Below are 264,434 nucleotides of genomic sequence, written 5' to 3' on the forward strand. Positions count from 1 at the left end.
CTGCAGAATGGAGACCCAGTTGTTGATCTTCTAATTTTTCAAACAAGGTCATAAATCTGGATATTTATCTGGGCAGCTCCAGAGCTTTACATATAGGAAACAAATTTTTTAAAAAAGTGTTTTATGGGCCAAATAAATCCAAACAAACGATAAAAGTCATGTCCCCAGGCTGCGTTGTGGCTCCCAGGCCACAAGTTTGTCCTTCTAGAATACACCGATTCCTCCCCTGCGTCAGCAGATGGCACGGGCCTCACTTCAATCAGTAGTCTGGTTGTGTTGTCTATGCTGTGTTTCATCATCATGTGTTTTGGGACATTATTAACCTGACACGGCCAATAAGTGCAAAAGCTATGACACTGTTGAGAACACTGGCAAGGAAGGGCCACAGTTATGATGGGAGGGTGTTAGAGAAAACACAACACAGGAAAATGTGACAAAACACAACTTCTGTCAGAAAAGGACAGAAGTTAGACACACATCATGGATGAATTCTTTGGGGGTAGGTATGATTCTGAAAGAGAAGGAAAATCTTATAATATGTGAAAAGTCCATGCCCATGTAATCTTCAAAAGTAGCAAGAAAAGAAGGAAAGTTGTGCTAAACTTTTTTTTAAAGTATTTAAAAATTTTTTTTTAATGTTTATTTATTTTTGAGAGACTGAGAGAGACAGAGGGTGAGCATTGGAGGGGCAGAGAGAGAAGGAGACACAGAATCCAAAGCAGGCTCCAGGCTCTGAGCTGTCAGCACAGAGCCCGACGTGGGGCTCGAACTCACAAACCGCGAGATCGTGACCTGAGCCGAAGTCGACACTTAACCGACTGAGCCATCCAGGCACCCCAGTTGTGCTAAACTTTGATTGACAAAATGGAAAGCATGATGGGGTGCCTGGGTGGCTTAGTCAGTTGAGGGACCAACTCTTGATTTTGGCTCAGGGCGTGATCCCAGGGTTGAGGGATCGAACCCAACACTGAGCGTGGAGCCTGCTTAAGATTCTCTCCCCCACCCTCCTCTCTCTCCCCCCACTCCCTACCCCTCTCCCCTGCTCACACTCACTCTCAAATAAATAAAGAAAGAAAGAAATTCATTTAAAAAAAGGAAAACATGGCAAGTGCTGGCTATAGGACTCAGCAGTAAAATAGATGGTTATTAACCTAACATTTCCTAAGAGAAGGCTGACAGTGTGTTGAACTTAAAGATTATACATGGTGGAAATCCTGCAGAAAGTTTTGGGACAAGCCATGGGTATGTCCATGGATCAAGTCATGTTTGGGTAAGTAGGTGGCCAAAAGTATGAGCATTTTAGGCATTAAGGAGTTTTCCTGTGACATTTGTGGATGTCCTCAGTGAAGAGATTTATTTCCCTTGGCTGATTTTCAGTATTGATGGAGCTGTTTCTTTTTGTTTATTGAGATATGATCTGTGTAACATATTACTTACCATTTTAACCATTTGTAAGTGTTCAGTTCAGTGCATTCACATTGTTGGGCAACAATTACAACCATTCACCTCCAGAAAATTTTCATATCCAACTGAAACTCTGCACCCATTAAACACTAACTCCCCATTTCCCCAACCCATACAGCCCCTGGCCACCACTATTCTACTTTGTGTCTGTATGAATTTGACTATTCTAGATACCTCATGTAAGTGGAATAATATTTGTACTTTTGAAGGTACTCTTTTTTTTCTCAAAAAGATTTTTTCATTCAGTTAAATATTTGTTGAACCCTTAGCATGTGCTAAACTTTGATCTATGTGTGGGGATATGGGAGTGGAAACAATAGACCTGGTCCTTGCTATTTAAGTGGGTGGCAGGAGACAGACAAAAAGGAATAAACATAAAACAAACGAGGTAATTTCATAGTAGACTTTGAATATATTAAATTTGAGATTCCCATTAGATGTCCAAGCAGACAAGTTGAATAGGAGTTGGATGGTGGGTGAGCCTGGATGGCATACCTGAGGCTAAAGCCACGGTGTCCTTTTCATAGAGATGGCATCTAAATCCATGGACTGTCGGAGGTCATCTAGAGAGGGTGTAAGTATATCCAAATGGAGCGCTACAAAACTCCAAGATTTAGAAGTTGAGCGATGGGGGCGCCTGGGTGGCGCAGTCGGTTAAAGCGTCCGACTTCAGCCAGGTCACGATCTCGGGTCCGTGAGTTCGAGCCCCGCGTCAGGCTCTGGGCTGATGGCTCGGAGCCTGGAGCCTGTTTCCGATTCTGTGTCTCCCTCTCTCTCTGCCCCTCCCCCGTTCATGCTCTGTCTCTCTCTGTCCCAAAAATAAAAAAAAAAAAAAAAAAAAAAAAAAAAAAAAAAAAGAAGTTGAGCGATGAATGGAGAAGGACAAATGACTTGGAGAAACTCAAAAAAGACAAAGGAGGAGTGGTCAGTGAGAAGGGAGATAGGTGTGTGCAGTGATTCAAAATCCAGGAGAAGAGACTGGTTGCAAAATGGCGGGTTGGTCAGCTGAGCACAAATGGCTGAGAACTAGAGATGAACAGGGCACAACCTTTGGCTTTGGCCTCACAGAGAGCGCCTGGGACCAGGTGATCCTAGGGGCAGGGGAGAGATGAAGAGGTCAGCCTGCACTGACCTTTCTCTGAGAGAAATGCTCTGAAGGAAAGTCATGGAATGCGAGATTCTTCCTGAGAGAGAATTTCTCAGTAAGTGGGAGAAGTTGATGCCCCTCTTTCAAGACTCCTAGATCCACTCTCTGCTTTGGAGGAGACACCTCAGGAATTGCCACCTTTGAACTTATTAACAAATCCACTTGAGAACCATCTCTTGAAACCTAAAGTATTTGTAGATAAAAGAGTGTTTCTAAGCATGTGTCTCCATTAAATCTGAAGGAGGTTAGAATATTTTGGCAAACTTTTTCCCCTAAGGAAATTGGGCCAGCAGTTTGCATAGTAGGTCATGTGTTAGCGTAGATAAAACATTGTTTTATGCTCAGGTGGAAACTTTTCCATTTCATAGCGATTTTATGTGGCCGAATTACTCTTGATCATTAATCAAACAGTGCAGGTAGACAGATAAGAGAGGAAGAGAAGGGACGATAGGTTCTCAGGTGATTCCAACAAAGGCCAGGATATTTGAGGAACACCACTGCAAACAACCCTCAAGGCCACTGGTCGCCATCCCTCCATGCCTGGCTTGAATTATCAGGCTGCTTAGTGCTGAAGTAAGTAAAGCAAGAGCAGTACAAGCATCAAAGAGGGACCAAAAAAAAGACGTTATGTTTTTGAACATTTAAAAAAGGCACTCCACAAAATCTTGTCAAAAGCTCTAATCGTGCCCAAGAATTAACAGTTGTGAGAGATTTAGAGTTTCCTCAAGACCTCCCAATTTTTGTTAACAGTGTCTTCCTGGTCAATAAATTTAGGGCAAAAAGTGGTTGAAGAACATGAATAAACTGTTAAATTTCCTCTCTGAAGGCACACTCTATTCCTTCTTTCCAAATAAAACCCATACCACTCAACAACCCACGCATTTTCAAGCTAAAGCATCATGGCTGCGGGAGGAAGCTGCCACATTACATCGTCCCAGCTGTTCTTCCAGCCACAGAACTTAACTGTCTCCAGATGTAACCCTTCACTCCTTCTCCCTCCTCATAATTTTTGTCTTGAGCAAAACACAACTCAGTGAGTTTTTTTTTTTTTTCTTGGCTCATGTGAACTCAAAAGCAGGAGACGCGAAATTGCAACTTCAGTGATGAATACTTGGTGGAGTGTGTTTTTTCTCCTGTCCCTTGGATATACATATAAGGGTGATGGTATCATGAGGGAAAAAGGAAAAAGGATACTTAGAGTGGGGTCGAAAGGACTAGATTAAAAAAATATGGTAGCTTATATCAAAGGAAAATCTTGGTTCTAGATTGAAAGGGACAATTTACCAGTAATGACTCTTTCACAGACAATAGTATTAAGGATGAAGAGGTGTGTGTGTGTGTGTGTGTGTGTGTGTGTGTGTGTGTGCGTGTGTGTGTTGAAGAGAGAGAAAGAGAGACCTTGGTTAAGCAGCTAGAGCAATACTCTATATAATGGCTTATTCTGGTGGTATTAATAGTCTTCAGGTTGTTTTCAGAGTTAGTTATATGAATATAGTTGTTATCTTGTGTCCGTGGGATGAGGTGAGCTCAAGATCTTTCTACTCTGCCATCTTCTCTGACTGTGAAGGTGGTGATAGCAGGATGACTTCAAGACACAGAAGTCTTGGGGTTCCTGGTTGGCTCAGTCAGTTAAGCATCCGACTTCAGCTCAGGTCATGATCTCACAGTTCCTGAGTTAGAGCCCTGCGTCGGGCTGTGTGCTGACAGCTCAGAGCCTAGAGTCTGCTTCGGGTTCTGTGTTTCCCTCTCTCTCTCTGCCCTTCCCCCACTCACATTCTGTCTCTGTGTCTCTCAAAAATAAACATTAAGAAAAAAAAGGAAAGAAGCCTTAGTGGGACATGACTCATTGGGTATGAGGAAGGAGAGGGAGCCACGATGGCACAAAAGACTCAGGGTCTGGTTAAATACAGAATAAGGGAGGACACGAAGAGTTCCTTTCTCTGGTACTCAATGCCTTGCTGAGTGTCGGGGCTTGGAGTATGGTAAGGGAACAAGACTGTGACGGGCAGTGTCCAGAGCATGACTCCAGACAGGTACGGCGGCCACCACTGATGAAGATGTTGAATTAGACTTTTGTTCTTAGAACTTAGGGCTTACAAATTACCAAGCACAAAACGGACCTAATTTTATATGGAAAGCTATTTGTTCACACCATCCAAAAAGCTGGATGCCCATATTCTAAGCTTACAGTGAGGCATCTAATAGCGTATCTGTGTGTGATCAAGAGAATATTATTTTAATCACTTGACATGTTCTTAGCTTGTACAGGTAAAAATAACATGCAGAATGCAATATGTCTGCTTGTGCTATGTAACTTACAGGTATATGTGTTTACTTGACTGGAGGAAGGTCTGAAGTTCAAAGCAGGAATTTTTAATAGTTCATGAGAAGTTTCAGCTTTATAGTAATACTATCATTGTAAAAGCAGACTATAATGAAGTCTGAAGATGACAGCACTTCAGAGAATTGAAGAGTTGCTAACATACTGTTTACCCTGTTACAGTTCCATCCATATATACCTGTTACACTTGCCCATACACATTTTCAAAATGTTCCATGCACATATATATACATTTACACACACATATAATATGAATATATTTTCACATGTGTAATACATCATTATACTTAAATCATGACATGTAGCCCAAGAGTGATTTCTCCCTTTTCGGCATGGGAACCCTCCTCTAGTTGGGGAGAATTATCCTGTCTCAAGATCTGTCGTGTGACCGGGCAGGGGACAGGGTGGTGGAACGGAGGTTGAAGAGGAAGACCCTCTCCGCTCCCAGGCCACCATGGGCCCTGCTTACTGCTGGGAACTCCTGGACATGGGCGCCTCAATGGGACGCCCTCGCCTCACACAAGCTAGAGTGGAGGAAGATTCCAGGGCGTGTCATACCTCCCTTTATTTGCCTAGCACCTTTATCCTTCACAGGAACCGCGCAGCGTGGTGGTGAAGACTGGCCTCTGCATGAAGGCTTCTGCAAGCTTGTCTTTCTCTCAGACAAACCGCTTATATTATTATGTATGTTATTTCTCTGGTTGGCAGGGGTCAGGTGATCTACACTGGGCTTGGGTGGGGGTGGTTCTGTTCCACGTGTCTCTCACCTTCCTCCTGGTGCAAAGAGCTTGCCCCTGGCATGTCCTTCTGGTGATGGCAGAATTAATGGACAGCAAGCTTTATTATGCATGCATCTTTTCATGCCTCTGCAAGCTTCCCATCGGCTAACATCCCACTGGCCAAAGTGTGTCATGTGGCCGAACTCAGACTCATGGTAGAGAAGGATGGGGGGCCTTTTGATGGGGGAATAACAAAGCCAACATGGCAGAGGGCATAGACACGGGGAAGAGTGAAGAATCCAGGCCATTCCTGCAGTCTGCTGTTGAACCGCGGATCGAATTCCACTGAAATGAAATCCCTGAAAGGCACTGTTGTGTAAGCGGGGAAGACTTTCCCATTATCCTCGGGAAGAGTACCCACGGAGTGTTTGCTTCCTTACTCCTGTCCTCAGTTTGCTCATTCAACCAAGCTTCCCTTTTCTAATCTCCATGCTGCAGATCTCAGTCTGCCCTGAAGGAAAGGCCGCTTCTCACTCACCAGACCGCCACATGGTGCCCATCCCTGTCCGCAGCATGGCGCTTCTGCATGTCTGAGCATTGAGGCTAGTGGAATGTTCCTTAGGAGGCTTTATTTTTATTTTTTTCTTTCTGAAATTTCTTTTTTTAAACATGAAATTTATTGTCAAATTGGTTTCCACACAACACCCAGTGCTCATCCCAACAGATGCCCTCCTCAATGCCCATCACCCACTTTCCCCTCCCTCCCACCCCCCATCAACCCTCAGTTTATTCTCAGTTTAAGAGTCTCTTATGGTTTGCCTCCCTCCCTCTCTAACTTTTTATCCCCTTCGCCTCCCCCACGGTCTTCTGTTAAGTTTCTCAGGATCCACGTAAGAGTGAAAACATATGGTATCTGTCTTTCTCTGTATGACTTATTTCACTTAGCATCACACTCTCCAGTTCCATCCACGTTGCTACAAAAGGCCATATTTCATTCTTTCTCATTGCCGAGTAGTATTCCATTGTATATATAAACCACAACTTCTTTATCCATTCATCAGTTGATGGACATTTAGGCTCTTTCCATAATTTGGCTATTGTTGAAAGTGCTGCTATCAACATTGGGGTACAAGTGCCCCTATGCATCAGTACTCCTGTATCCCTTGGGTAAATTCCTAGCAGTGCTATTCCTGGGTCATAAGGTAGATCTATTTTTAATTTTTTGAGGAACCTCCACACTGTTTTCCAGAGCGGCTGCACCAGTTTGCATTCCCACCAACAGTGCAAGAGGATTCCTGTTTCTCCACATCCTCGCCAGCATCTATAGTCTCCTGATTTGTTCATTTTAGCCACGCTGACTGGCGTGAGGTGGTATCTGAGTGTGGTTTTGATTTGTATTTCCCTGATAAGGAGCGACGTTGAGCATCTTTTCATGTGCCTGTTGGCCATCTGGATGTCTTCTTTAGAGAAGTGTCTATTCATGTTTTCTGCCCATTTCTTCACTGGATTATTTGTTTTTCGGGTGTGGCGTTTGGTGAGTTCTTTATAGATTTTGAATACTATAGCCCTTTGTCTGATATGTCATTTGCAAATATCTTTTCCCATTCTGTTGGTTGCCTTTTAGTTTTGTTGTTTCCTTTGCAGTGCAGAAGCTTTTTATCTTCATGAGGTCCCAATAGTTCATTTTTGCTTTTAATTCCCTTGCCTTTGGAGATGTGTCAAGTAAGAAATTGCTGCGGCTGAGGTCAGAGAGGTTTTCTCCTGCTTTTTCCTCTAGGATTTTGATGGTTTCCTGTCTCACATTCAGGTCCTTTATCCATTTTGAGTTTATTTTTGTGAATGGTGTAGGAAAGTGGTCTAGTTTCCTTCTTCTGCATGTGGCTGTCCAGTTCTCCCAGCACCATTTGTTAAAGAGACTGTCTTTTTTTCCATTGGCTATTCTTTCCTGCTTTGTCAAAGATTAGTTGGCCATACTTTTGTGGGTCCAATTCTGGAGTTTCTATTCTATTTCATTGGTCTATGTGTCTATTTTTGTGCCAATGCCATGCTGTCTTGATGATTACAGCTTTGTAGTAGAAGCTAAAGTCTGGGATTGTGATGCCTCCCGCTCTGGTCATCTTCTTCAATTTTACTTTGGCTATTCGGGGTCTTTTGTGTTTCCATACAGATTTTAGGATTGCTTGTTCTAGCTTCGAGAAAAATGCTGGTGCAATTTTGATTGGGATTGCATTGAGTGTGTAGATTGCTTTGGGCAGTATTGACATTTTAACAATATTTATTCTTCCAGTCTATGAGCATGGAATGTTTTTCTATTTCTTTGTATCGTCTTCAATTTTCTTCATAAGCTTTCTATAGTTTTCAGCATACAGATCTTTTATATCTTTGGTTAGGTTTATTTGTAGGTATTTTGTGATTCTTGGTGCCATTGTGAATGGGATCAGTTTCTTTATTTGTCTTTATGTTGCTTCATTATTAGTCTATAAGAATGCAACTGATTTCTGTACATTAATTTTGTATCCTGCAACTTTGCTGAATTCATGTATCAGTTCTAGCAGACTTTTGGTGCAGTCTTTCAGGTTTTCCATGTATAATATCATATCATCTGCAAAAAGTGAAAGCTTGACTTCATCTTTGCCAATTTGGATGTCTTTGATTTCCTTTTGTTGCCTGATTGCTGATGCTAGAACTCCCAACACTATGTTAACGGTGGTGAGAAAGGACATCCCTGTCGTGTTCCTGATCTCAGGGGGAAAGCTCTCAGTTTTTCCCCATTGAGGGTGATATTAGCTGTGGGCTTTTCATAAATGGCTTTTATGATGTTTAAGCATGTTCCTTCTATCCCAACTTTCTCGAGGGTTTTTATTATGAAAGAATGCTGAATTTTGTCAAATGCTTTTTCTGCATCAATTGACAGGATCATATGGTTCCTATCTTTTCTTTTATTAATGTGATGTATCACATTGATTGATTTGCGAATATTGAACCAGCCCTGCAGCCCAGGAATGAATCCCACTTGAGCATGGTGAATAATTCCTTTAAATGCTGTTGAATTCAATTTGCTCACATCTTGTTGAGAATCTTTGCATCCGTATTCATCAGGGATATTGGTCTGTAGTTCTCTTTTTTTGCTGGGTCTCTGTCTGGTTTGGGAATCAAAGTAATGCTGGCTTCATAGAACGAGTTTGGAGGTGTTCCTTCCCTTTCTATTTTTTGGAACAGCTTGAGAAGGATAGGTATTATATCTGCTTTAAACCTCTGGTAGAATTCCCCAGGGAAGCCATCTGGTCCTGCACTCTTATTTCTTGGGAGATTTTTGATAACTGATTCAATTTCTTCGCTGGTTATGGGTCTGTTCAAATTTTCTATTTCTTCCTGTTTGAGTTTTGGAAGTGTGTGGGTGCTTAGTAATTTGTCCATTTCTTCCAGGTTATCCAGTTTGTTGGCATATAATTTTTCATAGTATTCCCTTGTAATTGCTTGTGTTTCTGAGGGATTGGTTATAATAAGTCCATTTTCATTCATGATTTTATCTATTTGGGTCCTCTCTCTTTTCTTTTTGAGAAACTTGGCCAGAGGTTTCTCGATTTTGTTTATTTTTTCAAAAAAGCAACTCTTTGTTTCATTGATCTGTTCTGTTTTTTTGGGGGGGACTCTATATTGTTTATTTCTGCTCTGATCTTTATTTTTTCTCTTCTTCTGCTGGGTGTTGGGTGTCTTTGCTGTTCTGATTCTATTTCCTTTAGGTGTGCTGTTAGATTTTGTATTTGGGATGTTTCTTGTTTCTTGAGATAGGCCTGGATTGCAATGTATTTTCATCTCAGGACTGCCTTCGCTGCATCCCAAAACATTTGGATTGTTGTATTTTCATTTGTTTCCATATATTTCTTAATCTCTTCCCTAATTGCCTGGTTGACCCATTCATTCTTTGGTAGGGTGTTCTTTAACCTCCATGCTTTTGGAGGTTTTCCAGGCTTTTTCCTGTGGTTCATTTCAAGTGTCATAGCATTGTGGTCTGAAAGTGTGCATGGTATGATCTCAATTCTTTTATACTTATGAAGGGCTGTTGTGTGACCTAGTATGTGATCTGTCTTGGAGAATGTTCCATGTGCACTCGAGAAGAAAGTACATTCTGTTGCTTTGGGATGCAGAGTTCTAAATATTATCTGTTAAGTCCATCTGATCCAATGTATCATTCAGGGCCCTTGTTTCTTTATTGATCCTGTGTCTACATGATCTATCCATTGTTGTAAGTGGGATATTAAAGTCCCCTGCAATTACCACATTCTTATCAATAAGGTTGCTTATGTTTGTGATTGTTTATATATTTGGGGGCTCCTGTATTCGGTGCATAGACATTTATAATTGTTAGCTCTTCCTTATGGATAGACCCTTTAATTATTATATGATGCCCTTCTTCATCTCTTGTTACAGCCTTTAATTTAAAGTCTAGTTTGTCTGATATAAGTATGGCTACTCCAGCTTTCTTTTGACTTCCAGTAGCATGATAGATAGTTCTCCATCCCCTCACTTTCAATCTGAAGGTGTCCTCAGGTCTAAAATGCATCTCTTGTAGACACCAAATAGATGGGTCTTGTTTTTTTATCCATTCTGATACCGTATGTCTTTTAATTGGAGCATTTAGTCCATTTACATTCAGTGTTATTATTGAAAGATATGGGTTTAGAGTCATTGTGATGTCTGTAGGTTTCATGCTTGTAGTGATGTCTCTGGTACTTTGTGGTCCTTGCAACATTTCACTCACATAGTCCCCCTTAGGATCTCTTGTAGGGCTGGTTTAGTGGTGATGAATTCCTTCAGTTTTTGTTTGTTTGGGAAGACCTTTATCTCTCCTTCTATTCTGAATGACAGGCTTGCTGGATAAAGGATTCTCGGCTGCATATTTTTTCTGTTGATCACATTGAAGATTTTCTGCCATTCCTTTCTGGTCTGTCAAGTTTCAGTAGATAGGTCTGCTACTACCCTGATGTGTCTACCTTTGGAAGTTAGGGCCTGTTTATCCCTAGCTGCTTTCAGAATTCTCTCTTTATCCTTATATTTTGCCAGTTTCACTATGATATGTCATGCAGAAGATTGATTCAAGTTATGTCTGAAGGGAGTTCTCTGTGCCTCTTGGATTTCAATCCCTGTTTCCTTCACCAGATCAGGGAAGGTCTCAGCTATGATTTGTTCAAGTACATCTTCAGCCCCTTTCTCTCTCTTCTTCTTCTTTTGAAATTCCTGTGATATGGATATTGTTCTGTTTGATTGAGTCACTTAGTTCTCTAATTATCCCCCTCGTGATCCTGGATTTTTTTATCTTCCTTTTTCTCAGCTTCCTCTTTTTCCATAATTTTATCTTCTAATTCACCTATTCTCCCCTCTGCCCCTTCAGTCTGTGAGAGGCTGAAGCAGCCTCCATTTTATTTTGCACCTCATTTATAGCATTTTTTAGTTCCTCATGACTATTTTTTAGTCCCTTGATCTCTGTAGCAGTAGATTTTCTGCTGTCCTCTATGCTTTTTTCAAGCCCAGCGAGTAATTTTATGACTATTATTCTAAATTCTTGTTCCATTATTTTGCTTAAATCGGTTTTGATCAGTTCGTTAGCTGTTGCTACTTCCTGGAGTTTCTTTTGAGGAGAATTCTGTTTCGTCATTTTGGGTAGTCCCTGTGGTAGCTGGGTGGGCCGCAGTCAGACCCAATGTCTGCTCTCAGCCCACCACTGAGGCCACAGTCAGACTAGTGTGTACCTTATCTTCCCCTCTCCTAGGGGCAGGACTCACTGTGGAGTGGTGTGGCCCCTGTCTGGGCTGTTTGCACACTGCCAGGCTTGTGGAGCTGCTTTGATGGGATCTGGCCAAGGGCGTATCAGATGGGGTGGATCCACAAGGTGCAAAGGGGCGGGAGGGGCAAGCTTAGCCAGCTTTGCTGTCGGTGGTCCCCTGTGGGAGAGGCCCTGCAGCACCAGGAGGGAGGCAGGCCCATTGGAAGGATGGATCCACAGAAGTACAACGTTGGGCGTTTGCGCAGTGCAAGCAAGTTTGGTGCCGTGAACTGGTTCCCTTTGGAATTTTGGCTGGGGGGGGTGGGAGAGGGCAATGGTGCTGGCCAACGCATTTGTTCCCCGCCGAGCTGAGCTCTGTCTTCCAGGGCTCAACACCTCTCCCTCCCAGTGTCCTCTCGCCCTCCCGCTTTCCGGGCAGAGCTGTTGACTTATAACATTCTGGATGTGAAGTCCGGCTGGCTGTCAGAACACACTCCGTCTGGCCCCTCCGCTTTTGCAAGCCAGACTTGTGGGCTCTGCCTTGCCGGGCGTGCTGCCCCTCCACCGCCCCAGCTCCCTCCCACCAGTCCGTGTAGCGTGCACTGCCTCTCTGCCCTTCCTACCCTCTTCCATGGGCCTCTTGTCTACGCTTGGCTCCGGAGAGTCTATTCAGCTAGTCTTCCAGTGGTTTTCTGGGTTATTTAGGCAGATGTGGGTGGAATCTAAGCGATCAGCAGGATGAGGTAAGCCCAGTGTCCTCCTAAGCCACCAGCTTCCTTTCTTTCCTCGGAGGCTTTACAGTACAGTCTGCTTTTCCAGTGAAGCTCCCTTCAAGTTTTCCCCACCAGTGTGCATTGCACATTCTCTTTACACACATATTCTCCCTCTCTCTCCCTCCCCCCCGCCAACACACACATCTCATTTACATCCTTTCCACACCTATGGATAAAAACTAGTTCTTGAACACAGTGTGGTCCAAACCCCTGAAGAGAAAGTACAATGTCTTCTGTATTTCCCTGTCTTCCTACCCAGCCCAAATGAAATGCCTGCCCCATGAGGCATCAGGCAAAGCCACACATCATTACTTTTCCTTGACCCATGGTCTTCCTCACTGTCTGTCCAACAGGAGAGCGAGTTAGGAGAGATTCATTCTTCTAAGTGTACACATAGCATCTTGATTTAAAAATAAAGTTTAATATTTCAGCATCACAGATCCTGAATTACATATGAACGGACATCGATGCTGATGCAGTTAGCAGACCTCCTAGGTGTAGGATTAAACTGGAATTCTATTTGTCAGGGGTTAATCCTTTATTACCTCTGGTTTCCAAAAGATAGGAACAAAACATCAGATTAGTCCTCTGAATAACTAGGTCACTAGACAGCAATTGTTTTAGGCCTTGGCAGGACATTATATGAGATCACGGTTTGCTAAAATGAAACTGGAAAAGTCTAGATATTTTGATCTGACACACTAAGTTTATTCCAGCTTGAGGGCTTCTAACCAGTAGCTTTTTAGTATGAGGAAAACTATTTAAAGTACACCAGTTCCCAACTCTGATATCCCTGTGGCTTTGGGAGTCAGTGTCAATCTTCATGAATGACCTAAAGAATGAGTTTCTCAATCCATATATTCTTCAAATAAAGTAATGTATACCTAACTTGTAAGGTGTTCACAGGTATTGAGAATATTTCACCATATGCATGAATCTAAAGAGAGTTTGGAAAGTAAGAGAGGACAGGAATTCTCTTGTTCTAATCCAGACTCTGTAACTTGAAGGACCCAGCTCTGTGCTTTCATACTGAGAAGCTGTTATTATTTTTAGTAAAATACATTGAGGGAGAATTTAAAATTAAACTAAAATTTAGAATTTAAAATAAGTTCTGGGAGAATTTAAAAGAGATCATCGAGGTCATGAAAAACCATTTAACTCCATTTTCTTAAGTGATTCTGTCTCTTTTGTTTATTTACTTAGAGATTGGGAGGGACAGAGAGAGAGAGAGAGAGAGAGAGAGAGAGAGAGAATACCAAGCAGGCTCCACACTTCAGCATGGAGCCCAATGTGGGGCCCAAACTCATGAACCTTGAGATTGTGACCTGAGCCAAAACCTAGAGTTGGGCACTTAACCACCTGAGCCACCCAGGCGCCCCTTAAATGGTTCCTTCTCTAGTCTCCACATAGAATATAGTAGGTGCTCTTTTTTTTTTTGGTCTTGGCCTCTGGAGGTAGGCAGACCCAGATTTGAATCTCAGTTCTTCCACCAGCTATGTTGTAGACCATCAAGCTATTTACTCTTTCTAGACCTCAGTCTTCTGGAAAACAGGGATAATCCTAGTATCTGCCTCCTATGGTGGCTGAGATGAAAAATACACAGAAGGCACTTAGCAGAGGGCTTGACCCAGAGTGCAAGCTTAATGAATTTCCATTTTGTTGCTGTTATTACCTTTACTATTCCATCCCAACTCCTTCCTACTTCTGCCTCCTACTCCTCCTATAGTCCTTCAGGGATTTCCTGTCAGATAATAGCCCTTAGATGTTCTTTTCTCTATATTAGCCATCCTCTTCACATTGTGTGCTTGAGGTTTGTCCTATCTTTGCAGCTTTTCTCAGCAATGATATCCCACCAGGGCAGCTGATGCCTGGAGCTTGCCGGCTTGCACAGAAGCCTGAGGCTGAGTGTGGGGTAAGAGGCCAGTGGCCAAAGGGAAGTGTGCAGGGCTCTCCCCCCGGAGCGGGAGCCACCCCGCCCACCCCACGTGTACACTGATGGAGACTTCTGTTGATGATCTGGAAGAAAGTGGTGGGAAGAGCAGACAGGTGCAGCAGAAGCCAGAGACAGGGCCCGCTCAGTGGGCTCTGACTCTGACCTGTTGGCCAAACGCTGAGACCAGACTTATGTCTGTTGTTAGGCACCAAGGGTCTCATCTTCTTTCTTTCTCTTTTTCTTTTTGGGTAAACTCCCCTGCCACACACAACACGTGCCCAGTGAATGCTGGTTATCTTTGCTTTGTTTTCTTGTCTCTTGTCTGTTTTCAGCCGTCCATCACGGTAGCTGTTTCTCTCAGCTCTGGTTATTGCACGTTTAAGAACTGTGTTGACCAGTGGGGCTAGGGTTCAAGCCCTACGTCCCCAAATAGAAGCTTTTCTTGGGATTCCCTTACACAGTACCAGCACCGTTGATTCTAACCAGGAGGGAATCTAGTCCCTCGTATCACAAAGCTCACATCTATCCATTGAGTCTTGAGAATAAGATGGTTTTTTCTAAAGAGAAGGAAAGTGGGGAATGAGAAAGTCGGGGGTGGCAGCAGAAAACTGCTGAGCAGAAGAGTCAATCATATGACAAATGCAACTATCTTAATCTTCTAATATGTGTGTGAAGCAGTAGGTGGCAGGGGGGAGGGGCAACGAATATTTATGCATCTATTAGGTACTTGGCAATACTAGTATATTACCTGTGTGAGTAGAAATCAAAAGACAGATACAAAGATACCCTCTTTAAACTCGTCAGCCTATCATTAATTCATATGTGCTTTATCACCTTGTCATCTATCTGTCTTGATATTTTTGCAAGAGGGTATTATGACTTGAATTGTGTTTTGCCAAAACATCGTATTGAAGCCCCCCCCCCCCCCCCCCCCCCGCCTTATCTCAGAATGTGCCTGGATTTGGAGATAGGGTCTCTAAAATGAGATCATTGGGATGGACCCTAAACACCTTCATTTCAGATTTCTGGCTTCAAAAAATATGTGACAATAACTTCCTGCTGTTTTAAGCCACCCAGTTTGTGGTATTTGTTATGGCAGCCCTTTCAGGAAGCTAACACAGAAAAGAAATGGGGAGTTTTTAAAAAATTAAACATTCTCAGAAAAATAAAAATGCTTGCATATGCTCTGACCCTACAATCAATTAAGTGAATGAAAGTTAAATCTGAAATTTTTAATCCAGGGGGGCCCCCTGTTACTGCTTAAAAGATCATCCAAAGACAGGTTGGATAGCAGGGCAATTTGCTGATAACTCGGTTCTTTCTACAACACAGTGCCCAATCAAGATATGCAACAGCAGACAGATACTAAGAACATTCACGCTGCGTCCTATCATGGTGCTGAAAGAAGTTAAATTCAAGACTTTTTATTGTCAAGAGGCGCTCGTATCAAGCTACATTTCCATATGGGTTTTGGCTAACAATCATAAATAACAGAGAACTTGCTCATGAACAATCCCAAAAGGCAGTGTGTCAGGCAGATGGCATTTTGGGGGTGGGGTCGGGGAGAGTTTAACATGGCAAGCAGAGTTGTGCTTTATGTGTGTGCTGGCCATTCTGAACGTGCCATTGACTTCAGCACCACTGGGGGGTTATGGTTTTGCTCAGCTCCCAACTGAGTCTAAAGTTGCAGTGCTTTAAACTTTTCATGCTAAAGAAATCAGCCTTTTAATGTCATCAGAGTTCTGAAGGAGAAAATCTGCTACATTTGGGGAGAAGAACATCACACCCTAGGGAGGTAGTATCTTAGCATTCATGGATATCAAGCAAAGGTTTTCACGTTTTTAAAAATTTTTTTTAATGTTTATTAATTTTTGAGAGACAGAGACAGAGCATGAATGGGGGAGGGACCGAGAGAGAGAGAGAGAGAGAGAGAGAGAGAGGGAGGAAGACACAGTCTGAAGCAGGCTCTGGGCTTTGAGCTATCAGCACAGAGCCTGATGTGGGGCTCAAACTCAGAACAGCGAGATCATGACCTAGGCTGAAGTCGGATGCTTAACCCACTGAGCCACCCACACGCCCCTAGGTTTTCACATTTTTGATCTCCTTGGGGGTGCCAGGGTGCTGTGTTCTATAGACAACCTGTAAGGATCTGTGCAAACTTCACAGAGCAAGTGTGCAACTTGGAAGGGAATTTCACTTTGTCACAGAACCTTACATTCTGATTAGAAAATACTGATGCAGGGGTTCCTGGTGGCTCAATTGGGTAAGCATCTGACTCTTGATTTCCGCTCAGGTCATGATCTCCTGGTTTGTGAATTCGAGCCCCACCTTGGTGCAGAGCCTACTTAGGATTCTCTTTCTCTCTCTCTCTGCCTCTCCCCTGTTCACTCTCTCTTTCTCTCTCAAAATAAATGAATAAACTTAAGAAAAGAGAAGGTATTGATGCATTTAAGTGTCTACATATAAAATGGCTGGAAGTGACAAAGATATCAGCAGAATTTGTTGAGAAGAGCGAGTTCTCACTGCGTGCATCCAACTACAAAGCCTTTTACTTCTGTAAAAGACATGGTAAGATGGTTTTTTCCCTCACTATGAACATGTTTAGGCTTTAACCAGTGCGGTTGGCCTAGAATAGACCCTTGTGTGTGTTACGGGAAGTCTTGCCCCACTCAGGCAAGTTGGTACTGGGATGGTGCTTTGATGGTCAGCTCCAATATTACCAAATCTCAGATTTGGTTTTGCATTTTTTTTTCATCTGGGATACACAGGCATCCTTGAAAACCACCATAAGCCTTTAGATATATATATGTAGGCTTTGAAGTGTGAGTGATATATAATATGAAGTGAGAGATTCATCTGATAGCTTGCTTTAGGCTATAAGGAAGGCATGGGAATGCAGGGTTCTTCTTGTTGGGACTCATGGATACTGGCCAGACAAATGGCAGGTCTTTAAATGTCTTACAGGGTATGGCCAGCACATTGGTCTATATTGAATGGTTGATAAATATTGGAACTCAAAATTAAATGTCTATATCAAATAACTGAATTCTAGTGAAATACAATTAAAGTATTTCTTGGAAACAGTTACCAAAATATTTTAGAATACTGACAGAATTATGAAGGAAACAGTATATTTAGGTTAATGCAAATTGATCTAGTGCTCTTAAGAAGCAATCTTTTCAAGAACCACAAAATCTTCTATACTTTGACCAAGTAAAGACATGTGAAGTTCATTCATTGAAGTAACCAAGAGAAGCCTCATGGATGAAAGTTATTCTTAAAATTATTCTTATTATTCTTAAAATTATTAAAGTTAATTATTAAAATTATTCTTAATGGTATTCTTAAAATTTTTTAATGTTTATTTATTTATTATTTATTTTTTAAACTTTTTTTATGTTTATTTATTTTTGAGAGAGAGGGAGAGACAGAGCATGAGCAGGGGAGGGGCAGGGAGAGGGAGACACAGAATCCAAAATAGGCTCCAGGCTCCGAGCTGTCAGTACAGAGCCCGACGTGGGGCTTGAATCCACAAACCGCAAGATCATGACCTGAGCCAAAGTTGGACTCTCAACCAACTGAACCACCCAGGCGCCCTTATGTTTATTTATTTTTCAGAGAGACAGAGACAGATCATGAGTGGGGGAGGGATGGAGGGAGGGAGACCAAGAATCCAAAGCAGGCTGAGCTGTCAGCACAGAGCCGGATGTGGGGTTCGAACCCACAAACGATGAGATCATGACCTGATCTGAAGTTGGACGCTTAACCGACTGAGCCACCCAGGTGCCCCTCAGTTTAATGTTATTCTTAATAAATGAATCTGTGAAGAACTATTTCTGATGAGAGGGGGGATGTTTAAACAAAAGATGGCCTACTAATTGAAAAGAACTTGGGGTAACTATTAAAATAACATTGTATGAACACTATGAATAATGTGTGCACCCTGGGGCTTTGTAATAGAAGTAGATTACAAAAGTACATGTTCCCTGTGATTATTATTATATGCGTAGGTATATTTATTTATTTATTCTAGAAATGTTTGTGAGCACTGACTATATAGCAGAGGTTGGTCCTAGGTCCTGGAGACACAAAGGTGAAAAGATTATGTTTCCTGCTCTCATTAAGGGTCAATGCAGTTGGAAGATAGTCATGCAAACGAAAGGAAAAGGCTAGTGATTCATAAAATGCCATTAGGCAGCTGGAGACACAGCTTGGCTGAAGACACAGAGCTTCATAAAGGAGCTAAGATTTTGGGGAGCCTGTGTGGCTCAGTCGGTTAAGTGTCTGCCTCGCGATTTTGGTTCAGGTCATGATCTCACGGTTCATGAGTTCAAGCCCCACACTGGGCTCCATGCTGATAGTCTGGAGCCTGCTCGGGATTCTCCTTCTCCATCTCTCTCTGCCCCTCCCCAGCTTGTGTGCACTTTCTCTCCCTCTCAAAAATAAATAAATAAACTTAAAAAAGGTGCTAAGATTTTTATATGGTCAAAATTTGAAAGGCAATGTAGAGAAAAGTAATCAGTTGTATAAGGGTAGAGTTATTAGAAGTAACTTAAAAATGTTTTTTAAATACCTTTATTGGGATTTAATTCACATATTATAAAACTTACCCATTTAAAGTGTACAATTCAGTATTTTTTGGTGTATTCATGGAGTTATGCAAACATCACCACAATCTAAGTTTAGAACATTCTCATCATCCCAAAGAAATGTTGTATTCTCACTCTTCCAGATTTCTTCCAACATTAAATGTCTTTATAATAATGAAAAATCAAAGCATAAAGATAGAAACGTTTGATCTCTGCTATTGTGGGAAAGCTGTACGCTGTGTGCAAAACAGACCACAAGTACGTCATCGTGTCTTTAATTTTTCATTTTATTAGTGGCAAGGTTAATAGGCATGTGAAAATCTTCACAGATATCTACATATGTATTTAAATAAAAGAAGAAAAAAAAGGAGTTGAAAAAGTGGGGGTTTCAGTGGTGACTAGTCCATGTTTATTTACTGTATAAAAATCTCCAAGTGTATAAAACTTGATTTGCCCCTTTTTTCCACGTCTTCTAAGCCAGCTGTAAGAATTTCAAAAGGGATATCTAAGATATACATAGACTCTAACAGAAGCATGGTACAACATGAATTATGAAAGTGATCGGCAGTGTTATGGCGAGAAGCAGATACTCTCAGTGCATCGACAGAGTGTTCCTTAAGCGGCGGTGCTGCTCGGGAACTGATGACTGGTAGGTTCACCTGACCTCAGGTGCCCCCTTTCCTCCATTTGCTTCCACATCTAAAGTGGCAGAGGGTCCACTGTGTGTGTGATGGTCCTCTGTCAAATGTCCGTCTCTGCAGAGAGGACCACTCTTGGCTGAGACTGTGAGGAAACCTCAGATCTCGCTCCGTTCCGGGTCCTAGTCTTGTTCCTGGCATCTGTCCTTTCCTCCGGGTGTCTGTGTGACCCAGCTCATGGGGTCCTACATTTATGTAGCCCTAGGGGTTCTGAGTTTCTTCACGAATGTTAACTTTTAAAAGGCAATGGGTGGGTTTTCTCAGGGTCCTTCTAGAACCCCAAATCCTTAGGAGCTAATCTCTATTGGCCCAAAGTCAGGCATGATGACAAGAGTTAGGGTGTTATGTGGGGGCGGAGAAACCTGTTTGGCACTCCTCCAATCACATATAGACAGCCACCTCCTTGCCAAACCAATTCTACCTGGAGGACTAACACAGAAGACCTGCAGAGGCTGGTGTGGGACCCTCAAACTCTCTGAGGCACCTGCGGTTCTCACCCACAGTCGGCCATATGCCCTGGGAGCCAGACTTCTGTCCTTACAACTTGAAACTGCTACCGTGACAGGATTTAATTCACAACTGGGAAAAATATGAACTGCGTCAGAGTATCCTTCCATGAGCCTTGCATTTGGTTTCCAAGGAAGATCTGCAACTATAGCCAAATGGCTGGCCTCCAGGCTAAGGCACAACAGAAAACTTAATGTCTGTGAGTTTGGCTCATCTTTCAAATAAAGTGTGATTGCTGACGCTGGGAATACAACTTTTCCAACTGCTTTGTAAACCTAAGGATTTTGGTCCACTTGCTCTATTATATGTAATAGGATATTAATTAAAAAAATAACTAATGCCAGTGTAAACATACATGCTTTAGATACGTAGGTCTATAAAATATTGCACATAAATATAAAATTTGTTCAGCATTTCTTCATGGTAATTTTTCATGATCATAAAAAGGCTACAAAACTGTGCAGATTATATAACTTTGGCTGGTCAAGTTTACTTCAGAAACGATGACATTACACACGACTATGGATTATTTACAAGAGTTTTAAACATCAACTTTCTGTGGTGGTTAAATTTTAGGTGATGGGAGAATAGCTTAAATAAAGGTTATTTTCTGAAGTTGTGTATTATAAAGATTAGCGGTAAAAATGAGTAGTAAGGTTAGAATAGGAAATTCTAAATAAAATTCTTAGGAATCCCTTTTCTGGGTTCATCTCACATCTGCATAACTTTGTATTTCTTTCCCATGTATGCTTGATGTGTCTTCTCTGTGTATATAGATTTGAGGAATAGTAGAGAAATAGGTGATTTAATCCCAAGCTAAGTATTGCTGTTGTTCCTTATAGACATTAAAAATAATGTTTACCCATATTGTAAAACTGTTTTTGTATCAATGGACTCAGAAATTTTACCCTTACTTTTAAACACCACACAGGTGTGAGAGGACCTTGAAATCTGTGTATTGCTAATTAAGTCAATAGAAAGCATTTTTTTTTTTTTTTGTATGAAAGGAAATATAAATACAACTTTTTGCCAAGCTAAATCAAGCAGATGTGAGTCCTCGGAAAGTGTGAATCCAAGTGATTTCAGGTAGCAGGCAGCTAAGTATTAAGTGAAACTGTCTGCTTTTTCTTAGCGCTGTCTAAAGATGTTCTGTGAATTTATCTGCACCAGATGGTTACCTTAGAAGGAAATTTAGTGAGTGATTTCGAGAACCAGCTAACCAAATCTTAATGTCCAAATCTTCTAGATGACCAGGATATCTGCCCAGAGACATGGAAAATAAATAAATAAATTGTTATCCTCAGTTACAAGATTATCTTTGTCGTTTCAAAAGTACTTTCACAGTACCAACAACATATGCTTGTCTCCCTGAGCCATAACTTCATTAGAAATGCTTCTTTTCCATAGGGAGGTGTCAAATATTCCGCTGGATACAGTAGTGTTGGAAGGTTTGGTCCTAGTTCACCTTCTGAAGTTGACCGTAATTCCAATAGTTCATCTCTGCGACTTGAGTTGGATTTACCTGGAAAGCAACTTGAGTTCCCATGCCCATTTCAGAGTGTCTGCCAAAGGCAGAATGACTAAAGCAAAAGATGTCTTCCGTGATGGCTAATGGTTTCCACAGTGTTGAGGACGTTACCTCTCCCAGAAGGGTCTCTGGGCTCCGTGGCATCTTCTCCAAAGTGCAGCACAGATGAGGTGATATTTCTGGGGCCCTTCCATTTCCTAGGTCGCTGGCGGGTACAGGGAAACCTTTGTTTAACCTTTATGTTCCTTCTTTGCTTTGAACAGGACCAGTGTTCGAGTGTCTTGAACTTTGCTTTTGCTTTTCATGTCTCAATGGTTTTCTCATCTGTGAGTTGTTCCCTGTCATTCATGTCATCCTGGGGTGGTCTTGCTCTGTCAAAGAATCCGCACTGTGAAAAAGAGAAACGGTGTTCTGGGAATGGGTGAAACTCCTCGTTCTAAGAATTTTCACTTTATTGTATTTTCTATAAGAAACTGAAGCTCTGTGGATATTATCTGACCAATTCTCTGAATTAGGAGGGGAAAGCTGAGGATCCTTTACCTGCGGTGACGAATTTATTGCATAAGGCAGAGTGTTCGTGCTAGTGGGAGAATTTCCCTGTGTTATATAATCCACTTAGGGACCTCGTATATTTTTCCTGAGATTATAGCAACAAGGCCCAAAGATTTCCTCTCTGCTTTTCTGCATGTTTTTTGGAGCCAGCAGAAGTGCTAACTGCTGCTGGCCAGGGAAGGGGGACTCTCTCCTGAAGTGTGTCATAGGCTATCTCAGTGTGGAATTTAGGAAAAAGAGAGGAGAAACTTGCATATCCCTCTGTACTTGTGGAACACAGAGCATATACAGGAAAAGTAGATTGTCATTCTTTGTCTAGAAAGGTCATTCCTTTAAATCCCAGAACATCTAAGCAACTTTCTAAAGATCAACCAACAACTTGGGGAAGAAGTGATTCTAGAATCTTAATCCTCCTGAATTTCAAATTAGTATTTGGTCTAGGAGAATCTAACTTTCCCTAGAAATCTTGACCTCAATTCTTATTTATTGCTTCTTACACCAGAAGCCAAATGCATTGGGTTTTGTTGATAACTATTGAGTTGTCTTTTTTTTTTTTTTTTTCTGCAAGACTAGGACCATATTCTGTCAATTGCCACACTATCATTTATGGAAACAAAGATGGTATAAATAACAGAATAACACAAAGGTCTATTTCAAAAGGTAAAAAATTCAGTAGACCGTGTAGGCTCAGGATGGCACAAAACAATTGATAATGATCAGGAAAGCCATTATTTAGCTCACATGGCAAGGTTTTCTCCATTTTTTAAGCATGCCACAAATTGTTTTAAGATAAAAATACACTATGATTTTGGGGAACCCCAACAATAGTGGTTAACTAAGATGTGACTAGATTAATTACTCTTACAGTCATGTAATTGTGCCATTGTTTCTTTTTTGGAATGGAAAGGTCTGTGAAACTTGGCAGTCGTGTTGGTTTTCAGGCCAGAAACACATGAAAGAATTCATTAAGCCTTCCTAATGGAGATGGACTTATTGGCAAGATCAAAAAAAAAAAAAAAAAAAAATTCCAAGCATATAACATGCATGATCTATTTGGCCCAAGAGTCCAAGTATCAGTTAACTACTATATTAATTGCATTTGTGGTGCTTAAAAAGAAACATCTCAAACAATTGCTGATGGGACCATGTCAGCAAAAAGCTTGAGATCTTGATTAATTAAACAAGAAAAAGAAGGCTTCACAGTAACATTTCCACCACAAGTATATTGGAAAGAAGATCACAGGTCTTAGCTAAGAAAGTCTAACTTTCTCCGTATTTATTTACAAGAAATCTCCAGATAAAAGCAGCATTAAACACTCTTGGTCTTCTTAAATGTCAGCTACACAGGCATAGTAAGTTTGCCAAGACAAACAAGACACAATTTTCCCTTTATGTCTGTTAAAAATCCCCAAATCGTGCCTCTGGCATTGTCTTTTCAAATCACTAGGTGGATCCTTGTAAATCCCCTCAGTGGCCTCTCTACTCAAAAAGAAAAACAAAATAAATAAACTTACCTTCCATAAAGCTAAGGTTAAGATGGCCAGAACCAATAATCCGAGAAGTATTGCTAGTATTATTACCCATAATGGGATTGAGAAGGAAACATTTGGGGTTGCCCAGATAACTGATGTCTTAATCTGAAATGGAAAATAAAGCAAATGACCTCAAATTTGAAAACTGTTGGGTGAAATAAAGTAGTAATTACCATACAATACTGGGAGTAGTTCTGAAAAGATCCATATAATAGTTGAAATCATCCTAGGGGAGATCTGAATGTCTACAGAACTCAAACATAAACTTAAAAAACAGCACATTCTGAGGTCTCCTAGGTTGAATGGAAGATCTAATTACAGACACTTGGTGGGTGTTTGGCTTAGAACAGCCCAGAAACCCTGGAATGGAATTGAAGTGGATCAAGACTGAGAACCAACAAGGTGAAAAGAAATGACCTTAAATTGGGCTGGACCTTTTGTGGCAGTAATGACTGCCATTGACCCTATGAAAGGCCAAGTCTGTCCACACACATTTCTCTACAGAACTGGGCTAACCTCACTGAGAAGTGAGTTGAATTGGATCCACTGGACTGTTGAATGTGCAAAAAGATTAGAAATCACCTAGTATAACCACCACTACCCCCCCATTTTATTGATGAGAAGATTGAGTCCCAGAGGAGCTAAGTGAGTCACACCACTAATTAATGCCACCACCTCTTTATCTCTAGCTTCTGTGTTTATGATGGCCCACAGCCTCACTAGCCATCTTGGAGTTTATGGGAGTAAGCAAAGTGAATGCTAATTGTCTGGATGCATTGGGGTTGCCTTCAATCCTAGATCCAGTTTTCGGTTGCTGTTAGAACTCATTTCATTCCCCACTGTTGCAAGGGAATTTGGAGGAAAAGAAGACCTTCCCAGCAGGACTGCATGCTCAGTGTCCATGAACCACCCCTCCCCTCCCCCATGAGCAGAAGCAGCTCCCCTATTGCCCATGTGCTGGGGAAATGTGTCTCTGGAGACCCCGACGGCAAAGAAGCTGTAGACCCCCAGACAAAACCAAGAGACCCAGTCACGCTGCTGACACCTCTGCCAAAGAAAATAGAAATGAAAATATTCTTGGATCTGAAATGTTATTCATCCAGGCAGGTCTATCTGGTTTTAGAGAGAAGTAAGCACTGCCTCCGTTAAACCAGGCAGAGTGCTCCTCGTTTTAACTGTGTTGGTTGGAAGGATCATAGGTCCAGTTCTGATACATGTTTGGGACCTCTAGGTCACAATTCTCTAACCCACTAGTCAAGAGATGATGGACTCATAGCAGAGGTTGGTGGCTCTGGAATGTGTCTTGGCTGGAAATGTATGGGTGTTTTCATAGCCTGTACCCAAGTATTGGGCCCTGACCATGATCACCTCTTTCCTCTGCCTTCTTAACTAGATTGGAGCATCCTGCCCCTGGTTTTCTCAGCTTATTAGGCTTTTCACTGCTCCTTCATCTTGGTCCATTTTCCCTATGCAGCGGACATACTGATGACTTAATTCTCTCAATTCTCCGGTCCCAAGCATCATTGATATTCAGACCAAACAAAGGCATCAACAGTAGTGAGACTGCTAGTCATTCCACATGCACACTAGTGCCAGGGACTTGCTCCCTGCTCTCAGTGAGGAAAAGGCTGGCCATAACCTCCTTACCATTTATACCTTCCTCCTTCGCCCGTTAATGCCCATTGCCAGCACAGTCCCTATTTCATCCAACGCATCAGCAGGAAGTACAACAATTCCATGACCATGATGGGATTACTCTTGCCCTGCTTGTTGCAGTCTAAGGACAGGACACACGGCATGTGAAGAAATGATGCACTGAAGGACTGAAAGCAGTCACAATGCCACCTGGATTCTGCAGCCTAAGTGACTTACTCTAAAACAATCCTTTGCATGTATATGGCTACATGAGCAAGATAGGGACTGATGACTTCTGAATCACTTCCCTTTATATTCTTTTCCCTTAGTGAATTACATCTAATACCTATGAAATCAGTGCTCAATCCTCCTCTTAAAGTGTTTGGAGGAAGGACATGAGGTGATCTTTCAGAATGAAATAACATTACTGGAAGCAGACTCAAACAATTTTGGTAATGAGAATTTCAGACTTTGAAACTACCAGGGATGGTATTGATCATGTATGTATTCACTGGCCAGTAAGGGTGGCCCAGGAAAGAGAAAATCTGGAGCCACGGCCAATTCTGGGGTTTCTTATAAATGTTTCTTCCCCCCGAACTCTAATTTCACTGAGGAAACAACATAGTTTCAGGCTATACTGGGTGCATGTGTTAGAGATTGCCAAAATTTACTAGTAGGTACTTTACAGTAATACAGCTAAAAGGGTTGAAAGAAAGTCCATAGACTATTCTGTTCACATTGTTAGTTTAATAAAAAGCAATGGATTGGGAGAAGAGCTACTAACAACTTTGCTGGGTTTCTTGGCTACTGTAGGCTTTGATGTTGTTATTTAAAAAACTTCTCATTCTTGGGGCACCTGGATGGCTCAGTCAGTTGAGCTTCTGACTTCAGCTCAGGTCATGATCTCGTGGTCTGTGAGTTCAAGCCCCGAATCGGGCTCTGTGCTGACAGCTCAGAGCCTGGAGCCTGCTTTGGATTCTGTGTTTCCCTCTCTCTCTCTGCCGCTCCCTGCTCATGCTCTGTGTCTCTCTCTCTGCCAAAAATAAATAAACATTTAAAAAAATTAAAAAAAAAATAAACTTCTCATTCTGTAGAAACAGGTAGGGAGGTCACTTACAAAGAATGATGCTACATATGTGGACTTTTTTTTGCAGCAATGATGGAAAAATATGAATAAAATATTAAATTGAACAGGATATGCTTATTAGAGTCTCTTGAAGCAGAGAACAGCATATAGGTACAATTACAAAATCTATTGGCTTTTTGTTTGCATTCACTTCCAAAGGTGCTGACAGTAGTGTCTTAAAAATGTCTGAGACCAGATGATTGCTACTGTCCTATTCAGTTCCAAAATTCTGAAATTCTCATCACCCAAACTGTCATCAGTCTGCTCCCAGTAACATTATGCTCACTTAAAAAATACCACTCCATGGGGCACCTGGGTGGCCCAGTTGGTTAAGCGTCTGACTTCGGCTCAGGTCATGATCTCACGGTCCGTGAGTTTGAGCCCCGCGTCGGGCTCTGTGCTGACAGCTCAGAGCCTGGAGCCTGTTTCAGATTCTGTGTCTCCCTGTCTCTCTGACCCTCCCCTGTTCATGCTCTGTCTCTCTCTGTCTCAAAAATAAATAAACGTTAAAAAAAAATTAAAAAAATAATACCACTCCATTCCCCTTCTCTGGGTATTTTAAACGTTAAGATTACACATGTCATGTACATTTCCTGTAAATCATCATATGTAATTAACCAGGAGGAAAGGACAAAGAGTTCTAAAAGAACACAAACTCAAAACTTTCCTCCTGTGCCTGCATTCTGCTTTGCTTGCCAGCTGCTTTTAGGACATCCATGTGGCACTGAGGCTGCCCAATCTTCTCAATCTAAAATGGGAGCAGCTGCAAAGACCTTCCTTGGCCCCTGGTGTTTTCCTAAACTTATCTAGGCTTTTCGCTGCCTAGTCAAGAAGTCACTACACCAAGGCCAGTGGAAATATGGAAAATCAACAACACTGCCCCAGAGCATTTCTCCAGATATCCAGGGCAGGAGAGCTCATCGGTTGTTGATGGAAAGAGGTGGATGAAGAGTCAAGTGTAACACGTCATTGGAAGAGTCACACATGTCTTGGAAAGAGAAGTCTTTCTGAAAACACATTGATCAGGGAGTCATGTGACATATTCATGTCTATAAATGGCAATGGGGGCATTTCATCCGTGGGTGGAAATAGGTAAAGCCCAGCCTTTCCTGAAACTCAATGCTTTGTATGAATTAGAAACTTGAACTGCACAGGCAAACTTACTAGGGAAAGACTTAATTGACTACTTTTATATGACCAAAGCTTATTTAAATCTGTATCAGTGCTATGGAAATTTCAGAATGGTTTGGGAAAGCTTGGCACGAAATAAAATGTTGGAAAATACTGAAGCTTTGTTACTCATTGTTTATGTTCATCTTGCAGCTCATTTTGTTTTTTTGTTTTTGTTTTTAAATTTTTTAACGTTTATTTTTGAGACAGAGAGAGACAGAGCATGAACGGGGGAGTGTCAGAGAGAGGGAGACACAGAATCCGAAACAGGCTCCAGGCTCCGAGCTGTCAGCACAGAGCCTGACGTGGGGCTCAAACTCACGGACCGCGAGATCATGACCCGAGCCGAAGTCGGCCGCTCAACCGACTGAGCCACCCAGGCGCCCCATTGCAGCTCATTTTGATAAGCCCACAAGAAGCTTACATTATCCATTGGAAAGTAAATAGTAAGAAAAACAGGTCTTAATTGTCAGAGTTTGTCATGACTAAACACTAATTTACTGTAATAACTTTTCACTCATTTCAAATAAGACTGATTTAACACTCCGATGTTCTCTGGAGCTCTGTAGCTATTATCACCAGCTCCAAACTGGAACCTTGTATAACCCTGCAATAGATGAGTGCTGTCCAACAGAAATATAATGCAAGCCACGTGTGTGACTTAGGAATTTTTTGAAAAAGGAAAAAGAAAGATGAGACATTAATTTTAATAATTTATTTAACCCTAAATATCCAAACTATTATCATGTCAACATGTAGTTGATAATAAAAATATCCACAAGACATTTTATTTATTTTTGTTCTTTATTTTTTTTAAACATTATTCATTTTTGAGAGACTGAGCCCAAGCAGGGGAGGGGAAAAGAGAGAGGGAGACACAGAATGTGAAGCAGGCTCCTGGCTCTGAGCTGTCAGCACAGAGCTTGACGTGGGGCTCAAACCCACAAACCGTGAGATCATGACCTGAGCTCAAGTCAGATGCTTAACCGACTGAGCCACCCAGGCGCCCCTCCACAAGACGTTTTAAATTCTTTTTTTTTTTTAACGAAGTCTCCAAAATCCAGTGTGTATTTGATATTTACAGCATATAACAACAAACCAGATTTTCAGTGGTAAAAGCAAAATGTAGTCTCACCAAAAAAATATAGCTGCATTTAATGGACAAAAAATCTTAGACTGCTACAGTTTTTAGGTTTACATTTAAATGAGTTAAAATGAAGTCAAACTTCTAGTTTACTTCTTCAGTCACAGTGGCTACATCTCAGGTACTCACTATCCACCTGTGGCTGATGGCTACCATACTGGACTACATAGCTCTAGAACATTCTGTATAGTCTCACACAAAGGTGTGATTTGCCCAATTACCTAAGCCCCTCCTTGTAAGAATCATTCATCTAGAAGGTGGTCCGATGGCAGAAAGGGTGTATTGAGGACTAAAGGTTTCCTTTAAAAATACGAGCAAGTGATTATATATTTCAACTGCTTTCAGAAAGAAGGGTAGGGGCACCTGGGTGGCTCAGTCGGTTAAGCGGTTAAGTGTCTGACTTTGGCTCAGGTCATGATCTCACTGCTCGTGACTTTGAGCCCTGTGTCGGGATCTGTGCTGACAGCTCGTAGCCTGGAGCCTGGAGCCCATTTCAGATTCTCCATCTCTCTGCCCCTCCCCCACTCATGCTCTGTCTCTCTCTCTCTCTCTCTCTCTCTCTCTCTCTCTCAAATATCAATTAAGAAAAACATTAAAAAAAATAAAGAAGGGTAATGTTGACTAACTGAAGTACTTAAAATTTAGGGTGAAAAACTTAAGTGTGTGCCAACCAATCAACAAACTGTTTCAATTCATCTTTATGTATCAAGAACCTGTAGCTATTTAAAGAAATAGTATAGGGCCGCCTGGGTGGCGCAGTCGGTTAAGCGTCTGACTTCAGCCAGGTCACGATCTCGCGGTCCGTGAGTTCGGGCCCCGCGTCGGGCTCTGGGCTGATGGCTCGGAGCCTGGAGCCTGTTTCCGATTCTGTGTCTCCCTCTCTCTCTGCCCCTCCCCCGTTCATGCTCTGTCTCTCTCTGTCCCAAAAAACGTTGAAAAAAAAATTAAAAAAAAAATAAAGAAATAGTATAAAATTTTAACAATTCACTTATTATAATTATCTGCAATCTTAGGAAGTGAGATCCATAAATTATAAATGGAATTTAAACTTTCTTAAAGTGATGCTAAGTAGGGAACATTTAATCTTACCTTCATCATGTCATAAATCTCGTTGTTCTTTATTACGGTTGAAGGACCATACATAACTTTTTAATATGCCTACATTTTATCATTGACGTTTATGATATGTTTTTGTATATTTGACAAAATACCAAGGTAGAAGGAAAAAGCTCCCTTGTATTTGCAACTGTAATTAATGTTGACATCTGTATTTATGTCTCACAAAATCTTGTGTAAACATACTTCATAGGGGTCGCAAGAATGGTTTAAATGTACCAAGATGCCCTACCTACAGTGCCATTTAGAATAAAATAATAACATAAAGTGGACCAGCTGAACACACATTTTAACATTTCAATAGCCCCTATGAGATAAGCAGTTTGAACTCCACAAATAATTGTTGAATATAATAACTCTATTTTAAGGTTCTAAAGCTGTGCTAGCAATGAAATGGATTTACAGTTTCTGTATGAGGTTTTTGCTTTAAAAATATTTTTTAATGTTTATTTTTTAGAGAGAGAGAGAGACAGAGCATGAACGGGGGAGAGAGAGAGAGGGAGACACAGAATCCAAAGCAAGCTCCAGGCTCTGAGCTGTCAGTACAGAGGCCGACGCGGGGCTTGAACTCAAACCGCAAGATAGTGACCTGAGCCACCCAGGCACCCGTGTAGGAGGTTTAAGGAAAGATTTTCGCTAACTAGTTTATAACAACTACAATTGCAGTTACTAGACAATAATATTCCTTTTCTGGATGTAAATTATAGAATTTGGCTTCGGTGGCACCACATACAAATGCCAAAGATGATTATTAAGCAAAGTGTTCAAATGACTGAATCCTGTTTTTTTCTCTGCTGCGCTTTAATGACTCTGTGTTCAGTTTATTCCTTGCCTCATGCAACCTTTCCCTCACCTCTGAACACGGCCAGAGTCATGCTTCATGAGTTCATTTGTCACAAACAGACATGCTGCAGGTAGCAAATGGGGATTGCTCTCTTCTTCAAAGAAGCTCACACCGGGCTCAAAAAAATGGCTGAATCATGACCTTGTTGCCAAGGAAGTACAAACAAACTAATCAACCCGCACAAGGGCCTAGGAAAACAAGCCACCAGTCTCTAGGCTCATCACAAAAAAAGTATCCGAGAAGGTTTACCCAATGGCAGAGTAGGGATTGGGGTTCATAATTATGATTCCCAACTACCCATTCCAACTGATTTAGCGCCTTAAAGCAATTCTCTTCTGCTGCTTTCTTTTCCATATAAGAAAGACCTTTGAGAAGAACTTGCTAGAAGAAAACATCAGCCAGCCCAAAGCCCAGTCCTCTCAAAGCAAGCCACAGGAAAATCATTTCCCTTGAGCGTGGGGTGGGGCAGATCTGCGAGACCTCAGAGAACCTTCATTCCGAAATGTTTTCCCAATAACCTTCATATTCATGATGTGGTAAATCATTCACCCCAGATAACAAGGCTTTTGAAAAATGCAATGACAGGAGTGGTGGGGATGGGGGAAGCACATGTATCTGATGATTTTGTGGATCTTTTGAGATGGGTTGAGAACAGCAGGCTGTCACCTGTGGCCAGTGCAGAAAGACACAATACTGTTGATGGGACTGACTGTAACATATGTTTCTTTTATGAAACACATGCTCGGAGAAAACAAAGGGACCCAGATTTATCTCCCTTAGAGCAACAAGCCTTTGAACCTCTTCGGAAGAACATCCTATATTAAAAACCCAAAGCCTCTGTCTTCTAGGTTGAACATAAATCCAAACTGTGGTAGACATCTTGCTAAGGAAAGAGAAATGAGCCACATAAAGAAAGATGTGGCAGTGCTTACTTTCAAATGCCACCAATGTTTACTCAAATACTTTGACATTTCCAGTTTGGGCTTCCTCAACCTAGAGGGAGAGGGTAAGGCATTTTGGGAGGGTTGCTATTACTGACTTGAATACCTTGTTCTAGGTATTTTATTAACCTTCTTGACAATGCTTCATTTTATTAACCTTCTTGACAATGCTTTCAGGTGAATATGGCTAATAGCCCCAGCGAAGCAGAGTGATTTCCTGAAAGTTTCTTAATTAGAGTGGGCGGAGCCAGGATGAAGCCCGGAGAATGTGTTTTTTTTTTTTTTAAACTGTATTTCAATTTTTTTTAAATGTTTTATTTATTTTTGAGACAGGGAGAGACAGCATGAACAGGGGAGGGTCAGAGAGAGAGGGAGACACAGAATTGGAAACAGGCTCCAGGCTCTGAGCTGTCAGCACAGAGCCCAACACGGGGCTCGAACTCACGGACCGCGAGATCATGACCTGAGCGGAAGCCGGCCGCTCAACCGACTGAGCCACCCAGGCACCCCCCGGAGAATGTGTTTTGAAACACATTGGAAATGTGGGTCTTGCTCCGTGCTGCCAGACTAGGTGCTAGAGATTCTCAGTGCTTTCAATGTTTTGGGGTTTTTTTGTTTTGTTTTGTTTTGTTTTTGAGAGAAAGAGTGAGCACAGGGCAGGGGCAGAGAGAGAATCCCAGCAGGCTCTACACCATCAACACAGAGCCCACCGTGGGGCTCAGTCTTACCAACTGCGAGATTACGACCTGAGCCGAAATTACAAGTTGGATGCTTAACTGTCTGAGCCACCCAGGCGCTTTTAAAGCACAGTGCCAGACCTACTGAATCCTGATGTTTGGGGTGAGGTCTTAGCATGTTTTTATCTTTAAAGTCACATGAGTGATGCTTCTTTGCATACTCAAGAGTTGCAAATCACTAATCAATGGATTCATCTAATTTAAATGGCTAAAAGTAGATCAGGCTATAGAAAGATTAAATTTTATAATTACATTTAAGACCTAGGCTGATAAGACACATTATGATAGTATCAACTTATATACCATCCACAGCAGTGCTTCTCAAATTGTTCTGGGTACACGATGCCCTGATGATTTTGAGAAAATGAAGATTCTAACTCAGCAGGTCTGAGTTGGGTGTCAGTAATGTTTGATAGCCTCAATTTGAAAATAACATTTCATTCAAATGAAGCTCATAGTGTCCTTTTCTTTTCAGGCAAAAATTATAGTTCTTTGCCTAGAAAGGAAAGATGACTGTCTAAGGTCATCCAGCTGTCCCTAAGGAAGAGACTCCTTCCTCCCCACCTCACTCACCATGCTGTCCTTAAAGTTAAACAATCAGAAAAGAAGTAAATAAATAAACAATTAAACAATCGGGGCAATTTCAATATAATGATCATTGCTATCTGGGCTCCTTTCAAACAAAATGGCTTGATTAAAAAGTGATATTAGTCTGGGGCACCTGGGTGGCTTAGGTGATAAAGGATCCAACTCTTGATCTCGGCTCAGGTCATGATCTCATGGTTTGTGAAGTTCAAGCCCCGCCTCAGGCTCTTCCCTGACAGCGTTGAGCATGCTTGAGATTCTGTCTCCCTCTCTCTCTGCCCCTCCCCTGCTTTCTCTCTCTCTCTCTCTCTCAAAATAAATAAATAAACTTAAAGAAAAGTGGTATTAGTCCTGCACTCTCAAGTTTCTCAAGTTAATGTAATAAGCACTTAAATGTAGCACAAGTTGAATAGTGATTTAAAAAATGATTAGTTCAGTGAAATTATTGTGCGTCTATATTTTTCAGATACTTACTCCTATGCTCCCCTCTGGGAGTTTTGCTGGCTGATCTTGATAAGGCATCTTCTTAACTTTGAAGGACACCAGGGATGCAAGAGAATAGGGATCATTTTTTCTCTGAAATTAAAAATATATATTTAAATATATTCCAAGTAAATCTTTTAGAAGTTACAATGGCAGCCAACTGTTTTCAGTGTCTCCCATTTCCAAAGCAAAATTCCACCTTCTTTCTTTCTTTCTTCTTTTTCTCTCTTGAAATAAATTTTTTCCCCATCCTATGATCCATCCATCCATCCATCCATCCATCCATCCATCCATCCAGACATCTTTGTAGATATCCATGCAACTGTCCATCCAACCGTCCCCCCAACAATCCATCCTCTTCTTAGTTCTGAAAAGAATTTGTCTTATTAACAAAAGACTTGGTTCAATGATGTTAGAATAAAAGCAGAACATCAGAGTCCCTGAAAGGAGTCAGCACAAGGATTACTACAGTTGCTGCTAGTGAAGAACAAAAGGGAGGTATAATGAGTTACAAAACTCTTATTATATGATAGAGGGAACCGTTTTAGGAGAGAGACTGGTACTAAATTATAAAGGAATTTATCACATTTCATCTTATCAGAAGACCCGGGAAGGCTCTCTCAGTCTCAGTACTGTTAGGATTTGGGTTGAATGCGGGACTGTCCTGAACACTGCAGGACGTATAGCAGCAGCTGTGGTCTTTACCCACTAGATGCCAGTAGCACCTCAACCCCAGGTGTGATAACCAAAAATATCTGTAATTATTGCCAATGTCCCCTGGGAAGCAAAATCCCTTTGGTTAAGAACCACAGACTTAGAGCCATGGCGTTTTTGAGAGAACTTTTCAGCATAAGTTTTTGTCTGTTTGTTTAATTGGTTCTCACATTAACTGTTGATTAAAGCCAAAGGAAAATATTTAAGAGCAAGTCAAGGAGAGCCGTTTTGAGAATGTAAGCCTCTGTGGTTCTCCTCCATTTAACTTGAGACAGTGATTACAGCTATCCAGTCTTGGGCTGTAATTGGCTCACAAGGCTCTTGAAAGCAGAGTGTTAAAATTTCAGCAGTTTTGAGTATCAGTAGTTAAACAGAACCAGTATTAAAGTTTAAATATACATAACCTTCAGAAAATTATATTTTTAAAAAGGTAATACACACTCAAAGCTCACTATTTCTTAATTATTTTATTATATTTTACTGGTATCTGTGCTCTGGATATTATTTAGGTCTATTGGACCTGGGAGTGGAAATACTACATGATGGTGTAGAGGAGCCTCACCTCCCAATTCCGTATTTGGTGACATTGTGTTGGCAGCTTGAAATCGGCCATGGTGGGGATATTTACACCACGGGAATCAGCAAATGCTACATATTGGAGCTTTTCTCCCGCTCCCCCAGAACAGTTTATTAAACATCGATGAGCACTTCCCCACCTATAATCCAATGTTGGGTTGCTTGCGGCCAGTCCATCAGGTTGTATTGTAATAATTTTGTTTACATTTTTTTTTTACAAAGTTCTTTTTTTTTTTCCCCTGTGGCTGAATTTTTCCCTCCCTTCAATAAACCCCATTTCCTCTAGATGATAAGCATAGGCTAGACCATGCAAAACTTTTAAATGCTTGAAGTCACTCTATCTTCAACTTTTTCTTTCTTTCTACCCTAACATTCCAGGATAAGTAACTTTATTCATTTGGAAAAAATTCTTTTTTTGGTGGCTCCTGTCTCCTGGCTTTTCCATTTTACCCGAAAGCTGGATTTTTTGTTTGTTTATGTGAGAAGTGTTTTTTAGAACGTGGAAAACCTTGGGGCACCTGGGTGGCTCAGTTGGTTGAGTGTCTGACTTCGGCTCAGGTCATGATTTCACAGCCTGTGAGTTTGAACCCTGCTTCCTGCTCTGTGCTGACAGTTCAGAGCCTGGAGGCTTCTTCAGATTCTGTGACTCCCTCTCTCTCTCTGTCCCTCCCCTGCTTGTGCTCTGTCTTAAAAATAAATAAAAGTTAAAAAAAATTTTTTTAATGTGGAAAACCCGGCTAATAAAATTTTGTGTGCACTTGGTGATTGTTTAATTTTTTATCTTTCTTTTTGTGAGAGAGACTGTGAGCAGGGAAGAGGGGCACAGGGAGAGACAGAGAGAGAACCTTAAGCAGGCTCCACACTCAGCGTGGAGCCCAGTGTGGGGCTGGATTCCACAACTCTGGGATCATGACCTGAGCTGAAATCAAGAGTTGGGATGCTCAACTGACTGAGCCACCCAGGCGCCCCTGATCTACTCTTTATTCTCCAAAACAATGTTTCTGCCACTCTTTTCAGTAGGAAAATGTATTTTTGCCCATTTTTCTAAGATGCTCTAGAGCACTAAGGAATGAGAAACGTCAGCTATTAGGCTTCGGTCAGCTAGGCACACCAAAGATTCGCTCCTCTTGTGGATGCAGGTCAAAGGCATGGTGCAGATAAGTATTTAATTCGTGAACAATAGTTGGGAGCAGATTCATTCCATGTTTAAAGGTGAATGCTTTCCGCCATGGTCTTTACATAACTACATTATTCTTGTTATTAAACATTTTTTTAATGTTTATTTATTTCTGAGACAGAGAGCACGAGTGGGGGAGGGGCAGCGAGAGAGGGAGACACAGAATCAGAAGCAGGCTCCAGGCTCTGAGCTGTCAGCACAGAGCCCGACACGGGGCTTGAGCTTCCAAACGGTGAGATCATGACCTGAGCCGAAGTCGGTGGCTCAACCAACTGAGCCACCCAGGCACCCCCATTATTCTTATTATTAAAATAAATCATGGGGCGTCTGGGTGGCTATTGCTTAAGCGTCTGACTCTTGATTTTGGCTCAGGTCACTATCTCACAGTCATGGGATGGAGCCCCACATCGGGCTCTGCACAATCTCTCTCTCTCTCTCTCTCGCTCTCGCTCTCGCTCTCTCTCTCTCTCCTGTCCCCCGCCTCTCCTTCCCCCTCTCCCCTGCTATCACTCTCAAAAAACAAAACAAAACAAAAAATCTCTTCTTCCATATAGCAATCTATTCATGTAGCTGCAATAGGATTGAAAAAGCAGCTGGAGTTAATATCCCTCGACAATATCTCAGACCTTCAACCTGCCCCAGCTAGCAGTCAATCCTCAGAAAATGCCCAATTCCTGTTATGGCTGCATCATTTATACCCTGGTTTTCAGCTCACTAGCTGCCTCTGTTATTCACTTGTGCACAATGATTTGCTTATGGTCTTGGTACTAATAAAAGTCCTCTAGTTGGTAACAAACGGAGAGTGAGGCTTTTGAACTGGTTAAATACAGAGTGTGGATAGTAACATCATGAGTTCTTTCCTTCCCACCTTCCCACTGCTTAATTCCTTCTCAAGAATTGTTTTTTTTTTTTTTTTTTTTTTTTTTTTTTAATTTTTTTTTTCAACGTTTTTTATTTATTTTTGGGACAGAGAGAGACAGAGCATGAACGGGGGAGGGGCAGAGAGAGAGGGAGACACAGAATCGGAAACAGGCTCCAGGCTCCGAGCCATCAGCCCAGAGCCCGACGCGGGGCTCGAACTCACAGACCGCGAGATCGTGACCTGGCTGAAGTCGGACGCTTAACCGACTGCGCCACCCAGGCGCCCCTCAAGAATTGTTTTTGACCACACAGCCCATGTGTAAGTTCTCAACATTTACCAGAAACAAAGCCTTGTGAGACGACAAAGATTTTACTGGTAAAATCTTACACTGTGAAGGATTGTCTTAAGCAACAGTCACAGGACAGGGTGTCATTTAGGATTAACCTAAATAAAATCTTTTTCTGACCAGTTTGCACGTTCACCAAGTGGACAGAAACAAACACAATGCAGCAAATCATGTCATGCAAGAATTGTAAACTTTCTAGTTTGGATTAGGAAGGCAGAAAATGTTTACCTTCTTCTGGATTGCATGACCTCCAGTATATAGTATATTCTTTGGGAGGGTGGGGAGGGAGGGAGGGAAGGAGGGAGAGAGAGATTGCAATAAAACACCCCTCTTTGGCAGTCACATTCCAAGACAGGAATAAGCAGAAACTGGGGGTGGGGGGTACCGAAATTTGGGCTATGGCTGAGGGTAAATGCTGGTGACTTGGGCCACTCTCTCTGGTATCTGGTATCAAAGTGGTACTTTGTTCCGATAGGACTTAAGAACGTCCCTGCAGATTGTTCTGGTTTGACTCTGCTTGTGCTAAATATTTATAGTTTGCAAACTTCCTCAATTGGTATTGACTTCTTCCAGACTTACTGGGTCATCCTTAACAGGAAAATGAAGATGGAATTTTCTTTTTTTTTTTTTAATGTTTATTTTTGAAAGAGAGAGAGAGAGTGTTTGTGTGTGTGAGCAGGGGAGGGTCAGAGAGAGAGAGAGGGAGGCACAGAATCCTAAGCAGGTTCCAGGTTCTGAGCTGTCAGCACAGAGCCTGATGTGGGGCTCAAACCCATGAACTGTGCGATTGTGACCTGAGCCGAAGTTGGACACTTAACCTACTGACCTACCTGGGAGCCCAGCCCCAAGATGCAACCTTCCCTCTGAAGTCCTCCTGCCGGAATAGATTAACATCACAGAACTGACACATGACATCTAAAACAATCATGTTTCCCTTGACTGTGGTGTTGTAATGATTTTAGTCCTGCTCCACCGAAGTTATTCTCCCTTATTTCAGTACGATGTGATGATACCCAAAGTAATAGAAGGGATGGATGGTCATCATTGAGAGCGCATGGGCTTGGGAATTCAGCAAGACTCCTCCTCTCAACTCCTCAATGCTGAGATCAGAAGTAACAGCCCCAAAGTACAGGGACCATGAGCAAATTGATGGAAAGTACATGGTACTAGAAAGCAGTGCCTGGTGCATAGTTGTTGATATTTGTTGAGTGATATTTGTCCATGATATTTGTTGAGTGAATGGATAAATAATGGTTTAGCTTAAAAAAAATCAAATAAATTGGGTACTGCACTTCTCCTTGGTTTAGGCATTAAAAACTGGGGTGATTTTGCCCCCAGAGGCTATTGGCAATGTCTGGAGACATTGTTGGTGGTCACAACTGGGGTGTGAGTTGCTATTGGCATCTGGTGGGCAGGGGCCAGGGATGCTTCTAAGCATCCTATAATGCACAGGCCAGGGCCCCCCACAACAATGAATTATCCAAGATATTAATGCTGAGATTAAGAAATCCTGCCTTAGGGGGGCGCCTGGGTGGCTCAGTCGGTTGAGTGTCCGACTTTGGCTCAGGTCATGATCTTGTGGTTCATGGGTTCGAGCACCATATCAGATTCTATGCTGACAGTTCAGAGCCTGGAGCCTGCTTCGGATTCTGTCTCCCTCTCTCTCTATCCCTCCCCAACCAGTGTTCTGTCTCTCTGTCTCCCTCTCTCTCAAAAATAAACATTTAAAAAAGAAAAGAAATCCTGCCTTAAGTTAAAAAACAAAAACTTCACGACCTTTTAAAAAATACCTTTAACTTTCTTTCTATCTTCTTTTTATTTAAATTAAATAAGATTTGTGAGACTATGGAGGTATTTTCAATCACAGAAAACGTGAAAATCCCGAGGTATGAAATTCTGTATTTAATAGCTACACTTAACAGGATTCTACCATTTGATTTTCTATGCACAATGAACCAAATGAATTTTTTAGTAGTTAAAATATGAGCAAGAACGTATAGACTTGGTGAGGTTTTTATTTTAGCTCATTTCCCCCTTTCTAAATCCTTTCCAAACAACAAGGTCACAAACAAAGTAGTCTCATTTAAATAAACAGCTCTTTCCCAATGGAGAAATTAATCTGCTTAGTATAAAAGAGATTTAAAACCTTGACAATGCACACAACCAGCAGAATTATCTGCAGGAGTGTGGGATGTCACAGTACAGAGAGGCCAAAGCGGCGAAGAAGAATCTATGAATCACACGTATGTGTCTCTTCACCGAGATGCATCCTGGCTGGAACCCAGGCTGTAGGAACACTAAACTACTGCAACTTTCTAGGGCAATCTCCCTTCTCCCTTCTTAATCGGGTTCTATTTTGACCCTCCTGGGCCTGTGGCTTGCACTGTGCTCTTACACTCACCGTCATCCCACTGGCTAATATTTACTGAAGAACTACTCTGTGCTGGGCACTGGGTATAAAGAGGTGAGCTAAAGAGATTTATTTGAATCTAAGTTACTGTCTAAAGGTCTTAGGGACGCAGGGTATTTAAATGGTCTTCACCTCAAAGCTGGTGAAGGAATATCACTGAGCCATAAAAAGGAAGTCCTGTCTTTTGTGACAACGTGGCTGGACTTGGAGGACATTATGCTAAGTGAAATAAGGTAGACAAAGAAAGGCAAATACTGTGTGAAATCACTTCCATGTGAAACCTAAAAAAGCAGAACTCATAAATAGAGTAGATCAGATTGGTGGTCGCCAGGGGCTGGGTGGGGTAATTGGGGACAAGTTGGTCAAACGGTACAAACTACCAGCTATAAGATGAATAAGTTCTGAGGATCTGATGTATAATTAACAATACGGTCTTGTGTTCTTGAGAGCTGTTAAGAGAGTAGATCTTAAAAGTTAACCACCTGCCCTCCACAAACATGCCAAGGTAATTACGTGAGGGGTTGGAGGTATTAACTAACTTCAGTGTCGTAGTCATTCCAAAACGTATACGTGTATCAAATCATCACCTTGTACACCTGAAATTTACATACACTGTATGTCAACAATATCTCAATAAAGCTGGAAAAAAATAATGTCTTCACCTGATGGGAAAGACGACCGGCTGATACCGGCTCAACTCCTTCATAGACACTTCTCTTAAAAATGTTTTAAAATTGAAACACTTAAAAGTATTCATAAAAATTTTAAGTTAAAAATTAAACAAATCAAAATTTTCAAATGAAAAAAATTCCATTTGTTTTAAATTTTAAAATGACAACATTTAAAAATCCCTTCTAGAAGAGCTTCCTGCTGAGCTTTTGAGAAGAGGTTCCCTGCAGACTGTGTGCATATGAGTCAGTGTTGTTACCTGGAGGAAGGTCTTGGCCCATAACCGTGATCTGACTTTTAGGACGGCGCTTTCTCCTCCTTCTAGTCGCCCCACCACGCAGGAGATTTGTAAGCACTCGATATTTGTACAATTCTGCAAAAAACACAACAGCGATGTCTTTAAACCGTGGTAGAAAATCAGCACTGAAGTCAGTTTATCTACATTGCATTTTCCCAGAAGTCACCACCTAATCCATAAATTATTCATTTAAATAACAAACAGCTACAGTGAAACAGCTTGGTAGTAATGATGCATCAATTTTACTGGTAATCAAATTTAAGCTTTTTTTTTTGCCCCTAAGAACTTAAAACAATCTTCCTGCGGCAGTGATTGGACTGTTTTGTTTCATTTTCTCAGAACTTGGGAAGACATTTCTTATAGACATTTACAACACCTGACCCTAAACTAAGCAAGCCCTGACATGGCTTCAGACAAAGCTCCCTGTGTCTAGATTATCTCAAAGACCCAGTGTTAGCAACCCATGGACAAGCATATCTCTATAACATTCTTCTCCCTAAATTACTTCCTGCTTATAAAGCAGCATCTTGCAGGTTCCATCCATTAAGCTATTTTTAAACTAGTTTCTAGGTTTGCCAATTTATAATGGGTAACTTTTTCTATATGAGATGCATCTTTCTGGGAAGTATTCATTAAACTGATGACATTCTCCCTGTCAAATCATATTTTCTGATTGGATCCGGTATGGAAATAAATGGACAACTCACCTCCATTTTCTGTGTACCCATGTGTAGGATGATACTTCTTGAATTGTACTCCCTCGCTGATTTTAATTTAATGCATAGGCTATACTCTATTTATTTCTCATGTCTCAGGCACTGGGCACTGGCCTATAGATGCTCAATAAACATCAGTTTATTGGACATTATGCGCGGGATTTAACGGAGGCATTTCACTTTAAGTAATGGATAAGCCACAGAGGTACATGTTGCCATGAAAATCTTTTTCAAGAATCTCAGAATTCTCTAAAAGCAAAGCAGTCAGTAATGTGTATCTGGTAAATTCTGGGAAGGCCACATTTCTACATGCTATTTCCAAATTGAGGTGGCTGGGATTTTTGTTCTACTTGGGCTGGGTGCTGAGGTGTTTGGGGTTTTGTGCCTCCAGGAGGAGCAGGAGTCCTGCAGTCCCTGCAGTCCCTGTCACATGTGAGGACCTGCATGTTTACCTGCGCTCCATTACTGACAAGCTGTGTATCTCCAATCCCACCCTCTGGAGGCAAAGGAGGGGAGTGGGAAGGAGGTGATTCTTATAACTCCCTGGAGCTGTTGATCCTGGTGAGCTAGCTCTGTTGGAGGATTCTGGAGACGGTGGTGCTCAGAATGAACCTTGAAGGGTGAGAAAGAGTGAGCTAGGCAGATGAGGACAAGACCAGTGTGCGTTCAGAAGAGAGGAGAGAAGGGTGTTTGGGGCAGGGTGGACAGGTGGAAATGAGATAGGAATGAGAGAAAGTCTAGGTGGTAAAGAATTTTCCTATTTGAGCCAAGGGATTGTATTCAGAAGATCCCATTTAAGCAAGAGTTATGATTGGGCGTGTGTTTTAGGGGCAGGTGGTACGTGAGGCAAGAATGGTGGGAGGAGAGCAGGAAGCAAGGAGGGTGATAAGGGCTTGTTGCAAGGGTCCAAGTGGGAGGCAAGGAGGCTCTGAACCAACGCTATGGGGATGGAGAGAGGAAGACAAAGTTAAGGGCAGCTCAGGAAGCAGAACGGGATAGTTGGTGACAAATTGGAAATCTTGATGAAGAAGAGGGAGGATGGGCGGGGGAACTGAGTGGATGGGCACCGGCATTACTGAGATTGGGAATTCTAGAGAAGCACATTCTGGGGATCACGGAGACAGGGTTTTGGACATGTTGGGACCGGCGTGGCTATTAGACATCCAGATGAACGTATACGCTGCACCCCTCGGGTCCAGAGTGCAGCAGGGATGGCTAAGATAGCAGGAGGCACGTGGGTATGGCTGGAGTTATGATCTTGCAAAACATTTCTCTTAAGGCGTGAAGTTGGTGGGGGAGGGGTGGGGCCCAAGGATGGAATGCAGAGGTACAGGGGCGGATAAGAAGCCCAAGAACAATTCTAAGAAGACGCAGGCCAACAGGCTAGAAGAGAACCAGGGGAGAAGGTTTTTGGGGGAGGCCAAGGGATGCAACTGTTGCAGGAAGCGGTTAATAGTATCCTATGCAGAAGAAGGTTTGAAAGATAAGGTTTCTGTAAGCTGAGTAGGGAAAGGACAAGAAGAAAGCCCGGAGATGAGGAGACGGGGTGGTCCCTACAAGAGCAGCAGGGGCCCAGGATGAGACAGGCAAGGACATTCTTAGGCGGAGGAGAAATTATATTTCAGTGCTAACGGATACAGATTTTTCCTATGCAAAGTGGAAATTATGATCCCGACACAGGATGTTGGCATTTTGCACTTTCAAATTCCTAATCAGAAATGGGATTCAGTAAGTTGTTTTTAACTAAACAAAAACCATAGGAGGTCTTATTTAACTTTTGATTTTAGAATAAACTTTGTATAATCACTTTCTATCCAGGACTGTTTTGACTTGAGGACATGGGGAGGCAGAGGATTTGCAATTTTCAAACCAATAAGAGAGAAAGAGAATAAAGCATGAGTTCATAAGGTCAGACATGGAAATCAAAAGCTGCCTTGCTGTCATCTGCAAGTAATAAGTTTCTATGATATTCAGAAATTAAAAATCATCTTGCCTTAAAAATCCTTAATGAGAAAGAACAGGAGCCGGGGGAGAAAACCTAACCCTACAACAGAAGTGCAGATAATTTTCAAGAGAATTTTAGTTACTGATCCCTACTGCCTCTGTGAACTCATGAGACATACACTATAATGGAAGTTGATTTTTCTAAATTGTTGGTTCCCATATAGGTCTGGGCACTGGTTCTCCAGAAGGCGTTCGCATTGGTACTGCAAATTAGAACTCTATAGATGCCAATCATTGTTTTTCTTTTTTAAAAATTAAATTATAAATTTTTTTATTGAGGTATAATTGATTAATTTTATTGAGGTATAATACACATAACGTATTAGTTTCAGGCGTACAACAAAATGATTTGGTATTTGTATATGTTGTGAAATGATTGCCACAATAAGTCTAGTTAATATCCATCCTCACAGATAGTTACAGTTTTTTTAAGGATAACTTGTAAGATCTCCTCTCTTAGCAAGTGTCCAGTATGTAATGCAATATTATTAGCTGTAGCCACCATTCTGTATGTCACATCCCCAGGACTTAAATCATTGTTTTCTGTTCTTTTGTCCCTCCTGGAAGCTTCCCTAAAATAATAATATGCAAAATTGTATTATTTTATCCTAAGCTGAAGAGCATATCAATTTCCCTACTCTCGGGTTTGGAAAAACATGACCATGCCATAAAAATTTATAGGGACTCGGGGGCACCTGGGTGGCTCAGTCGGTTGAGCATCTGACCTCAGCTCAGGTCATGACCTCGTGGTTCCTGAGTTTGAGCCCCACGTCGGGTTCTCTGCTGTCAGTGCAGAGCCCGCTTCGGATCCTCTGTCCCCCTCTCTCCCTGCACCTCCCCCACTTGTGTTTTCTCTCTCTGTTGCTCAAAAATAAATGAATATATGTATACATATACTGTATATATATGTGTGTGTGTGTGTGTGTGTGTGTGTATACATATATGTATATATGACTTAAAAATTTTAAAGACTTGAAAAAAAATCTGCCAATGACTTTTGGCCAGGTTACTTCAGGTACTTCTATTATAATAAACATTCTTCCCTTGATTTCAGTTAAACTGAATAAGTCAGACTTGCTTGTTGTATTTTTCTGTCCATCTCTGCATTTGAAACTTTTTATGAATGTTAGAACGTGTTCAAGACAAACATTAAAATTTTTTTTAGCCTTTTTAAAAAATGTTTTTACTTATTTTGAGAGAGAAAGAGAGTGAGAGAGAGAGAGAGAGAGCACAAGGGCAGGGGAGGGGCAAAGAGAGAGGGGAGAGAGAGAACCCCAAGTAGGCTCTGTGCTGTCAGTACAGAGTCTGACACAGGGCTCAAACTTAAAACTGCGAGATCATGACCTGAGCCAAAATCAAGAGTCAGACGCTGAACTGACTGAGCCACCCAGGTGTCCCACATTTTAGCCTCTTTTAAGTGTAGAGTTTGGTGGTATTAACATTGACCTTGGAAGGAGTGAGAGAACTGAACAGAAACTACTGACTCTTGAGCACTCTTTCAGTTTTGCAAAGGACTGACTAAGCTCAGGACGGATCTGTGACATCCCCCAGTGCTAAGACTCTGTAGGATTTTGGCCCAGGAAATCAGAAGGCCCCCTTCTCATCTCTTCTGGACGAGCAGAGGAGTGTGAGATGTAGGGGCACGTCTGACCTCCCAGGACCCCGCTGCCCACAGCTTCTTTCACACTCTTGTGCTCAGTGTCTGGGGACAGGCTCACAGAGAGAGCTTTGTGTTCTGCAAATGCATTCCCCGCCATGGTTTACGTTCTCATCATTATTTCTCTAACATGGTCTGCATGGCAGGTTGAGAAGAGTGAAAACACTATAATGCAAATACTCCTTTGTCCCCATGGAAACGTCGCTTTCATGGCTCACTTCGTGTAGGGCCAAGACATGGTGGGCCTATCTGAGCACTGACTGACAAGGAGAAACTATAGTTGAAGTTAAAACCATCTGTGTTTGGGAGTTCTGTCCTATCCACCCTTTCCTCTCCCATGTGCGTGCACTGAGACAACTCACGAGGATTTTTGCGGGGCTCTGTCTATGGGGCTCTGGCACACGCACGTCTCTCTTCCTGACAAGATGAGGGATGGTCGAGTTCTGTAGAAAGGCGCTCAGCTCGGGGGTGTCCTCTGGGGGGGTGGCGGGCTGCAAAGAGAAAGCAAGAGATGGCATGTCAGTCTCATAAGTGCTTGCCTCCTTTCCATCAGCCTTGAACTTGAGGCATTTTTCCCCCTCAACTGGCCATGAGTCACATGAGAAGTCAGACCTGTCCTGATTTACCAGCAGCGTGTTCAACAGCAAAATGAACTGTGCTGACAAGGACCAAGGCTTCCCATTCTCCAACGATAGGAACTCCTGAAGGATGGGGAATGCATTCCTGGAAAATTTATCTCGTAAGGGTCCGATTTTAGCAGAAGTGATTTCCCCATAAGGGAGTGACTTTTCAAGCAGGAGTCATTTACTTGTTACTTTACTCTCGTTGTATATTGGGGCTGGTGAAACTCAGGAACCTTCTGTGTGGTGAGACGGATCCTGAGGTGGCAGGAAAGTGAGGCGATGGCCATAGGGAAACAGTGTGATGCGGTCAGGGACCCAACTTTGGCATGTCTGAGCCCCACACTCCTACAGTTGTAAAACATTCTCCCTCAGGAGTGAATCGTGTTCTAATAAAAACGACTTTTCCAAAGCATGCCACATGAACATTGTGCTGTGAGGGAGCTTGTTTTCAGCCCTGAGTTTGTTTTGTGAGTGTTCTGGAACTTATGATTTTTATCTGAGGCTCCATGCTGGGTACATCTGATAGCTGAATAAATATTTTTAAAGTTCCAATAAATGTCACACAATATCCTATTAAAACTCTTCATTTTAAACCAAATGAATATAGAACCTTAATTTTCTGTCTTCCCAGGTTCCCCAAACACATGTTTTCCTTTCTAGTCCCAGGAAAAATAATAGTATGCTTATTTCTATGGGATGAAAAAAGATATTCTTATATTGCAGATGTAGGGTGGACCACAAAAGATGAAATGAGAGTGCTCAGTGTGTTGTAACAACCTAGAAAAACCTAGTGGATAAACAGGTAGAGTCCAGACTCCTTAGTATGCCATGCATAGCCTACTTCTCCAGCCTTATTTCTTAGTCAAGAGCCCTTCACGTCCTGCTTTGCACAGGATGCACAGAACCTCCGTCCACTCCTGATGTGCACCAGGCTGATTCCCGAGCCCCTGTTTGATATCCCACATGATGGCTCCACTCCCCCATCAGTACCCATCAAGCTGTATAGTAACTGCCGACCAGTTGCCCAATGAGAAGATGTAAAATAATAAGGATAGGGTTACATATAACATCGAAGGAAATATCAGGAAACAGGGAGAGGAAGAAGATCCAAGGAGGAAAAGTAAGATGGGGGAAATTGGATGTAAGAGACAATCCAAGAAAGTATGGATCTAGGGAAGCCCAAGGAAAAGGAAGCTGCAAAAATAAAGAGTGACTGAGGATGTCAAATCCTGCAGCCAGGTAAAGAATTAGGACTAAAAGGAGTCATTAAGTTTGTCACATAAGAAATTATGGACACATCATCTAGCAGTTGCCCTCTGGGTATTCATCCGAAGAAAGGGAAAACATGAGCTTGAAAAGATCTATGCACCTCCGTGGTCACTGAAGCACTACTTACAGTAGCCAAGATATGGAAGCAACCTAAGTGCCCATTGGCAGATGAATGAATAAAGATGTGGGGTACACACACACACACACACACACAAATATTATCCAAACATAAAAAAAAGAAAATCCTGCCATTTGCGAAAACATGGATGACCTCATGAGCATTATGTTAAGTGAACTAAGACAAAGAAAGATAAATACCATGTGGAATCTAAAAAAAAAAAAAGACCACCCCAAATCCCCCAAAACCCAAACTAAACCTCTAACTCATAGATATAGAGAACAGGTTGGTGATTGCACAGTTGGGGGACTGGGGAGGGGGGTGAAATGGGTGAAAGTGGTCAAAAAGTACAAACTCACAGTTATAAAATAAACAAGTCCTAGGGGTGGAATGTAGAGCATAGTGACTACAATTAACAGCATTGCGCTGTGTATTATTCCTGTAGCGGTCGCAGTAGCAGTAAAATAATAGCCCATAGAGAAGAAACCTCTTCAGCTTCCTGTGGGGTTGCATCAGATGCAGCTTGTGCACAGATAAAGAACACGTTTGTGGTGGCCCCTGGTGCGTCATCACTTACAAATACTTAGGAGTGGTCTCTCAGCAAAACACAGGACTTACTCTGAGCCAGAGAATGAACGAGACCCACAGCAGGGGCTGGTAAAACATGCTTCTTTCTTTTAGCGATACTGTTTTACAGATAGAGGAATGTCCCTCCTAAACACCACACTGAGAAAGTCTTCCAGTGGCTTCCAAACCAGTGTTCTGAAGTGGCATTCCAGAAATTGTTTCAAGATACAAAACAAAAACCCAAAACACAAAACGAACCAAAAACAAAACAAAACAAACAAAACAAAAAACAAGGGAGAAGTTATCCAAGAAATGTAAACAACAGGTACAGCCTATTTTCTAGATGAACTTTTGGAGCCTGTTTCACAATCGATTGTGAAGCCACAGGTCATGTGTTTCCTTAATCTGAAATCCTTAGCGGTGAGGGCCTCTTAGCACCCCTGTTAGGCAGACGTTCGGTGCAGAATACAATTTGCTAAGTGCTCCGAGCAGCTGGTGGCAAACACTCAAGTATCTTCTTCAGAACAAATGTGAAAATTGCTCCTTTCTGTAATAAGGAAACGACTGTTAGTAAATATGGTTCTTTTCCCCCAGCTGCTACTCAGATTTTGACTCCAACAGGAGTTTTCTATTTTCATGACTCTTCACCAAGCTCTTCACTCTGGGCTACGTTTAAATTTATGAATTAAAGGGATACTGGATAGCTGGATTGAGCAAGACAGCTGGAAATGCAGCTTTTGAAGAACACGGTTGGGCGAGATAAGATTAAGGGCTCTTTGAACCCAAACAAACACAACGCATGCTCTCGTCTTCTTGTTTGTGATTTGTCTTTGCATCTCAGGTAGTCCTAGTTCACAAAAGATGGTGGGCTTTCTTTCATATAACTCTTCGTCTACAATTAAATCGAAGTAGGGACAGACCATGGAGGTCCGTCTACCATGTAATTTTCCTTAAGACATAAATGTTAAGGATTTGTCAGGAGAGGAAAAAAAATCCACTTTTTTTTTTTTAAACATTCTGAAAAGTTCATGCGAAGAATGACTAAAAGAATCAATTCACTCCATTGGCGATTTTGAAGCTTTTCTTTTTTTTTTTTTTTTTAACGTTTATTTATTTTTGAGACAGAGAGAGACACAGCATAAACAGGGGAGGGGCAGAGAGAGGGAGACACAGAATCGGAAGCAAGCTCCAGGCTCTGAGCCATCAGCCCAGAGCCCGACGCGGGGCTCGAACTCGCGGACCGCAAGATCGTGACCTGAGCTGAAGTCGGATGCTTAACCGACTGAGCCACCCAGGCGCCCCTTGAAGCTTTTCTTAGTTGTGGGACATGTTTTTACATTTTAAAATTTACAGGAGGACCTGAAGACCATCTTAAAGAGAAGATAAGGCAGGGGCACCTGGGTGGCTTGGTCGCTTGAGCATCTGACCTCGGCTCACGTCTTGATCTTGCAGTTCCTGAGTTCCAGCCCAGCGTCAGGCTCACTGCTGTCAGCCTGTTAGTGCAGAGCCCATTTTGGATTCTCTGTCCCCCTCTCTCTGTCCCTCCCCCACTTGTGCTCTCTCAAAAGTAAGTAAGCATTTGAAAAAGAGAGAGAGAAGATAAGGCAAAGAGAAATTGATCCTGGAGAGTGTATTCCCTTTGGTGGCTGAAAATCGGGCCTATAGGCACTGTTAAAAATAAAAGGTGGGGCACCTGGGTGGCTCAGTTGGTTAAGTGTCCGACTTTGGCTCAGGTCATGATCTCATATTTGTGAGTTTGAACCTCACATCAGGCTCTGTGCTGACAGCTCAGAGCCCACTTCTGATCCTCTGTCTCCCTTTCTCCTCTGCCCCTGCCCTGCTCAATCTCTCTCTCTCAAAAAAAATAAACATTAAAAAAATTTTTTAAAGTGAATGAAATAATTCTATCAAGGGGAGCATGAGAGAGAGAGGAGAGAACACAAGTGGGTTGGGAGCTGTAACCAGTGTTCCTGCATTCTGAATTAATAAGAAGTAGTAAGTAAATGGAGGCAGTAATGAAGGAAAAAATTCTCTTAAGTGTAAGACACAACTGCAAATTTGCCAAGCCAAGCCACAGTCTGTGTGCTCACCGATTAAAAAAAAAAAAAGAAATAGAAAAACCAACAACTAGTTGTAGAGCTGTAATCCTTGGCAAACGGCCTCTGTGTTTCTGTGTCCACGTTTGTACTATCTGGTTGTAATTCGGGCTTCCTGTGAGAATGATCTGGTTCCAGACAGTTGTAACCTTCTGCCTTCCAGGCTCCAAGGTCTGTTCTTTGGGCAACAGTGGCTTTCTCTCTTGTTGCCGTCACCCTAGCCCAGCCTCTGTCCGATCGTTTGTGCCTCCGGCTTCTTTCTTGAGCTGGGGCCCAGAACGTGGTGCCCTGATCTCCGTGCAGGTTGAATTCCGGCACCTTGCTTGTCCCCCGCCTCCCTGGGGTACAGTCTGACATTGCGCAGCCCTTTTGTCCGGTTCTCATATTTGGCTGTTGGTGACGAAATCTTGCCAACATCAAAAAACATCCTTTACTCTTTATGCAACTTGGGTTCCTAAATAACGTTTGCTTTTTCAGCTACATCTTATTGAGAGATCATAGCTTGTCTGGAGGACTCCCCAAACCCCAGGATAAAGTTCACCAAAATAAGATAACGGATAGTTTGAAGTCATTCTTTGACTGCCTTTAGAATGGTTGAGAAATGCTGTATCCAACTGTAAAAATTTATTTCAAGAAGGATCTGGAATGAATTAGATGTAATGGATTGGTTGGGAATGCTGCAGACAGTTGAATGTTTCACAATGTTTTAGATGGTACAATGTGAAGAGATTACCGCGTTAAAATCCTGTCTCTGGGGGCGCCTGGGTGGCTCAGTCGGTTAAGCATCCGACTTCAGCTCGGGTCACGATCTCACGGTCCATGAGCTCGAGCCCCGCATCGGGCTCTGTGCTGACTGCTCGGAGCCTGGAGCCTGTTTCGGATTCTGTCTCCCTCTGTCTCTGCTCCTCCCCTGCTTGTGCTCTCTCTCTCAAAAATAAATAAATAAACATTAAAACAAAATTAAAAAAAAATCCTATCTCTGAAGCCTGGAGGCAGAACCTTCATGGCCATCTTCTTACGCCCCTAAGCTCTTAGAAGACAGAGAGATGAACTTGATGAAGTGAAACCATCATGGGAAGAACAGAAAACAAAACACAGCAACCATTTCACTGGGTGGCAGAAGTGAAAGCAGGAGTGAATGTCCAGGTGCTGCCCCACCCTCTGGTCCCCCTGTGCTGGGTTGTGTGGCTCACTCACTTTTCCTGAACCCCATCACCTGCACACGGTCCCATTTACCTTCACACTTGGGTGTTTGAACAGCATCAACAAAGCAGGCTAAGCGAATCCCCACAAAGCCTGATATGAGGCAAGTATTTAAAAAACAACTCACAAACTTCTAGAGGCATTTGAGTGTGTCCTTGCCTGCACCCCAGACCCCCCAAATTTAGTCACTGATGCTCTGTATTTGGGCAATGAGTGCGGGTGAGAACTTCTGCCCCTTGTCTCCCATGATCATGGTGGTGACTTTCAAAGGCAGACTGCTCTTCAAACTTTGGGGACATTTGGGCCACTTGGTGGGATAATTAAACTGTACCGGTCACTGTTTTGAAGACTGAATTCTGTTCAGACCTTATCAGACTTTGAGGTTTATGTGAGGAGACTCACATTTGGAATGCATGTTCAATTTACAGATGGGTTATATTTCAGACGATTTTAGACTAGGTGTTTGGCACTCAGAATGCATTTCTCTTTAGAAGCAATCTTTTAAATGGTGGTTCAGTTTTCAGGCCAGCCCACAAAAAAAAAACCCTTACTTTATCTACAATATGGCTTTGATGAGTAAAACTATGTATTTTCAATAAAAAACAAAGCCAGGAGGTTGCTATAGGAGTAAGTTTTTTTAAAAAGCAGAAAGAAGCCATATTGTGTTAAATACATTAGTTTTATTAAATGCTATTAGATTTAATTAGGCAGAAAGGAGAAATTATTTTGAAATGTTGTAGAGCGTCTGCAGGGGATATCTGGGGAATTGCAAAGGTTTTAGAGTTGGTGCCGGTAGGTACTTGGAGCGGATGGCCTAGAAAATGCTTCTAAGGAAATCTGGACAGTTTCTTTATCATCAGCACATTTCCTGAGACATTTGTGGGAGCTGCAAAGAGGCGATGAAGAAGGGAGCTACTTTCAGTAGTGAAGTTGGAAAAAAGAGAATATATACAGAAGGGGAAAGTGGACAAAAAGGCGTTTGTGACCCCGAGAGAAAGGGATTTTGCTGCGGGGAAATCAGTTGAATGGCTGGAGAGGCAAACATGGTGGGGAACTTGAAAATCGTCCAGAGGACACTTGAGACTGTGGCTGGCCTGGGATATTGTGGTGGCTTATCCAGTGGGGACTACAGTATCCTCAGGAAAAACTTAGAGAAAATAAACTGCTCGTAGATGCAGATGTTTTAGGAGGCACTCACTAATTATTGCTGTATTTATAAAGAAATTGTAGGAGCACCTGGGTGGCTCAGTCAGTTAAGCATCCTAGTCTTTTTTTTTTTTTTTAATGTCTGTTTATTTTTGAGAGATAGAGACAGAACACGAGTGGGGGAGGGGCAGAGAGGGAGGGAGACACAGAATCCGAAGCAGGCTCCAGGCTCTGAGCTGTCAGCCCAGAGCCCCATGCGGGGCTCGAACTCTCGAGCTGTGAGATCATGATCTCAGCCAAAGTCGGATGCTCAACCGACTGAGCTACCCAGGTGCCCCAAGCATCCTATTCTTGATTTTAGCTCAGGCCATGATCTCACGGTTCCTGAGATTGAGCCCCAAGTTGGGCACAGCACTGAGCATGGAGCCTGCCTGGCATTCTCTCTCTCCCTCTGTCTTTGCCCTTCCCCTGCTCAAGCTCTCTCTCTCTCTCTCTCTCTCTCTCTCTCTCTCTCTCTCTGTCTCTCTCAAAATAAATAAATAAACTTTAAAAAAAAGAAATTATAGAACCGAATCATAAGGAATTTTACCTTGGTGGGCAAATGAGATTGATTATTGATTACTAGGATTTAATTTTTGCCTAGATGAATGTATTTTGACTGCCTGTTCCTTTTGCTACACCCACTCTTTCTCTGCTTCCTAAAGAACTAAGTTAAAAAAAGTATATTTATTTTTAAATATCTATATTAAAAATATAGCAATTAACTTTGATGTAAGGATCTGAAATTGATACCTAAGTTAAAAAAATTTCCCACACCTATTCTAGATCTAATAAATAATTTGTTCTTTACTAATTTCAATTCATATTTAAGACAGAGAAAAGAATGTTTAGCTCTGTATTATCTAGGAAGAAATAAATTGCCAAGTAAGTTTATAGCAACTTCACCAAGAAACTATTTAATATCTTAAGCAGAAAATAACTTTCAGGTACTCTCAGTTTTTGATAGCTGCTGATATAAAATTTACTGATAATTAATTTTTAAAATCTATTCACTGATAAAATCCCTTTTAGACTGTCCGGGTTATACATGCTACATATAAGTAAAGGTACTTGGAGTACCTGAAATTAAAAACACTTCAAGTTTTTCACTATTCTGAATTTCAAGAATTCATGAATTGTTATCATTTGTTATTTTGGGGAGCTATTCCTTCACCCTGTATTCAAATCTTCTTATATTCAATTTCCACAAATTGAGAGTTTTATAAAAGCATAATTAAGTTGCATTTAAAAAATTACTAGCCTTAGGTTTTTAAAAGATGTTTATTTATTTATTTTGAGAGAGAGAGAGAGCATGCTTGAGTGGGCAAGGAGCAGAGAGAGAGACAGAGGGAGAGAGAGAGAGAGAATCCCAAGATCCCGAGCCCCAATCGGGGCTCGATCTCACGAAGCGTGACATCATGACCTGTACCAACATCAAGAGTCAGACGCTTAACTGACTGAGCCACCCAGGCACCCCCTAGCCTTAAAGTTTTAATCAAAGTCTATACTTTAAAGAAAATCTGTGTGGCAGGGGATGCAGGTGCACGAATCTGTCAACACTGAAGGCAAACTATCTATTGGTATTGTTCCAGTCACTGCAAATAATTGTTAAATCGCAAGAAAAAAGAATTCATAACCAACATGGGTCATATCACACAGGTTACATAAAATATACAAACATATATAAATAGTGTCATATATAAACCAAACATTACACTCGGGAGTTTAGAAACCTTCCCCATGATCATGTGCTCCAGGAATCCACGACTGAAGTAGAGAACCCAGTAACTACAGCACATGAAATGTGAAAGCTTTAATTGCTTAGATGTTACACATTATTAACATTTGAAGACGTTACTTTATAGTAAGCCACTGTCCTTGAAGACATTAAAATCATCTCAATGAAGAGCCAAGAGAGAGGAAATGGAAAAAAAAATTCAGGGAGGCAGTATTTTAAATAATTTTGTGGAATACAAGTGGCCTTATTTATTATTTCCCCTTGAAGAAGGAGACTTGTTGCCCTATAAATCCTTTAATACTGAACCCCTTTTACTCTTCCTCTCTTGGAATAGAAGGCACGTTGGGTTGAAGAAGAAAGCCTTTCATAACTGGCCACGTCTCAGCGCCACCTGTTCGAGGAGAGGCAGACCCGCATTCCAAATGGTTGAGTTAGTATTTCATGAAGCGCCATTTCTAACAGACACACTGTCCCCCTGAGCTACTAGACAACGTTCATTCTTAACACGAAGTTCTCTTTTGAGGATAACATCGGGTTACAAACGTTTTTTTCCCCCTCCATTCAAATGTGATATTCTCCAGCGTTGATGCTAATTATGTTCTTTTCTTCCCAGAAGAAACCTAAAGCCAGATTTGGATCTTAATCTGAATGAGATGAGCTCCTTGGACATTTGAGCTCCCAGCATGGATGTCAGGTGGGGGTTGCAGAGGGGCAGAGTTTCAGGCCCCCCTCAGGCCCTGCCTCTAAACAGACCTCCAGGTGATTGGCTATGCTTAAGAATTGGAAAAACACTGCTCTAGGCTTCTCTATAAGCTGCACTGAAGAACGGGGTCCAGAAATTTCCAGTCTGGGGGTTCTCAGGGCACTGAGATGGCCTTTGGCAAATTATCGCATTTTGCTACTTGCTATTGACAACATCTGGAGAAGCCCATTTTGGCAAAGATCCTTATATCTTTTGGCAATGTACCAAAAGGACTCCAAAAATAGCATTTAGTACGAATTCTCCAAAACATGACATGTCTACTTATGATTTTGGTTTGGTTGTGCTGCAAGTCAAACCATATGCAAAAGGTACACATTCAAATAGACTAAATAAATGACAGGTCGCCATGAACAACAGAACCAAGAGACATGTAAGTTTTCTAGGAGTGACAGTTGAAGTTAGGTCTGGCATTTTAGCCATAAAACGAAAAGAAAAGGCTGGACAGATGATCACTGAAAGACCTTACTCTTGTAATTATTTTGCCTTAAAAAATAAAAGCTACAGTTTTAATTTTTTTTTTTCCTTACCCTAATAAACAAGCAGAACAGCTTAGTTGGACCAGGCTCCTACCTTTATATCTAGTGGGTTGATGTCAGGATTTGTTTGACACTGCAGAGGTCCGAGAGTTTGAATATGAAAAATGTAGAGGAGAAATTCATCCCGGGCAGAGAATGGCCAGCCCACCTCCAGGAGAGTGTCACTGATGGTACTCGGTCCAATATTGTGCAGCTACAAACAAGGAACACATCAAATGATGGTACAGCACAAAACAGAAAGATGAAACCAAACTCCACATACTTCATGCCCAGTCTAAAGAAGCACATATTTTCGGCTTTAATGCATCTGGGCGATGATAGTGGCTATACGAAAACAGAATCTTTATCAGCCAGAGATGCTCCGAAAACAGGTGCTGGTGCTCAGACAAGAATCTTCCATTTTATGAAGCTCTAAGGGCAGATTTCCTTAGCAAAGACCATGCAAAGACCAGGTCTGATGATGACGTTTACCTTAAATTTACATTAATTTAATCACAGTGCTAGAAATGCAATTTTAATTATGCGCTTTCAAAACCTAGTTACTCTTTCTTTACATTGAAATCTGCCGTTTTCCTGACTGCCGACTTGTCAGTTGTAACCATCTGTGGTGCACTGTCTTTCACCGTCTGGAAAAATGGTTACCATCAAATGCTGAAGACCGTCCAGCCTCACCCCAGTTCACTGCAAGTGTGCATTTCAAAGCTGGGCTTCTTTTGTTTTAATCAGTGAATCTCAAAGAAAGGCCACATCTCATAAAGAGATGAGCATTTTAAACACATGAATCCTATACTCACAGGACACAAAAAACAGCTTGAGAAGTTCACTAAATGTACTTAAATTTCTTGTGGTTTTGAAAATTCACTTCAAAGTTAGCAGGAAACTTTTGCCCCCTTTTTTTTCCCACAGTTCTGATCATTATACTGATCAATGAAACAATTTATAATTGGTTTTGCTTATTAGGCGGCTCACTCAGTTCACATTATCAGAGCAACATGACATCCACTGATAACAGTATATTTTGAGAATGAGAATAGCATGGAGGAAACATGTGACGATTGCTTTGTCACCATGGATTATTACCCTAAAATCTTATGATCTGTTTCTTCTAAGATTAGAAGCAGGGCTTCCCTGAGAATCACTGAGCTTGAATATGGTGGCAGACTTTAAAGTTTCACCCTTCTTAAGCAGAAACTGGTGCACACAAGTTTAATCAATTATTTGACAGCATTTTTTTTTTTTTTTTTTCTTTTCCAGCGAGGTTCTTAATCCGAGTGGCCTTGGGGACTATGTTATCCTTTTGCTAGCAAGAGAGTTTAGGGCAAAGCTTTGATCCAGCTTTGGACAGGGCTGATTCTGAACCTCAGGTTGGGCAGATGACAGAGGTTTTCGTGTTGACGCTGTGCAGGAGTTGATGCTTCTTTCCCACATATGTAAACAGCTCATCAGTTTTGAAATGGCTTCATTGTTAACCTTAGAGAATGCTATTCATGTCCCTTGTAGCTTGAGATGAAAGTCACAGTCAGGATTATTAGGTCAGTGGAATGAGTTATACAGGAAACAGACAGCATTAAATAAAAAGGGACCTCAAACAGAAGACGGCTTGGAGCATCATTTTTACCAAAATTCTATCCCTGATCCTTTGACAATGAACAGGAATAACTACTCTCCACTAATGGTATTTATTTTATTAAAAAAAAAAAAAAAGAACAACTACTGAACTAGCCCTTTACTACATATTAGTTTCTAACTCTAAGAAATTTAAATGTTTCAGTAATTTTTGTGATGTTTATTTATTTTTGAGAGACAGAGACAGATCGTGAACAGGCAAGGGGCAGAGAGAGAGGGAGACACAGAATCTGAAGCAGGCTCCAGGCTCTGAGGTGTCAGCACAGAGCCCGACGCGGGGCTCGAACTCACAGACTGAAAGATCATGACCTGAGCTGAAGTCAGGTTGCTTAACTGACTGAGCCACCCAGACTCCCCTAAGAAATTTATATGTTTCAGATGATGTGTCAACAAAGTTACTCCTTATTCACAATTTAACACTTGAAGTAGAAAAAGATCATCAGGGCTTTTTCATGAGCTGCTGGTTTCCTTCTGGAAAATATTTTTCTAATTGACGACTATTTCAAATCTCAGAATAAGTTATATATATATATGCTACTTGCATATATATATATATATATATATATATATATCTGTTATAAGTTATATATATGGGTTTTAATATATATATACATGTATGTATATATGTGTATATATATGTGTGTATATATACATATATATATATATATATATATATTTTTTTTTTTTTTTTTTTTTTTTTGTAGAATAGTGAATAATCCATAAAATTTTCTCTGTCTGGTACCTTCTGGTTGGTGACTTTCAGTTTAAGAGGTGGGTAGGTTTTAAATGTTTCTACATTTGAAAATGTAGGAAGAGGCAAATACAGTTTAGGAAGCTAATCATTTTGATGCTTAGGCTGTCCAAACGTTAAAAGAAGAGGAATTAAGGAACATTTAAAAGAGAACAATAGGGGTGCCTGGGTGGCCCTGTCGGTTAAGCATCTGGCTTTGGCTCAGGTCATGATCTGGTGGTGCTTGGGTTCAAGCCCCACATCAGGCTCAGCGCCTGGAGTCTACCTCAGATTGTGTCTCCCTTTCTCTCTGCCCTCCCCTGCTCATTCTCTCTCTCTCTCTCTCTCTCTCTCTCTCTCTCAAAAATAAAAACATTAAAAAAAATCTATAATAAAAAGAGAACAGTAACAAGATAAAATAGTCTTACTACATAACGCTCTTACCACTAAAAAGCAAGCGACTCATACAGTCCCCTGCTCCAATATGATAGCAGCATATAAAGCTCAGATCTTGGATCGGTGTCTTTCAAAATGTTACTAAGAGTTTATTGGTAAAGAGTGTAAGAGAACACTCCCAACATAGCTTTAAGATAGACGAAAGCTACCTCATAAATATGTTCCACCACTGGTCCAACTCCCTCCTCTTTGTGGAGCTCCTCTTCTGGTTCCCAGTTAGGAACGGGCAGAACGATCTGCGGAGGGTGCGACACTCTGAAACATGGAGCGTTTTGTTAATTGCTGCTGATGACACAGGTGAAGAAGGCTTCACTAGTGGACGGTATACGAACAGCAACTGGACAAAGTGGCCCTCAATTTATTTGAACTATTGAACTATAGACTTATAGTCTATATAGACTTATAGACTGTTTGAACTATAGACTTAATTGTCTATAAGGAAAAAAAGTATGGAAAGTGATGTCTAGCAAAACAGCTAAAGGAACCGTAAAGGATCTAAAACATCTTCCGAAGGCTCTTAATTCCTAGTCTCTAGCTCACAGGTGGACTATTTTATAGTATCTCATCTCTTGGGCACTAGGGGGCAGAGTGGAGAGCATTCCTGAGTTGAGATGGATAATTAAACATACACACATATAAATGTATAAAGCTACCTATAGGTCCTGTGCAAGTGTATGAGAGTGTGTGTGTGTGTGTGTGTGTGTGTGTGTGTGTGTGTGTGTATACAGGATATAAATCCCTGCTTCAAGCCATACCAAGAACTGGGACTTTTTTTTTGTGGATAAAAATCTAGAATACCGTGTGGTATGTTAAATAATGAGTTGTGAAGAAATGTAGTTTTTAATTAAATACTTCAGAGGAGAAAAGCAGCCACTTGTATAATCCTCCTTCTGAGATTTCTTGGGCTTTCCCCAAGGCTAGGCCCAGAGCCAAAATAAAGCCTGATGGAGTTCTAGAGTTGTCTTCTAGATAAGTTAAGGGTAAGAGACAGAGAATCACATGATTTAATCATGTAAGTAGGATATTAACTTGATACATGGATATTTCTTGCCTGCCATTTACACTTAGAAAGAGAGCACCGGGTGAATACAGTACAGTACCTGGGCATTATTCTACAGTAAAAGCTGGTTACAAACCAAATTGTTATTTTTATATAAGCTTAAAAAGGTGAATTCCCAAAAGAACAATTTTTTTTTTTTTTTAGCAATTTTTAGGTAAAGTATGTTTAAAAGAATTCCTAGACCTTTAGTTAAAAGCAACTCGAACAGAAAATCCCTCTTTTGGCAATCAGATGTCTTAAATGCCCTTTCAAAGGCATTAGTACTTAACACAGCCTCTAGCAACTTCAAACAGCTATCTTTATTTTCCCCTCTGAGTAATCTCTTTCTAAAGCAGAAAGCAAAATTTACTGGGCTAAATACTGACCCAAGGGCAAGTAACTTAATTTCTGTGTGTCCCTATTTCCTCATCTGGAAAATTATGATAAACTCTTCGGGTTGTATACCACAAATGATTGGAAAACAACTCAAATGCTCTTGGTCAAAGTTAATTTGGCTGCATTGTCTTCTGGGGGTGAGTGGAAGAAGTAAGTATATTGTTTCAACTGACAACCCACAGAAATTCTACTAAATTATACAACGCTTTGCTTTCATCCTTAATGGGCAACTATTTAACAAAAAGTGCAGGGCACAGCCTTGAGGGGCTGGTACCTCAATGTTGCCTACCCTTGTATTGCTTTGTTGATATGTGATACTCCCCCTTCTGACTTGATTTGATTAATTCATGTTCAGACCAAACTCTGGGAACTTGGCGACGAGAAGAGTACAGAACACAGAAGGTTACTTTCACTTGAGTGAAGCCCAGAGAGTTTGGGCTTGCCTTCCCATGGAGTTTTCACAACCTAACCATCCAAAACTTTTCTTTGCTCTTAGCAAAGGCCACAGAGAGCTGACTCCATGCTCCACATCCATTGTGAGGCTCTAGGGAAAACTTTTTTTGGTTTTGTTTTGTTTTTGTTTTTGGCATAGAGAGCAAGTATAGGACACGTATAGAACAAGTATGAAAATTTTTTTCTGAAAGATTGTGTTCTTATGGTCATCAATCCTGTAAGACTGGTCATAAATGCTCCAGTATCACAGAATCATAAATACTTAGAACTTGACAGGTGCTATGGAGGCGATGTGTTCAAAACCCCTCATTTTATACATGAAAGGAAAACGTGTTCAGAAAAGTAGAGGTTAGTGGCAGGTGAAGACTAGAGCTCAGGTTTACTCAGAACCATCCGTTTTACTTCCAATATATGGTTGACCCTTGAAAAACACAGATTTGGACCGTGAGGGTCCATTTATATGCAGATTTTTTCCATATATAAGATACAGTACTGTAAATGTTTTTTTTTTTTTCTCTTCCTTATGATTTTCTTGGTGACTTTTTTCCCCTCTAGTCTACTTTATTATTAACATACAGTATATAACGCATATACAAAATATGTGTTAATCAACTGCTTAAGTTATCAGTAAGGCTTACTGTCAACAGTAGTTCAGTTTTGGAGGAGTCAAAAGTTACATGTGCAGGGGGTTGGTGCTTCTAACTCTTGTGTTGTTAAGGGGTCAACTGTGTTAATGCACCAACAGGGGCCACTAAAGCAGCAGTGATTTTAGCAAGGACAACTTAAACTTCCTGCCCCATTTCTGTAACAAAATCAAATAGAAATCTGTAAGGAAACAAATAATCTATTATAGGGCATGGCAAAATCATTCAAAAGGTATGGCTCACAAAATTCAGTTATCTACCCTCTAAGACTTTTTCTTTTCTTTAAAAAAAAATTTTTTTAGTGTTTATTTATTTTTGAGAGACAGAGAGAGACAAAGACAGAGCATGAGCAGGGAAGGGGCAGAGACAGACAGAGACATGGAATCCAAAGCAGGCTCCACGCTCTGAGCAGTCAGCACAGAGCCCGATGTGGGGCTTGAACCTACGAGCCATTATATCATGAGCTGAGCTGAAGTCAGACACTTAACTGACTAAGCCACCCAGGTGCCCCTGAGACTTTTTCAAATCTGGGGAAGCCATGGCAAAAACAGTGACTCTCTAAAGATTCCAAATAAATAAGTGAAAGGTTATTCCTGGTTTCCAAAATTATTATTTTTTTTTAAGAAGGAAGAAAGAGTGTAATCAACTATTAGCCTAGGAAAAACAGCCCAAACAGCCCTTACTGAATAGTGCTCACATTCTAAGATGGAGGACAGACCACTGTTCCATGGAGATGCACCAGTAATATGAAGAGTGGGGCACCAATGGTAATACTAGACATTAGGAAGGGATTAGGGAAGCAAGGAATTAGGTTTTTGATAAGTTAAAGTCTATATGCTATTGGATGTTCAAATCTGATGCTGCGGTAGTATGGTAGGGACCCTATTTTCGTAATCCTATTTTCAAACACTATTAGTCCTAAATAGCAGACTACTATTTATTGTGTGGAACAACAGTGGCTCTCACCGTGATGGCCAGTGTCCATACAGACCATGGTTGTTCATGATGGCAGTGTCCCTTAATCAAACCCACTCAATCCTGATTATATTACAAAGGACATGATTTTATTACTCATTGTGAGCTCAGTACATGTGGTGCTGCCTCTTGTGGCCAGATTTACTTCTTACAGACTTCAATGCTAAATTAATCCTTTGTCCCAACAAATGACATGTAAATCTGCTGAAAGACAGTGTTGACACCATCTGGCTTTAAAATCAGTAGAACATGGGGCGCCTGGGTGGCTCAGTTGGTTGAGCGTCCGGCTTCGGCTCAGGTCATGATCTCACGGTTTGTGGGTTCAAGCCCTGTGTCAGGTTCTGTGCTGACAGCTCAGAGACTGGAGCCTGTTTGGGATTCTGTGTCTCCCTCTCTCTCTGCTCCTCCCCTGCTCATGCTCTGTCTCTCTCTCTCTCTCAAAAATAAATAAACATTAAAACAAATTATAAAAAAATAAAAATCACTAGAACAATTCTCAGTATTTTTCCCCATTAAAAGAAATCAATCCATTTGAGTTTATTTTTAAAATTATAAAAATGAAATAAGAACTGCTAGAGATAGTGGATGATAAAATATATTGGAATAAACCAACTGGCAAAAAAAAAAAAAAAGATTTTTCTGGAGACTGAGTGTGGAAGATTTTCAACACAGCAGCTGTCTGTTCCTTGAAGAATTAAACATTGGAGCTAATATTTTTGCTGAGTATTTGGAATAAAGAGTTTTATTTTGCAAAATGGTTAAAAAGAACTTTAACACTATGTTAGAGAATAAACTGTGGTCAAATGCTGGACATTTATCTAGCGATTAAAAAACCTGCACCCAGATGAGAAATCCAATTCTAATGACCTGCTTTGAACATTGGTAAAATGAATAGAAAATGTCCTTCTTTTTAAACTTAGAAACATTGGTGTCATCATAAATGATGGCAGAAATGCACTTGTAAATATTTGTCTTACAAATTGGATATATAAGAATAAATACAGTTATTTTACACACTGTGCCGCCTTGGACTGAGTTATGTCTTATGGAATAAAAATAGATCCCAATTTAAAATTTGTTTTGGAATTTAAAAAGTTTCAATTTATTTTTGGTTAGCAAAACAAAGAAAAACTAAGCTTAATGAAGTAGACAACATTTCATGTATTCTAAGGTATAAATGTTAAAAATATGTCAAAATAAGATAGTACAAAAATGCTTATTTCTTCTCTGATTTTCTTTAGTGTTTTTCTCAGACAGGGGAGTTAAATAAGAAATGCACAAAAATGAAACATCTGGATTAGCTCCAATTATCTATAAATCAAACTCATTTCCTGTGAGTCAACTCATGAATTGAGGAAGAAATCACAAAGGAAATTACAAACGCTGTGACTGAAAACCCAACATATTCACATTTTGGTATGTGCTCCAGCAATTCTTAGAGGAAAATTTACAGCACTAAATGCTTATGTAAGAAGAGAAGAGAGGTCTCCAGTCAATGATTTAATTTCTACATAGAGGAACCAGAAAAAAAGAGAAAATCGAACCCAAAGTGAGCAGAAGGAAGGAAATAATAATAACAAAAGCAAGGGCCAATGGAATAGAAAACAAACAAACAAACAAACAAATTAAAAGAGAGGGTAAAAAAAAAGAAAGAAAAAATATGAAACCAAAATGAAACCAAAAATCTGGCTCTTTGGAAAGGTCTTTAAACTCTCGTTAGAGTGACTGGTGGCGGGGGGGGGGGGGGGGGGAAGTGGGGGAGTAAAAGATACAAATTGCCAATATGGGGAATGATGAGGTCCTACATACATTAAAGGGCAAATAAGAGATTATCATGAGCCATGCATGTAACAACTTAGCTGAAACAGACAACTTCCTTGAAAGACAAACCGAATGTTTCCCCTTAAGATCAAGGTAGGATCTAAAAACAAGGCAGAGATGCCTTCTTGCACCATGTCTATTTGATCCTGCCTTGATACTCCTAGACTGTGCAGTATGAGAAGAAAAAGAAATAAAAGGCATAACTACGTAGTAAACAACTTAACCTTTCCCCCAAACTGGTGTGGCCTTTGGCCTCAGCTTCTGAGAGGTAAAATCTAAGCTCTAGAAATTTTATGCCTGAGAGGAAGAATTATCTTTGTTTTCTTGGGGGTCTTGGGTCCCACTGGATATTCTAACTATGATTTAGAGTGAGAGTTGCCCACATCAGAAAGACCAACAGTGTGATTCAGGGTGGGAGCTTGATCACATCATATCAGACAACCTGGAGACTGAGATCAATTAAGTGGTCAATGAATCGGTCATGCCTACGTAGGCAATAAAAACTGTGATTGGGGATCACAGTTGGATCCTGGGTTGGGGATACTCCATATATACTGTTATATACCCATACAAGGAAAGTAACATGTCCTGACTCCATGGAGGATAACAACAGAAGCCTTGTGTCTGGTGGTACTGTCCCCAGGCTCCAACTTATACACGTCTTCCCTTGGCTAATTTTAATTTTTATCTTTTCCCTGTAATGAACTGAGCCCATGAGTATAATACCTTTCAGTGAGTTCTGTGAGTTCTTCTATGTGGATTATCAAATCTGAGGGGGGTTTGGGGAACCACTCAAATCTGCAATTGGTGTCAGACATAAGGGTAATCTCTTGGGGCACCTGTGTGGCTCAGTCGGTTGAGCGCCGACTTCGGCTCAGGTCGTGATCTCACAGTGCGTGGGTTCGAGCCCCGCGTCGGGCTCTGTGCTGACAGCTCAGAGCCTAGAGCCTGCTTCAGATTCTGTGTCTCCCTCTCTGCCCCTCCCCCACTTGCGGTTAGTCTCTCTCTCTCTCTCTCTTTCTCTCTCTCTCAAAAATAAACATTAAAAAAAATTTTTTTTAAAGAAGTAAGGGTAATCTCTTGTGGGTACTATTGCCTTGAACTTTGGAGTTGGCTAAACTTTTGCACATACAGATGAGATTAGTCAGGATAAAAAATAAAACTTTGTATTCACAGATGACATAGGAATGTTATAGAAAATTCTAGGAAATCAACAAACAATAAAGCTACTAGAATTTGTAAGTGACTTTACGAGATCTCAGGATACATTGCTTGCATTTCAAGACTTATTATACATGTAGATCAATGGAACAGAATGGGAGGTCTGGAAACAGCTTCACAGATAGACAAAGGTATCAAGCAATTCAATGGGGGAAGGATGGTCTGACAACCAATAGCATAGCAACAATTGGATATTCTTATACCAAAGTGAGCCTTGGACCTTACCTCAGATCAGATTAAAAAATAATTTAATCATAGACCAAAATGCAAAATTGTAAAACTTGTAGAAGAAAACAATAGAAAATCCTGCGACTCTGCAGAAAGCAAAGATTTTTTTTTTTTTTTTTACAAAGGACAAAAAGAGGGCAAACTATAAAATATTTAAAGTCGAATTTCATACAAACTAAAAATGTTTGCTTTTTGAACATCACTGTTAAGAAAATAACAAGCCAAACCATAAACTGAAAGAAATATTTCAGTAAGAAAATATTTGCAGGACACATATCCGATAGATGATTTTGCATGCAGAATATATAAGGAACTTTTACAGCTTGATAATGATAGACAATAATAAATGGGCAAAATTTTATTTATTTTTAAAAATTATTATTTTTTAAATTATAAGGTTGGTATTCTTAATGTTTATTTATAAATTTATATTTATTTTGAGAGAGACAGAACGTGACTGGGGGAAGGGACAGAGAGCGGGGGAGAGAGAGAGAGAATCCCAAGCAGGCTCTGTGTTGCCAGAGAGCCTGTGAGATCATGACCTGAGCCAAAATCAAGAGCCAGATGCTCAACTGACTGAATCACCCAGGCACCCCGGGCAGAATTGTAAAAGGCACTTCAAAGAGAACCCTAATGGCAAATGAGTTGTGAACAGATGCTCAATATCACCAGTCATTAGAAAATGCTAATTAAAACTCCATGAGATTCTTCTCACATACTTATTACAATGGATAAAAACGAACGAAAAAAAACCAAACCTCAAGCACATTGCCTACAAGCCCACGGCACAGCTGGAACTCCCATCTGCCGGGGGGGGGGGGGGGGGGGGTGTGGAACGTCAAATGAAAATGGCACAGCCACTTTGAAACACAGGTTGGCAGTTTCTTGTAAAGTTAACCATACCTTTGCCATACAACTCCACTCCATTTGTGAAAACAAATACCCCAACAAAGACCTGTATGTGAATGCCTCTAGCAGGCTTATTATTTATAGCCCCAAACTTGGAAACAACCCAAATGTTCACCAACCTGTGGACGGATGAACATTTCACGGGACTTCTGTATAGTGGAATACTTCTCAGCAATAAAAAGAAACAGACCACTGATACATGTAGGAACATGGGTGTTTTTTTCAAATGCATTATGCTAAGTGAAAGAAGCCAGATTCAAAAGGCTACATTCTGTAGGAGTAGATTTATATTATTTTTCTGGAAAGACAGTGACAGAAGATAGATCAAGGTTTCCAGAGCCTGGGAGTGAGGGCTGGGTCAACTACAAAGGTGCATGAGAAGCTATGTGGGGTGACAGAACTGTTTTACATTGAACGTCCTTGTGGTGTCTTAATGCTTCAAACTGAACATCTAAAAAAAAAAAAAGGGTGACTTTTACTTTATATAATTTATACCTCAATAAACCTGACTTAAAAAAAGATAAACCCCATAAACTGAAAAGATATTTGCAACCTCCGTAGCTGATAAAGGATTAGTGTTTCAACTCTAGAATAGGAAAGAGGGCTGCCTCGTGGCTCAGTTGGTTAAGCATCTGATTTCAGGTCAGGTCGTAATATCACAGCTTGTGAGTCTGAGCCCTGCATCAGCTCAGAGCCTGCTTCGGGCTCAGAGCCTGTCAGCACAGAGCCCGCTTCGGATCTTCTGTCCGCTTCTCGCTCTCTGCAACTCCACCACTCACGTTCTCTGTCTCTCAAAAATAAATGAATATTAAAAATAAAAATTAAAAAAATAGAAAAGAGTTCCTATGAATATGAAAAAAAGTCTCTTAGTAGAAATGTGTCTTTAAAAATGAACAGAAATTACCCAATTTGGGAAGAATGGAGTCACAAATGCATGAAAATGCTACTTGGTCTCATTTAGGAATCGGGGAACAGCAAATTGAACCTTCAGTTAGATAGTATTTCTTATCCATCAAAATGAAAAACTCCACCATTCTGTGAGTTTAGTTAACAAAGTGGAGAGTTCTTTGAATGATAACTTGGTATAATTATTTTGAAAAAGTTTGGTACTATTTAAAAAAATTTTTTTTAATGTTTATTTATTTTTGACAGAGAGAGAGAGACAGAGCATGGGGGGGGAGGGGCAGAGAGAGAGGGAGACACAGAATCCGAAGCAGGCTCCAGGCTCTGAGCTGTCAGCGCAGAGCCCAATGCGGGGCTCGAACTCACAGACCGCGAGATCATGACCTGAGCCGAAGTTGGACGCTCGACCGACTGAGCCACCCAGGCGCCCCAAGTTTGGTACTATTTAGTAAAGTTAGTGTACATTGTCTGATCCTGAAATTCTACCTCTAAGCAGGTACCCTTCCCACCTCCTTCTACATGTGTACCATGAGGTATGCACAAGAAAGTCTGTAACCAAGGAAAAAGAAAAGCCCCAGTGTTCATCAAGAGGGGAATGGATGAGCAAGTATCATGTTGCTTTACAATGTTAAACCCTACTATAGGCACCTTCCCTAGAGTGGGTGAATGTCAAAAACACTCATTTGAATGAAAAAAAATCACAGAAGCATAAACAAACAAGATTTTGCATAGCTAAGGTTCAAAGAACTCTCTCATAGGCTGCACGGCATGATCATTTATAAATATGCACCTGGAGGCAGGCTGCCTGTACTTCCATGGTACCTCCCCACTTCCTAGCTGGGTAGCCTTCAACCCCAAAATTCCCTCACCTGTACAGCAAGGATACTGGTCCACATTAAGAGGTGCCAATGGGTTGGGGTAGCACATGGAAGGATCAATCCATGTTAGGTATTATTCTGTTCTAATCCACTAAGTGGCACCTCACTGGTCCCAGGAGGACAGGCAGGGCTCCACCTTCCCACCTCCCTCACCCTCACAGAGGGCAGCCAGAGGCTGCAGTATCCTGGAGACAAGGGCTCTGAATGCAGTGGCCCTAGCTGCCAACATGGAGACGTGGGAACCACTCAGGACTATGAAAAGGATAAGGGAACTGGGATTGCTGGAGCCCCAAAGACAGTTCGGCCCAGAATACCAAGTCCTAGATTGTCCTGAAGGAATAAGAATTACAATGAAATCAATGAGGTCCACATTTGTGTAAGATAAGAACTCTATGCCCTCCATTTCTAATGTCTTTTCATCCCCCAGGCATGGATTCCCAAGATGGTAGTTCTTCTAAGCCTTTTACTTGACCACTTTCCTCTCATCTCTCAACTGATTGCTTATTGGTACCTTTTTCAAGGAATAGGACAAAAGGAAAAAGATATAAGACGGAGATCCCATCAACCCTCACATCTACGAGCTGGCCATTTGTTAAACTCAAGATGTGGTATGGTGAGGCTAGGTTTTCATTATATTTCCAAAATAATTTTTGGAGAAGTGAGACTGTCTGTCTATTTTATCTGGCGTCACTAGTTTTTATAGTCTGATTACTGAACTGTCAGTTTGGGGAGTAAAGTGATCTCTTGTGTTGATATCCTTCAAGTCAATTACCATACAGGGTTTACTCTAGTTTTTAATGGAAGGCTAATGAAGGGTAGAAAAGCATGAAATTTATAACCAGAGTGAATTGTGATTGCTAATGCATTAGGAAAATTCCATATAGTTTTTCCTAGTGTTTTTCATAACGCTCACATACAGGAAGCCATTATTATAGTATAACTACTACAATATCTTGATTATTACTTACCCTCTTATTTCTACTTGAGCTACAGCAGTGATGTTGATTTGCAGGCTCACAAAATTGCTGTCTGGGTTGTCCTTGTTGGAACTAAAACACAGCGACAATATGATTTCAATATATTTTCTCAGCCATGTTACAACATATGATCATAAAAAACATTCCATATATAAAAAGAATAACAAACATTACTACTACAGTCATTCAGAAAACAATGGCGTATCCATTCTACGAAATCACAACCATCTGAAAGTGGAAATGCTAAGATTTTCTATGGGTAAAAATAATGTAACTTTCCATGAGGCAGCATCTTATCTGAAAACACAACAGACATCTAGGAAAGCTAATGCTTTTTTGTTTCAATGGCTAAACCAAAAAGGCAGTGAGCTGAATTCATTTTCCACCTTCTACCTTGGACACATTCCTTAACTTCTCTGTGCATCATGTTTATTGCCCATCAAATGGGAAAGGACGGCACAGTGAACTCCTGATTCTCCATGCTAATAAAGAAGAGAACTGGCAAGAATAATCCAAGAGCAGCACATAATGGAAAAAGCGTTTGCATTTGGCTCTGGAATGCATCATACCATACATTGTTTTGGCAGCAAATTTATCTTCCTTATGGTTTATTTCTGAAGTAATATTAAAATAAGTGCACATTCACTGCATGCTCACTGGCTGACTAGGGTGGGGGGCAGGGACTGAATTAGAAGCATAGCCAATGACGATGGCAGGAAGAAGCAAGACCCCAGGAAGTCTGGCAGCTCAGACTGACGCAATTAGGAGAGGCCATCGATGCTGTCCAGGGCATCAAGAATCTCAAGATAGAAGGTGAATGTTTAATGATGTTTCTTAGAACAGTGGCAAAATTATTTTTAAGTCTGATTTTTTTTTTTCTCTCAAGCAAATATAATCACGTATGAAATTTAGCTTTTGAAAAATACATGTGTTGGGGCACCTGGGTGGCTCAGTTGGTTACGCCCCCAGCTCAGGTCATGATCTCTCAGTTCTCAAGTTCGAGCCCTGTGTCAGGCCCTGTGCTGACAGCTCAGAGCCTGGAGCCTGCTTCAGATTCTGTGTCTCCTTCTGTCTCTGCTCCTTCCCCATTCGCACTCTGTCTCTCTCTCTCTCCAAAATAAACAATAAAAATATTTTAAAAATTAAAAAAAAAATGCACGTGTTAAGCGGGCAGTAAAGAAAATGAAACATGGTCTCATGAGAGGCTTGACCAGTAGCTGAGCTTTGAATGCAGATGTCATTTGCCTTTATTACCCTCTTGTGCTTTCACTGAAGTCACCCTCATATCCCCAAGATTATGCAGCTTTCAGCAAACAGATGTGGCCACACCACCACTGACAGGTCATGTTTATATCCAGGTCTCATTAAGAAGAGAAAGCGTCCGCTTTTCATCATCGACTTTCACACAGATTCAATGGATAATGCTTTAACACTGCAGGAGTGGTAATGGGGTATGTTCTGACTAGCTTTTGAAGCTTCCCAAATGTGGGAGCTGGAAAGGAGATGTAAAAGTCAGCTTTCAAAGGAGGAGGAGGAGACAGAATCATCCCCACAATGCTTTTGAAAAGTCTTGTCTGATTGTATATACTGATAAGGCCACTTAAACCACAAACACACATAAAAGATATAAACAGGCCAATGTCAGGCTCATTTCCTGCAATAGGGCATCACTACTAAGCTAGTGATGAGCCTAGGGGGACTTGTTCACCAAAGTTTGAACCCCAGTTTCCAGGCCACTTTATTATTATCACATCTGGGGAAAATCAGTTAACTAAAAAGGTTTTTGGGGTTTTTTTTTTTTTAAGGCAGAATTCTTAATTACCAGCAAGAAGTCATTAAGTCTACCTTGTTGTACATTGCATGGCTCTGAATGCATTATGGGAAACTCTTCAGTTTGGAAATTTAGGTCTCATTGTTGCACACGTTACCCAGACTTGGTTCTATTTTCTAGTTCACACTGCTTTGCAGCAGTGAATGTAAAAATGATGAAAAAAAAGTCGTTTCATTGAAGCGATCCTGTAACTTCATTGTGTTTTGTTTCCATGTGGTTTAAATAACACAATTGTCTTTACCCACAAAAAAAGCCAGCAGATGTCAAGCCCTGAAATCATCTTTGGACAGGAGTCTAACATGAAGCTTACGGAGGCTATTTTACCATGTAATGAAAGCAGTGGCAGAGGTGGAGACGAAACCTGTTGGCTAATCAAAATCATCTGTCACACAGCCTTGTCATGACACTAGGTACTGCCATCAGCCAGTGGTGTCAACAAAATCTCCCAGTAAGAAAGGCACCAGGCTTGATATACAACTTAGATGCTTCCTTGACCTCTTTTCCTGGAAGGAAACCTCCTTCACTAACACCACTGCTACATTCAAACAAGCAATCCATCACCGTCCGGGATGCTGAGCTATTTATACTGTCGGTGCTAATTCTGCATGGGAATGATGGATTTCCTCTCCACAACTACGCCCCATGTCATGCACCAAGGATAAACACGTTTTTCATTTATTACTCTGATGCTATTTTCCTTTTCTTTACTGTTCCCTCTTTTCTAACATTCCCTCTGTACTTTCTGTGGTCTTTGGAATGTTAGCAAATACAATACGATGTTCATTTCACCGCTGTTGAGGAAGCAGTTTCACTGATCTCACAAAAGACCTGTTTGTATGTGGGAACTGCTATCTGAGACCCGCTCTACACAGGGAGGAGAATGTTTACATGTCACACAGAGCTGCGGCATGAAGAGACCATTTAATGAAAACATTTGGTAACATGAAATATTTTAAGTTGATTAATACATAAAGCCCGTTTCTCTTTGGGTTCTGTTTGTGGAAAGGGGCATTAAAAGTGGGTAATGGCGATCAATATGGTCAAAAGCTTAAGAACTTAGACTTCAGAATATTTGGTTTAATTTACTTTTGGTTTTAACACATTTAAATTGAACGCACACCATCCATAAATATTGATTTATGCCTTTGGAGTCTGCCAACGAGGCATGTAGATAAATGGTCACTCGTGAATACTTCACTATTTGAGTGTTAAGTATTCTCAAACGTTTTTATCTTGGAAGTGTCTGTTTTTGGAATTTGATGCTTTGTGTATGTTCCTGTAGCCTCTCTGGTTCTTCCTTCATTTCCACATTTTTATGTTTTTTTCAGAATAATGTTAAAATAGTCATGAGTTTCTATAGCACATAAGGATGGAATATCATCATGGTCCACTCTTTTAGATGAAGCGAGATGTTAGAAGTGTGACCGTTTCTATCTTCCATCAAATTTAGCACTTTGTTGCTAAATTCACTGGTTGGAGGATGATCTCCAGGATGGGTCTGGGGAAGGCATTTGGAATATTAGTTGTTGTCCTTTGTCCCCAGAGTGAACTACTCGTTTCATTTATTCTGTTATCTGTAGCTGCAATCAAAAGTAAGAAGGATGTGTCAGGGAATTTGCTTTGCATCTTTGTAACAGATTTTATTTCTAAATAAATGATTTCTATTTTGTGAGGATGTATCTTCATACCGTTTGTGGGACTGACATCACAGACAGTGATGGTAAGAAATAGAAACTTTAGGCTGCTGTCTGGAGTGATGGTTCTCAGTATAGGGTGCCTTTACTTTTTTTTTCTGAAAAAGTTAAAAATATAAGCAAAAGATTCCCCAAATAAAAATATTTAGGACTACCTAAACCTTTTGGAAAATATACATTTATGTAGACATAAAGAAGTGATTTAATATGCTTTTGGTAAAATGGTATTACAGAAATCATTGTGTCAGCGTCTCATCACTAATATGGGTAAAATTTTTTTAAAATCTCTTAAGAATCAGCAGAAAATATTAAGTTAAATCTTTAAAAAGACTTAACTAAGGTCAGAAAAGGACGTAAGGTAGGTGATAAAAACCTTCCTTCTTAGAAATCTATCACAAGATTTAGGGGATGTGGTTTGTGATACAGGTTGCAGATTTTTTTTTTTTTAATGTTTATTTATTTTTGAGAGACAGAGACAGACAGATCGTGAGCAGGCAAGGGGCAGAGAGAGAGGGAGACACAGAATCTGAAGCAGGCTCCAGGCTCTATGCTGTTAGTACAGAGCCCGACACGGGGCTCCAACTCACAAACCATGAGATCATGACCTGAGCCGAAGTTGGACACTTAACCGACTGAGCCACCCAGGTGTCCCGCAGGTTGCAGATTTTAAAAATCTGCTATGTTCTTATACAGTTTATATATTTTATTTTATTACTATTTTTAATTTTTTTTAACGTTTTATTTATTCTTGAGAGACAAAGCATGAGCAGGGATGGGGCAGAGAGAGAGAGGGGGACACAGAATCCAAAACAGGCTCCAGGCTCTAAGCCCAACATGGGGTTGGAACCCACAAACGATGAGACCATGACCTAAGCCAAAGTCGGACGCTTAACCGACTGAGCCACCCAGGTGCCCCAAGTTTATATATTAAAAAAAAAAAAAAAAAAAAATAGAAACCTTTAATCCAAGTAGCTATTAAAAAGTAATGCATTGCACAAAATCATCGCTCTCTAATCACTTCTTACAGGATAGAAGATAAGTGTAGAGATTTATCCATATTGCACACTAGTATTTGAGGACCAAATTGTAGATACTGACTTCAGAGTTGTGTTATAGAACAAGGGTTCACCCAGCTGAGTATGTGCTGTCGACATCAATGCTGTTTAAACTTTTTTTTTTTTAAATGTTGTTCAAACTTTTAAAATCGCAAACCACAGAAAATTATTGTATTTCACAGGGTGTCTTACTATGCACATTTACATTTCTCTAATTGGATCATTTCATGAAGAAGACTGTGATATATTGTATTCCATTCACTTTCCTTTTCTTTTAATAGTGGCCTGGAGTCATTACATTTATCCCATCACTGGCTAATGGGTTTAAGTCCACACTTGGGCTTTAATGCACACTGCTACCTCCAAGTCTTTCCACTCATTAAATACTGTTTTTGGCCATGAAGGAACAAACAGAATAGACAGTGAAAAGATAAGTCACACTTGAGTCTCTGAAAAGTGTCAGTCTTAGAAAAAAGGGGCAGCTACCTATATGCTTTGTCTTACAGTTACCAGAAAAGGCTCTGTCCTCTGAATCTCACCTGCTTCCTGCCATGGGGCTCACAGTGAAACCGTCAGAGACCCATTCATTCCTGACAAGTTAGATTTCAAGTTTGCAAACGCATAATCTATGCTTTCTTGCAGAGATTTTATTCTCAGGGATTTAATGACCCCCAGCTCAGAGCATGGCAGAGATATTGTTGGGGTGTTGGTGAGGGCGGCAGAAAGGATGTAAATCAGAATCAGGAAAAATGGAGGTAAACCAGGGTGCGAGGGTACCCAGGACAAAATTTTACTAACGTAACTTGGCTTACAGAATGGATTTCTTTTCAAAAGCAAACAAACAAAAACCAAAAACAAACAAAAACTTACAAAACTGAAAAAAACAGACACAAAAAATGATCTGTGAAAAGTCTGGGTTCTAAGTTCAGGTTAAGGAGTTTGATTCGTGGCCATTCATCTCACTATGGATCTCTCTAATAGTGGATGCTGACCATGATTTTAGGCATTTAAAGATCTAACCTTCTGATTTGGAGATCGAAGTTAATGCTCATGTTTGTTTTCTCAAGTCGTGGAACTGCAAATCGGAGGCCCAGAGAGTACTAAAAGAAAAAAATCACAAGACACTAAGGTTATTACAGGGAGGGACCATATACACAGCCTAAAAATCTTTTTAAATCATCCCTGCACTTCTCTCTCTCTCTGCCCCTGGTGGGATTCTTTCTCTGCCCCTCGCTCACTTGTGCCCTCTCTCTCTCAAAAAAATAAAAAAATAAAAATCATCCCTGCAAATCCCTATCTCATATTGCTGCCCTTTTCCCTGCTTCCACCCCGGGGGTTGCCTAGAGGAAGCCACGGAACTAAGACTGCAGAGGCCAGACATTCAAGTCCCTCTACATTGTGGTTCATTCTCTTCATTTAGTCCTGTACGAATTCTCCTGCCACCTTCCTATGTGCTAAATTAAAAACAACCTAAATATACAAGAGGCAATTGATTTGGAAAACTGTAATGCTTGTATTTGATGCACATTTACGGCGTCATTGAAACTGACTGCGAATTGGGTCATTGGGTGGGACGCCTACGCAAATACGTGGAAAATGCTTCTAATGGAACGATGACCGATAAAGAAAAAGGTTACAAAGTTGTACATGCAGTGTGTTTCAGGTATTGTTTTAAAAGTTTGTCGGTGGAAAAATGTACAGGAGTGAGGGTGTATTGTAAAAAAATATATACCAGAATACTATGCTATGGTAATAATATTAAGGTTATGAGCGTAGGGATTGTTTTTGTACCTTTCTTGATTTCCCAAAGTTTTAAACCTCTTATTTTTTTAAGCTGAGGACAGGTTTTTAAAACTTTGGGGAAAATTAGTCCAATGATAATATCAATAAGGAAGTAAAAATAAGAGCCAATAATTCTATCACTTACTCTCCTATGTACTGTGCTAAAGCCTTACATGCCTTGTCTCACGTAATCATGACAACCACCCCATGAGGTGGGTACTCTGATTGTTGACATTTTACACTCTGAGCAGTCATCTGAGGATCAGGGAGATCAAGTGCCTTCCTCCAGGTGCACAGCAAAGGACCTGTAGAGTTGGAATTGAAATTCTTGCAAGCTGACTCTGGAAGCTGCACTCAAGGCCACTACGCCCCGAGAATCAGATCATTGATTAAAAACTCGTGTTAATATGAACCAGTAGTAATATGAACTAATAATAAATCATCATTCTAATCATAAATCGTCATCATTTCCCTAGCCCTTACTGAATGCGTTACAAGCAGGCACTGTCCCAGTGGCTTTATATATATCATGTCAGTGCACTGCTCCAAACTTTCCTGAATGTGGTGATTCTCCCATTTCAATGTGACTCGTCCAAGGTATCACAACTGATGAGCAGCAAAGCTGGGATTTAAACCCATGTGTATCTATCAAGCCTATGCATCCTTATGCCCCAGCCATGATGAATTCTTTTATGATATCAAATGTGCAATTTTTGGTCAGACCCCTGGGACTTTGCACATACACTTCCCCCTTCTTTGAAAACCTTAAAACTTTTCTGCTTTCTTCTACTTGAAGACGTTCTACTCATGCTTCAAAGCTCAGGACGAGAGATCCTCCTGCAACATACTATCCGATCCCACAGGCCCGGTCAGGCAGAAATTTTCTCTTTATTCCCCCATCTCCTTCTTTGCAACCTCCGATAGTGTTAATGTTGAGTTTCTTATTGAATGGGCGTTGTATATTTTCATCTTGATATTGTCAGACTCTAGCTTGGTACCAGGTATACAGAAGGGATGCACTAAAACAGTTCCAGTGGTGGGGATCTTACTCTATTGGGATGAAGCCTGGCTAATGTCGGTTCCTACAGAACAATTCAGCCTGGTACAAAGATACAATAAAGATGTGACAATTTCATATTGTAAGAGACACATGTGTTCTCAGCTAGAACCAAACACCAAATATCTGGGCGCTGATTCTAAAGGACTTTTGCTGAACCGCCATTTACTCGTCTTCCTGCTTGAGAGATTTTCCAAGTTTTTATAAATCCTATTTGGCACCTGTTTTATATGACTATAGCTATTATATGAAAATGACATTACTACTTACAAATCAGGAGTAATACTTCTGAATACTACCTTGAATGTTTTGTTAAATTAAAATAAAATCACTCGAAAACTGTTTTTTTTTTTTAAATATTGAGTGGGACTTAACTAAATGTTTCTGGTGATTTATGATGCTTTTTAATATTTAGGGCTGCTTTTATATTTGGAATTTTACTACGATCCACTGAGAGTATTTTTTTTAGTACAAAATGAAGAAGTAAATAAATCAAAGTGTTTTAAAAGAAAACAGAATGCAATAAAATTTGATGTGTTTAAGGGCATTAAAGGGTGAGATAAGAAAGCTATTAGGTTTCTTCCACTAGAGACCTCACAGATAAATGAATACAAACAATTTACCTCCTTGACTTCCAAAAATTATTTGCTGGTAAAACGGGCAGACATCATTTCACATAAATACATCCATGGTTAAGACCACACTGCATTTTTACCCTCTTTGAATGACACCAGTGGCCAGTTTTGCTCCAAGATTATTATTTGTTATTAATGATCTTGGATGATCTCTGGTTTAGACTGAACACTTGTAATACTGAAAAAGGAATGAGTGCCTGGTCATTTTTATAAAATTTTATGCAAATGCCACGGTTACCATGTCAATCTGTTCCTCTTTAGTGTTAGGTAGACCTCTTCTTCATGCCAAATTAGGTGATTGGATTTTTCTTGATAACCAGCAAAAGGATTTATTAGTTTCTGGACAAAAGGATTCTAATGGAAAATGTCCCAATTTCTCAGCTGAGAAATCCCATTCTGTCTTTCATGGCTTCGTTTAAAAATCTCATCTTGTCTGTTATTCATTAGTTTTTATCCAAATACTTTTCCCAATTTTGCAGACCAGACACAACATGGACTTTGTGTGAGGTCCTGGTTCGAATCTTGGTTTCGTCGTTCATTATCTGTGTGATTTGGGGAAATTTATTTGATATCTCTCAGTCTCAATCTCGTCATCTATAACACAGGAGAAATACTCAACTAATGGGATTGTTGGTTGTGAAAATTTAACGAGATAACATAAAAAAAGTACTTAGTGATGCATTTATAACACAGAGCAATCAGTACATGTTAGCTAATAAAAAACTGTTATAAAATTTTATCTTTCATTTAAATAGTTACTTCTTTTGGCCTAACAAGTGAATTTACCCGACTATAGCTTGGCACACTTTATAAATAACTGGGAGTTTAAATAAAGAGCGTAAAAAGTGTGTAAAAAAGCAAAAATATTATTTACTTTTAGAGCGTAAGAAAGCAAAAATATTGTAGCAGAATACCCTAAAGTAAAAATTGGGAATAGGAATTACTTGATACTTTCAAATGCTCAAATAAATGTGAGAGACCTTGGGCTAAAAGGTTTATTTACTGCAGGACTTCTCATCACCTTTAAAATGCGAATGTGCACCTAAATGTTCCAGAGGAGAATATGATACCCAGCAGTGACCACAGAACTCCCTTTTAAAGCCTTATCTCAAGGGATCAACACTCTTTGGAATATACTTTGGGAAGCTATTCTAATACAAACCTATGCAATTATGAATTTTTATGAAATTTTTTTCAAATAGGCCACTTCATTGATAATCATAAATATCTAATTTAAAACAGAGGAATACATATGTTTAGTTTATGAAACATTTAAATATGCAGTATTTGCAGATTTCAGAATTTTTTTCTGATTTATGACTTCATAATAAGTATGTCCACTGGGATATTTATTACAACAAGTTACTACGTGTACTTAAATGGCAGTTGCAATAAAATAAACTTATTGTCCACAAGAAAACCCGAATGAGAAGTTCCTAAATCTGGAAACAAGGAAAGAAGAAGAAAAACATGTCTTTATTCTTCCAAATTCACATTACAGATCATTATTAACTCTCTCTTTTTCTTGCTACAAACACATTTCAGTATTATTCTCAAGTTCAAATGCATGGAAAATATAGACCTGGCAGAGCTGACTCAAAACCTAGATCATGGTAACATTTTTAATATGAAAATACTGTGAATGATACCCATACGGGACGGGACGTATGTCAAAAATCCAAGTTTAATCACCTTTGCTAAAGTCTTTACTTATGTTATTTCTTAAGTCATTTACGGAATACCGAGAAACAATTGAACTGACGTGAGATTCAAAGGAACAAATATCCCAAGAAAAGATCTGTAGTAAAAAAGAAAAAAAAAAAAAAAAAAAAGTCTTCATAGATGTGTACCATCTAAAAGACATGTTAAGAGTAAAATGAAAAGAGAAAGCATATGAAAGTATCCATCTTTTCATGTGTTTAACCTCAGGGTTCCCACTCTGTATAGGATGTAATGCGCCGCCCCCCCCCCCCGGTCGTTTCCTGCCTAATTTGTTTTTGTTACCAGGTGCTAAACAGCTGAGTGCCAGTGGGGGCGCGCTTTCCACGAGCTGTCTTTAAAATGCAATTAGAACCTAGGAAGGGCTTCTGGGTTTCTCTTACATTTGTTCCAGCCACCATAGGGTTGCCAAGGTCACACACCACCATCCGGCTTGTATTTTCCATCTTGTACTCACAGCTCAGTGGACGTAGCCCCTGCAGTGGGAAAGAACACCAGCATGGAGTTCGGGGGGGTGGCGGGGGGGGGGGGGCGGGGGGCGGCAAATAAGTTACATCCTGTCACAAAGGCAACGCGGTGTGGGCGGCAAGCTTCCCTTGATTTCAAACACCTGTGTGGGCCACCGGGCCCAGGAGTTCACGGGTGACCATTAACAAGGAAGAGACGCTTGGGAGACAGAAAGATCAGAGTTTAATTTGAGAAGGAGGTTGGAGCGGTAAGCGCGATGTGTTTCACGGAGGAGCAAAATGCTTACCACGTGCAACAAGGAACGTTTTAGAAATTATTGGCACTATTGCTCATGTTAAATTTGGGCCAGGAGGATCACAGATGAGTAACCACCACGGAACAAATTTATTCTTGCCAAGATGAAATGGCGGCTATTAGCAGAGGGTATCGTATGCCTCGGTGACCATGTGCAAGAGAACTGCTCTGAACACAGAGTCCTACACACCATGGTCCTAATTTTGAGGCGACACAACGATCTCTGTTCGTTCCTCTAAATACTCAAGACGGGAAGAGAACGCTTTCGTGTTTCCCCAGTGCTTCCCGTCTCCCTTCTTCCCCTTATAGCCTGTTCTCATCAGAAAGTATAAAAACTCAAGTTTGAAGAGGCGTTTAGAGCTAGGTGCGGGACAAGTTCTCAAGGTTACAGCAAACGAAAGGGAGAAGTGAGGGAGCTTTATCTTTGAACTTCTTCCCTCTGCGTCAGGTCTCTCTCGTGTCTTGATGCTACTCCCAGCTGCCTCGAAATCCGCACCTTGCTGTCCACCCTTAGTCCCTTCCCATTTTTCAAAACCTGATGTCCCTGTGGCCCTGCTCCACCTCCAGTGATAGCTACAAACGTTCACCCCTTATTTCCCTCTAACTTACGAAGTGCCACTAACATGACCCGTCATCCTCATACCCAGAGATAAGCTGACAACAGGGGGACCCTCACAAGGAGCAACCTTTTGGGAATTTCCGCCCCAGGAGAGGTCCGTGGAAGGAAGAGCATTCTGAGTATGAGGACCATCTGTCCATCTGTCAGCTCTACTGAAATTTCATTTAAGGAAGTAATGTGAATTCTCATGTAAAAGTTTCAGAAATCACCCTCTATCCCATTCTTCCCACTTCATTGAGGAAAAACCAAGATCCAACACCAAAACAATGAGAAGCTAGACAAACAACCAGACATCAAGGTGAAAAATTTTGTTAATTTTGCTTCAAGAAAATTAACCTCAGGGGGACAGGGGTTTTTGTATCTCTTTTATTCCCAGTGCCTGGAACCGTGTTGGGCACAGAGCAGTAAATGGTGTCAGGAGACAGCAGGAGCGGATCACATGCTTTGCTAAGATGGGGCTGAAATGAATGGAAACACAACTAATTATAAAATCCTCCCTCCTGGGGGCGCCTGGGGGGCTCAGTCAGTTAAGCGTCTGACTTCAAGCTCAGGTCATGATCTTGCAGTCTATGAGTTGGAGCCCCACGTCTCGCTCTGTGCTGACAGCTCAGAGCCTGGAGCCTGCTACGGATTCTGTGTCTCCCTCTCCTTCTGTCCCCTGCTCACACTCTCTCTCAGAAATAAATTAAAAATCACACACACACACACACACACACACACACACACACACACACAAATCCTCCCTCCTGCAGTCAACCAGGTAGGAACACCCACTGAAAAGTCTGTTCAGAATGATCAGAAAGGAGCAACTGACCGATATCTGGAGGCACCTTAATATATGCTCTCTCTAAATAACTTGCATGACACATTAGTATCTAGGCAGCTAAGAAACATATTTTCAAAAAGCTGGTAATGCTCTCTCCTCTGAAAGATAGCATTAGCATGTATTTAAATTCTTTTTTTTTAACTTTTTTTTTTTTTAACGTTTATTTATTTTTGAGACAGAGAGAGACAGAGCATGAACAAGGGAGGAGCAGAGAGAGAGGGAGACACAGAATCTGAAACAGGCTCCAGTCTCTGAGCTGTCAGCACAGAGCCCGACGCGGGGCTTGAACTCACGGACCGTGAGATCATGACCCGAGCCGAAGTCGGACGCTTAACTGACCAAGCCACCCAGACACCCCTTTAAATTCTTAAGGATCTGTAACTAACCCTAATTGTACAGAGATGTTTGTGTTCAAATTATTAAGTCAATCCTGAAAACAGAAAAAAAGAACCCAGCTAAAACGTTTTTTAAAATGTCCACGAGACCTTTGAATATATAATTCAAAGTTAGTTTCTATAGTAAATATTTTTATCTTATCTAAAGGTTAAAAGTTATATGTACATTTTTCCCAGCTTTCTAGAAATAGCTTTTTCACATCAATCAAAGATCTTTTCTTTCCCCAGTCCCTCCCACCCTTTTTCTTTTTTTAACCTTTACTTCCTTTCTCTGAGAGGAACAATGATTGTTTTTCTAGATATTTCTAGATTATTTTCCTTAGCTGTTCCAGGGACACTCTTGCTGTAATCCATTTATAGCTCTTAACATATTATTCATTCACTAAAAATATGTACTGTGTACCTGCTATTTACCAGGAACTGATAAAAACTCCTCGTCCTCACCGAATTTCCAATTACTGTAACAACCATAATAAGTAATCACAAGCATTGTAAAAAGCAATGGAAACATAATCAGTGCAGTTTCAGTTTTACGATAGGAGAGATTCATAGTGATAGAGGAGGTTATGCACTTAGATGTAAGTAGCAGATTGAAGGAGGTCACATCAGGCTGCTGGGGGGCAGTGCGGACCGGTGGTTAAGAGCACGGGATTGGACCCACCAGTGAAGTGTATGCTAGGCAACAGCTGTGTTAGGCATGTTAGTAAATCTCTCCTCCTCTGTAAGTGGGGGATACCGATAGCCTTGCTGTTTTGCTTCAAGTCCGCTACGAAGATTAAGTAAATTAAACCCATATAAGATCTCAGAGCAGTGCCCAGCCCATCTCGATTCTTCAATACACGTTTGCAGCCTCAATCATGACCGAGCTGAGACTTGAAGGATAAAGAGAAAGAAGTGAGCTGGATAAAGGGGAGGAGGGAGTGGAGTTGGTGCGTCCGAGAGAATGAGCAGCAGCCACAAACTCTTGTGGCAACAGAGCACACGTGCACTCCAGGAACTGGAAAGAAATTCAGTCCTGCTGGCATGTAGGGTGCGGGGGAAGGGAAAGGATCCAAGCCCAGGGACGAGAGGCTAAAGAGGTGAACAGGGGTGACAGAAGTAAGGGCCTCGGTAGTTACTGAGGGGCTTTGGGCTTTATCCTCAAAGCAATGGGGACTTAATGAGGGGTTGCAGCAAGAGGGTGCTGTGGTCAGATTTACATTTTAGGGAGAGGACGACCCCTTGCAGAGAGGGGAGGGGAGGCAGGGAGATGGGGAGATTAGTTAGGAGACATTTGTGATCTCGGCAGAAGATCAGGCCAGCTCTGATGAAGGCAGGTGTCAGGGGCGGTGTCAGGGGCAGCAGGTGGAGAGAAGAGATGAACTGGGGACAGAGGTGGGCTGGAGAAACGAGGTGGCTCCTGGTGCCTTTCTCTGACACAGGCCATGGAGGCGGGAGAAGGGTGAGTCTGGGAGGTTGACAAATCTAGTTCTGGACACGCTGGATGTGAGGTGGCCAGGAGGCAGGGGAGGTGGTCCATGAGGTCCCCCGGATACCAAATGCATAGAGACAGAAAGCTGACCTGTGGTTACCAGGGGCTGGGGGAACAGGTGTTAGTGTTGAGTGAGTACAGGGTTTCCATCTGGGAAGATGAAAAAGTTCTTTGCTGGATGGTTTTAGGTAAAGGTTGTGCAATCATGTGAATGCACTTAATCCCATTGAATGACACACTTAGAAATGGTTAAAATGCTAAAATATATTACATATATTTTTGCCATAATAATAATGCTAATCATAATCATCACATAAAGCACATAAGCCCTTATTCCTAGAACATTTTAGAAAAAGTCAGCAAAGGGAAGTATGAAGTCTGGCTCGGTGAAGGTTTCCAGAGAAGGAGATGGTCAGCATTTATATTTTTGAAATGATGAATGTGTTCAACAAAAGAATAACAAAACTTACAATCAGATAATCCTAATACGTTTTCCCCTCAGAGAAGATTGTCTAAAAAAAAAACCCTTGAGCTGAGTTCAAAAAAAAAGGTACGCAAACCTCAAACTGCTTAGAGAGAAAGAACAAATTAGAATGTGGCTTCAGTCATGCGAGATTCAAAGACTGAGCTAAGTCTCTGCCCAAGGGAAGCTGATGGAAGAAAAAAAGTTAAGGGGCTTATTTGAGACTGTGGACGATGTCCGTTGTAATGTTTACAGCCAGAGATGGAAACGATAAGCGTTCTCCCATATTTTCCATGCAACCAAGTCCACGGTAAACTGGATGTTTTGCTAAAAGAACATTTTAGAAAAGACGCTTTGTTTAACGAAGTCGGGGGTGGAATGACATGAAGGAACTGAAATGAAAACATGAGTGAAGCCACGGAACATTTTTAAAAATAACATACTCGAGCCTCATTTCTTTGTTTGTTTACATAGTATTTGCATGTAAGTGTGTACAGGTGATATTTTTCCATAAATTTCTCCAACAGAAACTCGTAATGATTCTATGACTGTCAAAGATATGTGATGATCACTCACCTGGATTTCTTTATTTATTTTTCACTAAGAAGATAATTTAACCAACACATGAACCGCAAGCCTAGAGGGGTGAGTAGAGATTTTAATAATCTCTACATCTATAAATGCCTATGAAGTATCAACATCGCAACAGTTTGCTGACATTAATTTTTTTTAAGTTATCGTCTACCTTTTTTTTTTTTAATAATTTCTAGGGGTGCCTGGGTGGCTCAGTTGGTTGGCGTCCGACTCCGGCTCAGGTCATGATCTCAATAGCTTGTGGGTTTGAGCCCCTCGTGGGGCTCTGTGCTGACAGCTCAGAGCCTGGAGCCTGCTTCCGATTCTGTGTCCCTCTCTTGCTCTGCCCCTCATCCGCTCATGCTCTGTCTCTCTCTCTCTTAAGAATAAATAAAAAACATTAAAAAAATTTTTTTAAAGTAATCTCTACACCCAACGTGGGGCTCGAACTCATGACCCTGAGATCAAGAGTCACATGCTGTTCTGACTGAGCTAGCCAGGTACCCCTGCTAACATCTCTTGAGAGAAATCGTTTTTCATTAAATTATTTAGTCTTTATGGGGCACCTGGGCGGCTTAGTTGGGTATGCAACTGACTTTTGATTTCAGGTCAGGTCATGATCTTGTGGTTCATGAGTCTGAGCCCCATGTTGGGCTCTATGCTGACCGCGCTGAGCCTGTTTGGGATTCTCTCTGTCTTGCTCTCTGCCCCTCCCCCGTTTGCTGTCTCTCCCTCACACCCTCAAAATAAACAAAATTAAAAAAATTATTTAGTCATTAGAATGTTCATACGCCTCAAAGTATGTGGTATTTGGAAATTAACAGACATTTAACAAATAGTAGTTCAATGAACAAATCCATCGGCATGTCTTAAAGGAGTTCCCTTCGTGCCTCGTTCTATGTGAAGCACAGAGGTGGCCATGAGGAAATGTTAAAGTGGGTCTCTGTCCTTGATTGTGAGTCTGTACATTTCTGAAAATGAGGGACTTTCCCCACTGTCCTGCAATATATTTTTGATGTGTTTTTAGACCAAGTGATTAAAAACATAGCAGAACCTGAGGATACCCTGAGTGGGAAGATTCATGTTCTGATAAAGGAGAGGAAAGATCATAAAAAGCATTGTCAGTTTAATAAATGGTGGCATTGCCCGACCAGCAAATAATGACAAAGACCTGACTTTTCTCGGTCCTGGTCCCAAAAAGGTGGGCCACGAAGAAAGAAAAATGAACGTGTTTCCTTTCCAGTGCCTGTCTCTGCTGTTATCAGTGCTCTGCTGGGATTGGTCAGACCTTCCTCTATAAGCAATAATGAAAACCAGAGCTCCGGGGACCTGCTTGAAACGAAGGGAACTAAAAACAAAGGCCTGAAAACAGCCAGCGAGGGTGGGAGTTAACAGGGGAGTCTAGCTGATAGATCGCATTAGTGAGATTCTTCTCTCAGCCAGCTGTATTCTCTTCCTTGCTTCAGCTCTCCATCTTTGCCCAACTGATCTTTGCACTATGGCCAAGAAAGATATTAATATTGCTTAAGACCACCTCCCCTTCCTGGCTCACTGCTATTATGATTAGCAAAGCCGGGTGCCATTTTGTTCTCCTTCATTTGGGAAGAAAGTCTCAGCTAAGATGGCTCTACTTAATGTCGCTTTGACTTCAAATATATACCGGAGTTCTTTCCGACTTCAAATACTGGGCAAGGCATTACCTTGTTGCTGCGTTCAATCCCAACATAATCTGCCTCTTCTGGTATCATCACGAAGAGTTCAGCTTCATAGGCACCTTCTCCTTCATTTCTTGCATTGATTACGAGCATAAGATGATTTTCATCTCCAATGATGACCTGATACTTATCTCTAAAAACGTAGTTTAAAAGGAATATTAGTTACCATACTTCTCTGGATTCGCAGATATTTTATCTAAGGACTTGGAAGGAAAGAAGGACGATAGGGAAATATGAGACTTGGACAAGAAGATGGTTGGATCATCATGAGGGGGTGGTGAGAAGAAGTAAGAGAACCGCATCTGTATGGGCAGAGCAGGAGGACATCCAGTGGTGTGCTGGTAACGCCGAACAACATTACCAAAAAAAAAACAAAAAAAAGAGTACCAATGTGTAGCATTTGCTCATTCCAGCGGCCTAATCCTCCCACTGTGGTCAATTTCAGGCTACTGACATACTTAATCTGCCAGAAAGAAATCCAGGAAATCGGATGATTGGTTCCCAAGCCAGAATAAGGCAGCCCTGGCGTATCACTCAACACACCCGACAGGAAGACGATGAGCAGTGGGTGAAAAGGCAGAGACGTTTTAGAAACGGACAGGGGGAGGTGTGGATGCCAAGAGAACCGTAAGAGGGAAGGAAAGAGGCAGATACAATAAAATCTCAGCCGGTGGAGGATTCTGAGGTATTTTGAGGAATTTTCCTTCTCTCCAAACCTCAAACTGAGCCGATTTTGCCACTTTTAACCCTTAATCAATCACAGCTGTTGTTTCGGACACTGGCTCAATCGTGAAGTTTGGGAAGAACATCCCCTAAAAAGACTGCCAAGCAGGTTCCAAACACTGGCGGCGAGATGGGCCTTGGGTGGGTGTGTGTTGGGGATGAGAAGCCTGAATCTGCTTTTCCCGACATAGGATGTTGTACATCTGACTCTTGTTTCTTGCCCTAACAAGATGCAGTGTAGTTACCAGTGCCAGACTGGTGACTCTCCATTACAGGCAACCGGAAAGACTTTTGATTCTTAATTTGACTTGGGGACACCTTCTGCCTGACTCCACAGAGTGCCATTAAAATAGTTGTTTCAGCAAAGTAAAAGCGATTACGGTTTGACAACTTTAAGGATGCTTTTGAGCCACGGCCCCCGCACAAGCTGGTTCGGGCTAAGGCGGAAACAGAACCAGCCCGAGTCTCTTGCACGCACGACTCAGGCAAGTACGTACAACTTGAATCACCCCCCAGATGAGTTTACTTTGAACAAAAACATTTTTTTTCCCGCTTTTGCTGAAAGATGAAAAGAGCCCAAGCGAAATCTTAGGGTGTGTTCATTTCACACCGGTGACAAAGGACTGACCCAAACCACAGGCTGACCCGAAGTGTTGCCAAGCTCAAGAATTTCACACAGGGTATTTTTTTTTTTTTTTTTGTAGTCGTTGGAAGTGTATACTTTCTCCAGAGAAGCTTTAAATAAACACCTGTATTCCATTAGATAAAACACACAAGTTTATTTATTTAAACTTACGGTCTAGCTGACAGCTTCAGGTCAGGAATGCACATGTTGTCTTCTCCACAGTCCACCAGGATGTGAGCCTGTGTTGTGCAAACAGGCATCAGGAATAATCTCGGAAAACCTGAATCACATCCTTTTTTCTTGACAACTATGAACGATTCCACAAATTAAACCAAGGCTTTCGTTTCTCTCTGCGTGAATTCTGCCCAGCTAAAAACCCGAAGCAAGGCAGTGATCTTCCGGTATAACTTCGTTTACATAATAGCCTGATCCCCATTCATTCGGAAATGTCCATAAAGAAGGTACTCGGGCAGCACTTTGAGGATCAGAGGCTGTATTGATTCCATTACAGCCACATTTTGAACAAATTAAGTCTTGGTTGCACAAGGGGAAGGGCTTCCGAAAACACAGTGATGCAGCGTTTCAGGAAACACGTTAGGAAAATCTCCCAAACGTTACAAGTTTGTGTGCAGGAACGAAAACAAAAGAGGCTGGATTTGGTGTTAAGGTCACAGGAGCGCTGCCCAGGGCCTGACCGAGAATCAACCATCAAAGACCATCGGGGACCTACCTGCTCGGTGACAGTGTTTTCCTTGTAGTAATTCAATATTGGTTTCACGTCCAGGCCTTCTTTAAAGGTGGATTCATCCAAACTGTAATTCAAACTAATGTTGATTGGAGATAATTTATCTCGGAATTCAGTTTCATCCTAGGGAAAATAATCACAAACGCAAGGAAGGCTCTGTGAAATAGCTACATGATGTTAGTCTGCGAGAGGCAGGCAACAGGTGACCTCAGTCAGTGGACGTGAACGAGGAGGTAATTATCACGGCAGCGGGCTTAGGTACACGCTGACTGAGGTGGAATATAGGATTAATTAACACACGCTCGGGAACGAAACCGTTTAGACTTGTGGCTTCGTTGAAATAGATGCTTCTGGAGGCAGTTTTCAGGTTCTGCAGATCTCAGTGACTCACACAAATTGGTTAAATTGCAAAGGAAAAAAACATACTCATATACGCAATAAATGTCATGGAAAGTTTCGTGACTTTTTATTTTCATGAGGTTGGCTGCATTTAGGAGTCCTCTTGGGCTCAGGAGAAGGAAACATCTTGATTCTTTTCCTCTCTTATTATCTCTTTCAGCTTGCATGAACTGCAAAACACCTTCACCACCCTCGGAAAAAACAAACAGAAGCCCTCCAGGGGAAGAGGGTCGTACCCCCAAAGGCCTGAAGGGCGGAGACAAAATAAGAAAGAGGATAACCCCACGACTGGTAAAAAAGCTGGGATAATAGTGTTATATATATTTCGGCTCTTTTATTCCACGGTAGGTCTTGGAGTTACTGTAAATATACATTTCTTTAAAAACAGAATTGTAAATTACTTTCAATAAAGGCATTGAATGCCTGAACGTTTTCCCAACTTGGCTCTGAAATGCACATCGATAACATCTGGCCAAGCATCCTCACGCGGGAGAAAAATTCAAATAAATTGCGTTTCATGTTTATGGTTTTTTGGGAGGGAGGCAGTGAGAAATAAAAACCACCTGAGTGAGTACTATTATCAGGCTAGTGTGCAAGACAGAAAGAAGCTTTGGGAATTAATAGCCACATGCTGTTCGGTCAGCTGAAGAAAAGCTCAAAAACGGAGCGTGTGGCCCTTAGAAGAAAATTTCCTCCTATAAAATGAAAATAGATGTGGATCTCTGTGGACCCGAAGGATGGTCCAGTAGAGAAGAAAGGTTGGAATTGGAGTCTGAACGTTAGGAGGCCAGAAGGGTGATTCTGGAACACTCACTCGGAGGTAAACGACAAAGTCCTGGCATTGGAGGGATTTCTGCCGCTTGATGGTGAGAGGGAAAATGAAATGTGACTGATTGTTGTCAAGGAAAAGTGTGCGTTTGACGGCTCCTTTTTGTTTCAGAGTATCCAAGTATACCTCGGCGGTCAGGCCTAAGGGACAGAAATAGAGCAAATATAATCAGGAAAGGCAAAGTATTCAGTGAATGCAGTGCTCGAATGAATTTCTATTTCCACTTGCTTATTCAGAAAACATTGTTTTCATAGTTGGGATCAAAAACAAATACACGAGCTGCAAAAGTTTTATAAAATACTCCCCAAGCTATGAAACTTGTTTTGTAATGGTTTGACACAGTCACTTCCCCCTCCCCCATGATGGTATCTGTTTTTATAGATAATATTAACACCAATTATTCAAGGAATATTTACAGAGAGGTTTCCATATATACAGTAGAAATCTTAATATTAGAAACGGGCTCATTGAAAGTTTTATAGGGTCTGCAGAGGAACGTTTATTGTTAACTTTTCTCAGTGTAGCATAGGAGTGTAAAAATGAAAACATGCTTACCTATTGTATTTGAAATGCTCTGGCCCGCTACTGAAGCACATACTTTTAAAGAAAAGCTATGGAAAATAATAGTCAATAATGTATTGGTTAATAACATTTTGAATCTGAAATAGAAATCTTACTTCACCTCACCCCAGGTCAAATGAATACATCATTTTTCCTTTATACTTCTCAGTATACACACACACAACTAACTGAATATACATGTATTTGTAAAAAAATACATACATACATATACATACATACATATACATATATACATACATACATATATACATATATATATATATATATATATATATATATATATATCTCACCAGTTGACCATAATACAATTAAGACAACTAACATGAATACATAGGAAGGTAATACTTTAAAGCATTACTAGCAGCTAACTGATTTAATCATTGGATTAGTTAATTACTGGCTGCTTTGATTCAACAAATACAAATGAATATCATCCATGTGCCAGGGAGGGAAGAATTAGTCAATGCAGCTGGGGAACAGCCAGTCATAGAGCCTGGAGATAAGCAAGAACATGACTCCATTTGAGGAACCTGAGGAAATTCAGTATGGTTGGTGCATTCGAGCAAGGCCAGAAGCTAGAGGAGGGGAGGCTGGTTGGGTTGATCTGTGGGGAACAGGACTTTGAAAGTCATGTTAATCCTAAGAGGCACGGAGCCCTATGGGATGATTAACCCGCATCCCTACCCAGCTTAGGAGGAGATGGGGACCTGGTGGTAACTTGCTGGGTGTGGGTATAATTTGAGGCAGAGACATTCCAAGAGGGCAGGGAGAGAGAAGGAACATAAGGAGCTGAGTGTGGCTGTCTCAAGCTGGGTAGGCACAATGATATGGTGTAGAGAGACTATAAAAAGAGGGTTGATGTGCGTAAGAAACACCTTATAGTTTTGCTGGGAAATTGACCTAAACTCCAAAGAGATGTCTGCCATGGTTTGTAGGATGACCGGCACTCGGACCTGTTCGGTGGCCAAAGAGGGAATGAGAAATGGCCAGTTGTCTCTGCCTGGCTTTGCACAATGTGCTCACGTCCCTCCTGAACAATGGTAAGCCCTAACAGCCAGCATTCGGAATGGGGCTTTTTCACATTTCTAAGAAAGTAAAAATAGAAGAGACTACTTAACAATGATTTAAGGACACTCTTGATGTTTTCATTAATAAAATACTATAGTATAATTTGAATATTTCTACAGCATCCAAAAGCTGTAAATAATCCCCAATCATACTTTAATTATGTGTCAGCTTCCTGTGTCAAATATAATGAAAATGTGTCACATCTGGGACTCATCTATCTACCGTGACCTCAGTCAATGTCTCCCTTCAGGGTAAATAATTTGCCACATGCCATTAAGCCAATAGTTTCCTGAGATGTCTCTGCTATTACAAGTGTTTGTACCCCTTCCCCAGAGAAATCACAAATTCCAGCCCACTTCGACTTTAATTAGAATTATTTAAGAAAGATGAGGGGTTAACCATATCTTTAAATTCTGCAGCAGGTATGGCTTTCAAAACTGAAATATTTTCTGTGTCCAACTTTTTTTGGGAAGTACTTGGCTGTGTGTTAAAATCATAGACAAAGTTCATTAACTTTTACAAGATAAATTCCTATTTATAATCAGATTGTCAACTTAGCTACATTAAAATAATTTTATAGATAGGATTTTGTTTGACATGAAGATTTCAAAAGCACTGGAGTTTTTGAAAAAGTAATAAACGAAACTATGAATGTGAACATGATTGTCTCTTTGCGAGGAGGTATTTGATCGACAAATGATGTTAGCAGCTGAGTTATGAATTATATCAGTTACCGGTCAGTGTTATTCTTAACTCCCCCTTTCTGTTACCTTCAAATCATTAACTGGATGACTGTAACTTTCTTTTTTTTTAATTTTTTTTTAACGTTTTATTCATTTTTGAGAGAGAGAGAGCATGAACAGGGGAGGGTCAGAGAGAGAGGGAGACACAGAATCGGAAGCAGGCTCCAGGCTCTGAGCCAACAGCCCAGAGCCCAACGCCGGGCTCGAACTCACCGACTGTGAGATCATGACCTGAGCCGAAGTCGGACGCTCAACCGACTGAGCCACCCAGGCGCCCCTGTAACTATCTTTATACAGGTTTAAAATAACTGCTACAACTGATCGAGTTATTGTTAGTAGCACCTCAACCTAAATGTGCTAGTTTGTAGACGTCTTTCACAGAAAAGAGTTACCAAATCAAAACGTTCCAAGCCCCCTGGTTCTGATCTAAAAGGAAAACCTCAAAATTTTATAGTAGTGGACAAAAATATTCATTCTTTTAAAGAAAATTTTTATTATCGGGCACCCGGCTGGCTTGGTCCCTAGAGCATGAGACGCTTGATCTCAGGTCCTGAGTTCAAGCCCCACACTGGGTGTGGAGTTTACTTAAAAAATTTTAAAAAGACCTAGTTTTATCAGGTGTCAGAAAATGTCATCCAGTTATAATAAATAAAACATTTAGAAAATTTTTATTACTGAAATATGGTAATATTTCAGTAATACAGTAATATGGTAATATCACATACAGTGTTCTATTTGTTTCAGGTGAACGACCCAGTGATTCAACAGCTCTATACATTACTCAGTGGTCACTGTGATGAGTGTAGTTACCATCTGCCACCAAACTTACAACAAAATGATGGACTCTGTTCCCTCTGCTGTCCTTTTCATCGTTGTGACTTACTTATTTTGTTAACTAGAAGTCTGTACCTCTTATTCTTCCTCTTCATCTATTTTGCCTATCTCTCCATCCCTCCCTCCTCTCTGCCGACCACTTGTTTGTCCTCTGTATGAATCTGTTTCTGGGTTTTTTTGTTTGTTTGTGCATTTGCTTTGTTTTTTAGGTTCCCCGTATGACTGAAATCATATGTTATTTGTGTTTCTCTGACTTATTTCACTCTAGGTCCATCCATGTTGTTGCAAATGGCAGAATCTCATTCTTTTATGGCTGAGTAATTTTCACCGTGTATTTATACCCCATCTTCCTTATCCATTCATCTATGGACACTTGGGTAGCTTGGCTATTGTAAATAATGCTGCAATAAACATAGAAATCCATATATCATTTCGAATTAGTGTTTTTGTTGAAGCATTCACTCTGAATTTAGCAAACTATATATTGTACGTAAACATACACATATATTCGCTATGTGTTTTATCTGCCAAAACATTTGGTCCACTCACGGTCTACACCTAATTATAAAGTACTCTTGCATTTTCAGGGAAAGCTGTGACCTATACTTAATTAGAGTTAAAACTGCAAACTTGAATTTATGGTCACATCCAATATGGTACATTAGTCTGAATAGGTCTGATTGGAGCAAAGACAACAAATCAACCCAGATCCCTCATCACATAAGTTCTAAAGGAAACTGACGTCTGTAGTGCTTCTAATATATCAGAAAGCAGGACAATACGTTATAAATCCTCTGACACCAGCCCCAACCCGATGTACAGTTGGAATAATGATGCTGTGGTATAACGGTGAGCGTAGCCATGCTTGATGGAAAAAGAATGAGGCGGATGTGAAACAGGATTTAAAAGTACAAAGCAGTTCAGTTTTCAGCCTACGCAATTTAATTCGATTTCAGTGACAGCAAATATCAGATTTTGCATAAAGGTAGGCATACTGGAAAAGGTTTCCTCAGATTTGAAAAGTGGATAGGGATGATCTTTTACATTTATCAAATGAAATATCTTACTAAATGCTTTTTATTTTTCTAATTGATTAGTAACACTATTAATATTTGTTGTGCCATTTTTTTTTTTTCTAATTTAGAAATACCAGTAGCGGATCGTTTATAAAAGGACACAGCTGTTTGAAAGACAGAGAAATTTACATTGGCAGACATGAAGAACTATTTCCCAGTCCGGGTTCACTCAAATAGTTTTCAGATGTAGAATACAAAGTTCGATCACATACAGACAAAACTACAAGAAAGCACATCAACAAATGCCTGTCAATTATTTTGGAAATACTGACCTAAATTCCTAAAATAAACTTACAAAGTGTCAGAGAAACACATTCTAGACTGAGCCAGCTGTTTCTAGTACTCTGAGGCACCATTAATTCCAAATTTTTGCATGTGAAAATGAAATGTTTTGCAGAGAATGCATGCAATAGGATGAAATAAATAATTATAAAGACATATCCTATGCATTTTCCCACATAACAAATTGCATTTTACCTTAATATGAGGTAATAAGGAAAATGGCTCATGAAAAGAAATATGTTCTTTTACATAATAAATAAATATATATAAGCATATACGTATAATAAATATATAATAAATATAATAAAGTAATACTCTTTCCATAAAACCAAACAGACCCCATCTCTGTTAAAAATACTTATATTTTATTTATTTATTTATTTATTTATTTATTTTTAAGTTTATTTCTTGATTTTGAGAGAGAGAGAGAGAGAGAGGGCACACGCCAGCATGAACAGGGTAAAGGAAGAGGGGAAAAGAAAGAATGCCAAGCAGGCACCACGTGGAACCTGATGCAGGGGCTCGAACCTACGAACGCTGAGATCATGACCTGAGCCAGGAAACCAAGAGTTGGACTGACTGAGCCACCCACACGTCTCTTATTTAAAAACAAAAAACAAAACAAAACAAAACACCTAAAAATCCTTTAAAAAAATGATGTAGTTCAAAACAACACTTTATATCAAAGTGTGCCACACACAGATACTTCAAAGAATCCAGCCTAGGGTCCATTCAGCCATGAACCGGGGAACACCAGACTCTTTGGGGAACTGAAGACTTAACACTCTTGCCCAAGTAGCTCCCACAGAACATTTCAGTTAATCACGCCAGGGTAAGGATAGATGCTGACTCTTTCACATATTTTCTCAGATCAGGTTTTCATTATAATATTTTATGGTTTTAAACCCTTTGAAAATGTGCTCAGGGCACTTCCCCGCTCTGTCCAAAAACTGGCAACGGAGAGGGCATGCCTCGCAGAGTCCTTTGCCCAGCAAAGGACATTCTTCAAAGACTTGTTCAGGGTCCCCCTCACTCCCCACCCTCCACCCACGATGGCTTTGACTCTGGTATGAGCTCCTGTCAAAAGGCCATCAACAACATGCTGAGACTGGCTGGAAAGAAGTTCTCTGCGTCAACACTGGTTTGTTGTGCCTCTAACAATTCTCAGGAACTGAACATACTGTCTGAGTTCGACCACACCTTCTGGAAAATGAGGGCAAATCTCAAACACTCCCAAGTATTTGTTGATTTTTCAGAGGCTATGCCCTGTTGGCATTACCCAATTAAGACAGACCTCTGACCCTTGAGGACCTACATACTGAGAAACAAAGTGACATGTTCCCAAGCCGTGTTACAACTGAATTCCATTTGTACTTCCTTCAGATGCCTGGCAAGATTGAGAAGGAACACTTCCAGAAGCCATGTAAGTTGTGTTCTCCTATGGCCCACCAAAGGAACCGTAATTTTACTACTATTCCTGATAATGTGATCACAGCCACAACCACAGAGTTTAGAGCAGGAAAATCACTATTTTTATAATGTTTACCTCCTGTCAAATTGTGCGTGCTAAATCATGAAACTGACGTGTGTTTTCAGCACAGGAAACTGAGTAGTTTCACTAAAGCCTGACTAAAAGAGAGAGACATATATGTCTGGAAAGGGGTCTCCATAAGCATACACAAATATGAGAGTCAAGGTATTTTCTCCTATTTGCAGTGCGGTTAATATTTATTTCAGCATGCAAAGAATCCAAAAGAGATCACCAAGATTTGTTACACTGGGAATTTTCCCAAATGTTTTTATGTTTCTCCTTTCACCTGGAGCCTGCAGACTGGGGAAGTAGCCTTCAGGTGACAGGTTAACAACAAAAGATCAGCATTATGTCCTAGATCCTTCTCTTTTTTTCTCTATCTGTATTTATTTCTATCCCTATATGTTGAAAAACATGAGTTCGCATTCAGGCCTCCCATTCCAGCTTCGCACCACAAGAAATATTCTAAATTCCCTCCTTTCTGTGTTTGTACCTTTCTTCTCCCATGCTGAGAAATATTGCCACCATTGTCCTCATCATACTTACTTACATCGCCAATCTCTCTGAATATCGTTATCTTAAAAAAACATTTCTTGAGCATCACTGCCACACACTGTTACATTAGTTTCAGGTACAGGATTCCACGATTTGACAAGTTGATACGTTACGCTCACCTTGTGTCCCATTACACGGCTCTCACGGTCAATATTGTTGACTGTGTTCCTTATGCTATGCTTGCACTCCTGTGACTCACTCGTTCCGTAACTGGGGGCTTGTGTTGCCATCTCCCTTTCACCCCTTTTGTCCAACACCCCCACCCCCTTCCCCTCTGGCGACCATCGGGTCGTTCTCTGGATTTATAGTTCTGATTCTGCTTTTTGTTTCTTTGTTCATTTCTTGTAACGATTCCATTTACGAGTGGAATCATGTGCTATTTGTCTTTCTCAGCCTGACTTAATTACCCTCTAGGCCCATTCATATCGTCTCCAATGGCAAGATCTCATCCTTTTTTACAGTTGTGTAATATTCTATTGTATATATATATATATATATATATATATATGCGTATATTGTAATATATTGTAATTTTGTACATGTAGCAATATATCACATATGTGTATACAGCAGGAATGTGTATGTATGTATACACATCACATTTTCTTCGTCCATTCAGAAAGACTAACTCTTTGCCACTCAGATTGGGTGCGCAGACCCACGGCATCAACATCTGACTGGAGCTTTTCAGAAATGCAAAGTCTCAGGCCGCACCCCAGGCGTTGCATTTCCCGAGATGCCTGGGTGATTTGAATCCACAGCGGAGTTTGAGAAGCGGCGGACTAACTCACCAGGCCACAGGTGACACAGACTCCGGAATCTGGCATGTTTTATTTTCCAGATTGATAATCATCGGGTGCAGCAAAAGCTGGGCATCCACAGTCACGACCGGCCTTGCTCTGCAGGGAGGAAACAAGAGGTTTCGATGAGCCACATGAGCAACACTGCACTTCTAGGGACCACTGCCAACGTTCCCAGCCTTCAGGCCAAGAATTTGCCTCACTGCATCAACAGGTGGGCTCCAGACTTAACTAATTACCTTAAAACACATGTCGTCGCTCATGACTCCAAATGAAGGATGCTATGGGCCCCATCAGGCAAAACTGTGTTCCCAGACTCGCTTTGTTTATGGAGGGGGCTCAGGGTATTTGGTGCTATTGCCATGCACTGCCTCTCTGGAATCTGCTCTATTCCTATCGGAGCAAATGCGTCATTCTGCCTTCACTCGTGCCTGTAAGTACTTGAGTTTTGCAAATTCTCTCATCTTACGGGCTGATGGTGTTTTATTTTGATTGATAATGTTCTATGCAAGCTTTGCAGATTTAGCTAAACTCATAAGGGTGGGTTGACAAGATCATTCTGGACTTCACGCAGAGCAGTGGCTGTCGATCCTGACTGCACAATGTAAGCATTCCAGGAGTTTCCAAACAGGTAATATGTCCAGGCCCCACCACAGATGAAGTGCATCAACTCCTCAGGGGGTCAGGGCCAGTCACGGGAATGTTAAACAAACTCTCCAGGTGGTTCTAATGCTCGGCCAAATTTGAGGAGAGGGAGGAATGTAGAGCAAATGGAGTTCCGCCCACCCAGGTGAGGCTAACCAGAGACGCAAGTAACTCATTAGGGGAGGGGACAGGGCAAGTTTTGAACCTGGGCTCCGAGATACGAGAGCTAAGAGCCAAGTCCCCAGATGACAACAAGAAATGATGTCGCGTTGGGTAAGTTTTCCTTTGACAGGAGGGAGGGCCGTGCCTTGGGACAGTGTGTGTTCATGATTATCACAATGGGCCCCACCAGGAGTTTACCCTACACTCCTTACCTCTACTTTGTTACATAATTTTGTTTTTAATATTGTGTTAGCTCCAGGCCTTGAGAAAGCAAGATAGTAAGACCGAGTAAGACATGCCCGGAGTTAGACAACCACTGGGGCAAATACCTATGAGGAAAGACAGGGAGGGAGGGAGAAGCCTGGCGGCCAGGCGTCAGTCTGCGAGGCAGGTAAATAGTAATCTTTCCCCACGGGTAGCCCTCCTCTATAAGCACCTTTCAATGCGTTTTCAAAGCAAAGAGAAAAATTCAAACATAGCATATCGTTTTAGAAGTTCTCCTAAGATTCATATCTTAATTTAACATTATGTGAGTAGGGGCTGGAAGTCTGGTCATAAGGTATGAGAATAAAAAGACAGAGAGATGAGGGGCGCCCGGTGGCTCAGTCAGTTGAGCGTCCGACTTGGGCTCAGGTCATGATTTCAGGGTTCCTGAGTTCGAGCCCCGCGTCGGGCTCTGTGCTGACAGTTCAGAGCCTGGAACCTGCTTTAGATTCTGTGTCTCCTTCTCTCTGCTCCTCCCACGCTCTATCTCTCTCTCTTTCTCTCAAAAATAAACAAAAAAATACAGATGAAGGAAAGCAATTGAGAGCAAAAATTCCTCCAAACTTTAAAAAGAGCATCTACATGTTCTCCAAAATAAATAGTTGGGACGTACTCTGTAAGGCAAAAAGAAACAATGAAAAGAACACTTGCATACTGCAAAGCACGTACCTGTAAACAGCTACTTTTCCTGTTCCGAAGGCACCTACAATCAAATCTAAAAAAAAGACAAAAACTCAAAACACATGCACACACTTTACAGAAACAATCTTAGCTCATAATCATAAATAGCATATTTAGCACCCCAAAATGCTGATGGTAGGAGAGTGAAGCTCATCAAATGAGAGCGGCAAACTGCACCGTCCTGAAGACATTCTGGAAAGGATGCTGGAACATCACTGTAACCCAGGAGGACACAGAGACCAGTACCCTTCTGGATTTAGGAAGGCCAACTTTCTCAATGTGCTTTAGAAATCCATCATAACACCCTTTCTCCCATCCTCTGGACTTAAGGCCTACGTGTGAAGGAAAGCAAAAGGGGAAAAAACTGGTGCTTAGTGCCTGTATGTACCAGGCTTGTGACACACATTGTTTTCCCATTCCTTCCCAGCACGTGTGAGGCAGGTACTATAACCCATGAAGCGATACATGTTGACTGTCAGGTTGACACAACCATTCGCTCTTTAGGAATAGAGTGGATGGTGAGTATCCTCTTGGCAAAGCGATTAGTAGTTTATGAAGTAACCAATGTGTCATTATCACGATCTTAAATGACAATAACATTGGTAGTAATAAATAGCACGTGCTGAACACGTCCTCTAGGCCAGGAATTCTTCTGAAGGGTTGACCTTAATGATTCCTTGCCACAAGTTAGGAAGTCTCTATAATTATTAGCACAGTTTTGCAGGTGAGTAAATTGAGGCTTAAGAAGGCGAAACTATGGGGGCGCATGGGTGGCTTGGTTGGTTAAGCGTCCGACTTCGGCTCAGGTCATGATCTCGCGGTTCGGGAGTTCGAGCCCCATGTCGGGCTCTGGGCTGATGGCTCAGAGCCTGGAGCCTGCTTCCAGTTCTGTGTCTCCCTCTCTCTCTGCCCCTCCCCCGTTCATGCTCTGTCTCTCTCTGTCTCAAAAATAAATAAACGTTAAAAAAAAAATTTAAAAAAAAAAAGGCGAAACTATGAATTCACTGGGGCTGGTCTACGGCCGTGCTGAGTAATAGAACAAGCTTAGGTGGTCTGAGGGGTAATGTTCACACTGATCCCAGTGATCGGCTAATACACAGGTAAAGCAGTCTGTGCTTCTAAGTCTAATGTATCATGATTATCCTTGGTAGAGGGCAACCAAACAAAAATAAAAATGACAGTGGCTGAATCTGCGGAGCAAAATTTAGATGCAGATGTGAGCAAACGGGACCTGGTAGAAATAATGGCCACAGAAGGAAACTTGCAATAGTTCAGACCATAAGTGGTTAATCCTAGCAGAACAGAAATGAAAACACACACACACACACACACACACACACACACACACACACACACACACAAAAGGAGGGGAACGTATCTGGCCGATCCATATGGAAAACCGATCATGGAATTAAATGGGTTTAACGGACTTTGCAGGAAAATGATTTGTAGACACTCACCTTTCCTGGATGTAGGATCAACATGGGGCTGTGAACAGGGATGATTCCCCTTGGAGGACGGAAGTGCCCTGGCCTGAGCCCTCAGCTAATGATGGATGGATGCTGATGATAATTGGGGACGCCCACTTCCTCACCCCTCCAGTGGGATAACTCTGAGGCATCTTCTGCCCCGTCTCCCACATGTCCCCAGCTCCCGCTGTCCACCGAATCAACCTGCTTCATAAGCATCTTCATGGTGTTCTCCCTTCCCACGGCCCTCTTCCCTCCTGCCTTAGCAACGTTTCTTGGAACCACTTTTCACATAAACTGCTTGCTTTCCAATCCTTGTCTTAAGGTCAGTGCTGGAAGAACCCAACCTAAGACAACAATAATTCTTGTGAAAAATGTTGGTTTAAAAAAAAAAAAAGAAAGAAAAGAAATGGACTCCGACATCTTCAAGGTTAAAACCACAGTCAAAATGCCTCGTGTTTTATAGCCACAGAATCCGATTCAGATAATAGGCTCAAGACTCCAAAAGCTCCGCATCTAAAAAAGTGTGCATGCTAATGTTCAGAAAGGTGAAATGAAGGTCGTCTTAAAGGATTCTGTTATTTGTGAGATTAAAAGACACAAATTAAAAGAAAAAAGACAATTTGGAGGCGCCTGGGTGGCTCAGTCGGGTAGGTGTCCGACTTCGGCTCAGGTCATGATCTTTCAGTTTGTGAGTTCGAGTCCCGCGTCGGGCTCTGTGCTGACAGCTCAGAGCCTGGAGCCTGCTTCAGATTCGGTGTCCCCCTCTCTCTGCTCCTCCCTTGCTCTCTCAAAAATAAATAGACATTAGAAAAAAAAATTTTAAAGGAAAAAAGACCATTTGACAACTGTGGCTCATGGAATAAAATAGCCTTTTCCAAGGATCCAAGTCTTTGAAAGCCAGAAACCAAAGTTTCTGAGTCTACCACTTTTAAAAATTTTATCAGAATTTCAACTTTTTCAAGTATTTTCACATATATTTTTTCTGTTCCCTTCTTCTTTTCTAGCATATCCGTGCATTTCTGCTATGTCAGAGGAAAAAAGAGTTACTGATTTGAAAATACAGACTCCAGTATTCAGACAAGTGTGGGCCACACGGTCCTCAGGGTGATCCCTATTTGTTGAAATGACACCAGATGAGAGTTCTACTATGAAAAATGACTCAAGAGGAATTGTGTGCTTTGTTTTTGGCTCCAAATAAGGTTAAATATTAATATGCCAAGATTAGACATTTTATAAAAGATGGGTTTTAAGAACGGACTGTCCAGAAATGGCAAAGAAAAAAAGACTAGAAGCTCTTCCAAGGCAAGAATCTTTCTTCAGGCTTGCACATGACAAGTACTTCATGGGATGGTACAGGTTGAAATAAATGAAGACAGAAATAATTTTGGGCTGCACAGCACCAGGTACAGGGCCAGATTTGGAACAGGGGCTTTATAAATGCTTGAACTAGGAGAATAAGTAATAATGAGATAATACACTAAAGATAAGAGAGATGAAGAAGTGCAACAGACTAGCTAATGGAAAACAACGGTTAAGTTCTGCTAGAGTTTTGTGTAGGTGCGCATGCACATGCACGCACACACACACAGAAGCCCCAGCCAGATTCTAGAAAATTCCAGAAAGCGGTACAGAAGCTGCATCATGACTAGATCATCGTTGTAGACAAGAAGGTGAGAAACACCGTCCTGACAGTAATGAACAAGAGGCCTTTTCCTTTAGGAACTTTGATTCATTCCTGTGCCTCAGGGTGGGAATTTTACTACTCTGGAAAAATAAATTAACTGGCAAAATAGGCCACAATTTTCTTCAGGAGAATGTGGCCACAGTTATTCAGAGACCAAGAAAGCAGTTATCTACCAGGAAAGTATGTTTGCCTTTGGAGACACCATCTTGGTATTGTGCCTGCTGGAAAAGGCTGGAAACATTTAGGCTCCGGACCTTAAAATTCTGGGATCTCTGTAGGGGGAAGAACTGATCTTCCAATTTTTTTCCTAACCGATTTGTCCTTTCAAAATATGGGATTTGTTTTAAAAAGTACTATGCAGTTTCCACATATGTGTGTATGTATATATATACACACACACTCACACATGCACATATTATCCTTATATATACATGCATATATTGATGTTTGTGTATATATGTACACACATATGTATGTATATACATACATATATGTCCACACAGATATACATGTGGGTGTATATTATATATATATATGCATATATATGTGAACACATAATTTTTTTTAACCTTGTGTAATCTCATCATGCTTAGGAATTTAAAGGACAATTGGAAGAAAAAGTAATTTGAGTACTGACACTTGCATTCATAACTTCCTCCCTTTGAGATAACAGGTCTTATACTATTATGTGATGGATATTCTCCTTTCTTCTAGAAACTTCTTAGAGGCAGATTCTGAAAACAAATTAAAAATTTTGCCTTTCTTTATATAGAGACACAGCCATTTTTTTTTTCTTGAAGAAACAGCTGGCAACTAAAATAGGTTCTTTCCCCTTAATCCAAAACTGTTCCCAAAATGCTGGAGTCCTTTGTTATCACCTCACATTGCCTGAGAAACTTAGTTTATTTTCCTTTTGGCTTTTGATGAAACAGCTGAGTACTTTTAAGGATACAAGAAGGGGGACATTAGCATGAATGCAGGATCAGTTGGCAAGAAAAAATAACCCTAAAAATGTGAGGTCGTAGGAGATGTATTACACCTCCGGTTTGCATTTTATTTCTCCGCAATTATGATTATTAAATGAGGAAGAAGAAAAGAGCCAAACTTCTAAAGTGGTACTTGGAAGGAAATTTTAGAGGCGGAAGACGTTCTACGTGAAAACATCAGCTTGGTTTTGAGTATGGGTGTAGGTGGGCAGGAGGGAGTGGAAACTTCCTAGGGGGGACAGAGGGGAGTCGGTGGGAGGGCAGACAGCAGGAAGAGGAGTGACCCTGCTGTGTTAAAGGATCACCCAGAATCCTTTAGTAGAAGTCCTCTTGGCCGTCCAAGTGCCACCATTTCACAAGACGTGAGCCTCTTACCAGCCACCTTCTCACTTTTCCTTCCCACACTCATCTTGTTGAAGAATGTACCAATGCTTACGAAAATGCCATCAGACCACTCTTTTTATGGTTTGGAATTAAGAAGCATTTACTATTTTAGAATAATTCTGCACAATGAGAATTGCCATAAAGAGCTTCCAGGCACACTTTCTCTCCATCTGTCTCAAAATAAATAAATAAACTTAAAAAAAATGAAAAAAAAAAGGAGGGGGGGAGCCTGGGTGGCTCAGTCAGTTAAGTGTCGGACTCTTGGTATCAGCTCAGGTCATGATCTCACACTTTGTGGGTTCAAGCCCCGCGTCCAGCTCTGTGCCCACAGTGCAGAGCCTGCTTGGGATTCTCTCTCTCCCTCTCTCTGCCCCTCCCCTACTCTTTCTCTCTCGTCCCTGCCCCCCAAAATAAATAAACTTAAAAAATGATAACTTCCAGACAATTGAGAAATATGGGAACATACAACCAATAGTTGTATAAAAAGATTACAATTACTCAAGAGAGAAGGCTTCCTCAAACGTGACCAAAACAATGTGGGAATCACAAAGGAATTTGAAAGTGTAAATTCTTTTGCAAAAAAAATCGAAGCAGGGTCAAAAGAAACAGGAGAAGATGTTTACAATGTATATGCTTGATCAAATGTGAGTATTTTTCAATGCTTACAAGAATGTCTGGCATGGAGTGAAAAATACATAGTAGTTATTATTAACCCCAATTCATACTACACCCATAGAAATTAATAATAAAGCTATAAATATTCTAGTAAAAAGACCGTAAAGAGGCAATGTACATAAAGATAAATAGCTATAACCAACAAATCTATAAAAAGATGTTCAGCCTCATTCGTCAGCAAAGGCATCCAAAGGAAAGGGACAATGAGGTATCACTCTGACCTTTTGATTGGAAGATATGAAAGGTTAGTAGCAGCAGTGATGGGTGGAGAGCAAAGGACTGAAGTCATGCTGTCTGTGGGAGGGAGGGTAAACGGGCGCGATTTTCTTGGGAGGTAGTTTGCAGAGGGCTGTGACAATGCAAACTTTTGACCCAGCATTTGCACTTCCAGGAATATATATATATATATATATCCTGAGGATATATTGGACAATTGTGCAGAGATGTGTCAGACATAAGCTAACTTTATAAACTATTTATTATTTAAAAAAATTTTTTTAATGTTCATTTCTGAGAGAGAGAGAGACAGACTGTGAGCAGGGGAGGGGCAGAGAGAGAGAGGGAGACACAGAATCCGAAGCAGGCTTCAGGCTCCGAGCTGTCAGCACACAGCCCCATGTGGGGCTTGAACACATGAACCGCGAAATCATGACCTGAGCCGAGGTCGGGTGCTTAACTGACTGAGCATCCAGGCGTCCCTATAAACACTTTAAAGATACAAATTCCTTTGCTGCAATAACTCCAAGAGATGCATCCTTTAATTATTGCCATTTCAAAATGAGGAAAATGAGATACAGAGAAGCTGAATACAGTACGTGACAAGGTCAAGTTTTAAACGCAGGCAGTCTGGCTGCAGAGCTGATCCATTTCCTGTTCTACCATATTGCGTCCCAGCAGCACATCTACAGGCCATTTTTTCTCTCTTTAATTTTTCTTCAAATTAAGGTATATTTTTCCTAGGGTAATTGCCTCCTTTCTAAGCAATCGTGTTCCAAGAGCTTTGATAAATGCATCCAGCCATATAACCACCACCATAATCAAGGCATAGAACCGTTCCATTACAATGTCGCCCATGCTGCCTGTCATCAAACCCACCCCACCCGCAGCCCCAGCATCCACTAATCTGTTTTCCAGAATGTCAGAGAAATGGAAACGTACAGTGTGTAGCCTTCGGGGTGTGGCTTCTTTCACTAAGCTTGGTGCCTACGAGAGTCACCCACCATGCTGTGTCATGAGTCCATTCCTTTTTATTGCCGAGCAGTATTCCACTGTGTGGGTGGCCCGGAGTTTGGCCATCCCCGTCTAGGGGACACTTGAGTTGTTTCCCGTGTGGGGAAGATCACTCTAAACTTGCGTATACAGGATTTTGGTTTTGATTTGTAAATTGTCTTGTTGAATCTCTCTCACATCCTTGAATCTCTCTTATAAAGCAGTGTTTTAATTCAAGTGGAAAATCACTGAGCGGAAGGTAAAAAATTGGGAATTCTAGACTCCAGTTCATCTTGCCACTGGTTTCCTAATGGCTCTGGGCACGTCACTGTTCTCTGATGGGTGTCTGGCAAAATCTTCAACGTTCTCATGGTTCGAGAAAGCCACGAGCTCCGTAGAGTTGGTGGGGGTCCCATGACTGTGCCTCCCGTGCTCTGTTTTACTGTCCAGGCCTCTCCCTTGCCTGTCATTCAGCCTTGCTCCTACAGAGTTTCTATCTCCCCTTGCCCTCACTCTGGGACGGCCAGTTTCTGCCTTTCTTCCTGACTTACCCAGGCTCAGGCCTGCGACTTGCTTACCTCTGTCACTCAGCTGCCTGAGCTCTTCGTTCAAAGACTTCTGGCTGCTGTCGTAGCATTAAGTGATGCTCACAGCTCCCGACATCCCCTCCAGGCCCTTCTCCTCACTGTCCTCACTGTCCAGGCTCCATCTCTGCTAAGCCCTCCCCACAGCATGCAAGTGTCCCCAAGACGAATGGAGGTTGTCCAATAGAGTTGTATACCCGGCCCCGCCCAGGCTCTCCTCATTTTCCTACAAGGACGCCATTCAGAGAAACGGTGGGATTACAGATGATGTATAAAATGACGGGGTCAAAGGTGGCGAGTAAATATGGCAATGTTGACTTGTAAATAGGTTATGAAATTGGCTTCAGCGTTTAGCACTAGAGAAACAGCTCATGTCTGCGGGAAGCAGGCATTAAGATAAGTCTCCTCGAGTTTGGCAAACGTGTTAATCTAAAAATAGACAGAGGCTGCCTTTCTTCCTTGCTTTTTTATTGCAATATGCAAAATATTACTGAGAGGGGAGGTTATGAGTTGAGGAAGAAATGCCTGAAAAAAAAATTGCTTGGTTTTATCCCAGAAAGTAATAATCCTAACAATCTGTCTGAAATGCTTCCAAATGAACTCTGGACAAAAACATTTATGAGCTGGAATGCAGTATTAGGTTGCAACATTCTAATTTACAGAGAGTTTATTTTCCTTTTTTCAAAAAAGAGTCCCACAAAAAAATAAGAGTGAAATATCAAATGATGAGTCTGTCTTATGAAAACAGTTTTCCAAACATTACTGGCTTCTTGGGGCGGCAAGGATCACCTTTTTCCCTCCGCTGTTGCTTGATGTTTTACTTGTTGCGTTCTGTCACCGAATCAAAGGCGTTTCACTTTATCCCTGGTGTGGCCACGTTAACAATATGTGTGCCGTCCAGTCAGTTGCTAAAAGTCTTGGAGAAAAGTCTGTTTCTTTAGGACCAGTCCCATTTATAAGTGGCTGCCTATTGGGAGTGATTTCACAGTCTTCAGAAGAGCATGGTATCTCACAAGGCACTGGCCCCACATGCAGCCTGATAGATAAAAGTCTAGGATCCAAACCTTGTGAGGCTTTATAAGTTTGCTAATTGTTAGAGTTTACATGTTGTAGTCCTAACCCCCAGTACCTCAGAGTGTGAATTTTTTTGGGTCTTTAAAGAAGTAATTAAATTGATATGAGGTCACGAGGGTGGGCCCTATTCTAATCTGTCTGGTGTCCTATAAGAAAATTTGGGCACAGGCACAGTGAAAGGGCAGACCATGTGAGGACACAGAGAGAAGACGGCCATCTATAAGCCAAGGAGAGAGGCCTCAGAAGAAATGAACCCTACCTACACCTTGATCTCGGACTTGTAGTCTCCAGAACCATGAGGAAATAAATTGCTATAGTTTGAGTCCCCTAGCACGTAGTACATTGTAATGGCCGCCATAGCAAACTGATACACTAAGATACACATTTATAGAGTTGCAAGGGAAGTAGGAGGGGAAGAAGAGAACATTTATGCAGTGGTTCCCTCATTCAGACTTGCTATTGAACACCTGCCATGAGCCCAGTCCTGTCCTCGCTACCAAAGATTCAGCAGAGGGCAAGAAGACACATTCCTTGCCCGTGAGGCACCTGTAGTCTGTCAGCCATCTCTCTGAGGGGACTTGTTAAAAAGGCAGGCTAGTGCCCTCTAAGTCAGAGTTCCTGGGTGTGACCCACTTCCCCAGGTCACTTATATCCTGATAAGAACGAGAGTGTTAGCTCCTTCCCCACCACACATTTGAGGAAAGGAAAGAGTGTATGTTTCTGTAGCTGGTGTGGAGGAGTGATTGGGGGCAGAAAGAAAAGGAAGAGGGGGATGAGAAGGGCTGAACATCCCCCCAGTGAGCTTCACCTACTTCACCATTTAGCTTGAGGGCTGGCCAGACCCTGAGCTTTCTGTTGTACCTTCATGCTCTCGTGAATTTCCGTCAGGGTTGATAGTTTTTAGGAAACCAGCTATTAGAAAATGTCACCATGGGAAAATGTCAGTAAGGAAATATGAAATGATGGCCACATAGAAAGAGGAGCATCACATGAGCAATGTTGGCAAAGAGAAGGTACTGAGAAGGATTTTGCTCGTGTTAGTTATTTTGAAAATTTCTCATCCCTTTCTTGTTAGGAGGCTTTAGGCATAAGTTACCTAAGTCATCACCTTAAGGCAAAGGCGTAGGTCTGGCTCAAAAAGCCTGGGTCTCTGCCTTAGAGCTAGATCCCCATCCCTCCCACCTCTGTTTGGTGAGTGTGTTAAGAAATAACAACAATCAACTACGTAGAGGCCTTCACAGTTTGCAAACTGTCTTCATGACAGTCTTGAGGGGTGGAGAAGCCATGGTTAGGAGACGTGTAAGTGGTATGTCCCAGGCTACAGAGGTGATAATGACCCTGACTCCGGTTTGCTGAGGTTTCTATCATGCTGGCTACTGGTTCTCCTGGCTTAGCAGTTTGAACAGCAAGTGGTAGTCAAATGTCCAGCAAATACAGAACTAGGGTCAAGGGTTCTGCTTGTCAAGAATGAGGGCACCACTTGAATCAGGCTTGCCGTGATCCCAGGAGAGGATGTCAAGGTTTATTTTAAAGGGGCTCATCATCTCTGTGTACATTTCCATTCTCCTTCCGCACAGGAATAAAATCGTTTACTGGATCTAAGTGGAGCTGGAAGGTAATGGTCAGGGCAATAGTGTGTGTGCCAAGGTGTGTGGCTATGAGAAAACTGATTGATTGAGTGAGTGATTCACTCATTCATTCATTGAACACATATTTACTAGGTGCCTTTTCGTGTCAGCCACTGCCTTGGGCACAAGAGACTCCACAGTGAGCAAATCCAAACCAGTGCTCACCCTCACCTAATACAGGGTCCAGTGTAGTGGGTGAAATAGATATTTATCAAATAATCGCACACATGTGTACTTCCAATCGGAGATAAGTGTTCTTAGAGAAAGTCAACAGTCAGGGAAGACTTCTTAAGGAAGTGACTTTTGAACCGAGTTCGTAAGTGGGAAGTGAACTCCCGGGAAAATGTCCAGGGTGCATAAAGACAGAAGGGATGCTTCAAGTGAATGACTCTGAAATATGGCTTTTAAATCACATACTAATAAATCAAAAATGACTTGCAGAAAGAACATGCAGTGGGAGGTCAGAAATAATGCAGAGGTTCTAAGTCTGGGAGAACTTCCTCCTGCTCCTCCACATCCTGCCCCCCCTTCCACCCGCCCATAACGGGAACCGTGGTAAGGCATCAAGTTTTTATTAGCTATATCTCTACAAATAAGATCGAATATAAATGATATCCTGTCATATTTACTGTTGCCCTGGGTTTCATAAAGAAGCCAGCTTCTCCCCTTTCTGGTCTGGCACAGACGAAGCTTGGAAGTCACTACTCCATCCCAACAACAAGTCAAAAGCTGAATAAACTGGGGGCGCCTGGGTGGCTCGGTCGGTTAGGCGTCGGACTTCGGCCCAGGTCATGATTTCATGGTTCGGAAGTTCGAGCCCCGCGTCAGGCTCTGTGCTGACAGCTCGGAGCCTGGAGCCTGTTTCGGATTCTGTGTCTCCCCCTCTCTCTGCCCCTCCCTGGCTCATGCTCTGTCTGTCTCTCAAAAATAAATACACATTTAAAAAAATTTAAAAAAAAGCTGAACAAATTGGAAAACCCAACCGCTCTTCTGATATCCACAAGAGAAGTGACGTCACAGGGCAAAGAGCTGTGCAGAAGTGGAGAAACTGACAGGCGGATACAGCGAACCGCCTACTGGAACAGCAGCTGCCTTGGGAGCCAGGGCCGGGATGCAGAAAGAAACCTGACCAGCAGCTGATGAATTGCTGGAGGCCCAGTGTGGAGGACTCCGCAGACTAAAAACTCTGGGGGTGGGGGGACCCAGTCACTGGGGGGTGGGGGGAGGTACACCTTAGTGAGTTTTATCTCCTGTGTCTCTACCAGGTTCTCACAATAAATATTAGAGGAAAAATCCCTTTACGCTTCTGGCAGGGGGAGGGGAGACACATGCTCCATTCTTTAAAAAAATTTTTTTAATGTTTATTTGTTTTTGAGAGAGAGAGAGAGAGACCATGAGCAGGGAGGGGCAGAGAGAGAGGGAGACACAGAATCCAAAGCAGGCTCCAGGCTCTGAGCTGTCAGGACAGCTCAGCTCAGAGCCTGATGTAGGGCTTGAACTCATGAACCAGGAGATCATGACCAGCGCCTAAGTTGGATCACGAATGAGCCACCCAAGCACCCGGATATATGCTTCATTCTTAGCAAGGTCTGCCCTCAGGAAAAACTAAACCAGAGCCGAACCTGCTGGGATATTATCAGAGCCTAACTGAGCTGGGGGAAGAGAAATACTAACTCCAACCCACTCTTGACATTCTGCTCAACGTAAAAGGAGGGGGGCGGCTAAGAAGCATGTATAAATTTCACAGTCCAGAGGCTCACTAAAAGACTGAAACCTAATCACGAGATTATAAAACACTTCCCCTCCCCCAACACCTACCATCCCGTCGCTAAGGCCTGTTTATAGCAGTTCCTTTTATTCAGCATATCATGCCCAGTAATCAAAATGTTACAAGACACAGCTAAAAGGCAAAAAATACAGTGAGGAGACAGAAAGAGCAAGCCTTAGAACCAGGTTCAGATATGGCAGGGATGTTGGAATGATTAGACTTGGAATTTAAAATAACTAGGTTTAATATGCTAAGGGCTCTGATGGATGAAACAGATAGCATACAGAACAGCTGCTCAAGGTAAGCTGAAGGATGGAAACTCTAAGAACCAAAACGAAATGACAGATCAGTAACACTGTAACAGAAATGAAGAATATCTCTGATGGACTTATTAGTAACCTCTACACAGCAGGGGAGATATCTGAGCTGGACGGTTCTCAGACTGAAAAGCAAAGAGAAAAAAGAGTGGAAAAGAACAGAACAGAATATCCAAGGACTGTGAGACAACTATAAAAGGTGTAACATATGCATAATGGAAATCCCAGAAAGAGAAGAAAGAAAGGAATAGAAGAAATGTTCAAATGATAATGAATGGAAATCCCAGAAAGAGAAGAAAGAAAGGAACAGAAGAAATGTTCAAATTATAATGAATGGAAATCCCAGAAAGAGAAGAAAGAAAGGAATAGAAGAAATGTTCAAATTATAATGAATGGAAATCCCAGAAAGAGAAGAAAGAAAGGAATAGAAGAAATGTTCAAATTATAATGAATGGAAATCCCAGAAAGGGAAGAAAGAAAGGAATAAAAGAAATGTTCAAATGATAATGATGAAAATTTTCTTGAAATCAAAGTTCCAGGAAGCTCAGAGAACACGGAGAAGGATAAACGGCAAAATAGGTCACCTGTGCATATTAGTTTCAAACTACAGAAAATAACAACAACAACAAAAATAAATGAAAATAAGAAAATAAAGAAAAAAATTCTGAAAGAAGCCAGAGGGGGAAATACCTTACTTATAGAGGAGCAAAGATAGCATTGCATCCAACTTTTCTCCAGAAACCATGCAAACCAGAAGAGAATGAAGTGAAATACTTGACATCTTAAGAGAAACCCCCCCCGCCCCCCACCAACCTAGAATTCTTTACCCTGCAAAATTATCCCTCAAAATTCAGTTCAAAAGTGAAGGAGAAAAAAAGTCCTTCTCAGGGAAACAGGAGGGAATTTATTGATAATAATCCTGTCTTCAATAAATACTAAAAAGAAGTTCTTTAGAAAGAAGGAAATGATATAAGTCAGAAACTTGGATCCACATAAAGAAATGAAGAGCTGGAGAAGGAATAAGTGAAAGTAAAATAAAAACTCTTACTTTCATTATCCTAAATGGATCTAACATGTAATAGCAAAATGATAATAGCAACACTGCATTTGACTGTGTGTGTGTGTGTGTGTGTGTGTGTGCATATATATAACTTAGCATGTATATACATTTTATTTACATGTTATGCATGTATGTCATATAAATATATGGCAGCCATGATATAAGGAATGGGAAGGAAGAATTAGGATTATTTTGTTACTATAAAGTACCCATACTACCTGTAAAGTGCTACAGTGTTATCTGAAAGTGCATTTGGATTAGTTGTAAAAGTATACTGCAAACTCTGGGGCAACCACTTAAAAGTCAAAAGGAAGTATATATCCTTAGTAAGAAGAAAAAAAAATGGAATCATAAAATGCTCAATTAAAATCACAAAAGGCATAAAAAGAGTGAAAGACAAAAATAAGAATAAAGAATAAGGGCAACGATGGAAAGTAGGAACGAATACAGTAGAACTTAATATAATTATATTAATAATCACTTCAAACTTCAATGGTCTAATATACCAATTGAAATATAGAGACTGTCATAGTGGATTTAAAAATAAGACCCAAACGGGGCCCCTGGGTGGCTCAGTCGGTTGAATGTCCGACTTCAGCTCAGGTCACGATCTCGCGGTCCATCGGTTCGGGCCCGCGTCGGGCTCTGGGCTGATGGCTCGGAGCCTGGAGCCTGCTTCCGATTCTGTGTCTCCCTCTCTCTCTGCCCCTCCCCCGTTCATGCTCTGTCTCTCTCTGTCTCAAAAATAAATAAACGTAAAAAAATTTTTTTTTTAAATAAAATAAAATAAAATAAAAATAAGACCCAACTATATGTTGTCTATAAGACACACATTTTAAATATAAAGATGCATATAGAATAAAAGTAAATGGATGGAGAAATATATCCATGGTAACATTAATCAAAGGAAAGCAGGGGTAGCTATATTAATTTCAGACAGAGCAAGCTGCAGAGTAAGGAAAGTTATCAGAAATAGAGAGGCATTACATAATGATAAGGGAGTCAATTCTCCAAGAAGATATAATGATCTTTAACATGCATGTGCCTAACAACACAGTGTCAAAATACATGAGGCAAAAACTAATAGAAATTAAAGGAGAAATAGATTAATCCACTATTATAGTTAAAGTATTCAACACCTATTTGATAATGTAGGTGAAGTGGAACAATTTCTTGAAAGAAACAATATGCCAAAACTAACACAAGAAGAAAGAGAGCATTGGAATAGGCCTGTATCAATTTAATAAACTGAACTAACAATATGAGTTCATCTGTGAATTCTACCAAAGATTTAAGGAAGAAATTATAAAATTATCTACATTCTTTTCCAGAAGATGCACGTGGAGGGAATATGTCCTAACTCATTCTACTAGGCCAGCATTACCCTAATATCAAAACCAGACAAAGGCGGGGCACCTGGGTGGCTCAGTCGGTTGGGCGGCCGACTTCGGCTCAGGTCATGATCTCACAGTCCATGAGTTCGAGCCCCGTGTCGGGCTCTGTGCTGACAGCTCAGATACTGGAGCCTGCTTTGGATTCTGTGTCTCCCTCTCTCTCTGACCCTCCCTCGTTCATGCTCTGTCTCTCTCTGTCTCAAAAATAAATAAACATTAAAAAAAATTAAAAAAAAAACAGACAAAGGCAATACAAAGAAAGAAAACTACAGGCCAGTACCTCTCATAAGCATAGATACTAAAGTCTTCTAAATATTTACAAATTGAATCCAAGAATGTATACAAAGAATTATACATCACAACCAAAGGTGATTTAGGTAAGCAAGGTTAGTTCAACATCTGAAAATCAATTAATGTAATCCATCACATCTAAAAGCTAAAGAAGAAAAAATCACATGGTCATACCAGTAGATGCAGAAAAATAATTTGACAATATCCTACAGTTATTCAAGACCCGAACTCTCACTAAACTAGGAATACAGAACTTCCTCAACTTTATGAAGAATGTCTACAAAAACCGAACAACTAACATTATACTTTGTGGTAAGAAACGTGAAGTTTTCCCATTAAGATTAGAAATAAGACAAGATATCCCCTCTCACCACTGCTTTTCAAGATCACAACAGAAGGCCTAGCTAATGCGATGAGACAGGACAAGGAAATAAAAGGTATATAGATTGGGAAAAGAAGAATAACACTATCTTTGTTCACAGATGGCATGATCATCTAAGTACAAAATCCAGAAGAATCAGCAAATAAACTCCTGAAACTAATAAGTGATTATAGCAAGGTTGCAGGATATAAGGCAAATATACAGAAATCATTTTCCTATATACCAGTTAGATACAAATAAATAAAATTTGAAATTAAAAACACAATACCATTTACATTACCACCACCCCCCCCGCCCCCCAGTGAAATACTTAGGAACAAATCTAACAAAATATGTACAGATCTGTATGAGGAGAACTAAATAACTCTGATTAAAGACATCAAAGAACTAAATAAATGGAGCAATATCCCATGCTCATGGATAGGAAAACTCAATACGGTAAAACCTTGCTTTGTGAGCATAATTTGCTCTGGAAACATGCTCATAATCCAAAGCACTCAAATATCAAAGCAAATTTCAAGGACTATTGGCTCAGTTATGATCATGTGACATTCAGTGTCATGTACTACTCGTATTACAAGACATCGCTCGTTTATCAATTAAAATTTATTAGGAATGTTTGCTCATCTTGCAGAACACATGCACAACAAATCACTCACAATCTAAGGTTTTACGGTATTGTTAAGATGTTATTGCTGTATAGATTCAGTGCGATCCCAATCCAGATCTTAGCAAGTTATTTTGTGGTTCCCAACAAACCAAGGTGCGTACAGGGAGGCAAAAGATGCAAAATAGCCAATATAATATGGAAGGAGAGCAAAGTTGGAGAACTGACACTACCTTACTTGAAGACTTACTATAAAGCTAGTGTAATCAAGACAGTATGGTATTGGTGAAAGAATAAACAAATCAATGGAACAGAACTGAGAACCCAGAAATACATCCACATAAATGTGGTCAACGGATCTTTGACCTAGGTGCAAAGAAAATACAATGGAGCAAAGATAGTCTCTTCAACAGATGGTGCTGGAAAAACTAAACATCCACATGCAAAAACAAAACAAAACAAAACAAAAAACAAAACTAGATACAGACCTGATACTCTGAACAAAAATGAACTCAGAACAGAAAACTGACATACATGTAAAACACAGAACTGTAAAACTTGTATAAGATAACATAGAAGAAACCCTATGGATGGCCTCGGGTATGGTGATGACTTTTTAGATACGATACCAAAGACACGATCCATGAAAGGAAGAATTGATAAGATACAATTCATTAAAATTAAAAACTTCTGCTCTGTGAAAAACAACGTCAAGACAATGAGAAGATAAGCCGCCAACTGGAGAAAATATTTGTAAAAGATACATCTGATAAAGGATGCTATCCAAAATACACAAAGAACTCTTAAGACTTAAGAGTAAGACAATGACCCCAATAAAAATGAGCCGAAGTCCTTCACAGACACCTCAGGTAACAGTGAGCCTATGAAAACATGCTCCACCTTATAAGTTACCAGGGAAATGCAAATTAAAGCAACAAGTTATCATTACACAGCTATTAGGAAGACCCAAATCCAGATCACTGGTGAGGGTGTGAAAATGGAGGAGTTCTCACTCACTGCTTGTGAGAATGCAAAAGGTTGACGGTGACCCTGAGCCTGTTGACCCCAACACACCTCCAGGCTGCAGTGGTATTACTGCTGGACTCTCCTGGTTCAGTGCACGGCTTTACCTGAGATATTTTCATGGCTTTTGCCCTCAAGTTTCTTTTGCATTACTGCTCGTTCCGATCATTGCTGAAGACTGAAGTATTTGAAGTGTCATTTTGAAATATACAATCTCTTTTCCCCATTATTTTCCTAATAAAGTACCAATTATTTATGCTATTCAAGGCCCTTCATTACCTGCCCCAAATCTACCTTTCCTCTCTCCATTTATGCTCCCATGAGTTTGAACCAAATCACTTCTAAAATCACCTTTTCTTACCTCTGAGCCTTGCTCGTGCCGTGTTCCTGTTTTGGAAAGCTGTCTCCTTATAACCACTTAAAATCATACCTATATCTTAAGACCTTGCTTAACCATTACTTCCCCCAGGAAGCTTACTTTGAACACTTTACTTAGCTACAAGAAGCTTCTATTTTTAACTCATTCAATATTAATTTTTTTTTTACCTCTTAAAACTCTTCTTATATGCTGTTTGTACTATAGTTAATTGTTGGATGCTTTATCTCCAAGATTGGATTGTTTCTTAAAGGCTTGGATTAAGTCAAAATAGTATCAATAGGTCACTTATAACTAATATTTAGCAATTCCTACTAGGTTTTGTTCACAGTGTCAACCACTTTATACATATTATACATACGTATCTAGCTTAACTTTCACAACATCCCTTTAAAGTAACTTGTCATGCTTACACAGTCAGCCATGGTAACAGCTAGAATTTGAACTCTGGCCCGTGAGGACAGGGTCATTGTTTAATTCAGTGCTATATCCTCAAAAACCTAGAAGAGTGCCAGGCACACGAATGGCACTTAATAAGTATTTGTTGAATAAATTAATGAATTGTATTTCAAAAGTACAATTTCTTGAATATCATATAATTAGTAAATATTATAATACCTTTATCCTTAAAAATGAAGAAAAATGGGGGCTGTTCTCAACATTAGCCGAATAATATTAATGTTGCCCAAATACCTGTTGTTGGCAATTAAAATGAAAAATGTTGACTTACAAAGCATAGGTTGAATCATGAAAACATGATTTGTTGATTTCAAGCAATATTGATGGTTTGCAATGGAGCTATAATGTATGACAACATGGCAATCTACAGAATTCCATGCATTACAAGTCTTGACATGCTCGTTACCATGATAAAACCTAGTGTCCAGATCTTGATTTCTAAATATTGTTCTTCAATAAAGAAACTGTAGGTTTTTGAAGAAAGGTTGATTCCAGGGCTGAAGCACCGAAAATACAAGATGAGCTCGGAGCATACTGTGATGTTATACAGTGAGGAAATGTTCGTAAGAGGATGGGAAATATTAAAAGAACACATGCTAGTCAGTTAAGTGCTGCACTTCGGTTCAGGTCATGATCTCACCGTTCGTGGGTTCAAGCCCCATGTCAGGCTCTGTGCTGACAGCTCAGAGCCTGGAGCCTGCTTCAGTTTCTGTGTCTCCCTCTCTCTGTGCCCCTCCCCCGCTTGCCCTCTGTCTCTGTCTCTCTCAAAAATAAATGAAAATTAAAAAAATAAAAGAATACAGGAATGAACTGGAAAGCATTCCCAATGGCCAAATATCGAACACAATAGGCAACAAATATAAACAAATGTAGTAATAGTTTATAGCCCCAAAATAAACATCCATGAAATCACACAGATTTAAAAAAATTAAATGGGTAGATGAAACATCGTTTTTCTTAAAAAAACTTTTTTATTTTAATTCCAGTATATTTAACACACAATGTTAACATTAGTTTCAGGTGTACAATATATGTTATCTATACATTACTCAGTGCTCATCATGGATGAGTGTACCCTTAAGCCTCTTCACATATTTCAATCACCCCCCTGCCCACTTCTTGTCTGGTAACCATCAGTTTGTTCTCTATAGTTAAGACTTTTTTTTTTTTTTTGGTCCGTCTCTTTTTCTTTTTGCTTGGTTGTTTTGTTTCTTAAATTCCACGTATGAGTGAAATCATACAGTATTTGTCTTTCTCTGACTTATTTCACTTAGCATTATACTCGCTAGATCCAACCATGTTGTTGCAAATGACAAGATTTCATTCTTTTTTATGGCTGAGTAACATTCTTTATCCACTTCTTTATCCATTCATCTATCAATGGACACTGGGCTGCTTCTACAATTTAGCTATTAATGCTGCAGAAATATAAGGGTGCATTTATCTTTTTTGAATTAGTGTTTTTATATTATCTGGGTAACAGCAGTGAAATTACGGGATCATATAGTAATTCCATTTTTAATCTATAGAGGAAGCCTCCACAGTGGCTGTACCAGTTTGCATTTCCACTAATAATGCATGAGGATTCCTCTTTCTCCACATCCCCACCAACACTTGTTGTTTCTTGTGTTTTGATTTTAGCCATTCTGACGGGTGTGAGGTAATATCTTAATATGGTTTTGATTTGCATTTCCCTGATGATCAGTGATGCTGAGCATATTGTCATGTGTCTGTTGCCCATATCTATGTCTTCTTTGGAGAGATCTTTGTTCATGTCTTCTGCCCATTTTTCATTGGATTATTTGTGTTTTTTGGATGTTGAGTTATGTAAGTTCTTTATATATATTTAGACACTAACCCTTTATTGGATATATCATTTGCAAATGTCTTCTCCCATTCAGTATGTTGTCTCTTAGTTCTGTTGATTGTTTCCTTTGCTGTGCAGAAAACTTTTCTTTTGATGGAGTCCCAATAGTTTACTTTTGCTTTTGTTTCCCTTGCCTTGAGAGACATATCTAGAAAAATGTTGCTATGACCAATGTCAGAGAAATGACTGCCTGTGCTCTCCTAGGATTTTTGTGGCTTGAGTTCTCACATTTAGGTCCTTAATCCCTTTTTTGAAGTTGTTTTTAAGTTTATTTATTCATTTGAGGGGGTCCGAGAGAGGGAGAGACAGAATACCAAGCAGGCTCTGCACTGCCAGCGTAAAGCCTGACTCAGGGCTCGAATTCACAAACCATGAGATCATGACCTGAGCCAAGATCGAGTCAGACGCTTCACTGACTGAGCCACCCACGCACCCCTGGTCCTTAAATCTTTTTCAAGTTTATTTTTGTGTATGGTGTTAAGAAAGTGATCCAATTTCATTCTTTTGCATGTAGCTGTCCAGTTTTCTCAACACCATTTGTTGAAGAAACTGTCTTTTCCCCTTTGGATATTCTTGCCTCCTTTGTCGAAGATTAACTGACCATATAAATAACAGGTTTATTTCTGGGCTCTCTACTCTGTTCCATTGATCTTTGTGTCTATGTTTGTGCCAGTCCCATACTGTTTTGATTGCTACAGCTTTGTATAACTTGATATCTGGGATTGTGACACTTCCTGTCTTGCTCTTCTTTTCCAAGATTGTTTTCACTATTTGGGGTCTTTTGTGGTTCCACACAAATTTTAAGATTATTTGTTTTAGTTCTGTGAAAAATGCTGTTGGTACTTTGATAGGGATTGCATCAAATCTGCAGATTGCTTTGGGTAGTATGGACATTTTAACAATATTTGTTTTCCCAAACCATGAGCATGGAATATCTTTCCATTTATTTGTGTTGTCTTCAATTTCTTTTTCTTTTTTTAAACAATTATTATTATTATTTCTTAATTTAAATTTAAGTTAGTTAACATATGCAGTATTGGTTTCAGGAGTAGAATTTAGTGGTTCATCACTTACATGTAACACCAGTGCTCACCAAAACAAGTGACCTCCTTAATGCCCATCACCCATTTAGCCCATCCCCCCACTCAACACCCCTCCAGCAACCTTCAGTTTGTTAAAAGTCTCTTATGTTTTGTCTTCCTCTCTGTTTTTATCTTATTTTATTTTTCCTTCCCTTCCCCTATGTCCATCTGTTTTATTTCTTAAATTCCACATATGCATGAAATCATATATTTGTCTTTCTCTAATATAATGCACTTAGCATAATACATTCTAGTTCCATCCGTGTTGTTGCAAATGTCAAGAATTCATTCTTTTTGATCACTGAGTAATATTCCATTGTATATATACACCATATCTTCTTTATCCATTCATCAGTTGATGGACGTTTGGGCTCTTTCCATCTTTTGGGTGTTGTTGATAGTGCTGCTATAAACATTGGGGTGCATGTGCCCCTTTGAATCAGCCTTTTTGTATCCTTTGGATAAATACCTAGTAGTACAATTGCTGGGTGATAGAGTAGTTCCATTTTTAATTTTTTGAGGAACCTCCATACTGTTTTCCAGAGTGGCTACACCAGTTTGCATTCCCACCAACAGTGCAAAAGTGTTTCCCTTTCTCCACATTCTTGCCAACGTATTTTGTTTCCTCAATTGTTAATTATAGCCATTCTGACAGGTGTGAGGTGGTATCTCAGTGTGGTTTTGATTTGTATTTCCCTGGTAATGAGTGATGATTGGATGTCTTTTTTGGAAAAGTGCCTATTCATGTCTTCTGCCCATTTCTTTACTGGATTGTTTTTTGGGTGTTGAGTTTGGTAAGTTCTTTATAGATTTTGGACACTAACCCTTTATCTGATACGTCATTTGCAAATATCTTCTCCCATTCCGTCAGTTGACTTTTAGTTTTGTTGATTGTTTCCTTTGCTGTGCAGAAACTTTTTATCTCGATGAAGTCCCAATAGTTCATTTTTGCTTTTGTTTCCCTTGCTTCCAGACACATGTCTAGTACAAAGTTGCTGCAACCAAGGTCAAAGAGGTTGCTGCCTATTTTCTCCTCTAGGATTTTGATGGTTTCCTGTCTTACATTTAGGTCTTTCATCCATTTTGAATTTATTCTTGTGTATGGTGTAAGAAAGTAGTCCAGTCTCATCTTGATGCATGTTGTTTTCCAGTTTTCCCAGCACCATTTGCTGAAGAGATTGTTTTTTTCCATTGGATATTCTTTTCTGCTTTGTTGAATATTAGTTGGCCATACATTTGTGGTCCATTTCTGGGTTCTCTATTCTGTTCCATTGATTTATGTGTCTGTTTTTGTGCTAGTACCATGCTGTCTTGATGATTACACCTTTGGTTCTATCCATCAAGGATATCTAACAAGTGTAAATATTTATGCCCCCAACCTGAAACACCCAAATATATAAATCAATTAATCACAAATATGAAGACACTCATTGGTAATAATGTAATAATAGTAGGGGACTTTAATACCCTACTGACAGCAATGGACAGATTGTCTAAGCAGAGAATCAATATGGAAACAATGCCTTTGAATGACACATTGGACTGGATGGACTTAACAGATATATTCAGAACCTTCACCCTAAAACAGCAGAATACATATTCTTCTCTAGTGCACATGGAACATTCTCCAGTATAGATCACATACTGTGTCACAAATCAGCCCTCAACCGGTACAGAAAGATCAAGATCATACTATGCATATTTTCAGATCACAACTCTATGAAACTCAAAATCAGCCACAAGAAAAAATTTGGAAAGCCCTCAAATTCATGGAGGTTAAAGAGCATCCTATAAAAGAATGAATGGGTTAAACAGGAAATTAATGAAGAAATAAAAAAAAAAATACATGGAAGCCAATGAAAATGAAAACATGACAGTCCAAACCCTTTGGGATGCAACAAAGGCAGTCCTAAGAGGAGAGTATATTGCAATTCAGGCCTATCTCAAGAAGCAAGAAAGGTACCAAATACACAATCTAACCTTACGCCTATAGGAACTATAAAAGGAACAGCAAATAAAGCTTAAGGCCAACAGAATAAGGGAAATAGTAAAGATAAGAGCAGAAATAAACAATATAGAAAAAACAGACAAAACACAGTAGAACAGATTAATGAAACTAAGAGCTTATTCTTTGAAAAAAAATAACAAAATTGATAAACCCTTAACCAGACTTATCAAAAAGAATGGGAAAGGACCCAAATAGATAAAATCATGAATGGAAGAGGAGAGATCACAACCAACACCACAGAAATACAAACAATTATAAGAGAATACTATGAAAAAATTATATTCCAACAAATTGGGCAACCTGGAAGAAATGGACAAATTCCTAGAAATATACAAACTACCAAAACTGAAATAGGAAGAAATAGAAAATTTGAATAGACCCATAACCAGCAAAGAAACTGAATCAGTAATGAAAAATCTCCCAACAAACAAGAGTTCTGGGCCAGATGGCTTCCCAGGGCAATTCTACCAGACATTTAAAGGAGAGTTAATACCTATTCTCAAACTGTTCCAAAAAACAGAAACAGAAGGCAAGCTTCAAAACTGATTCTATGAAGTCAGCATTACCTTGATTCCAAAACCAAAGACCTCACTGAAAAGAATTACAGGCCGATATCCCTGATGAAACTAGATGAAAAAATACTCAACAAGACACTAACAAATTGAATTCAACAGTACATTGGAAGAATTATTCACCATGATCAAGTGGGGTTTATACCCGGGCTGTGGGACTGGTTTAATATTTGCAGATCAGTCAATGTGATGTGCCATATTAATAAAAGAAAGGCTAAAAACCATATGATTCTCTCAATAGATGCAGAAAAAGCATTTGTTTGTGTTGTCTTCAATTTCTTTCATCAATGTTTTAGTTTTCAGAGTACAGGCCTTTCACCTCCTTGGTCAACTTTATTCCTAGATATTTTATTATTTGTGCAATTGTAAAAATAATTTTTCTTAATTTCTCCTTCTGCTGCCTCATTATTAGCATTTAGAAATGCAACATATTTCTGCACATTGATTTTGTATCCTGAGACACTACTGAATTCATTCATCAGTTCTAATAGTTTTTTGGTGGAGTCTAAATTTAGGGTTTTCTATATAGAATTTCATGTCATCTGCAAATAGTAACAGTTTCACTTCTCTCTTACCAATTTGGATGCCTTTTATTTCTTTTTCTTGTCTGGTTTCTGTGGCTAGGATTTCCAGTACTATGTTGAATAAAAGGGCTGAGATTGGCCGTCCTTGTCTTATTCCTGAGCTTAGGGGGAAAGCTGTGTTTTTCACCATTGAGTATGATGTTAGCTGTAGGTTTTCCACATACGGTCTTTATTATATTGAGGTATGTTCTGTCTAAAATTACTTGGTTTGGGGTTTTCTTCATGAATTGATGTTGTACTTCGTCAAATGTACCTTTTCTGCATTTATTGGAATGATCATGTGGTTTTTATCCCTTTTCTTATTGATGTGATGTATCGCTTTGATTGATTTGGGATTACTGAACCACCCTTGCATAAATAAACCCCACTTGATTTTGGTGTATGATTTTTTAAATGTATTGTTGGGTTCAGTTGTTGAGGAGTTTTGCATCTATGTTCATCAGAGATATTGGCCTACAGTTCTCGCTTTCTCTCCCTCTTTTTTGTAGTGTCTGTATCTGGAAGGCAGTAAGTCTAGATCTTGGATTATAAAATCTGATTATAGAATCAGAAAGCTTGGAGAAGTTTTCTATTCATCCATATCACGTTCAGGGGAGGAAAGTCAGGCCCAGAGAAGCTGAGTTACTAAAATAACATTATCTTGGGAGAACTGGTTCTGGAACTCACATGTTTATCTCTCCATTCACTTTTACTTCCACTTTACTGAATTCAAGTCCAGGAACTCTGTCAGTTGACTTATTTAATCTAATTCATAAGATTTTTTTTACAAGAAATGTTAATATTCTAATTTACAATGTATTTATAATGAAATTATGAAAATCTTGTTCAGTAAGGAACATAATGTTTTGCTTTTCAGGAAAACCTGAGTAGTGGGGTTTGAGAAGTAGAAATAAACTTTGACTATAGATTTGAACTTACTTCAACTAAACTTCAAATCAATTCCAAGGAGTTCAAGGTATGACTATGCATTATTCCCTTTGGTTAAAACCCTTTTATTTCTTATGTGTAGGTTCTCTCTTGCTTGGTTGTTTGCTTGCACACACACACACACACACACACACTCATGCACACAGCACTCATTAAAACAAATAATGGGTCATTTTTTTTTCCCATTTGGTATAATTGTCTGAGATGGCTTCATGGTATAATCATCATGCATTATGGGCTTCAACAAGACAATGATAGTCTTGGCATTCAGCCCACATTTTCCCCTAGTTTTCATTGCCTGTAAGATTTCTGCACCTCAACAGAATCTGTACTTCCCCTCCTCCGCTCTCCAAAGTCTGGGCTATGCATTTAGCAGATGGTCTTGTTATACAATCATGTTTAACAGGATTAGGCTAGATCATTGAATTTTAGGGATTTCTGACTATCACAGCTGTTTCTTCTCTGAAATGTTTTCACTCAATTAATGTATACAAGATACTCCTCTGCCCAACCCTCATTTTCTAATCAGCACCAGAACAGAAACCTGAATACATCCATATTTGGAATAGGAAAAAGAATTTTGGTGCCAGGAATCAATATACTAATGACTCCTATTTATATATGTGTACTGATGATAGTATTTACTGTAAGAAACCTAAAAAAGTACTGAATGGTTAATCTAGATATTAGGAAAATTATTCCAAATACTATTTCTATAGTAGAATCTCTTTATTTCTGTAACTAAATCTCCCCATGCCTGTCCATTATGCCATTCTTTTCTTGGGTACACTGGATAAAAATTCCAGAGTCATCTTTAACATCTCTTCCTTACTAACCCCACATCCTCTACCTTCTATCACGGCCAGTCATTATCAAGCTTTGACTATTTTTCATTTACATGATTTCTTTAATTCCTTCCTTTCAGTTTCCATTGTCGTCACCTAGTTCAGGCCCAATTTATATGAAATTAAATGCCTTTAACTGGTTAAGAGGTTAAGAAGGAAGAACATTTTCCATTCTTGGCATCCAGTAAATGACAGTAGTGAGAAATGGGAGAAGTCCCTTGTGCACCATCTTCCATGTACGGGTGGGAGGTAGGATGGGGTGAGTGGTGGGGCTACATCATAGCAGGGCAGTAACCGCATGACATTAGCAGAAGATTCTAGTGAGGGCCTAGCAACAGGACTTTTACAAGAGATTGCCAACCCAACAGAGTCTCAATGTCAGTGTTCCTCCTTTCATATTCCTATTTGTCTGGGTGGGGGAAGAAAATATATGGGGACTATGGGAATTAAATAAGCAAAAGAAAATAATAGCAATAGTGTGTATAAGAAAATAATGCCTCCAAAATATAGTCTTGTTTCAAAACTTAATTGGGGGGCAATCAGTCAGTTAAGTGTCTAACCCCTGGTTTCAGCTCAGGTCATGATCTCATGGTGTGTGGGATAGAGCCCAGGGGTGGGCTCTGTGCTGACCCTAAGGAGCCTGCTTGGGATTCTCTCTCTCTCTCTCTCTCTCTCTCCTCTCTCTCTCTCTGCCCCTCCTCTACTCTCTCTCACAATCTCTCTCTCTCTCAAAATAAATAAACATTAAAAAAAAAAAAGAGTGGAGGACATCAGTGAGACCCTGAACAAAGAGAGAAAAAAAGAACAAAGCAGAGATTAAGAACACAATAAATGAAGTTAAAAATACACTCGATGGAGGGGTACCTGGGTGGCTCTGGTTAAGCGACCGACTCTTGATTTTGGCTCAGGTCATGATCCCAGGATTGTGAGATCAACTCCACATTAGGCTCCACACTGGGCATGGAACCTAAGATTCTCTCTCTCTCTCTCTCTCTCTCTGCCCCCTCTGCTCATTCTCTCTCTCTCTCTCTCAAAAAAAAAAAAAAAAAAAAAAGAAAACTTGATTGGAGAGCTGCCATTTATTAAACTATGTTCTATTTAATCTCATTTTAACTTAAACACATCATCTCATTTCACAGTATATAAATAATGCCATTTTATCTTTAAACCAACTTATTATATCCAATTTCACAGATAAGAAAATCGAAGTTCAGAGAGGTTAGGAAATTGTCCAATGCTTTTATACAGCTAGGAAACAGTGGGGTCAAGTTTGAAACCCATTTCGCCCATCTCCAAAATCCTAGAATGCGGCTTTTCAGCTTTTTATGTGGCCCAATATGTCTGTGAAGTAAATTAGCTTTGTTTGTATTCGTGTCAATCAGATGGATTTCCTTTTTTGTTCTAAGCCATTTCATAACATTTTGTAAACACCTTTTCCAGACTTAGAAAGTGCAAACACACACAACCAAGTGAAGGAAATATTATTAGCCTTATAATTTCAGGTAAGGAAATAGAAACTCAGAGAACTCAAGTAATTTGTTCATTGCCACACAGGCCATCAATGATGGATGGGAATCTTAACCTGGCCAGTCTGATTTCCCTTCTCCTGTTCCCAGACATGTTGCTAACTTTAATAGGTTATTTTTATACGGGTTTGATGTTTCCCAAAAAGAAAAATATGGAGTATCATCTAACCTTACCCTATAAACTCTCTTGGGGTACACATACACACACACACAAAATACGCATGCATATATACACATATGCACATATAAGTGTGAGTGTATGTACATGTGTGCATAAGAAATATTCAAAAATAATATTCCAGAGGATATGAACTGTATTTCTCTGCTATGCAGTGGATGGCACAGTAGTAAATCAAGCCACCTTTTGCACGTCTGTGCTTTTGATTATTTCGGGTACTATGTGACCTGATTTTTCGTCAGTCCGGAAGGTGAAACAGCTGTAATTCGCAAAGAAAAGCACATCAAACATCACCATCAACCACTCTTTCTTCCTGCAAAAGGCAGCTGGCTCGTATCACAAACATGTAAAGCATATCTATCTTTAGAGAGAGAGAGCACGCTATCTAAGGAACGGGCAACATGTGTGCCTGCCATTATCACAGGTAGGTTTCATAGCAGTGTGCCTGGAAGTGGGTAGATGGCAGGCAGTGAAGACGAGGGGAAGCCAACACGGCTCTGCTCGCAGACACGGCTGCTAACACTTGGTGCCTAAAATGAGGTAAAAAGCGTTCACCTCAGGAATAGGATAAATTACCCCTTCAGAAGCCATCAGTTTGGGTAAGCCCAGGTTTTCAAGTGTGTTCCATTTAACAGCAACTCCAAGGGGTTTGGCTGATTTCAATGCAGAATGTCAAATCTACCGTTTGCTTGGACACTTGTGTTTACCTGAACTCTGCAGGTGACCAAGTAGACAGAGGGAAGAGTTTTGGGATTTTTGTTTCTGATCTATTTAGAATGGAGGGCCACTGAGATCCCACCATGCCTGTGTGTGCATTTAAAAAGGTGGCCCTGCCCCATCCTGCAGGGAGGGAACTCCCTGGTATATGAATCTGCCCTCACCTGCCCCTTGGCTGGACACAACCTGGACATAATTTGTAGCCCTGATCATGGAGTTAGCCTGGCTCCTGGAAGTTTGTCAGCGGGAGTGGAGGTGCCCATCTGAGGAACCGCAGAGCTCATAGTTCTTCCTCAGCTGATTCATTTAATGAAGACCAAATCATTACAGAAGTTCCAAAGGCCAACAATACTTCTATCATAATAGACTTAAAATTCATAAGCATAATGTTCAGCAGCCATGCTTGCATTTTTTCAGATGTTATTATGTTCCAAAACCGGTTTAGCGTTTAAAGCCTTCAGTGTTTCGATGCTCACACTTTATTGTAATTATTTAACTGTCTTTCTCACCTAGAATGTCAGCTCTGGGAAGGTAGTGACAGTGGACACCTTGCCACTGTCCCCCCAGCACGATGTCTAATACATAGCAACCACTAATACATATGTTTTGACTGAATGAAGGAATTTCTTTACGTATTTTTCTTTTGGACCTTGAAACAAAAGGAACAAACATACAAAGAGCGATGAGCAATTAATAACCACTTTTATTACTTAATTTTTATAACAAAAGATTTTTGTTTTCAATTATCTTCTTCCCTTCGTATTTTCTAGGGCCATTTTGTTTTGTTTTGTTTCACAGGAGCATCAAGGTGTGTATTCCCTGGCATACTTGCCCAGTCCCCAAGTCAACGCCTACTTTCTTTGGAAGATGTCACCCTTTGCCTTAGAGTCTATAAGATTCCCTTCCCTACAATGTGGGACTGAGATGAATTGTAGACAGTCTCTTTGAGTGAGTAAAATTGCAACATGCAAAGCCTGGAGCTGACACTTCACTATGTGCTCAGAGAACTGTGGTCCAGACAGGGAGAGGGAGAGAAGGGGAGTGAGAGAGAGAGGGGAAGAGAGAGAAGCAGATGTGCAAAGAAAAGCAGAGGCAAGAGTAAGAGAGAGGCATAAAGGAAGTCTTGGCCATCCAGGATCTCAGTCAGTCCCATCCAGAGGCCAAGGAGAGTTGCTGTCTTTAGGTTTCCTTGAGATATTCCTATAGCCTTAATATAAATGGCTCCCTCTACGGCTTAAGCCAGGTTAAGGTGGGCCAATCCCTAACAAATGGATACTATATTTTAAATGGAAGCCAATGAGGCATCATTTTAAATGCACAGATAACTCCCAGGAGATGCAGAGCAGTGCATACAAAAAAACCCAAAAAACCAAAAAAACAAAAACTGAGTATTTTCAATGGACCTTCCTTAATTTTTCCAGATGAGGCCAGAGCATGTATCAGGGTCATGCATCCCAGTGGCCGTAACCACACAGAGGCGACCTGGAGAAAAGACCCTTGGGTTAGTTTGACAACTTGAAAAGAATAAATGGACTGGCAGAGTTTAGTGAATGGGTCCTTGCCAAAAGAGAACACTGCATATCCAACTACCGTAGGCATGGGAACTGAGCACAAAGCCTTGAGAGCGTTGTTTCTCACAGTAAGGTCCTGGGTAAGAACCTCATCTCAGACTCCATAGGTCAAAATAGCTTGCTACTCAGGATGTAGTATGAAGCCGTGAGGCAGTGATATAACTTGGGAAGCCAGTAGAAAGGAGGAGTCTTTCCTACTCCTTTGACCTGAATCAGAATCTGTATTCTAACAAGATGCCCCATTGATTCGATACTCATTAAAGGGGGAACTTTGTTCTACGTCATTAGTTCTCAGGTGGGTTGAACATGGGAATCACCCAAGTGACTTACCCATGTTATTCTGGTCTGACCTCTACCCCCCTCCCAGAGGTTCTGACTTTGGAGAGTTTGACTCTAGGCTTGGAGAGTGACCTGAGCAGACAGAGTTTTTAAAGTTCCCCCAAGTGATGGGGCGCCTGGGTGGCTCAGTCGGTTAAGCGTCCAACTTCGGCTCAGGTCATGATCTCACGCTCCGTGAGTTCAAGCCCCACGTCAGGCTCTGTGCTGATAGCTCAGAGTCTGGAGCCTGCTTCGGATTCTGTGTCTCCCTCTCTCTCTGCCGCTCCCCTGCTCATGTTCTGTCTCTCTGTGTCTCAAAAATAAATAAAAACATTAAAAAAAAAAATAAAAGTTCCCCCAAGTGATTCTGATGTGCGGCTAAGATTAAGAATCACTGCTTATTGAAGACCACCAGATATATCTTAGAAGAAAGTCAACTTGTTAAATGGATTTTGAGACTCCTGGAAGGCACCATAATCTGAAAGAAGATTAATTTTGATTTGAGAGAGCAGGACCCCAAAGAGAAAGAAAACTATACTTCTTTGTAAGTTCCAGATAGAACTGGTTTAGAAAAAAATCACAAGATAGACCATGGGGGACCAGGACATACAGTTTATAAAATGAGCTATAGGATTTGGAACGCATGCCACCCAATAGCCTCAGGGTGGGGGAACACTGCTATTTCCCAGGCAAAACCTAAGAAGACTGAAACTCCATTAGGCTGGAGTAATAAGGTGTCTTGGTGATAACTTAGCAATGGCTAAAGGAATAATCCAGGGGGATAAACAATCTCAGAAACCTGAAAACCTAACCTGTAAATGTCTGGGTCCTAACCATAGCATGGAAGCACGTACTAAGAACGGACCAGAAGAGGCCAGAATAGAATAAGGATTCATGACCCATGGAACTTTTGAGCAGTGGCCACTACAGAGGCCATGGTATTAACCACAGAAACTTGAGCACTGCGTGAAAGGCCAGGAGAGACTGAATTATCCTTCAGGCAGAAGCTAGTAAAAACAGATGATGCATTTGGGCCGGATGTCCCTTTCCTAGTCCCTGGACAACAGGCACGCCCTTTGCCACTCCCTTCCTTGAAAGAGTGGCCTCAGAGACAGGAAAGGAGAAAGTCTTGAATCTAAGTGAACATCTGCTCAACTGATTCCTGAATTATGCCTGTGGATTTCAAATCCATCGTAGTGGTGAAGAGAATGTAGTTATTACCCCCCCTTAGGGTTTTGCCTCTGCACAGGTCTCTGGGGACTTGGCGTCACTCTAAGGATTCTTTGAATGTCATTCTTTTGTAAAGAGATGGGGGTCAAGGAAAATGTTCTAGGATCATGAATCACAAGACATCCACATTTCCATTCGAGAGGCAGAACCGGGACCAGAACCCAAGTCTACTAAGAAGATGTACAGTCGCACACCGAATGCCTCGAGATCATCTCAAGGGATAAGAATCCAATTAGTGGCATGAATGGTCCTGCCTTAGTGAAGGACATTTACTTTACAGATAGATACACAGACTACATTAACCTCATTAATTAGTATTAATTGAATCAGCCTCAGTAGGTACGGTTAACAAATGGCTTCAAATGACCTTTTTCCGATTGTTAAGAAGGGATAAAAGAAGACATAATTAAGAGGTGACTAGTTGCCAACATCTGCCTACTTTAGCTTCTCTCTTCCCTGTCTGCCTCCTCTTTCCCCGCTCCCTCAACCCTCCACCCACCCCCAGAAGAAATATTCCTTGAGATAAAAATTGTCTTATGATCCTCTCCTTCCTGGCTTTTATTTAGGAGACTTGAAAGAAAGTTGATGAACTTCCTAGGCGCTCAATACATCCCTTATTTCCTTTACCTGGCGGAAGGTACAGCCACCTGTCTGTCAAGTTCCCTGGTACTAAGGTAAGAATATGACAAGCATAATGAATAGCAATAGCTTTCCAAAAATAACTCTTCATCTAAGATTACAGCCTATGAGTTGAATTTCATGAACCATCCTGACATATTTTGGGAAGAAATCACATAAGGGACTAATTTTTGGATTATTTAAAATAGAATAGATTATGAATGACACCCTCCTCCCCCCAAAAAACCCCACTAACCTCATTGATTAGACTAGTATAGTATAACCTAAGAAAATAAACTTAACTAGATGCTCTTGAAATTGCTGAGGTAGGATGTATTCGTATACGGTATAAAACTAAATCTGCTTTGAGCCCATTAGAACGTCTTTGGTGGTGCCAGGAAAGATTTCTGGCAAATTTATGAGAAGATGATACAGTATCCTTTTTGCCTGATGCCAGAGGGGAAGAGAAAACGGAAGGATGGAATTAGTTATGTATGTTTAGGCAGTCAGTGTATTGGAATGTTGCCCCAAACCAGAAAAAAAAAAAACCCTCGACATATGGAAAGCACCCAATTAGCGTGAACGTGGTGGAATGAGACAGGTTTTAATAAATAGTTGAAGCTGTTGGTTAACTAGTAGTAATTTCTAAGTATTTGTTGAAACCGTTTTAAAATAACTAACATAAAAATGAAAATTGCATCATAAAACCAAGAAGTCTAATGCTCTCTGCTAAAAACCCTGGGATTCCCAAAACAATCCTTTAAGACAAACTGTGCCTTCCTCCGGCACGCACAAACTGTGAATTATCTCGCTGGGCAGTATAATTTCCACAAGCCCTCAGTCGGAGTGAAGTCACCAAGAACAGTTTACCATCTTTCTTATCAACCAGTTCCTTTTGCTTCACTTTGAAATACGCAATCTATTTTGAAAAACCCCAAAGGACGGCTAGAAAATACTTATGCTCCAAAAGCATGAGCTTGATGACAGAAATGTTGAGGCTCATGAGTTAATTAACAGGAGCTATGAGCTCGAAAGGGAATTACAGGGTTAAAATAAATTGCTCTAGCTGGCCCTGAGGCAAGTCTTCATCAATGGACAACAGCTTACTGAGGGGTTTCAAACAAAGACTTTTGTCGCAAAGTTGACAAAGTTTTACGTCCAGTGCGGGTTTTCAAAAGCCACCTTGCCTTTCTCACATTGTTTCTTGGCGGGAAGGGGAGTGTTTGTTTTGTCCGCCTTCCCTGTTTTGTCACTTGGGAATCATGGACAAAAGCCCGGGGCCATCTGTGGGTAAGCTTGGCCTTCCCCTTCAGGAGAGGGACCACTTTCACACGATGCACTGTCCCGAGAACGGGCTTCCTTCTGGGAAGTGGGCTCTCATGGGAAAAGAAAGAAACCCTTACCTGGGTAATCATTTTTGTCTATGTCTGAATCTCCTCTGAGAGTAAAGCCGAATCCAGAAGGGATGGTCTGGGAGGCCCACAATCCTTGCAGAATCTGGGACGCCTTGGTGTGTAAGCCATCCTTGTTCCCATTGTAAATGAGCACTTTGCCTCTTTGATCCTTGCCTGCAAAGGGTGCCCCGATGGCAATGTCTACAAACGGACACACATAAACATATTTTTTAAGTCAGGAAGAATGTTTGAGACATGGAATGAAGTGCAGTCGAAGAGCCGTAACGTAAAATCCAAAGGGCTTATTAAGCTTTCCATGAAAATTTCATAATACTGCAGCAACCATAAGTTATTCGTTTGCCTTTCATCCATCCTGCAAATATTTATCGAGCGACTGCTATGTGTTGGACGCAGCAGTTGTGACAGCAAATCAGATGCTGCTTTTCGAACATTCATATTCTAGCACAGGTAGTAGACAATTTGAATAAAGAAGCAATCAAGGAAATATGGAAAGTGACAAACTCTATGCAGAAGAACCAAAAATATTAATGTGATGGAGAACGGTTGTTATTTTTACGTATCTTTTTAAAAATATTTATTTTGAGAGAGAGAGAGCATGAGGGAGCGTGAGAGGGGGAGAGAAAGAGGGAGAGAGAGAATCCCAAGCAGACTCCATGCTGTGAGCTCAGAGCCCAACGCAGGGCTTGATCTCACGAACTGTGAGATCATGGCCTGAGCTGAAATCAAGAGTAGGTTGCTTAACCAACTGAGCCACCCAGGCGCTCTGTCAGGTTATTATTTTTAGATTAGGGGATCAGGCAAGGTGTCATTAAGGCTCACATTGAAATGGAAATCTAAGGACAAGATGAAACCAACCATGTGAAATCGGAGGGGAGAGCGCTCCAGGCAGAAAGAACTGGTGTGCAAAGGTCCAAGGTTGGAAAGCCCTTGGCCCATTGGAGGATCAAGGCAGAGGATGGTCTACAAGGGAACTTAGCAACAAGCCACAGGGAGGGCTGGGTCCCATCACTAGGCTGAGTAGAACAGGAGAGACACCTTTGCAGGGTACTTACGAGTTTCTTGTTAAAAGGAAAAAAAACCAATCTCTTTCACAGAGATTATCTAATGTAATGATTACATCGCCCCATGAGGTAGGCAGGACCCATTTTACAGTAGAGGATACAGAGAAACCTGGAAAGGACCCTACCACTCGACTCCCACTTAAATATGGCACTGAACGAAAGTTAACTTCCACACATTGTGTCCATCAGAATTGTTCTAAACAATACACACAAGGGGCGCCTGGGTGGCTCAGTCGGTTAAGCGTCCAACTCTTGATTTCTGCTCAGGTCATGATCTCATGGTTCATGGGATCGAGCCCCGCCTCAGGCTTTGTGCTGACAGCGGGAGCCTGCTTGGGATTCTCTCTCTCTTTCTCACAAAATAAATACATGAATTTAAAAAACATAAAACACTCGAATATTTAGTTTTACATAAAAAAAGAGCACCAATAACACAATAACATAATAGCTCGCCACAGCGGGTGACAATTATGTATCCCCATTTTGTCATTTATTTCTCTTTGCTCCTAAGTTTGACAAGACTAAGTAAATCGTGAGTGGATTTTGACTACATAACAAGGATTATCATTCCAGCTTCACTTAACAGGTAAGGATAAACTATCCCAAATCTCAGATTGTTGTGGAAAATGAAGATCGCATCATGTGGCAGGTGCAAAGGGACCCTTCTTTCACTTCCTCTAGGTCCATCCACATCGGCCCTGTGTTTCATCCCAGTCTGGCATTATTTTGCCCACTTAAAAAAAGTTTATTTTATTTATTTTGAGACACACACACACACACACACACACACACACACACACAGCATGAGCAGGGAAGGAGCAGAGAGAGGGAGAGAGAGAATTCCAAGTCTCGCTGTTGCCACAGAGCCCAAGATGGGGCTCGAACTCATGAACCGTGAGATCATGACCTGTGCAGAGTCAGTCACTTAACCGACCAAGCCACCCAGGTGCCCCTATTTTACCCAGTTTATACATCAGTGACATCAGAGGCAGAACACGCTTTCTGCCATTAAAAATGCTTCTCTTACCTTTTAAAAATATCATGAAGGGTTTGAGAAAAAAAAAAAGATACATAGAGGAAAATATGGTGATAAGGATGACTCAACAGATAATGTAGCAAAATAAATATATTTTGCGTGGTGCCCAGGGATAGGGCAGGTTTTGAAAGCAGCTCATCAGTTAAAGATAAACTTGTCTCTCTTTTTATTATTTTCCTGGAAACATGAACTTGTAATATGCATTTTTGTTTTATGGCACTTTAAAAATTAGTAACCATACAGTTCTGGGATGTCTTTTTTCTCAAAGAAAACTTAACCTTACAATACCCCTTGGCAAAGGTACTAATGAATACTGATCTGATGCAAACACTCCCTAGGCTATTTTGTTCGAGCAAATTCGAGCAAGCTTTGTGTGAGCTTGCATGTTTTTCTGAGGAAAGGGTACTTGCAAGGGATTCATAAATTCCTACTTTAAAGAATCATAATCCTAAACCAAGAATTTAACACTACTGCAAACACTGAAGTTGCTTTAAGCTGAAATTTACCGACCAATTAAAATTCAGCAAAGCCTATATGTAACTCAAATGGGTTAATCACAAGGCATCATTCTTCTTCATATATCAGCATGCATTTCTTTGTCTTGACTGTACATATGGAAGATTCTTTGGTTTTCTTTGAGTCATTAACTCCAAATATTAATTTAAAATATAATAGCTGCCTTTATTTAGAGCTGATATATGACAACTTAACTTTAAATTGTCTTGAGATTTCTTTAATAGTTCATAAAAAATCAATAATAGGCGCACTGAGTGGCTCAGTCTGTTAAGCGGCTGACTTTGGCTCACGTCATGATCTCACGGTTTACGGGCTCGAGACCCGCGTCAGGCTCTGTGCTGATAGCTCGGAGCCTGGAGCCTGCTTCAGATTCTGTGTCTCCCCCCTCTCTCTCCCCCTTGCCCGCTCATGCTCTGTCTCTCTCTCAAAAATAAACAAACATTTAAAAATTTAAAAAATCAATAATAAGAACTTTACCCTGTATTTACACTGCTGTAAATACTTTTAAGACGTCATTGTTTCCTTCATGTAACAGTAACATGAATTACAACACATAAACAATTCCACGTATTGGTATAAATTACCATTGTATCCATCTTGGTTCAGGTCTCCTAAGTGTGCCACAGCACTACCGAATCTCCCGAAAACCTCGGTGCCCGCGAGGATCTGTGGGTCTCTGAAGACAAGAGCACTCACTTGCAAATACAGATAAACTTGCCCTACTTCCCTAGGGCTGGTCTCAAATTCACGTTCCATGAAGAGAGGGGCCCCAATCAATACATCATCCATTCTGCAGGGAACAAAGAGAGAGGTCAGAGCACCGACAGACGTGAGATTCCAGGGGGACATATTTTTTTAATGTTTATTTTTGATAGAACATGGGGTGAAGTGGGGGGAGGAAAAGACAGGGAGACACAGAATCCAAAGCGGGCTCCAGGCTCTGAGCTGTCAGCACAGAGCCCGATGCAGGGCTTGAACCCGCAGTCCATGAGATCATGACCTGAGCTGAAGTCGGGAGGTCTCCCAACCGACTGAGCCACCCAGGTGCCGCCCCCCCCCACCCCCCACCCGGCCAGTGGATACATTTTTAACCAACTAGCTTAGTACATTTCCATTGGTATTTTTCCCTTCCCCAGGTACATTTTACAATCACCGTGTTTCTTTCATTGCTTTGTTATGTCTATGGGATAGAACGTTATAGGAAAAGAAGACTTGTTATACTGAGCTTTTAGACTGTGTTACAAATGACCACTTTAAGAAAACCAGATACTTCACCCTTTTCAAAAGATTTTTAGTGCATTTCCAGAAAATGTAGCTAGACAAGCAAAACATATCAAAAGGACCTAAAAAGGGTTTCTCTCAAAGTGGATTAGTGTTTGTCTACAACAACAGAATGATTCACATAAATTATGAAGTTTTCTTGCAGTAATAAGGTTTAACATAAATGTTGCCTTCTTCTTTCCTCTTGTTACTTCCATTTAAATAAAGCAGAGGGGCGCCTGGGTGGCTCAGTCAGTTAAGCATCCGACTTTGGCTCGGGTCATGATCTCGCGGTCCATGAGTTTGAGCCCCGTGTCAGGCTCTGTGCTGACAGCTGAGACTGGAGCCTGCTTTGGATTTTGTGTTTCCCTCATTCTGTGCCCCTCTTCCACTCATGCTCTGTCTTTATCTGTATCTCAAAAATAAATAAACATTAAAAAAAAATTTTTAAAAAGGCGGGGGGACGCCTGGGTGGCTTGGTTAAGCGTCCGACTTCAGCTCAGGTCATGATCTCACGGTTCATGAGTTCAAGCCCCATGTAGGACTCTGTGCTGACAGCTCAGAGCCTGGAGCCTGTTTCAGAGTCTGTGTCTCCCTCTCTCTGACCCTCCCCCGTTCATGCTCTGTCTCTCTCTGTCTCAAAAATAAAAAAATAAAATGTTAAAAAAAAAAATTAAAAAAAAAACCAAAAAAAAACAATTCCCATTGCTTGCCATCCTGCTGTGCTCCAAGACCAGAGGAGAGCAGGGATTGGGGGTATTGCCTTGATCTTCCCCCGCAGGTCTGTGGTTGCTTCTCTTTCTGTTATCATTATTGGCAGTAGGCAGGGCCATTCGCTAAACACCTAATTGTGTTGCTGCCTTGTGGTTCAAAAATGTCTGAAGTCACTGGTCTCTACTGCAGAGATGGAGTGGGGGACATTTTCTCATTCTGTAAAGAAGGGACAAGCCATAAAATTGGCCCCCAAGGGTGCCAACATGATGCAGGACTGGCACGGTTGGTGCAGTGCCTTTCTCCCTGCCGACACAAGTTCTAGAAATGGGAAATTATTCACCGCATCATTGCGACAGACTAGCACACCCATGGAACCTTTGGATTCTTGGAAGTATTACGACAACCTTGATTTATTTTGTTAGAAATATATTCCCTAGATAGTTAAGTGTGAGTCTTCTAAAATGTTCAAATTGCCATAAAAACAGAGGAAGACATTTGTTTTTCATTTATAATTGTGTTTCTCATAAGGTTGAAAGACAATAACTGTGTTGGATTTAATTGGTACAATGTGCTTTATAGAATACTTTGCACTTAGTGTCAGTATTATTTTATTACAGCAATACTGCTTAAGAGCCACAATTTATATTACCATTTAGGCTGGCGTTTTTAAAGCTTGGTTGGCAACACATTAGTGGATTGCAAAATCAATTTTTAAAAACAAAACAGAAAACAACAGCAAACAGAGTGAACACATTACACACGAGACTAAATATTGTTCCATGTCATTTTTGTTTCAGTTGTGTAGTGTGCTGGGCTGCAATGTCAAATACATTTCTTATTATGGATTGTAAGGCAAAAAAACCCTGAAAACAACCATCGCAGTAAGCTATGTGTGCTATTAGACTATTTCACAATTGGTTTTTGTCAAATCCTGGTTTTGAAAATGCCCCCCAATTCAAGTGTAAAGTTTTAAAATATCTATTAGTAAAGATATTTTTCAGTGACCTTCTAATACCTAGTTATGTAATAGGCTGGGTGCCATTCTAAGATATATATATTCTCTTAGAGATCTATATACGTATATATACATGTACACATATATATACATATACACGTATATATACACGTATATATATCTAAGCTATAGAGATAGAGATATATATCATATATATATGATATGTATATATCACCCAGCCTGTATTTTTTTATCTTAAAACAATTAATGATGAGGAAATAATATCAATGATGAAGTTTTCACTAAAATCCACTCTTTCTGTTTGGGTCATGTTGGTGGTTCGTATGAGACCTAAATTATTATGTAAAGGCACTTTATAGAAGGATATATACACTAAATTTCACTTTATCCGAAATGTCTAATGTTTAAGCACAATTTTCTTTCAAATCTCTGGGTAGCATACACAGGTTTTATTTGTGTCTCTTTATGTTTAAATCCGCTCTGATAATATAACACAATGCAAGGCTCAATTTCTCATCCTTCACATGTTGTTTGGGACAGAGACACTATAACTATTTTCCTGAAAAGCAAAGCAAAAATACATTGAGAGAGAGAGAGAGAGAGAGAACCCACGAATGAGAATATTCAATACGAAGAGTCTATCTAGATTCAAGTTTTCAGAGTCAGATGGTGTTGTGTTGATTTAATATATGAACTTTTTATGTTTCTTTTTTCCCAATAGTAGATATTGCACATTAATTACCAGGATTAATGTTTTGAATGTGGTCATTTAGCAGAATGCAGATTAGCAGGCACTATTCTAGAGCTGATATCAACTGAATTGTTTTATGGTGGGCAAAAACTAACATTGCTTATCATTTACATTACAGAAATCAATTTCAATTTTCTTCTTTCTGCTTTAGTTTTCCAGATTTTCTACTTATGTCAATCATAATGATAAAACCCATGTGACAGAACATACTTGGACTAAATCTACGGCAAAAACATAGTTACCCAAAGCTGATTCCTTTCAAATACATCTTCTCTAAAATGTTCTCAAGTTAACGAACTGCTAAAACCTCTTTAAATTGAACTCCTTTAGGCCCCACAGAGATGAAAACACAACCCAATTGATTAAATTGTAATTCTGTAAGTTTCTGAAATAGTTTAAATATTGTAAGTTTCAAAAGCCGTAAGAAAAAAACTAATTTGCTTGCTTAGGCTCAAGATGAAATATTCTGTCTCCCTTTGTTAAGTTTGTCCAGAAATTCCTAACAGTTTACATTGGCAGAGTTTATAGCTCTGGCTATCTTAAGATAACTAAACTAAAGTTAATTTCACCAGCTTGTTTATATTTTCAAAACAGTCACAGGCTTGATAATATCAACTACCAACCAGCATGCACACCACTGTTTGGTCTAAACTTTTGGAGTGCCCTCACAATACCTGGAGATTTTTTTTTAATTAAAAAAAAAAACAATGGGGAAGATTTCCACCAAATTACTAATTTGGTCATCATTACTTAATGACACTGTCTTTTTTTTACCCCTGCTATCGAGTGTTGGAGGGACCTTGCATTTGTTGCATGGTGGGTACAGAAGATGATATATCCTGTCAGAGAATGTTCACGAGGGAGTCTGATACACAATAGTACTTAATTATCTCTTGGCTGGAGAAGGGAAAGTCTGGTTTAATATCACAGAACATGGGGAAGTCCTAACTTCTGAACCATGAACACTCAACTAGACAAGTGTTCTTCTTAATATCCTATTCTGAGTCACTGCATAACATCTACTCAGATCCAAGGTTTAAAAGAGGCAGGCCTTAAAAAAAAAAAGTCTTCTGGGAAACTAGAAATTTGGGTAAAAAATGGGAATTGCATCTCAGTTTTAGTATTGAACTTTGATGGGTGATTGATGCTCACTGATAATTCCTTGATCACTGACTGATAAATGCTGGGTAAGCTAGAAAGGGTTTTGTGAATTTCAAAAAAAAAAATATATATATATATATACTTATAGACTGTAAAATTATTTATGAATCATTACTAATGACTCAGTAAAATGCAACAGACTAGTATGGCCACTTTGATATAACCATACGGACTGAATTTTCTTATATGCCATGCCACAAAAAACTATAACTGAATTTTTTATCATGAATCAGTTGTTTTTAGAATCACTAAAGGCAATCTTAAGGTTCATAGGGGAAAATAACTTTGAGATTAGGATTTTATACTTTTATAAAGTGGAAGTAAGACCTTATAAAAATAACGGAAATTAATAATATGCACACTTAACAAACAGGAATGTAGATTCTTACAAAAAATAGGGTAAAACATTTAAACACATATGTATGTTACTCTTCGACCACAACCCTTATTTAAGGTTACTGGAATCTGTATGTATTCTATACATATATGTAAATCTGGATCAATATATGAGCAGAGAGTGCATCTATATGTTTTCACATATATATGTATATAGAGATAGTTAAATAGATCTATATATGTGTGTGTCTATACGTATAATCTGAAATAGTCAAATTCATGGAAGCAGAAAGTAGACCAGTGGTTACCAGAGGCGGGGATGGAGGCAAAGGGAGATGTTGGTCAAAGGATACAAAGTTGCAGTCATGTAGGATGTATGCTAGAGATCTAGCATATAGCATGGTGAGTACAGTTAATAACACTGTTACTAGGAGTTTGCTAAGAGAGTGGATCTCTGGTGTTATCACCACGCGCGGGCACACACACACGCGCACACACACACACACACACACACACACACAGAAGTAACTTTGTAATGGATGGATTGCACAGTTGGGTGAATATAGATGGAGCCTATAGATGGATGTCTTAATTAGCTTGATCACAGTAATTAATTTCACTGTGCCTATGTATACCTTAAACATCATGCCGTATACCTGAAACATACAATTTTTATCTTAAAAAATAAAAATAAAAATGGTTATAGAGTGTTTCAAGGACAAATATGCTAATTTCCCAGCTTTAAATTTTTTTTTAATGTTTACTTATTTTTGAGAGAGAGAGAGAGACAGAGTGTGAGGGGGAGGGACTGAGAGAGAGAGAGGGAGACACAGAATCTGAAGCAGGCTCTAGGCTCTGAGCTGTCAACACAGAGCCTGACAGTGGGGTTTTTTACTCACGAACCATGAGATCATGACTTGAGCCAAAGTCAGACACTTAACTGACCGAGCCACCCAGACACCCTCCCTTCATGTGTGAATTTTAGATAGCTTCACTGGACTGTAGTTTGGGTTGTCCTATGTTATTAGACATATATTACACAGGAAGACACTTTGAGAAGGGAAAAAACATTGTCTGCCAATCATGCATGATAAAATTTTGTTGCTTAGAGCAATATTGGCTTTTTCAATAGTTTCAGTGGATAACAGACATTTTTGCATTTGAAATGGCTAAGAAACTGGGGGCACCAAATATATCGTATCCAGGAAAACTTTGAGATAGGGATTCGGGTTTCCTGTAAATCCCATGCAGCCTTCTGATCTCTGCTAGAAATACTGTCAGAAGTCAGAACGACAAAAGCATGCTTTCTCAAAATCGGGCCACATGTCTCTTGACATGGAGCCATCACATGGAGCTTAAGAAAAGTCACTGACACATGCATGATCCACTGCCTTTCTTTTCTGGTTCTGCTAAGATTTCTGAGGGACAGCAGTTTATGTCTCTGCCCTGATGGGTTGTTTTGTGCCTTCCCTGGGGACAAATACCCACCCAGTGAGGACGCTGCTGTTGCTATTTAGTAGTGGTTTTCAGGCCCCTATCTTCAGATCAAGTATAAAGCTAGACACATAAGATGTCTATTTGAAAGTCAACAATATCAAGTGATTTTTTTCCAGAAACACAGGTGCTACAGAGGTGATGGCAAATCGTAGTTTTGTTATTGTAATTTCAGACTTCATGTGAATTGTCTGTCTTTTATTGGGGTGAAAGATTCTCAGTGGCATCTATAGCTTACTCATTTATAATAGGGCGCTGAATTTACATAGCATTACAGTAACCAAGAATTGCACATGACATCCAGACTGAGAATCTGTGGGCACTTTATCTTTAAGAATGGCAACATCGGTTGGGGCGCCTGGGTGGCTCAGTTGGTTAACTGACTTCAGCTCGGGTCATGATGTCGCAGTTCGTGGGTTCGAGCCCCATGTCGTGGTCTGTGCTGACAGCTTGGAGCCTGGATCCTGCTTCAGATTCTGTCTGCCTCTCTTCCTCTCCCAGCTTGAGTCTCTCTCTCAAAAATAAATAAACACTAAAAAAAATTTTTTTAGAAGAATGGCAATATTGGGGCACCTGAGTGGCTCAGTCAGTTGAGCATCTGACTCCTAATTTCGGTGCAGGTCACGATCTTACGTTTAGTGGGATCAAGTCCCACATTGGGCTCTGCATTGATAGTGCAGAGGCTGCTTGTGATTCTCTCTCTCCCTCCCTTCTCTACCCTTCCCTGGCTTGCGTGTGTGCTTTTTCTAAATAAATAAATAAATAAATAAATAAATAAATAAATAAAATTTTTAAAAAAGAACAGCAATATTAAGATAATGGACTCACTTTTTTGATGCAGTCTAAAGACTGAAGATTATACTGCCTAATCAAAAAAGAAATAATGTGCATAGTAATTTTTAAGAACATCGAGAAATAACAAATTATCCCTGGAATATTCCTGTGTCTGTAACTACCATGTTAAATTTGATCAGCAGGGGACCAAAAAGGTCCTTTCCTCACAAGTATTCTTGGTTTTTTTATTAACATGGCCAAAAAAAAAAAAAAAAAGAAAAAAAGACTCTAAGTGTTGTCCCAGAGCTTTGCCATAGACTGGAACAAACGTGTTTCCAGGAAGGAGGCAGTATCCTGCAGGGCACAGTGTTGACCCGAGGGAGAGCCGAAAGGGTTCAGGGCAGGGTGAAGTAAAGGAAGGGCGCACACGGAGTTACTTGGGGCCCCATAAAACACCACGTGGCTCCCGGGCCGGAAAAGCCCTTGTGTGTGTTGTGTTACCATCTGTTGAAAGAAACGTGTCTGTGCGGATCCCAATGACCGCCGTGGGATTTTGTTTTGTTTTGTTTTGTTTTGTTTTGTTTTGTTTTGACTAAAGCATGGGCTTCCTTATTTGGGACATCACACCATGTCGTGGACTCACGTTCTTTTTCAGTCCCACCTCTCCTTTTTTTTTTCCCCCTAAATCACTCTGATAAGTCCAGTCCATTGAGGTTGGAAATTATGAATGGCGGTCCTGATTGTTACTTTCTCTTCACAGCTCGGCTGACGGGTAAAGCAATTTAATTTTAAATCCCTTGCTTGCAGAGTAAGATTGGCAAATATACTTTCAGAATACATCCAGAGTGCAACCCTTTTACTTCCTGCCACAACTATTGCTCTGGCCCAAGGCACTGTCCTGCCCCACCTGGCTTAGGGCAGTGGACCCCCAGAAGGCCTCACGGCTGCTGAGACCCACCAGACAGAGCGTGTCTGATGAAACCAAAGTCAGAGGCCATTCCCTTGCTTAGAATCCCCCCGTGGCTCGCGAGATGTGTCCTTCTTGAAAACAGGCTCATTCTGTCCGTAGCATAGTCTGCGAGGCTCTGGGTAAGGCAGTTTATAGATGCAGTGGCTCACAAAGTTTTCTCATCCTGTGCCCTCATCACCTCTCCAAGCCTCTTTCACGTTCCTTGGCTTCTAGCAGCCCCCACCTCCAGGAACCTGAGCACTCTTTCCCCTTGACCCCAGCTCTGCAGATCTTTCCTCAACTTTCCTCAACTTTCCTCAACCTTAACACCACGGTCTTCCCTATCTACCCCATTTGATATCACCACCTTCCCAATATTCCCTACCTCCCCTAATAGACTGTCTTTTAGAGAAGTTTTCAGTTCAGAGCAAACTGAAGCAGAAAATACAGAGAGTTCCTGTACATTCCTGTTGCCATACGCACAGCCTTCCCGCCATCAGTGTCCCCTACTCGTGTGGTGTGTGTGTTATTGTCCATGAACCTAAGGGACCCATCATCATCACCCAGAGCCTATAGTTTACACTGGCCTCACTCTTGGACTGAACATTCTGTGGATTTTTAAACTTTTTAATGTTTATTTTTGAGAGAGAGAGAGGCAAGTGAGGGAGGGGCAGACAGAGAGAGGGAGAGACAGAATCCAAAGCAGGTTCCAGGCTCTGAGCTCTCAGCACAGAGCCTGACGTGGGGCTCAAACTCACGAGCATTGAGATCCTGACCTGAGCCCAAGCTGGACGTTTAACCGACTGAGCCACCCAAGTGCCCTGAACATTCTGTGGATTTGGACAAATGTGAAATGACCTGGATCCCACACTGTAGTGTCTTACAGAGTTGTCTCACTGCCCTAAAAATCCTCTCTTCTCTGGCCTTTGAACACCCCTCTTCTCCCCACTGACTGCTGGCAACCACTAATCTTTTCCCTGTCTCCATAGTTTTGCCTTTTCCGGGATGTCATCTAGTTGGAGAGATACAGTTATGTAGCCTTTCAGGTCAGTTTCTTTCACTCAGGAATATGCCTTTAAGATTCCTCCCTGTCTTTTCATGCTTGATAGCTCATTTCTTTTTAGCACTGAACAGTGCTTCTGGTTTTTGTTTTTTTCTTCCTATCTAGTGCTCATCATCATCTCAATGCATTTTATTTGACTCATTTGTTTTTTGTCTGGAATTTCCACTTCCCCATGTCTAGTAAAGCCCTAATTGGGGGGGGGGGGGGTTCTATTTTGTTCTCTGCCATATCCCAGTGCCTAGAACAGTGCTAGTGTATATTAGATGCTCAAGAAATGTATGTTGAATGGAAGAAAAAAGATATTTTCCAAAAGGTACAAAAGTGACTAAATGTATCTCCATTCATATGACACCACATAATATATAAAGTACGTTTCTGTCTACATGAAGGTCATAGCTAATGTCTTTCAAAGATGTTATCTAAAATGCTTGCTTAATCCAGACCCTGGGATGTAGTCAGACTTCTGCAGGTACTTGATTTCTATAAAAATGTGAGCTCTCTGAGAGCAGAGATCTATTTTGCCTCATTTGCCACTATATTCTGGGCACCGAGAATAATGCCTGGCACACAGTAGGTGTTCCAACGATATTTATTGGATGGATAATCATTCTATCTCAACGTATTGGCTTTCTTATTTAATCATTTGTTTTATCTATCGAGTAGGTGGTTTTAGTGAACCAAAGAGATGTTTAATAATAGTTTATTTTTGAAGTAATGACTTAAACACAACCGTAATTTGTTACGGTGTTTGGTCCAAACTCAAGCATGATTTACTGCTATCATCTGAAAAACTAATATTATTTCATCTTTTCCATGGGTGTTACTAGTCTGTTGGTTAAAGCAATGTCAGGAGAAAAAAATGTTTATTTATGTGCACATGTTTTATGAATGTATCACATGCTAAGGGGTAACGACAGACAGATGAGCAAATGCTTCAATGGCTTTGGATTTTGAATGGCCAAAGACTATTCAATTTATTAAATTAAAGATAAAGCTAAGTAAAATAGTCCTTTTAGAAAATAGATGTTGGGGGAAAAAAAAAAAAAGAAAATAGACGTTGAAAGTCTCCAGAAAGACATAAAATAGGAGGGTTATGTCCTCTTCTCCTGAACCAAAAAACAACTAAAACAAGAGAGTCTCTGTTCTGTTGAGGAAGTATGGAAGGATCTACTTCATGAAGGAAAAAAAAATACAACATCTCTGTGGATGAATATAACATATGGTGAGTGAGGAAGTTCTTATAAACTTACCCATCATTGTTAACATCTGACACTGTGACTGTATATCCAAAATAAGATGCCATCTGTGAAGGGAAACCAGAAGATGACATAGTTTATGTTCAAAAATAATTTTTATAGTCCTCTCCCAATTTTCCCTGAAGGATGAATCTCATTGTGGCAGACTTTTGCAGTGCATTCATAGAGTCCTGGACATGGACAGAGTCTTAAAGTCATTTAGTCTGATCCAACGCATAATTTCCCTCTCAGTACCTCTGACATCTGCTTGGACATCCTCTGCAGATGTTCAACAATCCACTCATTCAATCTGTGGACACAATTATTAGAATTTTCTTTGCAAAACTGGCCGCTCTGTGACTTCTAGTCCTTACTCCTATCTACTTCTGCAATCTTGAACCTCATAGAGTAAGTTTAATTCCACTTCCATATGAAATTTCATATGGAGATATTTGCAGCTGGTGCACCAGCTTCTTTCTTAGAGTTACCACATGTGATACCAAAGAAAAGATGATACCCCATGAACGCACAGCCAGGAGAAGCCTTAAGTAGGATTTACACTCTTTGCTTTGGGTTAAATTATTGAAATATAAAAGTGGCTTTAATTTCAAGGGAAATCTTGTCTCAGTATCAATTCACATTGAGTTTATTGTCCACTAAGGTTTCTAAGTCTCTTCTGAGTATAAGTAGTGTGCCACAATCTCTCCACATTTTAGCTCTTAAGATGTTGTTCTTCAAGCTATGTTTTCAACATTTACTGTCTTTTCAGATTTGGCCCATCGTTTGAGCTTGTCAGGATTTTTTTTGTTTCCATATTTCGGCATCGAGTGCTTTAGCTGACTTAGTCTCGCATAATCTACTAATTTAATTAAATTAGTCTACATTCCACGAGAAAGGGTGCTCCACAGAGGGCAGACTTTGGTCTGTGTTGTTCACTCTTCTGTCCATGGTCCAGCTCAGAGTAGGTGCCAGATACTCTTTGCAGAGGGACTAAATACATGGGTTAACAAGAGTCACTCAATAGTTAACGTCTCTTACCTCTTTTCTCCCCTCCAAACATACATGGTTGCTAGAGACTGAATGCTTGTGTCTCTCCCTTCCCCCCCCAAAATCAAATATTGACCCTAACCCCCAATATGATGGTATTAGGAGGTGAGGCCTTTGAGAAGTGATGAGATTATGAGGGTGGGGCCCTCATGATGGGGTTAGTGCCCTTATAAAAGAGACCCCAGAGAGCTCTGAAGCCCTCCTTACACCATCTGAGGACATAAGACTATGGCCATGTATATGAATCAGGAAGCCAGCTCTCACCAGATACTGAATCTGCCTACCCCTTGATCCCAGGCTTCCCAGTCTTCCAGAACTGTGAGACATAAACATTTGGTTTTTTTAGCCACCCAGTCTGTGGCATTTTTACAATAGTATTCTAAGGACTAAGATACAGGTGCCAGGTGCAAAAGGCTCTTGGCAGAGGGAACAAATGCACGAGATAACTGTGCAGTAACTCAGTTCTCCCACCTCACTTCTCTATTCCAACCATCTACAGTGAAATTCTTACTCCTAGTGTGGCACTGTGTGGCCTTCGCTCAGAGGAATTTCATCCCTCATGCACTGAATTCTGAAGTTCAAGACTGAACAGCTAGATGGTATGGAGGGCACGAAGTTATAGACAGGCCAAATTTAATAATATTTAAAGACCTTCTAATGATAAAAATGTGAAACAGAGTTGGGCAAAAGAGAAGTCTTGCCACATTTTCAATAAACCATTAAATATCATCACTTGAGAATAGTTAAAAAGTTGTAAGTTCATCCAGGTTCACTATTGTCCCAGCCTTCCGTCTCCATATTTACCATAACAGTGCATGAGAGACATTGCCAAACACTTTGTTGAAAACTGCGGAGTAATGGATAGACTAAAGCCCCAATTTGGGGGGAGAATACAAAAAATGTGCCATGCTCATTAAAAAACTCTTATCAATCAAAATTGCTTGACAATGACATTACTGCAAATCTGTATCTCTAGCTAAGAGGGGGGCATCTAAGGATCTTCAACCATGATCCAGGAGGCCAAGATGTAACTTGGCCAGACTCTAATGTGAGGCTTCCTAGAAATTCAGCAGTGTGGGTTTCTGGTTATGGGTTGCCCAGAGAAACTGATTCAACTCATGATGGCTCCCTTAACCGTATCACATTCGTTGTTTAAAGAAATGTGCCAAATTTCCACAGGTCACAGTACCCAGGAAACCTCAGGGTGGTGAACGAAGTATGACCTCAGAGAATGACAGGCAATTAAGCTTTTCTTAATAAGACCTCGGCCAGTAACAGTGGGTGAGGAGTGATATCTGGCCCCTGGAAGGAAGGGACCAGAACCAGGTAGCTTGTGAACCCCCACATAATGTTGCTTTGGGTGGAAGGCTCCAGTCACAGTGAGGAAGAGAGACAGAGTACAAGCTCATTGATTCTGACTGATACAGTGAGACCTAGGAGAAACCTTTGTCTTCTCAGAGGGAAGGCATATACCTGGAACTCACCACCAAGCACGCTCCATACAGGACCAGAACATAACAGGATTGCTCTCAGATCCTAGCAGTTAGCGACATTACAACAGGAGAGCGGGATCCTGTCTGTCAGAGGCATGGTTATATTCCCAGGGCCCGCAACAGTTCCTAGCACATAGTAGGTGCTCAGTAAACATTTCTTTTATGAATGAATAAATGGTATGAACATTGCAATTTACTCTGAGTACCGAATGACATTATTTGATATTAAAAGGTCTTCACCTGTTCACCAGTGAAATTCTGAATAAAAGTCATATCTGTAGAGTTAATGATTGAAACCTGAAATCATAAAAATAAGATAGGTTATATCATTTGACAGAATTGGAGAAAAAAAACCCACATTTTAAATTATAACTTAAATTATTTTTAAATTTAGGGGAAGAGTGGTAAACAGTTAATGCTATGTAAAAAAAAATGCAATCCCATAAGAATGAGCTTTAAAAAATCCAACTGAACTTTTATTTATGGTTAAGTCTCTGACATTCTCAGATAAAATGCATGCTTACTAATCTGAAAAGGGAAAACAGAAATTGAATTCAACTGAATGCTCACAGCAATTAACCTGCTGGCCAGTTAATTCACCTAATTATGATTTTTATCCAAATTCATTTGTGTTTATGTTATGAAAAATTGATGATTATGGCTCTTTGCAAAAAAAAAAAAAAAAAAAAAAAAAAAAGGTTAAAATTACAAATGCTATCCAGATAGCAAAAATATTACTTTTAATTCTCTTCAGATATTACATTTACTAGAGTTTTAAAATAATAAACATTATTTAAAATATAACCTTTTCTGATCACAAGGTGTCTTGATTTTCTCTTCCGACTTTTGTGGTAACTAGCTATAATGGGTTTGAATAGTGTCCCTCCAAAATTCACAACACCCAGAGTTTCATAAGGTGACCTTATTTGGAAATAGGGTCTTTGTACGTGAAACAGGTTCAGGAAATTGAGATGAAGTCATCCCAGATTTCGGGTGGGCCCTATGTCCAGTGATGGATGTCCTCTTGAGAAAAGGGGAAGACACACAGACACAGCTGGAGGGTGGCCATACGAGGCCAGGGGCGGAGACTGAAATTGTGCTGACATACACCGAAACCAGGTAGCGGCCACCTCAAGCCAGAATAGGTAAGAAAGAGCTGCTAGACGCAGGAAGCGTGACCCTGCCTGACGCTTTGATTCCAGACTCTGGTCTCGTGACCTGTGAGGAAATAAATCCATGTTGTTGCAAGCCACCCAGTTTGTGGTGTTTTGTTGTGTCAGTCTTGGGAAACTAACACACTAGTGCAATAGCGATCGATTTTCTTATTTCTGTCGTATGAGCCGTATGAAAAATGCTCAGCCTGTCAGCGACAGTGTCTTCTGCAGTTTGTCCTAGATTATGCACAAGGATCATGCTGGCTTCATGGGTGGGGACCTGTGCTCCGGTCCCCATGTTCCAATGGGCCCCACCCTTGGTTTAATGCCCAGCTGGTGCTCTCCTGAAATTCTTAATAATTTGAACAAAGGGCCCTGCATTATCATTTTGCACTGGGTCCCACAAACTATGTAGTACATCCTGTACATAGATCAGGAAAAAAAAAATCTAGCCTCACTTGTTTTTCTTCCTTTTTAGCAAGCAAGCAAGCAAGCATGGATCTGCAGGGGCTCACGATTAAAAGACATGGTAAGCCACTTAAAAGTTGAATGCAAGAGGGGCGCCTGGGTGGCTCAGTCGGTTGGGTGTCCGACTTCAGCTCAGGTCATGATCTCACAGCTCGTGAGTTCGAGCCCCGCGTCAGGCTCTGTGCTGATAGCTTGGAGCCTGGAGCCTGCTCCGGATTCTGTGTCTCTCTCTACCTTCCTCTGCTCATGCTCTGTCTCTATCTCAAAAATAAATAAACATAAAAAAAGTCGAATAAAAGGGAACATTTCTTTGCATGTAGAAGAAAATATTGTACGATGCATTCTTGGTACTCACATATCCAAAATTCTGCGCTCCTCTTGGAACTCCAGCAACCAGCTCTGGGGATAAAAATATTCATTTAGAAGGGGAATTACATATATTTTTAAGCCACCTAACAAATGAGTTAAAGAGAGTGCTTTTTACGTGAGTAACCATCACTTGAGGAGCTAGAAGTGTGAGGTTACGGGTTTGCATTTTGCTTCTGCTACAGACCACGGAAAACAGAACAGAAGTCGTCCTGTGAGATTTCCTAGCCTTCACCACCGGTCTCCAATGTGTTTCTGCCTGCGTAGCAGAAGCCTGACTTCTCAGCTCTGCATGCGATTCGTAAGTTAAACCTCTGAGTCTGATTTCTCCGGCTTTCACTGTGGTCACATCTTTTGTGCTAGTGTGAAAAGTACAGCTTCTGTCACCCTCACATGGCAAAACAAGTTCGGTTACCTAAAGAAAAGCCATCATAAATGATACGAGTCTGGCCCCCTTGCAAGTGTTTGTTGGCAGCAGAATTAGGGGGTGACCTGGCAGCTTAGGGTCCCCCAGAAAGGAAGCGTCGGTAACACAAACAGAAGAGGCAACTCTGGGGAAAAAAGTCCATATAATTCATGGCACAGTGATCCGGCTCTAGATTCAGAAGACAGTGGTTCTATTCTTGGGTCTGCCATATACCTGGGATGAATCATTTACCCCCACTTTTTCTGGTCACCTGCAATAGTGTGGGAGTTGGGACTGGCTGGTTATCAAAGATCTTTCGGCTCTTGTTTCTACAAATCTAAACTATCCTTTGATTCATCGGGGTTAACCTTTTAGTTTAATTTAAATAGGAAGGGTCTGGAAGAGAATCCCCTTCTATTTAAATTCCCCTTCCCCTCACCTGCCGTGGAAGGTCTGGCGTGAGTTCTGGCCTCAACTACATTGGATGTGCTGTGCTCTGGCAGAGTTGGGTGCTCATGCTGTTAGCGTGAACAATCAAAGAAGGTTCGTTTGGGGATAGATGTTGGACTTTTCAGCCATCAATCCTCTCCTTCAGTCAACAAACATTTATAGGCAAATGGAGTAAAAAATAGTGAGCACATTGGACAAAAATGCCCTGCTCTCATGGAGCTCATGCTCTGGTTGGAAGAGACAGTCAATTTAAAAAACAGAGTTGAGGGGCGCCTGGGTGGCTCAGTCGGTTAAGCATCCGACTTCGGCTCAGGTCATGATCTCGCGGTCCGTGAGTTCGAGCCCCGTGTGGGGCTCTGTGCTGACAGCTCAGAGCCTGGAGCCTGTTTCAGATTCTGTGTCTCCCTCTCTCTGACCCACCCCCGTTCATGCTCTGTCTCTCTCTGTCTCAAAAATAAAAATAAAACATTAAAAAAAATTTAAAAAACAGAGTTGATGAAATGGCATATTTGAAGGGGGTGAGTATGGTGAGTGGAGAAAAACCAAACAGTAAAATGGTACAGGGGGAAATGGAGGTGGGATGAGAAAGGACTTAGGCCTTATTAGGGCACAACTGGCAGGAGAGGACTTGGCAAGAAAAAGACATTGGAGCCAAAAATGAAGAAAGTGGAGATGTAAATATTATGGAGGTATTGGGAAAGTATGTTCTAGTCAGAAGGTATGGCAACTGCAAAGGTCCTGAGGTAGAAGTGTGTCTGGAGTATTCAAAGAATAGTAAAGAGACCAGGGTGGCTGGAGGAGAGGGAGTGAGGAGGAAAGGGGTAGGAAATGAGGTCAAAATCTTATGAATGGAGACTTTTAGGTCATTGTAAAGTCTTGGATTTCAGACTGAAGGAGTTGAAAAATCACTAGATCACAGCAGTTACGTGATCTGACTTCTGTGTCTAAAGAACCACTTTGGTTGCTGAATTTAGAGCAGACTACAGGAGGGCAAGGGGGGAGAGAGAGAGAGAGACCAGGTAGGAGGCTACTGCAATAAAGTTGGGGGACTTGAATCTGAGTACAAGCTGTGCAGGAGGTGAGAAATGGTCAGATTCTGGTCATATTTTGAGCGTTTCGTTAGCAGGTCTACTCATAAATTGGATATGGATGGGGTGTGAGAGAAAGAGCACAGTACAAGGCTGACTTCCAAGGTATTTGGCTCAAGCAATTGAGAGGATGGTACACCGTGTTCTGGGGAGAAGGTCAGAAGTTCGCTCATGAGCACGTTAAGTTTGAGAGAGCTACTCAAACAGAGATGTTGAGTACTGAATTGAGGTTCTAGATATTAGAACACATATCCTGGAATTCAACGTCATCTGGAGAAATACCTGGAACCTGGAACTCAGTAGAAGCTGGAAAAACAATGAGACTGGATGAGGTTACCAAGAACTCAAAGAGGAAAGAAAGAATCCAACTGTTTAACCCGGGGACACCTCAATGATATGAGAGAAATTAAAGGGGAGTCAACAACAGAGAGGGAAGGGGGGAGGGGGAGGGAAGAGGGAGCTACAAGTGTCTGGGAAGCCAAGGGAAGAAATGAGGAGGGAATAATGAATTCTTTCAATGCTCATGATAATCAAGGAAGAGGAGGTGCACAGAGGCCACTGGTTTGCTTGACAGGAGCCATTTCAGCTGAGTGGTGAGTTGAAGACGAGAAGGCAGTAGATACAGCAGACAGAGATACAGCAGAGAAGAGTGACAGCTCTTTTGAAGCAGAGTCTATAGGTGCTTGCTGGAGGAGGGAGTGGAGTAACAAATTGGCTTCTTAAGGTCAGAGAAGTATGTTTGTACAGTGGTGGGAATGATCCAAAGAAAATCATGATGTGGGAATGGTTGGAGTCCCTTCTCTGAGTCACAAGAGGCAATGGGGTGTGGTGCAAAGTGGAGAGGTTAACTTTACCCAGGGGCACGAACTGCTCAACCATAGCAATGGGAGGGAAGGTGAAGCATGTCCTTGAAGAATAAAACTGGGTTCAGAATAACTGAGCTATCTGGACAGATTTCCAGGAAAGCTATCAGAACCGGTCGCACGGTGCTCAGTTTTCAACAATATTTATTTGGCGTGAATTAAATTGGCATCTAACAACAAACCACCGTCAAATATAATGGAGTTGACTGATTCCAGGATCAGGCCTGTCAACCAGAGGAGTCTGAAGGGACTGTCCCGTTTGAGATGCATGACAACCACTACTAAGCCTTCCGCAAACCTTCAGAATTTCATTTAAAAGAAATCAACCATCACACTCAGTAACGTTGGAGTCTGCCACCCCACGTAGTCACAGCACTTAGAAGTTATTAAAAGTCATGTTGGGGGCGCCTGGGTGGCTTGGTTGGTTAAGCGTCCGACTTCGGCTCAGGTCATGATCTCACGGGTTGTGAGTTCGAGCCCTGCATCAGGCTCTGTGCTGACAGCTCAGAGCCTGGAGCCTGCTTCGGATTCTGTGTCTCCCTCTCTCTCTGCCCCTCCCCTGCTCATGCTCTCTTTCTCTCTCTCAATAATAAATAAACGCTAAAAATAAATAAATAAATAAATAAATAAATAAATAAATAAATAAATAGAATGGTTTGGAGTTTTAAGACAAGTTAGAACTATCACTCAACTACAAAAATTCAGTTGGGAGAGAAAATAAGTGACTTTTCTCAGATCCATTTCAATAACTCATAGGAAAACCTTCAAAGATCTCTTAATATCCCTGGCCTTGAAATACATGACCTGGGCATCAACCCCACCAGCAAGAAGCAAAAAGGAAGCTAGTGTTTATCGAATGTTTTCCACCCACTAAGACATTGTGCCACAAGCTTTATAATATTTCCATAATTTAACCTCTAAAAAGTAGGCATTCATACCCCTATGGACGTGTGGAGAAAATAAGGCTTAGAAAGGTTCAGTCACTGTACATAGTTGGTGAGTAGTAAGACTCAAGAACTGAGAGCCACATCAATGTTTTTTCTACCACACCAAATGACTTTCCTAGGATTGGTTAGGGCCATATCACTTTTTTGGTTTTAGCTCACCACGTTGGACTCTAAAACAAGAACCAAAGATCTTAACCTTTTTTGAGTCATGAACACACTTGGGAAATAGATGAAAGTTATGGATCTTCTCATTGGAAAAATTCATATATATATAAAACCTTGCATATAATTTCTAGGGGTTCAAACCCTGTGAAGTCCATCCATCCCTGTACCACCCAGAATACAAGGATCCCATGTTAAGGGCTTCTAATCTACAGTACATCAAGTCACTCACTAGGTTTCAAAGAACTTCAACTCTTTCCAGTCTGCTTAAGTAAGTAGTGAACATGGGCAGTCTTGGACTTGGTGTGGTCTGATGAATGGATCCATTCTGACGAATGGATCACTCCCTGATAGTGCCTTTACTTTACATATCATTTAAAACTTGGATCCATCTTCTAGATATTTCTCTGATCTAATGGAAAACCACTATGATTTGCTACCATGCTTCCTTGTGATGTGCTGTCATGCACCCCTAATAATTTCCTTGGGTCAGGACTGAATTTTCTCCTGGGGAACTTTCCAATAGGAGTTTAATGCCATGTTTAAAATCATTTGGCATATTTTATAATTTCTTTTGCTAAATCACTGAGTGATTATAAGATTTGACTTTTCTAAGGTACTAGGAATTTAATTTTATCTCTGATGGACTCTAACCCAAGAATTCTTTCTCATTATAGCTAATATTTAAATAGTATTTGTTATGTATCAGTATTATACTGTTTTATGAATGTAGGATTAGCTCACTTAATCCTAAGAATCCTATGATATAGATAATACTATCATCTTCATTGTTATCATTATCAACACCATCCTCCTCCTCCTCAGCATTATTACCATCATCATCATCACCAACATCGTCATCATTACCATCACCACTATCTCTCTTTTAGAAATAAAGAAATGGAGGCACTGAGATGTTAGGTAACTAGGTCACAGACCTGGTAGATGGCAAAGTCAGGATTGAAACCCAAGTGGTCTAGCTCCAAAGTCTATGCTTTTAACTACCACAACAGATTGTCTTTTAAAATCTTGAAGAAAAAAATGTATGGAAAGAGAGAGCCTTTAAGAATTAGCTTGTATTTAGGGGTGCCTGGGTGACTCAGTTGGTTAAGCATCCAACTTTGGCTCAGGTCATGATCTCATGGCTCATGAGTTTGAACGTCATGTCGGGCTCTGTGCTGACAGCTCAGAGCCTGGAGCCTGCTTCAGATCCTGTGTCTCCCTCTCTGCCCTTCCTCCACTTGTGCTCTGTCTCTCAAAACTGAATAAAGGTTTTAAAAAAATTAAAAAAAAAAGAACTATCTTGTATTTAAAAGAAAAGTATTCTTTTAAAGAAAAAAAAAACCACAAAACCTCTGTGTTCAATCCCTACCTCACGGCATAAAGAATGTTTTATTCTCTGTGAATTTCTGCTTTGTAAATCTTTTTGAGATGAAGCAGTTAAAAGAGCTCTGGGGCGCCTGGGTGGCTCAGTTGGTTGAGCGTCTGACTCTTGATTTCAGCTCAGGTCAAGATCCCAGGGTCATGGGATCAAGCCCTACATCGGGCTCCATGCTGAGCTTGGAGCCTGCTTAGGATTCTCTCTCTCTCTCTCTCTCTCTCTCTCTCTCTCTCCCCCTCTGCCCTTCTTCCCTGCTCATTCTCTCTCTACAATAGAATACAATACAATAAGCTCTGATGATTTCCAGGGATGGCCCGCATTTCATTTACTCTTAATTCTTTGTGAATTCATTAAAACACCCTAGTGAAAAGCAGTTAAGGTTCATATGAAACAAGATGGAAATACTGATTGATTTATGATTCATTCATTCAATAAATATTACCAGTCTTGTATATGATAGGTATTGCCAGGGACTGAATGTTTGTGTACCCCCAAAATTCGTATGTTGAAACCTAACCCTTAATGTGATAGTCTTAGGAGACAGGGCCCCTGGGAGGTGATGAGGTCATGGGGCTTAGATTAGTTTTATGTTTAGAACTTTATCCTCCCACTTACTACAATTGTTTATCATGTATTTTGTGCTCTCCATTTAATGCCTGTCAGCCCCACTGGGACTATAAACTCTGAGATTGAAGACCATCTGTTCACCTCTGTGTGTTCAACATTTAACACATAGCCTGGCACATAGCAGGTGCTCAAGAAAAACTGGAAGAATGAATGAATGGCAAATTCCTTAGGAGGGAGAAAAATGAGATCATACAGGAGTTTACAGAAGGAAGTGAAAGAAGGAGATGACATTTGAAATTGTACTAAAAAAAAAAAAAAAGTAGCATTTGACCTGTCGAAATTAGAGTAGCTACAGATTCAGGGGACGGAAACCAGAGATGGCAGCCATTATAAGGTATAGAGGACAGAGGTGAGGGGCATATATGAGAACAGGAGTTAATTCATTCTGTTATTTTGAGCTTGAGCATGTCCAAAGGGGAAAAGGAAATAATGTAGAGGTGTTGGGTTGGAGCCCGGGAGGGAGTTTAGTAGGGACACGTCCAATGTGAATGTCCAGAAATTAAAGATGGGGGATCTTGACTTTTCAAATTTGATCTGTCACTAATAGCATGGCTTTTGTGTAGGCCATTTTTTTAAGTTTATTTTTTTTTAAATTTATTTTGAGAGAGCTATAGACAGCAAATGGGGGATGGGAAGAGAGAGAGGGAGACAATACCAAGCAGACTCCCCACTGTCAGCCCAGAGCCCAATGTGGGGCTCAGACTCACAAACTGCGAGATCATGACCTGAACCAAAATCAAAGAGTTGGACACTTAACTGGCCGAACCACCCAGGCGCCCCTCTGTGGGCCATTTAATCACCTGTATTTTTCTCATGCATAATATGGGATTATTGGACTTGTTTTTTATTGCTTAACTCAATTTTATAATGATTGACATTCAGTATGATGAAGTTATTTAAGACTTAAAATGCTGTGCTGAAGTGTATTTGGTTTGTTTTTCTACATAATATTATCATACACATTCTGGGATTCCATTATTATACATCTGTGTAGCAAAGAAAATCACATTTATAACAGGGCTTTTCAGGTCCTTTTACCTTTCCCCGTGCTTTATAAATGACTTACATCCAATAATGTCTCTCACCTTGCTCAGAGTCTCCAGTGAATTCCCCAGCAGCAACTGAATATCCTGGGTTAAAGAAAAGGAAAACTAGTCACATGTTTGAAGGCTTTACAAATGAGCTTTATCTAGAAAAATGAAAGAACTGCCATAGTACTGCTTTGGTCAGAAATTTCAACAAATATCGTCACATAAAAGTTTAGGGTTCTGTAATGGGAAAAAACAGTGAAACGAATATGAACGCTTCCGTACTAAATCCTGGAAGCATAATCGGTCTGCTCCTTCTGAACACGGCAACACAATCAGATTGTGAGGAATACTTCATCATCCCCCTTAAAGAGTAAATGGTGGCCATTGTACCTGAAGGTCGCTGATTCATCGGGATCAGACATGATACTCGGAAAGTATCTTTTGTGCTCAACATTTGCTATTTCTGATCGCCAAGAAGGTATATTTCCTAATTTCTTTAATGATGGTTTTCCACAAATGTCACTTAGCTCTAAAGTGAGGTGAGGTGAAAAACATAACTGCATTTTGCTTCATTTATCAGGCAATCAAAATGCCTACAGGATACCAAAGGTGGGAAACAACCGCGGCACATTGACATTGTATGGTTTCCGCATAATACGTTTTGATAACATTCTAGCAACTGGAAGGTCTTTTGTTGTTGCTCTAAAAGCTGGAAAGGACGGCCAACATGTTGCCCCTATAGCACTGGGCAGCCCCACTAATTCATAGTCTCTACAACTGGCAAGATATTTTATGTGCAGGACACTTTTACAGTTAGTGTTTGATTGCATAACTGGATACTGTAGCCTAAATCAAAACATAGAAAGTAACCATCGAAATTCCCCCCATTAAAGAAGAAATTGACTTTGGGGCTGAGGCCAATGTTTTATTGTGTGAAAGTCATATCCTTCTAGAGTAATTTATTGAAATTTTTAAATCTTTTTTTTTTTTTTTTTTTTAACGTTTATTTATTTTTGAGACAGAGAGAGACAGAGCATGAACTGGGCAGGGTCAGAGAGAGGGAGACACAGAATCTGAAACAGGCTCCAGGCTCTGAGCCGTCAGCCCAGAGCCCGACGCGGGGCTCAAACTCAGACTGCGAGATCATGACCTGAGCTGAGGCCGGCCGCTTAACCGACTGAGCCACCCAGGCACCCCTGAAATTTTTAAAATAAAAAATGGTTGCTGAATTTGAAGCGAAAGTCTGTTACACAGCCTATAAAAGAGGCTGAACCAAAAGAGAAGACTTATATGCCATGGCTGAATAAAAGGAAAGTCCACTCTAAGCTAGTAAGAAAAGAAAATTTGCACAAGCTGCCAGAGAGCAGCGGATAAGTGAGGAATAAAGTTTGCACCTACATTTAATAAGTTTGCCTTTTGAGAAACAACAAATGTGCTAAATAATGAATCTCACCAAGGTAACTGTCATCATAGGAAGCTGGAGCCACGTCTGTCTGTTTCTCTCGAGCCAATTTCCTTAGGATATCCTTGAACGAGTAATTCGCAATGATATCTGCAATACTGGCAGTGATCACCTGACCTGTGTCCAAACAAATTGATGCATTAGCTGAATGAACGCAAGACGCAGGCCCTCTCTGAGCAGACACAGAACATCTGAAAAACACATACTCCCTCGAAAACAATAATGGAATTGCTTGCATTTTTGAAGATGAATTTTCCCACCTGCCACTAGAACTTCAGGTAGAGTTGGTTATGGCCGGGTAGAGCCTTCCATTCTGACAGAAGAACCAAAGATCACTACATAACATTATCTGTCTTCCTGCTGCCTTCACAATACCTACTCCCTCTACCTCCAAATGATAAAAATATCTCAGTAAAGATACCTCTAGGCAAAATTTATGGATTAAAATTTTAATCTGGAACATTGCAGATAGAAGAAACGTCATCTAACTTGGAGATCATCTAGCCAAATATGACCTCATACGGATGGGGAAACTGAGGCGCAAAGAGCATGAATGCATCCTCTAAGGTCATGTGGTTTTGCTATTACGGTGTCTGGCGTTACAAACAAGGTCTCCTTTGGCATTCTATTAAGACTTTTTGTAGTCTCACAAAATACAGATTAAATCTAAATACTTATTCAATAAATAGATTATGAAATCTATCACTTATGTTAAAGGAAGGAAAGGGGCTCCTGGGTGGCTCAGTTGGTTATGCGTCCAACTTCGGCTCAGGTCATGATCTCACGGTTTGTGAGTCTGAGCCCCACATCGGGCTCTGTGCTGACAACTCAGAGCCTGGAGCCTGCTTCAGATTCTGTGCCTCCCTCTCTCTCTGCCTCTCCTCCACTTGTGCTCTGTCTCTCTCTCTCTCAAAATAAATAAAATGTAAAAAAAAAAAAAAAAAAAAAGGAAGGAATTACATAATTTTTGAGCCATTTATTTTTTTATGGTAAAATGTATACAGAGAGCATAAAATTATGACAACAGGAGGCAGTGAGGTCCCGCGAGATCCAGAATTTTAGCAAAAAAAAAAAAAAAAAAAAAAAAAAAAAAAAAAAGGAATCCAAGGCTGGCAACAATGATAGGGTAAGAACTTTGGCTAATATCTCCCAAATGAAGTCACTATTAAAAGTCTTGAAATATGATTGTATTTGGGGTGGTCAAATATCCAAAAGATAGCCAGCCATTTTCCACAATTTCCATGCATTCTCATATTTATGATGGATATCTAAGGGAAAAGTGTGATCTCATTCTTTTTGGGAGAAAACTGGAGATATGCTTTTAAGAAACTTACATTTAACAGTAATTTTAAAGCCAAATGATTCTTTGGGACTTCACTGATAATTCATAGTCTTTCTGTTTGAAGTCCAAAAGGAATAAAACTATCAAATCTGGCCATAAATATTTCCCAATGACTCTGCCTGAAATGACTGTTCTGATATTAAGACAACAATATTCACACATGTACTTCTGAACAACGTCTGTAGAATTTGCCAATTTTCTCTGGGTTAAGGCTAAATCCCCCCTTTCCTCCTCCTACATACACACTGCCTTTGCTTTTTTCCTTTAGTTGCTTCTAAAAACATTATAACCTTAAGCCTAAAACGATTTTTACATTACCTATTACAGACAATGCTTCTATATCTCCTTGGTATGGCTACTTTTCAGCAAATCATCTGTATCAGATATTTTTTTTTTAACTTAAGGAAAGAAAAGAATTCTCTGAGTGAATTAGAAGCAAATCTTTTAAACACACACTTTTTATTTCATAACCACCTACTCCATAAATTATATTGTTTTTCAATCTGCAAAATAATTTTTAAGACTGAAATGTTAATTATTTGATATTCATAGTTGTACATGTATGAATTAAGCTTAACAGCAATTTCACATACCATTTTATCATAAACCCATATCCTGGATCTCTTCTTGGCTTTTTAAAAAGTATCTGTAGTTTTATATTATTATACTTTTTTATTTTCACTACAGCGTAGTTAACATATAGTGTCATATAGTTTCAGGTATATGATACAGTGATTCTATAATTCTATACGTCGCACAGTACTTGTCAAAATAAGTGTACTCTTAGTCCCCTTCGCCTAGTTCACCCATTCCCCCTCCCACCTCCCAACTGGTAACCATCAGTTTGCTCTCTATAGTTAAGAGTCTGTGTTTTAGTTTGTCTTTTTTTTAACTTGTTCATTTGTTTTGTTTCTTAAATTCCCTATATGAGTGTCATCATATGGCATTTGTCTTTCTCTGACTTATTTCGCTCAGCCTAAGTGAAATATGATTATACCCTACAGATCTATCCATGGAGTTGTAAATGACAAGATTTCATTCTTTTTTATGGTGAGTAATAGTTCGTTGTGTATATACCACTTCTTTATCCCTTCATCTATTGTTACACAGCTGGGCTGCTTACAGAATTCAGCTATTGTAAATAACGCTGTAATAAACACAGAGGTGCATACATCTTTTTGATTAGTGTTTTCGTATTCTTTGGTAAATATCCAGGAGTGAAATTATGGGATCATTAGGGTAATTCTATTTTTAATTTTTAGAGGAAGCCTCCACAGTGGCTACACCAGTCTGCATTCCCATCGATGGGCACGAAGGTTCCTTTTTCTCCAAAGAAAGGATTGAGAATCAACACTTGTTGGTTCTTGTGTTTTTGATTTTAGCTATTTTGACTGGTGTGAGGTGATATCTTATTGTGGTTTAATTTGCATTTCCCTGATGATGAGTGACATTGAGCATCTTTTCATGTGTCTGTTGGCTATCTGGATGTCTTCTTTGGAGAAATGTCTATTCAGGTCTTTTGCCCATTTTTAATTAGATTATTTGTTTTTTGGTATTGAGTTGTAGAAGTTTATATATATATATTGGATACTAACACTTTATTACACATATAACTTGCAAATATCGTCTCCCATTCAGTATGTTGTCTTTTAGTTTTGTTGATTGTTTCTTTTGCTGTGCAGAAGCCTTTTATTTTGATGTAGTCCCAATAGTTTATTTTTGTTTTTATTTCCCTTGCCTAGGAAACATATCTAGGAAAATGTTGATATGGCTGATGTCACAGAAATGATGTCAGTGTTCTCTTCTAGGATTTTTATGGCTTTAAGGTCTCACATTTAGGTCCTGGATCCATTTTGAGGTTATTTTTGTGTATGGTGTAAGATAATGTCCAGCTTCATTCTGGAGGAAATAAAAAATACATGAAGAAAAATGCATTCATTTTTCCAGCATTCATTCATTCATGTAACCTGTCCAGCTTTCTCAGCACCATTTGTTGAAGAAACTGTCTTTTCCCTTTTGGATATTCCTCCCTCCTTTGTCAAAGATTAACGGTCCCTATAATCATGGGTTTATTTCTGGGCTCTCTATTCTGTTCTATTGATCTATATGTCTATTTTTGTGCCAGTACCATACTGTTTTGATTACTCCAGATTTGTGGTATAACTTGAAATCTGGAATTGTGATACCTCCGATTTTGTTTTGCTTTTTCAAGATTGCTTTGGCTAATCAGGGTCTTTTGTGGTTCCATACCAATTTTAGAATTGTTTGTTCTAGTTCTGTGAAAAAAAAAAAATGCTGTTGGTATTTTGATAGAGATTGCATTAAATCTTTACATTGCTTTGGGTAATACGGGCATTTTAACAATATTTGTTCTTCCAGTCCATGAGCATGGAACATCTTTCCATTTGTTTGTGTTGTCTTCAATTTATTTCATCAATGTTTTACAGTGTTCAGAGAACAGGCCTTTCATCTCCTTGGTTAAGTTTATTCCTTGTTATTTTACTGTTTCTGGTGCAATTGTGAATGGGATTGTTTTCTTAATTTCTCTTTCTGCTGCCTCATTATTATTGTGTAGAAATGCAGTGAATTTCTGTAAATCGATTTTGTATCCTGCAACCTTACTGAATTCACTTATCAGTTCTAGTAGTGTTTTGGTGGAGTCTTTAGGATTCTCTATATATAGTATCTTGTCATCTGCAAGGAATGACCGTTTTACTTCTTTCTTACCAATTTGGATGGTTTTATTTCTTTTTCTTGTCTGATTGCTGCAGCTAGGATTTCCAGCACTATGTTGAATAAAAGTGGTGAGAGTGGCCATCCTTGTCTTGTTCCTGAGCTTAGGGGAAAAATTCAGCTTTTCACCATTGAGTATGATGTTACCTGTGGATTTTTCATGTGTGGCCTTTATTATGTTGAGGTATAGTCTCTCTAAAACTACTTGGTATAGGGTTTTCACATGAATAGACATTGTACCTTATCAAATGCTTTTTTTGCATCTATTGAAATTATCATATGGTTTTTATCCTTTCTCTTATTGATGTGATGTATCATGTTGATTGATTTGTGAATACTAAATCACCCTTGCATACTGGGAATAATCTTGCTTGATTGTGGTGAATAATTTTTTAAATGTATTGTTGGATCTAGTTTGTTAATATTTTTATTGAGGACTTTTTCATCTATGTTCTTCAGAGATATTGGCCTGTTTTCTCTTTTTGTTGTAGTGTCTTTATCTGCTTTTGGTTTCAGGGTATTGTTGTCCTCACAGAATGAATTTGGAAGCTTTCCTTCCTCTTCTATTTTGTGGAATAGTTTGAGACTATGTATTCACTGTTCTTTAAATATTTGTTAGAATTCACCTGTGAAGCCATCTGGTTCTGGACTTTTGTTTGTTGAGAGGTTTTTTTTATTACAGATTCAATTTTGTTTCTGGTAATCAGTCTGTTCAAATTTTCTATTTTTTCCTGATTCAGTTTGGTAGGTTATTCGTTTCTATGAATTCATCCATTTCTTCTAGGTTGTTCAGTTTATTTCTCCACCTTCATTTCTGATTTTGTTTATTTGAGTCCTCTATTTTATTCTTTTTTTTTTTTTTTTTTTTTTTTGAGGAGTCTGGCTAAAGGTTTATCAATTTTGTTGATCTTTTCAAAGAACCAGCTCCTAGTTTCATTGATATGTTCTATTGTTTGTTTGTTTGTTTGTTTAGTTTCTTTTTCATTTATTTCTGCTCTAATTGTTATTATTTCCTTCATTTTATTGGTTTTTGGTTTTGTTTGTTGTTCTTTTTCTGGCTCCTTTAAAAGGATACAAAGTTAGGTTGTTTATTTGAGATTTTTTTCTTGCTTCTTGAGATAGATAAACTTCCTTCTTAGAATAGCTATTGATGCATCCCAAAGATTTTGGACCATGGTTTTCATTTTCATTTTTCTTCATGTATTTTTTTTATTTCCTCTTTGATTTCTTGCTTGAGCCGCTCCATTCATTGTGTAGTAGCATGGTATTTAACCTCCATGTATTTGAGCTCTTTCACAAGATTTTTTCTTGTTGTTGATTTCTAGTTTGATAGCACTATGGTCAGAAAAGATGCATGCTAGGACTTTGATCATTTTGATTTGCTGAGACTTGTTTCGTGGCCTAATATTGATCTATTCTGGAGAACGTTCCATGAGCACTTGAAAAGAATATGTATTATGCTCTTGTAGGATGGAATGTTTTGAATCTATCTGTTCTGAATATATCATTCAAAGCCACTGTTTCTTTGTTCATTTTCTGTTTGGATGATCTGTCCAAAGTGGCATGTTAAAGTCTCCTACTATCATTGTACTACTATCAATTACTTCCTTTATGTTTGTTATTAGCTGCTTCATGTATTTGGGTGCTTCTATGTTGGATGCATAAATATTTACAATTGTTACATCTTTTCGTGGGATTGTTCCCTTTATGATTATATAGTGTCCTCCTTTGTCTTTTGTTACTATCTTTGTTTTAAACTTTTATTTTGTCTGTTATAAGTATTGTTATCCTGGCTTTCTTTTCACATCCATTTGTATGGTAAATTCTTTTCCATCCCTTCACTTTCAAACTGCATGTGTCTTTAGGTCTGAAATGAGTCTCTTGTGGGAAGCATATAGATGAATCTTGCTTTTTATCCATTCTGCCACCCTACATCTTTTGATTGGAGCATTTAGTCCATTTATATTCAAAGTGATGATTGATAGATTTATACTACTGCCATCTCATATTTGTTTTATGGTTGTTTTTATAGTTCTTCTCTGTTCCTTTCTACTCCTGCTCTGTTCTCTCATGGTTTGACAGCTTTCTTTAGTGATATACTTGGATTTCATTTCTCTTTATTTTTTGTATATCTATTACTAGTTTTTGATTTGTGGCTATCATTAGGTTTATCTATAACCTCTTATACATGAAGCTGTCTATATTAAGTTGATATCTGTAAGTGTGAACTCATTCTTAACTCCTTTCCCTCCCAAGCTTTAGATATATATGCTGTCATACTTTCCATCTTTTTATTTTGTGAATCCCTTGACTGATTTTTATAGATACACTTAATTTTACTGCTTTTTGCTTCCTACTTTTCTTACTACTACTTAAGGTTGTTCCTTTCTACTCTTTAACATTTCTTGTAGGGCTGGTTTAGAGGTCATGAATTCTATTAACTTTTGTTTGTCTGGGAAATTCTTTTTCTCTCCCTCTATTCTGAATGAGAGCCTTGCTGAATAGAGTATTCTTGGCTGCAGATTTTTCTCTTTCAGCACTTTGAATATATCATGCCACTCCCTTCTGGACTGTGAAGTTTCTGCTAAAAAGTCAGTGGATAGCTTTATGGGGTTTCCCTTGTATGTAACCATTTTCTTTTTCTTTTGGTGCTTTTAAAATTCTCTCTTTATAACTACTTTTTGCCATTTTAATTGCTATTTGTCTTGATGTGGACATTCTTGGATTGATTCTGTTGGGGACTCTGTACCTCCTGGATCTGGATTTCTGTTTCCTTCCCCAGATTTGGGAAGTTTTCAGCTCTTATTTCTTCAAATAAATGTTCTGCCTCCTTTTCTCTCTCTTCTCTTTCTGGGATCCCTATGATGCAAATGTCATTATGCTTGATGGTGTTACTGAATTCCCTATGCCCTTTGATTTTGCATTACTTTTTTCCCTCACATGTTCAGCTTGATTGCTTTCCATAACTTTGTTCTCCAGGGCTTCCTCTAGTCTACTATTTAGTTCATCTCATGTATTTTAAATTTCATTTATTAAGGACATCTCTGATTGGTTCTTTTTTGTGTTTCATATCTCTTTGATAAGGGTCATTGATATCCTCCACTCTTTTCTGAAGTCTGTGACTATCTTTATGATTCTTTCTTTAAATTCTCTATGGGGCATATTACTTATCTCTGTTTGCTTAGGTGTCTTGCAGTGATTTTGTCCTGTTCTTTCATTTGGGACATATTCTCTGTCTCCTCATTTTGTCTAACTCTCTGTGTCTGTTTCTGTGTGTTAGGAAAGTCAACTACATCTCTTGTTCTTGAAAGTAGTGGCCTTATGAAGAAGAGGTCATGTAGTGCCCCACAGTGTAGTGTCCCCTGTTCACAAGAACCTGGTACTTCAGAGTTGTCTCCTATGTGTGTTGCATGTGCCCTGCTGCTGTAGCTGAGCCACTTTTTCCTTCAGTCCAGTCTTCTGCAGTGGCTCTCTTTGCCTGTTGTGGGCCGTGTTTGGTCCCTGTGCTGTTAGTGGGCCAGTCTGATGCTGCCTTGGGCTTGAGTTGAGTCAGACGAGGCATTTGCCAGAGATTTACTATCACTGAACTGAACAGTACTTTCTCTATATTGTTTCCTGAAAGCTTTCTTTGGTGGGCAGGTCGTTCTGTCAGACCAGCTGTCTGGGGCCACCGTCTGACTGGTGTGTGTGGTTCTCTTTCCCTCTCCCCAGGCCAGGAGTCACTTTGGAGTAGTGCTGGCCCATTAGGGCTGCTTGCACACTGCCAGGCTTGTGGCACCACTCTGGATGTCCTCTGGCCAAGGGTGAGAAAGGGGCGTATCCTCAAAATGGAGGGGGCAGGAGGCAAGGTGTTAGCAAGTGCTTTGCTGGTCCTTTGTGGGAGGGGACCTGCAGCAACTGGGACTGAGGTAGGTCTGGCTGGAGGGGACAGATCTGCTGAAGTGCATGGGGTGGTGGCGGTATTAGCAAGTTAGGTAGTGAGCAGTGGCAGGGCCATGCTGGTTCCTGCAGATGGCCATGTTTACGCTGGGGGTCAGGGGAGGAAATGGTGCCTGCCAGCTCTTTGGTTTCTGGACAAGTCCCCCAGTGATCTCTGCTCCTTCAGCACACACTCTGAGTTTAGCAAACAACTCTCCCTTCAGGTATTTTTCAAGATGCTGCTTCTATGCTGTATCTCCACGGGGCTGTTTATTGTACTGTCTCTTTAGGGGCAGGGACTCCGTTTCCTCAAGCCCTTTTGGCTCTCTCAGAGCTGAGCCTGCTGATTTGTAAAGTTCCAGTTTTTAAGTCTCACTAGTTAGAAGAACTTGTAAAAAGGCAGCCCCTCTGGTTTTCAAAGCCAAACATAATGGGGACTCATCTTCCCCCTGCGGGATCCCTGACATGATAGTCTGTTTCTCTCCCGACTCTGTGTGTGCAGTGTCCCTCCCTCCCAAGGACAGCCCCGTGGGTCTGGTTAGCTCCCTACCACATCTCCACCCTTCCTACCCTCTTCAATGTGGCCGCTTCTCTACATTTAGTTCTGGAGTTTGTTCTGCCAGATTTGGGGTTGTTTTCTGGGTTATTTACACTGATGTGAATGTTATCTAGTTGTATCCTTGGGACAAGGTGACCTTAGGGTCCTACTCTCCCATCTTTCCCAGACTCTTAATAATTGTATTCTTCCATTGGCTTATTAATATGATCAGGTGTCTTCCAGTTTAAAAGAAAAACTTCACTCCACTCTTCATCTCTCTCATCGTCTACTCTATCTTTATCCTAAACTTCACAGCCAAAATTCAGGGAATATTCTCTGTCATCTCTATGTAGGCATCCCATCCACATCCACGGCTTTAATTGTCACCAATATGCAAGTGACGGAAGTCTGTACGTTAGCCTAGATATCTTCTCTGAGCAAAAGCCCATATATGCAGACATGAAAAACCCTGGATATCTCAAGCATGTTCACATTCAACATAACCAAAAGCAAATTCATGATCTTCCCTCTCCAACCCACTCCCACCTGTTCTCTTCCAGGGTTCCCCATCTCAGACAGTGGGACCCACCTATAACCATGCAGTCGCAAGTCAGAAACGTATGCTGGGCCTCCTCCCTTTCCTCACCCACACATAACAACTAAGCTGTCTGTTTTCCTCCAAAGCATCTCTCAAATTTCTCCTCCTTTCCATTCTGCACTATTCCCACTCTGAGAAGCAAACGTCTTCATCTGAACCTTAGAGCTAGTTTACCTTAAAAACTTGTGGCTTGCTCACACCTCACTTTGGCCAACCTCCAATTCATCTTCCATACGGCAACCAGAGTGAGCTTTTCAAAACACAGATCTGATCATAGCATCCCATGCAAAAAACCCTCCGCTGGTTTCCCATGATTCTCGAGACAAGAAACGAATACTTACTATAGCTAAGGCTATCTATTTACACTCCTGCAATCCACCAAGGATTTCTCCTTGTTCACCCTGGCTTCCCTCCATCTCGCCTGACCGCTCAATTCAGGCCACAAAACCTTTCCATAGAGCCCCTTCTCTCTTTGCTAGTTACCTCCTAGCAAAGTTCAGATCTCAGTTCAGGGCTGCTTGTTTCCAAGTTAGTGACCTTTGGGCAGCCTCTGGCCTGAGCAGCACCTTTATAAGAATTAGAAGGCATCATCCCCTCTGGGCAGATGCTGTCCTACACCTGGTCCAGGGTTCCCTAAGCACAGCACAGGTTGTTCAGAAGACAAAACACGTGCACGCAGCCACCCCGGGAGAAGCCTCCTATACTCTCATGGCCCCATCACGACGTACCTTTCCTTCACAGCGAGCATCACGTGTGGAGCGTCCCAGGTATTTGTGTGAATATTGGATTAATGCCTACATCTCCCCCCAGGTGTTAACCTTGTGAGGGTGGGAACAGCGTCTAGTCTACTCATCACTGTATCCCTAGCATCTAGCACGAAGTCTCACACAGCCTCCATAAATTCTTGGTGAACGAATGAATTAAGCTGCAACAGTGTTTAAAAATAGCATTCATATACAGTTGGAAATGATGCCTTATTCCTTGGAGATACTCTGAATCCGGACCTATAATTCATGTAACAAAGGGTCAACATTTGGTGTTAATGGTGTTTCACCTCCTCGTTAGTAACCACAAATAGGCATTTCTTCTCTGCTCACAGAACATACCTTGCCAATAAAAACTCCCGGGTCCTCCCACTATGAGGTCTCCATTCTACAAAACAGAAACAGCAACAATTGGAAAAGAAAAACAGATATTTTTTTTTCTTTTTCAAGGTGACAAATCATTGGTAACAAGCATTGCTAACAATTTGCTACACGTAAAAAAGCAATTTTTAAATGAGGCCCTTGTATCTGGGTCATGCAGTTCATTTTATTTGCCTTTTTTTTTTTTTTTTTTTTTTTTTTTGCTTTCCACTATTTAGTGTGTTAGCATATTAAATAATTTTCGTTTGCCTCAATTAGCTAAGTTGAATTCTCTCCCTTGAGGATACAGAAATTCAGATTTTTGGCACTGATTCAGGTAAGCAAAATAACGTACATGTTTAATGCTGTGTAATTTAGCAGACATGGTCTTGTGAGCTTTGGCAACAAAAGAAAATATGGTTTCTATTTATCTCAAGGCCACAGTAATGCCTATTTTTTCCATACGTCTGCAACCACCCCCTTCCCCCTCTCAGAAGAGAGAGCAAACACCCCAGACTAGCAAATATAAATTTTCCCTTCTCCTTACCACCTCCTTCCATCCTCCTTCCAACTTTCAGTGGGGGGGAAAAAAAAGACAATAAAAAAAAAAAAAGGCCACAAAAGAGCAAAATTTGTATGCTGGTGAATTTTTTTCTACACTGTTTTCAAACCCACAAAATCTTGGTCCCTTATTATCTCTGTAACTTTGTGAAAGGATGTTGTGAATTTTAACACTCGTGTTAAATCTAATCAGTCAATTACAGCTAAGAGATAAAGCAATTTTTTTCTTTTTTTTTTTTTTAAGAAACACATTTCTCTCACTGAGTTGTTCAGATTTTCCATGTAAAGGATTATCATTGAGGTGGGGAGAAAGACTGTTGTTTTTCATCATATGTATTTCTGTGTTATTTTAATGTTTGTCATCTGCATCAATTGCTTTAATGAAAATAAAGAACAGCAAAAACATTTAAGGAAGTTGTCAAAACAGGCTGGATACATACCTAAAGGTTCTTTTGTTGGTGGTAGTTATTGGGGGTGGGGATGAGAGCCAGAGGCAGAGAGTAAACAAAAAGAAAAAAGAAAAAATCAAACAGATAATACAACTGCTAGAAGCTACAAGCCCAAACTAATTCATTCACCTTGTAAAAATCCAGACTAAATCCTGCTTGGCAGTAACCCTGGCCTTCGGGATCAGCATTACCTAGAGTGACCAAAATACAGAAATGTTATCACATCATCATTCCCAATATATATTTTAATAACAGCTAGGATATTTTGTTGTTTTCCTTATTGATTTCTCAACTTAAAATGATCAGGGTGCCTGGGTGGCTCAGTCGATTACGTTTCCAGCTTTGACTCAGGTCATGATCTTGCAGTTTGTGAGTTTGAGCCCTGCGTCGGGGTCTATGCTGACAGCTCAGAGCCTGGAGCCTGCTTTGGATTCTGTGTCTCCCTCTCTCTCTGGCCACCCCCCGCCCCCCCTCATGTTCTGTCTCTCTCCTTCAAAAATAAATAAACATTAAAATTTTTTTTTAATTTTAATGATCAATATGTGCTTTATATTTATTTTTTTAACATCACAAAAAATTTTAATGTTTATTTTTTGAGAGAGAAAGCATGAGCAAGGAGGGGCAGAGAGGGAGAGCATGAGCGAGGGAGGGGCAGAAAGAGAGGGAGACACAGAATGCAAAGCAGGCTCCAGGCTCTGAGCTGTCAGCATAGAGCCGGATACGGGATTCAAACTCACGAACTGTGAGATCATGACCTGAGCCGAAGTCAGAGGCTTAACCAACTGAGCCACCCAGGTGCCCCACTTTATATTTACTTTTAAATTCATCATGAACAATTTATGAAATATATTTTCATAATTTATGAAACATAATTTATTTTTTTGTCCCAAATATCATCATGATTTTGTAGTAAGACCACTAGGAATAACATCCCTTGGAGTTACTACATTGGGTTTTACAAGTCATGTTCGTCTAAAGAAGTAAACTCTCCTCTCACCTATGTTCTGAGTTCTGCAAGTGGCAGTAACGGGATTCTGAGTTGCCTGTGTGTTCTGCATGAAGCCACATAGGTCATTCCTAAAGAAATGCCTTGAGAAAGAGAGGGGTCAACATGGTCACCTGGGCGGAGGCTTTCTGCTGAGGGCACCCACAAGGATTCCAATTTTAATGATCTCCAAGAGGAAAGTAATTTTAAATTATTCTATTATTAGTTAGGTACCTTTGCAAATTACATTTCTTCTTTTTTTTTTTTTTTAACATTTATTTATTTTAGAGAGAGAGACAGACAGACAGAGTGTGAGCAGGGGAGGGGCGGAGAGAGAGGGAGACACAGAACCCAAAGCAGGCTCCAGGCTCCAAGCTGTCAGCATAGAGCCGGACTCGGGGCTGGAACTCACCAACCGTGAGATCATGACCTGAGCCGCAGGCAGACGCTTAACCGACTGGAATGTCTTTTGTTTTTTGCTTTCCTTTGATTAGTACTTAACTAATTCTCTAGATGCTCCCTGTATATTTTAATACACTGTTCTATCACATACACTGTATTTTTTTTCACATACACTGTATTTTTTAATGGCAATACCTCTTTTTAATTGAAATGCCGTTAATGTCTCCTGTGTTTTTTTTTTTTTTTTTTTTTTTTTTTTTTTTTTTCAACGTTTTTTTTTTATTTATTTTTGGGACAGAGAGAGACAGAGCATGAACGGGGGAGGGGCAGAGAGAGAGGGAGACACAGAATCGGAAACAGGCTCCAGGCTCCGAGCCATCAGCCCAGAGCCTGACGCGGGGCTCGAACTCACGGACCGCGAGATCGTGACCTGGCTGAAGTCGGACGCTTAACCGACTGCGCCACCCAGGCGCCCCATCTCCTGTGTTTTTTAAGCTTAGTTTCTTTTTTCAGCTTTATTGGGCTATACTTAATATACAAAAAGCTGTACATCTTAATGGATACATTTTCATGAGTGTGGACATATGCATACACCCACAAAACCATCACCAAAATCAAAGTAATAAGAATTTCTACCACCTACAAAAAATTTCTTGTGTCCCTCTGTTTGTTTGTGGTAAAAACATTTAACATGAGGTTTACTCTCTGCAATTTTTAAAAACAATTTTTTTAATGTTTACTATTTTTGAGAGAGAGAGAGAGAGAGAGACAGAGTGCAAGTGGGTTAGGGGCAGAGAGAGAGGGAGGCCCAGAATCCGAAGCAGGCTCCAGGCTCCAGAGCCCGAGGGGGGAGGGGGGCCTTGAATTCACAAACTGTGAGATCAGGACCTGAGCAGCAGTCGGACGCTTAACCCACCAAGCCACCCAGGCCCTGCAATTTTTAAGTGCACAACATCTTACACTGTATTTTTATAAAATTTACTCCTTATTTTAAACTATGTTTTGTGGTTTGTAGTTCTGAATGCTATAAAGTTTCCTAAAGGTTCATCTGTATAACCTCAAATGTCTGGTTACCAGTTTTCTGGAAGTTCATGTGTGTAAATACTTACATGCATCCAGAGAGATATATACGAATACCTGATATATGATTATGTAAGCCTATATCTGCAATCTTGAGTATATTTAAGAAACGTATTTTTCTAATGTACAAACCTCTTTAGAAATCCTTTTTAAATCAAGTCTTTCTTTTCATTTTTAATATTGTAAATTATTCAAAGAAGAAATATGACCATCCTTTGAAATTATTTTGCTCCAAAACAGGAAACAAAAAATTAAAAGAAAATACTAATACTTTTCATGAAACTCACTGAGAAAACAACCAACTTCAAATGTTTATTTGAAGCAGTGATTGTAACAGAATGTGAGGTAGTTTTTTTCTCTTAGGGTTATAGTTTATAAGAGCTGAAGGAATCTATCCTCCTGGAATTTCAGAGCATTTAGAAAGTTTACAATTATGTCCCAGAATGAACTCAGGATCCAGGGAATCATGCTGATCATTCACTACTATTTGTTGGTTTTCAAAGTAAAATGGAAGGCGGTGTGTAAATCATCCCCACCTGAATTATGAATGATAATAAGAGCAGGAGGCATGTCATGAATATGAATGAACAGATTAGTTCCCGGATTGCTCAGCGTATCAGTGGGGTATGTTTGTGGTACGGAATGAGCAGGAGAAGGTTCCTTAAATTCTCTTTTGAAAATAATATTGCTGATGTTCCTGTTCTGTGATACTGACCATATGCTCATGAACAAGCTGGCTTTGTGTTAATGAACTGTAAACTCCTGGGGGAAAGACAGGAAGTCAGCTCCTTGGGTGAATTTCTGGAGGAAAAAGTTTTGTAGTAAGAGAGCGGCCACGAGGAAAGTGAGAACTATTGATGTGAACCAGAGTTGAAAAGGATTCTTGGGAATTGACTTAGCAATTCTGCAATTCGACTCCATTTTTACCTGTGTCAAGCTGTTCGTTTATTTAGGAAAATAAAGAGTGAGTCAATTGGCATCATAATGTGCCCGGGCCACTCAAGACACAAGCCGACCACGATTGTTATTTTCAGATAAAGGTTCAGACTCATGGTTCAGTGCCACGTACTATACTTTAGCCTGAGTTCTCTCATTACAGAGGCACTCAGTCTAAAAGGCAGAACAAAAGGCAGTGACGAGTCTTATAAACGATCACCCTCCACATTAGCTGGAAGAGTACGGTAGATCACCCAGGCAAGAGGACTGTGAAGGATGGACTCATCATTTCAGCTCTCATAGTTTACTGAGATGGGGAAGCATCTTTAGCACATCGGGAGAAGTAGGATATGAAGAGGATTGATGAAACACATTCTCTGTTAAATCTCAGCCGTCCATTAGTTTTCTGATTTAAGTTGGGATTTTCTTTATCCCTCTACCTGACTTCTATCTTTCGCGTAATAGTAATGGCCTCTCATGGAACCAAAAAACACAACACCCTGAGCGGAACACGACTCCAAATATGCCTCTCTGGGCTGTTGCCCGTGCGTGGGACAGTCCCCCTGCCCTGCTCCAATAGCCATTTGCTAAGAGAGCCCTTCCCATGGTCCTTTCCCAAAGCTCCTCTCCCCACCCGGGCCAGGTCACTCCCTACTCTCTCGCTTTGTTATGTTTTTCATTGTTGCACTTTTCGCTATCTGCCTTTGTATTATGAATTTATTCTTTTTTAGAAGTTTTCTTTTCGTTGATATATAATTGGCATATAACATGTTATTACTAGTCCAAGGAATATAACAGAATGATTTAATACATGTATATACTACAAAATGATCACTACGGTAAATCTAGTTAACACCCAGCACTACATACAAGTATAGTTTCTTTTCTTGTGATGAGCTTTTAAGATCTACTCTCATAGTAACTTTCAAATATACAACACAGTAGGTGCCTGGGTGGGTCAGCTGGTTAAACCTCCGATTCTTGATTTTGGCTCAGGTCATGATCTCACACTTCCTGAGATCAAGCCCCATGTCAGGCTCTGTGCTGACACCGTGGAGCCTGCTTAGATTCTCTCTCTCCTTCTCTCTCTCTGCCCCTCCCCCACGTGTGCTCTCTGTGTCTCTCAAATAAAAAATACACAATATGGTATTGTGGGGTTTTTTTTGTTTGTTTTGCTTTGTTTATTTCAGAGAGACAGCGTGTGAGTGGGGGAGAGGGGCAGAGGGTGAGGGAGAGAATCCCAAGCAGGCTTCAAGCTCAGCACAGAGCCCAACGCGGGGCTCGATCCCACGAAGCGTGAGATCAGGATCTGAGCCAAAATCAAGAGTCAGAAACTCAACAAACTGAGCCACCCAGGCACCCTCACAATACAGTATTGTTAACCATAGTCACCTTGCTGGACATTACTTCCCCTGGACTTATTTGTCTTGTAAATGGGAATTTACGCCTTTGACCCTCTTCACCAACTCCACTCATCTCCTCACCCTGCGCCTCTGACAACCACTGATCTATTTTCCGTATCCCTGAGTTTGGAGTTTTTGTTTTTTGTTTTATTTTTCATTAGGTTCTGCGTGTAAGTGGCGTTCTTCTTTGGTATTTGTCTTTCTCCATCCGGCTTATTTCACTTCGCATAACGCCCTCAAGGTCCATCCACGTGGTTGAAAAGGGCAGGATTTCCTTCTTTTTATGGCTGAATAACATTCCATTGTACACACACACAACATCTTCTTTATTCATTCACCCATCAATGGATGCTATGGTTGTTTCCATGTCTTGCCTAAAGTGCATAATGTTGCCATGAACGTGGGGGTGCAGATATCTTTTTGAGATGTTGGTTTCACTTCCTCTGGACCTACACCCAGATGTGGAATTGCTGGATCTGAACATCTACATGTTTGTTGTCTGTCTCCCCTACTTAGAATGTAAGTTTCTTAAAGACTGTGTTTTGTTTTCTCTTGTTCTGTGCTTTATTCCCTAAACACAGAATAATTAGTGCTTAGCGTGTTGAATCGATACATAATCGAGTCTCATTATCAACAAGGAACCTCTGTTTTCAAGCCTTTAAAATAAAATCTTAATTTCACAGATTATTCATTCGGCCGACACTTGTCGTAAGGCGAGGAAGTGGGTAATTTATGTCAATATTTTAAAACAGGAGCCATCATCTTCCCCTTGCCAAAATCCTACCCCCATCTGAGTTAGCTGTTCCACTTTGTTATTTAGATGAAATCTCAGCGGGCGTCTTTTTAACCCTCTAATATCACTGATCCATTCTTTATCTGCGTTGTTTTATTTCTGATATATGTTCATTATCTTGCCTAAATTAATCTTGGATTTAAAAAATATTCATGCAGGGGGCACCTGGGTGGCTCAGTCGGTTGAGCGTCCGACTTCGGCTCAGGTCATAATCTCGCTGTTCACGAGTTTGAGCCGCATGTCGGGCTCTGTGCTGACAGCTCAGAGCCTGGAGCCTGCTTCGGATTCTGTGTCTCCCTCTCTCTCTCTGCCCATCCCCTGCTCAATGCTCTCTGTCTCTCAAAAATGAATAAATGTTAAAAAAAAATGTATAAAAAATATTCATGCAAAATGGGGAAATATTACTTATGGTTTTGGAAATCTAATTTGGGATTGGGTTTTTGAAAAATCAATTTCCCGAAATCAGTTGCTAGAATGTTCCTTCTAACCTTTCTCTCCTCATTGTGATTTTGCGAACTATCGAGAATAAGGATGAAAATCCCGTGGTTGCTCCCTGACAAATCCCACTGATCTCCAACGACACACGGAAAACTGGAAGAGTTCACAAAAGGACTGAGTAGATCCAAGCAGTCAGAACTACTGTCCCAAATCCGTGGTGTTCCAGCAAGAAGTGATTAAAACAGCAGTGTCCCAAAGTTGGAACTCGGCAGGCTTGCTTTCAAAGATGCTTTGCTGGAAGATCCCGAGAACGGCCAGATAAGACTTATACTCTAAGCGTGCGGAGCCCTTTTGAAAAATAGGGATTAAACATTTAAGGGAGAAAAGCCCACCATGCAGATAACCCGAGCACACAGCTGCCAAAGAGAGCAATAGCCGGCAGGAACACAGGCTGGACAGAAAGCTGATGTGAGAATGTCCCCAGTTCCTAGCACACTCGCAAACACCACTCCTGCCGTGAACGAGTCAAGTGGGTGGTCACCGTTCTTTAGATTGCGGTGTGAATTCTGAATAGCCGCTGAGAGTTTAAGGCCTCAACTAAGGAACCAATCAATTCTCCTAAAGAAATGTCTACAACACGGAAAAGGACCCACAGAATTCTGGGTCTTGGCCCTCATGTCGCAGCAAGACCTTCTGAAAGGCCGCCCATAATCTTCACCCCGTTTCTTTTTCCTTGTCAGTGAGGTTCTGATCTTGCCTGCCCTGCCTACCATAGAAGGGCTCTGGAGCTAAAGTGCCCTTTCAAAGAATAAAGTCACTTACTGTTCCGACAAGGCGAATACTCTGCATACGCGCTGAAATTCTGAATCGCTACGTAGCAGGTGCCGACCGGGTCCTTCTCCGGTGTTGGTTTAAGAGTTCTCCAGTGGTATAAGGGAGCACAGGCCTGTGATGCATCGAAGACAAAACATATTTTCGTGGCATCAGTTCCTCATGCTATGATACGATTGAACCTGTTGACTAATGTGTCTACATTCATCACAAACTATGTTAAATTAGTGGCGATTTAAGTGGCCTCCAGCATGCTGGTAAGTACCTCAGTAGGCAGAGTTAATGAAACTTCCAAAACCGTTCTTTTTCCCCCAACATTAATCCACAATAGCATCAGAATAAATTAAACATATAGAAAGGAATGAGCTCTCCCCCCACAGGATTTAAAGTTAAATATGTGTAACCTGGCAAAAGTAATTATTTCCTAACAGCAAAGAACTCACATCTTCTTGTCTTTTTTAAAACAGTTGGACCTACTTAGACTCAAACGATCATTTCAGTCAATAAATCAGTGTGATGTGTTAAAATGAGGGCTCTTTTTTTTTTTGTCTGTTGCTTTAAGAAATTATTTTCGAATTCAAAGATGCAGACAAGTTTGTAAACCTCTGTTTTATGGATTTCCCTGGCTTATCGCTGATGGCATATCTTATGACTTTTTAAACAATGACTTCCATTTGGACATGCTACTCCCTTATCAGAGTGTTCCTGACTTTATTTTTTAGTTAATGGTTTTTATTCATGACAAAACAAAAATTAATTTAAGCAACAGAAAGGAAATATGATTCTTGCATGAAATACTCTGGTTGCTTCTTCAGAAGCTTGGATTCTTAACAAAAGCATGATATTTGGAAGGATATCAAATACAAAAGAGAATATATGAAGTCCTCTTTAAGTAAATTAAGCAACATTAATTTTGTTACAAATGAGAGAGGCAATAAAATAAATGTGTAGAAAATTATAGGCATCTTTTTGACTTGTTTGCTAGCATGAATCCGCCATAAGTGTGTTTTACCTGATTATTCAAGCACTCATTTCGAAGGACACAGAATTACAGATGCCTGGAATATGGAATCACTGGCCTACCTCCGATTTTGATGATATCACTCTTAAAATTTAAAAATGCCAGGAATATGAAGGCAGACACTGATTTTGAAGTCCTTTCATGGGGTGCTTGGGTGGCTCAGTCAGTTGAGCATCTGACTCCGGCTCAGGTCATGATCTCTTCGTGAGTTTGAGCCCTGCATCGGGCTCTGTGCTGTCAGTGCAGAGCCTGGAGCCTGCTTCAGATTCTGTCTCCCTCTCTCTCTGCCCCTTCCCTGCTCACGATCTGTCTCTGTCTCTCTCTCTCAAAAAAAAAAAAAAAAAAAAAAAAAAAAAAAAGAATAGACATTGAAAAAAAAAATAAAGTCCTTTCACGATTCCAAATGTGTCCTTGGTAATCTGCCCAATGCGCAACTACTTTTAGTGAAAATATTTTATTTCTATTCTCAAGTAAGAAGAGTGTTTCCACAACTTGACTCTTTTGGTATTGTGAGGTCTTGGCTGATAACCTAAAAACCATCGATCTCATCCACATTCTTTCATCTTAGGGACCTCTTAATAAACTAACAAACTATGTGCTAATATGTTTAACGTAAGGTTGCAACGGTGAAAGGCAGTAGTGTGGGCAGTGTGGGCGCTCACCTATGCAGTGAGGTATTCTGAAAACCGGCCTCACCTGCCGGATCTCACCCCTCCCCCCGACCCCCACACTTAGATGCCAAGAAAATTCTTCCCAGTTCTTGCCTAGAAAGTTATCCTATTTATATCTGCTCAGTTTCACACTGATGTGAAATACACTGATAAGATAAATTTGGACTTTGACCCAAACTTAATACATACACACATGACATCTGGATAGTCAAAAAGATACTTCAGCATTTTGAAGTCCTAATAATTATCACGTAGGGCAGAATTTAATTCTTTACCCTAAATTTCAGTGCTCAAAGGAAAAAATTAACTTGAAATATATTTAATATTATCGGATTTCCTTTTACATAATTTTGAAAATGGAAACATGCCCCCAAATTAACTATTTTTATTATGAACATGGCATACGATTTTCAGAGATGCATAATGTGTTACAGATAAGTTTTCAAGACTTAAAAATATCAATACAGTACCCAGAAGATTTTTTTCAATCCCACATAGTCATTAGATAGAATTAGCTTTCCAAAGCAATTCACATGTCATATGCCACTAAAGGTTAAAAAAGTTTTTACCAACTGTGGAATATGAAAACCATATTAATGCAAGTATAGTTCTATAGAGACCATCCTGTAAATTCTGGATTTGCAACTGGAGAGGGCTGTCTGTATCTTATACATTACCTGCTTATGTCAAAATCTCCATGGGGGGGTTAACCACAGACCAAATAAAGCAAGGTATTTCCTTTAAATACTTATTCTTATTAAAACATAATTCAAGAAGCTTTAAACAAATCCTAAAAGCCAAAGTTACTGCTTTATTGTTGTAAGGAAATTAAAGCCAATGGTTTAAAAAATTCCCCCAAGAAAAAAATTTCCAGATCAGCTTAATATAGTCACTTATTTCTCAATAGCTTAGACACGTAGATGATTGAAATAAGAGAATCATGAAGCCACAGCGCTTTAAAGCTGAACGATATCTACTTGAAAGTGAGGGGTTTTTTTTACTTTAAAAAATTATTAATGTACTCAGAGAACTATGTAATTAGCAGTTATATATTTTAAAATATTTAAAGTTTATTTATTTGGGGGTGGAGGGGCAGAGAGAGGGAATATCAAGCAGCCTCTGCACTGTCACCGAGGAGCCTGACGTGGGGCTCAAACTCACGAACTGTGAGATCACGACCTGAGCTGAAGTCGGATGTTTAACTGACAGCCACTCATGCGTCCAAGTTTTGCAATATTTAAAAATCTCTAACTGATAGGGAAAACAAGCTTTATCTCCTATAACTTTAAACACTAGAATAAATTCTTTCATTTTAAGGGCTACTAAATTTATTGTTTTAGAATGCTGGTAAGTTTGTCTTTAAAAATCTGACATGTCCTGGGGCACTGGTGGGATCCAGCCCTGCATCCGGCTCCCTCTCTCTGCCCCTCCCCCCACCCCGTGCACACTCTCTCTCTCTCTCCCTCTCCATAGAAGTCCTTACATGAAAGCAGTTTTGTAAAACTGAGCACATAATATTGCACACCATCGCCACGACTCATACTTACCACAACTTCGCCTCGGTGAGCTTTCACTGTTGCCCCAAACCACTGATTCGATTTAAATTCTATAGGTTCCTTGGTTCCATTAACTCTGATCTTTCTGTTGTCTGACAAGGAGGACACGGAACTGTTAAGAACCCGTAAACCGTGGCAGCCAAATATAATATGTAACAATGAACACGTCCCCGTTAAAACTATTTGAAAAAAAAAACAACAATGTTCAGACACGGGGTGGGGAGTTCTCACCAAGCCTTTTCATTTAGAAAAATACCAAATGAAAATGCACATTTGAACATGACATTTCACAACTTCACTTACAGGAAGCATTTTTTATTGTTACCAATTAATATTTTCAGAGATAACTGTATTGTCAAGTTGACATGAACTCTAATAGCCTCAAATCTATGCAACTGTCATTGATTTGCAAAAGATCGAAGACCAGATACTTACAACTGCCTCAAGGAATTTCAAATCTTTCCCAATAGGGAAACCCATAGGAATCTCCCTGAGGGGAGAAGCACATGAGTTAGCTCCTCCCTTGAGTTGGCATGAGTTAGCAAGAAAGATTGTGAAGGACTCCAAGGTCTTGGTTTTTGACGAAGTTAACATGTGTCCACGCAGCCGCAGAAAATAACACCTCAACGTAGTTTTAGACACACTTTGCAGATGTCATAAGAAGGGGGGCCATCTGGGTAGAAACTCAACCCAATTATAACACGCTTCGGGTTTTAATAAAAAGCAGATATCTTTCTTTTCACTCTTGATTCCCACTCAGCGTATTTCCCACGTGGCTCTAACCACATGGTTGTCACTGGAGCTTCGTGGGTAATAGCTAATGGATTTCAAAAGACATTTGCACCAGGGAATCTTATTTATATGTGTTTCCTTTGGTATGCGTTTCATTTTTCTTCATTGACTCTATAATAAAGGCATTACAAAACGAACTTTTAACGCCTCTTAAGTGAGGCCAAAATACACATGTAATTAACATGAAGTTGAGTTTCCATATGATTACAGACTTTTAAAAATTATATATAGTCAATCTTAACCTAAAATTGACTTTTACATGTTAGTTGAAAATCATGAATTTCCTTCTTAAAAATCTTACGCTTTTGTTGTTTCTGAGTTTTGTTTTGTTTTGTTTTTAAAAAAAGAGGCTCTAGGGGCGCCTGGGTGGCTCAGTCGGTTGAGCGTCTGGCTTCAGCTCAGGTCATGATCTCGCGGTCCGTGAGTTCGAGCCCCACGTCAGGCTCTGTGCTGACAGCTCAGAGCGTGGAGCCTGCTTCTTGTTCTGTGTCTCCCTCTCTCTGCCCCTCCCCTGCTCATGCTCTGCCTCTCTCTCTCAAAAATAAATAAACATTTTTTTTTTAATTTAAAAAAAATTTAAAAAGGTTCTATAAATCCTTACCCAAAATGCATACAACTGGCAGTGAACGGAGCATGTTACAGATTACAGCATAAACTTGAAAAAATAAACATTTATATTTACATCTAGGCACTGTGGAAGATTATAGACCTCAGAGACAATGAATCTTATCACCATGAACTGGGTGATGGGGGCAATTCATTCAGTCTTCGGAGTTTGGGTTTCTTCTAGAAAATGAGGCTGAGAATACCTTCTCCCTTTCCTCTTTCACAGGTGATCAAAGTCATAAAGATGACGTGAGCTACACAAACTCGAAAGTGCCCTCTTTAGAAGCTGAGAAGCTGTAGGCTCAGAAATCATGTAGCCATCTAACTGAAAATCCAAACCCTTTACAAATATCTCTTAATTAGAAACCTGGAAACTCAACCCAAGTCCAAGAACTGGAAAGGACCTTGCTGACACACACGTACGATGTTATTATTAGTGATTTTTGGCACTCAGCAGCGAAATTAGTGAGACCTCTCAAGACTGTCCATGTGGCTCTGATTCATTACAGAGAGAAAAGGCTACACAGTGGCTTTGGAATGTCCAAACTGCTAAAAAGCCATGAAAAGACCAGCACCTCAAAAATTTCAAAAATCTTTAAAGGAGATCCCAAAAGAACTTAAGAAAAACAGCCTGCCGGGAGGAAGGAAATGGATCCTGGGGAAAGAGAGAAGCCAGTTCTAAATTGGCCTCGTTCTGCTAGAGAAAATGATGTGACTTTACCTTTGTGACTCCTGAGACGTCCTTTCTGCTGTTCAGAGGTTGAACTGTGTAATAACTAGATTAAAACTGTCAACTGTGGGTTATTGTCCAGCAACAAATTTCTTCTGGACCAAGAATACAAATGAATTGGCTTCACTAATTCCACTAATTCCATACCCAATCCCAAGGATTCCATACCCAAGGATTACAACAGAGAATTCCACTGTCCTGGGTCTATTTACTGAGACGAGCTTTAGTCTAGACGGATCAGCCACTCCTTGATCTGTGAGGAGGGCAAATCACCTTTTCAAACTTCTGCTTCACTATTTTTACAAGTTGTCTGACTTTAAATCTCGGGTCAGAATGTCATAAAATTTCAAACGAATAAAATATATTCAGATGGACTATGAAAGTCCATTTCTCACCCTCCTTTTCTGAACAAGAGTCTTTCATGCCAAATACCCCAACACAAGGCACTGTGTTATCTCTTGCCCGCTGGTGCTCAAGAAACCTCCCATGCATGGACAATGTTTTCGATTTGATTCAATCTGATCTTTACTGAAAACACCCCCCAGGTAATAACTGTAAATACTCAGCATGATTTCAGCCCCGCTGAGCCCTCCTCTGTAGGGCAAAGGGCTGAAAGCCTGGAACATACATTTTCTAGACACTCTTATGAGTAGGACCCTTGTGGAATGAGAGGCTCAGGAGAGGACTGGAAAGAGAAGACGGAGAAGCCATTACTTTCTGGTGGCAGGTGCAGGCACACACGTGGGCATCAGCTGTGACAACTGTGATGTTCTTCCCGCAGCTCTTTAAAGTATCCCTTGATAATAATCCCCTCTTGGTGCATCAGTCAGCAGAGATCAAGTCCTGAACTTCCATATTGCTTCATCTGCAGGCAGTGACCTTCCTGACCTCCCCACACCCCCAGTGTTTCCAGTGGCCAGGCGAGCCCCTTCATCTCTGTATGCGATCCCTTCCCAGCTGTACTACTCAAAGTGGTTTTTGTTTTTCTGACCAAACTCCCGCTGATACACTGATGACAAGGGGTAAACAGTTAGGATAGAGACACGTAGATCTATAGCAGAAGAAAGGCACTGGTTACCCTACATGCACTGTCAACCCCAGAGAACTCTTGGAAGGGCCTGTGATCATGGGAGATGGTGGAGATTGATAGTCACCTAAGAAGCAATTCTCTCCTTGGCATATCACAAACTATGGAGAAAACAAAGTCAAAAGCTAGGGAAAAAAATTCATAGTGAATGCATGTGATTTAAGTCTTTCTAAGCAGTAAAAGAGTAATGGGGCGCCTGGGTGGCTCAGTCAGTGAAGCGTCCCAAGTTCACCTCAGGTCATGATCTTGCGGTTTGCGAGTTCGAGCCCCGAGTCGGGCTCTGTGCTGACAGCTCAGAGTCTGCAGCCTGTTTTGGATTCTGTGTCTCCCCCCATCTCTACCCCTCCCCTGCTCACACTTTTTTTTTCTCTCTCTCAAAGGTAAACATTTTTAAAAAGACTATTAAAATTAGTAAATAAATGAAAATCGAGGTGAAAGTTTTTTCAAAGAAAAGGTCAGTAGATTTAACTTGTAAAAAGCTCCCAAATCAATAACATAAAAGATTAACATTCTATAGGAAAAAGCTCTAAGGGCTTGAATGGGCATTACAGAATAAAGAAGAAATTAAAAAGCCTGTAAATTCCTAGAGAGGTCCTGAGCCGCAAATTAAAACAATAATGGCTTAACACTTGTCACCTACCAGTTGGGCAAAAAATATTAACATTCACTCTGTTTGCAAGACAATAACTCGACACAGCATTTTGGAAGGGCCATTTGGCAACACATACCAAAGTTTTAAATGTACATTTAAAAAAAAAACTTTTTTTTCATGTTTATTTTTTGAGAGAGACAGAGACAGAATGCGAGTGGGTCAGGGGCAGAGACAGAGGGAGACACAGAATCTGAAGGAGGCTCCAGGCTCTGAGCTGCCAGCACACAGCCCGACGCGGGGCTCGAACTCACAAGCTGTGAGATCATGACCTGAGCTGAAGTCGGACACTCAACCGACTGAGCCACCCAGGAGCCCCTTAAATATACATTTTTTTAACCAAAGAATTCAACTTCCAGGATTTGGTTCAAAGGGAATAATTACATAGATGCTTTAAGATGCAAAAGTGAAGATAATTGCCATCCTGGTTGTGATAGAAAACTGGAACTTAAATATTTATACATAAGGGATTCAAACTGAAATTTCTGTCATCTATAAAACAGACCACTACCCAACTGTTAAAGTACATGTGACAGATTTGTATGCACTGATACAGAATAATGTCTACAAAATATATACACATTTTTTGGTGAGCTCTCCCAAGGCCTTAAGAAAGTAGACAAAGGTACAAGGACTTAATATAACAAACACTTCCATTCCCACCAGGCAGAATTGATGACTCGGCTCTTTCACATTTACAAACATTAAAGTATTCTTTAACATCCATCCCTAGTTCCATTGCCCTCTTTTTCTTCTCCAGAGGCGTCCACCATCATGAAATTGATGTGTATACTCCTGGCCGTTTAAAAAAGAATGCCCACCGAATCCTATAGGACAGCGGTCTGCAATTTGTTTTTCTTAAAGGTGATAAAATAAAATACTTCAGGTTTTTCACTCTCTCTGCTCCTGTAGCAGCAACAACCATAAACAGTGTGTAAAAGAATGGGCTTGGCTACGTCCCCATTAAACTTTACGGGCAGACACAGAAATTTGGAAAGGTACAGACCTTTCATGTGTCATTAAATGTTACTCTTTCACAAGATCTTCCCAAACCACTACAAAATGTAAAAGCTACTCTTAGCTTACTGACCACACAAAAACAGAGAATGGGTCAGATTTAGTTGTAGTCTGACAACAGTTTGTTATTGAGTAGTTTGTGTGTTCCTTTTAACTGGAAAAAAAATGGTTCTGTACTGGCTGCATGATCCGTGGGTAGATAGATAGCTAGAAAATAGGTAGTAGGTTGGTAGATAGATAGGTAGATAACATTTATCTCATTCTTTTAAATCCTTGCTTGGTATTGTATCGCGCTCCATACCCAGCTCTATTTTTTTAGTTTAGGTTAGGTTAGGTTTTTAATTTTATTAATTTAATTTTATTTTACTTTTTAAGGTTTATTTATTATTGACAGACAGAGAGAGACAGAGCATAAGCATGGGAGGGGCAGACAGAGGGGGAGACACAGAATCCGAAGCAGGCTCCAGCCCGACACGGGGCTCCGACTCACAGACCACGAGATCATGACCTAAGCTAAAGTTGGACGCTTAACCGACTGAGCCACCCAGGCGCCTATTTTATTTTTATTTTTTATTTTATTTATTTTATTTTATTTTATTTTAAATTTTATTTTATTCTATTCTATTCTTTTTATTGTTTTTATATTTATTTTATTTTATTTTATGTTATGTTATTTTATTTTATTTTATTTTATTCTATTCTATTCTATTTTATTTTATTTTAGAGAGAGAGCAGAGAAGGGGCAGAAAGAAGGACAGAGAGAATCCCAAGCTTGATCCCATGAACCACGAGATCATGGAAGAGTACCTTTCCGGCACCAGCCTAGAGATGACATTGCTGGGTCATAGAGAGTCACCACATCCTCTTTACCAGCTTTCCCAGAGTAGCTACAACCCACAAGCACAGCAGCAGCACACAGGAGTAGGGCCATCAGCTCCTGTCATCGTAGGATTTTAAAGTTTTTGCCAATTCTGTTTTCACTGGCGTTTCCCTGATTATTAGCAAGTTGATCATCTTTTTCTATTTATGGCCCCCATACTTTTTACCTCTGTGACTTTCCAGCTCACATCCTTTGTTCACTTTCTTGTCTGATTTATTTTATTGATTTGTAAGAAGTTGACATATATTCTGAGGATTGATTCTTTTCCTTACGTATATGTTGCAAATATCTTCTCCCAATTGTTACTAGTCTTTTAACTGTGCTTATGGGGCTGTTGTCCGTCTGGAATTTGTTTTTTCAACATGACATGGCAAAGTATTATTTATTTATTTATTTATTTATCTTGCAACGTTTATTTATTTATTTTGAGAGCGAGACAGCGTGAGCAGAGGAGGGACAGAGGGAGAGGGACATAGAATCCAAAGCAGGCTCCAGGTTCTGAGCTGTTAGCACAGAGCCCAGCGCGGGGCTCAAACCCACGGACCACGGGATCATGACCTGAGCGGTTGTTGGACCCTTAACCAACACAGCCACCCAGGCGCCACCCCTCTTATTTATCTTCAGTAAGGCCAGTCGTCACCACACCAGCTGTAGAACAATCCATCTTTTTTCTTGGAGAGTTGTAATTCCATATTGCGGTGCTGAACTCCTGACATGATCTGGCCCCTGTCTGCCTTTCCAGCATCAGGTCCTCCAACTGCCCAGGCTCGGTGAGTCACAGACACATCGACTTTCTGTCCCTTGAACATGCTCAGCTTTTGCTGTGTCTTCATTGCGTTTACTCTTCTCACTGCCACAGTTTTCCACAGGGCTGAGCACGATCTGAGATGATCTGATTTGTTGGTTGGCATGCTTCCTGTCTGTCTCCTTCAGAATATACGTAAATCCCATGAGTAGAACGTTCTCTGCTTCGAGTCTGTATTGCCCACTTTTAGGACAGTGCCTGACACACAGTATTCCCTGCATGAGTGTTTGTTGAATGAATGACCAAAGCCCCCATGTATTCGTCCAGAAGTTTGTCTAACATATTGTTTACTATGATCTCCCTTTCATTTAAAATATGATCTGGGTGATACTCTGGTTTCTCTTCAGATCACATAAAATATGATTTGGGTGGTGCTCCTGGCCGGCTCAGTGGGTAGATCAATGCAACTCTTGCTCTTGGGGTTGTGAGTTCGAGTCCCATGTTGGGTGTAGAGATTACTTTGAAAAATAAAATCTTTAAAAAATAAGATAAAATGTGATCTGGAAAAAAACAAAAACAAAAACAAAAAACATAAAGCCTGGGTGGCTCAGTTGGTTACGCGTCCGACTTTGGCTCAGGTCATGATTTCACAGCTCATGGGTTCCAGGTCCGTCTCAGGCTCTGTGCTGACAGCTCAGAGCCTGGAGCCTGCTTCGGATTCTGTGTCTCCCTCTCTCTCTGCCCCTCCCCATCTCTCTCAAAAAATGAATAAACATTAAAAAAAAAAAAAAAACACCACCAAAAACCAGATTTGTAGGCCAACCTGGAACACTTAGATGGGTGGCAGTAATCAAGTTGATTTGGCCTGTCTTCCATTTCTGGGCTTTGAAGCCGACTTTCGTCAATCAGTAGCTTCAGTCTCTGGGCAATCTGGGTACAAATCCCAGTGGGTGGCAAGCCTACTAGCTTTTGGTTCCTTTTTCACAGGAGTATTCATTTCAGAGCAGGAGTGAGAGAGTGTAGAATATGGTGCACATGTGGGCTCCAAGCAGGTTTTTCTAATCTTTTAGCTTAGTCAAATGGGAGGAATTATAAAAAGTGAAGATAGGTCACCCAGGGGGAGACAGGAGCTGAAACCGACAGAGGTGCCGCGGAACATTCCGGTAGATGAGGGGATTTTTGAAAACTATTTATAGATAAGTCCTCGACCTCGTGCTGGAAGACAGTAAGCTTCCTTATGCCTTCAGTCACCACTTGGAGTGCACAGCCTTAGGGATTTTCTTAAAGCTGTTGCAGGAGCTGTCCAGACATTTCTAATCAGGAAGAGGGAAAAAGAAATCTTTAAACGTTTGTCTGTAATCTCCCATAATCAGCGTGTGCTGTAACAGTTTCATTCAAATTGAAACTACGTATCTGAGAACAGGGACTACTCCTTTGTAAGATTCAAAATAATATAGCTGTGGCAGAAGCACTCCTTGTCGCAAAGAAACAAATCCAAGAAAAAAACCTGTCCCGGAAAAGTAAACTTCCCAATGTATGATTCCTGATACCCTAAAACCACTATTAAAAAAAACATTAAAGGGGTGCCTGGGTGGCTCAGTCAGTTAGGTGTCTCTCTGGCTCAGGTCACGATCTCACGGTTTGAAAATCTGAGCCCCACTCGGGCTCTGTGCTGACAACTCTCTCTGCTGCCCCTACCCCCTGCCGCCACAAAAAAACAAATAGACGTGTTTTTAAGCATGTTTAAAAAAAAAAAAAAAAAAACAAAAACAAAAAAAAAAAAACATTAAAGAACACCTCTGTAGCTTTCATACTCTTGCTCATTTTATTGTGGTTTTTTAAGTGTTTGAGGAAATACCACATTCATTTTTCCATGTAATGTTCAAGAAATGTGTCATTCTTTTTTCCACCCAGTTTTATTGAGATAGAATTGCCATGCAGCACTGGAGAAGTTTAAGGTGTACAGCCTCGTGATTTGATCTACATAGATTGTGAAATGATTACAATAACACATTTAGGAAACATCCACCATCTCCTACACAGATACAAAAAAGAAAAAAAAAAATTTTTTTTCCCTGATGGTGAGAAGTCTTAGGATCTACTCTCTTAACACCTTTCATGTATGCTATACAGCAGCGTGAGCCTTAGTCATCACTTAGAACATTCCATTCCCAGGCCTTGTTTATCTTACGACTAGAAGTTTGTACCTTCTGACGACCTTCGTCCAATTTCCCCCACCCCTGGTAACCACAAACCTGCTCTCTTTTTCTAATCTTGTTTTCTTTTAGAGTTCACGTGGAAGTGAGATTATACAGCATTCGTCTTTCTGTGTCTTAATTCACCTGGCATAACGCCCTCCAGTTCTAGCCACGTTGACACAGATGGCAAGGCTTTCCCCTTTTTAATGGTTGAATAATATTTCAATGCGTATATATACCGCATCTTTCTCCATTCATCCGCTGACAGACAGAAATGCATTATCCTGATTAAATGAATATTCTATACATTTATTTATAGACGTATACCATATATGTATACAATATACAAATAGGTGTCTATGCACACAGACATGCGCTGAACAGTTTTCCTGTCTTTATCGAGTAGATCAAATCTAAATGCCCTGCCCTCCACAGCGTAGTTCTGGAACCACACCTGATCTCCAGGTATGGCATTTCCTTCCATCCAGGTAACGTCCTCTCTGCTCCCTGTCGAGTCTCACTCCTAGACTTCATACATGATGTTTCTCTTGCAAAATCGTGTTCTTCCTTGTTTCCAACTAATCGAAATCACTTCCTTAAAAACCTGCTTTACCGAGAGTAAAGCGATGGTTACCAGGTGACGGGGGGACGGAGGAAAAGAATGATGGTGTTTAACAGCACAAACTTGTACTGAGTAGTAAACAGGCCACAGAGATCTAGTGCATGGTGGAATGAATATGATTAATATTACTTTTCTATAATGATGTAATGTGATATATATGCTTCAGTGGCAACCATATTACAATATATAAATGCATAAAATAACATGTTTTAAGTTTATGAATTTTATCATGTCAAATTTATCAAATATAAGTAGGTAAATAAGCAAATAAATAAAATAATGAAGTGAATACAAATGGACCCCATGCATTACGTCTAAATAGTGAAATGATGCTCTTATGTGGATCCTGAGAAACGTAACAGAAGACCATGGGGGAGGGGAAGGAAAAAAGAGAAGTTAGGGAGGGAGCCAAACCATAAGAGACTCTTAAAAACTGAGAATAAACTGAGGGTTGATGGGGGGTGGGAGCGAGGGGAAAGGAGGTGATGGGCATGGAGGAGGGCACCTGTTGGGATGAGCACTGGGTATTGTATGGAAACCAATTTGACAATAAATTTCATATTAAAAAATAAAAACAAAATAAAAAATGAAACTAATATAAATAAATAAATAAATAAATAATGAAATGATATAAACCAAACTATTAAGTCAAATGTATCCGTCATAAAAAAATGCTTTAAAATGCAGCTTCAAAAACTCTTTCTTCTCAAATTGAAATTTTTTTTCAGATTTTTGTTCTTAAAAATTCAAACAATATAAAGTAACAAAACTTGTATAAAGAATTACATAAGGGGCTTCAAAGTTAGTAAAAAAAAAAAAAAAAAAGAATTACATAAGGTACTTAGAGGAAGGTCACTGGAATCTTACCCCTTGGACATAGTAGCTGTTAAGTTTGGTAAACCCCTCCAACCTTTTAGAATTTGAGAGGCTTCTGGCTCATTCCTCTAGTTTAAGCCATTTCTTTACTGGCACTCATGAGAGTTTTATTTAAAAAATCTTTTTAATGTTTATTTTTGAGAGAGAGAGAGAGATAGAGACACAGAGACAAAGAGAGCACGAGCAGGGGAGGGGCAGAGAGAGAGGGAGACACAGAATCCAAAGCAGGCTCCGGGCTCTGAGCTGTCAGCACAGAGCCTGGCGTGGGGCTCGAACCCACAAACCATGAGATCATGACCTGAGCAGAAATCAGATGCTTGAACGACTGAGCTGCCCAGCCGCCCCATGGAAGTTTTATTTTAAATTATTTTTTTTCATATCACTATTTAAATGCTTTGTTTCATACATATTATACAGTTTTCCTGATCTTGATGGGGATATACATCTTCTGCTACAATTATTTCCACATCTATATTGTCTTGCCAAGAATAAAGGTCGCATTTCCAAGTTCATGTTTTTCACAGCCAATAGTGCCTAGCCAGCGTTCTTTAGACTTTTGTTTCGTAATAATCTGAATGAGTTTTCTACATCATATAATATCGTTTGAAATGCTTTTCGTATGCATGTTAACCCAGGTCACATGTAAGGTTTGTTCTGGAAATACATATGGAATTTTGGTGGTACGGTGCAAGTGATTTTGGGGGGGATATTCTGCTAATTCATGATGCAGCTAGGGGAACATCTCTCCAAAGGGACATGGTAGGCCATCTCTTTAATCTGGTAGACCACATTAAAAACGAGAGAAAAGAAAACTTCCCTGGTAGGAAATGAAAGTCTGAAAGGCAGGGATGGACAGAGCAATTGTAGAGAGGCATCACCTCTGACCTCATCTGCTCCCACACACTCCACCGGTGTGCCCCGGCTGGAAGAGTCTTCTCTCGAAGCTCACCGGCCCCCTGGGACACACAGGTCACACAGGCACACCCACGCATGCACACACACACACACACACACACACACACACACCTCTCTTCAGCTCTGGCCCTCTCCTGATACCCACAAATCCCCCTCCAGGCAGGGAAAGAAACCCTTCTTCTGCACACTTAAAGCCTTTACTTTTTGCTGTCACGTCACAGGACCATAGACTACCGCTGCCAGGCGTTGAGGCTCTCATCCACTGGACCTGAATATCGCAAGGTCAGAGACTACGTCTGTCTTGTTCGCCATTTATACCTAATAAAATGGTAGCCCCATGAACCAAGCCGGGAGCTTGGAGTGCATCCTTGGCAATCAGCAATCCTCCCAGATTCCATTCGCTAGTCAGTTCCTGTCCACTCTTCCTTCCGAAGCCCTCTCTCGAGTCCATCCGTTTCTTTCTATCCCTCTTGCTACTTCCCTAATTGTGACCGCCGTTTCTTTTGGCTCGGTTTCTGCAACAGCTTCCTACTGGTTTCTCTTCCTCCAGGCTTGCCAGTTTTATGATTTTTTTCCTTTATGTTTATTCATTTTTGAGAGAGAGACAGAGTGTGAGTGGGGGAGGGGCAGGGAAAGAGGGAGACACAGAATCCGAAGCAGGCTCCGGGCTCTGAGCTGTCAGCACAGAGCCCGACGCGGGGCTCGCTGGAACCCACGAATGGTGAGATCGTGACCTGAGCAGATGTCAGACGCTTAACTGACTGAGCCCCCCGGGCGTCCCAAGGCTTGACACTTTTAAATTCATTCTCTATCCTGAAGCCGGAGATCTCATGCCACCCTTACCTTCCAGAGTCATCCCTTCATTCCCAACCACAATGATTTTCTTTGAGCTCCTTGAATGCCTGAGGCTTTCTCTCGGCTCTAGATTTTCTCACACTCGGAATAATTCCCTGGTCTCAAATGTCTTGGCCAAGAAACAGCTGGGGAGCTGACAAGTCTCAATATGGCTTATATGTCACCTTCGGATTGGCAGGAACACAGCATGCTTCTGTTTAGCGCCCAACAATTTATTTGCTTCAAGAAGTAATGAAAACCTCTCAGCATGGGAATCTCAGGAAGCAGATTAAATGACATAAATCTCTTCAATATGACCTCAAAGCAATGCTTTTAAATACAGGATATGATTGGGTTTCAGGATGAAGACTGCATAAACTGGCCTCCCAATAGCGTTTGAAAATGTATTTACACTAACTCCTGTCATATGCTTCCCCTTTCCTGGGGATCTCATCTCTGTGGCCAGAAGATGTAGTAAAAAGGATCCCAACCATTCATCTAACAAAATGGTTCACTCTCTGGTTAAAAAAAGAAAAAAAAAAAAGAATCACCATTCCTAATGTTACCTAAAATAGGCATTTCAGAAAGAACTCAAACCTTCTGTGTCTGCAGTGTATTCTTGAGGGAGATTAACACTCGGGATGGACTTGTTCCCTGGGAGATCTTAAATCCTATCCCAGAAGAGTACAACCAGAACATAAGGTGAGCAGAGGCAAAAAAAAAAAAAAAAAAAAAAAAAAATTTATTCCTGCCACCAGTAAATTCAGATTTATAAATCTGCACGGTCCCTGCGCACTGCCTGCGATTCAATCCTGTGACTTCACTGCTCGATTCATTCTGCCCCGGGACTACTCTTCACCCTTCCTCCTTCTGCTAACCTGCTCCTGCTCCCTTCTCATCAGCCCATAACCTTGCTTCCCGGTTCACGGAGAAAACGCAAGACGTGAGAAAAGGTCATTGTCTTCATCCTGTCTCCAGACCCACCAAGCTCCTCTCAGTGGTGCCCTTGTGCTGCTGTCCTGTCCCCGAGGAAGAGCTGCCCCTGCCCCCTCCGTCTAAGAGTCCCCACCCACCCCTTTACATCCTTTCCGGATTTTGTTCCTACAGGTCCCCTTCCAGCGTCTTTCAGTCGGTTTCAGTTGCTTCCCTCTCAACAGGATGATTCCTATTAGACTGCAAACACGCAGTAGTATCTTCTCAACAACTCCATTTCCCTGAGCCCATTTATAGTGAAGGTCCCGGGCCCCTGCTGTCCGGGTGGGTCCTCTCCTCGTGTCTCTCCCCACCTCCACGGCAACCCCTTTTGTTCCACAGCAATAACTTCCCGTTCTCCCTTTACTCCACCTCACAGGACTTGCTTCACTGGCTTCGTGACTTCTTCTGCCTCCGTGGCTCTCCTTGTCAATCCCTCCAATATTTCTCCAAATGTCAAGGTGCCCCACGACTCAGTCTCACCCTTGATCTCCCCCCTTCTGTTCCCTTCCCTTCTCCCTTGGTTGTACTTTGCTTCCCCCTTCTCCGGCCACACTCACGCCCCAAGGCACAGTCCTAAAACCGTCCACACACTTGTGGCTTCCCAATCTCAGTCTCCAAGCCTTGTGCTTGAGCTCCAGCTTTCTTCATTTGCCCTCCCACGTGACCTCACCCGGATGTCCAATAAGCAGTTCACATGTCACCTGTCTGGATTCGACTCCTGATTATTTTTCCCCAAGACTTGCTCCTTCCCCCACTGTTCCCTGTCTCTGTCCTGTTCCCCTATGACTCAGGTCAAAATTCTCTCTTTCTTCCACACCTTGCTTCCGATCCATAATGAAATTCTACCGCCTGCGCTTTCAAATGAATCCCAGACCCAACCATTTTTCAACCCCAGCTGCTGTCACCAAACCCCAGTCTCCTTCCGCTCTTGCTTGCCTACTGTCTGTTAACCTGATCCTTGGGGAAACATAATTCAAATTATCTTACTTGTCTACTCAAAACCACCAGGGGCTGCCCATCACTCCTTGAATAAAATCCAAAGCCTTGACCCTGGCCTTTCAGTTATTATGTAATCTTTCCTCTACTGGGCTCTCTGGCTTCATTTTCTGTCACTCTTTCCCCTGACTTGGGTCCAGCTCAGTGCCCTTTATCTATCTCCCAAGGATACTCTCATCTCCAGACTTCAGCAATGACTTTATTGTAGGCTGGAACACCACCCGACCCTCCATACTTGGTTCCCTCCGTCACTTAATTACTTTAGGTCCTTGTTCTGATATTCCACCTCCTCAATAAAAGTCTAACCACCTGTGGTAAGCAAAATACTAGACGCCCAAAGTGTCTATACCTTAAACCTCCCCCCCCCCCCCCGCCCCCAAACCTGTGAATATTTTAGGTTGCCTGGCAAAGGGAATTAAGGCTGCAGATGGAATTAAGGTTGCTAGGGAGCTGAATTTGAGATAGATTATCCTGGATTATCCAGACCGATGTCATATAAAGGGTACTTGAGAGTGGAAGAGGGAAGCAGGAAAGGAGAACCAGAGACTTGAGAGCACAATGACTCAGCCTGACATTGCTGGTTTTGAAAACCGACGAGGGCTGTGAATCAAGGAACGTGGGCAGTCTCTGGAAACTGGAAATAGGTTCTGCCCGCAGACCGTCCCGCAGGAACACAGCCCTGCCAGCGCGTTGATTTGAGCCCAGTGGGATCTAGTTTCCACTTTGGCCTCCAAAACCATAAGATAATCAGTTTGTGTTGTTTGAAGCCACCAAGTGTATGGTAATTTGTTACAGTGGCACCAGGAAACTAATACCTGCCCAATCAAAAATACATACATGGGTGGGGACACACCGCTCTCTGTCACCTTGGCCTTACCTTTCTTTTTCTGTCACTGGCTGTGCACCATAAACCCCACCAGAGTAAGGAAGGCCTTGGGCTCTGTTCATGGCCACACTTCGACTCTTTAGACTGGTGTCTGCTTACGGAAAGCTACTAACCCTGTTCTAGTCACTGAAATTTGATTTTATTGCCTGCTAACATGAAGCTTCACTTTCGATTCCACTGTTGTCTGAAGATAATATTTTTAGAAGTAAAGGTGGGTGAAAATGAACCGCAGGGCACCTGGGTGGCTCACTTGGTTAACCATCCAACTTCAGCTCAGGTCACGATCTCACAGGCGGAGAGTTCAAGCCCCAGGTCAGGCTCTGAGCTGATTAGCTCAGAGCCTGGAGCCTGCTTCAGATTCCGTGTCTCCCTCTCTCTCCCTGCCCCTCGTCCACTTGGATGCAGGTACGCTCTCGCGTGCTCTCTCTCTCTCTCAAAAATAAATTAATATTAAAAAGTGAACTGAAATGTGCTTTGAGGGGGGAAAAGACGTTGATTTTACAGCACGTATCCCAAGAAGGCTGACTGAAAGGATGAAGGGCATTCGGTCTTCCCAGACAACATTTGTGGTAGAGAATGGAGTCCAGGCAGATCAGGTTAAGGACTGATTTTTGGTAGAAAGTTTTACTCAAATCCCTGCTGACAGAAACACCTTCATTTCCTTGCCATTTATGTGCTCTCTACCGGAAGTGTGAGGGTTGGGACTGCAGCCCCAAAGAGCTATGCCATTTCAGTGCCCCCCAAAAATATGTCCTACAAAATATGTCCATTAGGGATAGAAGAAAAATCAGTTTCAATCACAGTTTTCAAAGCCAACCTCTTTTACTACATTTCTTATCCTACCTGGTATTCTTCTACAGGTTGTAGATACAATTTTGCGAGGTGCGGATAAAAAAAAAAAAAAAGCGTGAAGTAAGTTGGCATGGCCAACGTCCGGAGCATGCTTTGGCCTACCAAATGTGAGGAGAAGTGGTGAATGTCCATTCCGGGCAGAAGCTTTAACAAACAGTGTGCAACGCTCTACCTGCCTTTTATAGCTGGAGTGATCTTGAAAGCGCTCATCAATAAGGAACCTCCATTAGCCTGCATCCTTCGTAAGAACCTCCTTACCACCTTACATTAAACGTACAAGGGCGCCTGGGTGGCTCAGTCTCTTAAGCGTCCCGCTCTTGGTTTCGGCTCAGGTCACGACTTCACAGTTTCCTGAGTTTGAGTCCCGCACCCGGCTGTCCGCTTCCAGCGCGGAACCTGCTTGGGATTCTCTCTCCCCCTTTCTCTCTGCCCCTCCCCTACTCATGTTGTTTCTGTCTCTCTCAAAATAAATAAATAAACTTTAAAAAATAAACACACAGTGTGAGCAAGCGATGCACCTGGGTTGCCTGAAGCCAGAGACTTGGAGTCATTCGTTACTACAGTAATTCCTGGGTATGCTTTGGCCTAAGACACGTGAAGATCAATAGTGACCAACCAATAAACGTTCTACCTATGAATCCCGTGGGTTTCCTTAGTTCATGAATTCTCGGTGCCATTCCTAGGAGAACGTGCACGGACAGTCTCACAGAGGCTTCGATTTTACGTGTCAACTTGCCCAGCTCAGGGGGTGTCCAGATATTTGACCAAACATTATTTCTGGATATGTCTGTGAGGGTGTTTCCACATGAAATTAGCATTTGAACTGGTAGGTTCTGTACAATGGTGCACCCACCATAGAAGGGTGCAGCCCCTTCTATGTGTCAGACCATCAAGTCCACGTTCCTGATGATTCAGGGACAACTTGAAAATGAAAACAGGCGATACAACTCCATCTTCTTATTTTTACACATATAAGGGTTACTGAACACATCCTTAGTCTTCAGTATTTGTAAATGGAAACACCCATAGGGGCGCCTGGGTGGCTCTGTCGGTTGGGTGTCCAACTCAGGTCGTGATCTCATGGTTCGTGAGCTCGAGTCCCTCATCAGGCTCTGTGCTGACAGCTCAGAGCCTGGAGCCTGCTTCTGCTTCTGGGTCTCCCTCTCTCTCTCTGACCCTCCCCCGTTCATGTTCTGTCTCTTTCTGTCTCAAAAATAAAAAAACGTTAAAAATTTTTTTTTAAATGTAAACACCGATAGAAATAGTACATTTTTAAACTACTCTACCATCTATACTCAATTTTCAAAATACTTCAGTGAACTCAACAATTTCACTTAGAAATTTTTGCGTGCTTAATTTTACTAGTTTTCCTGATCATAAATAAACACCTGTTCATAGTTTTGAAAATGAGGTAAAAATGCATTAAAAAAAGAAGAAGGAAAAAAGGGGCACCTGGGTGGCTCAGTTGGTTAAGCATCTGGCTCTTGATTTCAGTGCAGGTCATGATCTTATGGTTCATGAGATGGAGCCCTGTGGTGGGCTCTGTGCTAAGAGTATGGAGCCTGCTTGGGATTCTGTCTTTCTCTCCTTCCCTCCCTTACTCATGCTCTCCCTCTCTCTCAAAATAAATAAATAAACTTAAAAAAATTAAAAAAGAAGAAAAAACTTTGGTTTTAATCCCACTTTCCGAGGACAACCTCTCAACGTATACCCATTTTTCTTCTCTTCAACATGTCTAGATACAATTTTGAATTTTATGGTTTTCACCTGGCATTAAAACAAAACCATTTTCCCATATTAATACCGATTCTCGGTAGACTTCATGTTTTATGATTATAATACTTAATTGTACGATTATGCCACAATTTACTTGACCACCCAGATCGAGGATGTTTGAAGACATTATATTTTAGTGTTTGTACCTCCTTTCTCCTAAAAAACAATGGGCAGCAACTTCGCAATTAATGTCTAAAGTCTATTTCCCACTGGGAATGGTAGGAAGGGAGAAGCCAAAAGTACCAGAAAGTCATTACGGGGAGAGAAGGTGCTCTGGATGGTCAGGGACACCAGGGTGTGGGTCCAGGGTGAGAAGGGACATGGGTGTGTATGTAACACACGTTTGAGAGACACCCTGTGCTGTGCTGTATTGTGAATGGAGCCATAACCTGACCAGTGGGAGCGGGTTCACCCGGCTACACCTGGGGCCAGTGCTCTGCATGAAGGTGGGCTATGCGAGGTTCCTGCATAAACCTATTCCTGTAGCAATGGTGTGTGCCTTTCCAATCTCCACACATCCTGGAAACCTGGGCAGACAGGTACAGAGGCTTCTGCAACATCATACACAAATCTGCGTCCTTATGTCAGATATCTAAGGTAAAGAATAAAACTGAACTAATATTCTTATGTATATGCCCGGCAAGGGTACTTACGCGGACTGTGAAAACTACAGGAAATGTTTGAGGTGGGGTCTCCTTAGCCTAATGAAACCAGTGAGGGGTCCCATGCCTGACTTTCAATAAGGATAAGAAAATTACACAAGTATGATGCTTCACTGCAAAGATTTCTTCTTACTCAGCATGTTTTCATTGACAGTGCTCTTACCAAACATACTCTGAACATGTAATCCTTTAAATTGCTTTTAACGTTTATTTATTTTTTAGAGACAGAGAGAGACAGAGCACGAGCTGGGCAGGGGGAGAGACAGAGAGAGGGGGACACAGCAGGCTCCAGGCTCCGAGCTGTCAGCACAGAGCCCAACGTGGGGCTCAAACCCACAAACTGTGAGATCATGACCTGAGCCAGCGTCACATACATGTTTAACTGACTGAGCCACCCAGGTGCCCCTGAATATATAATCCTTTACTTAAAGAATACTAAAGAAGGTCCTACATGATGATTGGACCAATGGTCCCCCCTTATTTGCAGGCAGTGGCCTAAGCTCTTCAACGATAATGTGTGTCCTTATACTGCCGGTTATTAGTTCCAATGGTCCAGGAACTTAAAGACCACATGCTCATAGCAATGGTCACAAAACCAAACTGCATCTCCACATCGAATATACAACTCTCTGGCATTCTCCATAAAGATTTTCTTTTTCGTTTCCAAACAGTCAGATCCACTCCTGGTAATGGATCATTCTCTGGGTTTTGACAAAAACACATCAGCCACGTACCCACTGCCACAATCAAGGCGTAGGAAGTTCCACCGTGCGTCGACCCCCTACCCACCAAACTCACTTGTTCTGCGCCTCCGGGGAGTCAACACCTCCTTTCCAACCCCAATGCCTGGCATTTTTACAAAGATTTGTTTTGTAATCTATGCCTTGTTTCTACGGAAAACAATTAAAAGGCGAGATGATCACTTTTACCAATGTTTATGGATCTAGAAAATTTGGCAGACCTTTGGGGCCATATACTAAATACCAACGGTTCAGCAACTGGACTCTGCAGAACTGAGATTCAGCTCTGTTTCTTCCAAACTGGTGTGGGAAGTGCCTGGCTCACGTCCAACAAAATAACACCAGTGTATTAGGTAGACTATATCTAGAGTAAATCACCTATTGGTGAATTGCGATTTTCTTACGTACCTTAACTACCCATAACAGAATTAAAATTATGTTTAATCTATTTTTGGATTTCATTATATAGGTGCACCTTGCTTGATGCCTTCAATGTGTTTTTGCTAAGGATATACTTAAACCGAATTTTGAAAATTAAATATTATTTTCTTTTTTTTTTTCAACATTTTTTATTTATTTTTGGGACAGAGAGAGACAGAGCATGAACGGGGGAGGGGCAGAGAGAGAGGGAGACACAGAATCGGAAACAGGCTCCAGGCTCCGAGCCATCAGCCCAGAGCCTGACGCGGGGCTCAAACTCTCGGACCGCGAGATCGTGACCTGGCTGAAGTCGGACGCTTAACCGACTGCGCCACCCAGGCGCCCCTTAAATATTATTTTCTAAGTGAGTGCTTTTAGTGGGATCAATGATAAGTCTCCTATCTATCTTCCTCGAAAATCCCCATTTGTGTATCCCTTATTTGTGTAATCCCTATTGGCGTCAGTCAGGGCACATCTGATCTGAGCTTTTCTCAGAATATCGGCGACACTCTTTATTCACACTTGCATAAGCTATGGGGCTCTCTATACACAACAGCTAAAGTCTGAAGGCACACATCTCATCCAGTCACCTTAAGGGTCCAGGTGCTTTTGTCTGCTTTCAGAATAATTTTAAGACAATTTCCTACCTTTCTCCCAGAACGCTGCTGCTGCTACACAGGCTATTCCTGCCAAAAGCCTGGAAGCCTGTTCCATCACGCAGACTTCTGGCTTCTTGAAAAGAATTTTGCAGATCAGGCAACAATAGGCACCTAATGTTCATACGACTCAACTAGCCGTGGAGCAGATCTGTTTCCCATTTCTAGTTGGAGTTTCAAGGACTTCCTTTTTCTAATTGCTTCCTCGGTTGCTATGTGCTGTGGGGACCACGGCCTCCTGCCTTCTCGTATCAGGACTCGGGTGCGTTCTGTCGTCTGAGAGTCTGAGCCAATTGGGACAAGGGAAGGTGGTTGCATCTGTCAAGGGCCGTGTGTCAGGCATGGTAGCCATGACGAGCTGCTCCCAGAATAAGTAAACCATCCAGCAAAACCACCCTCAACGATTCCGTGGGATCCACACTGCATGTATATGTACATGTATGTTTCTGGTTAGCAAAACTTATACTAATTATGGCATGATTAATTCTTAATGGAGGTCACGTTGAAGCTGCCTCCTCCCCTTTTCCACTTGCAGTTGAACTTCCCAAAGCCCAGATTTCTGCCGTCCGTGAGTTCTGTCACATTGGTGTTATTTCCTCTGTCATTTACTTGATAGCTCCGACCTCCGTTTTTCTTCTCTTTGTTCCCGAACAAAACCTGATTTCTTTCTGAGGGAGCTGGGAAAAGCCAGACTTATGCGACCAATATGTTTCCCAACCCCTCCCATGAGAGCGGGCACACCCAATATTATCAAAAAGCAACCCCTGTACCAGTCACAGTGCCAGATGCTTGAAGCTGCTTCTTATTGCGGGCTCACTTAACACAAAATAAAACAGACCCCCAACACAAAGGCTTCCTTCCGGTCCCCAAGCTAAAACACAACTCCCAAGAAAAGTCGTACCATTTCAGAGCTTTGACATAATCCTAGCCAAACCGTCTTCCATTTCAAGGTTTTGTTTTGTTGTTGTTGTTTAAACACAAAGATACTAGATAAAGGCCAGGCAAATTCTGGTACTTTTTCTCAGAGGATTCCGAGTCTCAGTGGCACCTCCCACCTCTTCCTGTTCCTTCTTTCGGTGGGTCCCTAATTGCCAGTGGTTCCCAGCTGCATTGCCTCCCCGTTATTCTTAGCGATACCGATGACCCTGATGGGTAATTAGCTCATGCCATTATCTTTCTGCTCAAAATGTCTCACTTGTGTATTTAATTAGATATTTGCACACCGTGCCTGTGCTACTATTGTTGCAATTTGCCCATCATTCCAAAGATGAGGCTCCACTGACTCTATTTCACTCTTTCCCCTTTTGGGGGCAGGAAGGCTGAAACGTAGCAGCTTTATTTACCGCACACATGGGCTTAGAAACCGCCGGAAAGAGAACTAACGAACCTGGGAGTCGATTTAGAAAGGATGAAACACGAATTTGGCAGATGCGATGTTTTAAATTGTTTGAGGCACGGGGCACAGGTTAGGGAGTTTCTGAGGCAGAAGTGAAAGAGATCAATTTGGTGATGGGGGAATTTTAGTCCAGTGAAGTAAGAGGGAAAGACAGAAGGGAGATGAGAGAAGTGCTTTTCTGCAGCTCCTTGATTTTATACAGAGCAGGAAAATTATCTACTCTTTGCACTTTGCCCCTCCCCCACTGCCATATGCTTCCCTAAGGTTTCCTTTCTCTGTACTTGAAAGGACCACAGATTTTAATAGTATTCATGCATTTGAAGTGTGAGGCTATTCCTGGCTTCCTGTTTTTGAATTTATGGTGAGGAGGAATTTTTAAAATCCAATAAGATATGGTAATATCCAGTCTTTATATGATGAGGTAAAAATAAAATAAACGATTATTTAATGAAAAAAAAATAATCACATGAACTAAATGGAAGTTGAAAAAAGAAAAAAGGCAGTTGACCTTACATAAACTGAAGTTCAAGATCACAACCAGATCCAGGGACTGAATTATAGTCCAGTCTCCTTCAACGACTAAGCTGAGTTTAGTTGGTTACCACTGTGAACACGAAATTGTAGACACCCCAGGGGCCTGCACATGTTGAAGCAATGTCATTAAAAGGTCAAATTCACTAAGAACACCTTGAATTCAGATGTAACAGTAAAAGCAGACCCAGAGCTAACACACAGGGGGAGTCAGGACTATCTTTTCAGAGGAATATTTGCAATATAATCTGTATTTCTGCCTGAGACATCACACTAGTTCGTGAACGGCAGCTTCAGCACTCAGAGCCACTACTATGTCAAGCAGAGGAATTTTCTTCCTCTGTTGGGAAAACCGTACATTGCCGTCAATGGGCAGAGAGTAAGACAGGAGGCAGGTGACTGGGGACAGTGAGGGGACACAGCCCGCTGTGGGGAGCTCTGGCAAACCAGGGGCATGTACGACCCATCATTCCTGTGGAGACAAAGACTCCTCTGACCTCCGCTTTCCGCAACCCCCGACGCAAACCGCTTTTCCCTTCCAGATCCTCTCTAGAAGATCATTTTAATCGCAATTTGTGAGGGTAACTGCGGGGCGAGGGAATGGAACGGGGGGGGGGGGGGGAGCAAGCCATGTCTCGGCTCCACAGGATTGGACCCTGAATTTGCACCCTATCAGGACCAGGCTTCTCCCTTTCCTGGAAGGAAGGCAGGGTGAAGAGGCAGGCTCTATAGCAGGCAGACCTCTTTTCCAACCGTGCACCCACCGTTTACCACGGTGTGGCCTTGTGTGTATCTTTTTTTAACACGTTTGATGTCAATTTCCTTATTCATAAAACGCATGTTATGGATTAGAAATAAGTGGTATACAGTAGGTGATCAATACATGTAAAGCATGTGGGAACACTGACAGCCAGACGCCCGAGTCAGCAGCCCCTTTGTTTCTGCCTTTCATCCTTGCTTCCAAGATCACACTCTGCACAAAGAACAGAGGCTTGAACTGGAAATAGCTACACTGACTCCCGGCGCCCCTCCTCTCTTTCCCTGCTTTCCGGCAAATGGCAGCCACTGGCACTTCCGTCGTCTGGGGCACCTGGATAAGAAACCGATAGAAATGAGGTGTCCTGTGCTTGCTAGCACCCACTCAGTAGCCAAGGTCAAGCCGGGCTGGGGTTCCCAGATTCCTTTTGCCCCACCGTTCCCAGGCCATTCCCAACAGCAACAAAGGTTCCTAGGCCCACAGTACCCCCTGATGGCTAACACGGGGAACTTTCTTTACTCAAAGGCTCTTCTCTCAGGGCGATTCGCCCAAGCTTTCACAGATCACTGCTTTGTTCATTCCATCACAGACCATTCATTTCTCACAAACGTGTGGTTGCCTAAGCTGTTTTTGTTCTTCACTTTTTGCTCAATGATTTCAGAAACGTCTATCTCCCTCCTTCCTTTTTTACCCCTTATCTTACTCCTTTTACGAGTCCTCAAATCATTGCGGTTATGGTTGCTAAGTATAATTGTAGGATAAGGACATCTGTCTGTCAAAAAAAAAAACACCCTAAGAAACCTCCATTCATTTAGAAGTAAACTACGACATAGCGGAGAACCACAAGCATTAATCTCTAAAGCCCTTTGAGATATCCAGAAGACTTCCTCAGAAGTTGCACAGAACATGCCATTCACCCCTGGCTCTTTCTCCAAGTAACACTGATCTTTGCTCGGCATCCTTACCATTTTTCTATTTACTTAATTGCTAAAATTATACTAGTTTGTCCCCTACTGTTTCATTGCAAACACAATTCGGCTCCAATAAGGGTTAAGTGCATTCCTGTGGGCTATTCTGGAAACCAAAGCACAGTCTTTCAGCATTAGTTCTCTATGGGAAAGTGAATTCAAATCTCCAAGCAGTTGCTTGAGGAGGAACTTTTGGAAAATCTACCTATTGTAATTCAACACTGGAAATTTGGGGCTGGGAGTGTTCAGTTTTTAAAAATTCATACTGATGTCTGTATTCTCTGGTTTTCATCTATTGAACCATGACATCTACTGGGATTAGCACTTAGAAAGGTATTCAGATGTGACTTATCCGGGCAGACATCGGTTCTTCTTTTATCAAAGGAAAAATATACTAACCAGATCCTGATTTGGTATGTTATGGGAATGTTCTAGAAGGTTACAAAATTCATGTCCATGACTATAGATTGCTTCTCGGTAAAAAGGCATTAACATATCTTAAAGTATAAATATTTATTTCCCTTAACTTAAATTCAAATAACACGAATGCTTTGTCTTTATTTATCAAGGCTTAAGTTTTAAAGACTTTGAAAAATACAAATGATTTTGATATGGATTATTAAAAATGCCATTAATTTGATGCTTAATTCTTCTGAATGAGGAAATTTATTCTCAAGCTGGAGGTCAGTAATCAGAAGCATCTAAAATCCCAATCAAACAACTAATTGTTTTATAATTACAAATTAACATCAAGTGGCTTAATTTTTCTAATTTCTAATAAATTTAAAAGTCAAAGCTTGTAAAAATTGGGATGAAATAACTGAGTTATGGTGACTGAGCTATTGTAACTATATATAGATACATATGAAAGACATAATTTGAAAATGCTTTTATAAAATATTTTCCTTATTTGGTCATAATTCAAGGTAAGCCTTGCATACAATTTTTTCTTTGAAATGATTTCCATATTGAAAGAATTGAAATTATTTTCTTTTAAAAAAATGCAAATCGGTTAAAAACAGGTAAATACCACCCATCCAGTTTCATTAAATGCTGTGAAGATGAATTTTCTACATACATTCTAAATGCACTCTAATGTAACAATAACGAAAAATGAGGTCATAAAATAGTTGTGTGGTATTTTATAGCAAAAGGTATTTTAAGTGGTTGATCATCCAAGAACATTATTTGAGTCCACATTTTTCTGAAGAGAGATATTTGGTTTGTGATAATGTATACCTTTTGAATTCATAGAGTTTTGGAGGTACAAATGAAAACATCCAGTGTTAATGCTTTTGAAAGCATTACGTTTAAATTATTTTCTCAGGACCCAAAGAGAAAACACCAGAGGAAACAGAACCAGCCTGAATTGTTTAAAATGTATTTGCCCTTTAATTAAATAAGAAACATCTGTCTAGGGATTTTGGAAATGAATGTAATCCATCCACACTCTGCCTGTACTAGTTTGCATCCAATGTCCAATATTTTGAAAGAAAATTCTTTCTTTCTGTAAAGAATTAAACAGCAACATGGAGCGATGTCTGGGTCTATAGCAGCTGAGTCTTGCCTCCGGAGTCTGGGCACTGGAAACGCTAAGGATCTGTCTTTTCCCAGATCTGTCCTTGGGAAGCAACCAAATTCTCTCCATAATCAAGATTAGGGTGGAACGCTTGTATGTCTTCAAAGCATCCGCTCACCCTGAAACTGCTCATCTTGGGGCAGTAAGGAAACAGAAGTTACTAGGACATATCCAAATACTCAAGGTCAAAATACCAAGGTTCTCTGTCTGGGGTTCACCGTTCATTTTCCTCCCCTTCACTCAGGCTCGAGTGGAGGGACCTGGACAGCCCACAACACCAACTCATCAGACGGGCCGCATGAGGAGAAACAAAGTGGGGGAGTTAACTCCAGGACGGCTCTGGTTCTTTGAAACGAGGACCCACGTTGAGAAGGACAAAGATCACTTACTGGTGTTGTCAAACGGGATCTGCTTGCACTGTGCAGACCCCTCGGCGGGCCAGGGACAGTAATAGACCGCTCCCCCTTCCACGATGTCTGGCTGGCTGGTGTTGGCTTTGGGCGCCCCCACCAAGACACTCGCTCTGCGAAAGGGTTGGAGAAAATCACTCCTTGGGAATCATGAGAGCGTGCGCGTCTGATGCAGTCTCCGTAGCCGCGTGCTCGCCGAGACTAGGGGCGGGGGCGGGGAATTGGGGGTAGAAACGTATCTCTGATGGAGACCGACTGTCAAACTTGATTTCCCGTTGGAAACCTACGGGCGCCGGAAACCTGGTTTTGAAGAGGGTGCAAATAGTCCCAATTCTTCTCTAGGTGGAGCTGTGTATGCAGTGAGATGAGAGAAGGGGAAAAAATAGCAAAGGGCAGAGCCCAGCCGCTTGGAGCAGACCGCACTTGCGCCCAGACGCTTAATTGTTACAGGCTACGCATAAACAGACTTGGATCTGTTCGGTCCCGTTTTCCCCTTTGTACGAGGCTCGGGTCTTTGCTCGAGTCCTGGGAGCCACCCCCCTCCCCCCCGCCCCGGACCTGCGTGTTCTACACAAGTGGCACATCATTAATTTAAAGTGGCACATCATTAATTCAAAGTTCACAAGGCACATCTAGCATGGAAGGGGGGTGGACAAGTGGCGGGGAGCCCGAGGGGACCCCAAGTGCGCAGCGGGACGGAATCTCAGGAACCTCCCTCCATCGGGCTGTGGGCACAGGCGCGGGTCCCCCGGGGCAGACGGGCAGGGACCCAACCTGTGGCCGGACTCGCCCCCCCTTTGCGCAAAACTCCCCGCGCGGGGCGACTTACGTGCGAGCGGCAGGTATGTGGAAGTCCACCGCGTAGCCGAAGTAGCTGCCCTCGGGGCCGCTGTACACGGTGAGCTTGTCCACGTCCAAGTTGAACGCCTGCGAGGCGGGGGTCCGCAGCACGCCCAGCGCGGCCGAGAGGCACCAGAGGGGCGCGAGCCACTGCGCCCGGCCGTCCCGGGGACCGCGGCGGGCCCGGGCAGACATCGCCCTCCGCCCCGGCGGATGCTCACCCGGGGAGCGGGAGCCCAGGGAGCCGGCGCGGCTCCTTAGCGGGCGGCGGCGGGCGGCGCTCCCCCGATGCTCGCGTCCCGGGTCGGTGCGCGCGGCGCGTCCGCGGTGACAGCCCCGGGCGCTCCGCCGCGCGTCCTCTGCGGTCTGCTCCCCGCCTGCTCCCCGGCCGGCTCGGGGGCTGGCCGACAGGGGATGCCGTCCCTCCTCTGGCAGCGGGCGGGGGGCCCGGCGCGCTCGCGGCGCCTCCTAGCGGCGGCTCCGCGGGCTGCGGGGGCCGGAGCGGGTGACTCCCGGCCGCCCGCGCCCCTGCTGGAGGCCGGCGCCAGGCGCCTGCTTCGGCCGCCCGGCTGTCCCCCCGCAGTCGCATCTCAAGGAAGCCCTGAATCTCGCACATACCAATTCGGTCCATTGCTTTTGGAAGCTACGCGCCCCCCCACCCCCCGCCCCGCCAACCACACGCGCATAGGACGAGAGTATGCTCCAGCTTCTCCCAAATGGAATAATGTGAAAGCCTCCCCCCCCGCCCCCCCCCGCCCCCCCCCCCCCCCCCCCGGCAGCGAGATAAAGCCAGGCGAATCTCTGCACCGCCTCTGCAGCCTGATGACCCCTCAGGGTCCATGCGTGTTCATCTGTGGCTGAGGGTTTAAATCCAGCAATACTCTCCACCTCTACCCTATCCCCCCCGCCTGCGGAGGTTAGCTAGAAAACAAAACCTCGAGGCTTTATTTAGGTCTTAGGGCATGTAAATGACTTGGTACTAAATCTTCGGTGACCCGGTGTAATTGTGATCAAGAGTAACAAAGTCAGAAATGTTCGAATTTAAAATATACCCTGGGGTGGAGGAGGATAAAAGGTAACAGACTGGAAACTGCAGGAATTCAAACTTCAGTTCCAAAGCAGGGACATTATTGATCTCTTTCTGTGCCCTCGGTCTGGGGGAGGGAATGAAGAATGAGTAGGTCAAGAGGGAGAAGAGAGAAACGTGGTATAGACCCACACCACACGCTCTTATGGGGAAGCAGGGCTAAGGCGCCAACAGAGCGATTAAGCGTTAACCTGGGTGGGGCTGGGGCTAGACAGCAAGGAGAGGTGAGCAGTTTCCAAAGAATTTGAAGGTGGTTTGGTGGCAGATGTAGACTTGGGCTGCAATTGGAATAGGAGGCTCGGATTTAGGCAGCGTGGGCTGAGACCTTGAGGAAAAGTGTTAGCAACACCAGGCTGGGAGGAAACTGTTGTGTAAGGGATAGAATAAGAGAGGATTGGGGAGTGTCAGGAAATAAGGATGGATCTCCGGAGACAGAGGATCTTAGAAACAAGAACATTTACTGAGCCTAAGAGAGCCAGTTCTAGAGCAGAGGCATGACATACCCACAGGGATTCAAAACATTTCCTGGCAGGGAGGTGTGGGGGAGGGGGCGGGACGGGGGCGGAGGGGCGTGGCCGTTGTTAGAAGGCAAGGAAAGCCAAGAAGCTCTTGCCCAGATGTTAACAGGGGACGAGGACCTGGACCTGATTAAAGAAAGAAGGGAAGGAAGGCCACCGTGCTAATGAGAAGGGAAAAGGTCAGAGATTAATGGCAGAATGAAAGTGAAGGAGAGTCGAAGGTGAGTCCGAAAGTGTCCACTTAGAAGAGAAGACTACAAACTGTAGCAATGGGCAAAGAGAGGATGGGGGTCACGTGGTGCGTCAGAGGCTGCCTTTGTTGAATCTGAGTTACAGGCGTGGGAGCCCCCAGAGGCTCTGGAAGCGTACATCCCAGGCAGTAGTCTGGCAGTGCAGGTCTGGGAGGCTATCCACAGAAAGACTCTGGGCCCGCTGGAAAGCTGGACTTGCTCATTTCTGTCGCATCAGACCTCACTTGGTGGACTGATTTGAATTTTAGGTCATTGTCCTTCTTGTCTTATCCCTGTAACAATAGTAAAAAATAATAGGCTATCCGATTACCTGGCAATATCATCACATCTGGATAATTTCCTAACTGGATGGTCCTTTCCCAGACAAGGACTTGAGAGTAAATGGTAGACAACGTTTTTCTCGGGCCAAGAGTCCTTTTGTGTTGGACAGGGAGTCTGCAACTCAGGTCAGGTTACAATGTTAATAAAAGTGATGTTCCCTGTAGTAAATCTCAATGAGTAATTCATATGCAACATACACAGGGGCACATTCAGAGCTGTGGCTAACACTGAGACTAGGGGGTAATAACCTCAACTCCTTATTTGCTGACACTGACATGATGAAATTTGGAAATTCCTCATATTGTAGGCAAGTCTTTGGTAGGAAGACAATACCTAATTGGTAGAAAGAACTAATGTTATATCAGACGAGCTCTTGGCCCCCATACTGACTTCGTGGACAGAAGTCAGTAGCTATATATTATAAAATGCTTTGATTTCTATATGGCAGCCTATCACCAAGGTATCCCCTTGCTTTGCAGTATTTCCAGTGTATTCTTTATCTTTTTACTCAAGATAGAATAGGTAGGGAAGGAAAATTCTACTCATTGCCATACAATTGGGTATATGTACTGTTGGTCTTTTCTAATACACACTTGTTCTTACGCAACATGCCTACGTTTTTAATAGTGTCAGTTTGCACTCTATAGGAGGGCATTAAGGTTTGGGGAATTGCAACAATATACATATTTACAGAGCAAGGTCAGATATCAAAACCAGTTCCCCATGCTATTATTAGGTCTGTAAGAATTTTTTTTTTTAAGTTAGGATAATAATGAGGAGTCACTGTTCTAGATTTAGTAAGCTCTTCTGGGCTAACCTTTTGGGCCTGCCTGTGAGTAGTGGTGGAGAGGTGGCATAAAGCAGATGAATACTTCTCCAGGAGGTCCTGGAACAAGGTTTGGTGGCACCCCGGTATCCAAAGACTGGAAGCCCTGTGACCTCCCTAGGAGGCCAGAAGCCTGGGAAAGCAGTAAATCCCCCAAGAAGACAGGGGGAGAAAAAAGCCAAAAAACAAACAAAACAAACAAAACCCTGTAACAATCCCAGGGACAGGGTAAGTCTGAGTAGGTGTCTTGTACATTTCACTACTCTGACACGTGGAACCATGCCAATCAGTAAGGCCTGGGGTGCTGTCTAAGAAACACATGAACAGTGACAGGTCTCAGGCTGAATGAGAAGTTTGACATTTTAAAGATCTACCAGCAGTGATTTATTTGTCAGAAGAGCAAGTCTGGGAACTGTTTATCATGCATGTGAGTACGTGTGTATGTTTAATCCTGGGAAAGGTATACATTGTTGTTTTCCTGAAAAAGAAAAGAACCCAAAGGTCAAAGATGGAAAGGATTTGGCCCCAACTCTCCAAAAATAAATAAGGAAAAAGCACCACAGGAAAAAAATGATCTCTGGGTTGTAGCCATGCACTGAGTACTTAAAAATAGAGATGCCAAAACATTTGACCATTAGTGCCTACATACTTTTTAACAGAAGACCAAATACGTTTGTAACTTAGTAACCAAGTGTTATTCCTACCATGTTTAAATCTATTTCTTTAAAGGATCAGTTGCTCCTGCCTTCAAATCAGGGGGTAGGAGAGTCCCCACAGCACTATTTCATTCATACAACCATATTTTCAATATGTTAATTAAACCATTTACAAAATAAAGCGACGTAACAACAGTGTGCTCTTGAAGTTTCCATCAGCCTTAAAAATGAATGCACCCAAAAAACGAATGGTAGTTTTTCAATCTCATCTTGTATTTTGGGTAATTGAGGTGATCTTGGGTTTTTTGTTCTTGTTGTTGTTTTTTAATTTTTTTAATGTTTATTAGTTTTGAGAGAGAGGGAGAGGGAGAGAGAGAGAGAGCAAGCAAGGGAGGGGCGGAGAGAGAGAGACACAGAATCAGAAGCAGGCTCCAGGCTCTGAGCTGTCACCACAGAGCCCGACGTGGGGCTGGAACTCATAAACTGTGAGATCATGACCTGAGCCAAAGTCGGTTGCTTAACCGACTGAGCCACCCAGGCACCCCGGTCTTGGGTTTTTCATTTGCTCCACGATGCTCGGTTTTCCTGCATTATTAGAAACAACTGTTACTAGAAACTGGTCAGTTAAACTTACTGAGGGCAAACTTTGAAATCCGTCCTTGTCTCTGCTAACATAAGCTTATGTCTGAAACTTTTCTGTTCTGGTACCTGGAGGGCGACTCTCCCTACAGTAATTATCTTTTTGGTAATTTTGTTTGCAGCTCTCTTTTGTGATCTCCCTTCACCACTTTACTAGCCGCTTTTAAGTTCAAAGCGCTGCAGGCATGGTCCCGGTGTTGGCATATTTTCAAGCACAGCCAATAGTTTAGCTGAAGGAAAATTCCCACTAGTCAAAAACAGACTCTGACTTGATCTCTTTTTAGAATGAGCCTTTTTAAATATGGCTCTGCCTTAAACAAAAATAAAAATAAATAAAACGAGTCTTCCTCTAAAGGTAACTAAGGAAAATAGTGCTCGTTCAGATCCTTGACGTTTGGGCCTAAAGAAATCTTCCTAAGAGGCAAAGCCCCAGGGACACCCTTGGCTCCTGAATCCAGCCTACGATTGTCTGATGGGTTGGTGAGGTGGGCCTTTTAGGTTACTACTGGCTTAAGTGACTAAAGCAAACTTCTGGGGGGAACTTCACGACATCTTAGCTGTAAACTTGGAGTGTGGCAACTGGGAATCCAGTTCTCCCAGAGCTTATGTTTGCCACCCACATCCCCGGTGCCAAGTAAGGCTGTCGGGATATATCCAGGGGGCTTGTGATTATTATTAAATTTCAATAAGGTTAACACCGTAACGTGGTTCAGGGCACGTACCCCGCTAGTCTTGGGGAAAGTGGGTCACTTGAAATGGGGAACGAGGCAATTTCCCCACCTGTGCACATGCCCGATGACTTCGTCCCTTTGGGCTACCACCAAAACAAAATACCGCAGACTGGGTGGCTTATCACAAACAGAAATTTATTTCTCACAGTTCTGGAGGCTGAAAGTCCGAAATTGGTTTGCCAGCATGGCTGGGTTCTGGTGAGAGCCCTTTAGCAGGTCGTGGACAGCCTTTTTCTTGTTTTCTGTCATGGCCACATGGCCAAACGTGGGTGAGGGAGGTCCCTGGGGTTCCTTCTGGAGGACTTGGATCCTCCTCATGAGGCCTCCACCCTCACGGCCCAATTACCTCCCAAAGGTAACCTCCTAACACCATCACACTGGGAGCTAGCACCATATGAATTTGGGGGGCGGGGGGGAGGACACAAACATGTAGGTCACTGCACCAGGACTGGAAGGCAGAGGCTTTCCCGTGGACCCAGGATAAGACAAAGGAGCAATGGTGTGGGCCAGAGACAGCAGCTATGGCCCGAAGCAGCCAGACACCTCCTTCATGTAGCCCTTGGGGAAGGCTGAAGGACTCAGGGGAGGCATCGACGCTCTCCTAAAGTCGGCGGGAAGCCATGGAGGAAGTCCTCCAGTTTCAGGGGGAGGGGAATGCTGGGGCATCTGGTTTATTAGTATGAGTGTATTTTAAACCCCAGGCTAGATTGCTGTGTGTATTCCCTTTGGAAGACACCACAAGGGTGCCTAGGACTGCCCTCTAGTGTCTGGGATCCTGTGGAATTTTCTCAGGAAAAGTGGTTTCATCTCACAACCATTTAGATGACTTTTTTTTCATTAAAGTGTTTCCCCAAACTGCGTTGATCTCTCCTACAGTCATCACCATCTTTTTTCCCCCCTTATTACAGCTTTGCAAATCATTAGGCAAGAAAGAAAAAAAGAAGAGAGATAAGGATGGAAGGAAGGTTAACCGTTCACCAAGTATGAGCTGGGGCTATGTCTCTGGTGCTGTGTCAGTGCTGGAGATAGAGTCGTGAGCGGAGATAGAGTTTCTCCCTTCATGGAGCCTGTGATCTAGTGACGAGGTAGGGGGCAGACAAGGTAGCAACCTGGTAACAATATAATTAATGGATTTTTAAACTGATAAGCGTCAGGAGCAAAACTAAGAAGGTGTGCTTAGAGGATAATGGGGGTGAATATTTTATATTCTAAAATATAAGGTGGTTAAGCTCTTATGAGATATTTTTCCTCAAAGAATACAGCCATGTGACAAGCCAGAGAATGAAACGGACTCTTCAGGCCACGACTTGAAGAAATATATACGGTCAGGGCGCCTGGGTGGCTCAGTCGGGTTAAGCGTCCGACTTCCGCTCAGGTCATGATCTCGCAGTTTGTGGGTTCGAGCCCCGTGTCGGGCTCTGTGCTGACAGCTCAGAGCCTGGAGCCTGCTTTGGGTTCTGTGCCTCCCTCTCCCTCTGCCCCTCCCCGGTTCTCTCTCCCTCTCTCTCAAAATAAAGAAGATTGAAAAAAAGAAAAGGTCAGTTTTAGTAGAATTCACTGTTGTACACAGAATCAAGTTAGGGCATTCAGCGCTCCTAGAATTCCAGTGTATTTTGTCATCTGTGCATTACATAAAAGCCTCCTCCTTACCACAACAGTGAGTTACCCATGCCCATGGCCTTGATCTTTTCAATTCCCTCTGTTCAGGAATGCCCTTGTCTATTTCCAGTGTTAGCAGCCTTCAAGAGAACAACTTGAAGGTTGGAAGTGAATTTCTTGTCTTCTACTTAGATTGCTTAAAACGTGACTAATTGACTTAAGTTGACCTTTCTGGTTTTTATTGTTTTGAATTATTAAAAAATATGTCCTTTTCCCAAAGGCCTCTGGGCACATGCACAAAAAAATAGAAATATGACAAGTTAAATTAAAACCAGCAGATGAAAGTTCAAATACCCTCATAAATGGAAAAGAAAGATGCCAAATAGCGTTACTGGAAGGAGAAAAGTAAACCAAATGGATTACGCTTAGCCCAGTTTTCAACTGCTTTGCAAGGAGGACTTGTTCGAGGTAGGTTGTAGAGTAACTTCCTGTAAAATCCTTGAAAAACTTTTGTCACTGCTTATTATCATACAAAATCAGGGAAATAACGGTAGTCCCAGAAAAAGATGTGTTCTAAATTGTGATTCTTTTAATAATAATGTTGGGATTGGTGACCAGCCCTTAGTCCCTGTGTGATCTCACACATTTCATCTCACTCTTGCAAGGTGACAGGTTAACCCTAAACATAGTGAACATTTCTTTCTTGAACCCTAAATTTCTGCCGTGAGCTCAGTCATGGTATGATTCTCTTTGAAAACCAGTTCATACGTGTTGAGGCCGTGCATAACATAGGCATGAAGAGCATGAATTCCAGAGCCAGATATCTGGGTCCAGAGCCTAAATGTGCCACTTACCTGCAAGACTTTGGGCAAGTTACTTACCACTTCTATGCCTCAGTTTCCCCAACTGCTAAATGAAGATTCTAACAGTATATCACAAAGATTTATGGGGATTCAAAGAGTCGAAATGTATAAACCTAGAGGAGAGCCCATATGAAAAGAAATAAGGGGTCCCTGAGTGACTCAGCTGGTGAAGCATCCGACTCTCAATTTTGGCTCAGGTCATGATCTCACGGGTTCGTGAGATTGAGCCCCATGTCGGGCTCTGTGCTGACAACACAGAACCTGCTTGGGATGCTCTCTCTCTCCCTCTCTCTCAAAAATAAACAAATAAGCAATTAAAAAAAGAAAAGCAATGTGTTAGTCACTATTATTACTTACACTTCTAATTGGTTATAGAATGACATCATTTCCTCTCAATTATCCACATGTGGCTACCCTTCACCAAGGAGTACTCAGGCACTCACTGTGGGCCGGACCCTAACCTGGAGATGATCATACTTTTTTTTTTTAATGTTTATTTATTTTTGAGACAGAGAGAGACAGAGCAGGAGCAAGGCAGGGGCAGGGCAGGGGCAGAGAGAGAGGGAGACACAGAATCCGAAGCAGGCTCCAGGTTCCGAGCTGTCAGCACAGAGCCCGGCACGGGGCTCAAACTCGTCAACTATGAGATCATGACCTGAGTCGAAGTCGGAGGCTCAACTGAGTGAGCCACCCAGGCACCCCTGGAGATGATCATACTCTTAAGCACTGTGCCCTTCTGTCGTGGTTGAGCTTTCTTAATTAATACTCCTTTGGGCAAAAGCAGTTTGGAGAGAGGTTATCAAAAAAATCTTGAGGTTTTTTTGGGTAACAAATGATATTTTAGGCATATTAATTTAAAAGTTATGTAAAGGAGGGAAAAACAGAGGATAGTTGGTACATAATTAGTCTACATGTGAAAAAATAAAGATTAGAATTAAGGTGGTACAGGGGCACCTGGTTGGCTCAGTCCGTTCAGCGTCTGACTCTTGATTTTGGCTCAGGTCATGATCTCACGGTTTGTGAGTTCGAGCCCCGCGTCAGGCTCTGTGCTGACAGCTCGGAGCCTGGAGCCTGCTTCGCATTCTGTGTCTCCCTCTCTCTCTGCCCCTCCCCCACTCATGCCCTGTCTCTGTCTTTCTCAAAAATAAATAACATTAAAAAAATATATTAAAAAAATACAAAAGAAGTAAGGTGGTACAAGGCAATGGCTGTCGCTAGTCAAAAGTTCTGTTTTTAGTGTGATGTGTGTAGTTGTGATTTTTAAAAATTTATGCTTCTATACTTTTGAATTTTAACTTTGAATCTCTGGTTTAATGTCTTAAAAAAAACTTGGCTATTATGTTTTCAAGTGTTGTTTCTTTTCCATTCTTACCTCCTTTTTTCAAAAAATATTTTTATTTTAGTTTTGGAGAGAGGGAAGGTAGGTGGGGGGGAGCAGGGAGAGAGGGGAACGGAGGATCCAAATTGGGTTCTGTGCTGACAGCACAGAACCTGATGCAGGGCTTGAACTCACAAACCATGAGATCATGACCTGAGCTGCAGTCAGGAGCTCAACTGACTGAGCCACCCAGGTGCCCCCACTCTTGTCTCGTTTTGAGACTCCAATTAGGGTGTGTTTGACCTTCTCATAGTATAGTCCTTTAGAAAAACAGAAGATTCGGGGTGCCTGGGTGGCTCAGTCAGTTAAGCATCCGACTTCAGCTCAGGTCATGATCTCACAGTTTGTGGGTTTGAGCCCCGCACTGGGCTCTGTACTGACAGCTCAGAGCCTGGATCCTGCTTCAGATTCTGTGTCTCCCTCTCTCTCTGTTCCTCCCCCACTCATGCTCTGTCTCTCTCTCCCCTTCAAAAATAAATAAAAACATTTAAAAAAAGAAAAATAGAAGATTCTTTTGGGGAAACATGGCCATCGATATTGGCTACCAACTCTTCTGGACATTGGCTCGACAATTCCTTAGTGACTTATAAATGCTCCAATGTCTTTAAGACTAAGGGAAAAAAATACTTTGTCAAGTTTTTAAAATTATACTTAGCAGGAGGGTTAGTTGAAACATCTACTCTGGCATTACCAGAGTCTGAGTCTAGATAATTTGGGTGAATTATGTGGCTCCTTTTAGAAATGTAAAATTCTAATGTGGGACTTAGTTTAGGGAAAATGATTTAGCTTCAGATATTTTGAATTTGAGACAATATTTATACACACATATAGAGTTGTCCAATAGTTGTTTTGAAATACAGGAGAGAATCTTGATAAATAAGTCAACTGATTCTTGCATTAGATTTTGCCAGTGGAGAAGAATATTTACCAAAGCATTTATCTCTTACTCAAAGGTGCAAATTGCAGAAATATTAGGTGACTTGCATCCTAAGGGGTTACTAATATTTATTGGTCATGAACTTGATGCTTCGCTTTACCATGTGTGTGTGTGTGTGTGTGTGTGTGTATATATATATATGTATATATATATGTATATGTAGTCTCTCTGTCTCTGTCTCTGTCTCTCTTTGTCTCTCTCTCTCTGTCTCTATCTCCCTCTCTCTCTCTCTATATATATATGTATATATATACATATATATAATCTCTTTAACATATTTTTAAATATTCCATCTTAAAAATGAGGAATATGGGCTTAAGTAACTTGCAGGAGGTCACATGTCTACAAAGTGGTAAAACTTGAGGATAAATCACAGAATGTCTCTCTGATTCTCAGTAACTTAGTTTTTTCTACTACTTCATTTCTATTTTCTAGATGTGGGGTAGGAAACTATCATCAGACTCCTTGAAAAATCAACATAAGGGATGTTCAAACAAGTGCTATCACTGTGTGGGCCTCGAGACAACACCTAGTAGCCACAAACAGACCCAGGGACCAGCCTGTGTGTCTGACATCATTCTCCAATAAAAGGAGTCAGGGCCCCTTGGAGAAGTGGCTGCTCTAGGGCTGGGGGAGGCAATATGTAAGATCAAACTAGAACGTCTTGTAGTGTAGAAAATAAGGGAGGACTCAACAAACAAACAGATGGGGGCATGTCAAGGGGACACGAGAGTCAACTTAAAGAGCTCCCAAAGGCCACTTGGACAACGAAATAAATAATATAGTACTGGATTACAACCCAAAGTATAAAAGAAATCATCATAATCCCTGTTATGGACTGAATTGTGCCCTCCCCCAAGCCCCACCAAATTCATATGTTGAAGCCCTGTCCCCCAGGGGGTACATATTTGGAAATAGGGCCTCTAAGATGGTAAATTATGGCTCATATGGGCGGGACTTTAACTCCATAGGACTTTAACCCAATAAGAAGAGGAAGAGACACCAGATCTCAATCTCTCTCCCTCTCTCTCTTTCTCTCTCTCTGCATGTGCACAGAGGAAAGTAAAGATACAGTGAAAGATGGCCATCTGCAAACCAGGAAGAGAGGTCTCATCAGAAACCAGCCCTACTGTTCCCTTGATCTTAGACTTCCAGCCTCCAAAACTGTAAGAAAATAAATTTCTTTTTAAGTCATCCAGTCTGTGGTATTTTGTAATGGCAGCCCCAGCAGACTCCTACAAGTCCATAGTGATATAAATAAATGATTGAATAAGTAAAGAAGTGGGGAGAAGAGACAAATTCCCATATGGAAGAATTAAAAATAAAAAATATATATATGTAGACACTGTCCCCTTAAGAAGGTGAAGCATAACTTCTTCTCCACTTAAGGTGTGGACTGTATGCAGTGACCTTCTACCCAGTATGGAAAGGGGGTAAATGGTCAGAAGATTAACATCATCAGTGGAAATTCATGTTGATAATGTACCTTTGAAATGATGTGATGAATCATTTCATGACCATAGATACCTCTGTGGTCTTCTTCCCCAAAACTATAATTCCACTGGGATTAGTGTAATCAAGAGAAAACCATCAGACAAACCCAAATTGAGGGACACTCTACGAAATATCTGGCCAGTATTCCTCCAAAGCGTCAAGGTTGGCTAAAAGAAGCAGCCTAAAAAAGGTCACCCCTTAGAGGAGCCTCAGACATGACAACTAAGTGTGATGTGGTACCTTGGGTGGCATGGAACAGAGAAAGGACTGGGTAAAAATGAAAGACATCGGAATAAGGTACGCGATTCGGTTAGTAACGTATCAATTTGTTTGGTAAGTCTGACAAATGGACGGTACCTAATGTAAGCTCTTACCAATGGGGGACACTGGGCAAGGAGTATTCTACAGAGACTCTCTGTACTATTTTGTTTGGCGAATTTTCTGTAAATCGAAAACTATCCTAAATTTAAAAGTCTATTTAAAACAAACATGCAAAATTACGTATTTTTTTATATCTTCCCTATAGCTTCTATCTTACGTTGTGTCTCTGAATATTCCCAAGTGAATTTTTTAAAAATGTGTTTTACTCATTTAATTTTGGAGAGAGAGAGAGACCACCCGACTGAGCCACCTAGGCACCCCCTCCGCCCGCAAAGTGGATTTATTTTTTTTGCTTTATCTTGGGAGGACAGTTTAGTTTCTTCTCATGCACCCATGTTCGCAGTTCATATTATGCCGCGTCTTGGCAGAAGCCCAGGAGGTAAGGAAGGTTGGGGGCGGGGGGAGGGCTCAAAATGAAGCATGTTTATCTGTATGAATGAGGAATCCCTGCAGGTATACCTTTTGCTTTTTTCTTTTTTCAAGTTTCTTTCTTATCGAGAGATTGAGAGAGTGCACGAGCAGGGGAAAGGCAGAGACACAATCCCAAGCAGGTTCAGAGCCCGAGGCAGGGCTCGAACTCAGAACCGACCGATCATGGCCTGAGCGGAGATCAAAGAGTCCGTTGCTTAAGGGACTGAGCCCCCCAGGCACTCCTGCAAGTATACTTAAAAGATGCCTGTGCCGTCCCTGTATTTGAGGTCTCCACAGTTTCGTCCTTCTCTCCCTTAGTCATCAATTTCTTTCTCCCTTTGTAGGCAATCTCTGAAAACTCCTGAAAACAATATTTGCTTTTAGATGTTTTGGATTAAATCCTCTATTGTCTTTTTTCCTTTGAATCCTCTTGTTCTCCCTTTTCCCACAGAGAGACTCCCAGATTTTTCATTTTAAGATTATGTTACTGAACCAGATGAGCCAACTTCATCCTTGGCTTCTCGGGCTCCAAAGGAAAAAAACCAAAAAGGAAGAAGCCCATGCCGTGGGATTCAACAAACACTTCGACCTCTTCCCTTCCAGACGCCGTCAGCTGCGCCGTTCCAATAGCACTCAAAGCAAATCTACGACTCCAAACCCCATTCCTCCTGGAGTTTAGTGCTGGCTTTCAACCAAAAACTTGCTCCAGCTGTACCGGCTTCTCATTCTCTTAACCCTTTCCTCTTCTTTACGTTTGGAGAGAGACAGAGGAGAGGGATTACCTCCTTCTACCCCAAAATGTTTATCAACACGCGGCTACACTGGCCGCTGAGATTACAGCAGGAGATAAGGCAGGGGGGGGGGGGGTCCCTGCCCAGGTAGAAGCTGCTAACGGGTGGGCGACAACCACGAAGCACTTATTACTGCTACGAGCGTTTTTTGCCTGTGTGATCCCACTTAGTCCTGATGATGTGGCCGCTATTGTTATCCTCATTCACTGACACACAGATGCTGACTGACTTACCTTACCCAACGTCATGCAGCTAGTCAGTGATGGGGACGCAATTTAAATCCAAGGGCTCAGTTTCCACAACGCTTGGCTCCCTAACCGTTATAAACATTGGTAAAAATTGTTCTTTGGGGGTAGGTAAATACTGTCCTGGTTCTTTCTGTAATCTAAAAAAGTACATGCTCCTTAGACTATGTATGTATCTGTAATGTCTATCATAATTCTGAAAAGAAAAAGCAGTTCTCTTCTAAGGAAAATGATGCAGTTGGCATTCAATAGTTGCTTATGTGGCATGGCATCCATCCCTTGTCTTTCCCATTTCCATGGGGGACCTCGCACCCCCTCCACCTTCTGACCCTCTCCCCCACCTTACAGAACATTCAGGCATTGCAGGTGGGATGGACGTCAGGATAGGCTCTGATTGGCGCTAGCCAGATAGCCGGTAACATCTTTCTGGCCACATGATTGGTAGGGGTGAGGTTAGTGCTCAGGTGTCAACCAATCGCGAGTCTTTTCCTCCAGATTAGGAAGGAGGAAGCACGCACCTGCCCTGATGGCTGCTGCCGGCGTCATGGAGGAGGCACCAAGGGAAGCAGAGGTAAATGGAGCCAGAGTTCTGGCCGAACCGCGCCTTACATCTGCCTGGCTCCTCAGCTTTTCCGTGATGTGAGTCGTAAATACTCTTTTACTCTTTATTGTTTAAGTCACTTTGAGCTGGAGTTTCTTTTAGTTTCATCGGAACGCGTGCCATCCGATACAAAATAATTTTTATATTAGGCGTATAAATTCTCAATACGGAGGTTTTTCAAAACAAATTTCGCTAGAAACTAGGAGACCCCCCCCCCCCCCCCCCCCCCCCCGCCACTTAACTGATCTAGAAAGCTTTGAACATTCGGAGAACATTTGCAGACAAACTTGAATCTCTGACTTAGGTGAAAAAAAGATAAAATCCACCTAGCCCAGGGATTGCTCGGTTTCACACGTGAAGATAAGACTGTGGGGTAAGAGTTTGGGGTCAGATGTAACAGATGCTTAGTTAATTGGCCCACAGTATGCTGGTTTCTGATTGTAGCCTACAGTTGTGTTGGATTTTGTTGCTAAAAACACTCCTGTTTTTGCCAAACAACACTCTTTTGGAGGCCTGCCACCACAAACACAGAGAGCTTGCTGTGATGAAAGTTTGTCCTTTCGGTGGGACCATGAGACACCACTAGATTATAATAATGTGAGAGGCAAGACATGAGTCTGTATGCCTTCAATTAATCACCTCCTACCCAGTAAATGCAAAAGCCCAGCTTCATTCTCAGTAACCAGTAGCTATGAGTGAAGGTAATAGTGATGTGATTAGGACTTGAAAATGTACCGGAAATTGCATTCTATCTAAGGGTGACCACACATCCAAGGACGTTCCCTCCACGTCCAATTTCATGTTCCATCCAGCTATCACCCTCTGAGGATTCAAGACCAAAGCTAATCAACAATCAGCTGAGATGTAGCACAGACTTTTACCAAATAGGGAAGACACAGTCTGGAGAGAATTGAGCTCTCTGTTAGGAAATAACCGCGTAGTTTTCAGTTTCCCTATTAGCTTTGTTGGCCCAAGATGCCTGTGGAATAATAGTGAAAACGGCAGCCTTCCGCTCTCCTCTTAGAACAAAATATTAAGAAAATAGAGGTCTGGCTCCAGTGGTAAAAACAGAAGTGGTTAGAAGATTTTACCTTCCATTTCTATTTTTTAAAAAATATTAACCACTGTCTCTGACAAAGTGGGACATAGATGGGCATAAATCATATATTTATTCCCATAGGAAGAAAATATATCTGAATCTCTGCCCTGTTCTATTAAAACTAATGAGGGTGAAATTCATGACTAGTGCAAGTATAACTTGACATACAAGCAGTGGCTAGGCTCTGGACAGACTGTGCCCTCAAAGCCAGTTTATTTGAGTTGGATGGAACTTGGAACATAGTTTTTGATGGGAACGAATGTGATTGTCAAAAAACCAGCCCACCTGGTTTGTTCACAATGGCCTTGTAATGGAACAGTATGCCACAAAACACAACCATGATGTTAATGGTGCTTCTGGGGTGAAATGGTTCAGACCACACTAGGTTGCTGTCCCTCTCCCTGAATGCAGTGGGACTGAGGTCCTTCTTGGCTATTCCATAGGGACATAGCAGAGTAGTGTGGAGAAAGTCCTTGATGGGTAGGAATAGGCAAGTCCGAAGGTCTCTGCTTATGACTCCTCTCCTTTAAAAAAAAAAAAAAGTTTATTTTTGAGAGAGAGCACAAGCAGGGGAGGGACAGAGAGAGAGAGAGAAAGAGAGAAAGGAAAGAAAGAGAGGAAAGAAAGAAGAAAGAAAGAAAGAAAAAAGGAAGGAAGGAAGAAAGAGAAAGAAAGAAAGAAAGAAGGAAAGAAGGAAGGAAAGAAGGAAGGAAGGAAAGAAAGAAAAAGAAAGAAAGAAAGAGAAGGAAGGAAGGAAGGACGGAAGGAAGGAAGGAAGGAAGAATCGAAGAATCCCAAACAGGCTCCACACTGTCAGTATGGAGCTCGACTCAGGGCTCCATCTCACGAACCATGAGTTCATGACCTGAGCCAACATCAGGAGTTGTGTGCTCAACCAACTGAGCCACCCAGGTGCCCCGTGGCTCCTCTCCTTTTTAAAAATGCTTATCTTCGGGGCACCTGGGTGGCTCAGTCGGTTAAGCATCCGGTTCTTGGTTTGGGCTCAGGTCATGATCTCACAGTTTCCTGGGTTTGAGACCTGCGTCAGGCTCTGTGTGGGCAACTCAGAGCTTGCTTGGGATTCTCTCTTTCTCCCTCTCTCTACCCCTTCCCCACTCATGCTGTCTCTTTCTCTCTCAGATAAATAAATACACTTAAAAAAATTCTTTGAGGATATCAGGATATAGATTTTGCCTAAGGTCATTTCATAGACATAGGAAATCATAGGGCATAATTCAATTCAAAGAACTGGGAGGTTTCAGTGAATCTTGACACAAGCCTAGTCTTTTCTGATTTTGCCGAACACCTCTAAGTTCTGTATATTAGAATTTTCAGCACCTAAAGAGAAGTCAAAATCGAATAGATGTCAAATATTAACCTGACACGAACTTCACTGTAACAAAGGCCTTGTCATCATCTTATTTTCCTTTTCAAGGCAAAAAAAATTCAATTTCTCTTTGAAATGTGAGCAGAGTTAAAATTTTATGTATTATTTGTGAATTTTAATTGCAATTTTAGGAAGTACACATTAACTTTTCTATGAAAAACCTAAGTACATTTCTATATATTTAGTCACTGTGAACAAAAACCCTTCTTCAGTAAAATAAGTTACATACACCTTTTGGTCTGCTCAGAGTTGTAAGTTTGGAGAGGAACTGGAGATTTTTCAGCAGCGTTCAAAATGGTGACCTTAAGACTTATTTATTTGCAAGGACTAAATCCCTTTTTTTAAAATGATAATTCTTGTTTGCAGATGACAAGAAAATTCAATATACTTGTGGGGGTTTTATGTATATCTTAGCAGTTTACAAAAGAGAAATGTTGTAAATATATAACATTTATATATAACATAGAATATTATAATATTTATATCTTAGGGATTATTGAAGGGAAATATGCATGTAAGTTACCCAAGCTAATGATAATCCCAGATGATGAAATTAATATTTCTTATTATGACACTTGGTCCAGGTTGTTATTAACAAAAAAATATACTGTGTAAGCTCTTCAGGATTGGCACCTCTACCTTCCATGTTCTTTGAAATTCTCTAAAAATCCAGTCTCTTGCTCTCCATCTTTTTATGTAGATCATAATAGTACATTTTATACTTGGGCAGAATAACTACTCACTGGTAGTCTCTCTTTCTTCCCTTTTGTTTTCTGATTACCCCCAGCTATTCAATATTCTAGTTACTCTCTTCAAGTGTTAATGTCTCTGCCAATGTCCTCTGCTACTCTTAATTCTTTCTGGTATTCCACTGTAATGATCTTTGCTCGCTTCACCAGCTTTCTGTTATCACGGGCTTCCTGAAATTCCACTATGCTCCAATCTCCTCGCTTGGCAGGAAAGAACCAAGAACATAAGCATCGGATAACTATCGCCTGAGCACATTCCCGTGGATGTCAGGCAATATGCTTTGTGCTGGGGATGAGATACACGGTCTCTGCCCTCGAGAAGTTAACATCCAGGCAGATTGAGCAACCTGGTTAAGACGTTCCAGGAGCTTCTGTCCTTTGCTAGGAAGAGAAAGGGCTGTTGGAATGAATAAGTTGGGGGCCACCTAGCCTGCCATATTTACCTATCAGATATGTCCCCGAGCATTGTCTGGGCGCTAAGCAAACATGCCATGCCAGTCGCACTTGACAGAGAGACAAGAGTCGCACTTGCCAAGATGGTGGCCCTTTTATACTCTGAGAACATTCCAGTTTTCCTACAAAAAAACAAAAAACAAAAAACCAGTCCCATTCTTTCTTGACCACTAGGATGATGTGTCATACTTTGAGGAAAACTGCTTTGGACTTTAATCAGTCCATCGCTCAGCCAGTTAACGTGTTCGCCGAGCACAGGTTGTTACGTGCCAGATTCCAGGCATTCGGCTGAGAACAAGACAAAGCCCCCACGTTTAGGAGTTTGTGATCTATTGGAGGGGGTGCAGATGAGGATCCATTACGGTGTCCCCTGCTTCATTTTTCTTAGGCCTGCTCTAGTTTGCTTTAAGTCCTATGGGTGCTATCCCTAGCCGGTTTGGTTTGCTTGGAAGAGCCAAACTTGGAACTCCTTAACTTCAAAGCCCCCAGTGCGTGACAAGGCCCCTGACCGTAGCTCACTCAGTGGTAGTAACAGTGGCTTCTCTGCTACCGTGGTTGATTTTACTGGCTCTGCGAGGATCACTTTTCAGTAGAGAGACCGTGGTAACCTTAACGACTCTGAATGGAGTCACAATAGTGTTCTTTTGCCAAGTTCTTGTACAAGATAGACGGTCTGCCAATTGTGTGTGCTCCTGTGAAACTCATAAAGGTGGACGTGATCCATAATAGGAGTAAGAGTTTTTCCAGAGGTATTTTAGTTTGATTTTTGGGAAAACAAATGGTAAGCCAAAGGCTGGGATACAGCCTTCAAAGCCTTTAAGGGCAAATAATCCAGCAGAAGGGGGTTTAACCGTGTGAGATTCCACTCCTCCTTCGTCCTAACACTGCCTACACCTTGCTTTAATGCATTGAGAACATGACGTGTGTCCCTCTATTCTCATTCGGGACCCTATGCTAACATGCACTGGAAACAAGGACTTTCTTCAACTAGCACCATCAGGTTTTCTCGTTATTCCCCACACTGTGATTTCCAGAGGGAATGAATACCATCCTGGTTAGGTTGGTGTGTTTTTTTGGTTTGGGGCCCATCGATGCCTGCTTCATTCAGCCACCCATCTACAACCTGGGGGGGAAGAAGAACACCCCTATATCTGACACTTGAGGATCTGTGGCCTTCTAAGTTCATTAGGGTGCCCACTTGGCACCGTGGTGGTTAATTTTACGTGGCAACTCATCTAGGCTGTATGCTCATGTATTTGGTCAAGGCTTCTGAGCGTGTCTGTGAGGGTGTTTTTGGATGAGATCATCTGGTCATGATCTCATGGTTCACGAGTTTGAGCCCTGCATTGGGCTCTGTGCAGACAGTGCAGAGCCTGCTTGGGATTCTCTCTGCCCGCACCCTGCACATGTGTGTTCTCTCTTTCTCTCTCAAATAAACTTGCAAAAAAGATACTTAAATGTTATCCAACAAGACTTTTAGTGGCCTTAAGTCTGCCATGACATTACACTATGTTGCCAACTATGGGACCTGTCCATTGATTGACTCACTGATTTATTCAGAAGAATTTGGGCCGTCAGAACCCAGTCTCCTCTCGATCAAACTGAGCACTCAATACCAGGAACTTTAAAATGAGATGTGACCTAATTATTGGAAATTGTGCTCAAAGAAGGAAGTGGTGGTAATGTAGACTATCTACCATTTGTTCGTCTACCCAAGCTCCCATGTTCATGGATAGGGATGTATGTGGCTGGCAAAAGAGCTGATGTTCCTAATCTTATACCCTGGATTGATTTCACTCAGATACCATCTTTTTCCTTGCTTTCTCTGTGGAAATCATCCAGAAAAAGTTGACTCTGTTCATTGACGTGTTGCCTGTAGTGGTCACATTTTTTTTTTCCAAGGACTCGGCTTTCTTAGAGTGCCCACCATTCCACTGTCCTTCCCTTGTCATTACAGAGCCTCGTTGCCACTGGTTGCGCTTGTTCTGATAGCAAGTGTTTACAAACCATTGGTCTGTTTACTCAAGTGTGGTCAGAAAAACAGTGACTCTAGGGGCGCCTGGGTGGCTCAGTCGGTTGGGCGTCCGACTTCGGCTCGGGTCAGGATCTCGCAGTTCGTGTTTCAGATTCTGTGTCTCCCTCTCTCTCTGCCCCTTCCCCGCTCATGCTCTCTCTCTCTGTGTCTCTCAAAAAATGAAGAAACATTAAAAAAAGAAAAACAGTGACTCCAATCCTATTGATTCAACTTTATTTAACTTCCTAAGTGAACTGCTTAGGAATAAGTGTTCTATCTGGCTGGACTAAGCTGACCAGAACAAGGTTATATGGTTGAGTATCTATTTTAAAACCTTTGAATATGATCGATTTCTAACTTCAAACACGTTCACAGATTAGCTAAGCATATAACCGCTCCATAGGTTACCTGGTCCCATATGTCCTAGATTATCTGGCCACCTAATACTTCTACAGTCTGGCCACGTAATACCAGAACTTAGTCCCTATTTTGTCTCCCACTTTTGGAGAGCATTGATCTTGAACAGTAGTTCACCACCTTGGCTGTGCCTCTTGTGAGGTTTCAAAAAGTATTGTTTTCAAGCTTTGTGCTAAAGTTCCACCTCTGAATATTATGATTCAGTAGGCAGAGGAGGAGGCCCATTGATGTATAGCCATAATATCCTAGGTGATTCTGTTGTCGGACTGAACAGCTGACTGTTGTAGACCTTCCAAGTCTGGTTCCATCTGTCCACTGTATACAGATGATCAGCCATGTGGATTCTATCAATTGATACTCTAATATTAACTCCAGAGTAGAGCCCCTTACTAAAAGACACATGCGCTACATATTCCTAACAGAATTCAGTTGTAATGACTCACCATAGCTCACTAGCCAGAACACTCCCTTTTGTATCAATCATTGTTCCATTCCTGCTGGTCCCCTGCCATCCCTGGCACCACTGTTAACCTAACAGCTGGTCAGTATTAAGGAAGCTATCCCTATACACATATAAGGAGTTCCATAGCTAATGCTGGGCCCCTGGGGGAGGGAGTCGGGGAGATTTGTGAGTCTGGGCTTACCTCCAAACACAATGTACATTCTGCCTGCACCAGCTGCTGGAAGACCTCGACTTCTGAATCTCCAAGGTAACGAGAAGCTATCTTCAAGGTCTTCCTGCCCCATACATTCTACTCATGTTCATCTTGATCACCAAAACTCAAGATTCCCTTTTCCACCTTGGATCTCCAAATGTGTGTTAGAAGACGTTCTGGGCATCCGGTGACATTAACATCAGCCCCTGGGAAGAGTCTGGGTCAAAGAGGTAGTTGGGGTAGTTGAGGTAGTTGCCACCAGGGGGTGGGCAAAGGGTCTGGGAACGCCCCCTAAGCCAAAGAAAGTGGTTGCAATAGCTTTTATTAAAAGCAACTGCCCCCTTGAGTTTTAGTGGGATGAGTCACTTAGATGCCACCTCCCACCTGCTCTCTTTCCCACCAGGAAGCGAGGGGTGGCACTAGCCAGGGCAAACCCTAAGGTCCCTAGAACACTGCTGAGGTGCTATGGGAGGATTTTCTGGTGTGGTTTGGCTCTTGGTTTTGTTTTGTTTCTGAGAGCGGTAAAGCCCAAAGCTCAATTTGTTTTTGATTAGTTGCAATTGCTGCAAAGAGACCCTTTGTCTTGGGCAAAGCCAGGGAGGAATGTATAGAGCAGTAATGCAATCCCAGATACTTGATTGAGGGTCTGTAGTTAAGGCCAATCGTGATAGGTGCAGACAGCTCTCTGTAGAGGGGACTGAGGCCGTAAGTGTATAGGGCTGAGAATCAGGCTGGATTCAGAAGACAGGGTTTTGAAGGCATCAGGAATGATGGCTAAGGGGGCTCTGGGAATGTAGGTGAGCCGTTTCCATCAGAGAGCCCGGGTTTCTGAATAGGGCCGAGTTATGGGGTTACATCTCTGTTTTCATGAGGTCCTGGCCAAGAGCTGTGTGTGTGTGTGTGTGTGTGTGTGTGTGTGTGTGTGTGTGTCTCTGTGTTTTGAATTTAGCTCTAAGAATTAGAGCTAGGGAATCAGAGGCTGTCTTGTGGGCTTCCAGTGTTCCAAATTTTTTTTCTCTTAACAACTCAGACATTCTAAATCTCATGTGGAAGTATTCAGAAATACAATAACTGGAAAGACTTTAGTCAAGCCATTAACAGCTTGCTGGCACTAAATAAGGAAATGCGAGACGATCCCACTGGTACTGATGAACCTTTGTGTGGATTGCTAAACTTTTCCTGGTCACAGGAAGAGGCGGCCACCCGGTGGTCCTTCCCTGCCACATCTGTCTTCTGTGAATGTACAGCTCCGTGCGTACTAAAAGAATAATGAAAGTATCTTTTCTTTTTCTCATCAAGGTTCTGGGACCCACGTCCGCCCTCCTCCTTTGCCCCTCTCCCCGAAAGAAAGACACTTCAAAGCGTGTATCTAAGTTAGGAATGCTTCAAATTTTAAGGAAATTAAATACAAATAAAACCCCTCAAGTATAGATCACAAAATCTATCATTGTGCCATCAAGTTCATTATATAATGACGTAATCCTAGCAACCAATGGATGAAATGTCAGCATTTAAATCCCAGTCATTGAAATGATGACATCACAAAGGCCAATGTATTAAATGCAACAGAACCATGGAGCTTCTTCAGTTTTTACTGACAGCACTAAAAACATTGTGCGCTAATTTAACTGCATACCTTGCCTTTTATTAAACCACTTTTATTGTGTTTCCCACACTAATTGTCAAGACATTAAAGGGCAGAAACCAGGCACAGGGAACATTGCTTTAGTACCAGCAAATTGATACACATCATGTCTCAGGGCCAAAATATTTTTCTCCCATTGCAAGAAGTATTGATATCTGACTCAATCTATATTTTGGAAATCATTCCACCGTTATTAAGAGTTCTAGGGCGGGGCGCCTGGGTGGCTCAGTTGGTTAAGCGTCCCACTTTGGCTCCGGTCATGATCTCACAGTTCGTGGGTTCAAGTCCCGCATCGGGCTCTGTGCTGACAGCTCAGAGCCTGGAGCCTGTTTCGGATTCTATGAACCCCCCCCCCCCCGCCCCTCCCCTGCTCACACTCTGTCTCTCAAAAATTAAACATTAAAAATTTTTTTTAAAAAGTTCTGGGGTCTAAATTCAATGAAAAATTATAATGTTTTTTTTTTATTATACACCCACATTTATAGGAAAAATTAGAATACACAACTAAGCATAACTGAAAAGGAATCTTATTTAATTTAATCTTATTTAATTTAATCTTAATTCCTTCCCAGAATTAAGCCCTGTTAAAACCTTGGTGCACGTTCTCTCAGGTCTTTTGCTATGTTTGTATGTATGTGTGAAGTAGGGTGACCAGTCCTCCCAATTTGCCAACTGAAGAGTTTCCTGAGATATTGGGCTTTCGGTTTTACCACGGATCAATCCTGGGCAAACTGGTAGAGTTGGTCTGTGTAGGTGCCTCCATGCACGCACACACATATGCAGTAATAGATAACACCGCTTTTATTAGAAACTGTGAATGCAAGGTCAACACTAAGTTCTTTACATGTGTTATCATTATCGTTAATTTTCCTTTTTTTTTTTTTTTTTTTTTTAGCGTTTATTTATTTTTGAGACAGAGAGAGACAAAGCATGAACGGGGGAGGGTCAGAGAGAGGGAGACACAGAATCTGAAACAGGCTCCAGGCTCTGAGCTGTCAGCACAGAGCCCGACGCGGGGCTCGAACTCACGGACGTGAGATCATGACCTGGGCCGAAGTCGGCCGCTTAACCGACTGAGCCACCCAGGCGCCCCCATTATAGTTAATTTTCAAGAGAGAAACTGAAACTAGGAGAGCGGTTGGGTCACTTGTGAGTGTCCTATTCCATCCTAAAGGCGTTTTCCCTTTGGGATGGGGTATAATAATGTCAACTCTTGGTCAGCCACCTGTGTACTTTTTTCTAGCTTGTCATTCCTGTTTTAATTTTACTTCTGGCTTTCTATAGACAGAAATTATAAAATTTTATGTGTCCGTGCTATCATTTTCCCTCTTTATGTCATGCTTAGAAAGTCTTTTTCTATCCTAAGCCCATATAAAGTCACTTAGAATATTTACTAGTTGTATTTAAAATTTTCTCCAGTTTTATCGAAGTATAATTGATCTACAATGTTGTATTATTTCTGGGTGAACAGCATGATGTGATATATGTATATATTGCAAAATGGTTATAAGGTTAGTTAACATCCAACATATCAATGGTTACAATTTTTTTTTTTTTTGTGGTGAGCACTTTTAAGATCTACTTTCTTAGGAACTTTCAAATATCCAATATAGTATTGTTAATTGTGGTCACTATGCTGTACATAACATCTCCAGGGCTTAATTATCTTATAACTGGAAGTTTGTGCCTTTTGACCACTTTCACAAATTATGCCCCCCCAACCCCTGCCTCTGACAAACTCAATCTGTTCTGTGAGTTCAATTTATTTTAAGACTCCACATAGGAGTGAGATAATACAGTATTTTTTTTTTCTCTGTCTGACACAATTCATTTAGCATAGCGCTCTCAGGATCCGATCCATGTTGTCACAAATGGCATGATTTCATTCTTTTTTTACAGCTGAATAATACTCTATGGTGTATATAAACCACATTATCCATTCGTTGGTCGATGGACACTTAGGTTGTTTCCATATCTTGGCTATTGCAAATAATGCTGCAGTGAACCCGGAGGCATAGATACCTGTTTGAGGTCGTGATTTAATTTCCTTCAGGTGAACAACCAGTGGTGGAATTGTTAGATAATTGTTCTAACAATTATCTAACAATAGAAACATTGTTCTATTTTTCACGTTTTGAGCAACCTCCATACTCTTTTTGCATAGTGGCAGCCCCAATTTACATCGTCACCAGTAATGCATGTGGGTTCACTTTCCTCCTCACGCCCACCACACTTGTTATTGTCTTTTTGATAATGGCCCTTCTAACAGGTGTGAGGTAATATCTCATTGTGCTTTTATGTGCATTTCCCGGGTTAACGATGTTGAGCACATTTTCATTTACCTGTTGGCCATCTGTGTGTCTTTGGAAAAATGTCTCTTCAGATCTTCTGCCCATAGTTTAATCAAATTGTTGTTTCTTTTGACTATTAAAGTGTATGAAACCTTTATATATGTTTGGATATTAATCCCTTAGTTACATGATTTGCAAATATTTTATCCCATTCAGTTGGTTGGCTTTTCATTTTGTTGGTTTCTTTTGTTATACAGAAGGTTTATGGTTTGATGTAGTCCCACTTGTTTATTTTTATATTTATTATTGCCTTTGCTTTTGGTGTGAAATTAAAAAAAATCATTGCTAAGACCATTGTCAATAAGCTTATTCCTTATGTTTCCTTCTAGGAGTTTTATGATTTCAGGCCTTATGTCCAAGTCTTTAATCCATTTGGGGTTGATTTTGTGTATGATGTAAAATGGAGGTCCAGTTTCATTCTTATGCATGTGACTGTCCAGTCTTACCATGACTATTTAGTAAAGAAACTAACTTTTCCCCCCTCGCTGTTTTTGGCTCCTTTGTCATAAATTGACCATACATATATGATTTATTTCTGGGCTCTCTATTCTGTTCTGATCTATGTATCTATTTTTACGCCAATATGATATGTTTGATGATAATAGCTTTGTAGGATAGTTTAAAATCAGAAAGTGTGATGTCTCCTGCTTTGTTCTTCTTAGCCAAGACCACTTTGGCTTTTCAGAGTCTTTTGTAGTTGCATATGAATTTTAAGTTTGTTCTATTTCTGTGAAAAATACCTTTGGAATTTTGATATGCATTGAATCTGTTGGTTGCTTTGGGCAATACTTACTCTTTCAATCTGTGAGCATTTATTTGTGTCTTCTTTTATCAATGTCTTACATTTTCAGTGGACAGATCATTACCTCCTTGGTTGAATTTTTTTCCTAGATATTTTAATCTTTTTGATGCAACTGTAAATGGAAATTTAAAAAATTTCTCTTTCTGATGAATCATTATTAGTATATGAAGCCCAACAGATTTTTTTAAGTTGATTTTGTAACCTGCAAAATTTGCTGAATTCACTTACTGGTTCTAACAGGTTTTTTTTTTGTTTTTTGGGTTGTTTTTTTTTAAGATAATATCCTATCATCTGCAAGTTGAGATGGTGTTATTTCTCCCTTTCTGATATGAGTATTCTTTATTTATTTTTCTTGCCTAGTTGCTCTGCCTAGGAGTCACAGTGTTCTGTTGAATAAGAGTGGTGAGGGTAAACGTCCTGGTCTTATTCCTGATCTCTGAGGAAACCCTTTCAGGTTTTCATCGAGTAGAATGTTGGCTGTCGGCTTGTCATGTATGGCTTTTTTCTTTTTTTTATGTTGAGGAATGTCCCCTGTACACCCACAGAGTTTTTATCATGAATGGACAATGAGGTTGTTAAATGCTTTTTTCTGCATCTACTGAGACAGTCATCTAATTTTTATCCTTTGTGTTGTTAAAGGGTGTATCACACTGATCTGCAGATGTTGAACCATCCTTGAATTCCAGGGATAAATCCCACTTGAACGTTTGTTGAAGTTTTTGCATCCACATTCATCAGGGACATTGGCCTGTAATTTTCTTTTCTTACAGTGTCCTTGTCTGGTTTTGATGTCAGAATAATACTGCTCTTATAAAATGACTTTGGAAATATTCCCTCCTCTTCTATTTTGTGGAAGAGTTTGAGAAGCATTGGTATTCTTTAAATGTTTGATAGAATTCACCAGTGAAGCCATATGGTCTTAAATTTTTGTTCGTTGGGAGATTTTTGTTTACTGATTCCATCTCAGTAGTAGTAATCAGTGTGTTCAGATTTTATAAGAAGTTTCTATGTTTCTATACATTTTTCCATTTCTTCTAGATTGTCTAATTTGTTGGCATAATTGTTCATAGTAGTCTCTTATGATCTTTTGTATTTATGTGGTTTTACCAATAATCTCTTGGGTTTCTGATTTTGAATCCTGTTTTCTTTTTCTACCTTGATGACTCTAACTAAAGGCTTGTTAATTTTACCTTTTCAAAAGAAACAACTCTTAGGTTCAGCTCTTCTTTTGTATTTTTTAGTCTCTATTTCATTTACTTCTGCTCTGATCTTTATTGTTTCCCTTCATATTACCTGTGAGGTTTAATTTGCTCTTCTTTTTCTACTTTCTTGAGGTGTAAAGTTCAGTTGTTTCTTTGAGATCTTTTTTGTTTCTTAACGTAGACACTTAACTGCAATCAGCTTCCCTTTGAGAACTGCTTTTGTTGTTTCCCATAAGCATTGGTATGTTGTATTTCCACTTTAATTTGTAGACAGTTTTTTTTTTTTTTTTTTTTTTTTTTTGAGAGTGAGCGCACATGAGATGTGGAGGGGCAGAGGGACAGGGAGAGAGAGAAGATCCCAAGCAGGGTCCACACATAGGGCAGAGCCAAATGTGGGGCTCAATCCCACAACTGTGAGATGTGACCTGACCCAAAATCACAAGTTGGGCACTTAACTGAGCTGCCCAGGTGCACCTGTCTGTACATATTTTAACATTTCTCTTCTGATTTCTTTTTGGACCCATTGGTTGTTCAGAAGCGTGTTATATAACCTCCACACATTTGTTAGTTTTCTAGTATTTTCTTCTTATATTTGATTTCTAGTTTCATATCATTGTGGTCAGAAAAGATACTTGATAGGATTTCAGTCTTCCTAAATGTATTAAGACTTGTTTTGTGGCCTAACGCATGACCTATGTTGCATTATTTCCCATTGTGCTTGAGAAGAACGTGCATTTTGTTGCTTTTGGATGAAATGTTCTGGAAATGTATATGTCCGTCTGGTCTAATGTGTGGATTCAGTCCAGTGTTTCCTTATTGATTTTCCATCTTGATGATTGTTGAAAGTAAGGTATTGAAGTCCACAACTATTACTGTATTACTGCCTAATTTTCTTTTCAGGTTTGTTATATCTGCCTTATATATTTAGGTGCTCCTATGTTGCATGAATAAATATTTACAAATACAAGAATATAATATAGAAATGTGCAAATACAGTGTAAATAAAAATGTATATAATTATATACAAAAATACATATCTAAATATATAATTACATATGACATATGTATATATACAATTATATACATATATATAATATATATAATATATATAATATAAACATTTACAAATGTTATATCCTCATTGGATGTTAATCCTCGTTGGATCAACCCCTTTATCATTATATAATGACCCTGTTTGTCTCTGGTTAGTCTTTGAAAGTCTATTTTATCTGGTGGAAGTATAGCTACTGTTACTATTTTGTAATTATTTTCTGGCTGTTATACAATTCGTCTGTTCCTCCTTCTCTTGCTCTCTTCCTTTGGTACTGGATGATTTTTCTGTAGTGGTATGCTTGGATTCCTTTCTCTTTACCTTTTGTGTATCTGTTACAGGTTTTTGCTTGGTGATTACCATGAAGCTTCTATAAAACATCTTATTTTAAGCTGATAACACCTTAATTTAGAGTGCACATTGAGGCTTTACATTTTTGCCCTCCTCCATGTTTTATATTTTGACGTCACAGTATAAATTATAAATCACTTTATGTTGTGTGCCCTGTTGCAAAGGATGTAGGTAATAGTTTTATTTTTTAACCTTCATGCCAGGTTGATATGCTAATTACCCACCAAGATGACGGTTAGAGTATTCCAAATTTATATTGACCTTTACCAATGTGATTTATACTTTCATGGGTTTTCTTGTTACTAATTAACATCCTTTTGTTTCCACTTGAAGAAGTCCCTTTACCCTCTCTTGTAAGGCCAGCCTAGTGGTGATTAACTTGTTGCATTTGTCTGAAAAACCTTATTTTTCCTTAAATCATGAAGGACATCTTTTCTTGGTAGAGTATTCTTGGTTGGAATTTTTTTCTTTCAGCACTTTGAATTGTGCTACACCCTTCAGCTTATGGGGGTTCCCTTAGATGTAACAAGTTGTTTTTGTCTTACTACCTTAAAGATTCTCTCCTTGTCTTTAATTTCTGAAAGTTCATTACATGTGTCTCTCTATATTCATCTTAACTGGAACACTCAGGCTTCTTGGTTATGGATGTATGTTTCTTTCCCCTGGTTAGGGATGTTTTCAGCATTTTGCCTCTTCTTATTCTGTGACTCCTATAATGCAAACACTGGTCTGCTTGATGTTGTTCTGTGAGTCCTTTAATCTACATCTTTTTCATTCTTTTTTCTTTTAGCTCTTCCACTGGGTGAATTCCATTGCCCCATGTATGAATTAAAAGATCCCTTTGTTCCATTTCATCTATTCTGCTGGTGAACCCCATTTGTTGAGTTTTCAGTTCAGCTATTTTGTTTGGTACTTGCTTATATCTCTTTGTGGACATTCTCACCCTATTCATGCATTATTCTCCCAAGGTTACTGAGAATCTTTATGACCGTTATTTTGAACTCTTTCTCAGGCAAGTCACTTATCTCCATTTCATTAAGGTCTGTTTCTTGAGTTTTATCTTTTTCTTTTGTTTGCAACATACTCCTCTGTTTCTTTATTTTTCCTTGACTCTCATTGTGGTTTCTGTGTGTTAGATAAAATGGCCACCACCCCCAGCCTTGAGAGAGTGTTCTCCTATCCCCCAGCCTTGAGAGAGTGTTCTCCTGTAGATGAACCTTACCATGCAGCCCTGCCCTAGCTCCCTAGCTCCCTAGCTCCCTAGCTCCCTAGCTCCCTAGCTCCTGGGTTTTCCTCTGAACATTGTGATTGTGCAAGTTGCCTTTGTTCTTAGTGGCTCCCAGTAGTCGAGGGTGTGACAAGACTTTTCAGCGTCCAAAAGGGAAGGGTCTGAACACCTAGATGCAAGCTGATGAGAAGCTGGGCTGTAGGCGGCATTTCCTTTAAAAAAGTTTTTTTTTTTTTAATTCATGTATAGTTGACACACAATGTTACATTAGTTTGAGGTGTACAACATAGTGATTTGACAAGTTTACACGTTATGCTATGCTCACAAGTGTAGATACCGTCTGTCACTGTGTCGCACTGTTACAATATCCTTGACTGTACTTTCTATGCTGTGCCTTTTATTCCCATGAATTGTCCTTTCCATAACTGGAAGCCTGTATTTCCCACTCCTCCTCACTCATTTTGCCCATCCCACCACACGTCTTCCCTTCCAGCGACCGTCAGTTTGTCTTCTGTATTCAGAGGTGTGATTCTGCTTTTTGTTTATTCATTTGTTTTTTTAGATTACACATAGGAGTGGAATCACGGGGACTTGTCTTTCTCAGTCTTATTTCACTTAGCGTAATATCCTCCGGGTCCATCCACGTTGTCACAAATGGCACGATCTCATCCTTTCTTATGGCTGCGTCATATTCCATTGTGTGCGTACATACGCACATCTTCCTTATCCATTTGTCTATTGATGGAAATCATGCCATGCATCTTTTCTGACCACAAAGGTATGTAACTAGAAGTAGATCACAAGGAAAAACTGGAAAAAATACGAACATGTGGCGTCTCCACAACATGGTGCTGAACAGCCAATGGGTAACAAAGCAATCAAAGAAGACATAAAAAACCAAACACACGGAGACAGATGAAAATGAAAACACAGTGGTCCCCAATCTCTGGGACACAACAAAAGCAGTTCTAAGAGGGGAACAGAGAGCAATAGGCAGCAACTTTCAAGGTTCACAAGTAGAGCTCTTTCAGGGAAGGACTGGGAGATAGGTGTTTCTGTCTGCCCCCTCTGCGTTGAGCGCTGGGGTGGGGGGGATAGCCAGTTTTTTTGTTTGTTACAGTCCTTTGGAATCAAGTGCTATGTCCTGTGGGTGGCAGCTGGTAAAACTGGCTGAAGCAGGGCCCACAGATGGTGTCCACCAACCTCTCCATTTCTGGAGAAGATTGCCATCAAGGGTCCAAAGATGGTGTCCACTGACCTCCCCAGTCTCTGCAAAAGTTTGCAGTCAGTGCCTAGCTTTGTATTAATTTAGAAGTCTGAACCTCAGGATGAAGCTTTTAAGAGGAGCAGGTAGGCCTCTTTCGTGGCAAGACTGGGAGATAGGCATTTCAGTCTACTCCCTCTGTGCTGAGCCACCTATGCCCTGGGAGGACAGCCACAGTGACTCCTTGTGATCCTGCTCATTGGCTATATATAGCCTCGTGGGTCTTGTGGACCCAAGCACCACTGGCTCTCAGAGTGTTTTGGGGGCCCTTCTCTCTGGTGGAAGTCTTAAAAATTGGGGCACTAGTTGTTCGGTCCAACCTTTCACTCCTAAGAGAGAAGCTGGGATTTGTGAGTTCCTTCCCAATTGCATGTTACTGTACCAAGGGGTAGGAGTTACTTAGCTGGTTTCTGGATTTCCTTGAGAGAGAGTTGATTCATATCATGGAAGATAGGTTGTGGTCATGGAAGGAGAAGGCTCCTGTCTCTCCATCTTGAACTGGATCCCTTACTAGGACTCTCCTGTCACGTGCATTTGAATATATTTTATTACTAGGTGTGAGGTAGGAACACAACTACTTTTTTCCCCCTCAAATGGATACATGTTGACACATAAATCATCCACCCTTCTCCCATGTTTGAAACACCGCATCTTCACCACACACATACGTATGCGTGTTTGTGCACTCATGAACTCATTTCTGCAAGCTCTGTTTGACTACGTTCATCTCTCTGCTGCTGGGTCTGTATCACACTGTTAATTATCATAGTTGGTTTTTTTTTTTTTTGAAGTTTATATATTCATTTTGAGGGAGAGAGTGAGAGTGCGAGGGGAGCGGTGGGGAGAGAGAGAATCTCAAGCAGACTCCATGCTCAGTGGGGAGCCCGACGTGGGGCTCAATCTCCCGAATGGTGAGATGATGACCTGAGCTGAAATCAAGAGTTGGATGCTTAACCAATGGAGCCACCTAGGTGCCCCTCATTATCATGTTTCTATTATGAGGACGGCTGGGCAGAAGTGTTAATTGATCCCAACCCTAATGTAGGAAATATGAGAGTAAATATGGATCAATAGATAACAAGTGAGCCATGAAAGAATGTTTCCAATGCAACTGTGGTTTGTTGGGTTCAGTAGGAGGAACAATGTGTATTTCAAGACATGTGTTGATGTTTTAAATTTCCCATAGAGACAGACTGTGGAGACCCCCAATGGGGTTTAACCTTGCAAAGTTCTTAAAAGAAGTAACAGGCAATTTTCAGTCTCATGTCTGTTTTATTGCTGCACAGCACTGTCTGATCTCCTGGTGTTCTCTCACAATGAGCATGCTGAGACAGTTCCCTCTTCTTTCTTCTCTTTCTTCTTCCTTCTCTCCTCCTCTTCCCCAGCCCCCCTCCTTCTGTAAGCAGTCTTCATGCCCAGCAGAGAGCCCAACACGGGGCTTGAACTCACAACACGGATACCAAGACCTGAGCTGAGGGGCACCTGGGTGGCTCAGGCAGCTGAGCATCCGACTTGGACTCAGGTCATGATCTCACAGTTCGTGGGTTTGAGCCCTGCATTGGGCTCTGTGCTGACAGCTCAGAGCCTGGAGCCTGTTTCAGAGTCTCTGTCTCTGTCTCTGTCTCTCTCTCTCTCTGCCCCTCCCCTGCTCATGCTCTGTCTCAAAAATAAATAAACATTAAAAAAAAAAAAGACCTGAGCTGAGATCAAGAGTCGGACTCTTAACCCACTGAGCCACCCAGATGCCCCATACTTCACTCTTTCTAATTATTAACCATGTCTTTCCTGGTTAAATAAGGAAGTTTGAAGGGATGGAAAGGATAGAACAGCAACAAGAAAACTGTGGGAAAGAAACAGCTGTAATTGTAAGGGTCTCACAAAATGTTGAATTTTGGTCCCATTTTCAAGTGGCTCAGTGGAGTCATTCACGTTTTCCTTTTTGTCTTTAACTATGATATTAACAGTACAGATAAAAAAGGAAATATCAGGGACACTACTTACCTGTAATGATAAATGTTTTTCCTCCGTTAGTGATGCTGTTAAATACCTCAAGCTGGTTTTATCGGTTGGCTCGTTACGTATAGTTTAAAGCACTGAGAAAAAAGACAAGTTACTCCTCCTTTTGCTGTAATTTTTTAGTGGCCGCAAATTCATTTGTCAACAAAAACATGCTTGGCCTGTTTGCAATTTGCTTTGTCTGTAAACAGATGATAAACATAGTTGGAAAGGCTTATCAGGTTTTAATCAACAGGACAATTGTTTTGTGGTCTAGTCCTTGAGAATGTACACCATTCCCCCCCTTTAGTTACAGTGTTCAAGCAAAGGCCTCAAAAATAGCCAACTGCCAGACAAAGACCTTCTAAATTCAGGCTTTCTTGGGGTTTGTAATCCACTCCATGCATCCTAAGAACTTAATTTAGTTCATAAAGATTGCAGTGAGCAAATGAGCTTTCAAAGTCAAATGTAAGCGAAAGATATAAGACATGTATCAAGTTGGTCCGTCAGTGCAGAATAATCAAAAGGGCAGATCTTCCATAATCAATAGAAATCTGCAGTACACTATTGGTTCTCAGATTATATGGCAAAACTCTGCTACGAGAATGCCCCAGACTGAATGTTTCTGTCCCTCCGAAATTTATATGTTGAATCCAACTCTCCAAGGAAATGATATTGGGAAGTGGGGCGTTTGGGAGGTGTTTCGGTCGTGAGGGCAGAGCCCTCATGAGTGGGATGAGCACCCTCATCAAAGAGGCCCCACAGAACTGCCCTGCCCTTTCCACTAGGTGAGGACACAGCAGAACGATGGCTGTCTGTGAGCCAGGAAGCGAGCTCTTACTGACACTGAGTCTGCCAACACCTTGATCTTGGGTTTACCGGCCTCCACAACCGTGACAAATAAATTCTCATTGTTTATAAGCCGCTCAACTCTGGTACTTAGTTATGGCAGCCCAAATGGACCCACACAGAGACACGTCAGCCTCCGACTTGGCAATATCTTTGTCACGTGCCCTTTTTAAAGGTTGGGAATTTCTTCTATGATGTCATTTACCAATTCACTTAGCAAATGTTTCTCAAGTGCCCGAGGTGTGCCAGACACGAGGTGGACGCATAGGGCAAAAGTAGGTAGAAGGTCCTTCAAGTCCCAAGGCTTACTTTCTAGAAAGGAAAGACAGACCATAAAAATCATAAAACCAGGAAAGACCTCGCATACCAAATGGTAAAAAGTGGTGTGGAGAAAAGGAACACGAGGGAAGGGAGATAGCAAACGCCTGGTCAGCAGTTGGTAGGGGGGTGTCGATAATTGATTTAGAGCCGATAGGAGGGCCTCACGGATAAGATAGCGTGTGAAGATTTGGAGGAATTGAGAGAGTGAGCCGTGTGGGTATCTTGGGGAAGAGCGTTCCCAGGAGAGAGAGTGGGAGGCCCGCAGGCCATGCCCAGTGGATCTGGAGCACAGGGAAGCAGTGTGGGTGGAGTTCGGGAGGAGAGGCCCTGACAGGGACTGACGGTCCCTCTGGGACTGACAGGAGGGGATGAGGGGCTGTGCAGCGTAGGGGACTTCCAGGCCATGGAAGGGTGTTGGTTTTCACATGAGTGAGATGGGAAGTCTTTGGGGGATTTTGAGTGGAGGCATGACTGTTGGCTCTGACCTTAACAGGATCCCTCGGCTCCTGTATTGAAAATAGATCCTAGGAGCGCCTGGGTGGCTCTGTTGGTGGAGTGTCCAACCCTTGATCTTAGGTCATGATCTCATGATGGTGAGATCGAGCCCCATGTCGGGCTCCGTGCTGAGAGTGCGGAACCTGCTTGGGAGTCTCTCTCTGTCTCCCCCTGCCCCTCTCAAAATAATTTTTTTTTTTTTAAAAAGAAAATAGATCCTGATGAGTCAAGGTAGGGGATGCAGAGGTCCCATTTGGAGGTTTTTGCAATAATCTAGGAAGAAGGTCATGGAGATACAAAGAAGCGATTACCTTCTGGATATATTTTTAAGGCACAGCCAACAGTGTTTGCTCATGAACTGGAGGAGAGGAATGAAGACAGTGGGAAGGGTGTTGGGCTGAACAGCTGGAAGAAGGGAGTTTAGCTAACAAACAGCAACCGTGCTTATCTCACCGATGGCTCTGGCTACGTCTCTGGGTTTCTTTTACTTTGGGCCGCACCGCTCTACTGATTCCATTTTTTTTTCTTTTTAATTAAAAAACTGAAAGAGCAGTTTTAGGTTAACAGAATAATTCAGCAGAAAGCACAGAGATTTCCCATGTGCCCTCTGCTCCCCATCATACGCTGTGTCCCCCACTATCAACATGCCCCCCCCCCAGAGTGGGACATTTGTTACGATTGATGAACTTACACTGATACATCAGAATCACCCGAAGTCCGTAGTTTCCGTTAGGGGTTCACTCTTGGTGTTGTATATTCTGTGGGTCTTGACAAATGTATCTACCGTTGATATATCCCGCAGAATAGTTTCACTGCCCTGAAAATCCTCTGTGTTCTGCCTGTTGTTCCCTGCCTGTGAACGCCTGGCAACCGTTGATCTTTTTATTGTTTCCAGTTTTGCCTTTTCCAAAATGTCCTATAGTTGGAATCCCAAACTAGGTACGTTTTTCAGATTGGCTTCTTACACTGAGCAACAGGCATTTACATTTCCTCCATGTCTTTTCATGGCTTGATAATTCACTCCCTTTTTTGTGCTATTAGAATATTCTATGGTCTGTTACCCTACGACCCAGCAATAGCACTGCTAGGAATTTCCCCAAGGGATACAGGAGTGCTGATGCATAGGGGCACTTGTACCCCAATGGTCATAGCAGCACTTTCAACAATAGCCAAATTCTGGAAAGAGCCTAATTGTCCATCAGTTGATAAATGGATAAAGAAGTTGTGGTTTATATATACACTGGAGTACTACTTGGCAATGAGAAAGAATGAAATATGGCCTTTTGTAGCAACGTGGATGGAACTGGAGGGTATTATGCTAAGTGAAATAAGTCAGGCAGAGAAAGACAGATATTATGTTTTCATTCATATGTGGATCTTGAGAAACTTAACAGAAGACCATGGGGGAGGGGAAGGAAAAAAACGTTACAGAGAGGGAGGGAGGCAAACCATAAGAGACTCTTGGATACTGTGAACAAACTGAGGGCTGATGGTGGGTGGGGAAGAGGGGAAGGTGGGTGATGGGCATCGAGGAGGGCACCTGTCGGGATGAGCACTGGGTGTTGTATGGAAACCAATTTGACAATAAATTTCATATTGAAAAAATATTCTATAGTCTGGATGTCCCACAATACATTTATTCATTCACCTACTAGAGGTTATGTGGGTTCCTCCCAAGTTTTGGCAATTATGAATAAAGCTGCTATAAACATCCCTGTGCAGGTTTTGGGGTAGACACAGCTTTTGGACTTTTTTGGGCAAATACCAAAAAGTGTGATTCCTAGATCACATAGTGAGATGTTGTTTAGTTGTGTAAGAAACTGGCCAAACTGTCTTCCAAGGTGACTGTCCCATTTTGTGTTCTTGCTCACAGTGGGTGAGTTTGTGATGTTCCACATCCCCGCCAGCGTTTGGTGTTGTCCGTGGGTTGGCTTTTGCCCATTCTAGTAGGTGTTCAGCAGGATCTCATTGTTGTTCTGTTTCTTTTGTCAACGGTTGCCAAAAGTCTGTTTCTAAAACATAAACTGGCCTTTCCCAAAGACCTGATCCTCCTGGATCACTGAGGCCTTTTGGACTTCCTCTCAGATTTTAGAAACAGCTGCTTGGGTCTCAGATCAGACGAACCAAGAAACAAGGCTCTGTATCGGGCGTTGCTAGTGGCCAAAATCATCTGAGACCCAGAGCCTACCGGTCATAGCTTCCATACACTTGGCTCTCTTCGTGGCCGTTGGTGTCTGTGAATGGCCCTGGGACTCTGTTAGTTTCTCTTTTTTTATATGAAATTTATCGTCAAACTGGTTTCCATACAACACCCAGTGCTCATGCCCATCACCCCCCTTTCCCCTCCCTCCCACCCCCCATCAACCCTCAGTTCATTCTCAGTTTTTAAGAGTCTCTTGTGGTTTGCCTCCCTCCCTCCCTCTCTTTTTTTTTTCTATGTGAGTTTCTAAATCAGATCATTCCCTTTGCCATGACTTGCTGTCCCCACTCTCTGCATAGTCTGTCAGAGTGCATCAACATTTCAGCCGTCATACTGAGGCCACTAAGTCTCAAATTTGCACCTGCAACCCTAATTTCTAGCCTAACTTCTCACCTAAATTCTAGCTCTGTGTTTCTGGGTACCTAGAGAATATCCCCCTCACGTGTGTCTCTCTCTCCATGTCCCTCTCGGGGTCTCTGACGTTGTATGTCTCTGGGGTGTGCGAGTGATAGTCTTGTGTGTTCATCTCTTTTCCTCACATCCCCCCTTAAATGCATCCATGGGTCTTCCCCCATCAGATGAACTATTACATTCTATTGCAGGATGAACTCGTCTATGTTGCAAAATAGTGAGAAGATTTGTGGGTAGAGGTGAAAAGCCTAACGAGCCTGGTGATAGCTGGTTGCCCAGAGTGTATCCACTGATAGGACAGTCCTCATCTCGGCGACTTGCACCCTAATCCAGATGAGGAGCTACCCAGAGTCCTGCGGTAGCTCCCCACCTGGTCCCTCACCCCCACTGTTGCTCCTTTATGATACATTCCCATAGAGCAGCCAGAGTGACCGATTTTCCCCAGCTATCTTCGGATGTAATTGACATATTGTATCAGTTTAAGGTGTACAACATGTTGATTTGACAACAGAATGAATGGTCTTTTTCATTCTATCTATGTGTCTGTTGTTGTTGTTGTTATTATTATTATTATTATTAATTATTATTATTATTATTATTTTTAGAGTGTGAACAGGGGAGAGGGGCAGAGGGAGAAAGAGAGAGAATCCTAAGCAGACTCCACACCATCAGCACAGAGCCCAAGGCAGGGCTTGATTCCACGACCCTGGGATTGTGACCTGAGCCAAAACCAAGAGTGAGCCACTCAACCAACTGAGCCAGCCGGGCACCCCATGAATGAGTGATCTTTTAAATTCAATCCTGTCACGTCCTTGCCTCACGTTTTCCAGTACCCCATCGCTGTCAGAGTGAAGTTCCAACTTTTCACCGTGACCTGAAACTCTGTGCTATCTCCCCTCTGCCCACCTTCCCTAAACTGATCCCCTACCCTTATCCCTCTCAGTGACAACGCTCCAACACGCAAAGCTAGTTCCCACCACAGGGCCTTTGCACTTGCTGTTCCCTCTGCCTAGAATGCCTTCCCAAATGCTTCCTTCACTAGCTCATCCTTGTCATCAAGCTCTCAGGTTTCCCTGATCTTCCAAGGTGATGGGGTTACCACCCATCAGTCCCATCCACACTCTACCACATTTCCTAGTTTTATTTCCTATATGACATTTATAAATTACTATGGGTAATTATCTTATGTGCCTACGTGTCTGCAGTCTGCCTCTCTGCAGCAGAGTGTAAGCTCCCCAAAGACAGCATTCTTGTCTTAACCCCCACTGGGGCTGGAGCTTAGACCGGCCTCTGGCACATTGTGGGAGATCAAAACATATCCGCTGAACAGATATATTTGAAACTCACCACTTCCCTCCAGTAACCCCTCATCCAATTTTTTTCCATCTGATTCCAAGTGACTTTCTTCCTTCTGCATTTTCCCAATCCTCTACGTGAAAATTTTGGAGTCTTCCCCATTGCTTCCTTTTTATTTGTTCCCTGTGTTCCATACAACCCTCAAAGCAATTCCTGTCGATCTTTCTTTCCTGTGATTTTTTTTTTCTTTCAGATTCCTTCTTCTCTTCCCTAGTCATGGCCCATATCATCGATCTGTTTTTCCATCTTTGGTCTTTCTATATTTTCCCAACAATCTGAAGAGTGAGGCCAGACATGTTTCTAAAAATTTGTTTTCAAATGTTATGCCCAAATAGGGTACATTCCTTTTAGGAGTCGGAGGCAAGTACAGAAATATCACTCTGTACAGTTGTTGCTAAGTAGAAGCATAAAGAAGTGTATGTGATTAGCTATTAGAGTCACTGATCAACCGGGAGATCTTATGCATGTATTTTGCTGTTGAAACTGGTATCCTTGAATTGTATCCAGAAACCACCCATTTAAATTTAAACTAGTGGATGTGTCCTTGGTAATCTGGTGGTTTTTAATTCTGAACTAATAATCGCACAAGCCAATATTATTAAGTCTTTAAAGTAGAAATTTTTAAATTTTTTAATTTTTTTTAATGTTTATTTATTTTTGAGACAGAGACAGAGCATGAGCAGGGGAGGGGCAGAGAGAGAGAGAAAGACACAGAATCTGAAGCAGGCTCCAGTCTCTGAGCTGTCAGCACAGAGCCCGACACGGGGCTCGAACCCACAAACTGGGAGACCTGAGCCGAAGTCGGACGCTTAACTGACTGAGCCACCCAGGCGCCCCTAAAGTAGAAATTTTTAAAGAGTGAAATCTGGTTTCTCTGTCTAGCATTGTCTGTGGGACTCATTGCTTTGACTCTAATTGACCAGTTCCAGTGATTAAGATGAAAATATTCTTTGGCTTGGAGAATGATAGCCGTAGGTGTTATTAGCTTGCTATAATGTCCTTTTGGCAAGGCAGAGTTTTTATTTTTTATTTTTTATTTTTGTACTGGTTGCTTGCTCCCCAAAGGATCAGAAATTTGGTCTCCCGTTCATATCTCTCACAAGGACCTGTTGGCTGTACCTGAATGGTACTGAGTTTCAGTGCAGGTAGATTTCCCAAGAAAAATTAGAGAATTGACATTGTCATTTAGAAATCAAGCTCTTTGTGAAGTTGGCTTGGGTGAAGTGATCTCACAGGAGTTCACACCTGGCTTAAGTGATCAATTTGCAAGGCTGGATGTTCAGTCTGTATTTGGTCCAGACACTCCCTGAGATGGTTGTGAGAAGCTGTTCCTTTGGCTGCTCCCAATGGCCCACATCCCCGACACTCACGTCCTGATGTAGTCCCCTTCCTCACCATCTCTGTGCTTGGCCACGTGTCTAACCTTGGCTGTTGCAATAGCAGCTAATGAAACGTGAGTGGAGACCTGCTGGGTGGCCAGCCTACAGCAGCTCAGCCACACAAGCAAGGCCATTGGGAATTTCCCCCCATCCCAGGGTCCCTGTCCTGAGACATAGTTTTCCTTTCTTGAAACACCTTTGGCCTTTCTACCCTAATTTCAATTGCATGTCCTTGACATACAAATAATAATAAGCATAATACAGCCTTTATGAAGCATTTGCTATGCACCAAGCACAAAGATGACTGGTTTATGATGTGTGATAACAATTCTGTGTAGTATAAATCTCAAAAGTTTTTTTTTTTTTTTTTAAGTTGATTTATCTTGAGAGAGAGACAGAGGGCGCGGGAGCGAGCAAGCAATCGGGGAGGGAGCAGAGAGAGAGGGAGAGAGAGAGAGAGAGAGAGAGAATCCCAAATAGGCTCAGAGCCTGGCATGGGGCTCGAACTCATGAATTGCAAGATCGTGACCTGAGCTGAAATCAGGAGTCGGTCGCTTAACTGACTGAGCCACCCAGGTGCCCCAAATGTCAAAAGATTTTAACTCCCCCCAACCCTGCCACACCCCGAATCACTGGCTTAAACCATAGTTTGCCAAATGTTCCTTTCCCATCCTTCAACAAATTCTTCGCTAGAGTAATTAATTCGGCAAATGCTTACTGATTTCCCACTATGTGTTAAACTCTGGTGATACAGTCGTGAACAAAACAAGCAAACATCCTTGTTCTCATTGAGCCTACATTCTGTTGGGGAAATATAGATAAGTGTATCAGTTGGCCTTAGAGTTAGTTATGTGGCGGTAACAACGTTTAAAAACAATGACGACATTTACATTATATGGCCTTCACAGGCTGGCTGCTGTTTCTGTGAGGCTCGGGATATATGGGTAAAGAGAATTTCAAGAAAAGGGAAAGCAAGTGCAAAGGTCCTGAGGCAGGAATGTGCATGGTAGTTTGAAAACAGCCAAGAGGCCAGTTGTGGCGGGAACATCTGAGGGTCTCTGTAGGGTGGTCATAGGAGTAAGATCAAAGAGGAAATGGGGGGTTATGGGTACAGATCATATCTGGCAGTATTAGCCGGTGTAAGGACTTAAGCTTTGATTCTGAAGAAGAAAGGCGACCCTTGGAGGGTTGTGAACAGGAAACTGACATGATCTGAACTGCATTTTAATAGGATTGTTCTGCCTGCTGTGTTAAAAATAAGATGTAGTGGGGCAAGACTGGGAGCCAGGATATAAGTGGGGAGGGAGGCTTTTTGGAATAATCCAGCAACAGAGCATGCTGGCTTGTACCCAGAATGAAAACGGTGTGGTGGTGAGAAGTAGTTGGATTATGCACATATTTTGAAGGTAAAACTGACAGGCTCCTTTGTTGGTTTGATTGTGTGTGTGGTGGGGCGGTGGGGGGTGGGGGGTGGAGATTAAGAATAATTTTAAGAGTCTTTAACTTGCAGCTCACTCAAAATGAATCTAGTCTAAAGCTTGAATTTCAAACTCAGTGTCAGTCTCCCCTCCCTCCATTCCCCACCCTTACTGGGACTCTGCCTACTTGGACGAGGGGTGAAGGGGGTGCTGGGGGTGATCCTCCCATGTGCCGGGCAAGCAGGGAAGAGGGGGGAAGGGACGGCACCCGAAGGTCCTGCAGCCCCCTCTTGGCTGACGCTACTCCTTTCCTGGGTAACGCTAACCTGCCATCGATCCTCCCACTCAGGGGTGCCCGGTGGTGTTGTCTCAAGGAGGGGGGGGGGGACACGGATGAGCTGTTGACAGCGCGCTGAGGGGCCCCCTTCCGCAGTTCTCTGATGCGTGAGATGCTCTGCTCCCTGGGCTGCTGTCCCCGCGAGGCCACCTGGAAATAATTCCAGCCCAACTTCTCCCCCTAGTGCCCCGAATCAGTAGGAATGAAAGTGGTTCCAGTGTCGGGTCGCAGCTTCCCTTCCCTCCTGTTCAGAACAGCTTATGAACCCGCCCCCGGGACCGCTGTCGGAGGAGGTCTTTCACCCCCTGTTACAAAACATGTTTCTCCTGATGCCTTTCATTTGGTTTCAGGGAGGGGAGCCTCCCTACCCACTCCCAAACCTGGTCTGAGGAGGAAATGCCCTCTGAATATTGAACTCCCGCAAGGATGACCGCCCCAGAGACCCTCTCTGCTCCTCCCCTTCCTCTCGCTTTCTCGCACAAAGGAAGGAGGTTGGTGGTGGGAGAGTGGCCGGTGAAGCCGTGCAGCACTGCTGATGCGGGACAACCAGCATCAGACTCTTTGGGGTCAAGATGGCAGAGAATTTGTTACAGAAGGAAGGGTGCTCATTGGCTTGGCCTCCTGCCCCTGGAGACTAGACTCCCTGCTTGTCAGTCTCGCTGTGCCTCTGGCCTGGGGACAGGTGGGTCCTGATAGTAAGAGACTTGCATTTGAGCCCCTGCTCGGTGACCTCGGGCCTCAGTCTCTGAGTTTTTGCTTTCTCACCTGTGTAGTAGGGGTGTAACATGAACTCCACCAGGTTACCTTCTATGTGTCTTTCTGGAGAGCCTTCCTGCCTGCTGTCGGAAAAGAATTCCATCTTGGATTTCACCTTGGGGTGAAAACTCGGCTCATGAGATTTCCCTTACTCAAGTGGGTGGGTGACTATTAAAATGAATTACAAATGGGGATTGTATTGAATAACGATTTAACACACCACGGTTGAGTTTGTTCATTAAGGTGTTATTAGAACTACAGATGTGAGATTTGGTCGCTACCTCTTAGAAGCCCAAAACTTACTGCGGTGATTATTAACGTTGTAAGTGAGGTCACAGACCCACAGTGGGGAATGTATGACAACTGTGACCCTGTCCCACAAGAAGTTGGACTGTTTGGGACCTTGAATATTTTAAACGTAGTTCTAGTTTTTCTGTCTAGTCCCAGCAGATGTGTGCACCATCGTTGTTAGAAAAAGAGTATTTTGGGTTGGTCAGGATACAGAATCATTAGTGGGCAAATGAATAACCTCAACATCAGTAGTAAAGATTATAATACCCACCACTTACTGAGACTTTACCTTGAGCCAGAAAAGTGATGCCAAATATTTAGAATTCCCATGACAACCCATTTCCCAGGTAAGGAAAACAAGATAAGAAACAAAGCAACTTATTCAAGGATGCAGAGCTACTGAGTGGTAGGACCTGTGCCAGGGGTCCACTCCGACCTCAGAAACGTCTACTAGTTCAACCTCTGGCTTCAACATCTGGAAAGATTGTGTATTTCAGTTAGGATTCTGGGGCTCTGCCACATGGGCAAAAGTGGTACCAACCTCCTTGAAATTATAAAAATGAGGAGATAAGAAGTGTGCCCTCATAGGAAATTTGGCACATGAAAAAAACTCACCATGTTTTGTTTGTTTGTTTGTTTTTCTGGGGCAGTGTGATTTTGACATGGCATATTTCTCCTATTAAATTTTTACATAATCATATGTGCGTTTATGTGACAAAATGTTTTAATTTAATTCTGCAAGACAGCAATTGCTCGCAATTGCTTTCTCGCTCAGAATATTTGTTTGGCATTAGTCACTCGGTTTAATATGGAACACCAGTTAGTGCGAACACGAAAAGAGTGCATTGACAGGGAGGAAAATATTATTGCATAATATAACCACTGTGTTGATAGAATGAGTTAGTGTTCTTCAGTAGAGATGTTTAGCATTAATTCTGATTTGGAGCTTGGTGAAAAAATACTTGTACTGTGAGTCTTCTCAAAATACTTTCCTAGCCAAACATTTCTTTTCATGCTTAGAAAATTGTTTGAAATTACATATGCTGATAGGATACATACTGTGTTTATATGCCAGTTAATCATGGGATGCATTTTTTTTTCTCCAATTAGTCATTTTTACAAATTCGGGACTCGTGTAAATTTGGTGTGCAGTACAAAGTGTTTCCCAGGTCTCTCTGGCAATTCTAAGATTTTCACATTCCATCTTCTTCATGAGGAAGAGGTGAGCAGAAAAGAAAAAAAACATCCATTGATCATCTAGTATGTGAAGATATCTTTGATATCTTAGTATGTGTAATATAGTATTCACCAAGTTCTTGTGAATGAGATAAAGATCCTTTTCAACCTCATTTTACATATGATAAATGTACAGAAGTATTTCGGTTGCCCAAATCCACTCTAGGGGCAAATATTCAGAGATGAGACCAGGCTTTTTTGTATCTCATTGTACTGAGCTGTGCAAAGTCGTCCTGTCTTTGAAAGCATGGGTGACATTGACTGTTCTCTGGACTTAGGGCCACCATGGCTTACTGGCATTCAGGGGAAGGGTACGAGGGAGAGACAAGACCAGCCTAGCGTCTGAACCTTGCTATGTTCTGATCATGTGATTATGGGCAGCAACTTCATGTCTTAACTTTAGGTACTACGCTTTAAGATGGGAAAACTTCTATCCTAGTGTTGTTGAAAAGTCTTAGGACAAGTCCAGTGGCTGACGCAGGGACACCATAACAGTGGTATCTGTAATTATAACTGAAAGACTTTGAGAAGGTCATACTTGACACACTGTAGGAGCTAATGCTGATCTTGACCCACAGTGTGGCTTTTTTCTCTAGTTGGCCTCTTTTTTCTGATGGTTACCAAGAATCCTTATGCCAAGGAATAAAACAAGAGAAGATGTTTTCAACTGGCTACTATTGAGTGTAAATTAGAGTGGAGAACAATCACAGCTTAATTCCTTTAACTTTGGTAACAAATGTGTGAGGCGGGCATAATTATTCCCATTTTACAGCAGAGGAATTAGAATTCAACCGTTAAGTAGCCAGCACGCTGCCTGGTCTAGCAGCTAGATTTTATGATCTCAAGTCCAGTGTTCTTTCTGCTCTATTGTCCATCTTCCTGGAATGGACTGGGATGAGCCTAAAATATCAATGGTATCTCGTGTTATTTAGCAATTAGTGTTTGATTTAAAAAAAAAAGTTTTTTAATGTTTATTTATTTTTGAGGGAGACAGAGACAGAATGCGAGTGGGTTAGGGGCAGAGAGAGAGGGAGACACAGAATCCGAAGCAGGCTCCAGGCTCCAAGCTGTCAGCACAGAGCCCGACGCGGGGCTCGAACTCACGGACTATGAGATCATGACCTGAACCGAAGTCGGACGCTCAACCGACTGAGCCACCCAGGTGCCCCAGTGGTTGATTTTGAGAGAAGAGGAATATGTTGGTTTCCTTAGCCTTTACCTGTCTCTTTTGTTTAGTTTGTCTATGAGTATTATACGTCCCTATCACTAACATCATTTTTCATTTGAGATAGAGTTGATCTATAACATTGTATTAGTCCAAGCCGTAAAATTTAATGGTTTGATATACGTATACTGTATTGCAAAGTGATTATCACGGTAAGTTTGCTGGAGCATCCATCACCGAACATAGTTACAGAGTTTTATTCTTATGATGAGAACGTTGAAGATCTACCTTCTTGGCAACATTCAAATATATAGTACAGTATTGTTGGTTATATTCACCATGCTGAACATTAGATCCCCAGGACTTAATTATCTTGTAACTAGGAGTTTGTACCTTTTGACCACCTTCATCCGCTTCAAGCACCTCTCACCCCACCCCCATCCCTGCCTCTGGCAACCACCAGTATGTTCTCCGAGTCTATGAGTTCGTTTCTTTTTGATGCACATATAAGTGAGATAATACAACCTTTGTGTCTGACTTATGTCACTCAGCATAATACCCTCTAGGTCCATCCATGTTGTCACAAATGGCAAGGTTTTCCTTTTTCTCCTGGATGAATAGTATTCCATTGTAAATGTATACCACATCTTTATCCATTCATCCAATCATGGACTTTTAGGTTGTTTACATATCTTGGCTGTTGTGAATAATGCTACAGTGAACATGGGGGTACACACATCTCTTCGATAACATGTTTTCATTTCCTTTGGAGATGCACCCTGAAGTAGGATTTCTGGATTGTGTGACAGTTCTGTTTTTAAGGTTTTGAGGAACCTCTGTACTCTTCTCCATAGTGGCTGAATTGGGACACAATCCCACCAACAGTGCACAAGGATTCCCTCTTCTGCACATCTTGGCCAATTTTATTATCCCTCATCGTCTGGATGATAACCATTCATATAGGTGTGAGGTGATACTGTGGTTTTAACTTGCATTTCACTAATGATTACTGATGTTGAGTACCTTTTCATGGACCTGTTGACCATTTGGATGTCTTCTTTGGAAAAATGTCTATTCAGTTTCTGTGCCCATTTTTAAATCCAACTGTTTGGGTTTTTTATTGACTTGTAGGAGGTTTTATTTTAAAGTAAATTTTGGATATTCAATCATTATCTGTTGGGCTTGCCAATATTCTCTCCCATTCTGTAGGTTGTCTTTTCATTTGATGATGGTTCCTCTTGCAATGCAGGAGGTTTTAAGTTTAATAGAGTCCCATATGTAGATTTTATTTTTTGTTTGTGCTTTTGGAGAAGTATCCAAAAAATCATTACTAAGACCAATGTCAAGGAACTTCTTCCCTATGTTTTCTTCTAGGAGTTTCATGATTTTGGAATGTTATGTTTAAGTCTTTAATCAATTTTGAGTTAATTTTTGTTGGTGGAGTAATACAGGGGTCCGATTTAATTTTTCTGCATGTATTTATCCAATTTTCCCATGATCGTTTGTTGAAAAGACTATCCTTTCCCTTCCAGATGTCCCTTATCACATTAGTTGATTATATATGTGGGGGTTTCTGTCTCTATTCTGTTCCATTGGTCTTTGTGTCTATTTTCATTCCAGAACCACACTGCCATGATACTAGTTTGAAATCAGGAAATGTGATGCCTCTGTCTTTTTTTTCTGATTTCTCATGATTTCTTTGGCTTTTTGGGGTCTTTTGTGGTTCATTACACATTTTGAGATTGTTTGCACTATTTCTGTGAGAAATGTCATTAGAATTCTGATAAGTATTGTATTGAATCTATATAGTGCTTTGGGTATCATGGATAATTTAATATTAATTTTTTCTTTCATTCTATTAATATAGTGTATCACATTTATTGATTTGTATTTGATGAATCATTCTTGCATCCTAGGGATAAATCCCACATGGTCATGGTATGTGATCCTTACAGTAAATTCTTGACTTTGGTTTGCTAACATTGTGTTGAGCATTTTTGCCTCTTTGTTCATCTGGGATTTTGGTCTATAGTTCGCTTTTTTTTTTTTTTTTTTTTTTGAGTGTCCTTATCTGGCTTTGGTATCAAAGTAATACTGGCCTTGTAAAATGAGTTTGCAAGGTTTTCTGTCTCTTCTGATTTTGGAACAGTATGGGATGTATTGGTGTTACTTTTTTAAACATGTGGCCAAATTCACTAGTGAAGCCATTTGGTCCTGGACTTTTCTTTGTTGGGAGGTTTCTAGTTACCAGTTCAATCTCCTTACAGTAGTTAATCTGAATATATTTTCTATTCATGATTCAATTTTGATAGGTTGTGTGTCTCCAGGAATTTACCCATTTCTTATAGGTGTTTTGACATAATTGTTCATAATAATCTCTTGTGATCCTTTATATTTCTGTGGCATCCACTGTAACTTCTTCATGTTCATTTCTGATTTCATGAGTCCTCTCTCTTTTGTCTTGGTGAGTCTAATTGTCACTTAAAAAATATTTTCAAACACTCAGCTGTTAGTTTCACCAATCTTTTCTGTTTTCTGTTTGTGTCTATTTCATTTATTTCCCACCTGACCTTTGTTCTTTTCTTCCTTTTTCTAAATTTGGGCTTAGTTCTTTTTTCACTTTCTTGAGGTATAAAGTTAGGTCGTTTATTTGAGACTGTTCTTGTTTCTTAATGTTAAGTGTTGATTGGTATAAAATTCCCTCATCCCATAAGTTTTTGAATGTTGTATTTCCATTTTCATTTGTCTGCAGATATTTTCTGAATTCTCCTTTGATTTCTTCTTTGGCCTGTTCAGTAAGTAGCATGTTGTTTAATCTCCATGTATTTCTTAAATTTTCCAATTTTCTCCTTGTAATTGCTTTCTAGCTTCATGCCATTGTGGTCAGAAAAGATGCTTTACAGGGTTTTATTTTTTTATGTGAAAAATGTTTTCTAATGTTTTATTTTTGAGAGAGAGAGAGAGAGAGAGAGGCAGAGCATGAGTGGGGGAGGGGCAGAGAGCGAGGGAAACATAGAATCCGAAGCAGGCTTCAGGCTCTGAGCTGTCAGCACGGAGCCTGATGGGGGACTTGAACCTATGAACCACGAGATCATGATCTGAGCCAAAGTTGGACACTTAACCAGCTGAGCCACCCAGGTGCCCCTATATGATTTTAATCCTCATAAATTTATTAACACTTGTTTTGTGATCTAACACATGATCTTTGCTGGATTATGTTCCACTGTGTTTCAGAGGAATGTGCATTCTGTTGCTTTGGGGTACTGAAGTTCCTACTATTATTGTGTTGCTGTACATTTCCCATTTCATATTTGTTAGTATTTTTTCTTAATATATTTAGGTTCTCCTCATACGTTGGTGCATACATATTTATAAATGTTATATCCTCTTGTTGGATTACCCCTCTTTTTATATATTGACCTTTTTATGTCTCTTATTATAGTCTTTGACTGAAAGTCTATTGTGTCTGATAAATGTATAATATCTCTTTATTTTGATTTCATTTGCATGGAATATCTCTTTCCATTCTTTCCCTGTCAATCTGTGTGTGTCCTCAAAGCTGAGATGAGTCTCTTGTAGACAGCATATAGTTGGGCTTTGCTTTGTTTTTATCCATTCAGCCACTCTGTCTGTTGATTAGATTGTTAATTTCATTTACATTTAAGTAATTATTGATAGGTATAGACTTATTATTGCCATTTTTGTGATTCTGATTTTGTGAGCCCTTTGAAAACTGTCTCTTAATTCATTATAGCCTTATGGGTCTCATGAACCAAAGCCCTATTAATCTACAAAGCTAGATGTTTTGGGAGCCCATCTCTCAGATGGAAGTCTTGAAAGCTGGGGTACCAGATGGGGTTCGGTCTCTTCAGTCCTCAGTTGAAGTTAGGAGTTGTGAATTCCCAGTTGATTGCATGTTGCTCTACTGGGGTTGGGGCTTATGGCAAGACTGTGTCTCATCTCCTACTTGTTTCATTGTTTTTTTCAGCGGTGTTGTTCACTTGAAGGGTTGGAGTTGCTCAGCTAGTTTCCGGATTTCTATATGTAGTGGTACATGATGCGTGTCCTTAGGAGGGGGTGAGTAAAGGAGTCTCCTGGGTCACCATCTAGAACTGAACTCCCTTATCACCTTCTTTTCTTTTTCTTTTTTTGCTATTTGTGTGTGTGTTTTTCTGTTTCTCCTGATTATCCTCTCTCCACATATTTATGTTTTAGTCCTTTCACATTTCTCTTATCAAAAAGTGCTGTCAATTATTGTGTAAGGATATAATTTAATGTGTTGATTCCCACTAGCCACATTTCAGCCCTGAAAGCTAGGCTAAATTTGCATATGAATTCTTTCTTGTGACAAAATGTATACATAACATAAAATTAGGTATTTCAGTCAATTTTAAGTGTACAGTTTAGCGGCATTAATTACTTTAACAATGCTGTGCAATCAGTACCACTATTTCCAAAAGTTTTCGTCACTCTAAACAGAAACTCTGAACCCAGTAAGTATTCATATGTATTTTTAAAGCCATCAACATAACCTGATGAAAATTATATTTCTCAGAGTATCTCAAATATCAGTCTCCAAGCAGGAGAACACATTTTACTTAGGGAATCTAGCAGGGGGTATCACTATATAGATTGCTTACTTCAATTCCATTCTCCATCCCAATTCCCTGTTTCCTCTTTGCTAACCGAATTCTATTTGCTTCAGGTGCCCATTCCTCAGAATTGACGACCTAAGTGACAGTTTAGTGTAAATCCTGATAGTCTAGACCTTTGACAGGTCTCAATTCTCCTTGTGTGATTGATTTAGGTTTGAGCATATTGTCCAGTTCTGGCCAATGAAACATAAAAGGAAATCAACTGGGAGGTTTCTAGGAAAGCCTTCCCTTTCCTAGGAGGAGAAAGATTCTCTCTCCTCTCTCTCTTTTTAAAATTTTTTAAATGTTTATTTATTTCTAATAGAGACAGCATGAGTGGGGGAGGGGCAGAGAGAGAGAGGGAGGCACAGAATCTGAAGCAGGCTCCGGGCTCTGAGCTGTCAGCACAGAGCCCAATGTGGGGCTCGAACCCACAACTGTGAGATCATAACCTGAGCCGAATTGGACGCTTAACCGACTGAGCCCCCCAGGCACCCCAACTCTTTGTCTTTCTTTGATGGAAGTTGCTGCAACTGGACATGTGGCTTGGAGCTATGGCAGACAACTGGCAACTGTGATGATTGCCAACCTGAGTGCAAAGCAGGTATTAGGAGACAGAGAAGTCTAGAAGAACTTGACTCCTTGGTGACACTGCTGAAATACTGAACTAATGAGTCTTGGAGCATTTTATGACTGGAGTGGTATACATGAGTCCACCTCCTCGATGTTTAATTCTCTTTCTACTACATCGCATCCCTCACACTCCCACATCCAATCTACTTCATCCTGGTCAATTTTTTTTCCATCAATTCATCACATAACAGTCCGTATAATTGACTTACTATGTATGTTGTTAGTTGTTTCCCTGATAGAAAATAAGATCTGCAATGACAGGAATTTTTATTTACTGAGGTATGCCAGGTACTTAAGGAAGTGCCTGGTACATAGTAATTGCTCAGTAAAGATCTACTGAAGGAAATAATACATAAAGAAAATCCGTGTTTGAAGAACAAAAATTGACAAGCAACTGTGAAGCTGTAAATAGGTACACTAGAAAGCAAAAGTGGTAGGAGCAGGGACCCACTAACAGGAGAATTTACTGTCGATCATGAAGTCATAGTGGAAAAACTCAAAGTCAACTGCACCTGCCCTGTCTTAACGTGTCTAATATATGTCACCTTTCCCTATTCAAGGTCGCAAGATTTTTACCAGCCATGTTTTCATTTTTAGTTTAAAAAAATTTTTTTTTCAACGTTTTTTATTTATTTTTGGGACAGAGAGAGACAGAGCATGAACGGGGGAGGGGCAGAGAGAGAGGGAGACACAGAATCAGAAACAGGCTCCAGGCTCCGAGCCATCAGCCCAGAGCCTGACGCGGGGCTCGAACTCACGGACCGCGAGATCGTGACCTGGCTGAAGTCGGACGCTTAACCGACTGCGCCACCCAGGCGCCCCTTCATTTTTAGTTTTAGATGAGGTGTAACTTCCGTACAGAAAAGTACCTCAACCTTCAACATGGAGTGCTGTGGTCTTAGGCACATGAATATACACCGATAATCTTTGCCCACATAAAGATAGAATACTTCTGTACCCTGATAGTTTCCCTCATTCCCTTTCCTTGTCAATGCCAACTGAAAAAGTAACCACTCTTCTGATTTCTGTCATCATAGATCAGTTTTGCTTATTCCCCACTCCCCCAGTTTTATTGGGCTATTATTGACATACTGTACTGTAGAAGTTGAGTTGTACAGAATAATGACTTACATATATTTTTAAGTGAATAACACAACGAGTTTAGTTGATATCCATCTCATATAAATATACAAAAAGAAAAACCTTTTTTTTCCTGTTGTAAAGAGAATTCTCAGTTAAGTTTTCACATATGCCAACATAGACCATCAGCAGTGTTAGCTAGAGTCATTATGATGTGCATTACATCTTCCATACTAATATGTGGAAGTTTATACCTTTTGACCACCTTCCTCCAATTCTACCCCCCCCCCCCCCAGCCCAACTCTGGTAACCACAGATCTGATCACTTTTTCTATGAGTGTGTGGGTGTGTGTATGTGTTTGAGAGTCCACATATGAATGAGATTATATAGTATTTATATTTCTCTGACATTTAAAAAAATTAATTTATTTTGAGAGAGAGCACACACAAGTGCGGGGGAGGGGCAGAGAGAGAGGTGAGAGAGAGAATCCCAAGCAGGCTCTGCTCTGTCAGTGCAGAGTCCAATGTGGGGCTTGAGCCCATGACCAGTGAGACCTAAGCCAAAATCAAGAGTTGGACACTTAACCAACTGACTACCCAGGTGCCCCACGGCTGACATTTCACTTAGCATAGTGTCGTCAAGGTCCATCCATGTTGTTGCAAATGGCAGGACGTCCTTATGTTTATGGCTGAATAATATTCCAATGTATATATGCCACTTTATCCATTCATCCATTGATGGATCCTTAGGTTGCTTCTGTATCTTGGTTATTGTGAATAAAACTGCTGTTAATGTGAGGGTACATGTATATTTTTGACATAGTATTTACATTTCCTTCAGATATATTCCCAAAAGTGGAGTTGCTGGATCATATAGTAGACCTGTTTTTAATTTCTTGAGAACTCTCTGTATTCTCCCATAGTGGCTGCACCAATTGACAATCCCACGAACAGTGGGGAATTGTTCTTTTTTTCTCTATATCATCATCAGTATTTATATCTTGACATTTACTGCTATTCATTCTAACAGGCATGAGGTGAGTTTGTCATAAAGGTCTTTATTGTGTTGAGTTCTGTCCCTTATTTCATTTGTCAAGAGTTTTCATTGTGAATGGATATTGAATTTTGTTCAATGATTTTTCTGTGTCTATTGGATAATCATTTGAGTTTTTCTTTCATTCTATTAATATGATATTTTACATTTATTGATTCACACTTACGATTTCATTGAACTTAAATCTCAGTTTTAGAGGAATCAATTCTTAACAATATTATGTATACAAATCTATGATTATGATATATTCCTGTATTTATTTATGTCTTTGTCTCTTAGCAGTGCTTCCCAGTTTTCGGTGTAGAGACTTTCATGTTGTTCTTTGGATTTCTTCCTAGATATTTGATGTCTTTTAATGTCACTGGAAAGGATAATGATATTTTCCAATTGCCGAATCATGTCTATAAAAATATAATTGTTTTTGTATATTGACTTTAAATTCAGCAAGTGGCTGAATTAACTTATGAATTCTAAATGTTTGCATAGATTCTTTTGTGTATTATTAATCATAATACTTTCCAGTGGTCGTACATGTTATTTCTTTTTGTTGTCTTACTGTCCTGGCTAGGACCTAGACAGGGCAATGCTATACAGAAGACACATAATGGAAAGTAGTGATTCTCCTAAATTTGGTGGAGAAAGTGGTTAACATTTCACCATTAAGAATGTCTTTTGTAAACATCGCTTATCATATTTAAAAGTTCATTTCTAAGTTGACCGAAATTTTTAGTTTTTATTAATTTAATTTTAACTTTTAATTGTAGTTGACATATATTAGTTTCAGGTGTACAACATAGTGATTCAACAACTACATACTTTATGAAAGTAACAGTTACACACATTATGAAAGTAACTACACCATGATAAGTGTAGCTACCATCCGTCACCTAACGAAATTATTACAATGTTATTGACTGTATTCCCTTTGCTGTACTTTTCATCCCTGTGAAGTATTTATAACTAGAATTTTGTACCTTTTAATCCCCTTTACCTATTTCACTTACCTCCCTACTCTCCTCCGCTCTGGCAACTACCAGTCTTTATATTTATTAGTCCATTTCTATTTTTGTTCTTTTGCCTGTTTGTTTTTTTAGATTTCATATATAAGTGAATCACGTGGTATTTGTCTTTCTCCGTCTGACTTCCTTCAATTAGCATAGTATACTCTATGTCCGTCCACGTTGTCATAAATGGCAAGATTTTACTCTTTTTCATGACCGAGTAATATCACATTGTGTGTGTGTATACTACACCTTCTTTATCCATTCTTCTACTGATGGACTCTTAGGTTGCTTCCATATGTTGGCTATTGTAAATAATGTTGTAATAAACATAGGGGTGCATATATCTTTCCAAGTCAATGTTTTCCATGTTTTGGGGTCAATCCCCAGAAGTAGAGTAACTGGATCATATGGTACTTGTGTGTTTAGTCTTTTTGAGGAAGCTCCGTGCTGTTTTCCACAGCAGCTGCACCAATTTACATTTCCACTAACAGTGCACTAGAGTGCACAACAACAAGTGTTGTCAACACTTGTTATTTCTTGGCATTTTGATACTCTCCTGACTGGTGGGAGGTGATATCTCATTGTGGTTTTGATTTGCATTTCCCTAATTGGTGATGTTGGGCAGTTTTTCATGTGTCTATTGGCCATCTGTACGTCTTCTTTGGAAAAATGTCTATTCAGATCATTTGTTCATTTCTAAATCAGATTATTTATGGTTTTTGGTGTTGGGTTGTATTTATGTATTTTGGCTATTAGCCCCTTATTGGATGTATCATTTGCAAATAATTTCCTTTTAGTAGGTTGCTTCTTCATTTTTATAATCTTTTGAAACTTCATTTTGTTTTAATTCCAGTATAGTTGACATAGTGTTATGTAGTTCAAGGTGTACAATAAAGCGATTCAACAAGTCTATACATCACCCAGTACTCATCACAACAAATGAGCTCCTTAAACCCCATCCCCAATTTCCCTCAGTTCCCCTCCCCCACCTCTACTCTGGTAACCATCAGTTGTTTTCTGTATAATTATGAGTCTTTTTCTTGTTGGCTCTCTCTCTCTTTTTTCCCTTTGCTTATTTGTTTTGTTTCTTAAATTCCACATATGAGTGAGATCATATGTATTTCTGTCTCTGACATATTTTGCTAACCATTATACTCTCTTGTTCCATCCATGTTGTTGCAAATGGCAAGGTTTTATTCTTTTATGGTTGAATAATACTCCATTGCATATATATGCCACATCTTCTTTATCCATTCATCTATCAATGGACACATGGGCTGCTTTCATAATTTGGCTATTGTAAATAATACTGCAATAAACTTAGAGGTGCATGTACCCCTTTGAATTAGTGTTTCTGTATTTTGGGGGTAAATACCCAGTAGTATGGTTACTGGATCAAAGGGTAGTCCTATTTTTAACTTTTAAGGAACCTCCATACTGTTTTCCACTGGTGACTGTACCAATTTGCTTTACCACCAATAGTGTCCTCTGTAGTCACCACCACTTGTTTTTTGTGTTTTTGATTTTAGCCATTTCGACAGGTGTGAGGTGGTATCTCATTGTAATTTTGATTTGCATTTCCCTGATTATGAGTGATTATGAGCATCTTTTCATGTGTCTATTGGCCATCTAGATGTCTTTATTTGGAGAAATGTCTGTTTGGGTCTTCTGCCCATTTTAAATTGGATTATTTGTGTTTTGGGTATTGAGTTGTATAAGTTCTCTGTATATTTTGGATACTAATCCTACATCATAAATGTTACTTGCACATATCTTTCCCCATTCAGTAGATTGCTTTTTGCAATTTAGTTTTATTGATTATTTCCTTTGCTGTGCAGAAGCTTTTTATTTTGATGTAATCTCATTAGTTTATTTTTGTTTTTATTTCCTTTGACTCAGGACAAATGTCTAGGAAACTGTTGCTATGTCTGATGTCAGAAAAGTTATTCCCTGTTCTCTCCTCTAGAAATTTTATGGATTCAGGTCTCACATGTAGGTCTTTAATCCATTTTGAATTTGTTTTTGTGTATGGTGAAAGAAAGTGGTCCAATTTCCTTCATTTGCATGTAGCTGACCAGTTTTCCCAACATCATTTGTTGAAGTGACTGTGCTGTTTCCCATTGGATGTTCTTTCCTTCTTTATCAAAGGTTAATTGTCCATATAATTGTGGGTTTATTTCTGCATTTTCTATTCTATTTTGATTTATGTTTCTATTTTTGTGTCAGTACCATAATGTTTTAGTCACTACAGCTTTGTAATATAACTTGGAAGTCTGGAATTATGATACCTCCAGCTTTGCTTTGCTTTTCCAAAATTGCTTTGGCTATTTGGGATCTTTGGTGGTTCCATAAAAATTTTAGGATTTTTTTGTTGTAGTTCTGTGAAAAGTGCTGTTGGTGTTTTGATAGGGATTGCATTAAATATGTATATTGCTTTGGGTAGCATAGACATTTTAACAGTATTTTTCTGCCACTCCATGAGCATGTCTTTCATTTCTTTGTGTCATCGTCACATTCTTTCATCAATGCTTTATAGTTATCAGGGCACAGGTCTTTCAACTCTTTGGCTACTAGGTTTATTCCTAGATATCTTACTATTTTTGGTGCAGTTGCAAATGGGATTGTTTAATTTCTCTTTCTGCTGCTTCATTATTAGTGTATAGAAATACAACAGGTTTCTGTACACTGATTTTATGTCCTGCACCTGTACGGAATTTATCAGTTCTAGTAGTTTTTTCATGGCATCTTTAGGATTTTCTATTTAGTATGATGTCATCTGCGAATAGTGAAAATTTTACTTCTTCCTTACCAGTTTGGATGCCTTTTATTTCTTTTTACTGTCTAACTGCTGTGCCTAGGACTTTCAGTACTATGTTGAATAAAAGTGCTGAGAGTGGACATCCTTGTCTTTTTCTTGAACTTAGGGGGAAAGCTCTCAGTTTTTCCTCATTGGGTATGATGTTTACTATGAGTTCTTTGTATATATGGCCTTTTTAATGTTGAGGTATGATTCCTCTAAATCTCCTTTTTTTGAGGGATTTTATCATGAATGAATGTTGCACTTTGGGTCAAATGCTTTTTTTGCATCTATTGAAATAATCGTGTGGTTTTTGTCCTTTCTCTTATTGACGTGATATATCACATTGATTGATTTGCAAATATTGAACTACACTTGGATCTTGGGAATAAACCCACTTGATGGTGGTGAATGAGCCAACAGACTTCATGTATCAGGCAGGCAGAAAGCCAAGCTATGTTCTTAGGATGTAAAACAAGACGAGAAAGAAGGCAATAGATTTTTGGCAGGGAGAAAGGATCAATAACCAATAGGTCTGGATTTGGAAAGGAAGAGACGATGTGAAATTTTATTCCCCGCCCCCCTTTGCTGGGCTTAGCAGGTAACCTATTTACAAAAACTCTTCAGGATTCTCCCTGTGTTTAAAAAATACTTTAACTGTGGCTTTTAGCTTTAGCCTTTGACTAAGGAGTAAAAGATACCTGAAAGATACAGGATCACCTATAGCCTTGGGTAAATTTTTTAAAATTTTTATTTATTTTTATTTTTTATTATTTTTTTTATTTTTTTCCCATTTATTTTGTAAATTTATTTTTAAAAAGTAACTGTTTACTAGTCTCTTCAGAGGGGAAAGGCCGTTCAGACAGAGGATTACTAGGATGAGTACTCAACTAAATGATAGAGGGAAACAGTAGGAGTTACGTCAGTCTTGTAGTCCTTTGGTGTAGGTATCTTTTCAACTCTTTTTCATTAGCTTTTTTGGAATGAATTTCAGTGAAACTACTTGGGAAATTTGAAACCTTCAGGAGGCTTCTGCATGCCATTTGAATAGGTATCCCATTCCACTAGGGAACCCTTGTTTTCAAGTGCACTTCTTAAGTGATATTATCTAATTAGAATGATTCTCATAATGGCCATTGTATTTCTAGGTTGTAATTCCCCTGAGGGCTAGCTGCAGTTTGGTAGGACCCTAGCTTCAAATGGAGTTAACCCACATTTCTGTCTGGCCTAATTTTGGGGCCCCCCTCCTGATGGTCACCAAGCCAAGTTCCTCAGGACATGAAATAAGCTTAGTAAGATACTGCCATTTTTGCTAGGTATCTGCAATTTCTGGGACTGAAGTTCTTAGGTGTACTGGAAAGCAGTGCTTTTGACTCTCGAGAATTTAAGGATTCCATTAACCAAGACTTTGGGTTTCTCAGAACCAAACTAGTACCTAGAAGAAGGGATGTGCCTTAGGGGTGGAGACTGTGCATGATTTACAGTGTACTTCATTACACAGAAGTTTCTTGAAGTTGGTGGGTGACAGAGTGTCAATCTAACTCATGCTGTTGCCAAATTTTTCCATTATGGGAGTCTTCTTGAGGTCGTGAGCACCCTCCTCCTGTCCTTTAGATATTTGACCTGTGCCCACCAATTTTTGCAGCTTTTTGGTCTCCAAGATCCCTGTTAGCCATAGCTTTCATCTACATGAAACAAGGCAAATGAATGTGGGCACCTTAATGTGTCAAAGGAATCAAGAGATATTACTGTGTCCAGGACACAAGGCCCTTTGTGTACCCACCAGTTCCCATCGAAACTTACTGAGGTTTTCCACCTGGGGAATGTGGTCTGAAAGGCTAGAGGCTTAGCTCTAGCAGACCCTTCTGATGGTTCAGTTGGGCTCTGTGCAAAACTGCCAGTTCATGTGGGCTCCAGGCATTACCATCTGACCTCTCAAGCTGACCTGTCCTGTAAAGGAAATCCAACTCCTTTGGGAGGTCAAAATGCAAAAGTGACTGGAGCTCGGAATTGAGAGGGGCTTTCCCACAGCCCTCAAAAATGGCAAGAAAGTGAACTGAAAAGCTTCTCAGGTATCATGTCTGTGTTTCTTGTCGTCCCTGAATGCTGCTGGAGTTCACTTCAGATCCCATTGCTGCCACCAAATCTGTTAAAGAACAAAAATTCAACCAAGTAAATTTTAAAGATCTAATTGTCTTTATTAAATGACTTATGAAACAGGCAGCATCCCATCTAGCACACAGAGGGGGACTGAAGAGTTGTATAAATTGGAAGGTTTTTATAGGAAGGAGGGTGAGCCAAGAAAGTTATTAGTAAAATAAAAGGAAGGATTGTTTCAGGCAAGATCAACTTCCCTTATGGGGAAAGTCAGGAGATCTTATTATGCATACCATTTCATCTTCCTTTGGGGATGGAGAGGGCCCATGTGACCTATCAACGCATTGATAATGATCAGAAAAGTCCTCACTTACCAGTTAAGAGAACGTTTCTGGAGGGGGTAAAAACTGCAGTTAGATTAGGCATTAAGCTCCAGTTTATTGACTTGGGTCTTAATCTAAGTCATACCATTTTGGGGCTGTGATTTTCTTTTTATCAGTTCTAATAGTTTTTGGTAGAGTCTTTAGGGTTTTCTACCTAAAGTATCATGTCGTCTGCAAATAGTGAGTTTTACTTCTTCCCTGCCAGTTTGGATGCCTTTTGTTTCTTTTTCTTGTCTGATTGCTGTGGCTAGAACTTCCAGTACTATGTTGAATAAAAGTGGAGAGAGTGGACATCCTTGTCTTGCGGCTAATCTTAGAGGAAAAGCTTTTAGCTTTTCACCATTGAGTATAACATAAGCTATGGGCCTGTCATATATGGACTTTATTATGTTGGGGTATGTTTCTTCTGGGCCTACTTTGTTGAAAATTTCTATAATGAATAGATGTTGAAATTTGTCAAAAGCTTTTTCTGCATCTATTGAGATGATCCTATGATTTTTATCCTTCATTTTCTCAATATGACTTATCTTGTTTAATTTGCAAATACTGAATCACTGGAATAAATTTCATTTGGTTGTGATGAATGATCCTTTTAATGTATTTTTGAATTTGATTTGCAATATTTTGCTGAGGACTTTTGCATCCATGTTCATCAGGAATATTGGTCTGTAATTTTCTTCTTTTGTAATGTTTTTGTCTGGTTTTGGTATCAGGATAATGCTGGCTTCACAGATTGATTGGAAGCATTTCTTACTCTGGCATTTTTTTGGGAATAGTTTTGAGAAGCACAGGAATTAACTCTTTTTGGAATAGTTTGAGAGGCACAGGTATTAAATCTTCTGTAAATGTATGGTAGAACTCACCAGTGAAGTCATCTGGTCCTGCACTTTGATTGCGAGGAAATTTCTCTTCCTTCCTTCCTTCCTTCCTTCTTTCTTCTTTTTTCTTCCTTCCTTCCTTTTTCTTTTTTCTTCTTTCCTTCCTCCCTTCCTTCTTCCTTCCTTCCTTTTCTTTTTCTTTCTTTCTTTTCTTTTCTCTTCTTTTCTTTTCTTTCTTTCTTCCTCTCTCCCTTCCTTCCTTCCTCCCTCCCTTCTTTCTTTCCTTTCCTTTCTCCTTTCCTTTCTTTCCAATTCAACTTCGTTACTAGTAGTCTATTTAGATTTTCTGTTTTTTCTTGATTCAGTCTTGGAAGTTTGTACATTTGTAGGAATTTTTCCACTTCTTCTAGGTTGTCCAATTTGTTGGAGGGTAATTTTTCATAATAGTCTCTTATAATATTTTGTATTCTTTCATGTCAATTGTAACTTTTCTTTTACTTCTGATTTTATTTGATTTCTCTGTTTATCTTGAGTAGTATGATTAAAGGTTTATGACTTTGTCTTTTCTAAGAATCTGATCATAGTTTCATTGATATTTTCTATTATTTTTTTAGTTTCTATTTATTTCTGCTCTGATCTTTATTATTTCCTTCCTTCTACTAATTTAGGGATTTATTCTTTCATTCTTTTTCTAGTTCCTTTCAGTATAAGACTAAACTGTTTTTTTTTTTTTTTAGACTTGCTTTTTTTGAGATTTTTGTTTTCTTTAGACACAGTCCTGTATTGGTATATACTTCTCTCTTAGAACTGCTTTTGCTGCATACCAAACATTTTGACCTGTAGTGTTTACATTTTAATTTCTCTCTAGATATTTTTTGATTTTTTCTTTGATTTCTTATTTGAACTGTTGGTTATTTAGTAGCATATTGTTTAGCCTCCATTTGTTTGCATTTGTTTTAGTTCTTGAAATTGATTTCTAGTTTCATACCATTGTGGTTAGAAAAGATGCTTGATATAGTTTCAGTCTTATTAAATTTATTGAGACATGTTTGTGGCATAATGTGTGATCTTTCCTGGAGAATGTTCCATGTGCTCTTGAAAAGAATATTTTTCTGCTGTTTTGGATAGAATGTTCTGTATGTATCTGTTAAGTCCGTCTGACCTAATTTGTCATTCAAAACTACTGGTTCCTTTCAGTG

The 264,434-nt window shown here is 41.1% G+C and overlaps 1 protein-coding gene and 1 long non-coding RNA gene across 3 annotated transcripts; one reads left to right on the plus strand and one right to left on the minus strand.

Moving 5' to 3' along the window:
- Window positions 1-18,700: 18,700 nt before the first annotated feature.
- ITGA8 (integrin subunit alpha 8) lies at window positions 18,701-204,668 on the minus strand. The gene is made up of 30 exons (XM_078450391.2): window positions 204,118-204,668; window positions 203,268-203,401; window positions 177,725-177,825; window positions 174,477-174,600; window positions 167,747-167,808; window positions 166,590-166,635; window positions 156,346-156,471; window positions 154,947-154,991; window positions 147,927-147,970; window positions 146,190-146,246; window positions 143,425-143,477; window positions 133,281-133,486; window positions 130,072-130,263; window positions 97,241-97,286; window positions 95,492-95,599; window positions 88,585-88,640; window positions 88,015-88,169; window positions 86,787-86,924; window positions 86,228-86,295; window positions 84,694-84,841; window positions 78,268-78,360; window positions 73,712-73,791; window positions 68,103-68,183; window positions 57,817-57,922; window positions 54,890-55,048; window positions 45,120-45,248; window positions 40,342-40,455; window positions 33,320-33,421; window positions 23,530-23,652; window positions 18,701-21,851 (listed from the first exon to the last, which is right to left on the minus strand). The coding sequence occupies exons 1-30, from the start codon at window positions 204,321-204,323 to the stop codon at window positions 21,765-21,767; spliced, it is 3,189 nt and encodes a 1,062-aa protein (XP_078306517.2). The 5' UTR covers window positions 204,324-204,668; the 3' UTR covers window positions 18,701-21,764.
- On the plus strand, window positions 93,597-100,808 carry LOC144616977 (uncharacterized). 2 transcript variants are annotated; one of them, XR_013556966.2, is made up of 3 exons: window positions 93,597-94,037; window positions 95,542-95,933; window positions 99,729-100,808. It is a non-coding gene; the product is annotated as an uncharacterized LOC144616977 (long non-coding RNA). The 2 variants fall into 2 exon arrangements; XR_013556965.2 differs by having other exon boundaries at window positions 93,629-94,037; window positions 95,542-95,714.
- Window positions 204,669-264,434: the final 59,766 nt, after the last annotated feature.

Source organism: Panthera onca, chromosome B4 (assembly GCF_046562875.1).
Source record: "Panthera onca isolate mPanOnc1 chromosome B4, mPanOnc1 haplotype 2, whole genome shotgun sequence".
Taxonomy (NCBI): Eukaryota; Metazoa; Chordata; class Mammalia; order Carnivora; family Felidae; genus Panthera; species Panthera onca.

Bases quoted from the DNA above. Each gene is read 5' to 3' on its own strand.
- ITGA8 (XM_078450391.2), bottom strand. From the start codon at position 204,323: ATGTCTGCCCGGGCCCGCCGCGGTCCCCGGGACGGCCGGGCGCAGTGG. The intron at 143,478-146,189 runs GTGAAGACCTTT...TTCCCTTCACAG, and splicing joins AGAATTTCACTGGTGAACAG to ATGGCATCTTATTTTGGATA. The intron at 45,249-54,889 runs GTAGGAGCCTGG...TTCTCTTTGCAG, and splicing joins TCAACCCACTAGATATAAAG to CCCGCCACCCCCCCAGAGGA.